Source organism: Lissotriton vulgaris, unplaced genomic scaffold, assembly GCF_964263255.1.
Source record: "Lissotriton vulgaris unplaced genomic scaffold, aLisVul1.2 SCAFFOLD_3690, whole genome shotgun sequence".
Classification (NCBI taxonomy): Eukaryota; Metazoa; Chordata; class Amphibia; order Caudata; family Salamandridae; genus Lissotriton; species Lissotriton vulgaris.
In genome coordinates this window covers 1-213502 of record NW_028246508.1, presented here as the reverse complement: position 1 = coordinate 213502, position 213502 = coordinate 1, and the positions used below count along the sequence as shown (strand labels likewise).

General features: G+C 46.0%; 1 protein-coding gene across 1 annotated transcript; it reads right to left on the bottom strand.

Moving 5' to 3' along the window:
* Nucleotides 1-58453: 58453 nt before the first annotated feature.
* Nucleotides 58454-211285, bottom strand: LOC147665934 (eukaryotic translation initiation factor 4 gamma 1-like). Its single transcript, XM_086949400.1, has 16 exons — nucleotides 211207-211285; nucleotides 210080-210277; nucleotides 203727-203867; nucleotides 202423-202659; nucleotides 178230-178335; nucleotides 177658-177754; nucleotides 172936-173027; nucleotides 157826-157941; nucleotides 157528-157700; nucleotides 151843-151968; nucleotides 118651-118732; nucleotides 118161-118259; nucleotides 109803-109937; nucleotides 71671-71752; nucleotides 62847-62987; nucleotides 58454-61731 (listed from the first exon to the last, which is right to left on the bottom strand). The coding sequence occupies exons 2-16, from the start codon at nucleotides 210260-210262 to the stop codon at nucleotides 61550-61552; spliced, it is 1992 nt and encodes a 663-aa protein (XP_086805526.1). The 5' UTR covers nucleotides 210263-210277; nucleotides 211207-211285; the 3' UTR covers nucleotides 58454-61549.
* Between the last annotated feature and the right edge of the window lie 2217 nt (nucleotides 211286-213502).

Sequence of the window (213502 nt, the reverse complement as noted above, 5' to 3'; positions counted from 1 at the left end):
CTATGCCTGAAACAGACTCAACAAGTATGGGAGAGGTGCACAGCCTTGAAATTTCAAAGTGAATGTTTTTCCTGCCGTCCTGCTGTGTTTATTAGTAAACTGAAAGTTTTGCGCACTGTTACTGTGGGCGCACTGTTACTGTGGGCGCATCCCTGTATGTGTTAACCATTTCTATGGTATTCTGATTTATTGTATCTTTGCTGCCACTGTTTATTTTTGCATTGGTTATATATTTGTTGATTACTCTGAGACATATATGCTGTTTGTTTAGGTTTCATCATAGCATGCTCACACTACACACCTCCACATCCATCATGGCACCAGGCTGTGATAGTCCGTTTTTTGTTTTTTCTTAACCCGGGCCTCGATGAGCCGATCACGTGACCTCACCACTAGAAATATACTGATACTTCCGAGAACACATACACACAGCACTCGTTTACCGAGAGTACCGCGGTTCACGCCGAAGACTGGTTTTTCAACTGTGTAGAAACGCAAAGCATTTGCCAAGTAAGTAGCACCACGCTCGTCTACATAGCTTCGGGTGTAATCCCGCATTGAGGAAATACCTTGTTCTTAATCTCCGCTTTACTATTTCACACTAGGACTCAACAGCGCACTACGCTTGAGTTCGTGTAAGTATTATATTTACCATATTACTAGGAGCGTCAGGTTCACATACCACGTCGGCTTCACTTTTTTGCGACTCGAGTTTTTTTTAGAACATGTGAAACACACTCCACACGGTTGGCACACAGCATGTACACATGGCACACTAACCGACATATATGTATATCAGATTGTTACATGGGATATCTCATTTATTTATTGTTGTTTGTAGTGCTCCTGGATAAAGGGCTATGGAGCCCGAAATGCATTGGAGCGTCTAAAAGGGAACTTTTTGAATATGAACACTAAAGGAAGCTTTAAGAAAATAAAAATGCAATGGATATGAATTGAATATCTAACCAAGCATGATGAAATAAAGAAACATTATACATCAAATGTTACAGGAGTCTATATTTTAGAAACCATGGTGTGCCCACATACAGGGATGCGCCCACAGTAACAGTGCGCACAACTTTCACTATGCCTGAAACAGAACATGGCTATCCTCAGGATAGTCTGGCTGTAGTGTGGGCCTGTGAACATTTTCATGTGTTTGTATATGGAAAACATATCACTGTCATAATGGACCACCAGGCATTGCTCACTATTTTTGGGAACCCGAAAGATAAGATACCCACGCCCCCAGTGTTTGTCACCCCTCTCAGAGCATCCCTCTGGAGCGGGGAAAGGGGGCCATATCAACCCCCCAGACATTCCGTTGCAGGCGGGTACAGTCACTCTCTGCACCCCCCAGCAAGGGGATGTCTAATCCCCTTTAAAAGTGCAGGCGAGTTGCTGCCTGTACTGTGAAAGCATGGAGCGCCTTTGGAGGAGCCACTCTGTTTTTCACATGATTGCACACACCCTCCCCCCCCCCCCCCCTCCAGGGCAGCGCAAGTTCGCTGCTGCCCTGAGAGCAGACCATTCATCATAATATAGCGCATTTTCCTTCATTGCACTGGGCACGCCTGTTTAAAGGTGTGCCCAGTGCAATGAAGGAAAACACGCTGCATGTATAATGCAGCCCCTGGTGGGAAGGGAAGAGATAAGAATAGTGGATATGGGAAGGGCGGAAGTGGACATTACACCAACATCAATCTGATTATGTAAGCGGCCATATTTATTGAAAGAAAACTGGAATCAGCAATTAAAAGATGATGTCACTTGTTATGTTTTCTATTTACAGCTGCTTCAGGGCTATATTGGTATAGTTTGAGCAAGAATTAGCTAATTGTTAAGCACTACTGAAATAGCAAGCGGGATTAATCATTCGATTTTGCTATTTGTAGCTAAGCACAACAGTGGATTAAAATAGTTTTAATTGTTACTGCATGCACACTGGTACCTTAAATATTGTTTGTTTTGCAACCTTTGACAAGTTGTCTGGTGTTCATGGAAGCAGTGGTTCCTCCTCCACCTTTCTTGCAAGCTCCTGGGAACAATCAATTTCCTGGCATATCTGGCCATTCAATGTATAATTGGGGGTTAGTATTGGATTTCAATTTAGAACGAGCAGGAAAAAAATGCATGCTTGAGCACTATCTTAGTTTAGAAGGACAGAATATTTTTGAACATCTTCCGGTCTTTGGGGCACCCCATGGCGAAGAGTTAGTGAAGCATGAGGAAGCTCTAAAAAGGTAGGGGACATTTCTTGCCATTCAAAAAAGTCTAGTGGTCAAAAGACATAGATGTTTCTCAAAGGAATTTCTTTCTGGAAAGTAAATTTATGACCAGATGGAAGTAAGATGATATGATATATGGGATAAAGTACCCCCCTGCTGGATATTATAAGAATATTGCAAATCACAGAGTTCCATGACCATATAGAGGAATGAGGCTGAAGGTTTATAAGATTATGGGACTTTGAGTTGACTAGCAACACCCTTATCATGTACAACAGTGGGTACCTTATTCGTTTTAATACATGGTCACACCATCACCTTTCCCACAAACCACTTAAATCTTTGGTGCATAGCTTTTTCATATGAAAGAGAGAGCATGTATGCAAATATGAAGAATAAAAAAATCAACTCTAGTCCAAAATTAAACATATCAAAAAATGTGTTAGATATTTGTTGCAAAATAAATATTAGAATTAGATTAATTCTAGTCGATTTTTTTTTAAAAAAAGGAACAGTCGGTTGGGAATGTGCAGAAACATGCAGGGAGAGTCAACTTTTTCTATAATTACCTAGAGAGTGCAAACAAATATGTTGCCCTAAATATATGCTTTATCCTTGCATCCATAAAAACAGAGCAGCAGAAAGAAAAAAAAAATGTTTTTTGTTCTTTAAACCACTGCTTTACTTATGCTCCATGACCTGACTTGCCTTCCCCTTCAGCTGCTGGCTCCGGCAGCAGGCGCTGTGATGTCAGAATTCAACAATAATAAGTTATTACAGTTGTGATCTGACATAATTTTTTTTTTATATTAGGCGACTGGGTGCATCACGAGTTGATGATTATAAAGAAATTAGAGATGGGTTTTTATACAGGGACTAGCGGCCCGTCCCGACGTTGTCCGGGTAAAAAAAGGCTAGGCAGCAATGGTTTTAGTATTGAAAATAACATTTACTTCAAAAACTTCATGGTACACCACATTTCGTGTTTCATGAGAATCAGGAAGTAGAATGAATTCCCCGACCTCGATAGCCCGACATAAATTGATACATATAACTGTCCATGAGTGAAGCAGTCCTCTCGTAAGTCTATCCCAATGACTTTGTATGTCTGACCTTGTGATTTGTTAATGGTGGATGCAAAAGCAATGTTAATAGGGAATTGTAAGCGTTTGAATTGAAATGGTAGATCAGTAGGGATCATGGGTATCCAGGGAATATGGGCTAACTATCCTGCAGCAGGGCCAATGAGAATAGTAGTCTCTATTACATAAGGTAAAAGAGATTTAACTTGTAGGCGCGTCCCATCGCAGAGGTTTGGTGGATGTAGGTTTTGTAATAACATGATAGGAACACCTACTTTCATTTGGAGTGTATGAGGGGGAAGCCCGGAAGGGTTAAGTGAGTGGAGGAATTCTTGGGGATAATGCACAGCGTCTTGTGTATCTAATACTGTATCAATGGAATTATATATTGTGGTTTCACCTGGGAATAGTTGTAGTATGTGTTCATTAATATGATGCACTGCTGAGTTTCGGGCGGCAACTATAGACCTTTCGCAAATCCATGTGTAATCTTTGCTGAGAAGATGCTTGATGTCTGGGTAAACCTGTTGTATGAGTTCATGTAGGGTACAGAGACGCTTACCTAAGTTTTGTATGTTGATAAAGCCATTTGTGTCAGGTATGTCTCCGTTGGCCACTTCTATTAGAAGGTCTGCAAATTGTGTATCTCCACCTCCTAAATGTGTCCTCATGTTAGTGCGCAAGGTAATAGATTGTACAGAGTTCCATAGGTGTGATGCTTTTAAGCATGCTTTTAGTATATCAGCCCGCGTTCCTGTAGGCACCACAGGAAGAGTGTGTCGGAAAGTCACCAGCAAACACAAAATTAACACCTCCAATTATGTTGTATGAATTTCTAATGTCTTTGAGAGTTCTGTCAACTGCCTCAATATGTGAGCGGTGTGCCATTGTACATTCGTCCCACATGATAAGAGACACATTTTGAAGCAGTGTCCCCAAAGGTCCGTTTTTCCGAATAGAGCATATTGAATCCTTTTCAAGGGAAACTGTTAGAGGCAGTTCAAAGGTAGAATGTGCTGTTTTCCCAGCTGTTAGCAAAGTGGCAGCTATTCCAGATGAAGCAACAGCTAGAGCCAAATTCCCAGAAGATCGAACTTTGGCACGTATGAGGTTGATTAGGTAAGTCTTTCCTGTGCCACCGGGGCGTCTATGAACAATAGTTTGCCTTGCTTCTTTTCAACACTATCAACTATGGTGTTGTAGGCGAGTTGTTGATCGGGAACTAAGTTAGGCAAGTGTTGAGCAAGGTAGTTATTTAGCTCTGGAATATTGTGTGCGGTAGCGATATTGTGGTATCCAGTTAGGTTAGTTCGGACCGCTGGAGGCAGGCTGAAATCTTGTAAGGACTTCTCGCTTAATAGATACAGTGAGTCTTCAATTTCTATAAGTCCTTGGGACGTTGTCCGGGTATGATTTGCTGCCGGCCAGTAGTATATTGTTTTGTAGGATTTCGTTTTGATAGCATTTCTTATCTGTGACAGGCCTGTGAAACGCTCCGATTCACAGTGCACTGCTGATGCACTTAAGAGTGCGCGTTCAGTAGTGTGTGAACTCGAATTTCCCTACTTTATTTTTCCTTGCAATATTATGTAGCGCAAACTCGACAACATGGCATAAGCACAATTTACATTACAGAAGAACACATTGATTTGTGGTAGGCACGGGGAGACAAAGCGATTTGCCAGGAATCACAGGATGTTGAGCTGATGCCGAGATTCGAACGTAGCTCCCCAGCTCTAAAGTTCGCAATTCTAGAACTTGTGGCGGGAGGTGTGTCTAAAAGTGTATGTTGGTGCTGGCCATCAATGAGAGAGTCATGCCCAAAGGGGAGGGAAAAGGAGGTTCTAAAGATCAGGTCGTCCTCCTAAGAGTACATGAGAAAAGGAAGCCAATGTCTGGGTTCGGGGACCTGTCTTGTGTGAAGGCTACCTAACAGAAGTATGTTGGTGCAGCTTTTTAGAAAGAAAAAATGTTCTTTCTTGTTTTCCCCTCACTCACCGGAGTTTCCTCACGGTGACATGCTTCATCATCGGGGTCATCCCAGTTCTCTACGAAAAGGGGCGTGCTACGACTGGCGAACTACGTAGGAGCACTGTTAAAGTGAAGGACTATGTGTGGTGTAAGAAGAGTGGAGTGGATGTGTGTGTGAGTGTTAAAAATACCGTGCTAGTGGGCCTCAATGTTTTATTCTGCTCCTAGACCGGTATGTTAAAAATGGGGTTTATACTGTGTACCAACCAGTGATGTGGGTGGGTTCAGTATATGGTCAACATGTTTCACGGTACCCCTAGCATTTCGTCAGGACCATACAGGGACCAGCCCTGTATAATACCACTCCTAAAAAACCTAGATTTAGGATTCCAAGAATATATTAGTGCAAAGAATATTTACAGTGAATGACGCTGTTCCAATTTGGTACACGCGCAGATGTATTGTTCAATGGTGAACCTGTAAAAGATATTAACAAAAACAATGTTAACAACCACCTTGCCCCTATCTCAACCGAGATCGGGGACTTTTCGTCCTTCAAGACGCACATAATCCATGCACGTTCAGACATGCACATGGTCTATATGGTGTGGTTTCGCCATACTGGTGCGTGCATGCTTTCAAAGTCGGATGTCTGGTCGTTAATTTACACTAGAAGTGAAAATAACGTGAAATCGTGACAGACATACAGAGTGACTATACATAGAACAGTGAACACACAATTTTGACACATAACCAAAGGGAAAATATTCCAAATATTTACATTCGTTGGTGCTTAATGGCACATCATGGTCTCTTAGGGGGGCGGTATCGCCTCGATGGAAACAATGCTAGAAAAGTTTGTAGAGTTATAAAAACACATAGTTAGTTTTCTAACGTTTTGCACCTTGAGTGGTGTGTGGGACTCGATCTAATGTTCCCAAGTTTTTTAGACCCAGATGGTTTAGAAACTTACTTCCTAGTCAGCAATGCCGCGTGGTATTACCTAGCTGCTTCCCCTTGGACCGCATCTTGCAAAATGGTCCGTGGGTCCGGTTTTTAAAGGTATTGACTTCCGGGTTTGGAGACTAGACTGTGATGTTCCGGCGGCCATCTTTGGTGGATGTTTATATGCCTGGCGTGGGTCTTTCTACTATTCCCATTGTTTTGGTTTAGAGTAAGTAGGCCTCATTATACAAAAGGTTATCGCAATATGCATTGTCTGCCAGGGGGGCTTAAGGGATCCTTTGTTTCAGATTTAGGAATTTTTAGAGGTCAGTACTTCAGGGCTTTGTGAGCGATGACACGTTCGCGTCACTTGTTCAAGGCGCCCCACGGTATGTCGTCGTTCAGCCCCCTTGTATCTGTCTGAAGTCTGAAAACCCAGCGTTGTTCACGCTCATGGAGGACTTTTTCAATGTTTTCCTTGTTCTTGATACATTCCAGGACAACCCATCTCAGATCGTTTGGGGTATGGTTTTTCTCGATAAAGTGGTTAGTCATGCGTGTTGTTGACTTCTTACAGCGTATATTGCTTCTGTGTTCCACAATTCGAGTGCTTACCTTCCTTGTGGTCATTCCCACGTAGTGCAGATTGCACGTACATGTGATTAGGTAAACCACCCCACTCGTATTGCAATTAGAGAAATCTCTCAGTTGCCATGTGGTATTGTTGTTGAAAGTGATTGTCTTTGTTACTGAGGTGAGGTGGCACACGCTACAATTGTTACACGGAAAGTGTCAGTTTGGTAATGGTTGCAGTCTATTGGTGTTCTCAGCTGGTTTTGGTCGAGTGTGTACCAGATAGTCTTTCAAGTTCCTTCCTCTTCGGTGGCTAAACATCGGTTTTGGGATGTTTAGTCCCCCACTGTTCAGTATTGCCCAGTGTTTCTTTACAATCTTACTGACTTTGTCAGAGACCTTGTCAAAAGTTGTGATACAGATGAGTCTGACATTGGTTGGAGGTTGTTCCATTTTTGGTTCTAAAAGGGCTTCTCTGTTGTTATTGCTTGCTCTTTTGCAAGCTTTCTGCACCATTTTTTTAGGATAATCCCTTTGTTGTAATTTTTTGCTCAGTTCCTCCGCTTGTAATAGATAGTCTGATGTGTTGGAGCAGTTTCTTCTGAGTCGGAGGAATTGTCCGAATGGGAGGTTTTGTTTCAAATGCCTTGGGTGGAAGCTGTTATAGGTAAGGAGGCAATTCCTCGAGGTTGGTTTGTGATGAGTGGTGGTTACCAGGACTCCATCTCTTGCCCAGATGTTTAAATCCAGGAATACCAGATGGCTTCTGCTCATGGTGTTTGTGAATTTCAAAAAAGGATCTTGTTCATTGAGCCAGGCGCAGAATCTTATTGCTTCCTCCTCGTTGCCGTTCCATATCAACACAATGTCGTCGATATAGCGTTTCCATAATTTAATGTGGTTGGTGTATGGGTTGTTGGTAGTCAAGATTTTCTTTTTCTCCAGCTGGTGGACATATATTTTTTTTTATAAACTTTATTTCGGCCGTTTTTTGGCCATAAAAGTCATGTACATACATAAAACCATCATTAATATAACAATATAAAAATGAAGGGAACAAGTGTTATACGGACATGGAATAGTTTTCACAGTTCATTCATGTTTTTTAAAAGGACAATAATACGTTGTGTTTCATTTCGAGGGTTTAGAAGAAAATTAGTTTAAAGAATATCACATATACAGGGATTGGATAAACATGTACACTTTTCCAACTCCGAGACAATGTCCTTGTTTTTTCCGGATTATAAAAACAGAATGTAAAAATTTGCTTACGCTGAATACAATAAACTGGGTTGTGTTACTTTTCATGATCCTAAAAGCTATTGAACAGGACCTAGTCCCCAGGAGGTTGCACATGGGTTTCAACCATTTCTTTCTCGGTTTCGCATAAGCGCTACAAACAAAGAGCATGTGAACCTCATCCTCGGAACAGACAGTTGAGCACATAGGGCAGCTATTAATTTTATCAGACAAGGCCCCCAGTCTTTTTTGTGCCCATCTTTCAGTATTGTAATTCAGCATAAGTGTCCCATATCTAAACTTTAGGAAAAGAGTTTTTGCAATAGGTGGCTCTATCTCGTCCAGGAATAGTTCGAAATAAGGTTCATCTTTAAATGATAAAAAAGCCTGGACTGCGGAACCAACACTAACTCCATCCACTAGCTTCCCACTTATATGGTTCCAGAATGCTCGCTTGACTACCATTTTTGAAGAGTTAAGCATTTTATCTGGAGCCTCCCACATAGAATGTAGGTCCAAGAGTATAAGCCATTTTTTAATGTGCACTAGCCAGTGCAGGGAGTTAAAGGAATCAAGCCTCATCAGTTCTTGCAGGCCATATCTATAGTCTATCAGTTCGGGTGTAGTCCAAAGCCTAACCCAGAATAGTAATGGCCTCAACATAGTAAAATGATCTGTTCTCCTAAAGTTTAAATCAAGTTGGAGTGGTAAGAGTGGTGTACTACTAGGAACCCTAACAGAAGCACGCATGAATTTGTTGTCCATAACATGGAAACTATTCTTTGCCCATGGGCCCCATATTTCTGCTCCATATAGTACAGCAGATTGTATTTTAAATTTAAAAAGTTCTAAAACCGGGGTAACACTCTTGCTTGTACTGGAATTCATTTTGTTTAGGATTGGTTTGACATTTTGGGCATAGGTTATTTTACTTTTCTCAATTTGGGGTTTCCAGCTTTGTTTGGAATCGAGTACAACACCCAAATAAGAAAAGTTATCCACAGTATCTAGTTTTTGGCTGTTTAGGGTCAAGAACCCTCTATCTGGCATACTGGGATTTAGTGACATGCATTTCGTTTTATTTGCATTAATTTCCAAGCCCTTTGTCTGGCAAAAGCAGCTGAATGAGTTAAGGAGTGCCTGAAGACCCTTTTTTGTTTGGGATATGAGTATAGTGTCGTCTGCAAAAAGCAGCGCGGGCACCCTTACACCATTGAGCTGCGGTGAATCATTGACACAAGCATTTAAATAATCAGGGACATCGTTAATAAACAAGGAAAATAAAGTAGGGGCCAGGACACACCCCTGGCGAACCCCACGTTCAATGGGAATATTGCGGGTCAGCTCACCATTGGGACCCCACCTGACATTTGCAAAATTATCTGCATGTAACTCTACTATTTGAGCTAGGAGGCATCCCGGCAACCCAAGGTCTTGCAGTGTTTTCCAAAGTAAGCTGCGTGGAACTAAATCAAAAGCAGCCCTCAGGTCAACAAAGGCTACATACAGGTGACCTCTTTTCAGCTGGACATATTTCCAAATCAAACAGCAAAAACGAAAAATTTGATCTGTTGTGCTTGTCTTGCTACGAAAGCCAGCCTGGAATTTGGAAATTATGTTCGTAGCTTCAAGCCAATCGTTAATTCTGAACAGAAGATGTTTAGCATACAGTTTTTGAAGTGTGTCCATCAAACTGATTGGCCTATAGTTAGAGGGTGTCATTCTATCCCCCTTTTTAAATATTAGCACGACCTCCGCTGCCCGCCAGCTGTCAGGAAAGTTGCAATTTAAAGATAGGGCATTAAACAGACGATTCAGATAGGGGGCCCAGACTTCAACCTCATGTTTATAGAGATCCCCCGGTATTCTGTCCGGACCAGGGGCTTTAGAGTTTTTAAGATCGTTAATCGCCCTTACTGTCTCATCCAGTGTAAAGTTGAGCGGTTCAACCGGCCGTGGGGACCTTAGGCTCCATTGGCTATCACTGTCGTATTGTTTGTAAAGGTTTGTAAAATGAGATACCCAGGTCATTTCATCCAAGAATACATCTTTCACGACTCTCCCAGCATGACCGCCATTGGCCACTAGTCTCCAGAAGCCAACATTGTCATTGGTTTTTGCGGCAGATAACATGTCGGCCCAGATCGATTCCTCCCAAAGTTTTTTAGATGTTTCCAACGTACGTTTATATTCCACCCTTGCAACTTTTACTTCTTCTTTGGACTTGTTTTTAATAGCAAACAGTAAGTTTGTTTTGGCAGTTCTACACGCGTGGCCGTACCATAACTTTCCATGGTTTGCCACCCTTTGATTTTGCTGCTTCTTTTTCGGCATTTTTGATAAGAGCATTTTTATTTCCGAAAAGAAGATTTTGTGTAGATCAATAAAATGTTCAAAGTGTTCCGGTAGGAAGGCATAGTCAACTACATGTTCAAATGTTTGTTCAAAAAGAGAGTAAACCAGTGATAAGGCTTTGCCATCTGCCAAAACACGTGGCCATCTCACCGCACGTCTGTTGTTGCTTATGTGGACGTCCTCACATGTGGTGACTTCGGAGGATTCAATTGTAGATAAAGTGATATCGCTAACCATGCTCTTGTTGATGTAAAGTTCCAAAGGGTAGTGATCACTTTCCCCCCTACTTACTACTTTCAGATCTATCATAAAATGCCATATACTGAGAGAAACAAGTACAAAGTCTAAGTTGCTGTTAGCTTTGGAAAAGGTTGGTTGTTTTTGGAGATCAGATGGGAGTCGGCCATTACCTGCTCTGAGGCCGTGATCTGCGGAAAGTCGTAAAAGTTGACTGGCCAATGTTGAATATTTAACAAATTTAGTGGTCTCAAGCTGGGGGATGTTATAGGCTGAGTCCTCATCTTCAAACACTTCAGAAATGCCCAGAACAGGTTCGAAATTGCAGTTTAGGTCTCCTCCTAGAATGACCGGGGTGTCTACAATTACGTTTTTAAGCAGGAGCTCCAGGGCCTCAATTGTTGTTGATACCTTCGAGTGACTAGTTGGTCTATTATAGACGTTCACAATGTACCATTCATTTCCACACGATGGGGTTGCCCTTAGAGCTAAAATATCCGGGGAACCTGTATCCACAATTTCAACCTGCATGGCTAAGGTGATTTTTAGCCAGATTAATAGTCCCCCTGATGGTCTTCCTCGGTCAGATTGAACTGCCTTAGTGCCAAAGGTTTTGTAACCTACCCGATGGGGAACTTCTAAGGCCCAAGTTTCTTGTAGTAAACAAATATCACAGGTGTCAATGTAATTTGCCCACTCAGGGTCTTTTAAGTTCTTATAAACACCTGCAATGTTCCACGATAGGATAAGTAAACAAGGGTCAGTACTCTGGATGGCAGGGGGAGGATCGACTACGCACTGGTTGCACCTAGTGCCTGCTTGCAGTGATATTGTGTCGTTCTCTGCAACCTTTATCTTTTCCCCAGCTGCGGTAGTTGTACTCCTATCCCGACCACCCTCAGCTGTATAGCAGCATATCTTTCCAGCTCTATAAAGTGGTCCCTTTTTCTGTGGATCGGGATTAAGCTTGTGCATACTACTCCTGTTGGACTGTTTATCATCATGAAAGTGTACAACATTTTTAGGTTTAGGGTAGCCTTTGCCCAATCTACAGAAATCATCATATAATTCATAAATGCAGTTAGGCATTGTGGCAAGTCAATCCACAGCCTCTAAACAGCTAAATCTGTTGAAGGTAGAAATGCCAGACCACATGTTGTAATCACCATGTCCACCCAAGTTTGGAGCACCAGACCACATATTATAATTTCTATACTTAACCAAGTTTGGGGCATTATCTGAATACTGCTTAACAGGATTCCAATTTTGGCCGTGGTGGATAGGTCTTGGTGGAGGATAAAAAAATGATAAGGGTCTGGCTTCAATAGGGGGATTCATACCATACGATTTCCAATTGCAGATTTGCTCAGCACTCTGGGGTTCCTCAAAGGATATGACAATACAATCGCCCGTGATTGATTTTGGGGTTGGCCCTACCCAAGGTACCCTCCTAACCATGAGAATCTTACTTTTCAAGTGGTTGGGAATAGGTTTATATTTGTTTAACCAAAAAATCACTTTATTTTTTAGCGATTGGAAGTTTTCCTCGTATTGACTGTCCAGTTCTGGCACCCCTGTGAGAACGGCTACAAACGTACTAGCGTCTGGTGGCAAGTCTATGTACCCTCCTCTAAAGTTGTTGCGAGTATGGTTGGACTGGTAGTTTGAGTTATGGGAGGCATTAGCAATGATTTTGTCAGGCATGGATTGAATGCCTGCAGCACTAATGTAGGGATAGGTGGGAATATTAGGTTGAGGTTTATTTAAAATTAATGTACTCTGAATGGAAGAGTGGGAAGAAGGGGGAATTTGTGGTAAGGGAGAATTGGTATATGTTTGGTTTTTCTGCATCGGTTTATTAGTAGTATTTACAGCTGTAGCCGTGGATGTTGAAGGGGTTAAATTTGGTTGGATTTTAGTGCTACTTGATTGAGTAGTATTTGTGATATTAACTATCCCTACCTTTTTTTGCTGCACATCTAATAGCTTAATATATGGTTCTTTTGATGTGGTCGGGACAAGGACCGGAACTTGCTGGGTGACTCTAGGCACTTCAGAACAATTAAGACTTATACTGGAAAGAGTGATAACACTTTTCTCAACTTCAAGAAGCTGGTTCTCAATTCCAGTTAACCTGATTTCTAATGGTTTAAGTAATGTCTTAAGCGTCTCCCATACTATTTTTAAAAATTCCTCTCTTCCACCATCTGGTTCTACCATAGCACTGGGAACTCTCTGTCCTTCGCTACCTAAGTGGTCAGACTTATCTAGGGAAATGTGCTCATCTATACTAATGTTGGTGTTGTCAGTATATACTAAATCATGTACAGGGCTCTCGGATATTACAGCAGGCATATTAGAAGTCCCACCCTTAATGTTATGACTAAGGGTGATTTTTGCTTTTTTTCTAGCAAAAGCGGTGAGATGTTTACGCTTCCTTTTATGCTTTGATGGAACTTTGCCTGGAGATTTTGTGGAGGACTCTGTTTCAACTAGCAGCTGACTAGTAGGTACAGGACATGTAATTAGTATCGTCCCTGCTAATGAATCACAGGACACCCCATCTGGAAGGACTTCGACTTTCTCCTTTGAAAGTGTCAACTGAGATGAGCTTCCTGACTCGACCCCAGCTGGAAGCTCATGGGATTCCTGGGTGGTGGGAGGAGTTAGTTCTTCTACTATCGAGTGTACCTCAGCTACGGCTATGAGTGGTTTTGGACCAGAAATCCGCTCAGGAGTTTTAGAAGTGGCAATGGTGCCTAGGGAAGATTTTTTCCTAAGCGCAAGTTCAGTTGAAAGCCTCCTAGCGCATTCGAGTTCAGTTGATACTCTGTGCTGCAGTTTGGTAATTTCATTGTCAATAGAGAGGCTAGTCCTGGTGATGAAGTCATCTAGGGTGCCTGTGGCTTTTTTGGGGATCTTTGTAGCCTTACTCCTAGTTTCACGCGAGGACATTATGGGGAAGAAAAGTTACAATCAATTTGTAAAATATTTCAAGTATAGTACTATGACTCCAGACGATAAGACCAAGGGAAAGGGCCCGGTCCGGTCTCAATCGGTCTCCAACGGCCTAAAACGGCCCTGTCTTTGCCCAGTCTTAGCCCGGGCTGCGTCCCGCGCTGCGGGAGTGTGATGTTAATTTGAATCCTCAGGAGGGCGGGGGGCGGGCCAGCAGGGAGAGCGGACCGGAAGCTCTCCGTCGGTCTCGCAGGGACTTCTGGGAATTGAAGTCCCTGCACGCTCGCAGCCCCGCTGCAGCCACACGCCCGGTTCCGCTTGCTCCTTACCGAAACAGTGTTCTTCCCAGCAGCAGCAGAAGTTGTTCCCTCCTCAATGCAGGCGATGGGGCACCCGCGAAGCGGGTGCGCCGAGAGGTTGAGGGTCACGCCTAGTTGGAAAGCAGGTGAGCCGCTAAAAACACGCTGGCAATGCTATAATCCTCTGCTCGCTTTGGTGCTGTTTGGATAAAGTGTCCCACTCGTCTTGGGCAGCTGATGTTAATTTGAATCCTCAGGAGGGCGGGGGGGCGGGCCAGCAGGGAGAGCGGACCGGAAGCTCTCCGTCGGTCTCGCAGGGACTTCTGGGAATTGAAGTCCCTGCACGCTCGCAGCCCCGCTGCAGCCACACGCCCGGTTCCGCTTGCTCCTTACCGAAACAGTGTTCTTCCCAGCAGCAGCAGAAGTTGTTCCCTCCTCAATGCAGGCGATGGGGCACCCGCGAAGCGGGTGCGCCGAGAGGTTGAGGGTCACGCCTAGTTGGAAAGCAGGTGAGCCGCTAAAAACACGCTGGCAATGCTATAATCCTCTGCTCGCTTTGGTGCTGTTTGGATAAAGTGTCCCACTCGTCTTGGGCAGCTGATGTTAATTTGAATCCTCAGGAGGGCGGGGGGCGGGCCAGCAGGGAGAGCGGACCGGAAGCTCTCCGTCGGTCTCGCAGGGACTTCTGGGAATTGAAGTCCCTGCACGCTCGCAGCCCCGCTGCAGCCACACGCCCGGTTCCGCTTGCTCCTTACCGAAACAGTGTTCTTCCCAGCAGCAGCAGAAGTTGTTCCCTCCTCAATGCAGGCGATGGGGCACCCGCGAAGCGGGTGCGCCGAGAGGTTGAGGGTCACGCCTAGTTGGAAAGCAGGTGAGCCGCTAAAAACACGCTGGCAATGCTATAATCCTCTGCTCGCTTTGGTGCTGTTTGGATAAAGTGTCCCACTCGTCTTGGGCAGCTGATGTTAATTTGAATCCTCAGGAGGGCGGGGGGCGGGCCAGCAGGGAGAGCGGACCGGAAGCTCTCCGTCGGTCTCGCAGGGACTTCTGGGAATTGAAGTCCCTGCACGCTCGCAGCCCCGCTGCAGCCACACGCCCGGTTCCGCTTGCTCCTTACCGAAACAGTGTTCTTCCCAGCAGCAGCAGAAGTTGTTCCCTCCTCAATGCAGGCGATGGGGCACCCGCGAAGCGGGTGCGCCGAGAGGTTGAGGGTCACGCCTAGTTGGAAAGCAGGTGAGCCGCTAAAAACACGCTGGCAATGCTATAATCCTCTGCTCGCTTTGGTGCTGTTTGGATAAGTGGTGGACATATAGTCCAGCTATGCTCGGCGCAAACGTGCTGCCCATGCTGGTCCCATGTTGTTGGCGGTATAGAGTCTCCTCAAAACAAAAGAAATTTTCTGTGAGGGCTAACCGGCAGCATTCAAGAACCACATGTCTCGGTGTGTGATAAGTCCACTCCTCTTCAAAAAGCACTTCCTCCAATATTTCCAATGTTTCTTTGTGAGGTAGACTGGTATAAAGACTCTCCACATCTAGGCTTATCAAAACACTAGATGTGGGGTCAAAAGTTGTGTCTTTTAGAAGGCATAAAACATCCTTCGTGTCTTTCAGATAAGTATCTGTTTTCTGAACAATGGGGCGGAGAAATGCATCAGCATATCTTGATACTGGCTCCAAAAGAGACCCTATCCCTCAGACTATTGGTCTCCCTGGTGGCTGTTCCATGCGTTTGTGGATCTTCGGGATCGTATAGAAGTAAGGGATGGCTGGTTTTGGGTTTACTAGAAATTCTGATTCTTTTTTATCCATCCAGTCATTGACCAGGCTCTCCTCAATGAGGTGTGCGATACAGACCCTTATTCTTTCCGTTGGGTCTTCTTTGATGATGATGTAATTCCTTGTGTCTGCAAGGAGGCGTAGACATTCTTGTCTGTATTTTTCAGTGTCTTGCAGGACAATTGCTCCTCCCTTGTCCGCCGGTTTTATGGTGATGGCGTCATTGTTTGATAGCTCATAGATCGCTTCAAACTCCAAGTTGCTTGTGTTCTTGAAGACTCTTATGGTGTTCGGATCCAGGTCCTTCACATTCTTCATCACAGCTTTTTCAAAAGCTAGTAATTCGACTGGTAAGTTATGGGGGGGTGGGACAAAAGTAGATTTCTTCTTCAGGCCCGTATCCGTGTTTGTGGTTGTTATTGGGTCTTTGTCTTTGAAAAAGACCTGAAGTTTTAACTTTCTCAGAAACTCCTTTAGCTCTACGCACAGTTTGAATTTGTCCGTTGTTGGGGTAGGTACGAAACCTAGTCCTCTGCTCAGAACCCGTGTCTGAACTTCTGTTAGGGTTAGGGAGGATAAGTTGACAGCTAGATCTGGGGGTTGCTCGTTGATGGTTCCGGTGGTCCCTTGCTCCGTGTGTGGCGTCCTGTTACTTCCACGGGTTGGGCCCATTGTACCTGTTGGCCAGTTTTGTTTTTCGCTCTTTGAGTCGTTTGGCCTCTCCGTAAAAAAGGACGAGGTTGGTTGCTTTGGTTGGTGTTCCAATTTTGGAAAGGTTGTTGGGGGTACAGCGGAGGGAATTGTTGTGGTCCATAAAAAAATGGTGGTGGGGGGCAATATGGTGGCTGGTAGGAGGGCCACATTTGTGGTTGGTTTCCTCGGTATCTTCCTGAGTTACCTCTACCTCTCCTTTGTTTCCTATTTGGAGGGTAATTATAAAATTTTGGAGAGTGTGACTTTTCAGATCCGCTGTCAGATCCATCGCTGTCTGTATTGTAGCCAGGATTTCTATTGCTTGGTTTGTAGTCATCACGTATATATGGATAGACTGTTTCATGGGAAAAGATTTTTTTTGTCTTTATCCAGTTTTGTGTATTTAGTATCCTTAAGACTAATCTCGATTCTGTCATTGTTTTATTCAGCTCATCTATTCTTTTTTTAAGCTCAGCAGGTGCTATGTAAGTTTTTAGATGGACCTCTAACGTCTGTATTTCTTCCTTCAATGTTTCCGACAGGCGAGCCGCTGTCTTGATGATCAGGACTAGCCAGTCCCTGGTGCAGTGCCATGATATCAATGACCAGTCTTTTTTGAATTGTTTATCGTTTTGAAAGATGAAGGGTTCATTCCTGACTATTAAGCCTCTTGGTGCAGCGCTGATTTTAAGGTATTCTGCCATCATTACGCCGTGTACTAAGGTCTTTATTTGTAATCTCTTTAGTTCCGTTAGTTCGTCCCAATCTTGGCTGGAATCCCCATTGTTTTTGTTTGGAGCCCCAGTGTGGCATTACATTTTATATGCTTTTACTACGCATACATTTACAACGAAATTTGTTGTAAATGCATGAATGGTAAAAACATGTTTTATTTTTAATGTTTGGATAAGGTAAGTATGGGTATAGGGGTATATGTTTTGGGGTACTGAGGTATATGTTTTGGGGTGTTTGGGTATTTTAAGGGTTCAGATATAGTTTTGGGTTATGGGGTACGTGGGTAGTTTTAGGGCTTAGGGATAGGTATGGGTTTTGGGGTACAGGGGTAATTTTAGGGTTCAGGGCTAGGTTTGGGTTTTGGGGTACAGGGGTATTTTTAGGGTTCAGGGGTAGGTTTGGGTTTTGGGGTACAGGGGTATTTTAAGGGTTCAGGGCTAGGATTGGGTTTTGGGGTACAGGGGTATTTTTAGGGTTCAGGGCTAGGTTTGGGTTTTGGGGTACAGGGGTATTTTAAGGGTTCAGGGCTAGGTTTGGGTTTTGGGGTACAGGGGTATTTTTAGGGTTCAGGGGTAGGTTTGGGTTTTGGGGTACAGGGGTGTTTTAAGGGTTCAGGGCTAGGTTTGGGTTTTGGGGTACAGGGGTATTTTTAGGGTTCAGGGGTAGGTTTGGGTTTTGGGGTACAGGGGTATTTTAAGGGTTCAGGGCTAGGTTTGGGTTTTGGGGTACAGGGGTATTTTTAGGGTTCAGGGCTAGGTTTGGGTTTTGGGGTACAGAGGTATTTTAGGGTTCAGGGGTAGGTTTGGGTTTTGGGGTACAGGGGTATTTTTAGGGTTCAGGGCTAGGTTTGGGTTTTGGGGTACAGGGGTATTTTTAGGGTTCAGGGTAGGTTTGGGTTTTGGGGTACAGGGCTATTTTAATGGTTCAGGGCTAGGTTTGTGTTTTGGGGTACAGGGGTATTTTAGGGTTCAGCGGTAGGTTTGGGTTTTGGGGTACAGTGGTATTTTTAGGGTTGAGGGCTAGGTTTGGGTTTGGGGGTACAGGGGTATTTCAAGGGTTCAGGGCTAGGATTGGGTTTTGGGGTACAGGGGTATTTTTAGGGTTCAGGGCTAGGTTTGGGTTTTGGGGTACAGGGGTATTTTAAGGGTTCAGGGCTAGGTTTGGGTTTTGGGGTACAGGGGTATTTTTAGGGTTCAGGGGTAGGTTTGGGGTTTGGGGTACAGGGGTGTTTTAAGGGTTCAGGGCTAGGTTTGGGTTTTGGGGTACAGGGGTATTTTTAGGGTTCAGGGGTAGGTTTGGGTTTTGGGGTACAAGGGTATTTTAAGGGTTCAGGGCTAGGTTTGGGTTTTGGGGTACAGGGGTATTTTTAGGGTTCACGGCTAGGTTTGGGTTTTGGGGTACAGAGGTATTTTAGGGTTCAGGGGTAGGTTTGGGTTTCGGGGTACAGGGGTATTTTTAGGGTTCAGGGCTAGGTTTGGGTTTTGGGGTACAGGGGTATTTTTAGGGTTCAGGGGTAGGTTTGGGTTTTGGGGTACAGGGCTATTTTAATGGTTCAGGGCTAGGTTTGTGTTTTGGGGTACAGGGGTATTTTAGGGTTCAGCGGTAGGTTTGGGTTTTGGGGTACAGTGGTATTTTCCATTGGAGATTCAATTGGCAGCCACCATCCACAACTTGCACTGGCTGCCAATTGAATCTCGTATTCACTTCAAAACCCTGACCATGGCATTTAAAATTCTCAACTCTGATTGTCCTGAACTCCTACGCCCGCTTCTGGTACCCTACACTCCCCAGCGCACCCTGCGCTCACTGGGACAGCACCTCGTGATGGTCCCCCGAACTAAGCTCTGTAGAACGGGTGGACGTTCCTTCAAAGTCTTAGGGGCTAAACTATGGAACTCCCTACCTCCACACATCCGTACCCAAACCAATCTGATCGCTTTCCGAAAGGAACTCAAAACCCATCTCTTCTCTGTCATCTAATTCCTCTGTTGGTTCCCCCCCTCTCCTCAGGTACTGGTTAGGTTAGCGCCGGGACGCTCCGTTGCTGGGGCAGCTGTTGCGCTTTAACAAATAAATAACATAACATAACATAACATTTTTAGGGTTCAGGGCTAGGTTTGGGTTTTGTGGTACAGGAGTATTTTTAGGGTTCAGGGGTAGGTTTGGGTTTTGGGGTATAGGGGTATTTCTAGGGTGTAGGGATAGGTTTGGGTTTTGGGGTACAGGGTATATTTATAGGGTTAAGATGGGTTAGTGTTTAAGGGTGTTGGGGTATTTTAAGGAGTAAGGGTGGGTTATGATCATGGGGTGCAGGGGTATTTACAGGGAGCAGGGTAGGATTAGCACACAATATGAGACATGGCATGAAGGGTGGAACGTACCACACGCCCCCAGTGTTTGTCACGCCCCCAGCACACGCCCCCCAGCACACGCCCACAGCACAATGCAGACACGCCCACAAGGGACTACTTTGCTGGCACGGTTCTTTTACCTTTTAAATGTATATGGTGGGCGTCTGAATAGCCTATGTCCTTCTGCTGCAACTGCCCTTTCCAACACTGTATTGGGTGTTGTGATTGGTGCTGTGGTTCCTGAGATTATCCGCCTCAAAGGTTTGGGCTCTCTCTTTATATAATTATATAGTATAGTATAGTATGGATAGTATGGATATGGATTGCTGAATCCCATGTATTATAAAACGATTCAAGAGAAACTGTTAACATGCAAAAACCCGGCTATGCCAGAGGCAGGAGAAGCTGCAAGAAGTATAGAAAATTAAATTCACAGGTCAGTACTAAAACGTTGAATAAAAATTTAACTTTGTGTGAGATGTACAAGCAGAGACGGTTGCTAGTAAGGAAAATGGGAGATAAAATCAGTTTAGTTCTGAAACCAGCTCAAATGTGTTGGAGAACTCTCACAAATGCAGACCTCCCAAATACATGGTGAATTCTAGATTTTGTCAGTGAGGTTGGTTGGGCATTTGTCAGAATATGTTGTTCAGAGAATACAGAATCCAAGGTGGATGTGGTAATTGATGAAACATTACGAGAAAGTATGGGAAATGTGGTTCTTGCTGTTATATGAACCAGTGAGCTATTCATGGTTGGGAAAAAGCAATGCAGAGATCTGGTTGTGGACGTTAAGGGCCAAGGACTATTTAGGAACTTACTGATTGATTCAACTGCAAATTGTTCTATTTTATCTGAGAAAACATTTAGAAAACATTGGGAAGTCAGGAAGCTCCAGCTTGCAGGCGTTGAACATGAAACCTACAGCAGTCTTGGAATTAAACTGATTGGTGCTTTCTAACTATTATTGAGTTTAAAAGCAACAAAACAGAACTGCAAATGTACGCGGTGATGAATAAAGTCCAAAAAATCTTTGGTTGGTTACATCAAGGAATGTTAGGCAAATGTACGCGGTGAATAAAGGCCAAAAAATCTTAGGTTGGTTCCATCAAGGAATTTTAGGCAAATGCAAATGTATGCGGAGAATAAAGGCAAAAACAATCTTGGTTTGTTTCCATAAAGGAATGTTAGGCAAATGCAAATGTACGCAGTGAATAAAGGCCAAACAAATCTTCGGTTGTTTCCATCAAGGAATGTTAGGCAAATGCAAATGTACGCGGTGAATAAAGGCCAAAAAATCGTGGGTTGGTTCCATCAAGGAATGTTAGACATGTCCCTGAAACAAGTGCAGATAACTATGGAAAAATGTGGGAACAGAAGAGATCATTCTTGGCAGTATGTGTCGTCAGTGGAGAAATTGAAGAATGATTGTAAAAATGTGGAGAATCGGGAAATATGGAAATAGAAACAAGGCAAGAAAGTTTCTGAAGACAGTGTGGGAGAACTTAGGAAAGTCTGGAAAGAGGGTTCCCTTTTGTGCAACTGTCTCGAGTGGGAATGCATTTGCTTATCAAGAGGCTATGAAGATGCACTAAACATTGATGTATACAATCAAAGAGCCCCGTCAAAATATCCTTTAAAAAAAACTGAGCACTATCTGTGCTGTGTACAGAAAAAAGTCTGGTGTGCAATCAAATTTTATGCGTTCCATATATTAATACATATGTATTTAAAAACATATTTCACACATTTTCACCATCGGTAATACATTTTTTAAAAACCTTTTTTAGATTCAAACAGGTAAATACATCTCTTCTTATCCAACAATTTATGACAAATTATGACACAATTTAAAACTACTCATAGGAACAATTCATAGAAAACAATTGAAGTACTGTCCACACGACGTTTCGCTGGTACTCGAATTGGTTCAGCCCAACTTCTTCAGGTAACAATATTACAAATCATATACAATATCTTGGAGACAAAAAAATTAGATTCAATGTCCTAGTCTTTGGTCTATATTTGGAAAAACGGGGACCCCTACATGCTATTTAGTTTGCTATTCGTAGGGAATTTAAAACCAGTTTAGGTAAAGAAATTGTATAGCAAACCACTTATTATTATACCGCCCTTATGACACATATATTCATAGTATTATGCAACCTTGAATGATTGTTGACTACGACAAAGTGATATATCAAAATTTAGACATCATTTTATTTATAGTTTTTTTCGTTTTTCTTTTATATTATTCATCATTTTTTAAACTGTTTTTTTCATAAAAGTTATATATTATTCACAGAAAATACATTCAAATACATACAATACATATATTCACATGACATTACAAAAGGGAAAAATAAAAAGCGCTATACGATGTATTCGGTCGATGGAAAGTTAGAAGAAGGCAATGCGGTGGAATGGAACTACGCGTGTTTCGGCCAGTGGCCTTCGTCAGGGGACCGTCATTCGAGAGTTACAGACATGGTACTGTGCAACAAAAAACCTAAATCAAAAATACATAAAATCCATATATCAATATACCGGTCGCTATTATACAATACATTTTTTTCATCTTATAAACTCTAGGATCAGTAAATTACATTTCATAATATATATAGCAGCAATTAATTTTTATCATTTCATCAAACTATATTAGCTTTCTCTGTTTCACATGTTCTTCACATTAAACGCTTCCAGTATTGTATAACGTCAATTTGTATGTACGCTTATCTTCCCCTTGCTACTGTCTCTATTATGTGTCCACTAGAGTGATGGACACCACAAACTAACATAAGCTATGGGATCAACATCACACATTATAAAAGTTTCTCTTCTTGCCTAGAACCCATTCTTTGTAGGTAAAATATAATGCAAAGAAAAAGAAAGAAAAGGGAAAGAGATATAACATAGATATGCAAAAGAATGGCATTTTGTTAACTAATTATTACTCACATCCGTGGTATCTGGTAAAGCTTCACTTTAGTATTCCCATAAATTATAGTTCCTGATGGCAACGTTTCATTTATACTGTTAAAAAAGGAGGTGTTTTATTTACAGGAAGATGTTTTATATTAACAAAGACTAAGGAGGAATTTAGACCGTGCTTATAGTTGTACCTTATTGAATTCTTTTATGGCTCCCTGTAGTAAATAGGTATCTGCTTACTGGAAAAAGTAGTTTTTTTCTTCAGGGAAAATAAGTAAGGATTTTTGCTCATTCAACTGCCATGTGTCGACCTGAGATAGAAAACAGATCAGATAAATACTTATAGATGGAACCACTACCAAACAATCCTATTTATTTATTTAGTATTTACTTCGGTTGTATATCTACTAGGTTCATGGAGCATGAACATAAAATAAGCAGATTACTACATTGTCGGTTTATGCTTAATCGTATTCAGAGTTTAGGTACCTAGGATGAAACCGTATGTTGGTGACACTGCGAGCAGTAAGTTACTATAGACACAGTCACAGATTATACTAGACTCATTTGTGCCCTAACTATAAAAATGGTAGTAGTTTTGGAACCAATGTTACCTTTTACCGTGCCTTGGTTAGTTAACAGGGGACTCCCTCTTTTGTTGCAACATTCTTTTTTCTTGTATGAGGCCAATGACGCCCGTCTATTTATTTATCTCTCTAAAAAATCACCAACATTCGCTTTAAGTTACAAATTGACCTTTATGGGGGTATTTATAGTATGTTTTTTATTTACTCTAAGGCATATTACCTGATGTATATCTGCTGATAAGATGGACTATGTTTGCAATCTGTCACTCGAATTATCTAAAAGGTAAGGAAGAATACAGAAAGAATGATATTAAGCCTCTGCCCTACTTTGGTGGTTAACAGCATTATAAGTATATCAATATAACCTATCTACACTAATTTAGAAACGTACCTTCACTTTTTTGTGACTTATCACAACACGGGGGTTCTCTTCTGGCGTCTGCTTGTCTTCACATCTGGAAAGTCTTAACAAATGTTTCTGCGGTCTGGGCGTTTTTATACAGCCGTACTCCCGCGCAATTACGCTAATGTTTTTCAGCTGCTCTATTATTACCTAGCGCATTAGAATGACGTATGTTTATGTCGTCGGAATCACCGACAAAAGCGCTTCCTGGTTGGTGAAACAGAGAAAGCTAATATAGTTTGATGAAATTATAAAAATTCATTGCTGCTATATATATTATGAAATGTAATTTACTGACCCTAGAGTTTATAAGATGAAAAAAATGTATTGTATAATAGCGACCGGTATATTGATATATGGATTTTATGTATTTTTGATTTAGGTTTTTTGTTGCACAGTACCATGTCTGTAACTCTCGAATGACTGTCACCTGACGAAGGCCACTGGCCGACACGCGCGTAGTTCCATTCCACCGCATTGCCTTCTTCTAACTTTCCATCGACCGAATACATCGTATAGCACTTTTTATTTTTCCCTTTTGTAATGTCATGTGAATATATGTATTGTATGTATTTGAATGTATTTTCTGTGAATAATATATAACTTTTATGAAAAAAAAGTTTAAAAATTGATGAATAATATAAAAGAAAAAGGAAAAAAACTATAAATAAAATGTCTAAATTTTGATATACCACTTTGTCGTAGTCAACAATCATTCAAGGTCGCATAATACTATGAATATATGTGTCATAAGGGCGGTATAATAATAAGTGGTTTGCTATACAATTTCTTTACCTAAACTAGTCTTTGGCCTAGCAATAAACCTGTTTACAAATCAGGCTCAGCTGCGTATTAGTGCTAATCAATCCTCTTAGCTGCTCATACCCAGGTTAATCTCTATACGTGCGAGTTTACATACGTAGCATAAGCAGTGATACCTCCCAGTCTATTGCTCCACCTTAAATAAAGTATGATAGTAGCAAGTACATATTACCCCTTCTACCAGGGTTTGTAGATTTTTATTTCAATATCTTATGCGCCATCATAATATTACACAGCAGGTAGGCCCCAATAAGTCATATCACTACTTTTTTCGCCTGCTTGGACATTACGACTTCTTCTGTGCAACAGTGACTTGATCTGTCCACCCAATTTAACTTTCTCTGTAGTTGTGATCTTTTCTAGACAATAAAATATTAGAACACACACTCCTGTGTTATTTTATTACTGTAGCTTGGGATTTTTATTGTGAAAAAAGTTTATTAAAAATTGCAACTTACTACTCTGCTGTGGGGATGTTCTAATACCTTCATTACCCCGAAGGTCCGCCACAAATTTCTGGTCCCAGGTCTGTAACCAAAATTGAGCTCTATGTTATTATTAAATGTAGTCTCAACTCCTACTACATTCTCTCTAATTATATTAGGAAAGGAATGTACTACTGTGATGCTGAGATGTGCTTATTCATTTGTTTAACTAAACCCCCATCTCTTCAGGTAACTACTCTGCAGACAAAGATAGGTAGGCTTAACATAGAGATCCTTTCTCCTTCTGGGGTTGACTTGTCATTACACTTAATGATGAATATGATAACTTACCACGCTTGCTCTGTAGCGTTCTTAGTTGTGGATCAACTGAAATCCCTTATCTTTTCCACCCCCTAATTCTTGAGAGATTGGTAGTATTCTTGTGCTACTTACACGCACCCCGGGTTTCAGTTAAAACTAAAGAGAAATATAATACTAAGGAAAAACTAGTTGTGGACTCAAGTTCTCTGTGTTTTTAAGAGATCGATACTGTTCAATATCCTCACTTCAAGCCTTCCCCATTCAGATCTTCTGCTCCCTTACCCCACATTACATTTATTTTTCTTTGCAGTTTTGTGCCTCTTTTACACAATGTGGCTAATTCTCACCCAACCTAATTAAGTTCTGTCTTTACGCCTATGTCGTGTACAATCAACAACATAGTCACCGCCACACAGTCCTGCAAGCCGGGCGGTTTCTCCTCGCATCCACTGCGAAATTCTCTTATGTTACTCTATGTGATTTTAGTACCCAACGCATAGGTTGTGTACAACTGAGCAATCCTGCCAGTCAGGTATCCTACCCTACTGCCATTGGGTCTATGTTCTTGCTGTTTCAGAATATCCTGCATTGTTGCTGGCATCAAACCAATTAAGTCATGTGCTCCCAGAATCCGAGCACCAGGTAAACCTTCCCCCTCATTACATAAAGCCACAGCACCTCCTGCGTTTGTTATATGTCTGCTCGATCAGATCAAGAATCGTCTCATGCTTGATTAATCCTCCCATATATACAGTTGGTTATCTGCACATGCGTCATACTCCAATGTCGATTTTGGGGGCCATATTGTTGTCAGACAGTTATCTACTATTCATATATAAGGACAGCAAATAATCTGCTAAGTTGATAAGTACCCTCATACTTGGACCCAGATATGACACCCCAATTCAAAACATCAGAAACTCAAATAGCACAACTCGCAACAGTTCACAAGCAAAATCAATCAATCAAAGACATTTATAGAGCGCGCTACCTACCCGTAGGGTCTCCATGCGCTGGGGGTGGGGGGGTGCCGCTACTGCTCGAACAGCCAGGTCTTCAGCTTCTTCCTGAAGGAGAGGTGGTCTTGGGTCAGGCGCAGGTCGGTCGGGAGGGAGTTCCAGGTCTTGGCGGCCAGGTAGGAGAAGGACCTTCCTCCTGTAGTCGCTCTTCGGATGCGGGGGACGGCGGCGAGGGCGTGGTTGGCTGATCGGAGGTGGCGCTTGGGAGCGTAGAAGTTGACTCGGCTGTTGAGGTAGCTCGGGCCTTGGTCGTGTAGGGCTTTGTGTGCGTGGGTGAGGAGGCGGAAGGTGATTCTTTTGTTGACGGGGAGCCAGTGAAGGTCTCTCAGATGTCCGGAGATGTGGCTGGTTCGTGGGATGTCGAGGATGAGTCTGGCTGAGGCGTTCTGGATCCGCTGGAGTCTCTTCTGGAGCTTGGCGGTGGTACCGGCGTAGAGGGCGTTGCCGTAGTCCAGTCGGCTGGTGACGAGGGCCTGGGTGACGGTCTTCCTGGTCTCGGTGGGGATCCACCAGAAGATCTTCCGTAGCATGCGTAGGATGTTGAAGCACGCCGAGGAGACGTTGTTGACTTGCCTGGTCATGGAGAGGGAGGAGTCCAGGATGAAGCCCAGGTTGCGTGCATGGTCTGTCGGTTTGGGTGCAGTGCCCAGGGCGGGGGGCCACCAGGAGTCGTCCCAGGCGGAGGGTGAGGAGCCCAGGATGAGGACCTCCGTCTTGTCCGAGTTCAGTTTCAGGCGGCTGGTCGTCATCCACTCGGCTACCTCTTTCATCCCTTCGTGCAGGTTGGCTCTGGCGGCGGCGGGGTCGTTGGTCAGGGAGAGGATCAGCTGGGTGTCGTCGGCGTAGGAGATTATGTTGAGGTTGTGCTGGCGTGCGATGGCCGCGAGGGGGCTCATGTAGACGTTGAAGAGGGTGGGGCTCAGCGAGGATCCTTGAGGGACGCCGCAGATGACTTCGGTGGCCTCTGACTTGTACGGTGGTAGGCGGACTCTCTGTGTTCTTCCGTCGAGGAAGGAGATGATCCATTCCAGCGCCTTGTCCTGGATTCCGACGTTGCTGAGGCGCTGTACTAGGGTGCGGTGGCAGACAGTGTCGAATGCCGCGGAGAGGTCGAGGAGGATGAGGGCCGCTGTTTCTCCGTTGTCCATCAGGGCTCGGATGTCATCAGTGGCGGCGATGAGGGCGGTCTCGGTGCTGTGATTGGCTCGGAAGCGGACTGTGAGGGGTCGAGGAATCCATTCGTCTCGAGGAAGGCGGCCATCTGCTTGTTGACGGTCTTCTCGATGACTTTGGCTGGAAACGGGAGGAGCGAAATGGGGCGGTAATTCTTGAGTTCGGTGGGGTCCGCTGTGGGTTTCTTGAGAAGAGCGCTGAGTTCGGCGTGCTTCCAGCTCTCAGGGAAGGTGGCGGTGTCGAAGGATGTGTTGATGATGTCTCGCAGGTGGGGTGCGATGACAGCGTCAGCCTTGTTGAAGACGTGGTGAGGGCAGGGGTCAGTCGGTGATCCGGAGTGGATGGAGTTCATCGTGCGGATGGTGTCTTCGGTGCTGATCGGGGTCCAGGCGTGGAGGGTGGTGGTGGGGGGTGGTTGTTCGGTCTTGGTGTGCGTTGGTTGGTTGTTGAAGCTGTTGTGTATGTCCGCGATCTTGTTGTGGAAGTATGAAGCGAGGGAGTTGCAAAGGTCTTGCGATGGGGTGATGTCGTTGTTTCCTGCGCTGGGGTTGGATAGCTCTTTCACAATGTTGAAGAGTTCCTTCCAGTTGTGTGCGTTGTTGTCCAGCCGGTCCTTGAAAGCAGTTTTCTTGGCGGCGCGGATCAGCTGGTGGGGCTTCCGGGTGGCCAGCTTGAAGGTGGTCCTGTTGTCCGGTGTAGGTTCCCTTCTCCAGACTTTCTCGAGGGCTCGGCAGTTCTTCTTGGAGTTCTTGAGTTCGTCGGTGAACCACGGGGCTTTCTTGCTGCCGGATCTGCTGGGCGGGGTCCTCAGCGGGGCGAGTTCGTCCGCGCAGTTGCTGATCCACTTCGTGAGGTTGTCGGCGGCCTGGCTGGGGTTCGCTGAGCTGGCGGGAGGGTGCTGGCTCAGGGAAGGGGCGAGTTGGTCTGCTGTGATCTTGTTCCAGCTTCTGCGGGCGGCCTGATGCTGGTGGTGGTGGGTCGTCGTCCTCTTGAAGGTGAAGTGGACGCAGCTGTGGTCCGTCCATTGAAGCTCTGTGGCGTGGCTGAAGTCGATGTCTGTGCTGGAAGAGAAGACTGCGTCGAGTGTGTGTCCGGCGAGGTGGGTGGGGGTGGACACCAGCTGCTTGAGTCCAAGATTGGCGAGGTTGTCGAGCAGGGTGCTGGTGTTGCGGTCGTTGTTGTTCTCCAGGTGGAAGTTGAGGTCCCCCAGGAGGATGTAGTCGGCGGAGGGGAGGGCATGCGGGCTGACGAAGTCGGCGATGTCCTCGCTGAATTGGGTGCGTGGTCCCGGAGGTCGGTAGATCAGGGTGCCTCTGAGGGTGGTGTTCGGGTCGGTGTGAATCTGGAAATGCAGGTGTTCGGCGGTGGTCAGGGTGTTGTCGGTGCTGGTCGTGAGACGGATGGTGTTTCTGTGGATGATGGCGATGCCTCCTCCCATCTGGTTGGCGTTGCGGTCCCTCCGGACGATCTTGTAGCCCTCTGGGATAGCGATGGCGATGTCGGGAGCTGAAGAGGCGTTCATCCAGGTCTCCGTGAGGAAGGCAACGTCAGGGGCAGTGGTCTCTAGGAGGTTCCAGAGTTCGATGGCGTGTCTGTGGACGGATCGGGTGTTGAGTAGGATGCACTTGAGGTGGGTGCTGCTGGTGTTGTTCGACTTGGCGGGTGCTGGTGCGAGGCAGGTCCGGATGCAGGTGAATTTGCAGGCGTGGCAGCTGAAGGGTCCGTGGGTGCGACGTGGTGTGGCTTGGTGGCACTCTGGGCGTCGGCCGGTGTTGAGTGCGCTGAGGGTGGCGGCTGAGTACGTCAAGCGGGTCGGTCGGGGTCTTCGTGGGCCAGGGGTCCTGGCGCTGGGCGCGATCCGGTCGCGGACGGGCACAGACGGGCTTACCTTTGGCGCGCCTTCGGCGCACAATCGGCGCGCCCGCTGCGCGTGACCGCTGCGCGTTCGCATGGTCGCCATATAAGGCCAAGTGCGCGGGTGGGCGGGGCAGCTGGGAGGCGGGAGCGGGGAGGGAACAGAAGGGAAAAAGGGGCGTGGTCAGCGGTGGTGGCGGGAAGCGGGGAGCGGGGAGGGAAGGCGGAGGGCGGCGAGGTAGGCGGGCAGACAGGAAGGATAACGCAAATACGGGCAGAAACGGACTAAAAAACAGGCACAAATGGATAACAAAGATGCTAACACGGGAACAAAATATTGGTTAAGCAAGCACAAATGATTGACAAAACAAAAAACAAGATGCTAACACGGGAACAGAATATTGGTTAAGCAAGCACAAATGATCGACAAAACAAAAAACAAAACAGACGACAGCGGCGTCAGCCGGCAGCGAGGCAGGCAGCGAGGCAGAGGGCAAGGCGGAGGGGCACACGCAGCAGCTGGTGGCCGTGCAGCGCGGGGGTGTCCCACAAGTGGGTCACACTCACCTGCGTCGCACGGTCGCCATATAAGGCCAAGTGCGCGGGTGGGAGGGGCAGCTGGGAGGCGGGAGCGGGGAGGGAACAGAAGGGAAAAAGGGGCGTGGTTAGCGGTGGTGGCGGGAAGCGGGGAGCGGGGAGGGAAGGCGGAGGGCGGCGAGGTAGGCGGGCAGACAGGAAGGATAACGCAAATACGGGCAGAAACGGACTAAAAAACAGGCACAAATGGATAACAAAGATGCTAACACGGGAACAAAATATTGGTTAAGCAAGCACAAATGATTGACAAAACAAAAAACAAGATGCTAACACGGGAACAGAATATTGGTTAAGCAAGCACAAATGATCGACAAAACAAAAAACAAAACAGACGACAGCGGCGTCAGCCGGCAGCGAGGCAGGCAGCGAGGCAGAGGGCAAGGCGGAGGGGCACACGCAGCAGCTGGTGGCCGTGCGGCGCGGGGGTGTCCCTCACATAACCCTACTTATACTCTGACTCCTAAGATACTGCAACTGCTTTTAGGAGTGTGAGAACACCATCAATAATCCGACTGGGACCATGAAAAATCAGAAATGTATATTGAAGTGGGGCAAAGTTTAATTCACCCACGACTCAGTCAGAACCATCCTCTGCTACCAATATGATGGAGCGCTTCTTCCTTCTAATTTCTGGGCCCATAAATACACTTTCTGATTAATCGAAATCTAGAACCGGGGCGAGACATCAAATCAATACATTTAAATAATGTACAGCACATTAGGCTCCATAATGAGAGGCAAAGAGTAATTATGTTTCAAAACCATAAAGGTGTAATAAAAGATTAACAAACGTTATAATCCAAAATGGCCAAATTAGTATCACTCAATAATCAATGCATTGTAAATATGAAGCTCAAATCAGTCAATATCATGTTAGTGAGAGGGCGAAGTAGCAAAAAACTGCCTCATGTAAAAGCCAAATCAAAAGTTCTCCCACAAAGAGTACCCTTATCGGTTTTAAGCTTTCAGTAAAGTGGAAAAAAGAAAGACTGCAATATGTCTTGGAAGTATTCTACTGCATGGTCTACTCTGTATCACCTTGGCTGCTAGGCGTTTTCCCCTCCTGTGCTGACTTTTTTTGATTATCATTGTTTTATGACAAAGCCAGCTCGTCATAAGCACAGCACAGGTAACACCCATGACGAGCTGGCTTGTCATCAGCACTGAAGGGGGTATTAGCTTAAACCCACAGTTCTAACATTTGTCACACCTATACATGTTACCACAAAATGGTCCAATGAGATTAAAGCAATTGTTGCAATCTAATGCTTATTACAGTCTCCGCATCGTTCACAGTGAGCCTTCCCTAAATACCCTTGAAGCTTACAGTTATCTGCAACTAGACAAGATACACTGGACTAGCGTGAGCTCTGCAGATGCACTAGTAAAAACAGTCTACAGTCATCACGTAAGGAAAAGATTTCACATGGGAAAGAAAACAAGGAGAATCATGTTCATTAACTAGTGCTTCAGCTGCTCCTAGACATGAGAATACACGTTATGAAACAAGATGGCAACCAGACGTTAGCCATTTTAAATGCAGGCATACATTAGCTATGGTCAATCCAAACATGACTACTACAGGATTAAAACATTTGTACGATTACATGCTAATGTCGATATGATCCAAAAACATAAAATAAAATAAAATGTCACCAGCACCAAATGTCCAGTGTTAACTAGAGATTTCCAATTGCCTACAAGGACATTTCATAGAAATGTGGAAGCCCATATTACCATATTATCAAACACAAAATTGTGGTGTGAAAACATGGACAGGTGTGGGGCGGCTGAAAGGGTTGATTTATGCGAGTGCAAGAATACCTCTAATGACTACATTGCACTGATGGCTCGAACCACTGAGCAAAACCTGGGAATAGAAGAAGTGCTTTATCAATAGTTTTTTGGGGAGAAATTTCCAATTATTTTCAATGAACACTTCCTGTGATGTCTTGTGTGGAACTTACTGATTTGAACAGTTGACGCTGAAAGGAAAATGCTAACCAGTATGCATCTGTTCTTGGCATGTAGAGCTGTAGATTTGTATACTGTAGCATAGATCGCCATCTTGTGTTGGGCTCGGATGTTTGCACTTTTATTGTAGAGGTTTTGTAGTCACAAGATAGGTGACTCCTCCTTTGGTTAGTAGTGCGCATGGGCATCAACTCCATCTCCAGATTGTTTTAGCCATAAAGGGAGATGATGGAGTTAGTTAGAAATAGAAATAGAAAGATGTCCATGTGTCTAAGTAAGATGTCTAAGTAAGATATTACTGCAACAGACACAGGTATCCGGGGAGGCGGATGGGCGTATACAAATCTACAGCTCTACATGCCAAGAACAGATGCGTACTGGTAAGTAGCATTTTCCGTTTGAGGCATATGAGCTGTAGATTGTATACTGTAACATAGACTATACAGCAGTTTTGCCTTAGCGGTGGCTACATGTATATGTTGCAGTAGTTTGAAACAATGTTCTTAGTACAGCTTGGCCCACACTACCTTTTTGTTTTGCTTGCACATCCACACAGTAATGTTTAGTGAATGGGTGTGGTGTAGACCATGTTGCTTCCTTACAAATGTCATCCATGGGGATATTCCCCAAGAATGCCATAGATGACCCTATTTTGCGTGTGGAATGCGCACCAGGGGGAATTGATAATGTACGCTTTGCTTTTTTATAGCATATTTGAATGGTTTTAACAATCCACCTGGCAATTCCTGATTTTGATATAGGATTGCCCTTATGTGGTGGCGAGAAAGCTACGAAAAGTTGTTTGTTCTCTCAATGTAGTAAAGAATAGCTCTCTTAAAATCATGTGTATGAAGAGCTCATTCTGCTACTGAGTCTGGTTGAGGAAAAAAGACTGGGAGCTCAACTGACTGGTTAAGGTGAAAAGGAGAGACTATTTTAGGTAGGAATTTAGGTTTTGTCCTAAGAACCACTTTGTTGTGATGTATCTGTAAAAATGGTTCTTGTATGGTTCATGTCTAGAGTTCACTAACCCTCCTGAGAGATGTGATGGCCACAAGAAAGGCTACTTTCCATGTGAGAAATTGTAACTCACATTTGTGTAAAGGTTCAAATCGGGGATTCATGAGCCTGGCAAGGACAATGTTTAGTTTCCAGATTGGAGAGGGTGGAATTCTGGGAGGAATTATCCTTTTAAGACCTTCCATGAATACTTTAATGGCAGGAACCCTGAACAATGACAATTGTTGCCTGTTTTGCAGGTAAGCTGCTGTGGCAGCAAGATGTAATCTTATGGATGTGTATGCCAGATTACATCTTTGTAGATGCCGGAGATAACAAATAATGTTTTGAATGGAAGCATCTAATGGATTGATTATGTTATTATTGCAGTAAATCACAAATCTTTTCCATTTAGCTGCATAGCATGCTCTAGTAGTAGGATGTCTAGACTCCTTGATAACATTCATGCAGTCTGGTCAGAAGTTGAGATATCCAAACTCTAAGACTTCAGGAGCCAGATCGCTAGGTTCAGTTGAGCTGGATCTGGATGCCTTGTGTCTCCATGGTTCTGTGTGAGAAGCTTTGGGGGGGAAGGTGTAACCTTTGGTGTGGAACTACTGAGAGTTCTAGCAGTGTTGTGAACCACGGTTGACGGGCCCAAGTTGGAGCAACCAGAATCATTGTGAGAGACTGTCGTTCCAGCTAGCGGACCAGTAGCGGAATGAGTGGGAGAGGTGGAAAAGCATACGCAGATCTGCCTGACCAGTTCATCCATATCACATTGCCCCTGGACAGTATGTGTGGATACCTGGAGGTGAAGCTTGGGCATTTTGTGTTTAAGTGTGTGGCAAACAGCTCTATGTCTGGATGGCCCCACATTTGAAAGAAGGGATGAAGAACTTTGGGATGAAGTTCCCACTCGTGAAACTGTTGTAGCTGACGACTGAGCAGATCCGCTATCTGATTGTCTTTCCCAGGTAGATGCTCTGCTAAGAGGTATATTTTTTGAGGAATGGCCCATCTCCATATGCTTTGTGATAGTTGTGAAAACAGTAGGGAGTGTTTCCCCCCCCCTGTTTTTGTATGCAGTGCATTGCTGTCATGTTGTCCGTCCAGACGAGGACAGCTTTGCCTACGAGGTGTACCTGAAATGACTTGAGAGTGAGTAATATGGCCAGTAACTCCAGATGATTGATGTGAAGGAGTTTCTGTTGAGGGGTCCAGATACTCTGAATGGTTTAAGAGATGAGCTCCCCAGCCGGTGAGCGATGGGTCTGCTGTGAGCACTATGTGTGGAACCGGGGCCAGGGACGGCCGCCCTCTGGAAAGATTTTGTGTGTTTCACCACTGCAGAGAGCGATGTGTGCGGCGTCCAGATCTGTAAGCTGACCCTGGGCCTGATTCCACTGATGTGCCAAACATTCCTGTAATGGACGCATTTGGAGTCTTGCGTAAGGGACAATTAAAATGCAAAAGGCCATCATCCCTATGAGCTGCATAAAAACTCGAGCTGGTCGTTATTTTTTTGGATGAAATTTTGTTATGAGAGCTAGCATAGTGGCTATCCTGGCAGGATTGGGAAATGCTAGTGCTTGGAAGTATCTATTGTTGCACCTAGATACTGTTGGATGGGGACGGTTGAAGCTGTGACTTAGTAAGGTTAATTGTAAACCCTAAATCGTGCAGCAACAGGATTGTTTTGTGTGTTTGTTGTAGACAATCTATGTGTGACTTGGCTTTTATGAGCCAGTTGTCCAGGTAAGGAAACACATGAATGTGTTGTCTTTTTAAGTGGGCTGCAACCACTGCGAGGCATTCTGTGAAGACTGGGTGCTGTTGTTAGTCCGAATGGAAGGACTTTGAACTGGTATTGTTGACCGTCCACTACGAACCGTAGGTATTTCCTGTGAGCAGGATGAATAGGAATGTGAAAGTAGGTGTCCGTGAGATCTAAAGTGGCAAGGAAATTGCCTTGTTTTACCAGAGGAAGAACCTGTTGCAGAGTGACTATGTGGAAATGGTCGGATTGTATGTACAGATTTAAGGGTCTGAGGTTTAGTATTGGCCTGAGAGTACCGTCCTTCTTTGGAATGAGAAAGTAAAGGGAATAAACCCCTGTACCTGGAACCAACCATGCCGAGACGCTGAAACCGAACGTCTTCTAATACAGTACCGCAATTACTTTGAACGAATACGGCCATGGACGGGTAAAACAGTGGATTACTGGAACCGATTTGTGGACAAGATACATAGAGTCCATGAAAACGTGAAAAGAGAAGGGAAGACAGATACTGCAGAATCTTAAGAACTATGCCGGAGTGAATAAATGAATGGCATTAAAAAACGGTTGTGACTATAGAAGGAACCCTTGAACACAACACACCAAAAAGATTTGCAGCGCCCTGAAGAAACTCCTTGGTAGGGAGTGAAACGCGTTGGCTGAACTCGTGACACATTTTACTGATGACGTGTATTTTAATGGATAAAGATAAATAAAGAACATTTTTCTACTTATTTCTTCTTGGACTTTTATTTTGGTGCGCCCCCATGAACAGTAAAAACCCCTGTACCTTGATGATGTGGAGGCACTGGTTCTATTTCATGTTTTTGCAAGAGAGACAGAACCTCCTGCTTTAGAAGCGTAAGAAGTTCTATGGACATTGGTTGTTGTCCGGGTGGTATGTGTGGAGGGGTAGAGGTGAGTTCCAGGCAGTAACCATACTGGATCATTTGTCTCACCCACTTGTCTGTGGTGATGTTGTTCCAGACATGTAGGAAGCGGAGTGGAATGGTCTGGAGGAAGCGGAGGGAAGTCATTGTTTGGTAGTGGGGGAGGTTCAGTTGTAGTTACCTCGAGCCCCTTGTTATTTCCTCTGTATCCAATATCAAAAATATTTGATCTACCTTTCCCTACATAAAGGTTCTGGCGCTGACCTTTTACCTAGTCATGTGCCGAATAAATGTTGTGTAGTTTTCTTCGAAAACTAGCCTATTTTATTATGCATGAGGGCTCTTAGTACCATATCTTAATCCCCTGCCTAGGACTTGCAAAGCAGGATTACCATCTTCTGTATAATAACTCTGTACAAATGTCACTGCTATCGTCATTCTTGAACAACAGACCCACCGAACCATTTCACATTTAGGTAGAAAAGAACCACATCTTCACTGGGCAACCAGAGGAGAAAGCGTCCACGCTGACACACGATGCTGAGGTCCTGCACGCAGTGGTCTGACATACCTTGCAGGGTGTCCAACTCGAGACCAAGACGGGGTCCTTCATTCTCTCCCATCAGGTAATGGGGTTGGCTCTTTCCTAGGGAAATCTTAGCTTTGCACCCACATATATGCTAGGGTACCACTTAGGTAAACTTAGATAGGGTTTACATTTTAGGAGTACACTCGATTACTGCCATGTATCGATATGCCTTCCAATATTTACTGTTTTGCACCATGGTAGAATTCTACCTTTTATTTACTCTGACGGTAATTGTAATGTTATATATCTGTTTCTGTCTGATTATTCTCGCAGCAAACACATTTTACAGTAGAATGATGCTGGTTCAAGAAATGCTTTATTGAAAACGACCCCATCGTTTGTGTATTTCTCTGAGACTAAGTGAGCAAAAAGTACTGCACTATTCCAACGATTCCCGAGGGGTTCAAGAGGGGTCATGTTCAGTGGTTGCCAGAAACTATTCGCTTCTTGGTAAGGGTCGTGGGCTAATAGTGGCACTGTGAGCTAGCTGGTCCATAGGCTAACATAGCCTGCTGGGGTGCCAGGAATCGTTCTAAACAGCAATCCCTTAGTTTATGTTGTCCAAACAATGCACAGATCCTGCAGATTTGTAGGAAGTACACAACAACTTCAGCTTAGGACATCCTTTTTTTTTTTTTTACAGAGTTTCAAATATAGAGCGAACTTGACATAAATTGGGTATCGGAAGATGTTCCGCGTCATTGACGAGACTCAAACTCAGTTCCCCAGATTCAAGGTCGACCGTGCTAGCCATTAGGCCAACTCTTCTCTTAGGGGTGGTCCCGGGTGACACACCTCTCTTGCTTACCAATTTTCCTGCCAATCTTGCGGCCACAAAATGGGCTTGGTCAGGGGTCGGGCATCTCCACTAGCTGGAGAGGCCCAGATCAGCATAACAAAGGACAGGAAGCCTTGAGGCTCACCACCTTTCAATGCTGTTCCTGAGTGGGGGTAGGTGTGAAGCACTTCCACCCAGCGTAGGCTTTGTTTCTGACTAACAAGAGCAAAAGGCTCCCACCTTAGGAAGTCATAAACATGTCTAGATAGAGGTGGCAGACTAGTGCAGACCAGCCAGGCACACCCTAGTGGGTTGGTAGGTTTTAAGGGGGGACATCTGGAGTGCCTTTGAGTGCATTTATTAATGATTCCAACACTGGTGTCAGTGTAGGCTCATTAATCTGAGATATTTGGTACCAAAAACCTGGAATTCGGTAAAGTCATAATGGAGCTGTGGAACTCGCATTGACAAGCTCCCAGCCCTTGTACTCAGTCTGGCTTCACCATGCACTTATAATGTCTAAGAAAGGACCAAGACACTGTAGGAGCATATCTGGTCATGCAGCTATGCCCTCAAATGAGGTATAATGCACCCTGCCTTAGGGCTGTATGCTTTGCTCCGTGCTTCCCACAAAGCCCTGCTCGCAAAACTACAGTTTGTTCAAAACATGGCAGCATGACTCTTAAACAACCTGCCTCCAAGATCCTCGTCAGCCCCCATACTCGGGGCACTACGCTGGCTCCCTATTTGGAAAAGAGCCCTTTTCAAACTGCTCTGCCTCACTCACAAATCCCTATTAGGGTTAGGCCCTAAATACCTCCAATCCAGACTCACCCCTTACGTACCAAGTAGGTACCTACAATCAATAATAATAATAATAATAATCTTTATTCGGTTTTTTAGCATTTGCAAAACCATAAAAGATATCACATAATACAAAATTGATAATTGGTTTTAAAAAGTACAATTTAGAATAGTCGTTTTAAAAAATGTTGCATTTTCAAATATTAATACAAATTAGTCCACTGTTTTACAAGTTGTTTCGATGCCTCATAATACACTTTAAGAAGTTTAAAACATAATAGACAGTACACTCAGAGTCCAAGGTTTGGAGCGCCAGCATGGCTGGGCGACATTGTCTGTGGCCCCATTTTTTAAGTAGGGGAATTAACCAAATTTTCCGATGGGGGTGATAAAACTTACAGAACAGTACTGTGTGTATGGTGGACTGTTGGGAAAGGTCGTCGCATGGACATGGGTCTATCTGTACATTCCAGTTGTTTTTATCAGGAAAAGTCACTAGTCTGAAAAAGAGATTCATTCTGAATCTTGTTAAGAGCATTTTCTCGTAGACTGTTAGCTCCATGGTCAGATATAACTGAATTCTCAGGGACTGCTGGGTCATAATAGCTTGAGTAACAGATTTTTTTGTGATCTGCGTAGTCAGTCTCAGTGTTTCCAAGTGACCCAGCGCAAGTCGTTTCAGTTCTTTTTTAGAAGTTTCTCTCAAAGTATCTGGGGTATAAAAGTACTTTTGTAGGCCCAAATCCGTAAAAAAGTGTCTGACATACGAGAGCCATACGATTTTATGAGTGTGGTCCAATTCCATAGTGTCCTGTAGGATACTTTTAGTCAGAGTGTTTTTTTCCGACAGCCAGGCTCGCCTCCAGAGCAGGAGAGGTTGAATTTTTATTAAGTCTTCAATGTGGGGGATTCCCAGCTCTAAATGTGAGGCGTAGGTGGAGGTGCCTCTAGGAGTTGAGAGAAGGAAACTGATGAAGATGTTCTCTTCTTTTTGTATTGAGCTGGAGGAAACGTGGCCCCAGGTCCCTGCTCCATATAATGCAATAGATTGGCATTTTGCAGCGTAGATCTGAAGCAGTTCAACTGGTGCTCTTTTTCCCAGTTTGTTAGAGAATTTTATCAGCGCCATGATTGCTCTTTTGAAGAGATGCCTCCTGGTCTCAACCGCCGCTTTCCAATTTAAGGCATCATCGATCATGATGCCTAGGTACGGGTATTGTGAGGTCTTTTCAATTTTTTCGCCGTTCAGAAAGATCGACTTGGTTGCTTTCCTTGATCGACCAGCTACCATAGCAAACGTTTTTTTGATGTTGATACGCAGATCCAAAGCCCCCATGAAATCTGCATATTTAGTTAGAGATTTCTGCAGTTCGTTGGGGGTGCGAGCTAAAATGACTGCGTCGTCCGCATATAGGAGCGCGGGGATCAAGCGACCTTTTACACTGGGGAGGTCCCTCGCCCCTTGCAGCATAGACTCTTCTAGGCCGTTTGTGTATAATGAAAAGAGAAAGGGAGCAAGGACACACCCTTGCCTTACTCCCCGCTCTACCCTGAATGGTGCTGTCAGTTCTCCGTTTATTCCATATCTTACTCTCGCCGTGGCTTCACTGTATAGTTCCCTCAGAAAATTCAGAAGGGGAGGGTCGACCCCCATTACACTCAGCAGTGACCAAAGCTTCGCATGCGAAACGCAGTCGAATGCGGAGGACAAGTCCACGTAGACCATGTAGATGGAGCCAGGTTTAGCGTGGGTATATTTTGAAGTTAACAGACTTAAGTTTAGGGCCTGTTCAACTGTCCCAAAGCCCTCCCTAAACCCGAACTGTAAGTCCGAGAGGATGGTTTTATCTTCCACCCATTGCTGTAATTTTTCAAGGAGGACTCTTCCAACTGCTTTTCCCAGAGAATCTAAGAGCAAAATCGGTCGGTAGCACTTTGTGTCCTGGCGGTCCCCCTTCTTGAAGATTGGGACCATAATTGAAGAGGACCATGACTCTAACAGGCCGAGTTCCATTGTGGCTAAACAGACTCTTGTCAGTATTGGAACCCATAAATCCGGTAGGTGTTTGAACAAGTCAACTGGAACCCCGTCAGGACCAGGAGCTTTCCCGCTTTTACTTGAAGATAGTGCCAATGCTAGGTCCTGCATGTCAAGGTCCATGGTTATTGGATAGGAGACTAAAGGGAGGTTGGAGTGATTTTCTTCGCTGTTTGGTGTCAGTTTGAAGATTTCTGAGAAGTGGTTCACCCACGCATCCTCGTCAATGGCCACATCTATTTTTGGACCGGAAGAGTCAGCTAGCGCGGGTGATTTAACAATCTTCCAGAAGGTCTTACTATCTTTCAGGAGTGCGCTCTTATGTAGGGCGTTCCACAGGGATAGTTTCAGTTCTTTTTTCCTCTCTTTTCTGGAAGTGATGTACACTCGTCGGAGGGCTTGGATCTCTGTTGCATCTCTATTTGGTTTTCCGAGAGCTTTCCTTAATTTAGTTTGTGCTTTTGTACAGTCTCGGTTAAACCAACCTGTGGAGTTTATTTTGTTTTGTCTGGGTATTTTAGTCAGCTGTTTTTTAACTTGGTCTATTATTATGCTGAAATTTTCCAGAATTTGTTTTGGGTCTGCATAGGGGTCCAGGCAGATCAGAAAGCTGTTGTAGGAGGATTCTACTAGCCGTTTTGTTAGTGCGTTTGGGTCCACCTTTTCCCATTTTATGGTATAACCATTGTTTTTCCCCAGTTCCAGTCTGTTCTGCGCCAGCGTGTTTGCTATCGATGCCATCAGTGACCTTGGTTGATGGATATAGAAGCTCAGGTTTAATGCAGAATGATCACTAAGATTATTTTCCAGAATTTTGAAATTTTTGGTATGGTCTTTTAAGCCTTCTGTCACAAGTACAAAGTCTACGGTGGTCGCGTGGCCCCTACCTCTATAGGTAGGTTCTAGTTTGCTATAACGCTGTTGTATAGGGTTCAGGATTTGAAGATCCAGATCAGCTAATGTTCTGTTCATGACAGTCCCCACTCCTGTGTGGGAAAAGTGTACCAGTGGATTATCGTTTTCGTCCTTTATCCCACATGTGTCATTCAGGGGGCAAGGGTGTATATTAAAGTCTCCTCCCCAGATTATCTGCGGTGTTTCCTTTTTCTGTTTGGCGTGCCAATGATCGGTTATTTTTAATTGGATTAGTGAAAGAACATTCAGAAAGATGTCATCCTCTAAGTTGTTGTAGAGGTTTATTATTGTGAAGCAAAGTTTTTTCCCAATTGTAAGTGTGAGAATCTGGAAGTGTGGAGTTAGGTCTACCTTAGTAATCTGCAAGTCAGAAATTGTGTTAGCCAGGTATATTACCAGACCCCCTTTCGGTCTACCTGCGATGCTGGGAAGGGCGGGGGATGAGAATGTCCTATAACCCGCAAGATGTAAAGGTGTCGTTGTCCATGTCTCTTGTAGACAAATGATTTGTGAGTCCTTCAAGAAACCAGCGGCCGAGCCGTCCTCTATTTTGTTTCGGAGGCCTGCCACATTCCAGAAGGTAATAGGTAACAGTGAGAGTGCGTTGTCTAGAGGTGGTTTTTCCATTTGAGGAGGTTCTATTATAGGGTTAGTCGAGTCCTCAGTTGTTAGTACTGACTCCGGGGAATTGCTTCTTTGTCAATCGACCATTTCCAGGCCGCTAAAACGATTCATCAACGGTATCCCTTGCCAGTTTTGCCCATTAGTGGGCTCTCTGTAGCTGGTGCCATATGGATTCTGCGGTGGTCTCTCCCACTGGTCCCAATTTCTAGATCTGTTATGTGGGCCCATGATCTGCCATGGGGCTTCTCTTTGCTGGTGGTTTTGATTTGATGGCCACCAAGGGTGGTCAGGCTCATTATGTCGCGGGATTAATTTTGGACCAGCGACGTCTAGCTCCCATGGCTGTAGTATTGGTTTCCTCCAAATGCTATCGGTATCACGGGAATAGTTATTGTTGTGATATCGTTTTGGATAGAAGTATGACAAGGGTCTTGTGGCAATTCCCCCAGAGGTATTAAACTCCCAAGAGCAGATATATTCTGCTATGGTTGGATCCTCGAACGTGATTACTACACAGTCACCCCGGATGTTTTTTTTTCTGTGTCCCACCCATGCGGTCCGGGAGACTGAGGCTATTGTGCTTTTCCAGTGTTGGGGAACAGGGCGATTAGTGTTCAGCCAATACTGTACTTTATTCTTCAGTGACCAGTTGGGTTCAGCCCCCTCCCCAGTAAGTTCAGGGACCCCTGTCATGACCACTACGTATGGGCATGCCGCTTGGGGCAGGTTTACAGAGGGTCTTTGGTCAGTAATCTCTCTCGGGGTTGCTTTTGTTTTTGTTTGTTTTGTATTTGTTATGGCTGGGGTTATGGAGGCAGGGGGGTTTGTCGTAACAGGAGTTTTAGAGGAAGGGGTATTTATGCTCGGGGTATTTACTATAGGTGTAGGAAGTGGATTGGGTGGTGGAGGGATGGTCAAGGACTTGGGAGTGGTTTTTTGGACAGTGGGAGGATTTGGTACTGTTGAAACCTTTACTGTAGGTTGTTTTTTGGTCTGTGGAGGAGGCAACGTTACCGATTTCTTATTTGGATGAGTTGTGGTCGAGGAATCTGAAGGCTTTAAAGGGACTTGGGGGGGTGTGGTTTTGGGAGGACTAGAGATTTTTGAAATTAGACTCTCGATGTTACTAAGTCTAGATTCTAAAGGGCGAATATAAGAGTTCAGCAGAGAAGCTATCTCCTTAATTAATCTGGCTGATTCTCTTTCTTTTCCTAATTGTCGTGGGCTTTTTGGTTCCGGGATTGGGGAATCTTGAAGATCATGTGGTAGTTGATGTGTCATTGCTATATTACTGGGCGGGGGGGCAGGGTGAAGGGGAGATGCTACTGGATTTGTGTCGCCTACCAGTACTATGAGGTCAGCCGTTTTGGTGTTTTCGATGTGGTCTGGTTTTTTGCTAACGTTTCTTTTTTTGATAGCTCCCTCCCTCCTCCCTCTCGTTTGCCTTACTTCTTCAGGGGTTGGGTCGGGGAAGATGTCTGGGGTTTTTTCTAGGTCACTGTCCGAGAAAGCTACTGAGAGTTGGGTGGCAGAGAGGTCTACGTTGTTTGGGAGACTGAGTCTGTTCGCAGACACAGTCGTTGGAGTTGGCGTTGCCTGGGCATCTGGGGTTCTTGCGGTAGCTAATAGTCCCATTGAGGATCGGCGTGCAATGGCGAGTTCAGTTGAAACTCTCCCCTCGATTAAGCTTATGCTTTGATCGATGAATGTGTTTGCTTTGGCGAGGAAATCGTCCATTGGACCAAGCAATTTGTCTCCTATCCCATTTTTTTTTGCTTTTTTCTGTTTGTTAGATCGCGTATTCATTTTCCAATGGGTGGATTTGAGGGGATCAGAGCGTAATAAGTGCCTATGAGGAGATGGCCGTGATGGAGCAGTTAGGGGGGTGGACCGGACCGGACTCTCTCGTACTCGAGCGGCCTCAAACGGCCCGCTCTTTGCCCGGTCTTCGCCCCGAGCTGCGTCCCGCGCGCGTCCCGCGACGCGCGTTCCCTGGATGATTTATAGGAAGTGGAGGATTGTGGGGGTGTGGCACTGGGAGGGGGCGCGCCTCTCACGGGAAGAGGACCAGCTAGAGATGGTGCATGCTGGTCCTCGCAGTCCCGGGGGCGGCGCCTCGCTCTCCTCTGCGGCCACGCGGTGTTTTTCGGCGTCCCAGCCGCTCCAGCAACAGCAGGTGAAGGTCAGTTGGCTACTCCTGTAGCTTTACGCGGTGATTCTGGGCTCCAGCGAGGGACAACAACAACAGCAAAGTTCGTAGCGAGTGGCACCCGCGAAGCGGGTGCCGCGAGATGTTAAGGGCTTGGCTGGGGGTGTGGCACTGGGAGGGGGCGCGCCTCTCACGGGAAGAGGACCAGCTAGAGATGGTGCGTGCTGGTCCTCGCAGTCCCGGGGGCGGCGCCTCGCTCTCCTCTGCGGCCACGCGGTGTTTTTCGGCGTCCCAGCCGCTCCAGCAACAGCAGGTGAAGTTCAGTTGGCTACTCCTGTAGCTTTACGCTGTGATTCTGGGCTCCAGCGAGGGACAACAACAACAGCAAAGTTCGTAGCGAGTGGCACCCGCGAAGCGGATGCCGCAAGATGTTAAGGGCTTGGCTGTGGGTGTGGCACTGGGAGGGGGCGCGCCTCTCACGGGAAGAGGACCAGCTAGAGATGGTGCATGCTGGTCCTCGCAGTCCCGGGGGCGGCGCCTCGCTCTCCTCTGCGGCCACGCGGTGTTTTTCGCCGTCCCAGCCGCTCCAGCAACAGCAGGTGAAGGTCAGTTGGCTACTCCTGTAGGTTTACGCGGTGATTCTGGGCTCCAGCGAGGGACAACAACAACAGCAAAGTTCGTAGCGAGTGGCTAGCAGTAGCCGCACACGTGCCACACATCGGGCTCTTGTCGATGTATTCAAGAGAGTGTGTGATCTGGTTCTGCTTGTGAATTACTTATGAATTACGGCCAGCCAGGGAAAAGAACTGTCTGCCTCCAAAGCTCACCTCCTCACCTCTCCCCGGAGGTTGCAGGCCTACTTCTTCATTCTTCTTTTTTAGAACGAGGGACCAGGGCGCAGGGTGCAGAGTGCGAAGCTAAGCTCCCCCCCCCCCCCTGGGCGCTCTCACCTGCGGGCCTGACAGGCACATCTACGGTCGGCAGGGCTCCGGAGAGTAGCTGGGCTCCGATTGGGCCGCCGAACCTGCTTCAATTTCTCTGTGGCTGTCTGTGACTACCTCCGAGGTGGGGGCTCCAGCTCCGGACTCTGGGGCAGAGGGGTATTCTGGCGGTCGGCTAGCGGTCAACTGGCAAGCGCAGACACAAATGCAACAGCCAAGAGAGCAAGAACCAAAGCGCCGTACCCGCCGCGGCCGCACAGCTCAGCTCAGCTCTACTTGCCCACTGCAGCTGCTCCGCTCCTACACCTACAATCAAGCAACCAGCTTCTCCTATGTTCAAGACTAATTCACACCACTAAATACCGGGGCTGAGCCTTTTATCTGGCCCTGTTCCACTGGAACAAACTCCCTTTGTTCATTCGCACTTGCCCTAGTCCAGCAGGTTTAAAAAACACCTTAAAACATGGCTATTTTAACAGCTGTCTTCCCACCGGCACCTGCCGTACCAGCACAGAGATGTCCCTTTGGAGATGAGTTGCGCACTATATCAAGATTTATGAACATTACACAACAGTGGTGTGCCAACTGAGAAAACAAAGGTACAGTTTTGGAAAAGAACAAAGGCACTGTGAACCTGGTTATCAGGAACTCAGTGCATGTTCAGTCAAAGATGCATCAGAGTCAGGCATAAAGTGGGGGGGGGGTAACCATTCCAAAAGGGGGACTTTCTTACAGTTGTGCTCCAGATAGCACAGACATCGCCCGATGACAGGCTCCATAGGGCTTGAACCCTTCTTTCTTATATGGGACAAACCTAAATAGTACTCAACAAAACATCAGCAAAATACACTCAAACAGTGACTGAGGGGTAGCTTTTTTCCAGCTCAGCTCCAAGGACTATTAGTTATCGAACACATACTCAACACAAGACGATGTCCCCAATGAAGTACCAACTATCTTCATCTTACAACTGTTAGAATTATGCCTTACGGGGGCTTGGTCTAGCGCCGCGGCAGGATGGCGACTCCAATTTGAGCTCCGCTCTGACGTGGAGCTCCTCTGCTCATTAAAGCCTCTATTTATACTTCTTGGTGCAGGCGGAAGCAGGAATTTCTCACCTGAAAGGTCGTAGCGGCATACGGTGCTGCTTTGACCGCATTTTGGGTAATAGATGCGACGGGAACAGCGACGGCAATTTCCTCACATTCGGACGCGAGCGGTTAGCCATTTTGTATCGACCACCGCTCGCTAGAATCTCACAAAGCCACGCCTCAGGTAAATGGAGCTCCTCAGATTTTTAAAGCGCTCGGCAATGTGATTCTCAGCTGCATCTATATAATATGTGCCCTCGCTTCAGGACTTCTCTAACTCTTTGTTATCGAATGAAGCTCTCCTCAGCACATTGTTTCCCTCATGCAGACGCTCTTTCTAACAAGATTGGATATCATTTTATGAATATATACATCAGGCTCTGCACTATATTATATGGAGTTTCCTCATGATTATGATGTTTTTGCCTGCTGACATACATGTTTTTTCTTGCATATAAGTTATGACTACTATTTTTTTTTAAGGATAGAAATTCTTTGACAAATATATTTTTGGAACACTATTGTTTATTCAAACAGTGTAAATACGTTTTCAACTGTATTTTTTCATTTTTAGGTGTATGTACATATAAATAAATAATTCACATCTTAACAGTGCTCACTGTACAGGGAAGGGGGAGGGTAGTGCAGTGTATGGAAAGGTGTGGGTGGGTCAAGTGACAATTCAATCGTAAATTGCTTTCAACAATTAAAGATGGCTTCTCAGGGGAGCCTTGCCGGAATGAATCCAAAATTATGTATAACATTAATATAGCATCATCAATAACAGGTGTACAAGGTCACACTCCGATCAAGTGCTGTGGTTGGTAGTCGACGTTTCGACCCTCATTGTAGGCATACTACCCCTTACACGGCGGGTCTTCTTCAGGACAGTGAGGGGGGGTGGGCAGTTCCTTGTACGCAGGTCCTTTAATGCTCTGCAATTAGGCGAGTTACTTGATTGGCAGACACATTCCTTGTTAATGGGCAGGGTGTCCTCAGTTAAAAGATTTTGGATTCATTGTGGTGTGAATATTCCCGCTGTATTACCGATATTAGCACTCTGACTAGGACCCGTGCCTAGATCGGTACGCTACGACACAGAGTGCCTTCTAAATGAGCATTCTCTGCCAAATGACAAGTTAATTCCAGAGTGCTAATATCAGTAATACAGCGGGAATATTCGCACCACAATGAACCACAATGAATCCAAAATCATACAAGGAACTGCCCACCCCTCCCTCACTGTCCTGAAGACCCCCTTCCCTGTACAGTGGGAACTGTTAAGTTGTGAATTATTTATTTATATGTACATACACCTAAAAATGAAAAAATACAGTTGAAAACGTATTTACACTATTTGAATAAACAATAGTGTTCCACAAATATATTTGTCTAAGAATTTCTATCCTTAAAATCTAAGTTATTCCCAATTGGTCTGGGACCACCCTTTCTATAACACGTAATTACCCAGGTCCCTTTGACTACCGGGTTGACCATCTTACTGTAATCCTACCATTTTTTTTTGCCATTCCCTTCAGCACTTAACAGTTTATAGACATTTGATGTACTAAATGCCCACCAAGCTTGTGCTGATTTGCAAATAAAGTATGCCATACATCTGTTTTTACTTTTTCTGCCTCTTCCTTCAGTAAAATGTGCTTCTCCTGAGCGTATGGGAAGACTAAAATCTTTATTAAGAATCACATCTTACTCTTCACGATGTTCCAGAATGGCTAATGAAGCACCACTTTCTGCTAAAACATGTCTACAGGTACTAAACCTAAGAGAGCTAAAAAAGACCCTCCTTCACCCATCTTATCTTCTAAAAATCCTATTCTGGACACCATTTTAGATGAGGTTGAGGGGGTTGAAATCTTTTATGTCTTCGACAAATGAGAAACTTCAACAGATAGAAGACGGATGGATTAGTATGGAAACAAAGGTATTGGACATGGATCAACGCATTAGTGATCTTCATGATGTATCTACTAAGATTCCAATCTTGGAACAGAAAATCCATCGTCTTAAACTCCACACTGAGGACCTTGAAAATCGAAATAGACGCAATAACTTACGCCTGTATGGCTTGCCAGAGAATATTGAAGGCACTGGCATGCTTCTTTTCCTCAAGAAATTCCTATCAGAGCTATTAGAACTCCCTTCAATGCCCTCCTTAAATATTCAACATGCTCATAGGCTAGGTTGTCTTCAATCGAATGCCACCAGGCCTAGAGGAATTAGTATGCTATTTTGGGAATTTACAGATCTCGTGCGTGTCCTCTCAGCAGCTAAAACAAAGCGTTGTCTCATTTGGTCAGGTCATACCATCTATCTGTCACAGGATCTTTCCACTGCGACTAATGCACGAAGAAAGGAATTTTTGGCTCTCATGAGGGTTCCTCTCATACTTTTGATGATCCTGGTGAACTGAGAACTTTTCTTCTTACTCTGTCTCAACATTCAGCTACTGTCTCTTCTCCTCATCGCTAAATCTCTTGTATCTGTTCCTTATCTTTTCTATGATGGCTGTTAATGATTCTATTCTTTTTATCTCCATCTCCGTCATTTCATCTTCCGTCTGTGCAGTTGTGCCCTATGCGTCAATCTTTGATGTTTTCTCTTAGATCTGAATATCTTTCCTTGATTTATCTTCTCTTTTTTCTATTCTCCCTTTTTTTCATTTCTTTTCATTCTTTTTGTGGTTATTTCTCCTTTTTAACTACATTTCATATGTTGCATGTTTTCATCAGTGTTGTTTGTTGTCTTATGGTGTATTTTTTCTTCCTAGCTTATATTTGGTGTTTTTCTCCTTACAGCTGTTCCCTTCTAATGTGTCATCTCCTTCCATGTACCACCCTCCCAACCCTCCCTTACATGTAATTTTGTCACATGGATTGTTCGTGGTCTTGGACATCCCGTCAAAAGGCAAAAGGTACTCTCTCATTTATCAAAATTAAATGCTGAAGTTTCCTTTAGTCAAGAAACGCATTTTAATGAAACTGAATCGCTCAAATTAAAGCGACAATGGGTGAGTCAAGTTGTGTTTTCTACTTCAGTTGGTAATAAAGGGGGTGACACAATATTGTTTCATAAATCCTTACATGTGCAAATTTTGTCTACTCACAATGATACTGATGGACGATGGGTAATGGCTAAAGTTGTTATACAAAATAAAGACTTGGTTCTTTTGAACATTTATGGCCCTGTCAGACCTTATCCTGAACTTTGGAATTCTATCAAGATTTTACTTGCTTCTATTGATTGTCCGAATATTGTAGTTGCTGGTGATTTGAATCAATGGTTAGACCCCTATTCTGACAGACAATCCCAATGTAAATTTAAACCCGATAAATCCCACAAAGCTTTTCAATCTGCCATTGCCTCTCGTTCATTATTTGATACTTGGAAAACTTGTTACACTGATTCCCTTGAATTTATCTTTTTTTCGAATGTTCACCAAACTCGTTCTAGGATTGATTACATTTTGATTGGTAAATCCCTTCCCCCATCGCTTTTGTCATCAGACATTGGATCCATTTTCATTTCTGACCATGCTCCTGTCCTTTCTGTTTTGGACCTCTCCTTAAGTTCCCCCGAATTTAGCAGATGGAAGTTTAATATTTTTAATTGTCTCAAACCCCTTTCATTACAGCAGCTACTAAATTTATCACTGAATTTTTTACACTTAATAACCCTTCTGACACCTCCACTTCTAACAATCGGGATGCTTTTTAGGCCTCTTTTCGAGCTTTCACTATTTCTTATGTTGGAAGGGGAAAAAAATAACTTGAAATAAATATGCAACGTTATTACAACAACTGAAAGTTTTGGAGCACACATATTTTACTTCCAAATCCCCCTCAACACTTCATGAATTGATTAAGGCCAAATCTGAGCTTAATTAGTTGGCTACCGTAGATGCTTGTAACATCCTTCTTAAAATTAAGTCTACATATCATGGGGGTCAAAATAAAGCCAGCAAGATGTTGGGCAACTATTTAAAAATTAAATCTGAACTTAGAAATATTGGACCCATCTTAAATTAATCTACTAATACCTTTGCTTCATTAGATGATGATATTGCTCATGTATTTCACGAATACTACCAATCACTATACTCCGATGATACAAATCCCTCCCCTCAAAATGTAGATACCTTCTTTTCTGGCCTACCTTCTCCCCCTTCCCTACCTGATGAATTTGATTTATTAGAGAGAGATGTTACTTTACAGGAAGTAACTGATGCTATTAAATCTTGGAAGAAGTCAAAAGCACCAGGACCTGATGGCCTTTCTGTGGAATTTTATTCCGCCTTTTCCTCTATTTTCATTCCCAAACTTTTGCCACTTTTTAATTCCTTTATTGCTGAATCCAAAGCCTCTGGTTCTTTTATGGAAGCTTTGATTGTTCTAATCTCCAAACCTGATAAAGATCATTCCCTTTGTAAAAATTACCGCCCTATTTCAGTAATCAATTATGATTGTAAGGTATTTGTAAAAATTCTTGCCACCCGTCTTGAGAACATTATCCCATTACTGATCAAAACCGGTCAAGCAGGCTTTATTAAAGGTAGATTGGCTGCAGATAACGCTCGAATGTTTGCCAATGTCATTTCCCTAAGTAATGAAAAAAAAAACTCTAGCAGCGCTGTCCCTGGATGCTGAGAAGGCTTTTGACCGAATTAATTGGCAATTCATGTTTAAAACACTTCACTGGTTTGGATTTTGTCCAGCTTTTATCTCTTATAGTAAATTGTTATATTCTCACCCTCGTGCTAGTTTTTTTGTAAATAACCGTTTCTCTAATTTTTTTTCCCTATCTAGAGGCACACGTCCAGGTTGTCCTCTTTCTCCCTTGTTATTTGTTCTATGTCTTGAACCCTTTCTTGAACCTATCTGTGTTCACTCACATATTTCTGGCCTCATACATAATTCTCTAGAAACCAAAATGTCAGCGTACAGAATTAGCCTGGGAAACTGACTTATCTTTTCCATTATCTGTCTCTGATTGGGATAAATTATGGTCTAAGGGCCAGATGTAGGAGGCCATTTACCGACCGGTAACGGCTGATTTCGGCCATTACCGACCGGTAAATGGGTATTTGTGATGTAGGTGGCCAATTTTACAGATTCGGTAAATTTACCGAATCGGTAAAATACAGAATCGGTATTTTTACCGATTCGGTAACTGCCAGTTGTAGGTGGGACTCTTCTGAGTCCCAAAGGCCTTACAGATTCGGTATTTTACCACCCAATCCAATTGGGTGGTAAAATACCGAATCCAGGTGTGCATGCACATGTGTGCATGCACACCTATGCCATGTGACAGACAGACATGCCCTTAGGGCATGTCTGTGTGCCACATGGCACACATGCCTGTATTTGGGGTGCTAGAGGGTGTCAAAGTGACACCCCCTGCACCCTTGCAGGAATCGGTATTTACCGAATCGGTAAATACCGATTCGGTAATGCCCATTGATTCCTATGGGCTTCAAGGCCCATAGGAATCAATGGGCATTACCGATTCGGTATTTACCGATTCGGTAAATACCAATTTTTACAGATTCGGTAATTCAATTACCGAATTTACCTAAATCTCCCTCCTTCAATTTTACCGATTCATAAATACCGAATCAGTAAAATTCTGTATTTATGAGTTGGTAAAATATACTTACCTACATCTGGCCCCTAGTTATTTAAAATTTCGGCTGCTGCACGCATTACTCAATCGTTTTATTTTATTTATAATAGAGCAGTGATAACTCCTGTTTGTATTTCCATGTTCTCCCATGCCTCCTCTCCCTTATGTTGGTCTTGTTCTAACTTTACTGGGACTTTAAAGCATCAAATTTATGATTGCATTAATGTTTTCAGTTTTTGGCGTTCTATGTGGTCTACTTGTATGAACATTTTCAATTGTAATATAACGCTATCATTGCAAAATGTTTTTCTTGGTTCATCTTCACCTGACTTTGATGATTGTACTCCTATATCTTTATTGTTCGGCCTATTTATAGCATTAGCTTTTAAAGTTATTATGTCATGTTAGAAAGATAATTCCAAATTATCCTCATTGACTTGGTGGAATTTCATTTGTGATGAACATAAAATTGCTACTTTCTCTTCTTCCACTTTAACCCAGAAAATTAAATCTGATCTTCTTTGGTTACCTTTCACAACTCACAACTTATCTTGCTTCACATGCACCTATATCTTAAATACTTTTTATCTTTTCTCTTTTGTTTTTATTGCTACCATATTTTATCCTATACATTTCTACCCTCTTCCTATTTCTCTTTTATGTTCTCTCCTTCTTTTCTTTTATCTCTCCCCTCTCTTTCTAGCAGTATTTAATACTAGTGTATTTCTATGTTATTTGCTCATATAATATTTGTACTTTGTTTTATTGTTCTGATAACAATGTTATCTTTTCGTTTTCCTGTTTTTCTTAATATTCTGAAAACTCAATAAAATTCTTAAACACAAAAAAAGAACTATGCCTTACAAGAAACCTTTTCCACTTTGATGACCAATATTACCAACAGGTCAAGGGTACATCGATGGGGGCCATTTATGCTCCTAACCTGTCTATACTCTATATGGACCATCTAGAGATGACGAGAATCCTCACTCAATGCAATCCTTTTCATACAGGTATTTCCCTGTGGAAACGTTATATCGATAATATCTTCCTTATTTGGCATGATACTGAAGATACCCTCGCACAATTCTTACACTGGCTCAATAACAACTGTCAGAGCCTGAACTTTACTATCTCGCACAGCAGAAATGAAATCCCTTTTTTTTACCTCAACATTCAACACAGAAATGGAGAGTTAATCACAAGTCAATTCAGAAAACCAACAGAGCTCAATACCTTATTAAGGTATGAGAGCAACCACCCCGAACACAGCGTGACTCACTCTCCTACTCACAATTCTTACCTATCAGGAGAAATTGTCCTTCAAAGAGCAAGGGGGCCATTCTATCTAACAAATTCACAGCAAGAGGGTACCCATGTAGACTCATACGCACCTCATTTAAAAGGGCCTGGTACTGCCCAAGGGAATGTCTCTTTTCCCCCAAACCCAAACCCACTCACAACCGGCTGGTCTGTGTCACAACCTTTTCGCCTGTCTGCCACACGGTCCGGAAAAGTATTTTGGAGCATTGGGGGGTCCTTAACGCAAGTAATCTCAAACTTGAATGTCTCCTTTTTGCATTCTGCAAAAGTAAGAATATAAAGGATCATTTAGTCAGGGCGGCACTACCCGCTCCCAAATCTGCTGGAACATTAAATGAACACTGGGGCTTGAGCCCCTCTCTCGTCATGCTAAGTGCGGTAATTGCATTGGTTGCAGGTTCACAACTGAATGCAAAGAATTTACATTTGGTAACATTAAAGCACAGTTGAAACAATTCTCAAATTGTAACACTTGTAATGATTGGAAGGATTATGAGGACCAAGGTGCAGAAACTTTACATAGAAGAGACTCCAATGGTGTGAACCGCTACAGCAAGGTAGTCCAACTATCTTCCTTAGTAGGCATCCTACATATCTAGGGCAGTCATAAAGTGGCCTTTCTTCAAGAGTGGCATAACATCCTGTAGAGTCACCGTTTGGAAGTGTTCTGACAATGTATTTGGTGAGAGGCCTGAGATCGAGAAGGTGTCTGAGGGAGCTGTGAGAAAAATACGGGCAGCTCAACAGACTGATTTAGATGGAAGGGTGAAATGACTTTTGGTAGGAATTTAGGATTAGTAGGGAGAACCACTTTATTATGGTGCATTTGCAGAAAGGGTTCTTGAATGGTAAATGCGTGTGGTTCACTAACTCTTCTGAGAGAAGTAATAGCTACTAGGAAAGCTACTTTCCAAGTTAGGAATTGCGATTCACATTTATGTAACAGTTCAAAGGAAGGTCCCATTAACTGTGTGAGAACAATGTTTAAGTTCCACACTGGTGAAGGTGGTGTTCTGGGAGGGATTATTCTTTTGAGTCCTTCCATAAAAGCCTTTATGGCAGGCACTCTAAAAAGAGATAGATGATGCCTATTTTTTAGGTATTCTGCAACGGCAGCAAGGTGTAGTCTGATAGACGTGTATGCTAAATTACACTTTTGAAGGTGTAATAGGTATCCTATGATGTGTTGAATAGACACATCTAAATGATTGATGTGGTTGTTTTGCCAGTATATTACAAACCGTTTCCACTTAGCTGCATAACATGCTCTAGTGGTGGGACGTCTAGCTTCTTTATTAACGTTCATACAGTCTGAAGGGAGGTTAAGGTAACCAAACTCTATGACTTCAGGAGCCAGATCGCTAAGTTGAGCTGAGCTGGGTCCGGGTGTCTGATCTCTCCATGGTTCTGCGTTAATAGGCGTGGAGATAGGCATAGTTTGTGGTGTGGTACCACAGAAAGTTGCAGCAGCGTGCTGTACCACGGTTGTCTGCCCCAAGTTGGAGCAACTAGAATGAGTCTTAGGGAATGTTGCTGTAGTTTGCGTTCCACTAACAGAAGTAGTGGGAGAGGCGTAAAAGCGTACGCAAATTTTCCGGACCAGTTCATCCATATCGCATTGCCTTTGGACAGCGGGTGTGGATATCTGGCAGCGTAGCTTGGGAATTTTGCGTTTTCGTAGGCAGCGAAGAGGTCTAACTGAGGTTGTCCCCACAGTTGAAAGAATGGTTCAAGAACTTGTGGATGAAGTTCCCATTCGTGGATCTGCTGTGTCTGTCGACTTAGCAGATATGCTATGGTGTTTGGTACTCCTGGAACATGTTGGGCTAAGAGAAAGATCTTTAGTGGTATAGCCCATCTTCTATCTGCTGCGCTAACTGAGAGAGCTGTAGAGAGTGTGTTCCCCCTTGTTTATGTAGTACATGGCTGTCATATTGTCTGTGCGGACTAAGACAGTGTTGCCTGATACTTGCTTGTGGAATGCTTTTAGGGCTAGAAATACAGCTAGTAACTCTAGGTGGTTGATGTAGAGTGACTTTTGTTGTGGTGTCCACATGCCTTGCATGGTGTGATGCAGTAGGTGAGCTCCCCAGCCGGAGAGCGATGCGTCTGCTGTTATGACTATTTGAGGAACTGGCTCGAGGAACGGTCTGCCTTTTGAAAGGTTTTTGGTGCTCCACCATTGCAGAGAGTGATGAGTCCGACTGTCTACCAACACTAGGTCTGTTAATTGACCGTGAGCCTGGTTCCATTGGCATGTTAAGCACTCTTGAAGTGGACGGATTTGTAGCCTTATGTGAGGTACTATGAATATGCAAGATGCCATCATTCCTATGAGCTGCATGAACACTCGAGCTGGGAGAGAGTGTTGCGGTTTGAATTTTGTTAGGAGAGTTTGTACACTTGTTATCCTGGCTGGAGAGGGATAGGCTAGTGCTAATTCGGTGTTTATTGTAGCACCGAGATATTGTTGAACATGGGAAGGTTGCAGATGTGACTTGGTGCAATTTACTGTGAATCCCAAGTCGTGGAGTATTTGAATTGTGGCGTGAGTGTGTTGTACACACTGGCTGTATGAGCTGGCCTTTATGAGCCAGTCGTCTGGATATGGGAAGACGTGAATATGCTGTCTTCTTAAGTGTGCTGCTACTACCGCTAGGCATTGGTAAACACCCTTGTTGCTGTTGTGACTCCGAATGGGAGTACTTTGAATTGGTAGTGCTGACAGTCTAGTACAAATCTGAGATATTGTCTGTGCGATGTGTGGATAGGAATATGGAAGTAAGCGTCCTTGAGATCTATAGTGGCAAGGAAGTTGTTTTGTGAAAGTAGTGGAAGGACCTGCTGGAGTGTGACCATATGAAAGTCGTCTGATTGTATGTGCAGGTTTAGGGTCTGAGTTCTAGAATAGGCATCAGAGATACGTCCTTCTTTGGAATTAAAAAATACAGGGAGTATACTCCTTTGTTTTGCTGATGCAGTGGAACTATTTCTATTGCATTTTTCTGCAGGAGGGATATAACCTCTTGTCTGAGCAGTATCAAATGTTCTTGTGACAGTGGATGTTGTTTGGGTGGTATGTTTGGGGGGGGGGGGGTAGATGTTAGTTTGAGACAGTAACCTGACTGAATTATTTGAAGCACCCACCTGTCTGATGTGATGTTTTCCCAGGCTGGCATGTATTGTTGTAGCCTTCCCCCGACAGGAGTGGAATGCGGCGGGGGGAGGGAAGTCATTGGGCAGGGGTGGAGGCAGAGTGGGAGCTGTTGTTTTTACCTCTGCCCTTATTGTTGTTACCTCTGTAACCGCCTCTTTGGTAGCCCCTACTATAGGTGGATTGTGTGGGGGCTTTGTAAGAAGTAGAGGGTGTGTCTGAAGAGTATTCCCTGGTGGCGCCCCTGTAAGATGAGCAGCGAAATGTGTGTCTGGGAGCCTGCGACTGCAAGGCTCCCATAGATTTGGCTGTATCGGTATACTTTTTCATCTTTTCCAGGGATACGTCCACATTAGGTCCGAATAAGTGTCGCTCATCAAAGGGCTGGTTAAGTATGGCACTTTGGACTTCAGGTGTGAACCCTGAAATGCGTAGCCATGCGTGTCTACGCAACAGAACACTGGTATTAATTGCTCTGGAGGCAGTGTCTGCTGCATCTAGTGCACAACGAATAGAGGTGTTTGTGATATTTTTACCCTCTTGTATAAGCTCATTTGCCCTGTTTTTATACTTATCGGGGAGGTGCTGCATTAATGATTCTAATTCATCATAAATTGCCCTGTCGTATCTTGCCAATAATGCCTGTGTATTGGCAATACGCCACATGTTTGCTGCCTGAGACGCAGTTCTTTTACCGGATGCGTCAAGGAGCTTAGACTCTTTATCTGGTGGAGGAGCTTCACCTGATGTTTGTGAATTAGTTCTTTTGCGTGCATTAGACACCACAAGAGAGTTTAATGGTGCTGGGCCTTTAATATATGCTGGATCTAAAGGGGCAGCTATATATTTTCTCTCTATTCGTGGGTTGATGACACGAGTACTAAATGGGTCTTTAAAGACTTCTGGAGCATGCTTAATAACTTCCTTAAGCATGGGTAAAATTGATGCGGACCTTTGTGGGTTGTCAAAGATATCCATTAGGAAGTCTTCTTCTACAGGGTCAGTATGTAGGTCAGCCCCATGGTATTATGCAGCCCTGTGTACTAGTTGATTAAATCCCATAGTGTCTTCTGGTGGGTAAGGCCTAGTGGGATATATGTGTCTTCTTGAGGGACGTTATGGACATCTGGAGTGTTATAATCATTCCAAGGGTCAGGTGAGCCCAGAGGAATTGATTGAGGTGGGGGCTCACTATCTGCACCACCCCCTGTGTCATCAGAGCTATCATCCCTGTTGTCATCATCTGCTATGGGAATAGGTATAGGGGGGTGCTGTGGTAGGGGAGGATGATTCAGAAAAGGGGGTGGTGATGAACAGAGTGTCTGAATTAAGCAGACCACTCTTACCCAGTCCAAAGATCAGGGCTTGATCCATCACCGTTTTTTAGCTCACTGCACCATCCCAGCTCAGAACTTGGCTATATGCAAATTAGTCTGACCCTGGCCCAGTGCATCATGGGAACAGGGTAGACCAAACTACCAAGCCAATTCTTATACTGTTTTCTGATGGTGCAATGAGCTAGGGACTCACATCTGAGTATACCCTTCCACGCTTATGGTGGACAAAAATGATTCAGAAAAGGGGGTGGTGATGAACAGAGTGTCTGAATTAAGCAGACCACTCTTACCCAGTCAAAAGATCAGTAAGGGAGGAGGCGGTGATGGTATATGTGGAGGAGGAGAGAGAGAGGAGGAGGAGAAGGAATCCTTAGAGGAGAGGTAGCAATGTCCTTCTTCTTTGGATGAGGAGCAGGTGTAGGTGTGTCCAGTGGTCGTTTTTTTTAACTAAGAGTTAGTCGACCAGTGTTTGGACCCTTTCGATGCCGTCGTGGAGGCAGACGATGGTATCTTTTTCGGTGCCGGTAGATGTGCGCCGGCACCGTGGGTAGGCTGACTCTGGCCCGAGTCGCCTGAAGGCTTAGTGGGCTTCTTAGCCGAGCACGAAGGCAAGGCATTGGAAGCAGTGTCTTGGTGTGCACCCGAACCCAAAGGCGAGGGAGTGACCAAATCTTTTTTTGAATGTGTCGAGGAAGGGTCGGGGGTCGACGTTCTTACTTACGACACTTTGTGCTGGAGTGATGTCCTCGACTTCGGAATCTTCGGCCTCAGAGTTGCTGTCAACGCCATGCTGTTGTTCTGGGATGTCGACGCCCCTCTTGGAAGATGTCGTCTGGAATTGGAGCTGATGAGGGAGCCATTGTTCTCCTAGCTCTTCGGTCCCGGATCGTCTTCTTGGAGCAGAAAGAGGCAAAAGCGGAACAGTCTTTGGCCTCGTGCTCCTGTGAGAGGCAAAGGTTACACACCTCATGTAGGTCTGTGTGAGGAAACTTCGACCTACATAGAGGAAATTTTTTAAATGGCGTCCTTTCCATGAGCTGGAAGTTGAGGTCTAGGTAGGCTTGAAGGCCTTCGTTGACGACCGGAATCAAAGACTACGGAGTTGAAGAGTAGCGTCGGCTGGAAACGCGTTCGAAACAATACAGTCGAAGCTGACGAGCATTGCGCGCCGAAGGAAATCGGTTCCAACACGGAGCGCTGGAAACACATCCGAGCCCAGTGGCGGAAAAAAACAATCTGGGGATGGAGCCGATGCCCATGCGCAGTATGATCCAAAGGAGGAGTCACCTATCCTGTGACTTCCAAAGACTTTCTAGAACAAAAACAAACTGCAAACATCCAGGCCCAACACTAGGTGGGCATCTATGCACAGTGTGTAATCTGCAGCTCATATGCCTCGAACATGTTATTACTGGACTCAACCAAATCTTATGGAGACTTTTTTATACTGACATTCATAACAAATTTACAGTAAGTTGTGCGTACTCAAAGCCCTTGTTTGCTTCAAACTGTAGTGGGGTCTCAACCTTGGTTGAACCCATACCTTACACTTTAAGTACCAGGGTGTTTAGGATTAGTTTGAGTACCACTATTTCATTTAAAATGATATCCGCTTTGACTAAATGCAATGTTGTATGTTACTTGCCACACGTTTTAAGGATGTGCAATGATATGAACTCCCAGTTAGCATTCTGTAATGTAGTCTTCCTACTTTCCCCATTCATTCAACGACTGAATGTAGTTTATTTTCTACATAATCACCCACCACCCACTTTAACTAATATGAGAGAAAGTCCAATTCCCATTAGTCATCCTGCCAACATCTGGATCCTGCACAGCAGAGTCACATTATATTGCAATGTTCTTTTATTTCCAGTTTAGGTGAAAAGATGCTTTTAGTTTTGAATCGTCAATTAAATACCTAATAAAGAAAGCAAAAAAGTATTTACAGATTTCACTAGAACAGCAGTAGATCCTTGGTTCTTTGGATTTAATAATTATAAGCATCTCCATAAACGTGTTGGGAGCAAAGAAACCACTTTGGCGCTCCCTTGCAGAAGACATGTAGAGGCAGCTAAATGATTGGTTCTCTTAATGCAAATTGCAGTAAAACATGGAGCATAATATTAGCAAAATCTGGAGAAGAAAAAATATATACCCCCCGCCCTTTCATTTATTTACAGAACTGTTCAAAGAAATCCCACCAACATAGCAGGAACTTTGTACGGCCGCTGAAAGTTCTGCTCCAATTCAACATTTTATTAAGTTTTGATTTAAAAAAAGTTTTTGAATAATCCATAACAAGGTTTGAACCTCATCTTTAGCTATACAAACCCCTTCAGGAAAAGAATAATTAATGAGGTCCAAACCCCAAACCAAACAAAATGTTGTCATCATATCTATATATATATAATAATAGTCAGTCATTTTATCTTTTTTTCGATTCAAAGAATCATAAAAGAACACACCATTAAAAATAAATCCTGTACAATTAATAAATGATAAAATTCTTAAAAACAGAATTCATTTGCCGATAATACACAAAATAAAGATTGCTGTTTTATCTAAGAAATTTTCCACTTATGTAATCACATTGAGTACATTTGGATACACACTGCACCTTTTCTTAAAACATCCTTGAGTAATCCAGCCAAAGTGGTTAATTAGTTTTTCACAATTGAGGTCATAATTAGAGTAGTATATTCGTTAGGCACTAAAATATTACCATCCTGCTACAACAAGATGGATTTAGTTATAATAAAAAGACTTTACAGAATGTATTCGTTTTGGAAATATAGTCTAAAATCAGATACAGTACACAGATGTAGATTGCATTTGTAATTCAAAGATTTTTAAAACGTTAGCCCTCTCTTCTTCCTTGAATAACTTGCAACAAGTACCTTGAGCTATCGGTTTTTAAAATTCTTAGAGCCTAGATATGCTTCCATTTCATTCTCAGTTTTAAATAAACAAGGCAAAAAACTAAAATATGTGCAATATCCTCACTTGCGTCCAACAAACACAAGGTACATTTGGATTCCTTTCCCACAACTTGTGAGTTAGACCATTTAGCTGTGAAAGAGTTGATATGGAGTGTCTCCTATCGAAATCTCAGATAGAGAGATTTAGCTAACTGTGGTTCAATTTCATCCAGAAATGGTTCGAAACTCTGGGACAATTTGTGAGACAGAAATTGCATAGTGAGTCTCCCTGAGGTACAATCTAAAGTGCCCTTGTGCATAACAGAATCCCAGTAGCTATGCTTTAACTCAGTCTTTAAATCTTGCGCCAGTAAGTGGGGATATGCCCAAAACCTGGACAGGCCCAACTTTAAAAAACAGTTTTGCACATGGGTAAACCAAGGGAACGTTAGATTAGTATCAAGTCGCGATAATTCTCTTAATGCTTGCATATATGGTTTTAATTCTTTAGTAGTCCATATTCTAACCCAATAAAACAAAGATATTAATGTGGCCAGATGCTCCCATCTTTTCATGCCAATATCATAAAATAAGGGAATCAGTGGGGTATTTTGGGGAAGTGATGTGAGCATCCTCATGATTTTGTATAACCCTGTTGTTAAAGAATTAAAATCTCCTCCACCCCATAATTGATCTGTAAAGTGCTGTAGATTGGGCCCTGTACTTATAAACCTCAAAAGCTGGAGTAATGGCCTTTGACTCTGTAGAGGACTGTTTCCTGACAATAGGGATAGAATTTTGTAATAAAATTGCCTTGGCTTTATTTATGTGAGGTTTCCAAGACACTTTTGAATCAAGTGTCACACCGAGATAGGTAAAATTGGCAACACCTTCTAATGATACCCTATCCAATGCTATCGTGTTTTTTTTAATTTTTGTGTGCTCTGATGGCCATCGATTTGGTCTTAGAAGGATTTATTTCGAAGTCCTTAGTTTGCCTTGACGCCCACGGGGCTAAGTGTGCGCGTTACAAGAAACCCCTCATTCATTCATTCATTCATTGCAATAATTGCTGAAACTATCAAGGAGGTTTTGTAGTCCCCCAAGGTGTCTGAGAAACATTAGGGCGCAAAGGTGGTTCCTCCAAACTTTGGGGAATCATGTGGCCATTTTTGCAAATGATGGACCAAGTCGTTCACATACAATAAAAACAGGGTTGGGGCCAAGACAAATCCCTGTCTAACTCCCCTTTTAATAGGGATGTCCTCTGTACGTTCCTCCCCGAACCCTATCGTACCTTAGTGAAATTATTGTCTTGAAGCCTTGAGATTTGCAATAAAATCTCTGCAGGTACACCCTGCTTGCTCAGAGTTTCTCATCGGAGATTTCTTGGATTTTAATCAAACGCTGCTTTCAAATCAATGAAAGCAACATATATGTGCCCAAGTTTCAGATTCACGTATTTCCAGGTTAAACATGAGAGTCTAAAGACATGGCCAATTGTGCTGGCCTTTAGTCTTAAACCCGCCTGGCAGGACGAGAGTATATCATTCTCTAGTATTCAGTCATTTAATTTGCGCAAGATTTGCTTTGTGTACATTTTTTGGAGACAGTCTATCAGGCTTATGGGCTTGTCCTTGGCCGGTTTTTATAGCATTTCTGTGGTGTGCAGAGCGCTTCAGAAATTAATCCGAGTTGCCATAGGTGAGTGGGCCTGAATTGAGTCTTTACATTCCCGCACTCCTCAAGTACTCAGGCTTTCAAAACAGAACACAAAAAAGAAAAAAGAGAACAAAAACAAAATGAAGTGTTGAAAATAGAGGGGGGCGTTGACAATCCAACACCATTCTAATGTGGTCAAGTCTACTCCACACCTCCATAAACGCAGGATTGTGTATTTTCTCTCTCATGAATTTCCAGTGGGGGTTGGAGAAAGTTTTATTTCATTCTTCGTAATGCAAATCAGTCAAGTGAAAAAAATGTCAAAGTGCGGTGACTCCGCCCCAATGACCGAGCGCCAGTTTCAGTTATTGTCCGACTCGTCTTCTGCTTCTCGCAACCACATGAAAAAAACAGTGACGGACTTGAGTGCTACGCCTTTGCCCTGTTGCTCAGCTGGGTCCATGCTAGACTCCCATTTGAAGAAGGCTTCCTCCTTAATGATGTCCTCATCATACAAAGCATCAAAGAACATTCGTAGAAGATCTACAGAAAGACAAGCATGGTGTTACTGAGTGCAAGGACTGGAGAGGCAGGTGATACAGTGCCTACTTTTATCTGTGATACAAAACACTCATTGTTATGAGAACCTATGAATGGGTAAATTTCTGAATGAGCATATTAAAAATATCTTAACCCCTTGCGCGCTCGTGACGGAACCATTCCGTCACGAGCCACGGTGGGGCTGTGCTGGTGACGGAATGGTTCCATCACGGCCCGGCCGCGGTGGCACTGACTTCGCCCCTGCGCGGCGTGTTCTATTGAGCGGGCGGGGCCATGACGGAACCATTCCGTCACAAGCACAGCGCCACCGCGGCTCGTGACGGAGTGGTTCTGTCACGAGCATGGCGGCGCCGCGCGGCCCCCCTGCCCCCTAGCGGCGCGGCAGAATTATCGCCACGGCCAGGGAGTTAATTCACCCAAGAAAGAATTTAACACCCAATTGTTCAATGCCTCCTGCAAGGCCAATGTAATAAACTGGTACAAAATGGTCATTTATTGGCCTCTCATGCAGGAATGTAAAGCTGGTATTGAGATAGTCTTGTGGATCAGTCCAAACTGAAATCACCAAGACACCATGAAAAAAGAAGGCATTAAAGGGATAGCTTCTAGAGCTAACGCCACAATACACAACATTTTTGATCTTATTTTGTAAAAGTTACAATGCTAGACAACAAATGGAAATATACCTGCGCCAAACGTAAACTGAAGACAATGGTGAAACACCATGGAAAAGGAATTCTTAAAGTAATTGAAGAACAACCTTCAGGCTCTTTTAGATTTGAGAACTTTAAACCACAAATTTAAAAGGCAAAGAACTAAAGGAGCCGGGGACTAGAAAACACTCCGATCATATGCATTAAAAATACAAATTAACGGGAATCTTCTCATAGGTCTATCAAAAAATCTTATATATATTCTCCCATTACCCACCCCCAGGAAACAGGTGAAGGAAAAAATGTGAAGAGGTCCACGAAAGAAGCATAGCAACTGTAAGCAAGGACATCTGGTTGTATAGTCCTATAGAAGACAATCATTTGACGGAAGGGACAAGACTAAATGCAATTTAATCACACTGGTCAATAGCTGAACGTCCTTACTTGGGGGCTGACCAAGTTTGCAGACTAGGGCTTGTAAGGCGTACAGGGCTTGTAAATCTTTCTGTTCGTCGCTGAAGTACTTCTGAAGAAGCTTGGCTCGGCTCCTAATCACAGTAATGTCCACCCGGTACGGATTCTCAACTGAAAGAAGGAAGTTTGTTTATTCACCACGCATGTGTGAAGCACCAAAGTCAGCTTGATTTGTACCATACAGAATTAGGTAACTAGGTCTAAACAATCAACAAGAAATATAAACATTATCTTAAAATGTCTGAACAGTGGTCAATTAATCTTGCAACCTCAAAGAACTCTTTTTAATGGACTAAGGGCTAGATGTAGGTAATTGTAAATTACCGATTCGAAACTACCGAATTTTACTGATTCGGTATTTTCGAATCGGTAATTGCTATGTAGATAAAAAATCGGTAAAAATTACCAAATCGTTAAGATTCGGTAATTACCGAATTGGTATTTACCGATAGTTGGTGGTAAATAACGAATCCTTAAAGCACATGAGCACTGTTTAAAGTGCTTCCTACATGTCATTTACCGATGCGGTAAATACCGAATTGGTAAATACCGATTCGGTATTTACCGAATCTGTAAATTGGCCCCTTACATAACAAAAGCCTATTACCGGTCGGTAACGGACGAAATTCGTTAATTTCGGCCGTTACCGACCAGTAATAGCCGTCCTACATCTGGCCCCCAGTTCTGTAAAATAATAGCTACATGCCAGGATACATTTTAAAAACCCCAGATGTTTTGTACATGAAACTTAGTTTTCCTAATTCAATTTCTGATTTTGTTTATGCTGAGATCATTTACATAACACAGTCACACCATATATGGTTCCAAAGAGATCTCTGAATCTGGGTGCCGTTCATGATTTGGGGATTCTTGTGTAGAGCAGCATTCACCAATTGGGTGGATACCTAGCTGTATTTAGTACAGCTGCCAGCAGGTGCTGGATTTTACCATTAGAGCAGACCCTCCCACAAGACACCGCATTTCTAACTTTTGTCTGGATAGTTTTCATGTTGTGTAGTCCCAATGGAAGGTGGTGAGGCTGTAGCTGAGCCTACAAGTCTAGCAAAGTCTTTTTGAGTAGAAGACTTAGGAGAAGGGTGTAGGAAGCTGGCTCTGTATATACTATACCAAAGTGGCGTATAGTGTGGACAGAGAACAGTGGAACCCCAAAGGCAGGCAGAGGTATAAGTAGATAGCACCTTACTCTCTATTTGTGGTAGTGTGGTCGAGCAGTAAGTCTGTATCAGAGGGTAGTGTTAAGCATTTGTTGTACACAATCCGCAAATGATATCACACACTCAAAGACTGACCTTCAGACCAATTGGTTTTGTATGAAAATATTTAGTTATTTTATTTTCAAGAACCAAGCAAGCCTGGCACAGGTACGCAATAAATACTTTACAGCAGTAATGCAGTTTGTAAACAGTTTAAATTGCAATTGTATATGCCCTTTGATTTTATTACAGTAGAGCTACTAGTAATGTAATGCTTTTGATATACTGTACATATACTTTGTATTGGCTTTTCAGTAGAATGTCAAGTAGATTACTTTACAGATTACTTTTCTTACACAGTGCAGTATACCTGGACACTGCACTTGGATATTTCCTATAAACAGGTAAGTAATAGCGTTTTTGTTATTTAGTTACAGCTTTAAAGGGTTTCTTAGATTTTCCAACTCCACACTTAGAAACTTTTCACAAAAAAACAGTCAATGTTATCCTATGGAGAGTAGGAAAATGCTACTTACCCAGTATGCATCTGTTCTTGGCACGTAGACCTGTAGAGTCATATGCTGTGCATAGCCTGTGATCTAGTGTTGGGTCCGGCTGTTTGCACTTTGTTTTTGTTCGAAGAAGTCTTTTCCAGTCACGAGGTAGGTGACTCCTCCTTTCGGTGATAGTGCGCATGGGCATCGACTCCATTGTTAGATTGTTTGCCGCAGAGGGTGATAATGGAGTTAGTAAGAGATATCCATATATCTATGTATCCAAGTAAAATGTAACTGCAACAGGGACAGGTACCCATGGAGGCGGGTGGGCACATGTGACTGCAGCTCTACATGCCAAGAACAGATGCATACAGGGTAAGTAGCATTCGAGGCATGTGACCTGTAGATCACATGCTGTGCATAGACTATAAAGCAGTTATGTCCCGAAGCGGTGGCTAACCTGTAGCTGTTGCAGTAGTCTGAAATAGAGTACGTAACACTGCTTGGCCCACACTAGCTTGTTGTCTTGCTAACACATCTACACAATAGTGTTTTGTGAATGTGTGAGGTGTAGACCATGTTGCAGCTTTGCAGATATCATCTATGTGTATATTTACTAAGAATGCAATAGAAGCCCCTAGCTTGCGTATTGAGTGTGCTCTAGGGGGGAATTGTTGGTGTTCTTTTTGCATAGCATATTTGAATGCACTTGGACTATCCATCTTGCAATGCCTGATTTTGATATAGGATTGCCTTTATGTGGTGGAGCAAAAGCGATAAATAGTTGTTTATCATCCATAGTGCATTGCCCTTGGACAATGGGTGTGGATGCCTGGATGCAAAACTTGGACATTTTGCGTTTAGGTTTGTGCTGATCAGATTTATGTCCAAGAAACCCCACATTTGGAAGAATGAGAGGAGAACTTGAGGTTGGAGTTCCCATTTGTGGATCTGTTGTCTTGGATGACTGAGCAGATCTGCAATCAGATGGTTTACTCCTGGAAGGTGTTCAGCAAGGAGAAACATTTTGTGACGTATGGCCCATCTCCAGATGGTCTGTACTAGTTGTGACAGCTGGAGAGAGTGTGTTCCCTTCTGTTTTTGAATGTAGTACATTGCCGTCATGTTGTCTGTACGGATCAGGACAGCTTTGCCTACTAGATGAACTTGAAACGCTTTGAGAGCTAGAAAAATCGCTAGCAGCTCTTGATGATTTACGTGAAGCTGCTTTTCCTGCAGGCTCCATATGCCTTAAATTGTATGCGTGTGGAGATGAGCTCCCCAACCAGTGAGTGATGTGTCTGCTGTTAGCACTATCTGTGAAACTGGGTCGATGAGGGGCCACCCTTTTGAAACATTTTGTGTATTGCAGAGAGCGATGGGTGTGGCCGTCCAACACTAGATCTGATAACAGATCCTGACCCTGGTTCCACGGACGTGCTAAGCACTCTTGAAGGGGACGCATATGAAGTCTTGCATAAGGAACAATTGGTATGTAAGACGCCATCATCCCTAGTAACTGCATGAACACTCGAGCTGGCAATGATTGTTGAGGCTGAAACTGGCAGGGTAGAGTCAGCATATTGCAATTCTGACCGGATTGGGGTAGGGCAAAGCTTTTTGTGCATCTATTGTGGCTCCTAAATACGCCTGTGTGTTGGATGGCTTTAGATGGGACTTGGACAGGTTCACTGTGAATGGTGGAGCAACTGCAATGTTTTGTGAGTGTGACAGAGACAGCTTTCTTGTGAGCTGGTTTTTATGAGCCAGTCATCCAGATACGGGAAGACATGAATGTGTTGTCTTCGAAGATGAGCTGAGACTACTGCCAAGCACTTGGTGAAATCTCTGGGTGCGGTAGTTATTCTGAATAGGAGCACCTTGACCGGATAGTGCTGTCCTGCTACTACTACCTGAGGTATTTGCACTGAACAGGATGTATTGGTATATGGAAATAGGCGTCCTTTAATTCCAGAGAGGATAGAAAGTCACCTTGTTGAAGGAGTGGGAGCACTTGCTGGAAAGTGACCATGTGACAGTGGTCTGACTGAATGTATGGATTTATTTCTCTGACGTCTAGTATAGGCCGGAGAGCCGTCCTTTTGGGGAATTAAGAAGTACAGGGAGTATACCCGGTCCCTTGATGTTTTAATGGGACTGGTTCTATCACTCCTTTCTCCAACAGAGAGAGAACTTCTTTTTTTTAGAAGGGTATGATGTTCCTGTGTGAGCTTGGAAGAATGTTTGGGGGAGTGTCTGTAAGTTCCAGGCTAGCGAAAGGAAGTCACTGTTTGTTATTTGAAGGGAAGTGGGGGTGGAGTTGCCTCTGCTTCTTCCCTTACCATTCTTTCCTCTAAAACTTTTCTGTGTTAATATTTTTGGAGCCGACCCTGTTAAAAGGAGCGCCAAAAGGAACCCCTAATCTCAGGTAACTGTAAAGACCCCATGGACTTTGAGACCTCAGTGTCCTTCATTTTTTCCAGTGAGGTGTCAACTGCTGGACCAAAGAGGTGTTCCTTATCAAAAGGCTGATTGAGAATTGATGCCTGTACCTCAGGTTTGAAACCTGAAATTCTCAACCATGCGTGTCTATGTAGCAGTACGCTGGTATTTACTGTGTGCGCTGCAGTGTCTGCTGCTTCTAATGTGCACTTGTTGGCGGTATTGGTGACAAGTTTGCTCTCCTGGATAAGATCATTTGCCTTATATTTATGCTCCTCAGGCAGAAATTGCATAGGTTTTTCTAGCTCATCGTAATGAGCCCTATCATATCTGGCTAGCAAAGCCTGAGCATTAGCAATGCACCAGTGATTAGCTGCTTGTGAAGCTACCCTTTTGCCAGATGCATCAATTAACTTGTACTCCTTATCAGGAGGAGGGGCCTCACCTGAGGTCTGTGAGTTAGCTCTCTTGCGTGCATTAGAAGCCACAAGAGAGTTTAAGGGCAACTGACTCTTGATGTAGGCAGGATCCGTAGGTGCTGGCTTATATTTCTTCTCAACCCTGGGCGTGATGATTCTTGCCCTTACAGGATCTTTATAAACCTCATCTGCATGCTTTAGCATCCCTTTAAGCATTGGTAGTGTATGTGCAGTTTTCTGAGTGGAGCTTAAGGTCTCAAACAAGAAGTCCTCCTCTAAAGTTTCCTTATGTAGTTCCACCCCATGGTAATGAGCAGCTCTATTAAGAAGCTCAATGTAGCCTATATTGTCGTCAGGTGGTGATGGCCTGGACGGGTATAAGTCAGGGGCAGTGTGTGGATCTGTATCATAATCCTCCCATGGGTCAACATCTTGTGGCCTATCCTCATCTCCATCCCCTTCATCCTGTGGGTCAGGTGATAGTGGTGGTGGCGAATGAGTGGGTGTGATGAGTAATTGAGGATTAGTAGGGGAAGGAGGTGACACATTGGTGGTGAAGGGTTTGTGCCCATATTCCTTTTCTGCAGGGACATGTGATGGTCATCCTGTTGGCCAATTCCATTTTTTCAGGCAATTTGGCATGAATATGTACAGTATCTTGGTTAATAACTAGTTCTTTTTGTTTCGGATCCGAAGGTGGAACATCGGACCGAGGTTCTTTTGTTGGAGTCATTTTATCTTTACTTGCAGTTTTCAGCGTCGAAAGTTTCGGCTCCGAATTCTTCAGTACCGAAGATTTAGGCTTCGACAAAGATGGAACATGGACCAAGACGTGCTTAGATTTCGGCGCAGAGGATTTTGGCTCGGCATGGGGCCGACCCGAGCCGGAAAGCTTTTATTTGTGTTTCAACACCGGGCCCGCGGGAGTGGGTGCTGAAAACATTTATCTTCGTGCAGACCTTGGCCGCACGCAGAGGAAGGACCGGAGCCTTTTTTGTCTTTGGTTGTTGGGGCATAGAGGGTTTCTGTACTCACGGTACGCTGACCCGGAGTAACTTGCTCCTCTTCTTCCATGTTGGAATCAGCCACGGACACAGAGATATGTTCCTCTTCCTCGGCTCCTTGAGGGTGTGTTTCTTCTCGGTCGGAATATTCGCCGAAGATGTAAGGTATGGAGCAGCTTGGTGTTGCATCTCGCGACATCGAGCAAGACAGTCGCGAAGCGTCTTCTTTGATCGAAATGACTGGCACGCATCGCAGTCTTTCTCGTTGTGTTCCAGGGACAGACTGCACACTTCATGCAGGTCGGTGCGTGGAAACTTGGCACGACACCCGGGACAGAGCTTGAATGGAGTCCGTTCCATCGACTGCTAGCGAGCCTGGCGCGGGTAGGTCCAACGGCTCTCCATGAGTTTTCTTATCGAAGATGTTTGATTGTAAATGATACACAGAGAATGGGAAACGCGACCGAGAAACAATACAGTTGAGGGTAGGGGATTGCGCGCGAAAGGGAACCTGAGAAACGGTGCCGAACCGGAGCGCAGAAACTTACGTCTGAACCCGATGGCGGAAAAAAACAACCTAACAATGGAGTAGATGCCAATGCGCTCTATCACCGAAAGGAGGAGTCACCTACCTTGTGACTAGAAAAGACTTCTTCGAACAAAAACAAAGAGCAAACATCTGGACCCAATACTAGATGGCCGGCTTTGCTCAGCATGTGATCTACAGCTCACATGCCTCGAACATAGGGTTATCGGTTCAAAGGTAAGTATTCCGTTGTGGGAGTTGGGTTTCTGGGGTTAGGCTCAGGGGTCCCCCAGGGTCAAGGATGCACTACTGTTACACCCTCGGCTGCACTAGGGGGCCAAGCGCAGAGTGCTGAGGCCAAATTTTAGCCAATGGGGGATAGGGGGACTCTGGTTGGTGGTTGCTTACGAGCAGGCCACTGGGTTGTGGGAGCAAAGCTCCTGGACTTCAGCTCAGGGCAAATGGTGCACCCTCTGCAGCACTGAGGCAGCCTGGTGCAGAGTGCTGTTTTGGCATCGGGCACCCTTTAGCTTTCAATGGGGAGTCTCGGGTTTACAAACACACTGCCAGCTCAGGGATGAAGGTCTTCTGGGTGCAACCACCACTTGGAGAGGTTGGGTGCAGGGGTGCCTTTTAGGGTCGGATCTTCTTACCAGCTCCTGGTCATGGTTGGGGGGAACCTTCTGTTTTCAGGCTGCAAGCGTCGGCTGGAAGCAGGTCAGGGGTCACCGGATCTCGGGTCAGGATCGCCAGGGAGAACTCTTGGTGTTGGGCCACTCAAACTCGGGCTGTGGGCGTCGGGTGCAGACTCAGGGACTTTGCCAGATGACTGATCTAGGCCAGGGCAGTGGGTTGTAGGCATGGCGCACACAGATGTGTGCTATGTCGACTATTCACTTTGTTCTGCACCAAAACACGCAGCTTGCAAAGGCTGTGTGAGTGTGTCAAGGTACAGGACCTCTAAGGGTGGCACAATAAGTGTTGCAGCCCTTAGAGGCCTTCTCTTGTCACAGTGCCTTGGGTACCTGTGGTGCCATTTACCAGGGGCTGACCTGTAGCCAGAGATGCCAATTGGGTTTAGGCTTCAATGCAGTTTTAGGGAAAGAACATAGGCCCTGGGTACTTGATTAGCAGGAGCCGAGGGCACACTCAGTTAAAGCACATCAGCAAAAAGTGGGGGCAACCATGCAGAAAGAGGGCACTTTCCCACAACCATTTACAAGTGACTGACATGTGGTCAAAGAGTGCCAATTGGGTTTTGTATCAATGCAGTTTAGAGAAATAGCCTAGGCCCTGGGTACCTGGTTGGCAGGAACTCAGTGCACACTCAGTCAAAGTACATTAACAGTTTGGCAAAAAGTGGGGGCAACCATGCAAAAAGAGGACACTTTCTTACAGCTGATTGTCATTGAATTGGCCCATTTCAATATTTCTTGAGCCAAAACCGGACCTAGGATGCTTGTTTCCAGTCCAAGGAGGACCTGGGCTGGCAGTTCTGGCTGGACTGTTCCCATTGGGCGCGGGGTCAAGACTGATTTGCATATGGCTGGGTCCAAACTGGAATGGCATGGTGAGCAAAAACACGATGGATTTAGGCCCAGATCTCTGTACTGGGGTGAATGTATGACATTGTTCTGCATTCTGTTCATCAACTGTTCAATTTGCATTTCTGCTTCGAGGCGTCTTTTACTCCGCCTCGAGGGCCCTTTCGGCATCTGAGGCTGAACAGATCCTGTTCTTGGGCGTGGTGGTCCCTCTGTGGCCTCTCGTTCGGCACCTGCCTTCGTTGATTTAGATGACCTTCCCTCGTCTGTATCCCTGGGCAGGGATCCGTGGGGTTCTCTTGGTTGCGGCTGACCCTCAGTCGCCATTTTCTTCAACGCCTGGGCTGCCTTTAGCACCTTTTTTTTCTGGTCCTTGGTTTCGGACATTTGAGGGTTTCTTACCTTGTCTGTCTTCTGTGTCTTTAGTCGCTTTCTCCGCTGTCCGCTGTACGCCTCTTCTTGGTATCCCCTTCAAGGATTTTGACGTTGGATTCTATCGGGGATTTCATCCAAATCTTCGGAGTGTCTCCCGTTGCTTCCAGACCAAACGGTAGAAAAAAAGAATCTGAAGAGGACTACCACGCACAAGAACTTCCAGGGCGCCGTCTGACGTCACACTAAGGATGGACCTAGCACCAAATGGTGGTTGACGATGCCCCAAGCCAAAAAAAAAAAGGAATATTCCCTACCCAACCACTAGATGGCAAAAAATGCACAGCATGGGAAACCAGAAAAGGATTTATGCTGCAAAACCCAGTTTCCTATAGGCATACAGACTGTATTCTGCCCTAAAATTTACAATTCAGGAAGTGCAGCAAGTTACCATTTCCTATATACAGGACACTACCAAATAATCAACAACTGCACCAGTATCCAATTAAGAGATCACATTGTGTGTTTAGCTATTATTTTCTGACCAATTTTTTTTTGGTTTGGTAGAAGTTGAAAGAAATACTTCGTGACACTCCATGCAGGATTAGCCAACCTGCTTACATAGACCACTAATAATTGGACAACTACTATGTTTCATAGGAAGTTTTTCTTTTTTTCGTTTTTTTTTCGTTTTTTTCTTTCAACAAACTGTTAAATGTGAACTTCACAATGCTGTTCACTCCCCCCCAAACCCCAAGAAATTGCTGGTCACTTACAAACTATCGCAGAGTGGCACACTGATGTCATCAGGGCACGAACAAACGTATTGGATGAAAGCTGCTGCTGACTCAAGTTGCCCTGCAAAGAAGACAGATTGTAACATTAGCCATCAAGAAGAACGCTGGGAGAGAGAAGACCTCTGGAAAGTGTAAGAGCTAAATGAGGCTAGTACAGAATCTACTGAAATGGTAGGGCATAGGATAGATGCATACAATAGTCAAGGACTGGACAGGTTTCGATGAGGCCAAGAGATGCTGTGGTGGAATTTGTAGTAATGCAAGCTAAGTTAAGGTATTAAGTCTTAAGTAGCCACCATACCAAAAGACCTGTCTGGTAGCCATGTAGCAGAACTCCAGTGTCCAACCTGCTGAAAGATACAAAGTGCATCAAACTAACATAGTTCAAGAGTAGGAGTTGGGAATAAAATAACTTACCTGTAACTTAGGTTCTCCACTGTTAGGGTGTTTCCGAGTTTCACAGGCTTGAATCACCCCCTGCTGTTGAGGTGGGAGTAGCATGGTAACCTTACAAAAGCAGTCTGAGATCATAGCAGCCCTAAAAGACTTTTCTAAATACTGCTCCCCTTTGATCCCACAGTTGCCGAACTGCCGCGGCGGCTGCCGCTTGGGTTCGTGCATAATCACGAAATTCTGCCGAACGAGGTAGGAGTCAATTTCACCCTTTTGCTTGATATAAGCTACGTGTGTAGAAGCAAACTGGGGCGTTAGAAGTGGGGTTAGTGACGTGTAGTGTTGTTTACTTTCCCCAGGCACATCTTCACAACTATTGATTTTATGCGCATCGGCACCCCATACACTCTTTAGTGTTTTAATCATCAAGGTACGTGCCCATAAACTTTCCTTTGATCATATGGAGGCCCATATTGTCTTATAAGCAACAGAGACCAACTAGGGTTTATATCATCTCACCCACAGGGAGTATCCTGATATTTCAAGCATAAGGTACTCGCATGTTTCTTTACAGTGTTTTAGTTTCGGTGAGGTGTTAGTCAGCACTCCATTGATACCATTTTTTTAAATTTACAGCAACAACGACCCCCCAATCCTTGTCCTGAGGAGAACCCCCAACCTACTTAACGGGTTCGAAACGCGTCGGCGTCCTGCTCCACCCAGATACTGAAATAACAGGGCATAATAGGAATATAACTTGCACAAATTCTACACTTCTGTATAGTTTCTTGTGTTCCTATTCTTTTGCACCATATGTGAAATTATAATACGTATCTAGTGGTGGTGGAAACGAGTAGGCTAGTGTTTTATTCTGCTTGTCCACTTGTTCATTTTCATCCAGGATTGGTGCCTCAGTAAAACGTAATTCCTTGAGGCATTGCACAGTTGTTTTTTTGTAATCACAATTGTTATATGTGTATGTTTTGACTTAATGTATTGTATTCGTTTTTTTCAATGCACTTGTGAACTTCTGTAAATGTGGTGTGTATCCCTTGATGCCAAAAAATTTCTTCAAAAAATCTTTTTCATAAAATACAAGTGATTAATCACAAAAGGTTTGTCAGCCTAGCAATTAATTATACTAGGTGTGCATTTGTTTTCATTAATCCAGACTGTCCGGCACTGTGTTTTGTTTGTTCCATAAGAGTGGTCCAAGCCGGTCAGAGACAGGACCCAGCCTTTCCCTCTTCTCTCTGCGTCTTTGAACGGGTCGTTACCCGTAAGGCTTCAAGTCGCTTGACTGCAGACAAAAAAACACATTAAGTGTATTCCGTTTAGGAAAATAAATGGCAGATAAGGACACACTTTCTTTTAGTGAGGAACACATTGAGAAACTCCTCGCTGACTCAACACTGTTCACCACATTCACATTGAGTGGCACGGCTAAGCAGCAAAACGTAGCAGACAAGCTTCTCAGACTTCAAAAAAAGCACATCAGAACAGAACTTCATGGCCAGTTCCTGCTTGCAAATTTAAGAGCTGGCACAATACCGTGGGGTCTACAGATAAAGAACGTACCCGTCCTCTTCACTGACGACCCAGTTTACAAGAAAGGGTTCAGTTGCATTAGCACGAAATGCAGTAGAGATCTCATGGTCCACACCATTGAGACAGCCCACAGAATCTGCAAAAAAGAAATTGAGGAGATTGAAGAGCAACTCCAGAACATCAAGGACAATCATACGGAGTCGGAGGCCAAACTTCTTCTTGAAAAGATAGAAAAGGAGATCACAACATTTAAAGACAATACAATAAACTTCAAAACAACGAAGTTTGAGAAAGATAAAAAGGCGTTCAATCTAGAAGTTGTGTACCCATACTTGAAAGAGGATTTCTATACCCGCTCCGAGTCCACTAGATATCTCAACTCGTACCCAGGAAGATCCAAAAAAAGATTTTTAACATTTTCCGAAACTTCATCCTCCGACTCGTCCGCGGAATCTGACCCGGGCGAAGGATCATCTAACAGGGGCCAACAGAAGAGGCCTTTTTTAGGGCAGGGCCAACCACAGCAGCGGAGCAAATTCAAACCACCGCAATGGGAAATGTCAACGCGCAAGCGGAATTACAAGTCTTAAAAGATTCCTCCATTATCAATATCTCCAATAAAATCCTGACCAAGGCAGAAGAGGAACTATTGCAGTTGGGACATTCATTTGTACCAGGCGCGCACATCGACTTTACTAAAGTCAAATTGGAGGTGATCGAATTTTTTCGAAAAATACGCCTCAGATGGTTCTTCAAAGACTCTACCTATGAACCACAAATGGAGGTATCTGGTTTAAGAAACAAATCTCTTTTTTGCCCGCCAAATAACAACATGGCAAAGAATATTGTCACCTTCGAGCAGAAAGTGTTATCTTCCCTGAATCAGCTGGAAAAGAAAAGAAGATTCATACCTAATAATCTTTCCAAGGATCAGAGACAGGCTATAACATCCCTGAAGAATCAGCAAGAAGCAGTGATCAGACCAGCGGACAAAGGAGGCGCAGTGGTCCTCTGGTCTAAAGACCTCTACAAAGCCGAAGGAAGGAAACACGTGTATAACACCAACTGGTATCGCCTCATCACACAGGACCCTACAGCTGAGATCACCCATGAAATCTCACGGATTGTCAAAGATGCAAGAGACAATGGGATCATTGGCCCTAAAGAAGCAGAGTTTCTTGTAAAACGTTTTCCACGCACCCCACATTTGTACTTCCTTCCAAAAGTGCATAAAGATCCTAGTGCCCCACCGGGCCGCCCGATAGTATCGGGTTGTGACTCTGTGCTGGAGCCAATTTCGAAGTTTGTGGATGTTTGTTTACCATCAAAGTCCTATCCTTTCTCCGAGACACCATGGATTTTCTAACTAAAGTTGAGGGAGTTGAGTTCGATCCAAACACCCAACTTTTAGTCACAATGGATGTGTCCTCTCTATACACCCAAATTCCACAGCAGGATGGAGTTGACGTGATAGAACTGTATCTCAATTCAAGACCTCGCCCGCACAGAGTGCCCACTGAACTCATCGTCAATCTGGCACCTCTCGCCCTCAAAAAGAACTTTTTCGTATTCGAGGACGAAATGTTCCTACAGATAAAGGGATCGGCGATGGGGTGTCCCTTCGCCCCAGAAATGGCCATACTGTACATGGCGCAATATGAAGAGAGATTTGTCTATAACAACAATCCGTATGGAGCACACATTGGGCAGTGGCTCAGGTATATAGATGATGTGTGGTGCATCTGGAATGGCACATCAGAGTCCCTTGAGGAGTTCCACCAGTGGCTGAATAACCGCAGTCCAGACATAAAATTCAGTCTGGCATATGACTGCAGATCCATGCCGTTCCTTGACGTGGAGATCAAATCCACACCAGAAGGCCTGAAGTCCACACTCTTCCAGAAAAAAACCGATAGGAATAATGCGTTACACTACGCAAGTTTCCATCCCAAAAGCCTGAAGAACAACCTCCCATATGGCCAATACCTACGGGTAAGACGGAACTGCTCGAGAACAGAAGACTTTACCATTCACGGAGACGCTCTGACCAATAAGCTGAGGGCACGAGGCTGTCCAGCCAAACTTCTGAAACAATCGATGAAGAGGGCAAGATGGACACCCCGGGAACATCTTCTGCAAAAACGAGAAAAATCCAATGTTGAGAGAATGGTCTGTGTCTCTACCTTCGGTCCCCACACCAACCCAGTACAGAAAATAATTCGCAGTAATTGGCATCTGATTGAAGAAATCTTACCCCACATTGGCAAACCTCTGTTCGCTCTTAAAAAAAACAGAAGCATCGGACAACAGATCTCGTCCACAAGAGGTGTCGCAAAAAAAGAAACACAAGGAACCCTCTTCAATATGGGCCCTATAACGGGCCATCGCAAATGTGGGACATGTTCAGTGTGCAATCTGACGACAGAAGGAACCCTCTTCATGGATGGTCAAAAATTCTGGCGCCATAATAACTTCACAAACTGCAAGACCAAGTACGCAGTATATGCCATTACATGCCCCTGTGGAAAGGTCTACATTGGCAAAACAACACAAGAGGTGCGCCAACGCATTATCCAGCACAGATCGAGGATAAACAATTAAGTCTTGACAGCGCCCTTGGTATCCCACTTTTTGCGATAGGAACATTCATCCAATGATCTGAAATGGACAATCCTAGCGAACATCAAGAACACCCCGGGAGCAGGCGGGGACCCAGATGCTCGCCTTGCTCAGAAAGAGGCTTACCTCATTTTGAGGTTCAACACCGCCATGGTGGGACTGAATGACCTTAATGAACTGAGTAATCTCTAGATAGCCTGCCTGCAGCGATTGTCTGCTCTTGCTGTTTGCCGCTCATGTGTCTAATAAAAAGAACATCCTCATTACCCTATGTACCTATGTACTCGTCATATCCCTTTGCAAGGGTGTCCGGGTTGGTCTCCGCCAACATGATCATATATGCACTAGATTGCCACAGTCCATGGCATCACGATGTGATATCTAACTCCACATACACCGCTCTAGCTGCCCCTTTTTCCATAACCCTTATCAAAGAGTTTTCCAATCGTTTCTGTGGGCGCGTGTATACTAGCGGACTACATGTCCCATCATACCGCTGCTAACGCATCACGCGTTAAAAAGACTCGGACACGCCCCCTATTCACTCGCGTTGCCAGTTTCTCGCCGCTTGGGTGTCCGATGTCCAACTCGATTGAATCGTTCAAAACGTAAGTCCTCTCTTAACAATGTTTGTAAAGAGCGAGTGAACGTTTTCCCGGTCCTTTTCTAAATACTGCTCCCCTTTGATCCCACAGTTGCCGAACTGCCGCGGCGGCTGCCGCTTGGGTTCGTGCATAATCACGAAATTCTGCCGAACGAGGTAGGAGTCAATTTCACCCTTTTGCTTGATATAAGCTACGTGTGTAGAAGCAAACTGGGGCGTTAGAAGTGGGGTTAGTGACGTGTAGTGTTGTTTACTTTCCCCAGGCACATCTTCACAACTATTGATTTTATGCGCATCGGCACCCCATACACTCTTTAGTGTTTTAATCATCAAGGTACGTGCCCATAAACTTTCCTTTGATCATATGGAGGCCCATATTGTCTTACAAGCAACAGAGACTAACTAGGGTTTATATCATCTCACCCACAGGGAGTATCCTGATATTTCAAGCATAAGGTACTCGCATGTTTCTTTACAGTGTTTTAGTTTCGGTGAGGTGTTAGTCAGCACTCCATTGATACCATTTTTTTAAATTTACAGCAACAACGACCCCCCAATCCTTGTCCTGAGGAGAACCCCCAACCTACTTAACGGGTTCGAAACGCGTCGGCGTCCTGCTCCACCCAGATACTGAAATAACAGGGCATAATAGGAATATAACTTGCACAAATTCTACACTTCTGTATAGTTTCTTGTGTTCCTATTCTTTTGCACCATATGTGAAATTATAATACGTATCTAGTGGTGGTGGAAACGAGTAGGCTAGTGTTTTATTCTGCTTGTCCACTTGTTCATTTTCATCCAGGATTGGTGCCTCAGTAAAACGTAATTCCTTGAGGCATTGCACAGTTGTTTTTTTGTAATCACAATTGTTATATGTGTATGTTTTGACTTAATTTATTGTATTTGGTTTTTTCAATGCACTTGTGAACTTCTGTAAATGTGGTGTGTATCCCTTGATGCCAAAAAATTTCTTCAAAAAATCTTTTTCATAAAATACAAGTGATTAATCACAAAAGGTTTGTCAGCCTAGCAATTAATTATACTAGGTGTGCATTTGTTTTCATTAATCCAGACTGTCCGGCACTGTGTTTTGTTATTTCCCTAAAAGACTTTTAGACAGTGTCACATTATTAGCCAGTTAGCATCAATAGAATGTCCTCATTACTCAAAAGGTAAGTAATCTGTGGTTTGAGCCTCTACCAGAAAGAGTGCTACACAAGTTAAGTGACTTGCATGGCAGATGTCCAGGACAGGAACTCCGTGTGCCAAAGCAGTGGTAGCAGCTTAGACCCTGGAAAATGAGCTCACAGTCCTTCAGGAGGCTGCTTTTTGGCCAATGTGCACAAGATCTTACTGCAGAGCATGATTGTAAGAAAGTGCCCTCTTTTTGCATGGTTGCCCCCACTTTTTGCCAAACTGCTGATGTACTTTTGAGTGTGCCCTGGGCTCCTGCCAATCAGGTACCCAGGGCCTATGCTCTTTACCTAAACTACATTGAGACAAAACCCAATTGGTACTCTTTGGCCACGGGTCAGTCCCTTGTAAATGGTACCCTAGGTTCCAAAGGTACTGTTGCCAGGCAAGGTCTCTAAGGGCTGCAGTACTTATCATGCCACCCTTAGAGGCCCTGTACCTTTACACACACTGATTTTGCAGGCAGAGTGTTTTAGTGCAGAACAAAGTAAAGTGTTGGCATGGCATACATCCCTGTGTGCCAAGCCAGCATCCCACTGCCCTGGCAAAGGTAAGACAACCCTCTAGCTGGGTGCACTATACCAGTGCTGAGGGTACAGGTGCATGAGCCCTGAACCCCTACAGTGTCTAAGCCAGTTCTTGGACACTAAGTACAGAAATGCCATTGAGAGTACACGGTAGTGGGAGTTTGTCATTACGAACTCTACAGTAACATAATGGCAATACTGAAAAGTGGGAAGTTTGGTATCAAACTTCTCAGCACATTAAACCCACACTGATGCTAGTGTGAGATTTAATGAAAAATGCACACAGAGGGAATCTTAGAGATGCCCCTGAAAAACAACCTAACATTGTCCTGGCTGAGTGGCTGCTCACCAGCTGCCACCACCAGACATGTTTCTGGACTCCCTAGGTCGAGAGACTGCTGCTCTTGGGGGTCTGAAACAATGCACATCCTGAGATGAGGTGCCAAGCCTCCTCACCCAGGATGAGCAGGGTCCACAAAGGGAAACCTCCAAAGGCCTTTGTGAGCTACCTCAGGCCTTTGCTGCTTCTAGCAACTGGCCTCCACCAGTTCTGACCCCCACTCTGGGCGGGAGAATCGGCGGGAAAACCAAGTGAGGAAGGGAGGTGTGCCCCCCTTTGCCAACCCTACCGCTCAGGTGGGGGAGGCGAAGTGAAGCACAACTCTCAATCCTGCTATCTTGCGGATGGGGGACCCAGCCAAACAGAGGCATATGGCCCCCTCCCACTTGAGGGTGGCATAATACAGGGTGTACCCACCCCAAAGAAGGGAGTCATTGGTCCCAACCTTTACTTACCTGTAACGTCCCTAAATCTAGTATTTAAGGGCCTCCTCAGACAAGAACCGACCAAGAAGAAAAGAAGGACGAAGAAGCTGTGCTGAAGCTAAGAGGGAGGAGAATGCCTACTGTCTTGGCCCCAGCCCTACCGGCCTGTTCCCACCTCGAACCTGCAACAGCCAAATCCTAGTGATCCTGCAGTTGGCAGTCTCAAGAACCAGTAGGACCTGCCCTGCCTTGCAAACAAAAGACTGTCTCCCGTAAGCACCAGATTGGATCACCAACAGACTCTGGCCTCAGCCAAAACATTGAGTCTGCACCTGATGCCTCTGGCCCAAGTTAGAGTGGCTCAACACCACAAGGTCCCCATGGTGACCCTGGCCGGAGATCTGGTGATCTCTGACCTGCCTCAGCACTCCAAATGACACCTGCTGTCTCTTTCTAGAGGACCTCCATGACCAAAACCGGAGCTGGTAAGAAAACCCAACACCTAAAGACACCCCTGCACCCGACATCCCATGGCCTTGGGTGGCCTAACCGCCTGTGTCCCCGCATCCCCACTTACCTCTCTAGCTGGTGGCCACCTCCAAGAGATCTTCGTCCCCGAGCCTACAGTCTTTGTTGCAACCGGAGAATCCCCTTTGAAAACAGGGCATCCAATGCCAAAACAGCACCCTGCACCCAGCAGCCTCTGCGCCGCTGCTGGTGTACTTTGGGTGCTTATTTGGATTTCATTTTCCCTGAGCCTAACACCAGGAGCATTACAACCTGGTGCCCTACTTGTGAGCAGCCATCAACCGGAGGCCCCCTATCCCCCATTGTATAACATTGGGCCTCAGGACTCTGTACCCGGCCGTCATAGTGCAGCTGAGGGTGTTCTGAGAGTGCATCCTCGACCCTGGGGAAACCCTGGTTCTAACCCCAGAATACCAACTCCCACAAATAAGTATTTACCTGCAAACAGCTAACTCCATTTTTCTCCATAGGAATACATTGACCCTTTCCTTGAAAATTGTTTCAAGTGTGGAGTTGGTTTGTATGGGACACTGAAAAACTGCATATGTACTAAAAGTGAATTACTTACCTTTTTTTCATGAGATGTCTGTGTGATATCTAGGCATATCACACTAATTACCAACAGTATCTGAAAAGTAACCTACAAAGTAATCTGAAAAGTAACTGAAAGGAAAATACTACTTACCAGTATGCATCTGTTCTTGGCATGTAGAGCTGCAGAGTTGCACACTATGCATAGATTGCCACCTAGTGTTGGGCCCGGATGTTTGCAGTTTGTTTTGTTGTAGAAAAGTCTTTGGAAGTCACGGGGATAGGTGACTCCTCCTTTGGATCCTACTGCGCATGGGCATCGGCTCCATCCCAAGATTGTTTGTCGCCATTAGGGAAGTGATGGAGCTGTATAAGAGATAGTGTTGTCCATGTGATATGTATCTAAGTAAGATAATACAGATAAAGGTAGCCGGGGAGGCGGGTGGGCGTGTGCAACTCTGCGGCTCTACATGCCAAGAACAGATGCATACTGGTAAGTAGCATTTTCTGTTTGAGGCATATGAGCTGCAGATTGCACACTATGCACAGATTGTATAGCAGTACCCACACCTAGCGGCGACCACCAGTATCTGTTGCAGTTGTTTGAAACAGAGTTTTTAGTACAGCTTGGACCACTGTTGCTTTTTGTTTAGTTTGCACATCTACACAGTAGTGCTTTGTGAATTTGTGCGGTGTAGACCATGTAGCTGCTTTGCATATATCATCTAGGGGAATGTTCCCTAAGAATGCCATTGAAGCCCCTATCTTCCTGGTAGAATGGGCTTTTGGTGGGATTGTTAATGTACGCTTGGCTTTTTGATAACATATTTGTATACATTTAACAATCCACCTAGCGATCCCTGATTTTGATATGGGATTGCCTTTATGTGGCGGTGAGAAAGACACAAAAAGTTGTTTTGTCTTACGAAAAACTTGTGTCCTTTCAATGTAGTACAGTAATGCTCTCTTGACATCTAAAGTGTGTAGAGCTCTTTCTGCGACTGTTTAAGGCTGCGAGAACAATACGGGCAGCTCAACAGATTGATTTAGATGAAATGGTGAAATGACTTTTGGAAGGAATTTTGGATTAGTACGAAGAACCACTTTGTTATGATGCATTTGTAGAAAGGGTTCTTGAATGGTAAATGCTTGTAGTTCACTAATCCTTCTGAGAGATGTAATGGCTACTAGGAAAGCTACTTTCCAGGTTAGAAATTTGCAATTCACATTTATGTAATGGTTCAACGGGAGGTCCCATTAACCTTGTGAGAACCACATTTAAATTCCACACTGGTGCAGGTGGTGTTCTGGGAGGAATTATTATTTTGAGTCCTTCCATGAAAGCTTTAATAGCTGGTACTCTAAACAGAGATAGATGTTGCTGAAGGACTGGGATGTCAAGTACCCAGCGGCGCCAGGGACACGCCCGAAGTCCTCTGGGTTCCCTTGCCTTGGTATACAGAGACACGGAATACTTCTAGGTGGCGTCAGAGATCAAATTTATTAGCTGCAGCTAGTAGTAGAAATCCCAGCAATACAACACGGTGTACAACTCAAGAAACTGCTCAATTTTCATAGAGCAAGACATCACCTTTTATACACAATATTCTCATTATAAATGTACACCCCCTGCGCCAAATTCTGACCAATAGGACGCATTTTCTAACTGAGTATCACATTAACAAAAACCCAATTTACAGTAACCAACCCAAAAGTTAAGTATTAGGACTGTCCCAAATTCAATTTCCACAAGCCGGACAAACCCATAATTGAAAGCACTACCGTGGTAATGAAAAGTCGTAAGGAAAGAAACAATTCAGATGTTGATTAGGATAAGATGTGTGCAAGGAAACTAAAAGGTTAACGAGGTCCTGAACAGTGATTGAAAAACAACGATCAGCTAGTGAAACTGGTTTTGCAAAAGGTCAGTTTCAGGTGAAAAGGGTCACTCTCTCTGCAGTTCATTCAGAGTCAGAGAACCCAAGGTAATATATGCACAAACTCAGAAGGCCAGGCCACTTGTTCGTTGGGCCTACTTCACAGGCCTACGTGAGGGCAAGACTAAAATGGAGTCACGAACAAAATGGAGTCAGGTTTGAGAATTACAGAACCACATTGCCTATTTTGCAAGTATGCCGCAATAGCTTCAAGGTGTAACCTAATAGAAGTGTAGGCTAAGGAAAATGCTACTTACCAGTATGCATCTGTTCTTGGCATGTAGAGCTGCAGAATCCTACACTTAGCAATAGATCGCCACCTGGTGTTGGGCTCGGATGATTGCAGGTTGTTGTCTTCTTGGAAGAAGTCTTTGTAGTCACGAGATAGGTGACTCCTCCCTTGGACAATACTGCGCATGGTCATCGACTCCATCCTCAGATTGTTTTTCGCCATGATGGGAAATGATGGAGTTAGTAGAAGTAAAGAGAAAGGATGTCCATGCGTGTGCATCTAATTGAGATGATTACTGGAACGGATACAAGTCCCGGGGAGGCGGGAGGGCGTGTAGGATTCTGCAGCTCTACATGCCAAGAACAGATGCATACTGGTAAGTAGCATTTTCCGTTCGAGGCATATGAGCTGCAGATCCTACACTTAGCAATGATTGTGCAGCAGTGTCTCCCCTAGCGGTGGTCGCTTGTATCCGTTGCAGCATACTGAAATAGTGTTTTAAGGACAGGTTGGCCCACTGCAGCTTGCTGCTTGGCTTGCACATCAACACAATAGTGTTTAGTGAAGATGTGTATGGTAGACCCTGTTACTGCCTTACATATGTCCTCTAGTGGTATGTTTCCTAAGAAAGCCATAGAGGCTCCTAGTTTGCGAGTGGAGTGTGCTCTAGGAGGAACTGTTAGTGAATGTTTAGCTTTTTGATAGCATATTTGAATACACTTTACAATCCATCTGGTAATTCCTCCTTTAGAGATGGGATTGCCTTTGTGTGGGGGAGAGAAAGATACAAATAGTTGTTTTGTCTTTCTGAAGGATTTAGCCCTGTCTGTGTAATATAGTAGAGGTCTTCTAACATCTAAGGTGTGTAAAGCCCTTTCTGCAACAGAGTCCGGTTTTTGAAAAAACACTGGTAACTCTGCTGATTGGTTTAGGTGAAAAGGAGTAATCACTTTTGGCAGGAAATTAGGATTGGGCCTAAGAACCACTTTGTTAGGATGTATTTGAAAAAATGGTTCTTCTATTGTGAATGCTTGTATTTCACTGACTCTTCTGAGAGAGGTGATGGCAACAAGGAAGGCAGTTTTCCATGTTTGAAATTGTAGTTCACACTTATGTAAAGGCTCAAAAGGGGGGTCCATGAGTCTATTAAGGACCACATTTAGGTTCCATACTGGTGCAGGTGGTAACCTAGGTGGAATTATTAGTTTTAATCCTTCCATAAATGCTTTTATTGCAGGTACTCTAAAGAGAGATAGATGTTGTCTATTTTGTAAATAGGGTGCAATTGCTGCTAGATGCAGGCGTATGGAAGAATAAGCCAAATTGGACCTTTGTAGGTGTAGAAGGTAGCAAATGATATTTTTGATGGAAACATCCAGTGGACCAATGTGATGATTGTTACAGTATATTGCAAATCTTTTCCACTTAGCAGCATAACATGCTCTGGTAGTGGGTCTTCTAGCTTCTTTAATGATATTCATACAGTCTGGTGGTAAGTTTAAGTAACCAAACTCTAGGACTTCCGGAGCCAGATCGCCAAATTCAGTTGGCTTGGTTCTGGGTGCCTTATTTCTCCATGGTTCTGTGTCAGCAGGGATAGTGTGAGCCGTAATTTCTGATGTGGAACCAGTGAGATCCAGTAGCGTGGTAGATCACGGCTGGCGTGCCCATGTGGGGGCCACTAGTATTAGTTTGAGAGACTGTTGTCTGAGCTTGCGTACTACTAGTGGAATGAGTGGGAGAGGCGGAAAAGCGTATGCAAATCTGCCTGACCAGTTCATCCATATTGCATTCCCCTCCGACCGTGGGTGTGGAAACCTGGCGGCGAAGGTTGGGCATTTTGCATTTTCGTGGGTGGCAAACAGGTCTATCTGTGGCTGCCCCCACATTTGGAAGAATGGTTGTATAACTTGTGGGTGTATCTCCCATTCGTGAATCTGTTGTGACTGACGACTCAACAGGTCTGCTATCTGATTGTGAATTCCTGGAAGGTGTTCTACTGTCAGATGTATGTTCTGAGGGATGGCCCATCTCCAAATGTTCTGTGCAAGCTGGGACAGTTGCAGAGAGTGTGTCCCCCCCTGTTTTTGTATATAATACATGGCTGTCATATTGTCCGTCTGGACTAGGACAGCTTTGTTTTGTATTTGTACTTGAAAAGTTTTGAGTGCTAGGAAAATTGCTAGCAACTCTAAATGGTTGATGTGGAACTGTTTCTGTTGCTTGTTCCACTGACCTTGTGTGGTACAATGCAAGAGATGGGCTCCCCATCCTGTGAGGGATGCATCTGTTGTGAGCACTATCTGTGGAACAGGGTCTAGGAACGGCCGTCCCTTTGTTAAGTTTTTGGTGTTCCACCATTGCAGAGAGCGATATGTATGGCTGTCTACCAACACCAGGTCTGTGAGCTGACCTTGAGCCTGGTTCCACTGTTGTGCTAGACATTCTTGTAGTGGGCGCATTTGCAGTCTTGCATGAGGAACTATAAAGATGCAAGACGCCATCATGCCTATTAGTTTCATAAACACTCTGGCTTGTAGAGAGTGCTGGCATTGAAAAAGGGAGACTAAGTTCTGAATACTTTGAATCCTGGCTTGACTGGGATACACTAGAGCTTTAGATGTGTCTATGGTAGCTCCTAGATATTGATGAACCTGCGAAGGCTCTAGGTGCGACTTGGTGTAGTTTATCGTAAATCCTAAGTTGTGTAATGTTTGAATTGTTTGTTTTGTGTGTTGTACACACTGGTTGAACGATCTTGCTTTTATGAGCCAGTCGTCGAGGTAAGGGAAGACATGTATTTGTTGTCTTCTGAGATGTGCTGCTACTACTGCTAAGCACTTTGTAAACACTTGTGGTGCTGTTGTGACCCCGAATGGAAGGACTTTGAACTGATAGTGTTGTTCTTGTATGACAAACTTTAAATACTTCCTGTGCGCAGGATGTACAGGAATGTGAAAATAGGCATCCTTTAGGTCTGGTGTGGACAGAAAATCTCCCTGCTGTAGTAATGGGAGTACTTGTTGTAAAGTGATCATGTGAAAATGATCCGATTGTATGTAGTGGTTGAGGGGCCTGAGGTCGAGAATTGGTCTTCATGTCCCGTCCTTTTTGGGAATTAGGAAGTACAGGGAGTAAACTCCTGTCCCTTGTTCCTCTAAAGGAACTACTTGAATAGCATCTTTTTGTAGAAATGCTAGAACTTCCTGTTGAAGCAGAGTTATATGTTCTGTGGACATTGGACGCTGCCTGGGTGGTATGTTTGGGGGGGTTGCTGTGAGTTCTAGGCAGTAACCATGTTGGATAATTTGTCTTATCCACCTGTCTGTGTGATGGAGTTCCAGACAGGTAGGAACTGTGAAAGTCTGCCCCCCACAGGAGTGGAATTCTGTAGGGGAGGCAGAGGGAAGTCACTGTTTGGGAGTGGAAGAGGAGCGGTTGTTGTTATTACCTCTGCCTCTTCCCTTGTTGTTGTTGCCTCTGTATCCTCCTCTAAAGTATCCTTTATTAGAGGAGGTTTGCGTGTTTGTTTTAAAAGATGATGTGGTCACTGTGCCTGTTTGCTTTGCGCCTCCTCTATAGAAGGAGCGGCGAAAAGAACCTCTATTTTGGGTGGATTGTAACGCACCCATAGACTTAGCTGTGTCTGTGTCCTTTTTCATTTTCTCTAGTGTGTTGTCTACCTCTGGCCCAAACAACTGGTTTTGATTAAAGGGCTGGTTCAGGATGGTAGTCTGTACCTCTGGTTTAAAGCCTGAAATGCGTAACCACGCATGACGTCTGAGAATCACACTAGTATTGACTGCTCTGGATGCTGTGTCAGCTACATCTAATGCGCATTTAATTGAGGCATTAGATATTAGTTTGCCTTCTTGTAAGAGCTCTGCTGCCTGATCTTTGTATTGATCAGGGAGATGTTCCATTAGCTTTTCTAGTTGCTCGTAGTGAGCCCTGTCATAGCGTGAAAGTAAGGCTTGTGTGTTTGCTATGCGGCATATGTTTGCTGCTTGTGCAGCAATCCTTTTTCCTGACGCATCAATAATTTTTGATTCCTTGTCAGGCGGGGTCGTGTCACCAGAAGTTTGGGAGTTTGCTCTTTTACGTGCATTTGACACTACCAAAGAGTCTAGTGGCAGATGTCCCTTAATATAGACCGGATCAGCTGGTGCTGGTCTACATTTCTTTTCTACTCTGGATTTAGCACTCTACATCTTACTGGATCTTTAAAAATATCCGGTGCATGTTTAATCACCCCTTTGATCATAAGTAATATTTGAGTAGACCTTTGTGACTGCTCAAAAGTGTCCAGTAAGAAATTCTCCTCAATGGCATCAGAGTGCATTGACACCCCAGGGTAAAGGGCAGCTCTTTTTAACCCCTTCAGTGCTGCATAAATTCCTCTGCGGTGCTGAAGGTTCTAAAGAACCTATGGACTCATGACGGAACGGTTCCGTCATGAGCACAGGCCAACCGACGCTCATGACGGAACCGTTCCGAGGCTCAGGGATGTCTGGTGTAAAACCATATGCCTCGTCCTCCTTGAGATATTGTGGGTTGACATCCTCATGTAAATGTAAATGTAAATGTTTTTGTACTTGTATAGCGCACAGCTACCCGGAGTGGGTTTGCCGGCGCTTGTACGAATTCCACAAGGGAACCCTTCCTGGCTTTCCCTGTGAAGTGTCCACTCCTGGGCACCCCCATGGTGCAGACCAGGCATCCCTTGCGTTGTGGGGGCCGTTGTGGAGACTAAGCAAGCTATTGCCCAGAGTTGCAGCGTGGGACCCATGATCAGAATAGGCACTGAGGCGAGAATATCCGGTCAGGGGAATTAATGAGCCAGAGACCCGCCGAGGCAGGAATCGAACCCTGGTCCCTGGCCAGAGCTATGCATCGAGGTCTGCCTGCTCTAACCATTGAGCCACACTTCTCCACATTTTTTCTCATCTAAAGGGTATGTTACGTCATTGCCCCCACATCAGTGTGGTGTGATGATGCAGGAGATTGAACTGGAGAAGTTATAGGTTCAATGTAAGGATTAGGAGAGGAAGAAGGTGAAGAGGAAGAAGGTGAAGGAGAGGAAGGGTGCATTGGAGAAGTTGCACAGTCCTTCTTTTTGGCAGGAACCACAGGTGGAAGTGGTTGTCTGCTGGTCTTTTCTTATATGGAATTGCTTCCACATGTCCAGTTTTTGAATTAATATAGACCTTTTTCTGTTTAGGATCTGGTTTAAACAGTTCTTCTTGTTCCACAATCTTCTTTGGCATTGATTTTTTCAGTGCCAATAGAGGTTGATTAGTGTTCCTTGCCTTGTAAGGAGTGATCGAGTCCTGTGGGAATTTCTTTGGTGCCGAAGGTGTTTTAGGCTTGTCTGTATCATGCCTTGGAGACTTTGGTACCGATTTTGTAGATTTCGGCGTGGAGACAGGTTTGGTTAGGCCTGCGGCGCCGGAATCTGGCTTCCCTTATTTATTTTTGGAACCGGAGGGTTTCGGAGTTGAAGCTTTCGGGTCTGGTACGGTTCTTGGCTTTGGCACCAATGTGTCTTTTGGTTCAGGTGCCGAAGGTAATTTGTCTTTGGGCACCGAAGGGCGATTTGGCTTCGGTGTCGAAGAATCCTTCGGTGTCGAAGGATGTTTCGGTGCCAATGGAGGAGGTGGAATTGGCACGTGATGTTTTTTCGGCGCCGAGGCACCGGAAGGCGTAGTCTTTTTCCTCGGAGCCTAGCCCGAAGGCGGGGCGTAGGAGGGTAAATTTCGGTCTCGACTGGGCCCCATGGGCGGAGTGCCGACCGCTGCCTTTGTCTTGGGTAGTGTATGTTGTGCGGGGGCAGTGGTACTCACAGGTTGTCGAGATGGAATCGAATCGTCCTAGTCCTCTGCCCCCGATATGATCTGGAGATCAGGCGAGTCTTCCTCAGCGACGAGTGGAGCCTCGTCTTGCGGAGATATCTTTGATTGGATCTTCGTCCTCGGAGACGTCTTCTTCGACGATCTCCTCCTCAAAGATGGCCTCCAGGCTGGCGCTGATCTTCTCATTTCGTGTCGACGGGCCCTCCGATCCCGAATAGTTTTCTTCGATCGGAAGGAGGCACAGGCAGCGCAGGTCGACTCGTCGTGTTCTGGCGAGAGACAGAGGTTGCAAACCTTGTGATGGTCGCTATGAGGGAACTTTACTCGACATACCGGGCATCTCTTAAATGGAGTTCTGTCCATGAGGCGTAGGCCGTACGGCGCCGATAGGCCCAAGGGCCCGCGTGGACGCACCGGAATGTAGCTGGTGATGTCGAAAAGTTTATTCAATGTCGAAATAAGTTTATGTAAAGTTTCTCGCTTCGAAAGATGCAGAAAAAGTCTTTTCTAGCCGGAGCGGAAAACTATCATCCGAACCCAGTGGCGGAAAAAAACAATCTGAGGATGGAGTTGATGACCATGCGCAGTATTGTCCAAGGAAGGAGTCACCTATCTCGTGACTACAAAGACTTCTTCCAAGAAGACAACAACCTGCAATCATCTGAGCCCAACACCAGGTGGCGATCTATTGCTAAGTGTAGTATCTGCAGCTCATATGCCTCGAACATTACACTTTTGAAGGTGTAATAAATATTAGATGATATGTTGAATAGACGTGTCTAACGGATTAATTTGGTTGTTTTGGCAGTATATGACAAACCTTTTCCACTTAGCAGCATAACATGCTCTAGTAGTGGGGCGTCTAGCTTCCTTGATAACGTTCATACATTCTGGGGGAAGGTTGAGGTAACCAAACCCTATGACCTCTGGAGCCGGATCGCTAGGTTGAGCTGAGCTGGGTCCGGGTGTCTGTTCTCTCCATGGTTCTGCGTTAAAAGGAGTGGAGATAGGTTTAGTTTTTGGTGTGGTACTACACACATTTGTAACAGCGTGGGGTACCACATTTGTCTGGCCCAAGTTGGAGCGATCAGGATGAGTGTTAGGGAATGTTGCTGTAGCTTGCGTACCACTAATGGAAGTAGTGGGAAAGGAGGAAAAGCGTACGCAAATAGTTTTGACCAGTTCATCCATATCGCATTGCCTTTGGACAATGGGTGTGGGTATCTGGTGGCAAAGTTTGGGCATTTTGCGTTTTCGTGGGTAGCAAAGAGGTCTATTTGAGGTTGTCCCCACATTTGAAAGAACGGATGAAGCACTTGTGGATGAAGTTCCCACTCGTGGATTTGCTGTGTTTGGCGACTTAGCAGATCTGCCATAGTATTTTGTATTCCTGGGACATGTTAGGCCAATAGGAAGATCTTTAGTTGTATAACCCATCTCCATATCTGCTGTGCTAACTGAGAGAGCTGCAGAGAGTGTGTCCCTCCTTGCTTGTTTATGTAGTACATAGCTGTCATATTGTCTGTGAGGACTAAGACAGCTTTGCCTGACACTTACGTTTGAAAAGCTTTTAGGGCTAGAAACACAGCTATCAACTCTAAGTGGTTGATGTGGAGTAGCTTTTGTTGCGGTGTCCACCTGCCGTGCAAGATGTGATGCAGTAGGTGAGCTCCCCACCCGGAGAGCGATGCGTCCGCTGTCATGACTATTTGAGGAACTGGCTCTAGAAACTGTGGCCCTTTGGAAAGGTTTTTGGTGTTCCACCATTGCAGAGAACGATGAGTCCAACCGTCTACCAACACTAGGTCTGTCAGTTGACTTTGAGCCTGGTTCCATTGTCATGCTAGGCACTCTTGCAGTGGACGCATTTGCAATCTTGCATGAGGTACTATAAATATGCAAGATGCCATCATTCCTATGAGCTGCATGAACACTCGAGCTGGCAGCGAGTGTTGTGGTTTGAATTTTGTTAGGAGAGTTTGTACACTTGTTATCCTGGCTGGGATAAGCTAGAGTTAGTTGGGTGTTTATTGTAGCACCGAGATACTGTTGTATGTGTGAGGGTTGTAGATGCGACTTGGTGTGATTTACTGTGAATCCTAGGTCGTGAAGCAGTTGAATAGTAGCGTGCATGTGTTGTACGCACTGGCTGTATGAGGTGGCTTTTATGAGCCAGTCGTCCAGATACGGGAAGACATGAATATGTTGTCTTCTTAAGTGTGCTGCTACTACTGCTAGGCATTTGGTAAATACCCTTGGCGCTGTTGTGACTCCGAATGGGAGCACTTTGAACTGGTAGTGTTGTCCGTCTAGCACAAATCTGAGATATATTTTGTGCGCTGCGTGAATGGGAATATGAAAGTAGGCGTCCTTGAGATCGAGAGTGACAAGGAAGTCGTTTAGTACCAGTAGTGGAAGGACCTGTTGGAGTGTGACTATATGGAAATGGTCCAACTGTATGTAAATGTTTAAAGGTCTGAGTTCTAGGATGGGTCTTAGAGATCCGTCCTTTTTTGGTATCTATACTACTATTATAAAGGAAGAACTTTGAACCTTTGAGGCGGGTAAACTCGGGAACCACAGCGCCAATCCACACACCTGATACATCGTTGTAATTGTCAGGGTGTGCAGATGGACATAGGCTATATAAATGAAAAAAATATAAGTTAATTAAAAAATTTACAAGAAAAAAAAAGTAGTCCCATGGAAGTAGCGCCAGCCGCGACGTGCGTGCTGACATCAGGAGCGCGGGGAGGAGCGGCGTCCAGGAGCATGAGGAGGAGCGGCGTACATGAGCGCGGGGAGGAGCGGCGGACAGGTGGGGAGGAGCGGAGAGGAGCAGCGGACAGGCGGGGAGGAGCGGCGAGGAGCGGCGGACCGGTGAACTCAGGAGCGCGGGGAGGTGCGGCGGATGAGGTAAGGCTCCGGGGGACCCACGGACAATGTCGGGGCGGGCGGGGGCCCTGAAGCCAAGGTCGGGACGGGCTGCTACTCCGGGGGACCAACGGACAATGTCGGGGCGGGCAGGGGCCCTGAAGCCTGATTGCGAGGAGCAGCGGACAGGCGGGGAGGAGCGGTGAGGAGCGGCGGACAGGCTGGGAGGAGCGGAGAGGAGCAGCGGACAGGCGGGGAGGAGCGGCGAGGAGCGGCAGACCAGTGAACTCAGGAGCGCGGGGAGGTGCGGCGGATGAGGTAAGGCTCCAGGGGACCCACGGACAATGTCGGGGCGGGTGGGGGCCCTGAAGCCAAGGTCGGGACGGGCTGCTACTCCGGGGGACCCACGGACAATGTCGGGGCGGGCGGGGTCCGGGGCGGGCGGGGGCCCTGAAGCCTGATTGCTCCCGGACAAGGTCGGGACGGGCTGATAGTTAGGAAATATAGCGAGTATACTCCTTTGTTTTTCTGATGCTCTGGAACTACTTCTATTGCATTTTTCTGCAGGAGGGATGTTACCTCTTGTCTGAGCAATGTTAAATGTTCCTGTGACATTGGATGCTGGTGGTATGTTTGGGGGGGTAGACTTTAGTTCCAGACAGTAACCTGATTGAATTATTTGTAACACCCACCTGTCTGATGTGATGTTTTCCCATGCTGGCAGGGTTTTGTTGGAGTCTTCCCCCGACAGGAGTGGAATGGGACGGAGGAAGGGAGTCATTGGGCAGGAGTAGAGGCAGAGCGGGAGTTGTTATTTGTACCTCTGCCCTTATTATTGTAACCCTGTAACCACCCCTTTGGTAGCCCTTGCCGTAAGTGGACTGTGTGGGGGCTTTGTATGAGGTAGAAGCTGTGTCTGAGGAATATCCTCTGGTGGCACCTCTATAGGATGAGCGAGGAAATGAACGTCTGGGAGCCTGCGACTTCAGGGCTCCCATAGATTTGGCGGTGTCTGTATCTTTCTTCACTTTTTCAAGAGATTCATCGACATTGGGTCCGAATAGGTGTTGCTCATCAAATGGTTGATTAAGAATGGCACTTTGTACCTCAGGTTTGAATCCTGATATACGTAGCCAGGCGTGTCTGCGTAGTAAAACGCTGGTGTTAACAGCCCTAGACGCAGTATCTGCTGCATCCAGGGCACACCTAACGGAGGTGTTCGTAATGTTTTTACCCTCTTGGATGAGTTAGTTAGCTCTATCCTTGTACCTGTCAGGGAGGTGTCTCATTAGTTACTCTAACTCGTCATAATGTGCCCTGTCATGTCTGGCTAACAATGCCTGTGTATTGGCAATACGCCACATGTTTGGTGCTTGAGATGAAGTTCTTTTCCCTGATGCGTCAAGTAACTTAGACTCTTTATCTGGTGGTGCGGCATCACCCGATGTTTGCGAGTTTGCTCTCTTGCGTGCATTGGAAACTACAAGTGAGTCTAGTGGTACCGGCCCTTTAATGTATGCCGGGTCTGAAGGGGCAGCTTTATTTTTTTTCTCTATACGAGGGTTAATGACCCGAGTTCTGACTGGGTCATTGAAGACTTCAGAAGCGTGCTTAATCACTCCCTTAAGCATTGGTAAATGGATGTGGACCTTTGTGCATTATCAAAGGTATCCATTAAGAAGTCTTCCTCTACAGGGTCTGTATGTATGTATGTCTACACCATGATATTGTGCAGCCCTGTGTATTAATTCGTTAAACCCTATAGTGTCTTCTAGTGGAGAAGGCCTTGAGGGTTACAAGTCATCCTGAGGGACATTTGGGACATCTGGGGTGGTATAATCATCCCATGGGTCAGGTGATCCTGTAGGCGTGGCTGGATCAGGTATGTTACCCCCCATAGCATCATCCCTGTTGTCATCATCTTGTACTATAGAGGATGCTGGGGAATGCTGTGGTATGGGAGCATGTGGTGATGGCATAGGTGGAGGAGAAGGGGAAGGCAGTCTTAAAGGCGAGGTAGCCATGTCCTTCTTCTTTGCATGCGGAGCTGGAGCTGGTTTGTCCAGTGGTCGCTTCTTTGAGGCCAAAATCAACTGTCCAGTGATTGGGTCTCTAGCCAGAGTCTTTTGAGCAGGGTCTGGGTAAGATAAGTCTTCTGCTGGAGTCTGATCTTTTGGTGCGGGTGAAGGTTTCGGCACCGAAGCGGGTTGTTTTGGTTTTTTGACAATGTCCTTTGTCAGAGAAGCAGGAGTCTCCGAAGGTTTTTTCGGCTCAGAAGGTTTTTTCGGTTCCGATGGTTTTTTCGGTTCCGGTATTGTTTTTGGATCCGACGGTTTCTTTGGTTGCGGTTCCGGTGGTTTTTTGGAATCCGGAACGGCTTTGCTTGGTTCCGACCTGCGTTTCGGTGCCGAAGGAGTCGTGGGTTTCGGCGCCGATGGTTTGGACGTTGGCGTAGCCGGTGTCGTTGTCTTTTTCGGTGCCGGTAAGTTGGCGCTGGCACCATGCAAAGGCTGACTCGAGCCTGAGTCGCCTGAAGGCTTAATTGGCTTCTTAGCCGGGCTCGAAGGTGGGACAGTAGAAGCGGAGTGTCGGTGTGCACCCGAGGGCGAGGGTGTGACCGGGGCCTTCTTTGGGTGTGTCGAGGAAGGGTTGGGGTCGACGGTCTTACTTACGACCAGCTGCACTGGAGTGATGTCCTCGACTTCGGAATCTACTTCTTCTTCTTCGGATCGGCTGTCGACGTCGTGTTGTTCTGGGACGTTGACACCTTCCTCAAAGATGTCGTCCGAAATGGAAGTTGAAGATCGAGCCATTGTTCTTCTCGCTCTTCGGTCCCGGATAGTCTTTTTGGAGCGGAAAGAGGCATAAGCGGAACAGTCTTTGGCCTCGTGCTCCAGGGAGAGGCGCAGGTTACACACTTCATGAAGGTCGGTGTGGGGAAACTTCGACCTACATTGAGGACACTTTTTAAATGGCGTCCTTTCCATGAGCTGGAGTTGAGGCCTAGCTAGGCCCGAAGGCCGTCGATGACGACCGGAATCGAATTATTCGATGTTGAAGAATAGCGTCGAGTGGAAAAGCGTTCAAAACTTATTTCCTGTAAGTTGGTGAGGATTGCGCGCCGAAGGAAATCGGTTTCAACACGGAGCGCTGGAAACACATCCGAGCCCGGTTTCGGAAAAAAACAATCTGGGGATGGAGCCGATGCCCATGCGCAGTATCATCCAAAGGAGGAGTCACCTATCCCGTGACTTCCAAAGACTTTTCTACAACAAAACAAACTGCAAACATCCAGGCCCAACACTAGGTGGCAATCTATGCATAGTGTGCAATCTGCAGCTCATATGCCTCGAACAGTAATTCCGAAACATTGACTTACCTGTATCAATCAACTTCATTTGAACCTGCATTTAACTGTAAAACATTGCATACGATTTTGCAAAGTAAGGCTTGGCTCTAGAATTAAAATAACATAATATTTTTAATACAAACACATTGGTTTGAGTTCAGTCTTTGAGTGTGTGACATTTGCTGCCTGAGTGTGTACAACAAATGCTTAACATTGCCCTCTGATAAAGCCTTACTGCTCGCCCACACTATCACAAATAGAGAGTAAGGTGCTGTCTACTTTTACCTCTGCCTACCTTTGGGGTTCCACTGAACTCTGTGCACACTATACCTCTTCTTGGTATAGTATATACAGAGCCAGCTTCCTACATCAACCACCTGGGAGAGGTGGTGATCACAGGTCTCTTGCAGACGCCTTGGTCCACCTTGAGCTGAGGTCCATCGGCTCTGAATTGAAAACATTCCTTCCTTCCATCCCCAGAAGGCTTGTACAGGTGCCAAGGACAGCACCACAGCCATGAGGTATTGCAACAACCAGATGGTGTCACAGACCCTGCACCAGAAGGCCCTTTGCCTCTGGTCCAGACAGGACCATCGAAGCCTTTTCCTGGTGGTGGCGAACTACTTGGCATGCTCCTTGAAAGGCAGAGAGACTAACTCAACCTTCAACACCTAGTGGATCACGAATGGCAGATGCATCCAGAGGTGGTGCAATGTTTTTTCTGCGAATGGGAAGAACCTGGTCTCTATCTATTTGCCACTGCTGAGAAAGCCCAATGGTAGCTATTTAGCACATTGGCATTCCCAAGGCATCTCTTGCTCGGAGACCCGTTCCGCCTAGTTTTGAACTCCTGACTCCTCATATGACTTTCCGCCGATAACTGTTCGGCTTCAAGGAGATCAGGACCATCTGGACACACGTCATTCTGTTGGTCCCAGATTGGGCAGAGTGTATTGTATCTAGAGCTCCTGGGAATGAGCATCTGTCCTCTGATCAGACTGCCCTTACAGGAGGACCTGCTGTTGCAGCAACTGGGCAGGGTTCAGCACCCGGGCCTTCATTCTCCCCCTTCCTGCTTAGAGTTTGCGCAGTGACCGCTGAACACGTCAGAGAATTTTATGCTTAAAGCCTGAAGGTTTTGGCTCAGAGGTGGGTTTTGGCAGTGTCGGTCCCGAGTTGTAATGCTTTGCAGTGTGTTTCGGTGCCGAACCGGAAGGCAGAGGTGATGCTGAAGCTTTAGATTTTCTAGGGACGGTGGAAAGGGGGGGTCTTCTGTACTTATGTCCTCTTGTCCCAGCGGCACATTGTCGTCTTCGAGGACATTCTGCAACTCTGTCTCGGAGTCCGATGCCGCTGAAGCTTGTTCTTTCAGCCGCTGAGACTTCCTCTTGTTTGGAGACTTCGCCAAAGAGATTCGGCGTATCGTCTAACTGCTGCATCTCTCGATGTCGAGCCAGACGATCGCGGAGAATTTTCTTCGACATGAAGGATTGGCACGAGTCACAGTCTTGTTCCTTGTGCTCAGGGGACAAGCATAAATTACACACCTGATGTAGGTCCGTACGCGGATGTGGGGTGTGGGATTCGGCGGGCCGGAATAACAGGCGGGGAGGCCAGATATAGTGCGCTATGTTTAGCGAGGTTTATTGTAGATACAGGTAGGGAAGGCTTATAAGTCTCTGAACACAGGGCGATCGCTGGAGTTCTCCTGGGAAAGTCAGAGGCAGAGATGTCTTCCGGTCGGTGGGGAAAGGGAAGGGCTCCGTCCGCTTCTGATGTCCTCCGGGTAGGGCAAGGCTTCCCTCTCGGTACTGCCGTGGGTCTTTGACTTCTGCAGGTGAGCCTCGGAGGTTTGGGGCGAGAGAAAAGATAAGAGAGGACCGTTAGTCTTGCACTCCTCTCGGTCTGTACAACTATCACCGACACCGGGAGGTGGGGACACAGAAAGTGGAAAGTGAGGGACGGGTAAGACGGGGAGGTGAAAGAGGCCGAAGAATAGGAGGGAAGACCAAGGGTTGACAGGGTGAACGTGCGCTTTACAAATACACATGTTAGGAAGGTGGGGACCTATCTATCAATATATATACAGTGCTCTCGTGCTCTAGTAGGTGCAGGGCTAGATTATTTACACTTAATTACAACTATCTACAAACGGCACACGGAGATGGATGACGGTTACTCACGTGGCCCGCCGCAACTCCCTGGTGAGTTGCGGCCGCTCTCCAGCAACCTCCTGAGGACTCCACCAGTCCTCAGACCACACGTCGCCGTCGGCGTCCTCCTCCACGTCTTTCGGTTGGAGCTCCGGCTCCTCGTCTCTCCCTCTCAGCTCCGGTTCCTTCCTTGCTGCCTCCTGCCACAAGTCCGCGGGTTGGAACGCCCTTCGTTGAGGTTCGTTGGTTTTTATACCTTCCGGGATGTAGCCGGGGCCGGGACTTCCGGGTTCAGGTTGAACTGTATCCGGGTGTCGATCTTCCGGGTTCTGGTTGCGGCAACCCTGCAGTGGGAGAGATAGAGAAGAAGTCCTATGGAGAGGGAACAAGGCATCATCTATGTTAGACGGACCCCTCCCCGCGCGTGGATGTCGCTTAGCTATGGCAGGTACGGTGACCTTTCCACATCCCCTTTCCCTAGCTGTCTTTCTTGTAGGGGGGGAAGCACAGGGAAAGCGAGAGAGGTAATCCGCATTCCCCTGTTCCGCCCCTTTCCTATGTTCGGTTGTGAACCTATAGGGCTGAAGGGAAAGGAACCATCTCAGGACCCTGTCGTTATGGCCTCGGTTGCGAGCCATCCACGCCAGAGGGGCATGATCTGTGTAGAGCACGAATTCCCTCCCCTCTAAATAATAACGGAGACTGTCCACTGCCCACTTTATGGCTAGGGCCTCCTTCTCTACACAGGCATAGTTCATTTCTCTGGGGTAGAGCTTCCTGCTTATATACAGAATGGGCCTTTCATTCCCACTGGGGTCTCTCTGGGACAGGACGGCCCCCAACCCCTGATCGGAGGCGTCTGTTTGGAGGATGAAGGGTTGGCTATAGTCAGGGCTTACAAGGACTGGTCTGGATACTAAGGCCTGTTTTAAAGTTTCGAAGGCCTGCAGTAAGGGTACTGAGGGATGTCTTAAGGCCTCATCTGTCTTGGTACTTTTCTTCAGCAGATCGGTCAGGGGGACGGCTGTTTGGGAAAAGTTTGGTATGAACCGTCTGTAATACCCCAGAAGCCCCAGAAAGGCCCGGAGTCCGGTTTTGGTCTGAGGGAAGGGTATGGAACGGATGGCCTCTATCTTGTTGTCTTGGGGTCGGATGAGACCTTCCCCTAAAAGATAGCCCAGGTATTTGACACTTTGGGCGGCCAAGGTAGTTTTTGCCGGGTTTATAGTAAACCCACTGTTGCCCAGAGCGGCCACCACCGCCCGGAGGTGCCCCAAATGTTGGTCCCAGGTGTTGCTGTGGATCACTATATCATCCAAATAAGCCCCAGCATAGAGGGAGTGAGGATGTAGGACCCTATTCATGGCCCTCTGAAAAGTGGCGGGGGCGCCATGTAGGCCAAAAGGCATTACTCTGAACTGAAATAAGCCCTCAGGGGTAGAGAAGGCAGTCTTTCGTTTGTCGTCCTCCTTCAGGGGTATCTGCCAGTACCCCTTGCATAAGTCGAGCGTGCTGATGTATTTTGCTGCTCCTATTCTTTCCACCATCTCATCAACCCGTGGAAGGGGGTAGGAATCAAATCGCGAGACTTTGTTTACTGCTCGAAAGTCTATACAGAACCGCACCGAGCCGTCGGGTTTGGGGACCAGTACTATCGGTGAGTTCCAGCTGCTAACCGACGGCTCGATAATGCCCATCTGCAACATCTGTTCTGTTTCCTTCTTTATGATATTTCTGCGTGCTTCCGGGACCCGATAGGGCCGTTGTCTTACAGTTACCCCTGGATCAGTTTGGATGGCGTGTTCCACTAGGGTGTACGTCCTGGCAGGGAGGAGAAGACATTCTGTACCGGAGACAACATGGATTTTAGTTCTTCTGTCAAGGATGGGGGTAGATCCGGGTCTATGCAACCCTCAAAGGACAGGGGGTTATGCACTGGTTCACCAGATAAGGCAGGTCGGGGCCCCTCCCACTTCTTTAAGAGATTGATGTGGTAGATTTGCCTAACTCCTCTGGTAGGCTCGGTCTCTATTTCGTAGGTGACGGGGGTCACCTGACGAAGGACGGTGAATGGACCCTGCCATTGCCCTAGGAGCTTGTGGTCAGAGGAGGGCAATAGCAACAACACTAGATCGCCAACAGCCAAGACCCTCTTCTTGGCTCCTTTATCGTACTGTTGTTTTTGGGATGTTTGGGCCTTTTCCATGTGTTGCCGTACAATGTCCCGGACTTGAGCGAGGTGGGTCTTTAGATTTTCCACGTACTCGGGAAGGGGCCGGGTACGATCCGGTTCTGCCTCCCACGCCTCGCGGGCCATATCTAGGAGGGTTCTGGGAGGTCTTCCATACAATAGTTCATATGGGGAATATCCGGTGCTACTTTGGGTTTTGCACCGAATAGCGAACAGTGCCAGGGGCAACATCTCTTCCCACCGCTTGCTTTCCAATTCCAACAGCTTTTTCAGAGTAGCTTTCAGGGTGGCGTTGTAGCGTTCCACTAGCCCATCCGTCTGTGGGTGGTACGCTGAGGTTCTCAGCTGCTTGATACCTAGCTGGGAGCATACCTGACGCATCAAGGCGGACACAAACGGGGTTCCTTGGTCTGTTAAAATTTCTCGCGGAAATCCTACCCGAGAAAAGATAGATACCAGGGCCTTCGCTATGTTCTGGGTGGTGGGATGTTTCAGAGCGACAGCTTCCGGGAAGCGGGTGGCATAGTCCACCACCACCAAAGCATACCTACACCCGCTCCTGGAGGGCAACATGGGCCCGATAAGGTCCATTCCTACCCTGCTAAAGGGTATGTCGATGAGAGGGAGTGGCCGGAGGGGTGCTCTTGGGGGTCTGTAGCGGCTATTCCTCTGACAGATGGCACACTCCTTACAATATTGTTTGATTTGGCTATATACGCCCGGCCAGTAGAATTTTTCGAGTATTGCCTGTCCTGTCTTCTCTTCCCCGAAGTGGCCACCCAGGAGATGACTGTGCGCAAGGAACAACACCTTGTCCCGGAAGGGAACCGGAATAACCAACTGCGAAGGTTTCTGGGGGTCTGTTTTTCGATACAATAGGCCCCTAGAACGGAAGAAGTAGGGACCTACATGTAGCGGGTCCTCGTTGTCAAGCGCCTGCCCCCAGGCGTTTTGCAGGATGGGATCTTCTTGCTGTGCCGCTCTAAATTCACGGTCCGTTTCCCAAGGATGCAGTGCCTCTTGGACTGGATATGCTTCTGTGTACCTCCTCTTTTCCTTTTTCTTTTGGTTTTTGGTTTTGTTCTGCTTCTCAGAGGAGGGACCAAAGGGGTGGTTTTGGGCGAAAGGCGCTTCCTTCCACCATTTTTCCAAGGAGTCGGTAGTGTCTTTTAGGAGAAGGGGAAGACCACTATAATCACTACCCAGAATGGCTTGTTCTGGCAAGTTAGGGATCAATCCTACATTCAGGGTTCTTCCGTGGTCAGTACTGGTTTGTACCGTGACTCGGGCTGTGGGATAGCTTTTGGTGTCTCCATGTACGCACTTGATAGCTACTGATCCCGTGAAAGGGCCGACGGGTTTCGGCATGTCTTGAGGTCGCACTACACTGTGTCTACATCCAGTGTCGGCCAGCGCCATAAGGGGTTGGTTGTTGATTTTCACAGGACACCTAAACGGTGGGGGTGAGGTTCCCGCGGTGAGACATACATAATTCCGAGTCACCCCGATTTCCATAGACTCCTCCTTCTGGGGGGCAGTGACGGGCAATGTGTCCAAAACCACCGCAGTGGTAGCATTGGGGTCCAGGTGGGTTTGGTCGAGGCATCATAGGATAGGGTACGAAAGGAGCAGGTTCTGCTTTTCGGGGAACGGGTGGTCGAGGAGGCCGGATGTGGCTTCCATGCGAGCTCCGAGGGAGGTGTTCTTCTTTGTTCTTCTGAACTTCTTGTTGTAACTCCCCGGTCAACAACGGACCCAAGTAATGACCCCAGCGGTCTTCAGGCCAGTTGGCGGCTTGAGCCAGTCTTTCGAAATTCGTGAAAAAAAAGTCGGGGTCTTCCCCCGCGACATATTTCTGGAGGACGACCGACGGTAATGGAGCCAGAGGCCTCTGTTGTCCCATCGCCTCCGTGAGCTTCCCTAGAGCCTGGTCCTGTGCCGTCCCTTGCCCTATCAGGACGTCGTGGAGTTGGCCTCGGTCGTCCTCGGCGGTCTTCAGGAAGCGTTCCATCATTTGTCCGAGCTGCTCCTGGCTTTCAGCCAGCTTCTTGACTGCGGCCTCCATGCCTCCGGGAAATCCCACTTCTGACACCACTTGTGGGGTGTGGGATTCGGCGGGCCGGAATAACAGGCGGGGAGGCCAGATATAGTGCGCTATGTTTAGCGAGGTTTATTGTAGATACAGGTAGGGAAGGCTTATAAGTCTCTGAACACAGGGCGATCGCTGGAGTTCTCCTGGGAAAGTCAGAGGCAGAGATGTCTTCCGGTCGGTGGGGAAAGGGAAGGGCTCCGTCCGCTTCTGATGTCCTCCGGGTAGGGCAAGGCTTCCCTCTCGGTACTGCCGTGGGTCTTTGACTTCTGCAGGTGAGCCTCGGAGGTTTGGGGCGAGAGAAAAGATAAGAGAGGACCGTTAGTCTTGCACTCCTCTCGGTCTGTACAACTATCACCGACACCGGGAGGTGGGGACACAGAAAGTGGAAAGTGAGGGACGGGTAAGACGGGGAGGTGAAAGAGGCCGAAGAATAGGAGGGAAGACCAAGGGTTGACAGGGTGTTCGAGGTGTAGGAAGGTGGGGACCTATCTATCAATATATATACAGTGCTCTCGTGCTCTAGTAGGTGCAGGGCTAGATTATTTACACTTAATTACAACTATCTACAAACGGCACACGGAGATGGATGACGGTTACTCACGTGGCCCGCCGCAACTCCCTGGTGAGTTGCGGCCGCTCTCCAGCAACCTCCTGAGGACTCCACCAGTCCTCAGACCACACGTCGCCGTCGCCGTCCTCCTCCACGTCTTTCGGTTGGAGCTCCGGCTCCTCGTCTCTCCCTCTCAGCTCCGGTTCCTTCCTTGCTGCCTCCTGCCACAAGTCCGCGGGTTGGAACGCCCTTCGTTGAGGTTCGTTGGTTTTTATACCTTCCGGGATGTAGCCGGGGCCGGGACTTCCGGGTTCAGGTTGAACTGTATCCGGGTGTCGATCTTCCGGGTTCTGGTTGCGGCAACCCTGCAGTGGGAGAGATAGAGAAGAAGTCCTATGGAGAGGGAACAAGGCATCATCTATGTTAGACGGACCCCTCCCCGCGCGTGGATGTCGCTTAGCTACGGCAGGTACGGTGACCTTTCCACAGCGGATACTTTACGTGGCACAGGGGGGCAGAATTTTAACGGAGTCCGTTCCATCGACAAGGTGCCGGACCAACGGGGATAGGCCGCCCGTGAAATCCGCAATCAAAATGGAGATTTCTTGATGGTCAAGTCAAACCGCGGAGAAAAGGAAACTCGTTCAAAAACAATACCATCAAGGGTTGAGTGGATTGTGCACAGAGGGGAACCAGACAACCAATTCCAAAACGGAGCGCAGCAATACACGTCTGAACCCGATGGTGGAAAAAAACAATCTAACAATGGAGTTGATGCCCATGCGCACTATCACCGAAAGGGGGAGTCACCTTACCGTGTGACTGGAAAGACTTCTTCGAAGAAAAACAACTTGCAAACATCCGGACCCAACACTAGATGGCAGGAGTATGCATAGCATGTATCTACAGCTCACATGCCTCAAACATATTTAGTTATATTTATTTTCTAGAACTAACCAAGCCTGGCACAGGTAAGTGAAATAATACTTTGCAATACTTATGCAATCAATAACAATTGAATGCAGGTTCAAATGCAGTTGGTTGATTTGCAGGCAAGTCAATCAGAATTATTTTTCAGTTACTTTGTAGATTACAATACTCGTTACTTCTTGGATTACATTGTTACTTTTGCTAGTCAGTGTGATATGCCTAGATATCACACAGACATTTCCTAGACAAAAAGTAAGTAATTCACTTTTGGTACATTTGCAATTTTTCAAGTTTTCATACAAACCAACACCACACTTAGAACAATTTTCAAAGAAAAGCGGTCAATGCAATCATATGGGAGGAAATGGAGTTATCGGTTTACAGGTAAGTACTTGGTTGCGGGAGTTGGATTTCTGGAGTTAGAAGCAGAGTGCTGAGGCCAAATGTTATCCAATGGGGGATAGGGGGCCTCCGACTGGTGGCTGATCACGAGCAGGCCACAAGGTTGTGGGAGCAAAGCTACTGGACTTAAGCTCAGGGCAAAGGGGGAACCGAGTTAGCATACAAGGTGCACCCAAAGCGTCACTGGGGCGGCCAGGTACAGGGTGCTGTTTTGATGTCGGGTGCCCTGTTACTTTCAATGGGGATTCTCCGGTTTAAATAAACACTGCAGGGCCGGGCACGAAGATCTTCTGGAAGCGACCACCAGTTGGAGAGGTAAGTTGGGATGTAGCAGGATGCCAGAACACTGTCGGTTGCGCCACCCAAGACCGGGGGGGTGCCAGGTGCAGTAGTGTCTTTTGGCGTCACGTTTCCCTACCTGCTCCTCCTCGCGGTGACAGGCGTCAGCTGCAGGCAGGGCATGGGTCACTGGATCTTGGGTCAAGATCACCAGGGAGACCTCCTTATGGTGTTTGTCCACTCAACTCGGGCCGTGGGCGTCTGGTGCACAGTGGTGCAGACTTGTGGATATGGCTGGAACCAGAGTCTGTTGTAGAGCAAATCCAGTGCTCACAGGAGACAAAGTTGTGTTTGGGAAGGCTGAACCCCCTGGGTTCAGGGGGGGCTGCAGGCTGCAGGACACACCGAGAGTCCGCTGGAGAAGGTTGAGGTTGGGACAGGCCGGTAGTGTCGGGGCTAAGGAAGTTGGTGTCCTCTTCCTTCAGCATGACTCTTCAAGTCTCCTTCTTGCTTGTCTGAGGCAGCAAGGTTCGGGGTTTAGATTTAGGGATATCTCATGAAGGTAAAGTTTGGGACTAATGGGTCCCTTCCTTGCAGGGGGTACACCCCCTATTATGCCACCGTCCAGTGGGAGGAGGGCATAAGCCTCACTCTGGTTGGCTGGGTCCCCCCCCATCTTCAAGATGGAGGGGACAGTTGTTCTTCGCCTCGCCTCCCCCACCTGAGGGGTGGAGTTGGCAAAGGTGGACACACCTATACTCCTATCCTGGTTTTCCTGCTGATTCTCTTGCCCAAAGTGGGGGCTCAGTACCGGTGGTGGCCAGTTGCTGGGAGCAGCAAAGGGCTGGGGTCAGCTCACAAAGTTGGCAAGCCTTTGAAACGTCATTACTTTTAATCCCTCTTGCCAGCGGTGATCTACTATTAGAATTATTCTAAAACACTTCCTGAAGTTGTACAATTTCAAACAGAAGGCTTCTTTACCACTAAGACATGACATTTGGTGAGGTAATCTGTTGGCAAATCCATGGTGGAGGCTCTGCTGGTTCTGGTAACAGTACTACATATCCTTGAAGTCTGGAGGTTACAGGAAGTTCCCCTTCCTCTACATCAGAGTAATAATTATCATCTGATGTATCAACCTAAACTGGTCTTGGAGATGTGTGCACTGATTAGATAGTAGTTTGAGGCACTAGGATGGTCAGCAAGATTTGTGGCACATCTAGAGGTTGCAGGGGTCCTTTCCATTTCTCAGCCATCTATTCACTTATAACATGTCTACAAGTAAAGCGTACGTTCACCCAAAAGGTTATATTTGCACTGAATAAGAAATAGTTTACCTGTAACTCCGGTTCTCTCGTAGGGGTATTTCCCTAAGTCATAAGCACTGAATAGTTCCCCAGATGGATTATGACCATGCCGTGAGTCGCGGCGAGGTTGTGAGCATGTACAAGGCCTAGGAGCTGGAATTATAGGTGCTGGAGTTGGCACTGAAGGAAGTGGCGGATCAGGATGTGCTGGAGCTGGTCTAGGAGGTGGAGGAGGAGTAGAAGGCTACTAAAACAAGAAAAGGTGAGGAATTCTGGAATGGTGAGACTCCGATGAATAAATGATTCTCATCTGTGTGGCCTCGACGCAGACTTTTCGTGTCGCCGTTTGGCGCTTGACGTCAACCGCAAACTTGCACTTTGATGGCATATGCCGGTGAGGGCTCAATGGGGTATAATCCTTTGACTTCGACTTGTGTTGGGTAGACTCTGAGGGGCGACGCTGAGCCAGTCCTTGACAGTGAACATGTGTCTGCCAAACCATGCCTCGACCGAAACCGATGCAGTTGTCTTCCAGAAAAACACCTCTAAGACCTACCATAGCTGCTGGAGGCCAACGGAAGAGCCCTGGTAAAAGACTGACTTTCCCCTCCCTCTGAAGTCCCACTTGCAGATTGTGCTTGCTGGCGCAATGCAAATCTTTTCTCGGTCGTTAAGAGTGCGCCTGGAAAAACTCATGCAGATGTCACAGGCATCAGAAAGATGAGTGGAAGGAAGGCAGATGATGCAGACCTCATGGGAGGGTGTTTTTGCCTTTTTTCCGGCCACAGCGAGGACACTTAAAGAAGGCATTTTGTTTGACCAAATGCCTGTTCTCTGTCAAAAAAATCCCTGAAAGAGTAGAAAAAGCAAAAAGACGTGTAGAAGTCACAAATATTTTGAGAAAACAAACTATAAAACGGTCGAGCTCAATGCTTCAGAGTCCTGTCCGCAGAAGCCAAAAAAAAGAAGTGAAGTCACTGCCACCAGCTGGGAAGGATGAAATACTGGCAGTATCTGGCTTCTTAAAGGCATAGCTTCTATTTTAGTCCTATAATGACAGCATACTACTACTATGCCCTGCTCTCCTTCATCCCTATTGTTGGACTTGGCTCTTTTTGCAGGGTCGTCCCTGAACTTTTTGCCTTCCTCCTATATTTTTTCTGACCTGTTGTTGTCTATTTAATGACTCTGGGCACTTTACCACTGCTCATCAGTGCTAAAGTGCATATGCTCTCACTATTTTAAAATGAATGTATTAAGTAGTGATTCCATGATTGACTATTTGGTTTACTTGTCAGACCCTAGTACAGTACACTGAGTGTGCCCAGGGCATCTAAATCCAAATGCTGCTAGTGGGCTTGCAGCACTGGTTGTCCCACCCACAGAAGCAGCCTTGTAAAATGTGTCTAAGGTCTGCCATTGCATAACCTGTGTGCAGTCTGGTACTGTCATGCTGACTGGGCAAGTGCACCCACTTGCCAGTCCCTGAACCTTCCTTTTTCTTCATACCAGACACCCCTATGGTAGGCCCACAGGCAGGGTGCATTGTAAGTATAAGGCAGGACAAGCCCTGATATGTGTGGTATGTCCTAATAGTGAATTACAGCCATTTTCGTTTTTCACTATTGCAAGCCTACCTGTTCTCCATAGGCCAGAATGGGCTGTTAGAATTATTACATTTTATAATCCTAACTGACTCAGAGAACATGGTAGAAATTCGAGTTTAAAATGCCTGGACTCAGAATGATAAAATACATTTTTTAGTAAAGTGGGTTTTAACATTCTGTGTTTGCAAATACCACTTTTAGAAAGTAGGTATTTGCTTGCCTAACCTTTCGAACCTGCCTCTGCGAGGTTGTCTATTCCTTTGTCTGGGATTTGTGAGTGACAGGGCTGGGGCTTCCAAGAGACAGGATGAGTCAGCCCAGTGGTGAATAGAGAGATCTGCATCTAGATGGGAGGGAGGAGTTGCACCTGAACCTTCCACAATGCTGGCTCCACCTCCTGGGGTACATCTGATGTCTCTGCCCTGCACACTGAAAGAAGAGAAGGAAGACAGTCAACAAAGTCCTCCAGGGCTGTACTTGCCTTCCACAATGCTGGCTCCATGTCCTGTGGGGCGTCTGATGTTCCTGCCCTGCACTGTGAAAGGAAAGGAGAAGTCTGGTAAACAGAGTGCTTCAGAACTGGTTTGGACTGGGCACAGGCCCCTCTCCCCTCTCCCCTCAGAGAACAAATGATTTTGGGGTATAAATATTGGGACCCTGATCCCATGAAATTAGATCACTTTTGGACTACAAGAAGAAACCTTTGCTGAGGAGAGGAACCTGAAGAAACTGAGGAGAGACTATTCCCAAGCTGAAGTGCTGCTTGGGGGATTGGCCTGCAGTGGTTGCCTGACTGCCAAAGGAAGGAGAAAGAACTTTGTGTACTTTACTTTCAACTTGTGAAGGATCTCCAAGGGTTTGGACAAGAGCTTGCCCCCTGACCGAAGTCTCAGGTCCAGTAGACTTCACCAGCCTTTGTAGATTGCTGCTGGAAAAGCTATTTCAGTGGCTACCGAGGCAGGGAGCTGTGAACGACTCTCACGACAGGCCCAGTGTCCTGTAGGCACCGCATCAAACAACGTACGCCTCGAACAACGCAAGCTCTGAGCTCACTGACTCCGTCCTGATGCCGTCACAGAGCCGTTGCCTGCACCACGACTGGTGGACACCGCGACGTGCAACACCTCGCTTCACCGACTCGTACTGGTCTTACTGCTGTGGTCACTTCTGCTGACTTCGAGTCCTGTGAACGCACCGGAGTTGGGCACCGCCTCGCACGCTTTGCGACGCACCGCCCGACTCGCACCGCTGTCCGGACTGATTGACGCAAGCTCCCGAACTCGGGCTCTGTCGCCGCACCGCAAGCTGCAAGTACCGCAGCGAACAACGTCTTGCCCTGCAACGCACGCCTCGGACCCACCGACTCCGTCACGGGCCGTTGCCTACACCGCATCGAGGGACAACGGGACCTGCAATGCTTCCTTTCTGCACCGCAACGAACACCGGAACCGGCTCGCACGTCCATGCCGGCCGCATCAAGTAAAAGGTACTGTGACTGAGTCTGTCGACATTTGAGTGGGCCCGGACCGACGCGGTCCGCTGGGTTTGTTAGACTCTGTGTTATTTCAACAACGCTATAGCCGGACAGGGCTACCGACTCGACAGAACTTTGATTTAAGCCTTTTTAACAAAAACTCTTGAATTCTAATAGTATTGTGGATTATTTTTGTCGTTTATGGTCTTGTGGTAACTCTATATAAAATATACCTATTTTTATAACTGTGCAACCTGTGTGGTGTCTATTTGTAGTGGTGTCACTTGATTACTGTATGTGTTCACAAATGCTTTACACACTGCCTCTGAGATAAGCCTGTCTGCTCGTACCAAGCTACCAAGGGGGTGAGCAGGGGTTATTCTAGGAGTGTACCCCCCTTACTCTGACTAGAGGAGAGGGTCCCTATTTGTCACAAGTATCTACCTGTGCCAACTAGAGACCTCCAATTCCAACACCTATCATAAAAGGGGGCTTATGGAGGAGATTTGTACTGTTTACAAAGTATCTCAAATTATACTCATATATAATCTATTAGCCTTTTTTGACTTAATTATGAAGAATCTGGCAATTGCAGCCTAGGTATATAGGCTGCATTATATGTCTTTTTCATAAGTGTCTTTACAGGACTTCTTGAAGAACGGTGAAAATCTCCAGTTAAGATAGATATGGACGAACTGCTCCGGGGTCCCCGCAGGCGGGCTGAACTATTCAGTGCTTATACCTATACAAGGAAATTCCCTAGTAGAGAACAGATGTTTACTGTTACCCAACACAAAGGTACTCATTCTATCCATGTCAGGAGGATGAAAGGCTGAGTAGACCCGATAGGATTTTAACCTGTAACCATGAGGTCAAACACAGGACCCTACAGTGAACGCATTAGATCACCAAGCCAGCAGATCCGTCTGTGAAAAGATGATTAATGCAGTAGTACTGCTGTGGTTCTTGGTCGCAGGAAGGGGCGTAACCATGCTCTTGCGCTTTGGTCTAACATTTTACGCCTTTAATTGTCCTGGTCTGTATGTCACACCGAATGAGTCATCTGGGTCAGATTTTTCCTCTGGTTCAGTTTCAAGCACCTTCACATTCAGCAGGACTTTGCTACGGAATGTATGCTGGAGGAGAATTGCAGCTTTAAGGTGCACTGTAAACTCAACAGTAATGGATAGTTCAGTCTTCGATGGGCACTGTTCTTGCTGGATACTTTGCAGATGGGATGTCATGGACAGGTGTTTCCGCTTAATAGACGGTGGGTGGGTGAGGTCTTTTTAAAGGATAAATGCATTGACCAAGCCTTCATCTTTTTAAGCTGAGGTGAAGATGGTGATGCCAGATGGTCTCAGTACCTCAAGTTCAGGTGCAGAGATGTGGAACCTTTTGGGGGCTTTAAGTGGCATACAAGATGACAAAGCTGGTTAAAGATGCTGAAGATTTTCATAATTTAACAGTGTACACATGGCATTTGTGTTCTCCCCCCACCCTTCTCAGGAGTGCTCTGGCCTGATGCATACCTACAGAGGGAATTCATCATTTCTGTAACCACACCAAAAACCTGTCCCCATAATCAAGATTCTTTGCTGACAATTTCCTGCATATTTTGCAGTCACAGACTTATGAAAAGGGTGAATGTTAAAGATTCACTCTGTGAGTCAATTATCTTTGTTTCACAAACCTCAGACTTTGAAAAGGATTCCATGTAAAAAAAAAAAATACCCTTTTCATCTAATTCTGAAGTGATGCTGGATGACAGCACCCAAAGAAAAGGTTTTGAAAAGGAATTCTGGGGTAAACGTGGATGTGTCTGCCTGAAGACAGTGAAGCTCTGGGTAAGCCTTTCCCGAGGACATGCGGTAGAAATCCGAGGGGAGATGGCATCTGGTGAGGGAAGGGGACAGAAGAATGGGCACCCTCTCATTGGTTGAACTTTGGGTCTTTTATATTGATTCAACTTGCTAATAATGGCACTGTAAATGCCTTACAGGCTTTTATAAGGTTACGTGGGACTAACTCCTTCATAACAGGAAATAATTCAATTGTGTAAATGTAAGAAAGATCAAAGCTAGAAAATCAGATCACAGATACCTACTTCTGGTACAATTCCTAAAGAGTATCTCCAACTACAACATCACTCCCAAATGTTGGAACCTACCTCGATCCAGTCAAATATTGGTTGGTTGTTGGGGTTTTCTTTCAGTAGTTTTTCCATTTGATTGTAAAGGTCATCAGATGACAGCTCTTTTCGACTCGGTGTCTCAGTCTCATCTCCTAAGGTGTACTCCACTTTCTGTTGGGGAAGAATGAATGCAAATAGATTAATCATACTGGAAGGACATTACATAAACACTCCAGATTGCAGTCAGTTATCTGCAATAAATCTGCAAACTCATTGCATCAGTTTTACGACAAGGAAAATGTTACATGTTCTAACATACTGCTATTTGACATTCAGTCTCGGCTATTACATTTTCTTAATGTTTTTTCATTCACAAACAAGGAAGGAGATATGAGCTGTAAGGAAATGACTATGAATGGTTACCCCAAAGTTTTTCAACTGATGCTGTTGGCTTTTCGACTCAGTGCACTAAGGTCTGCTAATCAGACCTCAGTGCCACAGCCCTAAACATGCATGTCAAATTGGCTATACCAAATTAGAAATGGCTAACTTATCTGCAAGTCCCTAGTAAATGATACCCTGTTAACCATTATTGGGGTACCCAAGGGGTTGCAGCACTGTGTGCCACCCCAAATGAACCCCCCCCCCCCCCCAGGTAAAACAAGTCCTCCAGTCGACCACTGCAGACTGGTGACTGGTAGGGCACTGCTAGCCCACATCTTTGCGATTGGAAGTAACAGTAAACCCACCACTTCTCATGGACATGTGCACAAGTAATCCCTCTGGCAGGCCTGTTGAGTCCTAAAGGCAGGGTGCAACACAGGACACAGGCAGGGCATGCACTTTACATGTACAGACAGTAAAGCAAATGACACCGTTTTTTACTGGGGAAAGTCTTGGTCGTCCCATTGGCGAGGACAGGATTACACACAAACCCCTCAGCTGTGCTAACTCCTGAACAGCGCAACCGAAGAGGGTATCAAACAACTAGTTACATTAAGCTCCACTTGTATCCCAAGTAGAAATTAATGTAACTTATTGCAGTGTGTAGCTTTACCAAAGCTACCACTCTGTTGCTTTTAAAACTTCTGTGCCTTCCCAGGCACACATGGAGCCTGCTTCACGAGATGGCTCGAAGAAGAACAACCATTTGGGTGTTAGCCAAAAAAAGCAGGCTTTAAAGGTGAAGCAGCTTTTGAAGGGCAGCTGTGTACGTGCAGCTTTTGAAGGGCAGCTGTGTAACATCTGGTAGGAAGGCTGCCCCATTGTTGAGGTAGACAGACTGGCACGGGGAGAGGGAGAAAGTGCCTCTTTGCATGGTTACCCCCCATACACATACACATTTTGCCTGGTTTTGATGTGGTTATAAATGTAGTGCACAGGGTCCCTGCCAACCAGATGCCTGTGCCAGTGCTCCTTCCCTAAAACAAACTCCCAATTGGTACTTCTGCCCCCTTCAAGTTCCCTGGGTACCTAGGGCCTGAGAGCGGAAGAAGGTCCCTTGGGATCCACCTCACTGGGACCATGCCACTGTCCTTGTAGCCTGCATGCCCTTGGGAGGAAGAAAACCCTGTCTGGGTGCATTGCCAACTAACACTACCTAGCAGCATACATAAGTCACTCCTCTAGCAGGCCTCACAGCCCTAAGGCAGGGTGCACTGCACTACAGGTGAGGACGTATCTGCATGAGCTGATATGCTCCTACAATATTGGGCACTATTTCCAAATATTGTAAACGCCAGGGAAGCCATAGAGAGTACATGGGCTAGGAACTGGACAACTCGAGTTCCAAAGCACCATGATGGCTTTACTGAATATAGGAGTGTTTGGTATCAAACTACTCCTTTAAAAAAATCAAATAAATAATGCCAGGATGGGATTAATTGTACCATGTACCCAGAGGGCACCTCGGAAGTGCCCACTGAATCCCTACCAACACTGACAGACTGTAGGCAGTCAGCCACCACCAGACATGTTTCTGGACCTCTGGGTGGAAAGCCCTTGCTCTCTGGGACCAGAAACAATGCAAATCCTGGGCTGAGGTGTCATGCCTCCTCTACCAGAATGGGCCAGTGCTCGAAGGGGGAAGAGGCCTGATGCCTTTCTAATGCGACCCCCAGCCTCTGATGGCAGCCCCTGGTTTACACCCCCAGTTGGAAGAGAAAATTCAAAAAGATAGGTGTGCCCACTTCTGCCAACCCCACCCTTAAGGTGGGGGGAAACAAGGTGAAGTATACTTTTCAGTCCCCCCCTTCTTGAGGATGAGGGGACCCCTCCAATCAGGGCTAGGTCTATGCCAACTCCCTCAGGAGGGTTTCACAATAGAGGGTGTAGTCACCCCAGGTGAGGTGCCTATTGGCCCCACCTGCTACTCCCCTAAAACGCTTCCTAAATTCAGTATTTATGTGGCTCCCCCAGACCCGGACCTCAGATCTGCAATGACTTAATGTAGGAAGTTGGCTCAGTATATGCTATACCAAAATGAGATATAGTGTGCACAGAGTCCAGGGAGCCCCCAGAGGTATAGCAGAGGCTAAATTTGGTAAGTACCAACAGCTCTCTTTGTGGTAATGTGGGCAAGCAGTTAGGCTTATCCAGAGGGTGTGTTAAGCATGTATTGTGTTCACTCAATCAAGGACTGACACACACTCAGAGACAGAATCCAGACCAATTGGCAATTGGCAAATATAAAAAAGGTATACTTATGTTGTATTTTAGAACCAAGCAGGACTTGGCACAGGCAAGTAAAGGAAAATGCTCCTTACCCAATATGCATATGTTCTTAACATGTAGAGCTGTAGATTCACATGCTTTGCACAGCCCACCATCTAGTGTTGGGTCCAGATGTTTTCACTTAGTTTTTCTTCTAATAAGTATTTTCCAGTCACAAGGGAGGTGACTCCATCCTTTCGTTGATAGTGCGCATGGGCATCGACTCCATTGTTAGATTGTTTTCCCACAGAGGGTGAGAATGGAGTTAGCAAGAGTAGAATAGAGATGTCTATGCATATGTATATAATGGTAAGAGTGAACTGCAACAGGTATAGGTATCCGGGGATGCAGGTGGACGCATGTGAATATACAGCTCTACATGCCAAGAACAGATGCTTACTGGGTAAGTAGTATTTTCCATTCGAGGCATGTGAGCTGTAGATCACATGCTTTCCGTAGACTATATAGCAGTTATCTCCCAAAGCGGTGGCTAATCGGTAGCTTGTGCAGTCATCAAAACTGCTTGGCTTGTGAATGTGTGAGGTGTAGTCCATGTTGCAGCTTTCCATATGTCATCTATGGGTATATTTCCTAAGAATGCCACAGAAGCTCCTAGTTTGTGTGTGGAGTGTGCTCTAGGGGGAATTGTCAATGTTCGTTTTGCTTTTGCTTAGCATGTTTGAATGCATTTGACGATCCACTGAGCAATACTTGATTTTGATATGGGATTGCCTTTATGTGGTGGAGCAAAAGCCACAAATAGTTGGTTTGTCTTACAGAAAGGTTTTGTCCTTTCTATGTAGTAGAGTAATGCTATTTTTAACATCTAAGATGTGTAAAGCATGTTCTGCCAGAGAATCTGGTTGAGGAAAGAACACAGGCAACTCAACTGATTGGTTGATATGAAAGACTGAAATGACCTTTCATAGGTAATTTCTGCCTTTAGGAAATTAGGGTTGGTCCGAAGAACAACTTTATTTTAGTGCATCTGTAAAAAGGGTTCTTCCATGGTTAGTGCCTGAAGATTACTTACTCTCCTTAGTGATGTGATAGCTATGTGGAAAGCTATGTTTCAAGTGAGAAATTGTAGCTCACATCTGTGCAATGGCGCAAATGGTGGACCCTTCAGTCTGGTGAGGACAATGTTGAGATTCCACACTGGAGCAGGTGGATGTCTTGGGGGAATGATTCTTTTAAGTCACTCCATAAATGCTTTAATGCCAGGCACTCTGAAGAGAGACGGATGTTGTCTATTCTGGAGGTATGCAGCTATTGCAGCAAGAGATAAGCGTATGGATATGTACGCTAAATTTGAACGCTGCAGATGTAACAAATAACAATGTTGTGAACTGAAGCATCAAGCGGACTGATTTTAATTGTTATTACAGGATATCACAAACCGCTTCCACTTTGCTGCATAGCAGGCTCTTGTGGTAGCACGTCTAGCCTCTTTGATAATATTGTTGCATTCTGGCGGGAGATTAAGGTAGCCAAAACTCTAAGATTTCAGGTGCCAGATTGCAAGGTTGAGCTGACTGGGGTTTGGATGTCTTATCTCTCCAAGGCTCTGGGTGTGGAGATTGTGTGTGAGATGTAGTTTTTGGTGAGGAACTACTGAGAGCTCCAACAGGGTTGTGAACCAGGGTTGGCCTGCCCATGTGGGAGCAACTAGGCTTAGTATCAGGGGCGCATGTGTGAGTTTCCGAACCTCTAATGGAATGAGTGGGAGAGGCAGAAAAACGTAGGCAAATATCCCTGACCAATCCATCCATAGTGCATTGCCTCTGGACAATGGATGTGGATACCTGATGCGAAGCTTGGGCATTTTGCATTTAGGTTTGTGGCGAACAGATCTATGTCGGGAAAGCACCACATTTGAAAGAATGGGAGGAGAACTTGAGGGTGTGGATCCCATTCATGGATCTGTTGTGTTTGACGACGGAGTGTATCTGCAATCTAATTGTTTACTCCTGGAAGGTGTTGTGCAAGGAGATATATTTTGTGACGTCTGGCCCATTTCCAGATGGTCTGTGCTAGCTGTGACAGCTGGACAGAGTGTGTGCCGCCCTGTTTTTGCAGTAGTACATTACTGTCATGTTGTCTGTACGAATCAGGACAGTTTTGCCTACTAGATGGACTTGAAACGCTTTGAGCGCTAGAAAAATCGCTAGCAGCTCATGATGATTTATGTGAAGCTGCTTCTGCTTCAAGCTCCACATGCACTGAATTGTGTGTGTCTGGAGATGAGCTCCCCAACCACTGAGCGATGCGTCTGCTGTTAGCACTATCTGTGGAACCAGGTCGATGAAGGGCCGCACTTTTAAAAGGGTTTGTGTAGTCCACCACTGCAGAGAGCGATGGGTGCGGCCGTCCACCAACATTAGATCTGATAACAGACCCTGAGCCGGGTTCCACTGACGTGCTAAGCATTCCTGCAGGGGACACATTTAAAGTCTTGCGTAAGGGACTATCAGGATGCAAGACGCCATCATTCCTAGTAACTGCATGAACACTCGAGCTAGTAATGAGTGTTGAGGCTGAAACTGAGAGAGTAGAACCTGCATATTGCGGACTATGGCCGGTTTGGGGTAGGCCAGAGCCTTTTGAGTGTTTATAGTAGCTCCCAAATATGTTTGAGTGGTGGATGATTGGATGGGATTAGGACAGATTTACTGTGAATCCAAGATTGTGGAGCAACTGCACTGTTCTGTGAGTGTGGCATAGACAGATTTGTTGTGAGCTGGCTTTTATGAGCCGGTTGTCTAAACTTTGGAAGACATGAATTTGTTGTAGCTGAGCTGCGACTACTGCCAGGCATTTGGTGAAAACGCTGGGCGCAGTGGTTACTCCGAATGGAAGCACCTTGAATTGATAATGCTGGCCAGCTACCGCAAACCTGAGGTATTTGCGGTGAGCAGAGTGTATTGGGATATGAAAATAGGCGTCCTTTAAGTCCGGAGTGGAGAGAAAGTCGCCTTGCTGAAGGAGTGGGAACACTTGTTGTAGTGTCACCATATGAAAGTGGTCCGACTGAATGTACAGATTTAGTTCCCTGAGGTCTAGTAAAGGCCTCAGAGAGCCGTCCTTCTTGGGAATTAGGAAGTACAGGGAGTATACACCGGCCCCTTGATATTGTAATGGGACTGGTTCTATAGTTCCTTTCTGTAACAGAGAGAGAACTTCTTGCTGAGAAGGGTGAGATGTTCTTGTGACATTGCGTGTGATCTTGGAATAATGTTTGGGGGAGTGTCTGTAAGTTCCAGGCAGTAACCATATAGGATAATTTGTAAAACCCATTTGTCTGAGGTTATTGTATTCCAGAAAGGCAGAAATTGGGAGAGACGCCCCCCAACACGAGTGGAATGATCGGGGGTAGCGAAAGGAAGTCACTGCTTGCTATTTACGGGGGAAGTGCATGTTGAGTTGCCCTGCCTCTTCCCTTTCCGTTGTTTCCTCTAAACCCACCTCTAAAATAGCCTCTTGATGAGGGCGATTGTTTGTTGCTCTTGTAAGAGGAGGAGGGATTCTCTGTCGATATATTCTTCGAGCCACCCCTGTAAAAGGAGCGACGAAAGGATCCCCAATTTGGAGCTAACTGCAAAGCCTCCATGGACTTAGCGACTTCAGTCACCTTTTTCATTTTTTCCAGCAGTGTCAACTGCTGGACCACAGAGGTGTCCTTGTCAAATGGTTGGTTGTCAATAGAGGCTTGCACTTCAGGTTTGAATCCTGCAATTCTCAACCAAGCATGCCTGCGTAGCAGTACGCTGGTGTCTGTTGCATCTAAGGCGCATCTGATAGAGTTGTGATTAGTTTGACCTACTGAATAAGGTAAATAGCCTTTGATTTATGCTCATCAGGGAGAAATTGCATGAGCTTTTCAAACTCATCATAATGAGCCCTATTAAATGGAGCTAACAAAGCTTGTGCCTTAGCAATGAGCCAATAATTGATGCTTGTGACACTACCCTTTTGCCTGAGGCATCAATTAATTTCGACTCCTTATCAGGAGGAGGGGCTTCACCTGTGGTCTGTGAGATAGCTCTCTTACGAGCGTTGGAAACCACAAGAGAGTCTAAAGGCAGCAGACCCTTTATATAGACGGGTTCAGATGGTGCAGGTTTATATTTTTTGTCCACCCTGGGTGTGATGATTCTTGCCCTCACAGGATCTTTAAAGGTATCACCTGTATGCTTAAGCATCCCTTTAAGCATTGTCAGTGCCTGAGTGGCTTTCTGAGAGTAACTTAGGGATTCGAATAAGAAATCCTCTTCTAAAGCATCCTTATGCAGCTCCACCCCGTGATAATGAGCAGCCCTTTTAGTAGTTCAATATATCCTATATTGTCATCGGGTGGTGAGGGTCTTGATGGATATAAATCAGGGTCATTATCTGTGTTTGGGTCAGTGTCATAATGGTCCAATGGGTCAGTATCCTGTAGCCTATACCCAACCCCATACCGTCCCCATCCCCTTCATCTTGTGGGTCAAATGATAGTGGTGGTGGTGCATTTGTGGGTGTGATGAGTAAGTTTGGATCAGTGGGTGAGGGAGGTGGAATGCAAGGTGGAGAAGGTGGAGAAGGGTTAGTACCCACATTTTTCTTCTTTAGAAGAATGTTGTAATCCTTCTATAGGTTCATCTTCCTTTTTTTCAGGCTATTTGACATGGATATGTCCAGTGTCTGGATTTATTACCAGTTCTTTTTGTTTCGGATCTGAAGGTGGAACGTCGGACCGAGGCTCTTTAGACCAAGTCTTTTGTTGGCTCTTTTGGCGATGTGTTGTCCTTGGTCACCGTTTTCGACGTCGAAAGTTTCGGCTCCGAACCCTTCGGGTCTGAAGATTTACTCTTTGATAACGGTGGATTCGTTACCACGACATGCTTCGGTTTTGACGCCGAATGTTTCGGCTTGGCACCAGCATGGGGGCTTTCCCTTGTGCTTCGTTGCCGAGCTCAAAACATTTTGTGGGTGCCGACCTTGGCCCGAGGGCAGAGGAGGGATCGGAGCCTTTTTTTGCAACAAGTGGAAAGAGGCAAGTCAGGCGTCATGTGTACCCTATATGTAGGCCAGATCCATATTATACATGGAGCAAAGGCTTAGCGCAGTACATTTTTTAATCAAACTTTTTTTGCAGAGCAAAAATGCTGAACTTGCATATTTGAAGGTGCTCTCATGCGATAACGAAGAAAAAGGCAGCTCAAATCAAAATATTTGCTGGGGTCACACTATTTGAGACCGGTTTATGGGTCAAGTACGTTACAGTTAGGTCGAGCAGATTATTCAAGTTACTAGACCTGCAGGGTCTAGTAGCATTTATGATTTTTCGAGGCCTGAAATTGCACACTACACAATGTCAGGCTTAAGAGGGAAGGGATAGTAAAGACTGAGAGAAGATTGATCTGAAAGCAGGCACACTAGAAAGGGTCAACATTTAACTCCCAGACTTGTGTAGGCTTCTCAGAGTAAAAGTCCACCGTGCAGTGCTCTTGGTGATAAATGTATGTTTACTCAAAATAAAAGACAGTTTTGAAAGGGTGCCAAGGTATCCTGACATTGCTGTGATGGTCTGAAGGTTGCTTTTATCTGCTGGTCACAAGTTGGCTTTAAAAGACATTCGAGTATCTGCTCGATCGCACAGCAAATTATTAATATCCACTTAAACCGTGCAGGGGATTTTACCTTCTCTGTGATGAATTTATTTACATCCTCCTCTTCTGGCAGGAACTCTTTCCAGCTAAGTCCACCTTCCCTCCATAGCTCTCCAGCCTTCTTGTGACTCTGGGGAAAAGACATTTGTGATCAACTGATAACCTATTAACTCAAGACATTTTCGAGAAAGTAGAATCTGTATTGAGGAAGCTATTGCCACTGCTAGGAGATTGTTTCTTAAAGCTCAACTCTGACAAGAAGAGGTTCTCTTAAAATTGCAGCATTAGGAATCTTAAAAACAGCCTCTCCTACAATTCCACATTTGCAAGTACCCAACTGAAACAATACTTAACTTAGTCATGCACAAAGATCTCTAATGTTGCAGATTGAAACTTTTTAATTATTTAGAATATTCACCCCTGACTCGTCCTTCACCAGTCAGGCAAGTGGACATTTTTCTGTCTTGTTCTTAATATTACACACACTGGGTTTCACACTGAGCAAGTCATGAAGCACTCACCATTCCTTTACATAGTAAACCCAAGATTTCAACAAGCAAAATGCTGGCTTTATCAATTGAAACAAGTGGCTTAGTCACTTCCCTGCAAGAAAAAAAGGTGAACATTAGCAGACATTAGAGCAAAGACTAATTAACAAAGCCTAAGTTGTTTTCTTACAAACTGTAGCAGTACATTGAATAATTACAATCTCCTGACTGGTAAAGAAAATGCTACTGATCTGTAAAAACTGTTTCCAATCTTGTAATGTTGTAAATCACATGCTATGCACGCTACTCATCTGGAGCGGAGTTCTGCAACTTGTTCTGCTTTAAGCATTAGGGTTTTTTGGAAACTCAACTGCTTGTTTAACATGAAAGGTTGATAACATCACAAACAGAAAACATGGGTAAGTGCATAAGACTCCGCCTAACTTTATGCATCTGAAGAAGAAATTATTTACCTTCCGGGGGATATTGTATCTAACCGCAAATACCTCACCTTAAGAATATCCCCAGGCGCTACACTTGATCTGGAGATTTTTGTTGTAGCTGTGTTTTTGCGTACTAGGGGGTTTGGAGGTGGCATTAAGCAGCTTCCCTGTGTCTCCATACCACTCTGGAAGTGACTAAGCAGCATATAAGTACTACCCTTGCAATCCAATATAGGTGTCAATAATTTTCTCCTCCTTTGACCTCAGACGCAGTGTTGAGCAAATGGTCGTCATTTTGACCTTTTTATATGTTAAAGAGACCAGCCACTCCACAGAATGAGGGGAAGGAGTGAGAACTCTACAGACAGATCAGATATCCACCAGAAAGTGTGGCTCTGTATATACTGCATCAAAGTAAGGTACAGTGTGCACAGAGTCCACAGTCCCCAGAGGTTTGGCAGAGGCTAAAGTTAGATATAACCTTACTCTCTAAAGTGGTAGCTTGGTCGAGCAGTAAGGCAGTATCAGAGGACAGTGTAAAGCATTTGTTGTACACACTCAGTCAGCAAATGGTCTCACACACTGAACTCTAACCCAATTGTTTTGCATATAAAAATATAGTTGTTTTATTTTAGAACCAACAAGATATCAAAATATGCTTTCTCAAAATGAGTTACTTTAGTTAAATACTTTTCAAATAGGCAATAGACTTTTGAGTACGATAGTCACAGTTGTTGCAATAGGCAACACAATTTCAAACACAATGTGACATTGAGTTCAATGGGAATTTCTAGTTAAGTGCAATAGATTACTTTAAGGATTACTTTTCTAACCACAGGACTGGATCCTAGATTCAGTCCTGGTACATCTCCTGTAAACAATTGAGTAAAAGCGTTTTGGTTAAAGTTGTGAATTTTAAGGAATATTATTGTATATTAAAAGTTGACAAATAATCTTTTGTCACATAGAATCACCAATGTTATCCTACTGGAGGAAATTCACTTAGGAGGTAAGTAGTGGTATTGTTACTTTTTCTTACTGCACTGGTGCATCTCCTGTAAACAATTGAAAGAATTCGATTATGTCATTTAGGCGATTTTTTAGAAAGATTTGGAAGTTTGGAATTTGGACACTTAAGAGATTTCCCGGTGAAAACCAGACAATAGTTTCCTATGGAGGAAAATTGAGTTAACAGTAAATCACGGTTATAATTACTTTTCAGGTTCAGTGCTGGGCTGAAAGATACAGCACTGAGTTATCTCCTGAAGACAGGTGAGTAAATCGGAATTAATTGATCAGCTGATTTCAGATGAATATTTGAAAGTTTAAAAACTCCACACTTAGAAGAAATTCTGAGTGAAACCAGTCAATGTTACCCTATGGAAGAAAAGTGAGTTATCAGCTTTTGAGTAAGTACTCGACTGGGAGAGTTAAGGTTCTGGGCATAGACTCAGGGGTCTCCCAGGGTCAGGTAGGTAGAGTTGTTACACCCTTAGCGGCACAGGGGCAGCCAGGGGCAGAGAGAGTTGACCCAATGCTATCCTATGGAGGATAGGGGGCCTTCGGTTGGTGACTGCTAGCAGGCAGGCCACGCGGCTGTGGGAGCTGAGCTCCTGGTCACTTACACAGGGCAAGTGGGGAAGTAGAGCAGGGTAGTTGCTGCACTTCCAGCGGCACTCGGGCAGCTGGGTTCAGGGTGCTTTTGAGTTGTTGGGCGCTCAATGTTATTCAATGGGAGACTTGGAAATTGAACAAAGCTGCAGGCTCGTGGACGGAGATTCTTCAGGTGCGACCACCACTTCGAGAGGTAAGTTGGGATCTTGAAGGATAGGTAGACACCCAGGAGTTGGGCACAGGAGGCCGTGGGGCGCGGGGTGCAGGGGTGTCTTTTGGTGTCGGGAAATCTTACCCTTAGCTGGTCGCGGTTGGAGGGGTCCCTGGTTGTGAGGCTGCAGTCGTCGTCGGGATCGCCGAGGAGGGTCTTTGGGCACTGGATTCCAGGTCACAGTTGCCGGAGGGATGTCCTCGTGGTCTTTGTCCACTCAGGCAAAGGCCGGGCTCGGCGGGTGCAGAGTGGGCTGGATTCACGGTTCCTGGCTGGCACCAGGGGTATTGCTGTTTGAGAAGAACCACTGCTCATGGGAGTCCCAGTCAAGGCAGGCAGGTCCTCTGGGGTTTTCAAGGTTGATGTCCGCAGGAGACGCCGGGGTTTAGCAGGAGCAGGTTCAGAGATCATGGTTTTTGAGACCAAGTCAGTTGGTGTTGTCCCCTTGTTAGCAGCTGCACGGCAGGTCTTCTTGTTTTTTGTTCTTCTTCTTGTTTCGAATCGGGATCTGAGGATGGAAGGTACCGGGTGCCCCTAAATACTAAATTTAGGGGTGTTACAGGTAGGGCAAGGGCAGGGACCAATGGGTCCCTGTCCTGGGGTGACTATGCCCCTATCCTGCTCCTCTCCTGTGAGAGGGGAGCAGGGTCCTAGCTCTGATTGGACAGGGCTCCCCATCCTCAAGATGGCGGGAGCCCGGAGTTGTGGTTCACCTCGCCTCTCTCACCTGAGGGGTGGAGTTGGCACAGGCTGGCACACCCCTTTTCCTCACTTAGGGTTTCCTGCATGTCTTCCCGCCAGAGTGGGGGTCAGAGGTGGTGGGGGCCAGTTGCTGAGTACAGCAATTGGCCTGGGGAAGCTCAAAAAAGGTGGCATGCCGTTGAAGCTTCCCCTGCCCATCCTGGGGGAGGAGGCTTGGCACCTCGTCCCAGGATGTGGATTGTTTCAGGCCCCCAAGAGCGGCAAGCTCTTGACCCAGGGGTCCAGAAACATGTCTGGTGGTGGCAGCCTCGGTAGCCACACAGTCAGGACACTGGGAGTTGGTTAGGTTTCAGGGGGCATCTCTAAGATGCCCTCTGTAGTGCATTTGGCATTAAATCCCACACTGGCATCAGCGCAGCACACAAGCCCAAAGCCCTGCGGGTGAGGGGTAGACGAAATATGATCTGGAGGACATCCAATGGGGAGGGCCGCCCCGCCACCTGCATTCCGATGAATGGTCCTTAAGCTATCTTGACTCAGCCAGAGAGGTCCCCCTCCTCTTCCCCCCCATCCCTCCTTTTTACTGGATGCTCAACTGCATCTCTTCTGTTATATGCTACTATGTTGGACCGTTTTGAGCATTGTAAGATGGAAACTCGGTTGGACCACATTGACTAAAGCCTGCTACCTGGAACATATTCTTAGGCTTCCACAGACAACTGTTGTATTGTATCACAGTCAGGTGTTCTCATGCTCTTCTTGTCCATAATAGATATTTTTATCTGTATGAGGTCTAAACTTGTGGGAGGGAGGTGGGGGCGGGGGCGGAGTCAGGAAGGGGGGGGGGGGGGCGGGAGGGTTTGTGTTTTTGTTCCACTGTTGGCTTTTTCTCTATAAATTGCAGTAATATTGAAACTCCTGGCGGCTCTTCCGGGCTCTTCGTTTGTCCTTGCCGGGTCGCCCTCCGGGGTGTAGGCCCAAAGGCTGTGTTCGAACATTGCTAGGTTGTGTTCTGCCGGCCGATGGATGTAGGCAGCCTAGCTGTGTTACAGAATAATATGCTGCTCAATAAAAACGATTGATTCTAAACTTACCAATTAACGTTTTTGAAATAAATAAAAAAATCTTGGGATGAAAGGCCCACCTCCAAATGGCTTGTCCACGGGTCGACAGCTGGAGAGAGTGTCCCCCCTGTGTCTGTATGTAATACATGCCGGTCTTGTTGTCGGAGCGTATCAGGACAGCCTTGCCTGCAATGTGAGTCTGGAAGTCTTTAAGTGCTAGAAATACTGCTAGCAGCTCCAGATGATTTGTGGGAAGTTGTTTTTGCTTTTGACTCCACAAACCTTGAATTGTCTGAGTTTGAGATGAGCTCCCCAACCAGTGAGCAATACGTATGCTGTTAGCACTGTCTGTGGAAATGGGTCGATGAAGGGACGCCCTTTGGATAGGTTTTGTGGATTCCACCACTGCAGAGAGTGATGGGTGTGGCCGTCCACCAACACTGGATCTGACAATTGACCCTGAGACTGATTCAACAGACTTGCTAAATATTCTTGAAGGGGACACATTTGAAGCCTTGCATGGGAAACTATTGTAGGAAACTGGCTCTTTATATACTGCACCAAATTGAGGTATAGTGTGTACAGAGTCCAGGTGACCCCAGAGGTAGGCAGGGGTTAAAGTTAGCTAGAACCTTACTCTCTATTTGTGGTAGAGTGGTCGAGCAGTAAGGCAGCATCAGAGGACAGTGTTAAGCATTTGATGTACACACTCAGTCAGCAAATGAATTCAAGAACTGAACTCTAGGCCAATTGTTTTTGTATAAAAATATATACTGTTGTTTTATTTTTAGAAGCAAGCAAGCCTGGCACAGGTAAGCATTAAATACTTTTCATTAGTAAGTTGCTGAATGTAGAACAGTTTGAAAAGGCAATAGGAATTGTACTTTGTTTGATTTACGGGGGTGCAGCAGGTTGCAATACTTAGCAAATACACTACAATTAAATTAATAGGCTTTTTCAGTAAATGACAGGTAAGTTACTTTTTACATTACTTTTCTAACTCAGTGCTGGATACCTAGATTCAGCACTGGGACATTTCCTGCAAACAGGTAAGTAAATACGTTTTGGTTATTTGTGCGATTTGTAAAGAATATTTTTAGATTTCAAAACTCCACACTTGGAACCTTTTTGGAAGAAAATTGTCAATGTTATCCTATGGTAGAAAAACAGGTTATCAGTTCACAAGTAAGTTATCGACTGTGGGAGTTAAGGTTCTGGGTTTAGACTCAGGGGTCCCTCAGGGTCAGTGATGCACTCTTGTTGAACCCTCAGCGGAACTAGGGCAGGCGAGTGCAGAGTGTTGAGGTCCAATGTTATCCAATGGGGGATAGGGGGCCCCTGGTTGGTGACTGCTGGCAAGCAGGCCACTGGGTTGTGGGAGCAAAGCTTCTAGGGTTTAGGTCAGGGCAAATGGGGAAACAAAGTAGCACAAAAGGTGCACCCTCAGCGGTACTGGGGCGGCCGGGTGCAGGGAGCTGTTTCGAGGTCAGGTGCCCTGTTGTTTTTTTCTATGGAGAACCTCAGATTTTCAAAAACACTGCAGGCAGGGAGGCGAAGGACTTCTGGGTGTGACCACCACTTCGAGAGGTACGTTGGGAAGTTAGGGGTTGGCTAGGCACCGTCAGTTTGGGCACACAAGGCCGTGGGGTGTAGGTGAAGGGGTGACTTTTGGGTTGGATCTTCTTACCCGCTCCGGGTAGCGGTTAGGGGGGCTTTCTGGGTTTAGGCTGCAGGCATCAGCTGGAGGCTTGAGGCAGGTCAGGGGTCGCCGGATCTCGAGTCCGGATCACCTGTTGACCACCTTGTGATGCTTTTCCACTCGAGCTCGGACCAAGTTCGGCAGGTGCAGAGTGGGCTGGATTTGCGGTCTCCGGCTGCTGCTAGAGGTTGCAGTTGAACAAATGCAGTGTTCACAGGAGAAGCAGTCTTTGGAAGTGAAGGCAGGCAGGCCCTCCAGGGTTTTTGAGGTTGCTGGCTGCAGGACACACCAAGATTTCGCAGGAGCAGGTTCGAGGGGAGACAGGCCTGTAGGTCTGGGGCCAAGTCAGAGAGCGTTGTCCTCTTGTTAGCTGGCTGCTCGGCTGTTCGGTCCTTCTTCTTCTTTTCTTCTTGTTGTTTCTGGATCTGAGGAAGCAAGGTTCAGGGTGCCCCATAAACACTAGATTTAGGGACGTTACAGGTAGGTAAAGGGCAGGGACCAATGGGTCCCTTCCTTGGGGTGGGTACACCCCCTATTGTGGCACCCTCCAGTGGGAGAGGGGCAGGAGCCTGTCCCTGATTGGTTGCGTCCTCAAGATAATGGGAACTAAGAGTTGGGCTTCACCTCGCCTCCAGCACCTGAGTGGTGGAGTTAGCAGAGGTGGGCCCCTCTCCCTCACTTGTTTTCTGCCGGTTCTCCCGCCCAAATGGGGGGAAGAACCAGTGGGGACTAGTTGCTGAAAGCAGCAAATGGTCTGGTGAGGCTAACAAAGCCTTTGAAGCTTCCCCTTCGTGAACCCTACCCATCCTGGGTGAGGAGGCTTGACACCTCGTCCCAGGATACGCATTGTTTCAGGCCCAAGAGAGCAGCAGGCTCTCGGCCCAGGGGTCCAGAAACATGTCTGGTGGTGGCAGCTGAAAACAGCCACTCAGCCTGGACACTAGTGGTGGGTTAGTTTTCAGGGGGCATCCCCGAGATGCCCCTTATTGTGCATTTTTCCTTAAATCCCACACTGGCATCGGTGTGGATTTAATGTGGTGAGAAGTTTGATACCAAACGTATCAGTTTTCAGTGTAGCCATTATGGTGCTGTGGTGTTCGTAATGACAAGCTCCCAGCATCATATACTCTTAATGGCAGCATTGCACTTACAACGTCTAAGAATCGACTTAGACACTGTATGGGGTAAACACTGTATGGGGTAAAGGGCTCATGCACCTGTACCCTCACCATTGGCATAGGGCACCCTGTTAGAGGGATGACTGATCTATGCCAGGGCAGTGGGTGGTAGGCATGGCACACAGGGATGCCATGTCGACTCTTCACTTTGTTCTGCACCAAAACATGCAGCCTGCAAAGGCAGCGTGTCAGTGTAAGAGTACAGGTATCAAACTTCTCAGCACATTAAACCCACACTGATGCTAGTGTGGGATTTAATGAGAAATGCACACAGAGGGCATCTTAGAGATGCCCCCTGCAAAATGACCAACACTAGTGTCTGAGCTCCACAGCTGCTACCACCAGACATGTTCTGTTGTGAGGCGCAACTCTCAGTCCGTGCCATCTTGCAGATGGGGGGACCCAGCCAACTAGAGTGAGGCATCTGCCCCACTTCCACTGGAGGGTGTCATAATAGGGGGTGTACCCACCCCAAGGAAGGGACCCATTGGTCCCAACCTTCCAGGTAACACGTAACGTCCCTAAATCTAGTATCTAGGGGCACCCCTGAACCTTGCTTCCTCAGATGAGAACCTGCAACAAGAGGAGAAAAAGAAGGACCGAACTGCCGTGCCGAAGCTAACAAGAGGATGCACGCTGACTTGGCCCCAGCCCTACTGGCCTGTCCCTACCTTGAACCTGCTCCATGCAAATCCTGGTGTGCCTGCAGCCAGCAACCTCAAGAAATCCGGAGGGCCTGCCTGCCTTCAAATCCAAAGACTCTGTCTCCTGTGAACAGTGGATTTGTTCAAACACAAGACTCCAGCTCCGGAATGTGAGAAAGTGGCTTTATATATACTGGACCAAAGTAAATACAGTGTGCATAGAGCCCACAATCCCCAGAGGTATAACAAAGGTTAAAGTCAGGTCTGACCTTACTCTCTAAAGTGGTAGCTTGGTCGTGCAGTAAGGCAGTACCAGAGAACAGTGTAAAGCATTTGTTGTAAACACTCAGGGCCATATGTAGGTAGCTTAATAGTGGTCGGTAACAACCGAAAATCTGTAAATTTCCTGTTACCAACCGGTATTTAGCTTTTTCTAATGTAGGTGGCTGGATTTAAGGATTCGGTAATTTACCGATTCGGTAATTTAAGGAATCAGTATATTACCAAATCCTTAAAATACCGAATTGGTAAATTACAGAATCCTTAAATCCTATGTAGGGAGCACTCAAGTGAGTGCATTTTTGATTAAAGGATTCGTTATTTACCACCAACTACAAGTTGGTGGTAAATATTGAATTATAATCACAACAACCTGGTCCTTGACTCCATAGGCAATATTTTCTACAACATCCTTTGTCGACTCGTCGGTGTGGTTACACTTAACCTTCCACCCACTGAAAAAGTTACAACAAGGTGTGCCTATCATTAAAATATCCTCGCTAGTTCTATGTGTGTCACTCCACCTGTGTCTATATCTATAGTGTCTACTCTCAGTCAAACCTCATGTAACACCATGCAAGGAGACAGAGAGAAATACATCAGACCACATCAGAAAGTAATCAGAGAAAAAATGTGTGGATGGTGGGTAGGAACCTCACGGGAGCAACCACCAGGGAACTGCTGACAGGTTCTCGTCAGTATGTTCCTTTTCTCATCATTGGCTCCTTCCCACCAGAAATCAAAAAAATATAAAAAGAGAGGAAAAATATTGAAAGTAAATCCTAATCAACTTAAAGGTGTGTATCCCTATAGCACTCTTGTGCATCTACCCCCTCGGTATCAACACCGCTACTCAGTGAGATCCCATGTGTTAAAAAATGGAGTTAGATAACCCTGGCTAACTGAACAACTTCATTCCATGTTGGGTATCTACTCCCATTAAAACCAAAACCTTGCCGTTGTGCTTCGTTTTGTGTTATATGAAGCCAACATGTTTCACTGCCTATCAGAAATGGTCGGCAATTTCTTCAGGGCAGGGGGTATTTCCTTCGCTACACTCAGCTGGACACTGCCAACCTTTACATCTGTAGACACAGGGGTACAGACACACAGACAAAGACATAAAAACATCAAGTGACACACATTAGTATCAAGCCCACCTCCTCCGAGGTGTATTCTGTATCCAACTGTTTCAGGGACATATTAGGGGCATTACCTTCATTGCGGTGCCTACCGGCATACCTGGGGTTCTTCGTACCCTCTTCCACTGTTGTGGTCCATCTTTTAGTTACTTTTAGTAGTCGCTTCACGTCGGCCTGCAATTATGGGCACAATCAGTAACTATCAGTCCCTACCTAACTGTCCCCATTCTCCCCGTTTTGATGTTTGATTGGGGCCCAGTTTCTGCTGTGTTCCCAGACAAGTTCCAGGGTTTTACTACTCTTTTTGGCCCTAGTATCAGTGGAATATCTGCCTCTCCGTTCAGGCTACAGGCATCACACCAACTCTGACTTGTCCCCATTGCATGCTCTCAGGGTCCTGCCGTTTTGCGCATATGTGAAATTTTTATCGCACGTCTCGGCTCTGCCCCAATGCTGGATTCCGGGTTGGGGCCGCCTGTACTCCGCCCGACTACCACGTCCCTAGATGGGGCCACTCGACGTGTGATGCCCACCCGTTGGTGCCCTCTCCTTACCGCCTGTTACCACGGCGTTGTCTTCACTATGGGCTCCCGTTCCCACTGTAACCGTCTGTGTTCTCGCCGATTTCCAAGGAGTAAGCGTGTGATGTCACGCGTCACATGACCCGCAAAAAGTGCGGCGGCCATCTTGGAGTGGGGATCTCTCTGTTTCCTCCATGGCGTCGCTGTCTATTGTTAATAAAGTTTTGTATTAACTCGTTTCTGAATTTCTTTTTAATTTCTTTTTAATTATCTTTTTAGAGGGGGGTGTGCCTCCATTGTTTACCTTTTTAAGCCCCCAATCAGAAACTTGCTGTGGACATTGTTGCACGATGTTTCTGCATATTTATATGTGCAACTAATGTATCTTTGGCCATCAACGAGGGTAAATGATTGTGGGGTGGTGTTCTGTGATGTATTATCTGATCTTTTTGCTCACTTATAGTGTGTTGAATTCCATAGCTGTATTCATCATTTTATGGACGGGGTAGCTCAGATGACATTCTCTCATTGCTCGCTCATCTTACAGAGATTTTGTTCCACTCAATAAGGTCATTAAGACCAATCTTATCTGCCCTCTCCTGGTAAATCCAGCGAGCTTCTTTGGACATCAGCCTCATTTCCATTGTTCTGGGGTCCCCCATGATTTTTTCTAGGATCACCCAGCGTATCTCTTTTGGTTGTTGATGCATAGATTTGTAGTGCTGTACTAACTTTGTTGTTAGTCGTCCTGCCCTCAGCGTGCTGAGATGTTCCTGGATGCGGATTTTGGCCTTTCTGGTTGTTAGCCCAATGTAATGTAGTCCGCATGGGCATGTGAGCCGGTATATAACGTTGGCTGTGTTACAATTTGTCAGGCTGTTCAGGTTCCATATTTTCCCGCTCATCAATTGGACACTCTTGGTCTTGCCAGTGAGGCCACAAACCGAGCAGCACCCGCACGGGTGATGTCCAGTGAGTGTCTCTGGTGCTGCACCCTCCTGTCTAGGTCGCGAATGCACCAGTCTATCCTTCAAATTTTGGGACCTTCTAAAGGCAAATCTGGGCGGGGGCATCTTGAAGCTGCTCGTACTCAGAAGATGCCAATGTTTTCTCAGGATCCCACGGATCTTCGAGGACAGCGGGTCAAAGGTAGTGACCACTGGTAAGCAGTCTCCTTTTTCCTTGGGTGCTCTCTCAAGTGGGGCTTCTCTGGGAGTGTTCAGTGCCCGCTTCCAGGCAGATTTCACTATTCTTTTAGGATAAGCGCGTTTCTCCAGCTTCGCCCTCAATTCACATGCTTCTTCCACATACTTCTGTGTAGTAGAGCAATTCCGTCTATACCGGAGGAACTGCCCAACCGGCAAGTTATCGCGGAGTGCGCGAGGTTGAAGTGAGTTATAATGGAGCAGTGAGTTCTTGTCAGTTGGTTTCTTATGTACTTGTGTGGTAAGTAGATTGTTCTGAGCCATTATATCGAGGTCAAGATATACAGCTGTCTTCCTGTTATAATGCCATGTAAATTTCAGGCACGGGTCCAGATTATTCAACCATGCAAGGAACTCCTGCAATTTGGCCTCGGGCCCAGCCCACACACACAGGACATCATCAATAAATCGTTTCCAAAGACAGATGTTAGCCTGGTACGGGTTCGACTGATGGTAAACGTAGTGGGTCTCAAATTGTCCTACATAAATGCATGCTAGACTCGGGGCGAATGTGGCCCCCATCGATGTCCCAGATGTTTGTAAATACAGTTGGTCTTTGTATTGGAAAAAATTTTGAGTCAGTGCTATCTCAATGCATTGTAGAACAAATGATGGCGGTGTGTCATAAAACCATTCTCTGCCCTCCAGTGCCCGCGACTCTGCCACCAGCGTGGCTTCCTGGGGTATGCTTGTATATAATGATTCTATGTCGATTGTTACCAAATATTGTTGGTCTGGGTCATATTCCATGCCCGTCAGTATGTTCAACACGTCCGTCGTGTCCTGTACGTATGAGGCTTGGGTGATGACACACTCCCTCAAGAAGAAGTCCGCAAATTGGGACAATGGTTCCAGTACAGACTGGATACCGGACACTATAGGGCGACCCGGTGGTGGGGACTGGGCCTTGTGGATTTTCGGCACAATATAAAATGCTGGAGTCCTTGGTTTGGAATTGATTAGGAAATCCATTTCCTTTGCCGTGATCCACTTTTTTTCTTTGGCCTCTGTTGCTAATGCTGTAATTATCGTGAGGAGTTCCGCTGTGGGGTCCTGCATCAGTGGTTGGTAGTTCTTGCGTGTTCCCAACAAGCGGTGAACTTCTGTCTCATAGTCCGTAGTGTTTAGTACCACAACAGCCCCGCCTTTATCGGCTGGCTTAATGGTGATCGAGGTGTTATTCTCCAAAGATTTTACTGCCATCCAGTCTATTTTACTCATGTTAGAGTATTTCCGTTTGTTCTCGGTCTGTTCCAGTTGTTCAATATCGGACAGAACCTTTTCCTCGAAGACGGCTACTTCTGGCCCCACGGCACTCATTACTGGGCAGAAGGTAGAGGGACGGTGTAAATTTGTGGTGAACAATGAGGGAGGGTCATGTGGTTTGTCAGCAAAGAATTTCTTTAGTTTGATTTTTCTCAAAACTTCCCAAATTTCGCTCCGGCACTTGAAACTGTCATGTGACGGAGTGGGGACAAACCCTAGTCCTTTGTTTAATACTTCATGCTCTATGGGTGTAAGGGCGTAGTCCGATAAGTTGACCACAATGTTGTTGTCATGTGTTGTTAAAACTGGGGTTGTTTGTATCCTCTGCTCCTGGTGACACGTGGGGAGAAAGTTTGCCATGTTGGATTTTGCCTCGCTCGCCCACGGCCTTTCTGTGCCTGACCTCCCCCTCGCCCTCGATCTGCCTGTTGCTGTCCTAAAAAAGACCTGAATAGTGCTCCTAGGTCCTCATCACTTCTCCCTTGGGTATTAAACCTAACCCGTCCCTGATTAGATGTGGATGGTTGGGCACTCGTGTCGTCGTCCTCACTGCTGGTGTTGTTAAAGGTCCAGTTTTGTGGGGATCTCCTGCCCTGATTGCGCCCCCCTCTCTATTCCCACCTCTCTGGGCCCCGTGATTTGCCTGAGTTTGATAATAGGCGTCTTCTGTGAAGGGGAATGCCCACTCGTGTGTGAACTTCTCTAGATTTCTTTTTAAGCCTTTTATTTTCTGATTCACCATATATGTTTTGTACTCGCCCAAGTCAATTTGAATTTTTGCGAGTTGATCTTTGGTGTCTTGTAAGGTGGTATCTGCTTTGATGGCCTCCTCGAGATCCAAGATCTCTTTGAGAAGTTCTTCACTGAGGCGCTTAGCCGTATTAATGATGAGGATAAGCCAGTCCCGAGTGCACTTATTCGCGATGTAACTCCAGTCCACTCGGAACCGCTTATCCTCCAGGAAGATCTTAGGCTCCAATCTCACCAACAAGCTAGCGGGTGCTGCACCTGCCCTGAGGTACTCTGTCATCAGCGCCCCATGCAGGGCTACTCTGACTTGGCGCTTTATCAGGCTACTTAATTTATCCCACTCTTCTCTCACTGATGTTGTGCTTGTCAGTGGCGCGTCTGGTAGTAATGGCGGGCCCGATAAAATTGAGGCTATTTGGTCTTCTGTAAACGCCAAACAATATTTGTCCATCCTATATACCTATGTCCAGTGGAACAGTTGGATAGGGCTGTTGTCAAACTCAATGTTAATTATGGCTGGAAAACCAGTCTTGTATCAATGTCTTGATCTATAGAGCGAGGATAATTCAAAAATGCTCTCACGGCTGATCCGCCGTTCTCAATAATTCTCTCAAAGTAGGAGCTCAGAGGGGAACTTTGGACACAGGTACCCTTCACTCATATCATTATAATCACAACAACCTGGTCCTTGACTCCATAGGCAATATTTTCTACAACATCCTTTGTTGACTCGCCGGTGTGGTTACACTTAACCTTCCACCCACTGAAAAAGTTACAACAAGGTGTGCCTATCATTAAAATATCCTCGCTAGTTCTATGTGTGTCACTCCACCTGTGTCTATATCTATAGTGTCTACTCTCAGTCAAACCTCATGCAACCCCACGCAAGGAGGCAGAGAGAAATACATCAGACCACATCAGAAAGTAATCAGAGAAAAAAATGTGTGGATGGTGGGTAGGAACCTCACGGGAGCAACCACCAGGGAACTGCTGACAGGTTCTCGTCAGTATGTTCCTTTTCTCATCATTGGCTCCTTCCCACCAGAAATCAAAAAAATATAAAAAGATAGGAAAAATATTGAAAGTAAATCCTAATCAACTTAAAGGTGTGTATCCCTATAGCACTCTTGTGCATCTACCCCCTCGGTATCAACACCGCTACTCAGTGAGATCCTATGTGTTAAAAAATGGAGTTAGATAACCCTGGCTAACTGAACAACTTTATTCCATGCTGGGTATCTACTCCCATTAAAACCAAAACCTTGCCGTTGTGCTTCGTTTTGTGTTATATGAAGCCAACATGTTTCATTGCCTATCAGAAATGGTCGGCAATTTCTTCAGGGCAGGGGGTATTTCCTACGCCACACTCAGCTGGACACTGCCAACCTTTACATCTGTAGACACAGGGGTACAGACACACAGACAAAGACATAAAAACATCAAGTGACACACATTAGTATCAAGCCCACCTCCTCCGAGGTGTATTCTGTATCCAACTGTTTCAGGGACATATTAGGGGTATTACCTTTATTGCGGTGCCTACTGGCATAACTGGGGTTCTTCGTACCCTCTTCCACTGTTGTGGTCCATCTTTTAGTTACTTTTAGTGGTCGCTTCACGTTGGCCTGCAATTATGGGCACAATCAGTAACTATCAGTCCCTACTTTTGAACAACTGGAACAGACCGAGAACAGACCGAGAACAACCGGAAATACTCTAACATGAGTAAAATAGACTGGATGGCAGTAAAATCTTTGGAGAATAACACCTCGATCACCATTAAGCCAGCCGATAAAGGCGGGGCTGTTGTGGTACTAAACACTACGGACTATGAGACAGAAGTTCACCGCTTGTTGGGAACACGCAAGAACTACCAACCACTGATGCGGGACCCCACAGCGGAACTCCTCACGATAATTACAGCATTAGCAACAGAGGCCAAAGAAAAAAAGTGGATCACGGCAAAGGAAATGGATTTCCTAATCAATTCCAAACCAAGGACTCCAGCATTTTATATTGTGCCGAAAATCCACAAGGCCCAGTCCCCACCACCGGGTCGCCCTATAGTGTCCGGTATCCAGTCTGTACTGGAACCATTGTCCCAATTTGCGGACTTCTTCTTGAGGGAGTGTGTCATCACCCAAGCCTCATACGTACAGGACACGACGGACGTGTTGAACATACTGACGGGCATGGAATATGACCCAGACCAACAATATTTGGTAACAATCGACATAGAATCATTATATACAAGCATACCCCAGGAAGCCACGCTGGTGGCAGCAGCGCGGGCACTGGAGGGCAGAGAATGGTTTTATGACACACCGCCATCATTTGTTCTACAATGCATTGAGATAGCACTGACTCGAAATTTTTTCCAATACAAAGACCAACTGTATTTACAACCATCTGGGACATCGATGGGGGCCACATTCGCCCCGAGTCTAGCATGCATTTATGTAGGACAATTTGAGACCCACTACGTTTACCATCAGTCGAACCCGTACCAGGCTAACATCTGTCTTTGGAAACGATTTATTGATGATGTCCTGTGTGTGTGGGCTGGGCCCGAGGCCAAATTGCAGGAGTTCCTTGCATGGTTGAATAATCTGGACCCGTGCCTGAAATTTACATGGCATTATAACAGGAAGACAGCTGTATATCTTGACCTCGATATAATGGCTCAGAACAATCTACTTACCACACAAGTACATAAGAAACCAACTGACAAGAACTCACTGCTCCATTATAACTCACTTCAACCTCGCGCACTCCGCGATAACTTGCCGGTTGGGCAGTTCCTCCGGTATAGACGGAATTGCTCTACTACACAGAAGTATGTGGAAGAAGCATGTGAATTGAGGGCGAAGCTGGAGAAACGCGCTTATCCTAAAAGAATATTGAAATCTGCCTGGAAGCGGGCATTGAACACTCCCAGAGAAGCCCCACTTGAGAGAGCACCCAAGGAAAAAGGAGACTGCTTACCAGTGGTCACTACCTTTGACCCGCTGTCCTCGAAGATCCGTGGTATCCTGAGAAAACATTGGCATCTTCTGAGTACGAGCAGCTTCAAGATGCCCCCGCCCAGATTTGCCTTTAGAAGGTCCCAAAATGTGAAGGATAGACTGGTGCATTCGCGACCTAGACAGGAGGGTGCAGCACCAGAGACACTCACTGGACATCACCCGTGCGGGTGCTGCTCGGTTTGTGGCCTCACTGGCAAGACCAAGAGTGTCCAATTGATGAGCGGGAAAATATGGAACCTGAACAGCCTGACAAATTGTAACACAGCCAACGTTATATACCGGCTCACATGCCCATGCGGACTACATTACATTGGGCTAACAACCAGAAAGGCAAAAATCCGCATCCAGGAACATCTCAGCACGCTGAGGGCAGGACGACTAACAACAAAGTTAGTACAGCACTACAAATCTATGCATCACCAACCAAAAGAGATACGCTGGGTGATCCTAGAAAAAATCATGGGGGACCCCAGAACAATGGAAATGAGGCTGATGTCCAAAGAAGCTCGCTGGATTTACCAGGAGAGGGCAGATAAGATTGGTCTTAATGACCTTATTGAGTGGAACAAAATCTCTGTAAGATGAGCGAGCAATGAGAGAATGTCATCTGAGCTACCCCGTCCATAAAATGATGAATACAGCTATGGAATTCAACACACTATAAGTGAGCAAAAAGATCAGATAATACATCACAGAACACCACCCCACAATCATTTACCCTCGTTGATGGCCAAAGATACATTAGTTGCACATATAAATATGCAGAAACATCGTGCAACAATGTCCACAGCAAGTTTCTGATTGGGGGCTTAAAAAGGTAAACAATGGAGGCACACCCCCCTCTAAAAAGATAATTAAAAAGAAATTAAAAAGAAATTCAGAAACGAGTTAATACAAAACTTTATTAACAATAGACAGCGACGCCATGGAGGAAACAGAGAGATCCCCACTCCAAGATGGCCGCCGCACTTTTTGCGGGTCATGTGATGCGTGACATCACACGCTTACTCCTTGGAAATCGGTGAGAACACAGACGGTTACAGCGGGAACGGGAGCCCATAGTGAAGACAACGCCGTGGTAACAGGCGGTAAGGAGAGGGCACCAACGGGTGGGCATCACACGTCGAGTTGCCCCATCTAGGGACGTGGTAGTCGGGCGGAGTACAGGCGGCCCCAACCCGGAATCCAGCATTGAGGCAGAGCCGAGACGTGCAATAAAAATGTCACATATGCGCAAAACGGCAGGACCCTGAGAGCATGCAATGGGGACAAGTCAGAGTTGGTGTGATGCCTGTAGCTTGAACGGAGAGGCAGATATTCCACTGATACTAGGGCCAAAAAGAGTAGTAAAACCGTGGGACTTGTCTGGGAACACGGCAGGAACTGGGCCCCAATCAAACATCAAAACGGGGAGAATGGGGACAGTTAGGTAGGGACTCATAGTTACTGATTGTGCCCATAATTGCAGGCCGACGTGACGCGACCACTAAAAGTAACTAAAAGATGGACCACAACAGTGGAAGAGGGTACGAAGAACCCCAGGTATGCCAGTAGGCACCGCAATGAAGGTAATACCCCTAATATGTCCCTGAAACAGTTGGATACAGAATACACCTCGGAGGAGGTGGGCTTGATACTAATGTGTGTCACTTGATGTTTTTATGTCTTTGTCTGTGTGTCTGTACCCCTGTGTCTACAGATGTAAAGGTTGGCAGTGTCCAGCTGAGTGTAGCGAAGGAAATACCCCCTGCCCTGAAGAAATTGCCGACCATTTCTGATAGGCAATGAAACATGTTGGCTTCATATAACACAAAACGAAGCACAACGGCAAGGTTTTGGTTTTAGGTTTAAAGTATTTTATTAAGGTACAAAAAACATGGGGAAGGGAATAGGAGGTCAAGCGAACATACAATACAAGATGCGAAACGTTGCAGTGATTCAGAGGGAAAGTAGGGAGGCAGGAAGCCCCGGAGGGCAACAAGGCATAAGTCATAAGGCAATAAGGCAGTGCAAATGACCCTCCAGTAGACCCCCATTCCCCGAGCAAGGCTGAGCTAGAGTAGCGTCCCGCAACACAGGAAAAGAAACACACACCATCCCTCCAACCACCCGTCGCCGGAAAAATAGAAGAAAGAAAAGCAAAGGAGAAAAAGGAAGAAAACAATACCCCAACATCCTCGTCCGAAAGTCAGCATTAGAAGCATGTAACCCCGCCTCCCACCCCCAGCCCCAAACCCCTGATCCCGCCACATTCACTCCGCTGGAGCCGCCGGCGGCGTCAACCTAAGGAGTCGCAGGTACCGTGGACATGTGAGCTCGCGAAATTCCGTGGACAGCAGTGCCAAAAAGGGGTTCCAGAGCTCCTCAAATTGGTCCACATTCCCAGCCACTGTTAGCGACATCTTCTCCATACCCAGTACCTGCCAGAGCCTGTGTAGCCAGCCAGTGATAGAGGGGGCAGTGGGGGTACGCCAGAGTACAAGGATGTTTTGAACCGCTGAGCCTAGCGCGATCGCAATCTGTCTACCCCTGCGGGACTTCAGCGGGTACATCAGGTCATTGGGGAGGCCTAGCAAGACATACGCAGGGAAGCGCGGGAGTTCTATCTCAAAATGCCTGTCTACCTCATCCAAGACCTCCTTCTAATAGGCCGACAGCACCGGGCACTCCCAGAGAATGTGCGTGAGGGTACCTTCCTGTCCGCAGCCGCGCCAGCAACCTTTATCGCCGATTTTGTGCATCTCGTAGAGCCTCTCCGGGGTGTAGTACCAATAGGTGGACACCTTAGTAAAGGTCTCCGTCAGCCCAGTGTGGTACGCAGAGTGCCTCGCCCGATACGCGATCCTGTCCCATTCCTTGTGGCTCAAGGTCCTGCCCAATTCCCTGTGCCAGCGCTCCCTCCCTGGGTTATGGTAATGAAACGGCGGGGGTTGGAGAAACTTGTACAAGTCGGTGACAAGCTTGGCATCCGAGGTCCGGGTTACCAGCCATCGCTCATAGGGCGTAATCGAACGGGCAGCGACGTCGCGCACTGGGGGTTGAAGAGCCCAGTGGCGAACTTGCATGTAACGCAGTCTGTCCCCCTCCGTCAGGCCAAACTCCTGTCGGAGCTGCTGGAAGGGGAGCACACCCTCCGGCCCGTAGATCTGGAAAAGTGCCCTACAACCCGCGCTCACCCAGTGGGAAAAGGCTCCCGGTTCCAGACCCGGAGTGAAGTCTGGATTGCCAGCAATGGGAGTGAACGGTGATGGAAAAGTGGTGAGCTCACGAAGCTCGCACACCGTGTCCCACACGCGCAGCGGAACCCGGGTGATAAAGGAGGCGTAGAGATTAGGCGGGCGGTGAGTGCGCCGCAGGAACGGGACTTCCTGGAGGGTACGGCCCGCAACTGCCTGGTCCTGAAAGAGCCAGTGCTTGTCCGATTCCCACCGGCTCCACTACACCAAATATCGGAGTTGCGCCGCCTGAAAATACTTCCGGAGGTCCGGGACACCGAGACCCCCCGCCTCCGGGGCAAGCATGGAGAGGACCCGTTTCATTCGAGGCTTACGGCCCTGCCACACAAAGCGGGAGATGTCAGCCTGCGCCTGCCGTATCCAACCTACAGGGGGCTGGAGAGGTAGAGCGCGGAAAAGATACAGGATCTGAGGCAGTATCGTCATCTTCACCGCTGCGATACGGCCCAGCCACGAGAGCAGGCCTTTGTTCCATCGGCCGAGTTCCTCCTTGATCTTTTTGCCCAGGGAGGAATAGTTAGCTGCGACCATTGCAGGTAGGGAGGGTGCAAGCAAAATCCCCAGGTAAGGCACCGTGGAGGAGGACCATTGCAGAGGAAAAAGACGCTGGAGGTCCCGCCTGGTGTCGACAGAAAGCGACACATCCAGGGCAGCCGATTTAGACATATTCATTTTGAAGCCCGCCACGCGGGCGAAGGAGTTCAGTTCCTGGACGCAGGCAGGGAGCGACCGCTTGGGGTCATCCAGGGTCAGCAAGACATCGTCCGCATATAAGCTGACAGTATGTGTGTATTGCCCCATCTTCACCCCAATAGCGTCCGGGTTATCGCGAATCCTCTGGGCAAACGGCTCCATATAGAGGGCAAACAGGAGCGGCGAAAGGGGGCAGCCCTGTCTCGTGCCGCGCTCAATGGCAAAGCTGATGGAGCTGTGTCCATTGACACGCACCGATGCTGACGGCCTCCTATAACAATTAAAAACCATAGTGCGGAACCTCTCGCCGATCCCCAGTTTCCCGAGAACCAGCTCGAGGTACGGCCAATGAACCCTATCAAAGGCCTTTTCCGCGTCGACCGACAGCAGCATCCGCTCCCCCGGGACGCGTGAGGCCTTTTCCAGCACGTGCGTCACCCTCTTAGTGTTGTCGACCGTCTGCCTACCGGGTACAAAACCGGCCTGGTCCGCCTCCACCAGACCTGGTAGGTGCAGACTCAGTCTGGCCGCCAAGATCCCTGTGTAAAGCTTGAGGTCCACATTTAGAAGCGAGATGGCCCGATACGAGCCGCACAGAGTCCGGTCCTTCCCCGGTTTCGGAATAACCGACACAGTCGCCGAGAGAAGGTCCGGTGGTATGGCTCCCGGTTCAGAAAAGGAATTGAACAAGCGAGCCAGGAGAGGCGCGACAGTGGGACAGAAGGTCTTGTAAAACAAGGCCGTATAGCCATCCGGGCCCGGGGCCTTGCCGTGCTTTAACCGTGCAATAGCGGAGATGACTTCCTCCACATGAATGGCCCTCTCTAGGTGGGCCGCCTGGGCGGGATCCAGGGCAGGGAGGGTTACTGATTCCAAATAGGCCTCAGCCTCTCCCGGTGGGGAGGGCTCTGCAGCGTACAGCGCCTCATAGAAGGCACGGAAGGAATCCGCCACCTCCGCGTCACCGGAAACCGGGACCCCATCCGCTCCCACCAGCTCCTTAACTACGTTGCGTTGCTGCGCAGCCCTGAGCCGGTGGGCCAGGAGCTTGCCGCATCTGTCTCCGCCGGTGTAAAAGGCATGCTTCAAGCGCAACGCCGCATACTCCGCCCGGTCCAGGTCCAACGCAGAGAGGAGTTTCCGCGCCGCCTTCAGCTGCCTCCAGACTCGAGGAGCCCCCGTCCGGCGGTGAACCTGTTCGAGTTCCCTGACTTGCGCCGTTAGTTCCTCCCTCTTACGTTGCCGCTCCCTGTTCTCCGCCGAGGAAATGGAGATAAACTCCCCTCTGACGACCGCTTTCAAAGCCGCCCACTGCGTTGCTAGGGACGTGTCGGAGTTGTCATTGTGGGTTAGGTACTCCTGAATGACCTCCTCCACTCGCTTCACCACCGATTTCTTATGGAGAAACGTGTCCCGAAGCCGCCACATCCCTCTGGAGGGGGGGGCCGCCGGCCAATCAAATGCTCTGGAAACCGGCGCATGGTCGGACAGGGACAAGACCCCGATGTCTGCCGCCGTGGCGGCCGAGCGAAGCGGTCCGCTCACCAAGAGGTAGTCCAACCGCGAGTAAGTGCGGTGTGCGTGGGAGAAATATGAGTAGTCCCTATCGGCGGGGTGCATGGTGCGCCAGAGGTCATGCAGATCCATCTCTGCAATCTGGTCCTGTACCGCTCTAGAAAGCTCCCCCGTCTGCGGAAAGCGCTGGGCAGACCTATCCAAGGTGGAGTCGAAGACCATATTCAGGTCTCCCCCCAAAATGACGTGGCGATCGGGCGAGGCAGTAACGTCCACCAACACAGATTCCAGGAAGCGATCCTGGTGGTCATTTGGGCTGTACACGGAGCCAACCGTGAAGGCAACACCCCCCAGACGCATGCGATACACTAGAAGCCTCCCCTTCTGCTCGGCATGTTTATACAACACCTCACCCCTGAAGGAGCTGGCTAGAAGAATGGCTACCCCCGCAGTCTTAGTCGCAGCCGAGGAAAAGAGTTGCGTGGGGAACTTGGCAGAGCGCAACCTATGGCAATCTTTAGAGAGTAAATGGGTTTCCTGCAGGAGGCAGATATCCGCCTGTGACCCTTCCAGCAGGGAAAGGATCGCCCTACGCTTCACAGGATTATTCAGACCCTTAACGTTAAGGGTCACTACTTTCAGGGACGGCATCGCTCCCAGGGACGCAAAGCGCTATGCAGCAAGCGAGGGATCAGTGGAAGGGGCGCGCGGGGCGGGGGCGCAGGGAAGGCCAGAGTCGGCTTCGCATGTGTTCGGACAGTATCGGACGGGACCCCCCCAACACCAAACCAGCTCTTGAACCCCCCCAGAACCAACCCATGGCAACCAGCCAAAACCAAAAACAAGAAAAAACACCCCATTGTCTCAGTCTGGCCCAAGTGGGCGAGTCTGTAGAAACCAGTCAGGTGGACGTCCAGCCACACACCTCCAACCTCTCCCCCCCAACCCCCAGCCCCAACCCAGCATCGCAGACGCTAAGAGTCTCTCCATGCGGGTGTCGCCCCTTCTTCCTCTGTAGCTGTGAGTCCCAGCACTCCACAGATATCTTGTAAGGAGCGCAGCTGATGTAGCACCCCATTCCATCGGAAAATAAGACGGAAGGGGTGACCCCAGGAGTAGGCCGTCTCATGCTCTCGCAAAAAGTCCGTAGCGATGCGGAAAGACCTGCGCTTCTGCAGTGTGATGGCGGACAGGTCTTGATAGAGCGCCACGGGTCGTTCTCGGAAGGACAGCGGCTGCTTCCTGCGGGCCTCTGTCATAATGCGCTCCTTTAGGGGGAAATCCGGCAGGAATGCCAGGATATCAGGTGGGGGTGCCGATGACTGGCGCTGGCAGCCCACCCTGTGTGCTCTGTCGATGCGGATCGGGAAGTCCGCTTCTTCTCCCAAGATATCGCGGAACAGGTCCTGCAGATAGGCCACCAGGTCCGCACCCTCATCCGCGGGCGGAACGCCTCGCACCCGGATGTTATTCCGCCTGGACCTGTTCTCGAGGTCCTCAGAGTGGGCCTGGAGCTCGACACATTGCTCCCGAAGGCGGAGAACGTCCTGCTGGAGATGAACTATCTCTTCATCACGACGCTGGGCCGCCGTTTCCACAGTGTCGACCCGCTCGCCCAGGCCTTCGATTTCTCTGCGCACTTCACGGACCTCTCCGGCCACCTCGGTCTTGAGAGTCTGGAATTCCTCCTTGAGGGAGCTGAATAAGTCCTCCATGAAGGACCTCGTGACTGGTGGTTCGCCTCCGGTGGCGTCCGTTGAGGCCCGGGAGGACCCCGGGGACGGCTGCGTCCTGTCTCGCAGTTGCTGGGCCCTGCCGAGCATGTCCGGCAGAGTGCGATCTCTCCGTGCCGCACCTCGTCTCCCAGCCATCTTGGCCTCCGCGGTGGGTGAAGACTAGGGCTGGCCGCTGTAGATGCGCCCAGCCGCTCATGGGCACCAGATGTGAAGACCTCGCCGAGGACAAGGGTAGTGCGTCACAGGCGACAAAATGGCGGCACGGGCCAGGGCGAGACAACCATCGAGCCAGTCAGGGCGATAATCCAGGTTCAGGTCGGAGGCTTGCAGCCACGTGCTTCCAGGGAGGACGGCAGATGCGTAGGCACCAGGATGAACCGAGGCGTCCGTATGGCAAGGGCGCGGGCGAGGGTCACCAGTACCAGCTCCTCAGCGACAAGATGGCGGGAGGGCGGAACCCAGGAGGGCAGCCCAGGTCAGCAAGTCTGTGGGCGACCCTCAACAGCAATGGGTCGGGAAGGTGTGAAACCAGTGTCCCCCAGTTTCACCGGCTAGTGCGCCCGGTTCGGTCACCGCTCAGACTCCACCGTTCCCCGCTTCCAGGCTCGGGGTCCGCAAGGCGTCACACACCGACACCCATGGCAGGGGGATAAATCGCAGACGCAGGTCTGGGGTCTGTCGTCCAGCGATGACTCTGGCCTCAAGGGCGACGGCCAGGCAGCCCCCGCACTCCGCGGAGTCCGTCGAGGCCGTTCCCTCGGGATCCGCAGCTTTCAGCACTCGGCCCAGCCGAGGCGCGCGGACAGCGCCACAGTACGCTCCGCCTCCAGGCCCTTCTCCTCGGGGCGATCCAGGCTCCACTCCTCGCCTCGGCCGTTGAACAAACTTTTCGGGGACTTCCCCCGGGGCAACAGAAGTCAATGTGGCATCAAAATGTGCCCCAAGAGTTCCGGCACAGTTCTCTCGCCCGCAGTGCAGCCGCGGGGGGAGAGAAGCGCAGAAATCGGGGCTCGAGCTGAGCTGGGCCGGAGGAGCTACGGGAGGAAGCGTCCGCTCACCCCGCCATCTTGGCCACGCCCCCAAGGTTTTGGTTTTAATGGGAGTAGATACCCAGCATGGAATAAAGTTGTTCAGTTAGCCAGGGTTATCTAACTCCATTTTTAACACATAGGATCTCACTGAGTAGCGGTGTTGATACCGAGGGGGTAGATGAACAAGAGTGCTATAGGGATACACACCTTTAAGTTGATTAGGATTTACTTTCAATATTTTTTCTATCTTTTTATATTTTTTTTGATTTCTGGTGGGAAGGAGCCAATGATGAGAAAAGGAACATACTGACGAGAACCTGTCAGCAGTTCCCTGGTGGTTGCTCCCGTGAGGTTCCTACCCACCATCCACACATTTTTTCTCTGATTACTTTCTGATGTGGTCTGATGTATTTCTCTCTGTCTCCTTGCATGGGGTTGCATGAGGTATGACTGAGAGTAGACACTATAGATATAGACACAGGTGGAGTGACACACATAGAACTAGCGAGGATATTTTAATGATAGGCACACCTTGTTGTAACTTTTTCAGTGGGTGGAAGGTTAAGTGTAACCACACCGACGAGTCAACAAAGGATGTTGTAGAAAATATTGCCTATGGAGTCAAGGACCAGGTTGTTGTGATTATAATGATATGAGTGGAGGGTACCTGTGTCCAAAGTTCCCCTCTGAGCTCCTACTTTGAGAGAGGTAAATATTGAATACCTTTAAAAAAGCAATGTTGTGCTTTTTTAAAAGTGCCATGTGGCAGACATACATGCCCTTAGGGCATGTATGGGCGCCATATGTGCACACATGCACGATTCAAGGGTGCAACAGGGTGTCAATGTGACACCCTGCTCCCCCTATTACCGATTCGGTATTTACCAAATCGGTAATAGTGAATGGCTTCCCATTCATTCCTATGGGCCTCCAGGGATGTGTGCCATGTTGACTCTTTGTTTAGTTCTGCACCAGGACAGTCAGCCTGCAAAGGCAGTCGGTGGGTGTCAGGATACAGGCCCCCTAAGGGTGGCACAATAAGTGCTGCAGCCCTTAGGGGTCTTATCTGGTCACAAGGCCCTGGGTACCTAGGGTACCATTTACTAGGGGCTGACTTGTGGCCAGAGATGCTAATTGGGTTTAGGCTTTAGTACAGTTGTTGAGGAAGGTACTCAGGCCCTGGGTACCTGATTGGCAGGGACCCAGGGCACACCAAGGAAACTGTGCATCAGTTATCAGGCAAAAAGTGGGGGGGTACTACAACAGAAACTCACTTTCTTACACAGAAGGATCCGCAAGTCTGCACCACTCTGCACCCGATCCCCTTGGCCCGAGTTCGAGTGGCCCAACACGAGGAGGAGGTCTCCCCGGCGATCCAGACCCGAGATCCAGTGATCCCTGACCTGCCTCAAGCCTCCAGTCGACATCGACAGCCTAAATCCGGAAGGTCCACCGCAACCGTGACTAGGAACTAGTAAGAAGATCTGACCCTAAAAGGCACCCCTGCAACCGACGCCCCACGTCCTTGGGTGGCCCAACCAACAGTGACAAACCAACCTCCAGCATCCCAACTTACCTCTCGAAGTGGTAGTCGCACCCAGAAGACCTTCGTACCCGAGCCTGCTGTGCCTTTGCAAACCGGAGGTTCCCCATTGCAAATAACAGGGCGCCCGACGTCGAAACAGCACCCTGCACCCCCACTACCGAATCCTTACCCTAAAACTGATAACACTATTTCTTCCATAGGATAACATTGACTGTTTTTCTTGGAAAAAGTATTAAGGGTTGAGTTTGAAAACCTAAAGAAATTCTTTAAAATTGCACTGACTAACAAAAACGCTTTTACTTACCTGTTTACAGGAAATGTCCCAGTGCAGTATCCAGGTATACTGCACTGTGTAAGAAAAGTAATCTCAAAACTAACTTACCTGTAACTTTACTCAAAATCCCATTCAAAGTATATGTACTGTATTTAAAAAACATTGCATTTCTCAATAACAATACTGTAGTCAAACCAAAGTACATTTACAATTGCAATTCAAACTGTTAACAAACTGCATTATTAATGTACAGTATTTATTGCTTACCTGTGCCAGGCTTGCTTGGTTCTAGAAAGGAATATGCTACTTACCAGTATGCATCTGTTCTTGGCATAGAGGGCTGCAGAGTGGTACATTTATGAATAGATCGCCATCTGGTGTTGGGCTCGGATGATTGCACTTGTTTTTCTCTTGGAGAAGTCTTTTGTCGTCACGAGACTGGTGACTCCTCCTTTGGGTGCTAGTGCGCATGGGCATCGGCTCCATCCTTAGATTGTTTTGCCATAGTAGGGTTAGATGGAGTAGTATGTTAGAATACAGATAGAAATGCCCATGTAAGTGTATCTAAATAAGATAGTGTTGGAACAGACACTGGTTTCCGGGGAGGCTGGGAGGGCATGTACCACTCTGCAGCCCTCTATGCCAAGAACAGATGCATACTGGTAAGTAGCATATTCCGTTCGAGGCATATGGGCTGCAGATGGTACATTTATGAATAGACTATACAGCAGTTATCTCCCTAGCGGTGGTCCCTGGTGTCTGTTGCAACAGTCTGAAATAGAGTTCTTAGTACAGCTTGTCCCACTCTAGCTTGTTGTGTTGCCTGCACATCTACACAGTAGTGTTTTGTGAAGGTATGCGGTGTAACCCAGGTAGCTGCCTTGCATATGTCATCTAGAGGAATGTTTCCTAAAAATGCCATAGATGCTCCTAGTTTACGTGTAGAGTGAGCTCTAGGGGGAACAGTTAACGTTCTCTTTGCTTTTACGTAACATATTTGTATACATTTTACAATCCACCTTGCAATGCCTGCTTTAGAGATAGGATTGCCTTTATGTGTTGGAGAAAACGCTACAAATAGTTGTTTTGTCTTTCTGAAAGTTTGTGTTCTTTCTATGTAGTACAATATTGCCCTTCTGACGTCTAATGTATGTAGGGCTCTTTCTGCTACCGTCTCTGGTTTAGGGAAGAAGACTGGTAGTTCTACTGCCTGGTTGATGTGGAATGCCGAAATCACCTTTGGCAAGAATTTTGGATTTGTCCTAAGAACCACTTTATTTTGGTGTAACTGCATAAATGGTTCTTGTATGGTAAATGCTTGCAACTCACTTACTCTTCTGAGTGAAGTAATGGCTACAAGGAAGGCTACCTTCCATGTTAGGAATTGTATTTCGCACCTATGCATAGGTTCGAAAGGTGGTCCCATTAGCCTGGTAAGTACTATGTTGAGATTCCAGACTGGGGAAGGTGGTAGTCTTGGTGGAATGACTCTTTTGAGGCCTTCCATGAAAGCTTTTATTGCTGGTACTTTAAACAGAGTAAGGTGTTGTCTGTTCTGTAGGTACGCCGCTATAGCTGCCAGATGTACTCTAATAGAGGTGTAAGCGAGATTACATTGTTGTAAATGTAGCAGATAACAAATAATTTGTTTAGTGGATGCGTCCAGAGGGTTGATGTTGTTACTGTGACAGTACACAGCGAATCTTTTCCACTTTGCTGCATAGCATGCTCTAGTGGTAGGACGTCTTGCTTGCTTAATGATTTCCATACAGTTTGGAGGTAAATCTAAGTATCCAAACTCTATGACCTCAGGAGCCAGATCGCTAGGTTCAATTGTTTAGGATCTGGATGCATTATTTCTCCATGGTTCTGTGTAAGGTGCATGGGTAATAATCTTAACTTTTGATGTGGCACCTGTGAAAGTTGCAGTAGTGTGGTGAACCACGGCTGCCTTGCCCACGTGGGTGCTACTAGTATCATTGTCATTGAATGCTGTTGCAGTTTCCGAACCACTAATGGAATTAGTGGGAGAGGGGGAAAAGCGTAAGCAAACTTGTTGGACCAATTTATCCATTGCGCATTGCCCTGTGACATGTGGTGTGGGTACCTGGATGCGAAGTTTTGGCATTTTGCGTTTTGATGAGTGGCAAAGAGATCTATCTCTGGTTGTCCCCATCTTTGGAAGAATGGCTGCAGTATTTGGTTGTGCAGTTCCCATTCGTGTACTTGTTCTGACTCTCTGCTTAGGATGTCTGCTATCTGATTTTGAACTCCTGGTAGGTGTTCGGCTAACAGATAGATCTTCTGAGGAATGGCCCATCTCCAAATGTCCTGTGCTAGTTTGGATAGTTGGAGCGAGTGTGTCCCCCCCTGTTTTTGAATATAATACATTGCAGTCATGTTGTCTGTTCTGATCAGGACTGCTTTGTTGGTTATTTGCATTTGAAAAGCTTTTAATGCTAGAAACACTGCTAACAGCTCCAGATAATTGATGTGCAGTCTTTTTTTGCTGCACACTCCATTTTCCCTGCACTGTGTATTTTTCCATATGCGCTCCCCATCTGGTGAGCGATGCATCCGCTGTTATTATCACTTGTGGAATTGGCTCTAGGAACGACCGTCCCTTTGAAATGTTTGTTGTGTTCCACCACTTCAGAGAGCGATGTGTGCGGTCGTTTACCAACACCAGATCTGTAATCTGACCCTGAGCCTGATTCCACTGTGTCGCTAGACACTCTTGTAGTGGACGCATTTGTAGTCTGGCATGTGGTATTAGCAGTAAGCAGGAGGACATCATTCCTAACAACTGCATGAACACTCGAGCTGTTAGTGAGTGTTGTGGTTGAAATTTTTGGACCAACGTGACCATTGTTTGGATCCTGATTGGATTGGGGTATACTTTGGCTTCCTTTGTGTCTATGGTAGCCCCTAGATATTGTTGAACCTTGTTTGGTTGTAGGTGGGATTTTGTGTAGTTCACCGTAAACCCTAGCTGGTGCAGTAATTGAATGGTCTTCTGTGTATTTTGAAGACATTCTTCTTGTGACTTGGCTTTTATTAGCCAATCGTCTAAGTAAGGGAAGACATGTATTTGTTGTCTTCTTAGATGTGCTGCAACCACTGCTAGGCATTTTGTGAACACCCTTGGTGCTGTTGTGACCCCAAATGGAAGGACTTTGAACTGATGATGTTGTCCTTCTACTACAAACCTGAGATATTTTCTGTGCGCTTTGTGAATTGGAATATGAAAGTAAGCGTCTTTTAGATCCAGTGTAGAAAGAAATTCCCCTTTCTTCAGTAAAGGAAGGACTGGCTGGAGCGTGACCATGTGGAAATGTTCCGAATTTATGTATGCATTGAGAGGTCTGAGGTCCAAAATTGGTCTTAGAGACCCGTCTTTTTGGGGGATTAGGAAATATAGGGAGTATACTCCTGTCCCTTGTTGATGCTTTGGAACCTTCTCTATAGCATGCTTTTGCAGTAGTGATAGCACTTCCTGTTTTAACAGTGTTATGTGGTCTTGTCTCATTGGACGCTGTCTGGGGGGGATGTTTGGTGGGGTAGCTGTGAGTTCTAGGCAATAACCATGTTGGATAATTTGTCTGACGTGATGTTCTCCCAGACAGGTAGGAACTGTGATAGACGTCCCCCGACCGGTGTTATATGGTCTGGGGGAGTTGTATTGAGTCACTGTTTTGGGGTTGGAGAGTTGCAGTTGTTGTTGTTTCCGCGACCTCTACCCTTGTTGTTGTTACCTCTGTAACTGCCTCTTGAATTACCTCTGGGTGACGTTGGTGTAAAAGAGGTAGATTGCTGGCTTGTGCCTGTATTTTTTGAGCCCCCTCTATAGGTGGACCTACGAAAGGAACCTCTTTGAGTTGGTTGCTGTAATGCTCCCATTGATTTAGCCGTTTCTGTATCTTTTTTCATCTTTTCTAAGGTCTCGTCTGTACGTGAGCCGAAAAGTGTCTTTTGATCAAACGGTTGGTTCAGTAAAGATGTTTGTACTTCTTGTTTGAACCCTGATACTCTAAGCCATGCATGTCTTCTTAACATGATACTAGTGTAGATGGATCTTGCTGCAGTGTCTGCTGCGTCTAAAGCACATTTAATGGAAGTGTTAGTTATTATCTTTCCTTCCTGTATAAGTTGGTCTGCCCTTTTTTGATGTTCCTTGGGGAGATGTATGATGAGTTTTTCTAGCTCATCATAATGTGCTCTGTCATAGCCTGCAAGTAGCGCTTGTGTGTTAGCTATGCGCCAGCTATTTGCTGCTTGTGATGCTACTCTTTTGCCTGAGGCATCTATTAGCTTGGACTCTTTATCAGGAGGAGGAGCTTCTCCTGTAGATAATGAGTTAGCTCTTTTACGAGCGTTTGTGACTACCAGCGAGTCCAGAGGTACCTGTCCCTTGATAAATATTGGGTCATTTGGGGCTGCCCTATATTTTTTATCAATTCTTGGGTTTAATACCCTAGCCCTCACTGGGTCTTTGAATATATCTGTTGTGTGATTGAGAAGCCCATTTAGCATAGGTAATGATCCTGATGTTCTCTGTGTAGTAGGTAGTGTCTCTAACAGGAAATCTTCTATATGAGGTTCTGCATGTAATTCTACCTTATGGTATTTTGCTGCCCTATTAATTAACTGGACAAAACCTGTATTGTCATCAGGTGGTGAAGGTTTTGTGGGATATAATTGTAGGTCGTTATCCTCATCTGACCCTTCATTATAGTTTTCCCATGGGTCCTCTTCCTGTGGGACAGTGTCGTCTTCCTCATTATATTCTCCCTCCCCTGTATCACTATCTACATCTGTTATAGGTGTAGATGGTCTTGGTGTAGGAGGTGGAGGTGGAGGAATAGCTGGTGTGTTATGAGGAATAGGAGAAGATGGAGGAGTTGTATTTGTCCCCATTGTTCTCTTTTTAGGAGGAAGAGTTTTGTCATCTTGTTCATTCTTCCTCTTTTTGGGTGCTTTTGTCACCAGTTTGCCGGTGTGCGGATCGATAAACAAAGTCTTTTGTCTTGGATCCGCTTGCTGCTCCTGTATCGGTACCGACGTTTTTGGTTCCGAAAGGTGCTTTAGCTTCTGTTCTTCACTGTTGTGTTTTCTCGGTAACCGGTGTTTGCTCGATTCCGATGTCTTCGGTGTCGGTACCGAGTGTTTGCTCGATTCCGATGTCTTCGGTGTCGAGTAAGTCTTTGAAGTAGAAGCTTGTTTCGGTTTCGACATATATTGTCTCAATACCGAGCCTTCCCCTGTATGGTGCCTCGGTGTCGATGTTGATGTCGACCTTCTCTCGGATCCGACGTGGTGGGATGCAGAGAGTTTCGGTTTCAGTTTTGGTTTCGTTGCCGGGCCCGAAGGCGGGGCGTCAGAAACTTTCTTTGGTGGTCTGACCGGGCCGGAAGGCGGGGTCGGTACCACCCGGGGTCGGTTTTTTGGTAAGGGGACGTCGTCACTCACGGTTTGTTGAGCGTCGATTTCTTCGACATCAGACTAGTCTACTTCCGACCCCGACTCGTTATCTTCTTCTTCTTCTCCTTCGGGATGTTGGGCCTCAAACAGCTCCGGGATTGCCTCCGACTGCATTCTCGCAACCTCGTGTCTTCGTGCTCGACGGTTTCTAATCGTCGACTTCGACGAGAATGCTGCGCAGGCCTCGCAGTCCCTGGATTCATGTTCAGGCGATAAGCAGAGGTTGCACACCTCGTGTAGGTCCTTGTGTGGCAACTTAGCACCACACGTTGGACATCTCTTAAATGGAGTCCTTTCCATGGACTCCGGGCTGGCTTACGTCGCGAAAGGTCTCCCGTCCCGTCGACGTAGGTTAAAGTCTTTATTGTTGTTGTAGTCGAAGCACGCCGAAATGGAAATGGAATCGCGTTCGATAACAATACCGTCGAATCGGAAATGAATTACGTGCTGAAATATCACTTTTTTCACGAAGTCGATCCGGAGCGTCTCAATCCTCATCCGAACCCGATGGCGGAAAAAAACAATCTAAGGATGGAGCCGATGCCCATGCGCACTAGCACCCAAAGGAGGAGTCACAAAGACTTCTCCAAGAGAAAAACAAAGTGCAATCATCCGAGCCCAACACCAGATGGCGATCTATTCATAAATGTACCATCTGCAGCCCATATGCCTCGAACATAAAATAACTAAAAGAATATTTTCATAGAAAAACATTTGGTCTGAAGTTCAGTCTTTGAGAGTGTGAATTCATTTGCCAACTGAGTGTGTACAACAAATGCTTTACACTGTCCTCTGATAAAGCCTTACTGCTCGACCACACTACCACAAATAGAGAGTAAGTTGCTATCTAACTTTACCTCTGCCTACCTTTGGGGTTCCGCTGGACTCGCAAGTGACATTAAACTTGATTCAACCATTAAATCAGATTTAATGCACTGAATCTTTTTATACCAAACAGTACCTCCCTAAGTTGTCAATTCAGAAGTTAGCAGGGCTGGGGTGCCAGCCTGCACCTCTGCACTTCCCAATGGGGCTACTAGCCTTTCCGCAGTAAAAACGACAATTTAGGGTTTTTACTGCTGGAACTTGTAAAAAAACATGTTCCACTGTTTAACATACAGTACCCTACACCTCAGGGCTCGTAGGTCTGCCAGTTGAGCTAGCAGTTTTAAACTGCCCTTCCAGTCTGCAGGGGTAGACTGTGAGCCAAGTTGTACCTCACCCACTCAAGGCGGCACAAGTGCTGCAGCCCCTGGTGGATGCAGGCCCTGGGTAACCCGGGTACCACATACTAGGGACTAACAAGTTAGGCCAAACCAACTGGGAACAAGTCAATTACCATGCACCATTTAAGGGTCAGAGCACATGCACTGAGTCATGTCTAGAAGATTTCAGAGCCATTACACCAGTACCTAGTAGTCAGAATGGGGGCAAAAAGTAGGAGGAAACCTGCAAAAATAACTGTTACCTTAGATTCAGTCCAAACCAATTACAATTAAGGTACAACAATCACTTTACGACAGAACATCTCATAGCGCCTCTAATGGTCGTTATATGTTTCTCTTTAAGGTGCAGATGATAAAATTAAACTACTGCAGAAGCCAGGCTACTAACTGCAGATTTGGTGGGTCTGGGGGGATGATCTTTCCCTGATGCACGGCCAGTAGATTACTATGGGTTGCGCAAACTGTCGAAGATGAGGACCGGAAGCTGAAGAGGTCTACAAAAATCATATGCTGCTTTAGGAAATTCTGAAACAGCAGGGCCCAGATGATTGATTCTATTTTACATTCCGTATATGAAATGAATAGCAAAAAAAAGCAGGTACGGTTTGTTTGCATTATATAAAACTTAATAAATAAACCAGTGCAAAAAGAGCAACTCCTCTAGTGTACATCCTAGCAGAACTATTTCCAGAAATATTGGTCAACACCAAAAACATTGAAAAAGCAAACGATGTTCATCCTACCTAAAGACTTCCGCCATGGGGATTCCTCCCTCGAGAAGTATGGGGGTTATGATCTCAGCCAGATACTGCCATATACTGGGGATGTCAATCTCCATATCTTCCCCAATTTCAAGGATCTCCAGGAGTCTGTGGAGAAATTTAAAATGTGCGGTTAGACCAAAATATAGGATACACTTCCCAAAAGTATTTTAAAATTTCAAAAAAAATGTTGCTTTTACACCGATATTTTATTGCTTTAATTAGAGAAATTTCTTGCTGCCTTATAAGCGGTTGGGATCCTGCATGTCGTGGGACTATCGAACATACCAAGTGTTCAGGGCAATTGCTGACAGGCAGGAAGTACGAGTTACTTACCTTCGGTAACGATGCATCTGGTAGAGACGGTTTCTAGCCGCAGATTCCTTATCTTAGAATATCCCCAGGCGTCAGACTGGATCCGGAATTTTTTTGCAGCAGCAACTCTGGGCGCCGAGGGACGGCGCCACACGACCCCGCCCTGACGTCGTCCACGTACGTCACGTCAGCGAGGTCATATAAGTCCCTCCCGGCGCGCTGACGTCAGTTTTTGTTCGAAGAAACTTTTCTGTGGCACAACGCGGAGCCACCAACAAAAAACTGAAAGTATGGGAACAGTGTGCGAGGGATGAAAAATCTGTGAATAAAGAAGGAGGATGGTGGAAGACACGATCGTAAAAGACAGAATTAAACACTGCCTACATATAAGTGAAAATCTGTGAGAAATAGCCCCGCAAGCTAAGCGAAGGCCCTTCCCCGAGTGTAACAAGGGAAGAACATCTCAACAGACAGAAATAGACTGATTTTGCCATGTAGAACTGTGCTGACGGAGCACAGAAAGAACAACGGTCCACTGTAGGAAGGTATGAAAAGACTGGCCTGTTCCCTATAATAACAGAGGTTGGAAACAGAGCACACCCGACCCCCAAAGAGGACGACCAAGAGGAGACCAGGACCCGGAGTCAATAGAGAAGACGGAAGGAAGGGAAGGTAACTGGAGAGGAAAATGAATCTCCTGGTGAATCAAAAAGCACTGTATCACAGGAAAGAAGCCCCTCAGCAGAAGTTAACTGTATATGGAAAAACTCAGAGGGGTGCAACAAACTGAACTCCCTTTAGAGATAACCCAATGGCAACTGAAGAGGCCAGTGGAGAACTCCACTCTGCAAGGTCCTCGCAGAACGGGGAGGCTGGGTGGGCGTTAAGGAATCTGCGGCTAGACAACGTCTCTACCAGATACATCGTTACCGAAGGTAAGTAACTCATACATCTGATAGAGACATCTAGCTGCAGATTCCTTAACTTACAATAGATACCACATACATACCCAAAAGGGGAAGTGGGTCTGCGACAGAACAAAAGAAAGCGCCAGCATCTGATCCGGCAACAGAGTGACGGATAAAGGGGGAGGCTGTGGTGGAACAGCCAAACAGCAACCCAAGCAGCTCAGAAGAGCAGAAATAACGGGATGGTAGACATTCTAAAAATGCCAGAATGGCGATACACCATGCCCATATAAAAATGTCAGGTAGAATGGCATGAGCCATATACCAGAACAAAGAAAGAGAGAGAGAGAGAGAGGAAGGCAGACCACTCTTCGCTTAGTGGCGCATAATGAGTACGCAAACCCAAGCTCGAAATGAACCTGAAGAGATGCAACCAGAACCTAACAGACTAGCCCATAGAAGGAAGGCTGAAGGATCCAGTGCCAAGAGCCCAAAGGCAAGAGCTAGAACCTGAGCAATGCGTTGGGAATAGCCGGCGGGACAAGAATCACGTCCATAAGCGCTGCGAGGCTTCCGGGTAGTTAGCGCTATACAAGTGCAATTTTTCATTTAATTTCATTTCAGTGCACACACAATCAAAACAGGGGAAATAGGGGCGAATAGCATCGATTTTAAACCCGCTGAAGCAGGTAAAAACATGCAGCAGGAAAACGGCCATAGAGACCTTAAAGTGGCGTACACAAGAAGCATAAGAGTGCCCAACCGGGCAGTATGAAGCCAAAGTGATAAACAACCCACAATATAGACTTGCAGGTAGTAGCCAAGGACCACTGCCATCAGAAGAGCTGTCCCGCAGGCGTAGCTTTTACAACAGTAGGTGATAATTTTGAGAGAGGCATAACCGAAGGAAGTGGACAAAAACACCAAGGTAAAGAATCATATGAAGAGTCTCAGAATCCGAGGCCAAACACTCCAGAAAAGACAAGCACAGTGTCTAACACTAAAAAGGGAGCAGTTGTCAAATTGGAAAACCACCCCAGCAAGTGGAACCAAGGAGGAAACTTTGGGCAACGTGCAACAACTCAGAAAAGCTCTCCCACACATGGAGATATTGGTCCGGACCTCGAAGCCTCAAAAGGAGGTGGCGACGTAGGAAGACGAATACCAAGGCAACCAGAATGTATACATAAATGTATAAACATATAAATATGTAAAGACAGAACTAGCCAGGAGCATGAACATGTCCCTACCGGATCATACCTAGTACAGTAAGGGCAGGTAGAAGCCGCTTTTGAAGAGGAGATTATGAAACCTCCAAAGGAGGTGAAACAGGCAGGATGACCATGGCGTATAGAAGATGGCACTAGGCTGTACAACGGACCACCAAGCGGCGCATGGCGATTACAGGATCTCCAGGCCCAGGTGATATAAGCAGAACTATATAATAGCATACAAGTACCCCACATGGAGCATGCACACTCCAAACAACGGGAAACACCTCTAAGGGCAAAAAAGCCAAGCCAAAAGAGCACAGTAACGAACCGAACCCGTGAACATGAGTTCCGAGCCGTATGACATTACCGAGCTGAGCCACCGGCTCAATACCACAGTCAGAGGACCAGACACAGCAACCTGTGGAACACTGCCACAGCAAGTCAACAGTCAGCTCAAAGCAAATTACATCCAAGGGATGCCAATAAAAGGGTAATTACCCTTGACCTCAGAAAAATAAGATGTGAGGCTCACTGCCCATGTTAAACACAGAGCGCATCTAAAGGATGCTAAATGAAAAAGTACCACCATGGAAGTCAGACCTAAGAAGGCCTAAGTGGGAGGACGAAAGCCCGCAAGAAGCCGGTGAACCACCGATTTGGCACGAGCATCAAACAGCAAAACCCCATCAAAGGGTAAGTCAACCAGTCGCTCCCGGATATTTTCAGTCAAGACGCTATCTCGCAACCAAGCATGATGCCTTAAGGCAACAGAACCCACCAGAGTTCGGCCTAAAGAATCCGCAGAATCTAAGGCTGAGCGGATTGTGAATTCAGCAAGGTTGCGGCCATCCCGGAGGAGGTGAAGGAGATCAATGCGAGCACGATCAGAGGTGGCAGAAAGCAAAGACTCTGCAGAGTCCCACAGGTCAGATGTAGCCCAAGCCAAAACACACACTGTATTTAAAGACTGTAGGGATGCACTAGTGGATGCAAAGATGTTCCTACCCCAAGACTCAAGTCATCTGAACTCCCGAGAGGGAGGAAGCGTTAGTGCGGGTAGGGAAGGAAAGGCAGTCTGCAACACAAACCCCTGCGCATCAGAGTGCACAAAAAAGACAAACAGGATCATGTGAGCTGGACGATGGCGGTGCAAAACTGAATGAGCCACTGGGTCACCTGAAACAGGCCGGACCCAGGTATCCAAAAGGGCATCATAAAGAGAAGCCTAAAAGGGGAGAAGCGGCTCCACATTCCCGGACCCACGGTGAAGAACCTCAAGCAAGGGGTCCGCAGACAAGGGGGCAGAAGGGGGTTGCATGTTTAAAATGCAAGTGGCCAAGGAGACCACTCTCAGAAAAGCTGCACTAGCCTAGGTAGCCCTTCGCGGAGGGTACAACAGCTCATCAGTGGGGGAGGGTTGTAAGCTGACCCTCCCAAGACACTAAGGGTGCGACCAATGCCCCACGGAAAGGAGCCCCATTGAAGAATGAGGATCCTGATGGGGCTCCTGGGGAGGCGAATAGCCTGCCGGATTTGGGAGCTCTCGAAGAGGCTCCACAAGTTTCCATGGGGGGCACTGGCAACAATACCTCTGCTGTTGCCAGGCGTGAGGGTGGCGCCGAACTTTCTCCAGAGGCCTCTAGAGAAGAATCCACAACCCCTCATCGACACAGCGCCAAAACGACACGTGCCGGCGCCGATCATTGCTCGTCAATAGCCGACTCAGCGTCGAGTCGGCAGCATACGGAGCTGAAATTATGACAACCTCCCTTTCCGAAGAAGGAGAAGGCGCCGGAGCTAGGGAGGCAAGCTTTCGGCGCTGCACCTGCGCCGACTCTGCCTCATCCATGATAGGCTCTGACTCCAGAGAAAGAAGCGGAGGTGGAGCCGGGGAGGCGAGCCTACGGCGCTGGAATGGCATCGACCCCGGACAGGCGGCCGCCTGGCTGAAAGCCCGAGGTGTGCTCAAGGCAGGGCTATGAGCACCGGCAGCCACCTGTGGCATCAAAGGGAGCCCAGCGGGGCTATGCAGCGCGGCAGAGGTGCCGTGGGTCATAGAGGGGGAGCCAGCTGGGCCGCGCCCGGACAACTCCATGTGGACCATAGAGGGGGACCCAACCGGGCCGCGCCCTAACACCACATCTCTGACGTTCCTGGGGGGCAAAGGCTCAATTGGTGCCGGGGGCGAACCCGCCAGCAAGTCTGTTGGGGACCCCACAAGAAGCGGAAGGCCCGAGGACGCCCCCAGGAATGGGAGAGGACCCAAGGGCGGCCTGCAAAGCTGCGGCATATGCCTCTATTTGGCCCCGAGTCGCCCCCACACCAGGAAAAGGCGGATAGAGGGGGGGTGACTTTCGGGAGCGCACGTCCGGAATGTTCTGGGAACCAGTGCCCCTGACAACAGAAGAAAGAGAGGTCGAAGACCTCGACGACAAGCTCCTTGACTTACCAAGTGGCGAGCGACGGCCCCGGGCCCCAGAGGGCGATCAACGGCCGAACTGGACAGTAGAGGGAGCTGTCGGCGATGAAGAGGCCGGGGACCGAGACGACTTCGACTAGAAAGCCGTGCCGAGAGAAGCTTCATACGGGGCTACCGCGATGCGGACATCTACCGCAAACAGAAATTACAGTTTTAAAGCCCGAACGCATCGCACACTGTTCCTGACGCGAAGCTTCGAAAAGGAGGCCTAAAAATAGGCCAGAGGAACCGTGGAACAGGAGGAAACTGACATCAGCGCACCGGGGGGGGGGGACTTATATGACCTCGCTGACATCACGTACGTGGACAACATCAGGGCGGGGTTGTGTGGCGCTGTCCCCCGACGAGCAGAGGTGCTGCTGTAAAAAATTTCCAGATCCAGTCTGATGCCAGGGATATTCTAAGTTAAGGAATCTGCGGCTAGATGTCTCTATCAGATACAAGGGACACTGTTGTATTGTTTAGCATAGGTTCCAAACTAGGGTGTGGATGCTTTAAAGAAAGTGAAGCCTGTTATTTCACTGTTATAGCTACCAGATTCCATGAAGAGCAAAGGCATTCAGGACATGTATTCCCTTGTTGTATTAAACTAATGGTAGAATCCTTTAACCCCAGCCCATAGCACACTTCCGAATTATCCTTAGTTCCGAACACCATCAAAAGCCTCATGCTACAGATCTGTACAATTTGATTAATTGCGAACATTCCAGACACATTCAAAACCGAGGCTAACCGATCTCCAGCAGCTCACCCTTTATAGTACTGTTCTTTCGACATGTTGCCAGTCTTCACTAGTTGGTAGAGCAGCAAACCAATGCGCTCTCGAGCAATGTTGCTTCTCTCTAGAGTAGACTCTATGCCATTTCGCACAAAAATGAAAAGTAGCGTGGGTGAATTCAGCTCCTGGACACACTGCAGGGCTTCCTACAGGAAGAACAAGTAGACAGCACTCCGTATTAGGTTTATAATGGCAAGATCTGACATAGCAATCATTGGTACCTTTCCTCAAATATTAAAGACATTTCTCAGTCCCACTTCTGCCAGCTCACCTTCATGTCATTGAGGTGCAGATACTCCTCGATAATGGCCTTTGATTTTTTCTCAAGTTCCTCTTCCGACATGGATGGCTTGGAAGGAACTGGGGAAGGTGCAGGTTCTCGCTTCACTGTGTAGAAGACAAATTCAAGTCAAGTAGCTCAACATGTACATTTCTCAGACAATTAAACAGAAAGAAACCTTCCAAAAGGAGTGCACTTTTCATTTTTGCTAGTCTTGTTACCATGATCACACAAGAGTGCATCTATGAAAACCTTGTTCACACGAATGTCTAGTAAGAATACTACAATGTTCTTACCTGGTGGCAGAATTGAGGCTAAACAGTATTTCTTCAGACATCCAAGTGCCCTCAGGGGACAAGGAGGTGCACCTTTCCTCTTTTTCTTTTAATCACTATCCTGCTTATGTCAGTCAAGTGGAGCACAGCTCCATAAACCTCTGAATAAAAAGATTTTCATTGTTGCATCCTTGGAGAAGTGTTAAACCTACAATAGTGCAGGCAACACATTCAATAAGCCGGAAAGATACATTGCTGGAGAAGGATAGAACACCATCTGTGCCAAGCAGCAGATAAGAGAAGGCGCCTTTTTATTGACTTTTAGCTTTGGGTAGGTTACAATACGAGACGCTCTTGGGTGGCAACTCTACCTGCATAAGGAAATAAAGGAGAATGGTTGAGGGTGAAATAGGTTTATGGGTGGGAGGACATAAAAAAGAATTATAGCAAAAGCTGAGATATAGAAGGAGTGATGGATGGTGGAGAAAAGGGTGGATACAGTTATGGATAATGGAGATAAGAATGGATGGATGAATGAACAGAGATAAGGATAGACCAAAATTCCCTCAGGGAGGCAGCACGACCAGTGCTGGGCTCACTCGCCTCACAATTGCTACTCGGAATATATTTCAAAATGGTGTGCATGTGATTCTTCTGGCTGTTCCTTCATTGCTAAGCACCTTGTTAGTAGAATGAGCGCTCTGCGAGTAAGATCTAAAGGAGGGTGAACCAAAGTCCTGGATCGAATAACAAACATTTAGGGCGAGATGTAGGTAATCTTAAATTACCTATTCTTAAATACCGAATTTTACCGATTCGGTATTTAAGAATAGGTAAATGGGATGTAGATAATTTTTCGGTAACAATTACTGAATCGGTAGGATTCGGTAATTAAGAATTGGTATTTACCGATTCGGTAAATACCGAATCGGTAATAGTGGGAAGCCTTTCAAGGGTGGCAGGGTGTCACATTGACACACTGTTGCACCCCTGAATAATGCATAGGTGCACATGTTGCACACATACATGCCCTAAGGGCATGTATGTCTGCCCCCATGGCACTGAATATAAAGCACAAAATTGCTTTTTAAAAGGTATTCGGAATTTACCACTAACTAATAGTTGGTGGTAAATAACGAATCCTTAAATGTAAAAAGCACTCACTTGAGTGCTCTCTACATTACGGACTCGGTAATTTACCGAATCGGTATGTTAAGAATTCGGTAATTTACCGATCCCTTAAGTTACCGATTCGGTAAATTACTGAATCCTACAATTTGGCCACCTACATCTGAAAAGCCTAATTCCGGTCGGTAACGGCCGAAATTCGGTAATTTCGGCCGTTACCGACCGGAATTAGGCTTCCTACATCTTGGTCATTAGTGGCAGGTAATTAACTGACAGAATTCATGCATGCTGATAAGAGTGAATAAGTCAGAAGTGATCCATGAAGGTGTAGCTAAACAGCTGGTTTTAGGGGGTCTAACAAGAAAAGGAGCTGCTGTTTGAATTACAAAGGAGTATCTACCTGACCATTTCCAGCAAAGTGCTATAGAATTTTAGCATTCTGCCTTTTTTCTAAATATTAATGTAATTTTCTCCCTGAAAATACGGCCAACGGGTCTATTTAATGAAATGTAACAATTCAGATCATAATACCTTGTCCATCACTGCAAGGCACATCTACTAGGATATGTTGTCTTTCTTTGAGGTGACATGGGGCTAGCAAAAGCTTCCAAGTGTGCAGGTGCATTATTTGCACCTAAAAACTCCATCCCCAAATAAAAATAGCAAGCATTGGCAAAGCTAAAAGGTCTCGTCTACAAGAGAGCTATTGGCTTTGTCAATATATTTTAGGCATGTTGTACAGCAGCATGGATGCTGTGCAGCACGGCTGAAAGTTAAAAAAAAATGAATTATGACGCTGCCAACACTGGTTGTGCCTAGCACTTTATTAGGTTTCGCCTAGCGGAAGCTGCGCTCTGCGCAGCTTTTCCGCGCAGGCGAAATCCTGTTGAGAACCGTAGGGTGCTTTGGTTCGGCCCTCGTCGTTGATTGGCTGGCTCCGTAAACGGAGCCTTGCCATTGGACGAGGGGCCTGTCCGTCAATGCCGGACCAGACACGGGGGCGTTCCCGACATTCTTTGGCTTTTGCCGACGTCACGGGACGCCGGGAACGCCCCCGTGTCTGGTCCGGCATTGCCTGCACTTCTGCGAGGCTCCCGAGCGAAGGAGGAGCCCCGGGGAAAGAGCAAGTCCCGCCTCGGCCCCGGAACGGAGTCCAGGTGAGTGCTTTGTTTGCTGGTTTTCGTGATGTACTATGAATTTCCAGACTACATCCTGGAGTTTGTCTGTAAAGCGCACTGACATCTGAGCGCAAGGTATGCGATATAAAAATAAATCACAAAGGTGTCTATTTTATGACCACTGAAAATCGTGAGTAAATGTGTTTATTGCATATTTAAATGTTTGTGTTCGCAAAAAGCGTGATTTATATTAATCTATTTACAAAACTGAACGCTATGGAAAGGAGTTCCACGTTGCAGTTCGGTTTGAATTTATTTTTCAGGAAGTGTCATTGGCGTGCCTACATCCCTCAGCTGGCACTCACACGGGGACATTACCACAGCAACAACTTGGGGCTTCGGATGATAATAATTGCAAAGGCGCTGCATTGCCCTGTAGGGAGATGTTGCATCCAGCAAACACATGTAGCGGGCCCTCGTGACGCGGGCGGCCCAGGAGGGCGGAGAGGGAAGGGAGGGGAGGGGAGGGGAGGGGGCGTGCCCAGGGAGGGCTGCCACCACCGCCGCAGCTGAGGCACGGGCATGACAGCAGGATTGCTATCTGGCCTGTAATTGCATCGGCGCGCGGACTCTGCAGGGCGCGTGCGGGCGCTCGAGACGCGGTGTCTGCAGCCTGCCAGCGCGTGCAGGGCGGCGATAAGGGCAGCGCGGCTGCGGGGCATGCCAGCCGCTGCGGGGCTGCAGTCATGTTCTACAACTGCGTGAAAGGTCAAACGTGAGTACCGGTACCTGCAAGCCGTTCTGGGATTGGATGGGCTCAGTAAAGTGTAGTTTGGTGTATTTAGAAGTGGTCTGCTAATGAGCCTAAAAGTACAGAGGGCGAGGCGCAACGGGTCTCCAAAAAGTTCACGAACCGTATTTTACTTGTAGCAGAATTGGTAAACTATTAACTCGCGCTTTTTTTTTTAACTTTTAACCCACGTTTAAGAATAAGTCACGTTATTTATAAAAAATGTATATTGTACTCCGTCAACGGATAATGGAAATTGCATATATCCCATGTCAGTAAAACTAGTTTGGGTCGCGGAGATCAGTTAAAAGTTTTGCAAATATGCCATTGTGTTGTGTGTTTCTTTCTATCAGCTTGATGTATCTGCAGTTTTGCTGTAAACTAGTGGATCAGAGTTTCACGTTCAAATGTAGCTGTTTTGTGCAGGCAGGCACACGTGTTAGCATGGATGCTTTGGTATTTATTGCTAATTGGTTTTATAATGATACGGGGAGTTCATTCAGTCCCATGTTGATGTGCTCTTTGCATTCTGGGACTTGTAGTTTTCTTACTCAACTTGCATCCAGCAAACACATGTAGCGGGCCCTCGTGACGCGGGCGGCCCAGGAGGGCGGAGAGGGAAGGGAGGGGAGGGGGCGTGCCCAGGGAGGGCTGCCACCACCGCCGCAGCTGAGGCACGGGCATGACAGCAGGATTGCTATCTGGCCTGTAATTGCATCGGCGCGCGGACTCTGCAGGGCGCGTGCGGGCGCTCGAGACGCGGTGTCTGCAGCCTGCCAGCGCGTGCAGGGCGGCGATAAGGGCAGCGCGGCTGCGGGGGCATGCCAGCCGCTGCGGGGCTGCAGTCATGTTCTACAACTGCGTGAAAGGTCAAACGTGAGTACCGGTACCTGCAAGCCGTTCTGGGATTGGATGGGCTCAGTAAAGTGTAGTTTGGTGTATTTAGAAGTGGTCTGCTAATGAGCCTAAAAGTACAGAGGGCGAGGCGCAACGGGTCTCCAAAAAGTTCACGAACCGTATTTTACTTGTAGCAGAATTGGTAAACTATTAACTCGCGCTTTTTTTTTTAACTTTTAACCCACGTTTAAGAATAAGTCACGTTATTTATAAAAAATGTATATTGTACTCCGTCAACGGATAATGGAAATTGCATATATCCCATGTCAGTAAAACTAGTTTGGGTCGCGGAGATCAGTTAAAAGTTTTGCAAATATGCCATTGTGTTGTGTGTTTCTTTCTATCAGCTTGATGTATCTGCAGTTTTGCTGTAAACTAGTGGATCAGAGTTTCACGTTCAAATGTAGCTGTTTTGTGCAGGCATCAGGTAGAGGTTGGTGTTTGAAAGGGGTCCTATTCTTGTCACCAGGTCGTGAGTCTAATGAAGGACAGGCAGTAGTTGAGAATCATGAAACCTCTTGAAAATGTGTTACTTGGTATGTACAGGGTCAGTTGTCATCAAGGGGACGGGACGGTCCTTCAATTGCGCTGTCAGTTGGTTGTGTCCGCGTACATGGTATCAGTTGGTTGGTGGGGCCAACTATTTGGGGCTGGTATGCACTGATATATATTTAATCAAATAATGGGCAGATTTGAGACATGGAGTCCTGTGTTCATAGAACAGGGTAGGCAGGTTATTTTTTTTCCAGCTATGTTGAAGCTTTTATTCTACTATGTCTAAAGTTTAGATTTTATACTTTATAAATTACCAGCTGTAACCATTTTGGTGCCGTTATGTGACTTTGAGGTAATGTTTTGCATAGATATTACTACCAGTGATGGTGTTAAGGTCACTTAATGTACACAGGCCTGCAGCAGGGTGCCAAGCGGCATTAGGTCGATAGGATTTTAAACGAAAGCTCCCTGGTGGTTTAGGGTTGTGCACATGAGTGTTTGCTGGGGTGTCCTTAGTGCTTGTGCTTAATAGAATGTAGCTAATATGTTCACGCGCGGGCGTCCCGGCGTGGGGGTACAGAGCTTGCCTGCTTGTGCCTCCGTGTGCCCCTGTTGCCTGCTTGTGCTTCCGTTTTCGTGCCCCTGTTGCCTGTTTGTGCCTCCGTTTTCGTGCCCCTGTTGCCTGCTTGTGCCTCCGTTTTCGTGCCCCTGTTGCCCGCTTGTGCCTCCGTTTTCGTGCCCCTGTTGCGTGTGCCCCTGTTGTCTGCTTGTGCCTCTGTGTGCCCCTGTTGCCTGCTTGTGCCTCTGTGTGCCCCTGTTGCCTGCTTGTGCCTCTGTGTGCCCCTGTTGCCTGCTTGTGCCTCTGTGTGCCCCTGTTGCCTGCTTGTGCCTCCTTGTGCCCCTGTTGCCTGCTTGTGCTGTGTTGGTGTGTGTGGAGGGCTCTGTGTGGCTGTGTGTGTAGGAAGCTTTGTGTGGCTGTGTGTGTGGGGGGCTCTGTGTGGCTGTGTGTGGGGGGAGCTTTGTGTGGCTGTGTGTGTGGGGAGCTTTGTGTGGCTGTGTGTGTGGGGAGCTTTGTGCGGCTGTGTGTGTGGGGAGCTTTGTGCGGCTGTGTGTGTGGGGAGCTTTGTGTGGCTGTGTGTGTGGGGGGGGCTCTGTGTGTGTCATTTGCGAGAGATAAAGCTAGTGGCATTGTAAATGACAATGCCATTTATTTATGTTAAAAAATACATAAATAAAAATAATGTCAAGAGCAATGCCAATAGCTCTAACTTTAACAAAGGCGAAACCATTGCATTGTAAATGCTTGTTTTTTTAATTGCTGGTGGAACGAGAGGCAACACAGACAACAGACGGCGTGGGAGAAAAAGCAGTATGATGAGTCAGTGCTTTTATGAGTCTCGCCCAGGCAGCGCATGCACTGTTTTTTTGAGACAAGCTGTATTCAGAATATGGGTTTTAAGCTCCGCCCATGTTTTTAATTGGCTCCTTTGACTGTCTTTTTGAAATGCTTCTTTTTCTTTGGTTAATTTCTTTAGTAGTCCTTCCTTAGCCTTTACTTTTTTACAGATGCAACCTCTCATGAGGACAGCACATGTTAAATGCTAACATACTTAATATGTTTTATTTACAGACTCTGAGCACTCTTTTGTTAATGACTTCTTCGCCGTAGCTGGTGTTTCACGCCGACAGCTAGGCACTTCCCCGACAAGTTGTTCCTGTAATTTGAGTCGTGATTTTATTTTTTTCCGTTGCTTAGTGTGCGCTGCTCAGTAAGAGTCCCTGTATTAAAATATTCTAGGTTTTATTTTTTCAGCGTGGCACACCGCCCTTCGGGGCATATTAATAAGGGCTTGATCTCTGCTTTTTGGCTTTAAAAGCAAAAAAAGCAGAGATAAAACTAGCGCCCTATCAGCAACAGGGTGCTAACACGCAAATTTGCATGTTAGCACACTTTTACTCTACGCCTCCCCTTGCATCTCTAATGAGATGCAAAGGGGGCGTTCCAGAGTAAAATAATAGGAGAAATGTTGCTAAGCGACATTTCTCCTATTATCAAAGATATTGCTAACCCTGTTAGCGATAAAAAAAAGCAGCGCTAACTGCGGTTAACCCTGCTTTTTATGTCTAGTATTTTTCTGACTTAGCCATGATATCCTATGTAAGGCGGATATCATGGCTAAGTATGTCTATCCCTATCAGCAAGCTATCGCCAAACCTTGTGGGATTATCGCTGTATTTCCAGCAATAATCTCACAATTGGCAGCTTGCGCTCTGAATTTTATCACTTTGGAGCTGAGCGTTGATAATAGCACGCTATCTCCGCGATAAAATTCAGAGTTGGCTGGCGATAATTATCCTAGCGCTAAGTGTGCTTAGCGATAATTATCGCCTGGCCTTGTTAATATGTCCCAAAATCTTTAACATGGCGGCCACGCACCTTTCTTGTCTTTTGCACGGCTCGCCCAACTCAACTTATATAATATTATCTCTTTTATTGGCAGCGCTCTATGCCGCACTTAAACTTTAACAATGGTGGCCGCGCACCTGTCTTTTCTTCTGCACGGCTCGCCCACTTCAACTTTCATAACATTATCTTTTTCTGGGGGAAGCACGCCATGCTGCGCTTTAACAGTGGCGGCCAGTCAGGAGATGCCACTTATAGCAGCAGCCACGAACGTGAAACGTGGAGTCAGCACTCCGAGCTGTCTCTTGTAGAGTAGACACCACTCCCGCGCACACCAGCCGGAAACCCTGCACACTCCAATGGATGAAATACAAGCACACTTAACATGACCTAGCAAACGTCCTCCTTTAACACCTTAGCTGTGTGTAAATATCTCTCCCCAGTGCTGCGCTGTCCATTGGAAGTAGTGCTGAATGGACGTCCAATGGACGTGCGCAGCACTGGGGAGGTAGCGCTGCTGACGACCGTTGGCCGTCAGCAGTACTTAAGAGGTTATAACCCCAAACGGATGTGTTGCAAATAAAAACATGCCTAACACTTGCACCCACCAGCTGGCTCATTCCCTTAAAACATTGTGTACAATTATCTAACAGGCTTCAAAAATATTAAGTTTAGGCAGCAACCAGCTGTGTTTAGCTATTGATCACGGCTCATACATCAAGCTCGTGGTGGTGCAAGCGCTGAGTTTTCAGAACCTACTGCTGCTGAAAAAGCGAAAGAAAATCACTGTTTCTGATAACAAAGTCCGCTCTGGGTGTCTTTATTTTTTTTTTTTTTTATTTAGAGAGTTTTATATAGCGCGAATGTGACCCACAAGGGTATCAGAGCACTTTACAGTAGAAGAATATTAAAGGATGATGTAGACTACAGTCAAACAAACAAATTTCCCTGTTTGTAAAGAAAATATATATATATATATATATATATATATATATATATATATATATATATATATATATTCACTGAAAAACCATAGGTTTCACACCAGTTATAGTTAGCTGGAAATTTTACTGACATAAAACCATTGAAATTCCACGCTATAGTTAGTTGGACTCACTATAACTTGCGCGCCTGCAATGCACTGCTGATGACGTCACATATTACATAACTATATATATATATATTCACAGGAGTGTGCTGCCTTGCCTGCGGGCAACTTTGGAGCTTTAAGAATATATATATATATATATATATATATATATATATACATACACATATATACACACATATAGTTGAAACCTAGTTTCCATAGGAAATCCGCAAAATTCTATTTGGAATAACTTTGGCGCTGGTGGACGAATCTTCGCGAATTTCTCCAAGAAAATTGCCTGCTCCGCTCCGCTCCTTCCCTGAAAGCTTGGGGGTGATTCGTGAAGCGAGGGCCGAGAAAAAAGGGGGGGTCCCAAAACGTGTTTTCCCCATGCAATTTCCCATAGGACCTTTAGCCGGGGCTACAGCCCGAACGGCTGAAAGGAATTACACCAAACTTGGCAAAAAGGTAGAGTTCTGTTCGCAGATGGGCCTTTTTGTTAAATGGTGTAAATCTGTTCAGTAGTTCCTGAGAAAATCAAAAGTAAAATTATAAGTATATCTAGAGGTGCATACGGTAAGCTTACTGTACTCTGTACCTTCCCGAGCACGAGCTGAATGCTAATTGGCTGTCAACTGTCTGTAAACACTCCAAACCAGAAAGTGTTGGCTGCCATCATGTGCCTCGGTAGACTGAGGCACAAGAAAGCAGAAAAACAAACGTGTAGAACGCAAAAAGGGGGCAGGATAGAAACACCCTGACCCCCTAGGCCTGCTCAGGGGGTCCCACAAGGACCCCCAAGGCCCCCCCCCCATTTTTTTGGGAAAAAAATCGCAGGGTACGAGTACCGTACGAGTACCGTACGCGTACCTTTCCGAGTGCGAGCTGCATGCTCATTGGCTGTGAACACTCCAAACCAGGAAGTGTTGGCAGCCATCTTGTGCTCAATAGACCGAGGCACAAGAAAGCAGAAAAACAAACGTGTAGAACGCAAAAAGGGGGCAGGGTAGAAACAGCTTGACCCCCCTAGACCTGCTCAGGTGGTCACACAAGGACCCTCAAGGTCCTTAGTGAAAAAGAAGTGTGGGGGGCAATCCTTGTGAAAGAGTGGCAGACCTCCTCTCAGTGCAATATAATCCTTGATACACACATTCAAAAATAGAAACTAAAATGTTCAAAAAAATAGAGATACCAATTCCAGTTAGAACAACCTATTCAGTAATTCCAAAATCTACATACACATCCATTCATTCACTAACAGTTCTATATAGGCACTCATACATGTACTCACTCATCATATGTACTCATACACCTATACATCTTATAACACACGGACACTCATCTATGGAGTTACTCACGCACAAACTCACACATGCAAATAAACATCCATTTCCTTGCATATACAGCTATACACCCACCACTACACTTACTTCTACAGAATCGTACACATACTTACTCTCGTAAACAATCACTTATAGAAACACATTCTTATTTATACAGGAACTCTTACAATCTCTCGCTCTCACAAATACTCACTTATATACATCAATACTCACATATACTAGTTTAACACATATGTAGTTACTCATAAAGATACTATTGAGACAGTGATTCACTCACTAACACACCCATACACACACTCATCCACCCATACAGTCCTGCACACATGCTGTCTTCAAAACACATACAAACAGTGAGTCGCACATTCATGCATCTATGCGGTAAGTAATACCCCCCATCAAACCATACAGACACTCATACTGATACTCTAAAAACCAACTAATAACTCATATCGACACTCATATAGCTAGCCACCAACCCATGCAGCCACTTATACACAAAGTGAGACACTGATACAGATATTTTCATATTTAAACATTACTCGCTAATACATGTATTCACTAAGATACACTTAAATAAGTCAGTTATACAATCATTTTTACAAAAAAAACATCAATTTAGACACTTATTTACACATTTTTTCTTCCATCGACCTTTAGATATACATATATAAAACATATTTATTTTTCAGAAAGACACACATTCACAGGATGATGTCATCAGTGATGTCATCAGTGATGTCATTTGAGATGTCATCAGTGATGTCACTGACCATGTCATGAGTGATGTAATATGTGACGTCATCAGCAGTGCATTGCGGGCGCGCGAGTTATAGTTCATGTGTGAAACCTATGTTTTTTTCAGTGAATTGCTAAGGTTTTATAAATGCTAATTCCTAACTATAACGTGTGTGAAACCTATGTTTTTTTGCAGTGAATTTCTAAGGTTTTTTAAATGCTAATTTTTAAGTATAACATGGCTGAAACCTATGTTTTTTTCAGTGAATATATATATATATATATATATATATATATACATACACACACACTTGGATGATCAAGCATATCAACATCCAGCTAGTATTGAACTGCATACAATTATAAGGCAACAAGGGTTGTGATGAAAATCTTAAACTCAAATACATCCTATACTTAAACTTAGGTCATGAATTTGATCATTAGTAGTCTTTTTACTTCCTTTCTGAAAATAGTAAAGGAAGTGATTCCACGCACAAGTGGTGGTAGAGAGTTCCAAATCTTTGGTGCAATCCCTGAGAAAGCTCTACAGCCTGTTCTTTTCTTCTGGAAGGATTGGGGTTTCAGAAGGAAAGTGCTCGCACTTCGTAGTTGTCTATAGCCTCCAGATGTTTCCAATTTTAGCACCCGGTAACTAGGTGTATTGTTGTGAATTGCTTTATGCGTCATGCAAGCCACTTTAATGTGTATTCTTGCCTCATTAGGCAACCAGTTCAGTGCTTTCAAGGTTGGTGAAAAGTGACTGTTTCTTTTAGTTCCTGATACCAGGCTAGCCGCAGCGTTCAGAGCTGCTCTCAGCGGAGCAAGTCTGTATTTAGGGAGACCAGAGAGGGTGGAGCTTCCGTAGTCTAGTCTTGGTAGGACTAGAGCTTGTACTGCAATTTTTAGATCAGCCTGAGGGAGGAAAGGTTTGAGATTCCTTAATATACTCATTTTGTGATTAGCTCCCTTGGTGGCAATAGATATGTGCGACTGCATATTCAAATGTTTGTCAATGGAGACACCTAGGGATTTTGCTGAGTCTATGATGAGGGGGACACAGTCAAAGGAGGGTAGATTTTTTAACCAGAGGTCTATCTTAGGAGCGTGATTTGGAGGTGAGATGAGAATGAATTCCGTTTTTTGGGTGTTCAGCATCAGGTGGATGTTAGTGAGCCAGCTTTGTGTGTTCAGAAGCGTAGTGTTAAGAGCAATGATGTCATCTGGTGAGGTTATTTTCAGGTATAACTGGGTGTCATCCGCGTACAGGTGATGTAGAATGTTTGCTGATTTCAATGCGTTCGCCAGAGGCTCCATTAAGAGATTGAAAAGAATGGGTGAGAGGGACGATCCCTGAGGCACACCAAGTGTGACCATGGAAGGTTGCGAGAGTGAATTCTTCATCTTGAATCTTTGAGATCTATTGTTCAGGAAGGAAGAGAACCATTGTAGCACAGTGCCTGAGAGACCCATCCTTCTTTCCAGTAGAGACAAGAGGTTGTCGTGCTAGACCGTATCGAAGGCGGAGGACAGATCAAGAAGAATCAAAAGGCATGATTTGCTACGGTCAAGCATAGTTAGAATATCATCCAGAATGTGAGTGAGTGCCGATTCTGTGCTGTGCCCTCTTCGGAATCCAGATTGGTGACAATCTAAGAGGTTGAAGTTCTCAATGTGATTGCATAATTGAATTTGAACACATTTCTCCAATAATTTAGCCAAGGTGGGGATGTTGGTTATAGGACGGTAGTTGTTCGGATCAGATGGAGAGGCGTCAGCTTTCTTTAATATAGGAGTAACCTGTTCTATTTTAAGACAGTCCGGAATGACACCTTGACTCAGGGAGGCGTTTACAATTTTTGACCATAATGGTAGTATAGATGTTTTTAAAATCTTGAACAGGGCAGGAGGCAAGGGGTCCGAGAAATGATTGGAGGGGTTGATTGCTTGGAGAGTGTTGTCGGTAGTTTGTTGAGAAATTGGCGAGAAGGTGTGCCAAGAGGCATTATTTTTTGTGACTTCCCCTTGGTTATTAAAATGAGCTTCAAATAAAGCGCCCAATTTGGGATCTTGTGCCATGGGTTGAGGGGGGGGCCAACTTTGATTGGATGTCTAGCTCAATAGCCCTAGTCTTTTCATGAAAGAAATTGGCAAGCACGTCACAAGTAGGTGTGGCCAGATCATTTAGCTCACTATGGTTAGTTGTATTGCATGATTGATGCTTGACGATTTCAAAGAGTTTTTTTGGACGGTTGCTAGCTTGGTTCAGCTGAGTTCGGAAAAAGTCTGCCTTTGCCTTAAGAATCTTCCTATTGTAAGAATTCCGTAACCTTCTAAGGAGCTCCAGGTTGTCAGTGTTAGGAGCCGATTTCCAAAGACGTTCAGTAGCTCTTAGCTGTCTACGCTCCAAGTTCAGATCTTCATTGAACCAGGGCTTGGAAATCTTAGAGGAGATATTTTTTTCCTGTAACGGCGCTATGGAGTCCAGAGTTTCGAGCATCGTGTCATTGTAGAAGGTTGTAAGGTCATGTACATCAGTTATATCTGTCATGAGGGTCAAAGCGGAGTTGCATTGGTTTACCAAGGAGATGTGATTGATGTTTTGTAGATTCCGTTTCAATTGCCTTGATTTTGAGGGTTGACTCCTTTTTTGAACGGCTTTGATATTGCTGGAGAAGAGGATGGAATAATGATCAGACCAGTCGCAAGGGGTGATGGATTCCAGTAGGATGATGTTTGATTTTGCAATGATGAGGTCCAATGTAGCTGTCCTTCCTTCTCAGACCCCTTGACTGGAGCTCAGTGCACCTCAGGAGACAGGAAGCCAGTTTTCACTAAAGTTAGAAGGCGGCAAGCGGGAGTGCGCTTCTGCCTAGTGTTGGCTCCAGCAGCGCACTTCCTTTGTTCCTAGGTATATACTCTGCTTCTCCCAAGCATACAGCCTGCTCTCCCTGTTCTTCCGCTGCTTTTTAAAAGTAAATGGCATTGAGGCATTCCTTTCACAATATACATCACTACGTAAAAATGCACCCAGCTGATGATTTATTTTGTATTCCCTCTACACTCCACCCCCTCTGATCGCCAATCAGTTTAAATGGTCAAGCAGTAAATGTTAAAATTAAAGTTCGGACTGTAACATCTCCATTATCGTAAGAGATACGAATACATAAAAACATATGGACACCCTTTTGCTCTTTTCCTGCTGCGCAATAGTTTTTAAAAAAGCATTCTCTTGCATGGGAGACTGTTTGTGCCAGTGGTATAATTAAGCCTTTTCATGGTTCCTGCCAAGACCTGGACTTGGGTGAACAAAAGGCCACTGGGGATGTGTTGGATTCATCAAGATTTCAGGGTTCAGTACCTTATGTGGCTAAAAGAGGTCCCAAGGGACACCTAGTAACAGCCTATGTATGGTACTGCACCCTTTCCCTGCTTCGTGCATTTTCTTTAATTACTTATGCTACTGCTGGTAGTGCGAGACTCCATTATGTCCGGCACAGTAGAACAATAAATGTTGCTGTACCCACAATAATCTGCTGCACGGCTAAATATTTATAAGGTCCCAAAGGCGAGACCGATTACATTGCAAATGCTTGATTGTTTATTGCGGTGTGGGAGGTGGGAGATAACGCAGAAGGTGGCAGGCAAAATAAGAGGGAGGGTCAACCGAGGGAGCAAAGGACAACGGAGGATGGAGGGACTGGGAGCAAGTACACGGACAATGGAATTAGGGAGGGTGGGTGCCGGCAGGCAACAACATGGATAACAACCTGGCAGGGGTGGGCAGGTGACACAGGGGAAGAAGACGGACAACTGCAAGTAATACAGACGAGGGCAGGCAGGAGAAAGAGGTGGGGGAAGTACACAAGGCAGGCAGCTGAAAAAGACACTCTGGTAGAATGCTTAAACACAAAGAAAAAGTAGCGCCTAAAAAATGAGCCCTGGAAGGACACAAGTAAAGCACCCACACTTCAAGTGAGGGAGAAACACGTGAAGAGGAAGGAAACCCAGGGCAGCTGACCAATAAGAAGCAAGCACATGGGTGAGAATGAGGCAACTCTAAGGCCTCTAAATCTACTGTTAGAAAACAAAAAGTTTGAAAGAAACAGAACATATGCTGCCTTGGCGAGACCTAAAAAAGGGTCGTGCCCAGCAATAGCTCACTTCAAATGGCAGAAGGACTTATCAGCTGGAAGGGAACCAGCAACTTCGCCATCAAAATGTTTGAATCAAACAGGAAAAAACTTCATTTCCCACAATTCACATTATGTACAGCCACTTTCTTTTCTCCATGTGTACCACGGTAGGCTCTGTTTGTGATTTTAGATAGTAAGCATATGCAAAGGCAACTTACAATGTGAAAACAAAGCGATAAGAGTTACTGTAACCGTAACACTTTCAAAGATTATTAGTAAGAGGTCACGCTAGTACTTTCAAATAGGTTGGTAGATGGGAGTAGACCTGTTCATACTTGGTGACCCCTTCCGGGCCACCACTCTCCTTTTCAATCTAAATAAACCAAGCAAACTCTACATACTCCATATTGTACAGTAAATGATGAAACTGATATCACGCCTCACCCAGGATGACCCATACTTACCAACTTCCTTCCTGCGGTCTCTCTGCTCTGTTACACTAGGCACCTTCCTCACTGCTTCCTGTGGAATTCTAGCCTCACGCTCTCTGCTATGGTCCTCTGTTTCTTTGCTATAGCTTAGTTTTGTGACTGTTGGTCTATTTTCATCCATCCGGTCTAACCTCTCCATTAGCCCCGGGCCTCTCAAATCTGTCAACCTTTTCACTTCTGTCGAAGCGATCACTCCACTCACCACCACACTCCAGGCGCTCAAACCGGTCTCCATGGTCATGGTCGCGCCGGTCTCCACGGTCACGGTCCTTGTCCAATCGTTCACAACTGGAGCTGTTTGTTTGAGTAAAGAGAACACTGATGTATGTGCGGATAGATGAGATTACAAATGGTAGGCATGAATAGCACTCACTTTTATATATGGCTCAATACCAACTGGATGAAGATTTTTGTGAATTACGTGCTATTGAAAGAGGCTGTCTTCACACAAGTGATAACTTCACCGACATAGCACATCAGTGTGCTCTGAACCTACACAGAAGAAACTAATGCAATGTTCAAATCTTGGTCGGAAGTTGCAAGCTAAGGAACCAGTCGAAAGGAAGTATTGTGGCATTGGACAACTATGTGAAGACTGCAGAGAGAATAGCTACTGCTTAGCAATTAATCTTTATAGGGTGCTAAAAATAGGGGAAAAACAGCAACTGTTCTTAAAGGGGGTAAAAGCATTCAGTGAAGAGTTCAGTGCTGATAATTCAAAGGAACACTTGCTAATGAGGTGTCCGGTTCAGTACAGCAGCACTGTGCATCAAGACTTTGCTTCAGCTCAAGTTTAAAAGGAAGAGTTGAAAAAGAGGTAATTATATGCCATATGTATCCTTGTTTTTGTTCTTTAAAAGCAGTCTCTGGATAGCGGCGAAATACAAAAGTGTTTTTATGAACTGCAATAAAGGCCTTTGAAGTTGTAGGAAGCTGGCTCTGTATATACTATACCAAAGTGAGGTATAGTGTGCACAGAGTGCAGTGGAACCCCAAAGGTAGGCAGAGGTAAAAGTAGATAGCACCTTACTCTCTATTTGTGGTAATGTGGTCGAGAAGTAAGGCGGTATTAGAGGACAATGTTAAGCATTTGTTGTACACACTTAGTCAGCAATTGAATTCACAGTCAAACACTGAACTACAGACCAATTGTTTTTGTATAAAAAATATTCTTCCGGTATTTTATTTTCTAGAACCAAGCAAGCCTGGCACAGGTGAGCGATAAAAACTTTACAGTAGTAATGCAGTTTGTAAACAGTTTGAATTTGTAATTGTATATGCACTTTGCTTTGACTTACAGTATGGTTGCAGAGAAATGCAATACTTTGTAAATACAGTACATAGACTTGAATGGGCTTTACAGTAAAATACCAGGTAAGTTACTTTTTAGATTACTTTTCTTACTCCGAGTAGTATGCCTCGATACTACTCTAGGACATTTCATGTAAACAGGCAAGTAAAACCGTTTTGGTTAAATAGTACAATTGTAAAGATTTTACTTAGATTTCAAACTCCACACCTAAATTATTTCCATGAAAAACAGTCAATGTTATTCTATGGAGGAAAGGAAAATGCTACTTACCCAGTATGTATCTGTTCTTGGCATATAGAGCTGTAGAGTCATATGCTGGGCATAGATCGCCACCTAGTGTTGGGTCCGGATGTTTGCACTTCGTTTTTGTTCGAAGAAGTCTTTTCCAGTCACGAGGTAGGTGACTCCTCCTTTCGGTGATTGTGTGCATGGGCATCAACTCCATTGTTATATTGTTTTCCCGCAGAGGGCGATAATTGAGTTAGAAAGAGTAGTAAAAGGAGATGTCCATGAATGCATTCATCTAAGTAAGATGTTATAGGTATCCGGGGAGGCGGGTGGGCGCATATGACTCTATAGCTCTATATGGCAAGAACAGATGCATACTGGGTAAGTAGCATTTTCCGTTCGAGGCATATGAGCTGTAGATCATATGCTGTGCATAGACTATGTAGCAGTTATCTCCCATAGCGGAGGCTAACCTGTAGCTGTTGCAGTGGTCTGAAATAGTGTACGTAAAACTGCCTGGCGCACTGTAGCTTGTTGTGTTGCTAACACATTTAAACAATAGTGTTTTGTGAATGTGTGAGTGTAGACCATGTTGCAGCTTTGCATATGTCATCTATGGGCATATTTCCTAAGAATGACATAGAAGCCCCCAGTTTGCGTGTAGAGCCTGCTCTAGGGGGAACTGTCAACGTTTGTTTGGCTTTTGCATAGCATATTTGAATGCACTTGACTATCCACTTTGCAATACCTGATTTTGATATGGGATTCTGACGGCCTTCCACGAACTTTCCGTTTGAAAGATTATTTTAAGTTATTACGATACGCGATAGAAAGGGAGGCGCGGTCGAAAACAATACCGTTGAGGGTGAGTAAGTTGGGCACCGAGGGAAGCCAGAGGAACGGTGTTGAACCGGAGTGCAATGATAAACGTCCAAACCCAATGGCAAAAAAAAAACAATCTAACAATGCCCATGCGCACCATCTCCGAAAGGAGGAGTCACCTACCTTGTGACTGGAAAGACTTCTTCAAAGAAAAAGTGCAAACATCCGGACCCAACACTAGATGGCGATCTATGCACAGGATATGATCTACGGATCGTACGTCTTGAACATAGTGTTATCGGTTTTAGGGTAAGTATTCGGTAGTGGGAGTTAAGGGTTCTGGAGGTAGACTCAGGGGTCCTCCAGGGTCAGGGATGCACTCTCATTACAGCCTCAGCGGCACTAGGATGGCCGCGTGCTGAGTGCTGAGGCCCAATGTTATTCAATGGGGGATAGGAGGCCTTTGGTTGGTGGCTGCTAACGAGCAGACCACAATTTTGTGGGAGCCGAGCTCCTGGTATTAGGCTCAGGGCCAAGGGGGATCTGGTTTAGCACACAAAGTGCACCCGCAGCGGTGCAGGGGCGGCTGGGTGCAGGGTGTTGATTTGGCGTTGGGTGCCCTGTTGTTTTCAATGGGGATTTTTGGTTTTGGTTTTCAGTTGCAGGCTCGGTCCAGGAGGAACCAACAGCTAGGCAGGTAAGTTGGAGGGCTCAGGGACGTAGGTGCACCTTGGGTTCTTTTCTCCAGGGAGCAGGGTAGCTGGATGCAGGGGTGTCTTTTGAGGTCTGATTTCACCTTACCGGGTCACTCGCAGTTGGGGTTGGGGGGGGTCTTCGTGCAGAGGCTGCAGGCAAAGTCGGGGAGTCCTCGAGGGGTCAACCCACGGTGGACTTAGACTCTGGAGCGCTGGGGGACTTCGCTGGGACCGGTGGGCCACTCGAACTCAGGGCGTAGGTGGCGGGTGCAGTGGTGGTTCCAGGCGTCGGGTTTCTTTTTCCTCAGCAGGCTTTGAGTCTTTCTTTGGAGTTTCTCCTGAACAGAGCCCCTGTTCACAGGAGATCCTGTCTTTGTTGAAGGCAATCAGTCATCCCAGTGGTTCTGGAGGTCGCTGGCTGCAGAACAAGACGATTTTTGGCGCAGAATCTCTGGAAACTGCAGACGGGCTGGTAGGGCTGGGGCCAAGTCAGTTGTTTATTGCAGTCTCCTCTGCTGGGCATCTTCTTTCGTCCTTTTTCTTCTTAGGTTGCGGGAATCTGCCTTCTTGGTTCAGGGCTTTCCCCTAAATACTGTATTTAGGGGGCGTTGAAGGGGTCTCGAGGTCACGAGCCAATGGGCTACTCATCTTAGGGTGACTACACCCTTGGTGTGCTCACCCAACGTGGGGGAGTGAGCACATTCACTAATCCTGATTGGGGAGTGCCTGCCATCTGCAAGATGGCGGGCACTGAAGAGAGGGCTTCTCCTCGCCTCCCCCACCTGAGGGATGGCTGGGGCTGCCAGGCCTTTGAAGCTCCCCTGGCACGGATGGCTCCTCCTGGTCTGGGGGAGGTGTGAACACCTCTGCCCAGGAAAGGCTTTGTTTCTGGGCTCAGGGAGCGAAGGCTCCTACCCCATGGGTCCAGAAACATGTCTTGTGGTGGCAGGCTGGTGTGTACCAGTCAGGGAACCCACCAGAGGCTGGCTGTTTTTCAAGGGGGCATCTCAAAGATTCCCTCTGTGTGCATTTTTCAATAAATCGCACACTGGCATCAGTGTGGGTTTAATGTGCTGAGAAGTTTGATACCAAACTTCCCGGTTTTCAGTGTAGCCAATATGGTGCTGTAGAGTTCGTACTGGCAAGCTCCCAGCACCATATACTCTTAATGGCAGCACTGCACTTACAATGTCTAAGAATGGACTTAGACACTGTAGGGGTACAGGGCACTTGCACCTGTACCCTCATGACTGGTATAAGGCACCCAGCTAGAGGGGTGACTAATCTATGCCAGGGCAGTGGGTTGCAGACTTGGAACACAGGAATGTGTTCCATGTCGACTCTTCACTTTGTTCAGCACCAAAACATGCAGCCTGCAAAGGCAGTGTGTGTGTGTGTGTAAAGGGCCTCTAAGGGTGGCAACATAAGTGCTGTAGCCCTTAGAGGTCTTCCCTGGTCACAGTGCCCTGGGTACCTGTGGTGCCATTTTCCAGGTGCTGACCTGTGGCCAGAGATGCCAATTGGGTTAGTTTTTGGGAAAGAACAAAGGCCCTAGGAACCTGATTGGCAGGGACACAGGGCACATCAAGTCAAAAGTGCATCAGTAGTATGGCAATAAGTGTGTGTGTGTGGGGGGGGGGGGGGGTTACTCCAACAGAAACCCACTTTCCTACAAAAGTTCAAAGCATTCTTCAACTGCTGTCACTTTTCAAGAGAAAATAAATCTGGCAGATCTTAAGCCCTCTAAAACTATTCCACTGTTCAGAACAGAAGATAAATCTATACTTTTAATACAGTCTCAAATGACTTTTCCATACTCTACAATATGTTTCCTCATGTTGACATTTTAAAATGGCAAAACACTTACCGCTGAATCACTCTACCAGGATCTCGGTCAGAGGGTGGTTGTTGAAGTGCTGAAAACCTGTTTAAAGTGCTTGTTCCAGGACGTCTAGGCTCAGGAGCTAAGCAATAAAAAAATTATTAATGAGTTGCGACACTACATGATCAACAGGCCAAGAACTGTGAAGAGACCCATCTGTGCATGCCTTGCAAAAGTGCAAACATACATATAGATCTCTTACTTCAAGGGTGTAGTGCCATCTTAATCGGAGTACTAGTAACACCAAGTCACAAAACATATGTTGATGGTGCCAAAAGCCGTAGTATTAGTGAACCATGAAGCATCAAGCATTCCAACTCAAGTTCTCAAGTATATTAAAAAGTCTGCAAACCACTGCCCGAGGTCCTGTGTGGTTGGAATGTATTGTTATCCTGTGCCACAGCAAAGCGTGATTTATGAATGGGACACAAACAGTGCCGCAATGTCTCAGACCAGGGAACAAGACTCCTTTTAAAAAAATATATGCATGCTGATTACATCCGGGCCATTGTTCCATTTCTTTAAACAAGCTACGTGAGATGGCTCTGGAGGATTACCTGGTTCTGAAGGCTTAGCTCCTCTGCCTTCACTACTTTCTTCACCCCAGCTCATCAATCGACCACCTGGTGCAAGCAGCAGACTATTGTAGTTGATGGCCCCAGGCTGCATAAAAAGAAATCATTCTTTTCAAATGTACAAGTATTCAGATAAAAGTTAGAATGTAGGTTTCTAGCTCTTTTGGCTGCGGATTGAAGTGTAATGTAAAAAGAAAACTAATTCCTGACACGGTGAGGGGTTCACTCTTGTGTGCACAGTGAGAAATTTGTCACATACAATTCACCTTTTAAGACTTAAGTTGAAGATTTGACGCTCTACTTTCCGCAGCCCACTGTAGAAGCCACAACAACCTTAAAACACACACTATAAAAGGGAGCGTCTGTGTAAACATCAATATCGTACATAAAGTTATTCAATTATTCAAACATTGACATGACAAAATTCACTGCAGGCCTTGTTCTTCAATGTTGTCTTTAATTATTTTATTGTGTAGTGTAGGAGAGTAGGGTCTGCTATCCTATGGTCACCCCAAATTTTTGCTTTTTGCTTCACTGGTTTTCGACTTAATGTGGCTGTGGGCCTGCTAATCAGACCCACAGCCTGCTGTTCTCTCTCTAAATTCACATACATGTACTATAGGTACATAACCCAATTGGAACTGGACTCCTTGTCAGCCCCTGTACCATGCACTATAGGTGCTCAGGGCATAGGTGCCAACAAGGCCTACCAGGGGCTGCAGCATATCTTTTGCCAACCCTGGCTGGTACTTAAATCGACACAACTGGCTGATCACTCAGCTGGGGTAAGGTGGTGTAATCACCCCTTGCTTAGATATAGTATACCTATATCTAAACCTATATCTGGACACATATATACCTATAAGTCACTCCTATAGCAGGCCTTAACAATCCTGGAGGCAGAGTGCTTGGTTTTATGTGAGATGGAGCTCTAGCATGAGCTGAGCCTGTCTGCAGATGTCGGGACCAATTCCCTAAGCTGTTCCGGGATAATGCCATACCATACACTATTAAGTGCATTATAATCCATCGCGGTTATGTGCTAACTTTGGTTTGACATTATCAAAACATGTCGTGTTTGATGTCATACATTTTGGAATACTACCCCCTCACCAGTCCTGGCGACGGGGGTAGCATTCCACCCTTCTAGAGGGAGAAGACATGTTACTTTACTGAAACGCGGTTGATTTTTAAAAGAGCCTCAGCATCACAAAATGGACGCTTCTGCCACAGACACGAGTCTGACCTCCTGCTGCTGACCGAAACTCAGCCGAGGAGGCCTGGTCAAAGGGTTTCCTGTCGCGGGGAGGTGTCACACCACCCCAGACAGGAGATAGTGGCTTGTAGCAGGGAGGTTTGAAAGAAACCAGACAGTGCCTGGGGAGCACAAGGCTTCCCCTTGCATAATCCGGTCAAACCGGTTCTGGGGCTCACCAGCCCCAGTCCCAGCGCGACCCTGGACAAAGGGAAAGGGGTGTAACCACCCACTTCCTGGGTCCCACCCATAGGAGGGACCTAGCAGGTAATCCAGCCCACCAGATTGGTATAAGAGTGGGAGCAATGCCCAAGCATTCAGAATATCCTGACTGAAACTTATGAAACGAAACTCTGGACCCTTCGACATCCTACTCGACGTAGAAGACTGGAGAATCTCCCTTGTGATCAAGGATTGACCACCCTGTGCAAACAGGCACCATCCAGCACCTCAACGTTTGCTTTGTTGCAGTTCCCGCTGGAACTCGAGCGACAGAGTTCAACAAGACCCAGCGTTCCTGCCTTCTAACAGCCCGATCCACAGTCCCTGCAAAGCTGAGACCCGTGGAGGCGACCTGAAGCGTGGGGCCCGGCCATATTGGAAAGACCACGAGGCGCTGACCGTGCAGCTCCTGAGGCATCCTCGAAGCCGTGCATTGGGGTTTGAGAAGCCCCAGCCCTGAGCCACTCCTGCACTGAAGCTCACCCCTTTACACTCACCGAGTGCTACGTGGGGCCCTTCTACAACTTTTGGCTCAACGCGTTGGTCCGGTCACTTGCCCGTTGGCTTGTGGCCCCAGTACCGACGAACCTTCGAATTTACACCACCAGTCTGGTTGCTCTGGACTGGCCCTCGCTCCCCTGAAAAGGAGCACCCTCTCTGACTTTGCTAGTCCGAGAAAGAAGCGATCTTCCAGTCCTGCGTGGATTGCGCTTGCCAAGGTTTGTTTGCTCCAATCCGGAAGCCGACACCGCCGACAGCGAGAGCCTTCGTGGAACAGCTCGTGGTCCACTCCTGGACATCCTCAGTGCCCCAGAGTCCACGTGGCAGCGGAGACAAGCTTCTCGACAACCACCTGATTGCGCCCGACATTGCCTGGTTCCTTCCTGGTTCCACCCTGGTCACTGCTGAGTGACCCAGACTCTGTCCCCTCTGCTTTCAGGTACTCTACATCTTCGATCCACCCTTGGATCACACCGGACACTTCTCCTCCCGACGCCTGCAGCATCTTCATCTTCAGGCACCATCGACCTGCGTGACGAAACCCAACACTACTTCGCACCTGTGCACCCGCTTCCTGTGGGTGAGGTAACTCAGCAACGCCAGTGTTCCTACACTGGTACACACCTCTAGTGTATGTGTCTAAAGTTTTGTCCTTCTAGGTCAGTCGGAAGGTTCCTTAAACAGTAACTTTGTAACTTTTACGCACCATTGACATTGCATTGGTGCATGCGTGTGCTTTAAGCGCTGCACCCGATTCCCGCGGGCTTTTCCCGACTTCAGCATTGCTAGTCCCGATTGGTCCCAGCGATTCCCTAGGCCCTAGGCCTAACCACTGTTCAATTGGTGTCTCTTATACCACTATTTTAATATATGGTTTGCGTGGCCCCCCGGCCTCATCCATAATTGTGCAACTTTCATATGTTTAACTGTGCTTTTGTTTAAACGCTTGTGCCTCTAGACTCATAAAGAGTATAGAGGATTATTCTAGTAATAAATACATATATTTTTATAATATATAACTTGTGTGGTGTCCTTTCATTTGATATTACAGGATTGTGATTGGTAAAACAGCTCGCTTAACACGACCTCTTAAGTTGAGCCTTTAAGGCTGCTTAGTCCATGCTACCATTAGGATAGCTTGTCTAATAAGGTTGACTTACAACCAGACACCATAAGGGTTGTTTGGACTGATACAAGGTGCCCCCAGAATTGGAGACATCATATATCAGGCCAACTTCTCACATGTAGCATATATTAAAGTCGAAGAACAAATCCGCTTTACAGCTATTCACACTATTTTCACAAATGCCACAATTCTACAGCTACAACCTACGCGTTTCGTCCCTTCTGGGACATCATCAGGGCTGTGAAATAAGAACAGAAAAGTATCCATTATAATACCAATACTCCAATTGAATCACCTTATTCTCACGTCTCAATCCGCCTGCCTATATGCCTGTCTACATATGATTATACCACAAAGAACAGCCTGCCTTATTCCATTCTTTGTCCAAGTTCCTGCCTATATTCAAATCTATATTCTTATCCACAACTTTACATAGCAGAACCCCCTTCTGAATCGTTACGACATCCACTGTCACTAGGTTAATACAAATATTGTGTATTTTCCAAAATCTCACCTTGAGTTTCAAGTGAGTTCCAAGACAAAAGTAAACGTCAAAACAATATTCAAAATTGGAGAAATGCTTCATCAATACCTATATTCTATTTACAAAATGAAAAGAATGGAAAAGAAAACTCATTTTAGAGTTTATATCTCTTCTAATAATCCTTTAGATCCTATACAATGTCCATCTCTAACACTCACCTATTTATTAGGAATGCTACACAGCTTCCCAGTATATTGCATATTCCTTTCATATGTTCCTGCCTTATGCATTCAATATTGCTATCAAAAGAATAAAATATAAAATCTATCATTTAAATAAATATCCATTGATACTGCTAGACAAGTCAAAGTTACTCCAGACTCACATTAATGGATGTATTAGTGTGGAATCTATTCTCACCTTGTTTATTAAACATCCAAAATAAACCAAATTAGTAGCGGTTCTCCAGTCACTCCACACGATTTTCGTGAACCCATTTAAGTCGAGGTACTCTAGAAAACACCCAAGACACACAAAATTATAATTAAAATTCACTGTTTTCAATTTTAAAACTACGAATATAAACCTAATGAAATCAACTTATTTACCTTTTAATCCCCTCACCAACAACTGTTCACCTCGTTTTCAAATTCCTATTCCTCAATTAATTGTTTGTCCTTCAAAATTCACCAATAAATGAATATCATGTCGCAATAGCCTGAGAGAATCCAAAAACACGAGGATTCTATTAATGACAATGACTCTTCAGGACCTCTGTAATGATGCCACCCTTACTCGCCCAAAGTCTCACCTTCAAAATTCCCATTTGGACGTAACGTCTATCCTTCTCGACAGCCAATGCGATGAATCCCGCTATAACGACAAGCTGCCCCTGTTCTATTATTTATACCCCTTCTTAACCAATCACAAAGCCCTGTTTTTGGCTCTGTCATACTGTTTCAACCCGGTTTCCTCTATGGTCCACATTCTTTTTCACACGGAATTGTTTACCGCTTAATTAAACTGTTGTTAACAGGTTCTCTCATCATTCCGCACTATTATTGACATGGAGTCATCGCGGCCCTGTGCTGTCTTCAACCAAAACAAAACCGGAAATACTATGTAACGTTTCCGGTTTGCTCTTCTACACCAATCCGATCCCAGTATTTCTTAAACAATATTCTAATGATTCGGCTGGCGTGTGAAACGCTAACCCGGTACTCATGCTCCCAGAAACCTTACACTCAGTTTCCTGTTGTATTGTGATCTTTCTAAGTCCGTTAGCCCGAAGATCAAAAAGCCTTCCAATCCAAAAAAGTATTATATAACAATTACGGGTTAAGCGTATCAAAGATGATTCTTTATATTGTATCGTCCAAGATAGGTCGAACAATTCAATTGAAATCAAAACTTCACCATACCGTTCTAGGCATGCTGTCAGTAATGGCAATTATTACTGTATCTAGGGTGAATACACGGTGTGCCAACTTCAGTCAAATCTAATGTTACATTATTCCATATACTCATCTTCTTATTCACAATTTCAACATACACTTCAACATCCGAGACAAAAAATCTGCTCTCCTTATCTAATCTCACAATTTCCCAATTTTCTCATGACTTAAGAACATACTGTTTTATGGGAATACCTTTCCTGTGAGTCATTGTACAACTATCAACCCTTCCCAATTTCATTCAAAAGTCCACTCTGTAAAATTGTAAAATCAAGGGTGATGTCTATTAATCTTACTCAAGTCTATTTGTGCTTAAAATGAGGATCAATTGACAATAGGCATCTTGAACTATCCTGTTACATTACCACTCTTAACACACAAATCTTGATGTTTAGTAATGAATTCATACTATGGGTGTCTACTGAGTATATAAAAAATACTTGACTATTTCATTTCTCAACCCACTTGTCTACTCAAAGAAAGTTCTATTAAAGAAAATAATGCAGTTCCGAGTCACTATTCAGACCCAAACTCACTACTCTGCAACGGCTAATCCACCTGGCTTCCTGTTGTCTTATTTATAATTCCCAATCACCGTCCCTGATTCTCTTTTCCACCTTTTGAATCCCATGAAACTTAAATTCCTTTTGAGAATGATGATTCTCTATGATGTGCTGTGATATGGGTGATTTGGGATCTTTGTTCTGAATAGCTCTTTTATGCTCTTGTATCCTAGTTTTAAGATTTCTTTTGGTACTTCCAATATAAACCTTGGTACATGAACAAATGATCGCATAAATTACCCCTACACTGTTGCAATTAATAAATTGCTTGATCTGATAACTTTTCTCTGTGTTATATCTAAATTCCTTTTTACGGTTTATACCCTGATGGCAAATATTACAAGACCCACAGATATGAAAACCTGTAGGTGGTGTGGGCATCCACCGAATAGTGGTGGTCTTTTGAGGTTCAATGTAATTTCACTTGATCATGTTCCCTACCGTCGGACTCCTTCTATACACAATCCTGGGTTTATCACCAATACAATCACATAATCCAGGGACCCCCTTAAGCAAATGCCAATTCTTTGAGAATTCTAGAGATGCTCTCCTTTTGAGAATTGCAAGTTGTTATGAAGGTAGGGGGTCTCTTAATGTTTGTTTTACTCTTAGGTACCAACGTAGTTTCTCTTGTGACCTGCATTACCCTATTATAGGCTCTGTCCAAAATCTTATTGTGGTAGCCTCTATTACTAAGTCTTCTACTAAGGTTGTCTAGTTCCTCTTGGAAACTGAATTCTGAGCTACAGTTTCTCCGGATTCTAACCATTTCACCAAATGGTATCCCATTGATCACTGATGCCGGATGAGCACTATCAGCTCTTAAAATCGAATTTGTGGCTGTGTCTTTTCTATAAAGTTTACTTGTTATCGAATCGCCTTCTACAAACAGTTCCACATCCAAGAACTCTATTTTGCATTCTTGATGGTTCATTGTGAAGGTGACATTAAAATCATTCACATTCAGAAATTGAAAATAGTCGTTCAAGTCTTGTTGGGTCCCTCTCCAAAGTACCAAAATATCATCAATGAACCGGCCCCAAAAAAAGGATACAATCCATCCATTTAGCTGCTTGGCGGCTCCAGGCATGCTCCCTCTCAAACCAACCCATAAAAAGGTTGGCGTTAGAGGGAGCAAACCTGGAACCCATAGCTGTGCCCCTTATCTGGTGAAACCACTCATTCTGAAACATAAAAAAGTTGTTTTTCAAAATGATCGAGCTAATTTCCACTATCATATCTGAATGCTCAATTAAACTTGCACTTCGGCTTCCTAAGAAGTGTTTTAATGCTTGTTCTCCTTTATCGTTGTTAATGCAGGTATAAAGCCCTACTACGTCCAATGTGACAAAGCTCATTCCTTGTTCCCATTTAACATTTTCATGAAGAGGAATGATTGCATTAGTAGGAAAGTAGAAAAGGATGTCCATGTGTAATGTATCTAAGTAAGATAATACTGCTACGGAAAAACTTATCCGAGGAGGTAGGTGGGCGTATATAACTCTACAGCTCTACATGCCAAGAACAGATGAATACTGGTAAGTAGCATTTTCCGTTCGAAGCATATGAGCTGTAGATTGTATACTTTAGCATAGACTATATAGCAGTTTCTCTCCTTAGCGGTGGCAACCTGTATCCGTTGCAGTGGTCTGAAAAAGTGTTCTCAATACAGCCTGGCCCACACTAGCATGTTGCTTTGCTTGCACATCTACACAATAGTGTTTAGTGACAGTGTGTGGTGTAGACCAAGTTGCTGCTTTACAGATGTCATCTAGGGGAATGTTCCCTAAGAATGCCATAGAAGCTCCTAGTTTGCGTGTGGAATGAGCTCTAGGGGGAATATTTAGCGTGCGTTTAGCTATGAGATAGCATATTTGGATGCACTTGACAATCCATCCTTCAATTCCTGTTTTTGAAATGGGATTGCCTTTGTGAGGTGGGGAGAAAGATACAAAGAGTTGTTTAGTCTTTTTAAAAGGTTTAGTTCTTTCTATGTAGTATAGTAACGCTCTCTTGACGTCTAGTGTGTGAAGAGCACGTTCTGCCACTGAGTCTGGTTGAGGGAAAAAAACTGTGAGTTCAACAGACTGATTAAGGTGGAAGGCAGAAACTACCTTGGGTAGAAATGTTGGGTTAGACCTAAGAACCACTTTACTATGATGCATTTGTAAAAATGGTTCTTGTATGGTTAATGCCTAGAGTTCACTAACTCTCCTGAGGGATGTGATAGCTACCAGGAAGGCTACTTTCCAAGTGAGGAACTGTAATTAACATTTGTGTAGAGGTTCAAATGGGGGGCCCATGAGCCTGGTAAGGACAATATTGAGGTTCCAGACTGGGGAGGGTGGAACTGAGGTAATATGAATTTGTATGGTCAATTGTGTCCCCTAACGTAGACCCCAACGGCTCCATGTATGTGCTTCAAGTACATGTATGTTCCCTCCACAACCAGCTATGAAGACGCAAATACATTTGCGTCCAACGTTAACATGTCCTCTTTCAGATCCACCATGAATGGATCGATAATTCAGTTCCTAAGTATGCCTTGCCACCGTCTTTACATGGTGCACTTTTCACGTTTTCCTGGCTCTCGCGAGCTAGGCCCTGATTTCTGCCATTGAGCCCTTTCTGCCTTCTGCCTCTGAAAGCTGCAGCCTAGATCTGTATTCATGACCCTTGCCTTACTCCCTGCGCGGCGAGCGGTGCCCGGCTCGGCCTGCTTGCCTGCCAAAACTGTATTTTGCCTTCAAATTATCTGCTCCGCTCCTCGAAAATACATTCCTGTCTAGTGGTTTAGGTAAACATCCCCCCAGCTGCAGAGCAAAGGGCCCGGCCTTTCTGTCTCTGTGCAAGTAATTCATTGCTCCCGTTACCATGGTAGGCCCATGACCCCCTCGCATTACACGAAGACACGTAGTCGCATATGCATGCACTAGCAGTCAGTATAGAATAGCCTCTGCCCGAGAGACCTTTCCTTCTAGATAATACAGTTCCTCAAACACAAGATACCAGATATGATTTGGGATTAGGTTGTTCTGACACGCCAGACTTCTGTCTCCACATATAATGCTAAATGTCAAGTCCCCTTCACCCGCCAGTTCCACGTCAATCACACGTCATGTTGCCTGCGCGCGCATCAAGCCATATATTTCTGCTGACACTGCAGGATTCTTCTATGGATCCACCCACCTGTGACACTTTTCTGTGACGTTTCTAGCACACACCTCCGTGTACGCCCTCGTGCACGCCTTCTGTTACGCACATGTGTTCTTATCTCGTTTCTCTCAGCTGTTACGCCTTCTGTATCCATCACCATTATATGCATTTACTATATATATTGTACTCTGTTAATAAAGCATTGTCTATCCCTTCCTGAACCTTCGTGGTGATGGAACATGATACCTGGTTCGAACCAATTCCATTTTATGGAATAAAACCCTTATAAACTCAGATGCCACGGACTCTGCCTCTCATTTTTCGATTGAGTTAGTTTATTGAACTTTACCGCATAGAAATTCAGCAGGTAAATCTTTATTTACCACATAATTTGGCGCCCGAACAGGGACCCCTCCCCCACCTTACGCGCCGGCGGTGCGTTGCAGCCCTAGGCCCCTGCCACAGCCGTGACGGACGTTTACGCGTACCCGCAGGATTTCCTGTATCTCCCTCAGGCCAACGGAGGTGACTGAGACTGCGATCGACACCCAGACGAGGCGGTGAGGAGCGCGGAGGATCCCAACCAGAGCCCAGCTGAGAGAGCAAGGTCCGAGGTGTTCAGAGGCCCACCAGTTCCGAAGTACCTACGTCACGAGTCGAGTCGAGTCCAGTCCGGTCCAGTCCAGTGTCGAGTTTCCGAGGCCTTCCGTTCCGTGCTTCCCAGTGAGTACCGTTGCTGGGGTTGCATCAAGACGGGTGCATTAATTTGTGTCCGGTCAAGACGGGTTTGGGTACACAGACCCGGTCTGCACTGTTTTAGCAGTGTATCTGTACTGTTTAGCAGTATATCCAGTATCCAGTTATCTAGTTATTGTTCGTTCTGAAATGTTTTAATTGTGTTTTTAATGTCGTGGTATGAGTGATTGTTTGATCTTCATTACTGTGTTTATCGTATCAGTTGTGTCCAAGTCCGAGTAAGTATCAAGTATCAAGCATCAAGGTTCACAATGCCGCTGTTCTCTAAGCTACGTCAGATAGGAACTAGGAAAGGGATACTCGAGGAAGCTGTTCCCATCCCACCCAGGGACACTCCCGGATATTTTATGTACCACAAGCACGGCCTAGATGCCGTATTATATCTCGACTTGTGGGTGGACTACACTAAAGATTTAGCAGATAATCAGAAATGGCCCGCTACAGGGACATGGGATGCCGAGTGCATCATGAGAGTAGAGGAAGCGTTATGGAAAAAGAAAGCCAGACAGTCACAGAAAGATGCCATTGAATTATGGCGTAAAGAATCGCACAGACGGACAGAGAAAGCACTCAGAAAAGCAGAGAAAAGTAAAGAGGATTCCGAAAAAGCCAAAGAAAGGGAACTACTAGAAGAAGGACAGAGAGTCAGAATAGAACAACACGAAAGACGTAGTAATGCTATTATGACAGGATTGTATCCAGTCCTGGCCGAGGGCCTGCCTAAGGCGACCCCGGAAACACCCAAAGATCTGCCCCCTCCATTGGTTCCGACTAAATTACGTCACAGGACCGCAGCCGATATTTTCCTTTCTTCCTATTTAGACGATGTAGCTCCCGAATATACCAATGTCCCACCTGCACCTGTACCACCCGCTGATCGTCGGCCCCCAGGTCCGCAACAGCATACCCCTCCTCCACCACTTCCTGCGCCCCCTATTAATCCGCTTAATCCCTTTGGGCCTGGCACAGGTCAGGTTCCAACCCAGTTACAGCAGGTACCGACCCTACAGCCAGGTTATGCTCAAGCCTCCGCCTCCGGAGGTGCATCAGGAGGTTTCCGTACCCCGCCACCAGTACAGCGATTAACTGTTAGAGAACAAGCAATGCAACGTACTCCGAAACCAACCACAATTGAAAAACTTAGAGAATTTCTTACAGACTGTAGATATGATCCAGTACCAGGCGAAGACGGTTGCATGATATTAGCCTCGATACGTGTAAGACGTGCTGCAAATTTTTTAGTTCTATTCCCAGGAATGTCAGATTATCTAGACAGGATATATCGTTTTCAGGATTCAGGAGGCCATGGCATATCAGAAAGTAGACACTCAAAGTATGATTTTAAAATTCCTCATAAACTGTTTCATAAGAGAACGAGACCGGCCTGGTGTAAATAAAGACGAGATGGAGGTACTAACTACATGGGGTCAGAATATTGCAGACGGAAAACATGATAAACAGAAATGCATAGAGGCCATGTACAGAAAAATCCGTAAAGAAATAACAGTATTTCATGAAAAGGAGAAAGCTGAAAGTGAAGGAGATGCTGACAAGAACGAATCCTCACAGGATGATGAGGCAGATGATACAGGAAGAATAGCCTATGTAGGTAAGGGTAGATCCTTTAATAAAACGTTACGCCCAGAAAGCAAGAGACTTTTTCACTCTGCTATGTCAAACCCAAGAACGCCTGAACATCTATTTCAGGCTACCGATAAAATACTTCAAGAACGAATGGGGTACCATGTACTCAATTCCATGGATGAACAAGAATTAGCTAGGTCAGCAGTACAATGGGCTGACAATTCCGACAGATATAATGATGACGCAGTAGCGCAAACATTTTTGAATCTTTCCCCAGACGAACAGCGACTAGCTGGTATGTACATGATACAACACCTCCTTTTGTTGTATAAAAGCCAACATTCTGATCCAGGTCCCTTACCTGATGTACTAGTAGAGTTACTAATGAATAAATGGAGAGGCCTAGGTACCGATTTAATTAAGGTAATTTTAGAACATCGCCACAGATATAGTGCTTTCCTGAATCCACAGTTTGTTTCAGCTCCGCTCCCAGAAAGGAAAACGTTCTACATAGACAGACAGAATCCCTTACGAGAAGTACATCCAGTCAAGAATGCCGATGATACCCTTACACGTGTGTATGTATACACGCCTATAACTAAAATGGAATTATTGGAAATGAAGAAAATAGTGCCTAGTCATGATAAAGACCCTGCAGGTTTCCACGTGAAGTAAAAGACATGTTACTCACGGGAGACTATACCTATCCCGACATTATGAAAATATTGAAAGTATTATTGCCTGCCGGTACTTACGAGAAACTCAAAGAAAAAGAATGGGAGGTGGGAGAGCAAAAGATTGATTGGGCTGCATTAGAAAACGAAGAAAAGACTCGAACCCCAGGCCTAGGGCTTGGGGATAAAACTAAAGCATTACCAGGATTGTTAGTACAGGTTTTGCCACGTTTATTAGCAACTAAAAAGGAGGACTGGGATGCAATCTCAGCCTGCAAACAGAAACACAATGAAAACACTAGTGATTTCTATTCCCGATTTGAGAAATGTTTTATCATTAATAGTGGCCTGAAACCAAGTAGCGAGTCATACCCGCATCTTTTTGTATCCAAATTAGTCGAGAATTCCCTGCCCCAAGTTAAGAATCGTGTATTGAAAGTCGAGAGCACATGGCAAGCAAACACGCCTTCACAAATGTTACAGATGTTACAGTACTACCAGAACAGAATTAGGGAAGAACATGATCATGAACAAAGACGTATGAAAGACACGAAAATGAAAATGTTAGTAGCTCAGTCAGTTTCAGCTGACGGTCAGAAAAAGGGCATGACACAGTCCAATAATTCAGCAGCTCCTGTTAAAGGGACATGTAACTATTGTAAACAGCCAGGTCACTATGTAAACGATTGTGCAGTTTTGAAACACAATATATCCACAGGTAAAACTAAAGAGAGGCCGCGTCAACCTAGACAGGACCAGGCCCAACAACACGTACCACAGAATATACAGCCTATGCATGCTCCACAACAGACAGTACAGACCGTAGCGGTACCACAGCCACAACCCATTGCCGCAACACAACATACGACCCAGCAGATGTACCACTATGCGCAAACTGACTATCCCGATTATCAGCGATACACATGAAACAGCCTAGAGAGGGAGGTTGGCTTGCCTCTTATTGAGGTTCCTGTAGATCAAGAGGGTCCTTATGTACATAGTCAGGTATTAGGGAAAGATAGAAAGTTTTTGATTGATACAGGGGCAAGCAGGACGACAATCAGTCACGACGAGGTTCCAGGGGCACCCCTCTCAGGCTCACAGAATGTTTCCCTTGGATTTTCAGGAAAACCTATTGTTAATGAAGTTTCAAAACCAGTTCCCCTTGCAGTTGGTCCGTTGTCACGCACTACAGATTTGTTGCTAACGAAATCATGTCCAGAAAACTTATTAGGTATCAAGACACTGAAAGCTCTAGGAGCTGTAATATGCTGCTCTCCGGAAGGAGTGAGATTGTTTCTGCGTGACTTTAAGGGTCACTATGTGTTGAGAGATATTGATTCCAGATTACAGAATGTTCCTGCACATTTATGGGCACAAGGCCCCACTGATGTAGGTTGTATGCACATTACACCATATCGAGTTACACTCAAGCAAGGTGTTGTTTTACCACGAATCCGACAATACAAGTTACCCCCAGATGCTGTAGTGGCTTTACTGAAAATAATTGACGAGCTCATTGCACAAGGAGTAGTTGTAGAAACCGACTCCAATGTTTGTAATTCCCCTATCATTCCGATTCTTAAACGCACTGATCCAAATGCACCTCCAGTTTATCGATTAGGTATCGATTTACGCGAATTAAATAAATGCATTGTACCACAGTACCCTGTGGTTCCAGATATCTCTTCATTATTGACAGCCATTGATTCTGAGGCAACGTTCTTTACTGTAATTGATCTGAAGAACGCCTTCTTTAGTGTCCTCATTGATCCGGATAGCCAATACCTGTTCGGATTCTGTTTAAATGGCCGAAGCTTCAAATTTGCACGCGCACCTCAAGGATTCACAGAAAGCCCCAGCATCTATAGCCAAGCATTGAAAAAACAACTTGACAGTATCCACATGCCTGCTAATACTGCCCTACTTCAGTATGTCGATGATCTATTGATCACCGCCCGAAGTGAACCTGAATGTGAACAAGCATCACTGACAGTCTTGTATTTCTTGGCTGACAAGGGACACAAGGTGTCTCCTTCGAAGCTACAATTCTGTGTTCAGCAAGTGGTGTACCTTGGGCACTTGGTGTCCAAAGGGGGGAGACAGCTAACACCTGACCGCATCCAGTTAATTGTAAACATGTCACAACCCAAGACACAAAAGGAGGTACAGGCTTTTATAGGCCTTACTTCTTACTGTAGACAATGGATCCCTCAGTATGCATTCTTAGCCAAGCCACTCATACAGTTGACAACACAGGAGGCAGCGTTATCGACTGTCCTCCCTTGGACTCAGGAACACACATAAGCTTTTGATGACTTAAAGAAAGCCTTATGTCAAGCACCAGTTTTAGCGACACCATGTTACAGCAAGCCTTTTACACTTTTTGTCACAGAACGCGAAGATACTGCATTATCAGTACTCACCCAAGATCAAGCAGGTTCACACAAACCGTGTGCTTATTTTTCTAGTACATTAGATCCAGTAGCCCAGGCTCTGCCTGCGTGCTTGAAATCTGTAGCAGCAACAGCTCTAGCAATCAGACAAAGCGATGCCATAGTGTTAGGACATCAATTGACAGTACAAGTTCCACATTCCGTGGAAGTTCTTTTAAACCGTACACAGACTCAGCACTTGACTATAGCACGACTGACAGGTTATGAATTGACATTGTTTCAGCCACACATAGAAATCAGACGTTGCAATACATTGAATCCAGCTACACTTTTGCCACTAAGTGAGACAGACCCTTTGGCACATGATTGTGTTGAAGTCATTACCATTACGACGAAACCCAGACAAGACTTGACAGACACCGCATTACCAGATCCAGACCTGACACTTTATGTGGATGGTTCATGTATGAGAACAAGTACAGGAGAGTTAGTGGCCGCATATGCAGTAACGACAGAAACTGAAGTCATAGAAACACATTGTATTGACACCCTGTCAGCTCAAGCAGCAGAGCTCATCGCTCTGACTCAAGCCTGTATTCGAGCCAAAAACAAGAGAGTTAACATATACACAGATTCCCGTTATGCCTTCGGAGTTGTACACGACTTCGGAGTTCTCTGGCAAGAAAGAGGTTTTTTAACTTCTCATGGTGCCAAAATCCAGCACGGACCCCTCATTCAAGCTCTGTTAGAAGCAATACATTTGCCTACAGCCATAGCCATCATGAAGTGTAAGGCACATACGAAAGTCACAGATACCATTTCCCAGGGTAACGACCTGGCAGACCGAACAGCCAAGCATACAGCTCAGACTCATACTCACACAACCGAAATGACAAAGACAATAGTCCCGACATCGACACATTGCATGACAGTTAAGGATCCCGCCCTAGATGTAATTGACATACAGACACATGCTACACCAGACGAAATCAAGAAATGGACTGAACTAGGAGGGATCCAGACAGAACAGGGATGGATGACAAATGGAAAATCTACATGGTTTCTCCCTGACTCCATGGTTCAAGTTATCATTAACACAGTACATAGTCCAGCACATTTAGGAGAAAAAGCCATGTTAGACAGTATTCAAAACCTTTGGTTCAATAAACATTTACGAGCAGCAGCAAAACAGAAAGTGCGTACTTGCATGATCTGTTGTCAGTTCAACCCAGGTAAAGGCATTCCCGTAGAGCAAGGTGGATTCCATCCTCCCGATTACCCTTTTGAAGTCCTCCAGATGGATTATATCCAGATGGAACGTTGTCGAGGATTTAAGTATGTCCTCGTAGTTGTATGTGCACTTTCCCGATGGACAGAAGCATATCCAGTCCCAGATTACACTGCTCCGACCACTGCCAAGCAGCTGGTACGTGAATTCTTCCCACGGTATGGTTTGCCCCGTATCGTGTACTCAGATAACGGTCAGCCATTCTCGTCCGAACTTACGAAGCAGGTATCACTCCTGCTAGGCTACCAATGGAAATTCCACTGTGTCCGACATCCCGAGGCAGCAGGTCTCGTGGAACGTCACAATCAGACCCTGAAAATTCGTCTCGCTAAAATATGTAGAGAGAAAGGCGTAGACTGGATAGTAGCTTTACCCGTTGCACTCTTTTACATGAGAATGGTAGCTCATTCAAGAACAGGGCTATCCCCGTACGAGGTGGTCTTTGGCAGGCCACCAAATATGTGGGGGACGCCTCTGCCGAGAAAAATCACAGATATTGACTGTAATATGCTGACAGATTACCTTGCCTCCTTGATGTCTGCACTACAATCATGTCGTTCACAGGTTGCTGCAGCCTTTCCCGACAACACCGAGGTGAAGCCACACAAGATCGTTCCTGGAGAGTATGTTTTCGTAAGGAACTTCGACAGGAGGAGTCCGCTGGAGCCCCGTTGGCAGGAGCCGAAGCTTGTTTTATTGACTACAAGGACAGCACTGAAGGTGGAGGGCCGTAAGGGCTGGCTTCACTCGAGTCACGTTAAGAAATGCCATGGACTGCCGCCAGATATTGACTCCCAGCCCTGCCCTCTTCCAGAGACTAAACTCCCCCTGGTAGAGAAAACTTCTTCTCAGGAGTATAAATCAAAGTTGAGGTCTAGCAAGTCAGACAGTTTAATTGTTTAAGTCCTCCCCTAGGTGAATCGGTTAGACAAGTTTCTGACATGTACCCGTTAGACCCCAATAGAGAGAGAGATAGACAGAAACAGCTCAAGAAACGTGAATATTGTAATTCTCTCCGTAGTCACTGCATTGTGACATTATTGATTATGTTCTTTCTGAGTCTTATGATTATTGCTGCAAGTATATTGCTTCACCTATACTATCCTATTTTCACACGTGCACATTCTTCTTCAAATGACACTGTCGAGCACACTTTCAGTGAATTACCCCCTCACGAGTTATCTTACCGACTTGCGCTGCGCAACAATACATTCATTAGTATGTTACATCATTCCCATCAGACCAGCAATGCTACCAATTGTTGGATATGTGGCCGACTCCCTCCCTATCAGAAGTACAAGGGAGTTCTGCCCCTCTTTCCGTACCCGTTCACACACAATGGTTCCTGTGGTGCATGGTTTAGTTTAATAAATTCTTTAAATTCTGATTCCGTAGTTTACCAGGGCAACTGGGTATGGGGAAACCTGAACACAGTTTTGCATAAAGTATGTTTCCCTGACAAGGAGGGTCTTCCCCAAAGGACAGGGACCGATCTAGAACACGAAGTATATGGATTAGGTAATTTTACACTTAACCTCATGATTCTGAATGTTGAGTCCGAAGCCGAACCAGTCTTGCCCGCTATGTCAGTATTACCAGTAAAAGGTGAATTATGTGTCAGAAAGAATGGTTCAGTACACCTAGGTCATAGTGAATGTACCACTGTTATTGAATTCAGTGATAAAGGCAAGTCTACATTCAAAGCTTCCCGTCATTCCTATTTCATTTGTGGTCATACAGCATACATACGCTTACCTCTAGATTGGGATGGTACTTGTTACATTGCATTCCTTCTGCCACCTGTTTTCCTAGCTCCTCCTGATTATCATAGGGACTCCCATCTAGTACACGATAGACCCAAGAGAGATCTCCCGATTGTTGATTATACTGAAACAGCATGGGAGCAATACGTGGATTTCAATAAAGGTTTCTTCCCCTATTTTGGTGCTGCCTATAATAGTAAATTGATACGTAGATTGACCAGAACCCTTGAAGCTGTAGTGAATGAAACTACTTCCGCCCTAGGCAACTTAACAGAGGAGCAGTCTGCTATGCGGATTGTTGTTCTTCAAAATCGTCTTGTTCTTGACGTCATCCTGGCCGATAGGGGCGGAGCCTGTAGAGTCATCGGATCGAGTTGCTGTGTTTTCATTCCAGAAAACGCACCTTCTGTATATAGAGCCATAACCCGTCTCCACAAGATTGCAAATCAGATACACCAGAATCCAGGCACCTGGACTTGGTCCGGTTGGCTCTGGAGCGTGTTATCAGCCTGGGGATGGAAAGTCCTATCCTTCCTAGGAATAGCCCTCCTCATAGTATTCAGTTGTTGTCTATGTCTGCAGTGTGGGCCAGCGATTTGCGGCTTGTGCGCCACATCATGTATTCCCCATTCAAGTTCACATTCTAAATCCCGCCTGAAAAAGGAAGAGCAAATGATATTATATGAACAAATAGATGGACTAATGAAGATTGATATATCATGAAGGGTCCGTAGGGGACAAGGAGGGAATGAGGTAATATGAATTTTTATGGTCAATTGTGTCCCCTAACGTAGACCCCAACGGCTCCATGTATGTGCTTCAAGTACATGTATGTTCCCTCCACAACCAGCTATGAAGACGCAAATACATTTGCGTCCAACGTTAACATGTCTTCTTTCAGATCCACCATGAATGGATCGATAATTCAGTTCCTAAGTATGCCTTGCCACCGTCTTTACATGGTGCACTTTTCACGTTTTCCTGGCTCTCGCGAGCTAGGCCCTGATTTCTGCCATCGAGCCCTTTCTGCCTTCTGCCTCTGAAAGCTGCAGCCTGGATCTGTATTCATGACCCTTGCCTTACTCCCTGCGCGGCGAGCGGTGCCCGGCTCGGCCTGCTTGCCTGCCAAAACTGTATTTTGCCTTCAAGTTATCTGCTCCGCTCCTCGAAAATACATTCCTGTCTAGTGGTTTAGGTAAACATCCCCCCAGCTGCAGAGCAAAGGGCCCGGCCTTTCTGTCTCTGTGCAAGTAATTCATTGCTCCCGTTACCATGGTAGGCCCATGACCCCCTCGCATTACACGAAGACACGTAGTCGCATATGCATGCACTAGCAGTCAGTATAGAATAGCCTCTGCCCGAGAGACCTTTCCTTCTAGATAATACAGTTCCTCAAACACAAGATACCAGATATGATTTGGGATTAGGTTGTTCTGACACGCCAGACTTCTGTCTCCACATATAATGCTAAATGTCAAGTCCCCTTCACCCGCCAGTTCCACGTCAATCACACGTCATGTTGCCTGCGCGCGCATCAAGCCATATATTTCTGCTGACACTGCAGGATTCTTCTATGGATCCACCCACCTGTGACACTTTTCTGTGACGTTTCTAGCACACACCTCCGTGTACGCCCTCGTGCACGCCTTCTGTTACGCACATGTGTTCTTATCTCGTTTCTCTCAGCTGTTACGCCTTCTGTATCCATCACCATTAAATGCATTTACTATATTTATTGTACTCTGTTAATAAAGCATTGTCTATCCCTTCCTGAACCTTCGTGGTGATGGAACATGATACCTGGTTCGAACCAATTCCATTTTATGGAATAAAACCCTTATAAACTCAGATGCCACGGACTCTGCCTCTCATTTTTCGATTGAGTTATTTTATTGAACTTTACCGCATAGAAATTCAGCAGGTAAATCTTTATTTACCACAGAACACTAGGTTGAATTATTCTTTTAGGTCCTTCCATGAACGCTTTCATAGCAGAAACTCGAAATAGATCAAGTGTTCTCTGTTTTGGAGGTAAGCGGCTATTGCAGCTAGATGTAGTCGTATAGATGTATATGCCAAATTACATTGTTGTAGATGCAAGAGATAACAGATAATGTTTTGAATGGAAGCATCTAGTGGGTTGATTTTGTTATTTGTACAATAAACAACTAACTGCTTCCACTTTGCTTCATAGCATGCTCTTGTGGTAGGTCGTCTCGCCTCTTTGATGACGTTCATACAATCTGGTGGGAGATTGAGGTAGCCAAACTCTAAGACCTCAGGAGCCAGATCGCAAGATTGAGTTGATTGGGATCTGGATGCCTTATCTCTCCATGGTTCTGTGGAAGAAGTTTGGGTGAGAGGTGTAGCTTTCGATGTGGAACTACTGATAGTTCCAAGAGGGTTGTGAACCATGGTTGTCAGGCCCATGTTGGAGCAACTAGGATCATTGTGAGGGAATACTATTTCAGTTTCTGAACTACTAATGGAATGAGCGGGAGAGGCGGAAAAGCATAAGGAAATTTGTTTGCCCAGCTCATCCATAGCGTATTGCCTTTGGACAATGGCTGTGGATACCTGGAGGCAAAGTTTGGGCATTTTGCGTTGTGCTGTGTGGCGAACAAATCTATGTCTGGGTGTCCCACATTTGAAAGAATGGAAGAAGGACTTGAGGATGAAGTTCCCATTCGTGGATATGTTGCGTTTGTCGACTGAGCAGATCAGCGATCTGATTGTGTACTCCTGGGAGATGTTCAGCGAGGAGGTATATCTTTTGATGAATAGTCCATCTCATATAGTTTGCGCAAGGCGTGAAAGTTGGAGAGAGTGTGTCCTCCCTGCTTTTGAATGTGATACATTGCAGTCATATTGTCTGTATGTATTAGGACAGCTTTGCCTAGTAGCAAAAGTTGGAAAGACTTTAGTGCTAAAAAGATTGCTAGTAACTCCAGGTGATTTATGTGGAGTTGTTTCTGTCGAGGGCTCCATAAGCCCTGAACAGTTGGACTTTGTAGATGAGCACCCCAGCCGGTGAGCGATGCCTCTGTTGTTAGTACTATCTGTGGAACCGGGTTGAGGAACGGCTGCCCTCTGGAAAGATTTTGTGCATTCCACCACAGCAGAGAGCGATGTGTGCGGCGTCCACCAACACCAGATCTGTCAGCTGACCTAGAACATGGTTCCACCAATGTGCTAAGCATTCCTGCAAGGAACACATCTGGAGTCTTGCATAAGGGATGATGAGGATGCAAGAAGCCATCATCCGGATTAACTGCATAAACACTCAAGCTGGCCAAGTGTTGAGGCTGAAATTGTAATATTAGAGCCTGCATGGAGTGAATCCTGCCTGGATTGGGGTATGCTAGAGCTTTTGAGGTGTCTAGAGTAGCCCCTAGATACTATTGGATGGTTGAAGGTGAGACTTGTCGAGGATTAATGTGAAACCTAAGTCATGAAGTAGATGTATAGTTGTGTGTGTGCTGCACACAATTGTTGTGGGATTTGGCCTTTATGAGCCAGTCATCCAGATAAGGGAACACATGAATGTGTTGCCTTCTTAAATGAGCCGCTACCTCTGCGAGGCATTTGGTGAAGACTCTGGAAGCCGTGGTTGCTCAGAATGGAAGGACTTTGAACTGATAATGTTGTCCGTCCACCATGATCCTGAGATACCTTCTGTGAGAAGGGTAAATAGGAATATGATAGTAGGCATTCTTTAGATCCAGAGTGGAGAGGAAGTCGCCTTGTTGAAGTAGTGGGAGCACCTGTTGGAGAGTGACCATGTGGAAGTGGTCTGATTGAATGTAGAGGTTTAGGGGTCAGAGGTCTAATATTGGCCTGAGAGACTTACTTTTTTGGAATCAGAAAGTAGAGAGAATACACCCCTGTGCCCTGTTGGGGTAAGGGGACTGGTTCCATTGCATTTTTGTGTAGTAGAGAGAGAATGTCATGTTTGAGGAGAGTCAAATGTTCTGTGGACATTGGACAGTGTTTGGGAGGAATGTGTGGGGGAGTGGACGTGAGTTCCAGGCAGTAACCATACTGGATCATTTGTTTCACCCACCTGTCTGTGCTGATGGAATTCCAGACAGGTAGGTACTGTGAAAGGCATCCACTGACAGGTGTGGAGTGGTCGGGGGGAAGCGAAGGGAAGTCACTGCTTGGTGGTAAGGGAGCTGCGGTGTTATTACCCCGGCCTCTGCCCTTGTAGTTGTTACACCTGTAACCTCCCATAAAGTATCCTTTGGAAAAGGAACTCTGATTGGGGCTTTTGTAAGATGAGGATGGGTGCTCTGGTGTGTTGGTTTTTGAGCCAGCTCTATAAAAGGAGCGTTGAATGGAACCTCTAGAAGAATATAACTGCAAGACTCCCATAGACTTTGCAGTTTCTGTGTCCTTTTTCATCTTTTCTAAAGATGTGTCCACTGTAGGGCCAAAGTGGTGCTCTTGGTCGAAGGGCTGATTAAGGATACTGGTTTGCACCTCTAGTTTAAATCCCAATATCCTGAGCCAAGCATGCCTACATAACAATACGCTAGTATTGACTGCGCGGGACGCGGTGTAAGTGACGTCTAGAGCACATTTGATTGATGTGTTCGTGATTAATTTGCCTTCCCGTATGAGGTCATTGGCCTTTTCTTTGTATTGCTCTGGTAGGTGTTGAATGAGTATCTCTAGCTCATCATAGTGAGCCCCATCATATCTTGCCAAGAGAGCTTGTGTATTGGCTATTTTCCAATAGTTTGCAGCTTGAGACGCCATACGTTTGCCTGATGCGTCTAATAATTTGAATTCTTTATCTGGGGGCTGGCCGTCACTTGAACCATGAGAGTTGGCCCTTTTACGTGAATTAGCCACTACCAGGGAATTCAAAGGAAGCTGACCCTTAATGTATATGAGGTCACTGGGAGCAGCTTTGTATTTCTTGTCTATCCTTGGGTTAAGAACCCTAGTCCTAATAGGGTCCTTAAACACTTCTGTTGCATATCTAATCAGCCATTTTAACATTGGTAGGACGTGTGAGGTTTTCGTGGCTGAGCAAGAGTCTCTAAGAGAAAATCCTCCTCTACAGGGTCAGAATGTAGATTTACTCCAAGATATGTTGCGGCCCTATTGATTAGTTAGGCAAAACCTATATTATCGTCTGGCGGGGATGGCTTAGAGGGATAAAAATCTAGATCTGTTAAGTCAGGATCTGAGTTATAGTCCCATCCATGGATCTGGCTCCTGTGGGGGATCATCATTGTCATCATTGTCTTGTGGGATTATGTTATCATCCCCTTGTCCGTCCCCATCTCCATTATCACTATCCTCTGGTTGTGAGAGTGGAAAAGTGTGTTCTGGAGGGTGTACAGGAGAGATAAGTAAATTGGGATCAATAGAGGGAGGAGGAGGTGTAGGGGGTGGAGAGGTATTAGTGCCCATGTCGATTCTTTTAGCCGGAACCAGTGAATTCTGTAAATGGTCCGGTTTCCTTTTTGTAGGTTGCTTGGAGAGAATATGACCAATGGATATAAATTGTTTTCTGGTTTGGGTCCGGGAAAAAAAGTTCTTTGGAGCCGGTGTTCTTTTTCGGTGCCGAAGATTTCTCCCTATGAGGAGTCTTAGATTGTTTAGGCATAGGGATAGTGTCCGGGTTAGAAGCCTTTTCTGGTTCTAAAGACTTCGGTGTCGGTTGTTTTGGCTTCGGAGTCTTTTGCTTCGATGGTTTAGGCGTCAAAGGTTTTTCCCTGGATTGTTTCGGTTCCGGCGTTTTCAGTGTCAAAGTTTTTCCTTTTTGCTTCCGCTCAGAGGGTTTGTCCTTCAAGCTGTTTCGGCGCCGGAGGGTTTTCCGGTGCCGATGGAGGAAGGCATGGCATATCGGTGGCCTTGGACTTCGGTGCTGAAGGTGGTTTTTCGGTACCGGAGTGTGGTTGGCTCGAGCCCGAGCTGGAAGGCTTGTCTTTGCTTTTCATAGCCGAGCCCGAGGGCAGGGCATCTGAAATATTCAACTGGTGTGGACCTGGGCCTTGTGGCGAAGGTGTTACCAGAGCCTTTGGTATGGGCTTGGGTGGGGCAGGGGTCTCAGTACTCACGGCCTGCTGAGGTGACTTTGTCCTCGACGTCGGAGTCATCTGCTTGGGAGACTGAGACCTGTTCCTCCTGGGCTAGTTCCGGAATGTTGTCGGGCCTGGATGGAAGATGTCCGGAATGGAGCCGCTTCCTCTGGACATTTCGTGGCATCAAGCCAGACGATCAGGAATGGTCTTCTTAGACTAGAAAGATAGAAAAAGTCATACAGATATCCTCTTGATGCTCCAGAGAGAGGCAGACATTACACACTGGTTGTAGGTCCGAGTGTGGGAATTTAGCACCACACTGGGGACATTTCTTAAAGGGAGTGCAATCCATCGACTTTTGTCAGAATCGGCGTGGGTAGGCCCAACGGCCAGCATCAAAGTTTATCGAAGTTTTTTCGATTGTAGAAGATGCGCGTCGAGAAAGGGAAACGAGATCGAGACAATACTGTCGAGTGGTAGGTGATTGCGCGTCGAAGGGGGGTTTCGATAATGACACTGACCCGGAGCGCAGCAAGTCACATCCGAACCCGATGGCGGGAAAAAACAAGCTGGGGATGAAGTTGATGCCCATGCACACTGTCACCATAAGAAGGAGTCAACTATCTCATGACTAACAAACACTTCTTCGACAAAAACAAACTGCAAACATCCATGCCCAACACCAGATGGCGATCTATGCTATACAATCTACAGCTCGTACGCCTAAAACATACTGATCTATAAATAAAAAATTACAACTGCTGAGCGACTCACACCTTACATGCGAAAATGAGTGATCTCTGGGTACCCACACTTGAGATCAGTATATAGTGCTTTGGAGCACTCAAAGTGGTGGTACGATGGCTGCACTGTATTGTGAGGGAATGGATGTGTGCACAGTAGTACAGGCCATACCTTACTCTTGCAAGTGTCCAGGTCCTTGCCAATGGAAGACAAAAGCCAGCACAGGCGCTCCAGCGAATCTCCGTCCTTTTTCTTGAAAAGCTTGACCACACAGTCATGCATGATGCTCTCTTCCAACATCTTTTGCTTGAACAGCTCCCCAGTCAACTTGATGTTACCCAAATGCCGCCTCCTAGACTGGTCTCGTGACAGCTCCAGCTCTTCCTTAAGGCGTATCTTTTCCTCAGGCTTCGAAGGAAAGGGGTCAGGGTTACTTATCTTTCTTTTTCTAACAAGGTATTTGACATAATGCAGGGTTCATTCTGAGGTGCAAAGAACAGAAAATATTTTTTTAAAGTTTAAGAATGATCTTTACCCTGAGGGGCTGTGTGAGATCCAGCTGACATTATCTCTGAAAACAGGATTTCAGTGAGGGAAATTGACATATATTAGGGACAGTGGTAGACATCACACTGTTAAGTGGCTATTTACAATACACATTTCTTTTCTTTTTGCATTGCACAATTACACATATGTACATCTATTTCACATATTAAAAATGTAAGGCACGGGGAGATGAAGTGATTAACCTAGAATGACAAAATGTTTGTCAAGGGTTGATGTTGGGATTATTTCTCAAATCTCCAGGATCAAGGTCTGCAACCTACTACTAAAACACATCCCCTACCCTGGTCACACCTGCAAAGTTTAAAAAGTTAGGCACCTATAACAACAGATCTCCAGCATTGGTATATTTCATAGGTTCATGCCAAGACTATTGTTAGTTGATTATTCCAAGCATGACATGCTTTGAAATATCCAGTTATGGCAAGGACCCCATATACAAGGGTTGCCTGTCAACCAGAGCCATAGCATTTACTTCAGCTTGTTGCAGGATAGAAGATCTGGTTATCTTCCTTGGGGTGCAACAGGGGTGGACTGGCGGCACAGTGCTTTGTGGCTATTCACGGGTGCTGAATCTGTCAATGTCAGGCTAAATCTTATGTTTGGCCATGAATTCAGGATCTAAGTACAGGACGCCGTGGGACTCAGTGGCTATAAACTATTTGAATAATTTCTTTAAAATGAAATATGCAAATGAGCTTCTTTCAGGTGTGGCGTGGTCCAAGTCATGCCAGTCGTGCAGGTGTAAATCACAACTATAACAGGAGTAAGACACAGCTACTTATAAAACAAAGCATTGTGAATCAGGAACAAGATCTGAATGTTAGAAAGTAGAGAGTGCGGGAAGTCCATAGACATGTTGGGCAACGGAGAGGGTGACCACCCAAGTGGGGAAGAGAAGACTACCTTACCGTGCCAGCTGCATCCATCTCCTCCTCCTTCTTTCTAAACATCTCGGTATCATCTCTTTCAAATTCCACCTGGCAACGGTTCAGCAGCACCTTGCGGAAGGTTACAGTTTTTGCAGGATTTTCTGCTGCAGGGACCGTAAGCTAGAAACAATAAACACCACACCATCATTAAATGAACTCTGCTTATAGGCATGTGGCTTAATAATCTCATCGCTTAATCATACACATTTCTGAAAGAAAGATTGTGGAATGATGTTGATTTGCCCCTGAGGTACAACAAGCATCAATGGTATGACTTACCGACCTCAAAGAAATTTACACTCTTAGTTAGTGTCTCTTTGATTACCTTTGGGCGCCTTATGCAATGGAACAAATGACAGTCACAGTCGACTGCATTCAGTTTCTGATAATGACAAGCCATTCCAAACTAGTGGGCAACAGACAGATTTCAGAGAGTGTTATGACTGATCAAAAGAGTAGTATGCATGTGAACCCCAAGCAAACAACCCAATGTACTCTATAGAGGTCCTGAAATTCACAAAGGGGCACATGCATCAAGCTATTTACCCTTTGCAACCGGGAAATAGCCTTTTGGGAGGCATCAACCCCAAAGGCATTTGCAAAATAGGAAATCGCTATTTTTTCGATTTCCCACTTTGCAAATGCAGTTAGGGAATCGCAATTTGCGTACCCTAAATCTCATGCAAGAAGCATCCTCAGAATGCGACTTTATATTAAGGAATCACAATTGCCATCAACTTCAAGTTGATGGTAATTTGCAATTCCTTAGAAAAATGCAAAAAATTGCATTTTTTAAGTGCCATGTGGCGCATACACATACCCTTAGGGCATGTGTGTGAGCCACATGTGCACACATACCATTTTGGGGGGTACATCAGGCTGGCCTTTTGGGCCCCGTAGCACCCTTGAAATTGCAGTCACAATTTTCGATTAACTATTTGGTAATCGCAAATTGCGAATGCTATCCCATTCATTCCAATGGGCCTCATGAATGGGAAGGCATTGCCTAATAGCGAATCACAATTTGTGATACGCTATTAGGGAATGTGTAGGAATCGCAATTTCGTTTGCGATTCCTACATGCATGAGGCATTGCGATTCCTAAATAGTGATTCCTTAAAAATCGCTATTAAGGAATCACAATTCCTTATTTTGATGCATGTGCCCCACAGTTTGGTAATGGGGCAGAACAACTGTGACACCAGCAGTTCAATACTATGGACTTAGAGGCATATTTAGGACCCCCTTGCACCGCTGTAGTGTCACTTTATCTGACGTCATATCATATCTATAAGGTCAGACATTGCCACTTTGCATGGCTTTGTATGGCTTCACAGATATGGAGCAAGGCAAAGCAGCGGAAGTCGCTGTGTTTTGCTTTACTCTGCGCTAGGGAGGTGCTCCATGGGCGTTGCAGTTGGTGTTTCCAATAAACACCCACAGATTTTGACAATTCCCCATAACGAGGAGAAATAACTTTTGCAGCACACATACATACAAAGAGGAAAAAAACTCCGATGGTTGTTTTCGAGCAGGAAGATGACCCTTCCTGGACCAAAACAATCCATCAGACAACACAGGCATCCTTGCACCATGGTACAAGGGTGCCTGCGTTGGCGCTAGGCTGCCAAAATGGCACCAGCCCAGGGGAAAATGACAGGAATGCACCATATTATATAATTGCGGTGCATTCCTGCCCTTTTACTTTGACGTAGGGCAAGGTGACTTTGATGCACGGCCTTGCACCAAAACCCTGTAAATGAGGCCCGTAATCTTTGGGGATAAATTAAGAATAGATTTAAATTACAGAAATGACAAAGGGGAAAGGGTTTCTCAATTCATTTAAATTCAAATGTTGCTATTAGCAGGGTGCTGCATTACCTAATAAAACCCATTTTGCCCCTTATCAAAGATTAGTATGCAAACATATCCCCTCATAAGGTGGTGGTTCACCAACCTATTCTGGTCAAAACATGGTACGTAAGGTTATCCCCCATCAGAACATAGCATGCAAATGTATCCACAGTCAGGCAGTGCAACTCAAATGAATCCTCCAATCAGAGTTACATGCAAGCTTATTTTGAGAAAGAGCCATCTTTCTTGCATTGGTATGCCCCCACTTTTTGCTGAATCGCTGATGTGCTTTGACTGAGTGTGCCCTGGGCTCCTGCCAATCAGGTGCCCAGGGCCTGTGTTCCTTCCCTAAAACTGTGTTAAAACTCAAACCCAATTGGCATCTCTGATCACCTGTCAGTCCCTGGTAAATGGTACCCTAGGTACCCAGGGCATGGTGGCCAGAGAAGACCCCTAAGGGCTGCAGCACTTATTGTGCCACCCTTTGGGACCCTGCACTCTGACACACACACACACACTACCTTTGCAGTCTGAGTGGCCTGGTGCAGAACTAAACAAAGAGTTGACATGGCACACATCGCTGTGTGCCATGCCCACAAACCCACTGCCCTGGCATACATAAGTCACCCCCTAGCTGGGTGCCCTATGCCAGTGGTGTGGGCACAGGTGCATGAGCCCTGTACCCCTACAGTACCCAGGGCCATTACTGGGCACTGTAAGTGCAGTGATGCCATTAAGAGTATATGGTGTTGGGAGGTTGTCATTACGAACTCCACAGCACCATAATGGCTACACTGAAGACTGACAAGTTTGATATCAAACTTCTCAGCACTTTAAACCCACACTGATGCCAGTGTGGGATTTAATGTAAAATGCACTATAGAGGGCATCTTAGTGATGCCCCCTGAAACCTAACCTGCAATCCATGTCTTGTCTGAGAGGCTGCCTAGGCTGCCACACAGCAGACATCTTGCTGGACCCCTGGGTGGAGATCCCCCGCTCTCCTGGGCCTGCAACAATGCACCTCCTGGGCGAGGTGCTAGGTCTCCTCCCCCAGGATGGGCAGGGGGAAGCTTCAAAGGCATGCCGCCTTTATGAGGTTCTCCAGACCACTTACTATACTCAGCAACTGTCCCCCACCAGTTCTGACCCGCACTCTGGTGGGAAGACGAGTGGGAGAGGCAAGGTGAAGCACAACTCCGGGCTCCGGCCATCTTGAGAGTGGGGAGCCCTGCCCAATCAGAGATAGGCTTCTGCCCCCCTCCCAGGAGCATGATAGGGGGTGTACTCACCCCAGGACAGGGACCTATTGGTCCCTGCCCTTCCCCTACCTTTAGTATTTAGGGGCACCCTGACCTTCCTTCCTTAGATCCCGATTTCGAAACAAGAAATAAGAAAGAAGACCAAGAAGAAGACGACCTGCCGTGCAGCTGCTAACAAGAGGACGACACCAACTGACTTGGCCCCAGCCGTACGGGCCTCTTGATCCTTGAACCTGCTCCTGCTAAATCCCAGCGTCTCCTGCGGACAGCAACCTTGAGAAACCCGGAGGACCTGCCTGCCTTGACCCACTTAGAGACTGGGACTCCCAGGAGCAGTGGTTCTGCTTAAACAACAATACCCCTGGTGCCAGCGAATCCAGCCCACTCTGCACCCGCCGAGCCCGGCCTGTGCCAGAGTGGACAAAGACCCTGAGGACGTCCCCCCGGTTATTCTGACCTGGAATCCAGTGCCCACTGACCCTTCTCGATGACCCAGATGATGCCTGCAGCTTCAGAACCATGACGACTAGCAGAGGGTAAGATTTCCCGACGCCAAAAGACACCCCTGCACCCGGCGTCCCCGGCCCCTTGTGCCCAACTTATGGGTGCCTACCTATCCTGCAAGATCCCAACTTACCCCTTGAAGTGTTGGTCGCTCCAGAAGATCGTCCCTCCCTGAGCCTGCAGCCTTTGTAACACGTTCCAAGAGCTCCATTGAATAACATTGAGCGCCTGTCGGCTCTAAAGCACCCTGCGCCCAGCCGCCCGAGGGCCCCTTGCAGTGCATCCTTTGTCCTAATCTACTTCCCCATTTGACCTGAGCAAGCGACCAGGAGCCCAGCTCCCACAGCTGCGTGGCCTGCTTACCAGCAGCCACCAACCGAAGGCCCCCTGCCTCTCATTAGATAACTTTGGGCCTAACTACCTCTGCACCCGGCTGCCCCTGTTCCGCTGAGGGTGTACCAACTGTACCTACCTGACCCTGGGAGACCAATGAGTCTATGCCCAGAACCTTAACTCTGCCAGTCAAGTACTTACCTAAAAGCAGATAACTCACTTTTCTTCCATAGGCTAGCATTGACTAGTTTCACTTGGAAATTCTTCTAAGTGTGGAGTTTTGGAACTTTAAAATATTCATCTAAAATCAGCCGAACAACGAATTCCGATTTACTCACCTGTTATCAGGGGCGACCTCAGTGCTGCATCTTTTAGCCCAGTACTGACCCTGAAAAGTAATTTTAACCATACTTACCAGTAACTTGAATTTCCTCCAGTAGGATATCATTGCCTGCTCTTTGCTGAAAAAGTTTCTAAGTGTCGATTTTTGAAACTTACAAATATTCTTTTAAAATCGTGCCAACGATAAAAACATAATTACTTGCCTGTTTTAGATAGATAGATGTCCCAGTGCTGAACCTAGGAGTCCAGCACTGGATTACAAAAGTAACGCGATCGAACTTTACCTGCAAACTGAATTTCCTTCCCTAGGATAATATTGGTAATTTCACCCCGAAATGTTCCTAAGTGTCAACTTTTAAAATACAATAATATTCCTTAAAAATCACTTTTACTTAACTGTTTACAGCACATGTCCCGTGACTGAATCTAGGATCCAGTCCTGTGGTTAGAAAAGTAATCTAAAAAGTAACTAATTGCATTTAACTAGAAATTCCCATTGAGCTCAATGTTGCATTGTGTTTGAATTTGTGTTGCCTATTGCAACAAACTGTAACTATTGTATTCAAAGAGTCTATTGCCTATTTGAAAAGTATTTACCTAAAGTAATCCATTCTGAGAAAGTATATTTTGATACCTATTGTTGGTTCTAAAATAAAACCCTATAGATTTTTTATACAAACCATTGGCCTACAATTCAGTTCTTGAGTGTGTGAAACCTTTTGCTGACTAAGGGGCCTATTACGATGGCGGATTTCCCGCATCCAACGGGCCGGCGGAAGCCACCGCCGGCCCGGAGGATGCGAGAAATCCGCCGCAGAGGCTTGAAAGACCCACCGCCAAATTAGGATGGCTGGTGGGTTTTACAATCTGTCCTCCGCTTTTCCGCCGCGGTCGCCTTCCGACCGCGGCGGAAAAGCATTAACATGGCTGGCGGTGTCTATCAGACACCGCCATCCATATTAGGATGGAGTACAAAGTATACTTTTCCACGGCGGCTTTTCCGCCATGGAAAAGCATACGGAGCTTCACTTCGGGGGCCCGTTGCGGGCCCCCTGGGTGAAGGGAGGGTGGGAGGTGCACATGGGGGTACCTATGGTACCCCCCTGCATTTGCATGGACAAAGCGGCAGGCACCGCGCGGTGCCTGCTGCTTTGTGCACGCAAATGCCGTGCATGCATTTTTAACATTGCGGCGGGTGCAGCTTGAAGCTGCACCCGCCGCTATGCTAAAGATTGAGGATGTGACCGCCAGGGTGGGGGTCACATCCTAATTGCACAGGAGGGAACTCCGCAGGCAATGCGGAGGTTCCCTCCTACTCTATGGTGGCAGACGGACTCAGGTCCTTCCGCCATCATAATCGGGCCCATAGTGTGTATAACAAATGCTTTACACTGTCCTCTGATACTGCCTTATTGCTCGACCAAGCTACCACTTTAGAGAGTAAGGTTACATCTAACTTTAACCTCTGCCAAACCTCTGGGGACTGGGGACTCTGTACACACTGTACTTTACTTTGGTCCAGTATATACAGAGTCACTTTCTTACACTTATCATCCCATCAAAATGTAGGAAATAACTGGATAGCCTATCAAAGGGCACCACATGAAATAACGCCCAGTCAGAGTGTGGCCATCAACTCATTTGGAAGGATAACGAATTCCTCTATCAAAGCGCAGCACGTACATTTATTCTGCATTAGAGAGACTCCCATAAACTTCTTCCGCGATCACAGAGCAATAGACTACGTATTGTTAACTTATAGTCAATTAGTAAACACAAAGGGACCTCATTCCCCCATCAACCTGCAGCATGTGAATTCATCCTCATCTGAAAATAGCACTCAAGCTTATCTCATTCAGAGAGTTCCACAGGAAATTATCCTTGCACAATGTCATGTGAATTAAACATCATCCGATAGCCGACAAATACATGCCCCTTGCAGACAACGGCACATTGAAATACCCCTATTAGAGAGGTGTTTTAACATGTTCATATTGGACAGTAGCACATCAACAAATTCCCAGCCCATAAACTTACCCCCATCATGCAGCGGCACATCCTTGCATACACATTCGATAAATTTGGCTTAGAGACAACCTTCTCAATGATCAAGTCAACGACCCCCTTCAGTTGATCCTCTGATTCAATAGGAAGAGAACAGACCTCCATGAGCAGCTGCTTGAACTGGTGTGGGGTCAATCTGCTGAGAATATTGTCCATCCTATAAAGGAGATCCTGTCAAGAATTGAACGAAATATTGATAAATGGATTATTTTCCCATCCAAGCCATTCATGTGCCATGTGGCACCCACCTATGTCCACAAGAGGCAGCCAAAAGAAAGCACCTGTCCTAAGAGTAGTCTTACATCAATAACAGTGCCTTCAAGGCTAAGCACTTACTTCTAACAATAGCATTGTCAACACTGCTTCAATCTGAGAAATCCACACGCTGAGATCTAAACACCTTTATCTGAGGAATAACTGCATGCCGATCTTAAGTTAGATTTTGCTACTATATTCCTGGTATCACCCATGTCCAAAATGTGCCATAGTCCCACTGTTAGAAATGGGGGTCTCTAGTTGGCAGAGGTAGGTGCCTTTGAACAAATAGGGACCCTTCCTTCTAGTCAGGGTAAAGGGGATACACACTTTAGATAACCCCTGCTCAACCCATTGGTAGCTTGGCACGAGCAGACAGGCTTATCCCAAAGGCAATGTGTAAAGTATTTGTACCAACACTCACAGTAACACAGTGAAACACCACAAATGGACACCACACAAGTTATTTATAAAAATATAAATATCTTTATCTGATTAGGCAAGATCAAAATGACATGAAACCAACATACATAATTAATCCTTCCTTTAGAAATGTTCTTTGGAATGCTCTTGTAAAAATACATGAACTTGTAGAGTCAGTATGGCTGCGAACTCTGTTTCCAACGTGTGGAAAGTCACTTTAAAAATGTGCTCCTTTCAACATTGGCCACTTATCTCTTGTTCACAGGGCCTCTCCCACCCTTCGATCGGGTTTAGGCCAATTACGTCATTCACAGCCGAAATGCTGCCTCAAAGGTTGCGTTTTTGACAACAATATGCCCCCGCTGTACTTGTAGCCAAAATGCTGCCTCGCACAGACAACAGCGCGACTGGGGGCGTATTACCTGGGGATGCTCTCGCGTTGGCGTTCACTTCCAGGCGATCCTTGACGGGAGTCCTTCTCCTCCGGCTATGATGCGTCGGCAAGGACTGGACTTCCTTCTGAGCGGCCCTCCGCTTTACGTAGTGGTGGCGTGGATGCAGGAGTCCCGGTTGCTAGGCGACCCTCCGTCTCCGCTCCAGCTGAAACACAGCTCCTCTCCTCAGTGAACCCGGCTTCGGGCAGTTGGCTCGAGTAGCGGTGGTGAAACAAAAGCAAGCATGCAGCCCTTCTGAGAATCGGGGGCCGGCGATGATGAAATACCGGCCCTCAGTGCTTCTCTCTGGTCACGGGCCGGCGGCGGTGATAAACGCAGCACTCTCTGTGCTTTTTGAGAGCAGATAGGCGTCAAGCAAAGCAGGCTTCACGGTGGTTCACCAGCAATGTCCTGGGGGCACACAATTATCCCCAGAGGCAAGAGAGAAAGCGGAGCACGGTGCAGGAGGTGCAAGCTTCAGGATCTCTTGAGAAACTTTTGTATCCCTGAGTTTCTCTAGTTTAAAAGCTTTATTAAGTAGAAATATACAACGTAAAACATCATTACAGAAGTAAAAGATATTGAAGGAAAATAGGGCATCAATAAATGAAAACAGTAGTGCTACAAACCCCAAAAAGGGGAAAAGAACTATACCAATAAACAAAGCTTTTATGGGTATTTTAACATAGGGGGGGAGGATGGGGAGAAGAGAAGGGGAAAAAGGCAACATAGAATACAAAATCAATACATATGGTTACCAATTTACGGTGAAAAAGAAGGGAGGACCATAAAATTATTCAGGGAACATGTCTGGAAAGGTAATCAGTTAAAGGTAACCATAATACGTCTCTTTTAATTAACAAGGGTACAGTTGTAGCATAAGCACGGTCAAGTCTGTGGTGATGACATAACAAATTCCACCAAGCATTATACGCAATCTTGGAAGCATCTTTCCAATTGATATTAATTATCTGAAATGAAATTGCTATAAAGAGGTCAATAAATTTGCGAACTATCCCTGAGTTTCTAACAGGAGGCCAGCTCTTCTCAGGCCCATGGTGACCATTTCACTTCAGAGGGACAAAGCACACAGTACAGTTCCTCTTCAAGTAGGGGAACACAGCAGAGAGTCCCTTAGTCCTCTTCCTCAGCAACAAAAGCAACTGCAGGTCAGCCCCCAGACACACAGCAGTGGCAGCACTTTTCCTCAGTCTTCTTCAGCTGTTCTTCTTTGGCAGGGATTCCTTCTTGATCACAAAGTTTCCTAATCTAAAGTTTAGGGGTTTCAGCTCTGATATTCATACCCCAAAAGTCTTTGTTCTTCATGTGTGAGGGGTCCTGGACCCAGTCCAAACTAGTTCTGGGTGCACTCTGGCAGTGCACAACTTCTTCCCTTGTGAGTGTAGGCCAGGGTCATCAGACGCACCGCAGGGGGTGAAGCCAGCATTGTGGAAGGTAGGCACAACCCTATTCAGACCCAGGTTGTAGTCCTCCCACCACTCCAACTGCAGATAGGTCTATTCAGCCTAGTGCTGACTCACCCAGCCTCCTGGAGCCACCCAAGCCCCTGTCACTCACAAACCAGACAGTCAATTCACAAACAGGCAGAGGCACACAGAAAGGTTGAACAAGAAAATAACCTCTTTCTAAAAGTGCTATTTCCAAACACTTAATTTAAAAACCATCCTCCCTAAAAGATGTGTTATTAAATTCTGAGTTGAGGGATACCAGAGGCCAAATTTCTATCTTGCTGCTATGGGAAGATATGCAGGTAAACATGAAACACAACATTCCCCATTCTGTCCTATGGGCAAGATAGCCTTTCAACGGTGAAAAAAGAAATTGGCAGTATTTCACTATCAGGACATGTTACTCACACTAGTACATGTCCTACCTTTCACATACACTGCACCCTGCCCAGGGGAGTACCTTGGGCCTACCATAGGGGTGCGGTGGGAGGCTGAGAAACCATCTTAGGGCTACTCCTGTGGTGGCACAATCAGTGCTGGAGGCCCACTAGTAGCATATGAATCATCAGCCCTGGCACACTCAGTGCACTTTACTAGGGACCTACTGGTAAAACAAGTATGCCAATCATGGATAACCAATCACAATTAAAATTAAACCAGGGAGCACTTGCACTTTGGCACTGATCAGCAGTGGCAAGTGCCCAAAAGCATCTGAACCAGCAAAAACCAAATCCAGCACTGTGTCAAAAATACAGGCGGTAGAGGCAAAAAGTGAGGGGGAACCACGCCAAGGATGCCAGGTCTAATACCCACTC

Coding starts and splice junctions, on each gene's coding strand:
- LOC147665934 (XM_086949400.1), bottom strand. CDS start 210,262: ATGGACAATATTCTCAGCAGATTGACCCCACACCAGTTCAAGCAGCTG. Junction 203,868..210,079: donor TGTGCCGCTGCATGATGGGG/GTAAGTTTATGG, acceptor TATTGTTTCTAG/CTTACGGTCCCTGCAGCAGA. Junction 157,701..157,825: donor TGCACCTCAATGACATGAAG/GTGAGCTGGCAG, acceptor TTCTTCCTGTAG/GAAGCCCTGCAGTGTGTCCA.